The sequence below is a fragment of the Hyla sarda genome, chromosome 2 (assembly GCF_029499605.1).
Source record: "Hyla sarda isolate aHylSar1 chromosome 2, aHylSar1.hap1, whole genome shotgun sequence".
In the NCBI taxonomy this organism is placed as follows: domain Eukaryota; kingdom Metazoa; phylum Chordata; class Amphibia; order Anura; family Hylidae; genus Hyla; species Hyla sarda.
The window spans coordinates 489,585,493-489,873,850 of NC_079190.1; the positions used below are offsets into that span (position 1 = coordinate 489,585,493).

At 46.4% G+C, this 288,358-nt stretch overlaps 3 protein-coding genes across 5 annotated transcripts; 2 read left to right on the forward strand and 1 right to left on the reverse strand.

The window, feature by feature from the left end:
• Window positions 1–36,959: 36,959 nt before the first annotated feature.
• On the forward strand, window positions 36,960–114,028 carry MORC3 (MORC family CW-type zinc finger 3). The gene is given in 19 exon segments (XM_056559609.1): window positions 36,960–37,085; window positions 52,870–52,942; window positions 60,076–60,208; window positions 61,927–62,141; window positions 66,681–66,828; window positions 69,499–69,646; window positions 72,665–72,796; window positions 73,183–73,302; window positions 74,421–74,518; window positions 76,141–76,236; window positions 82,642–82,764; window positions 82,852–82,933; window positions 85,197–85,208; window positions 89,218–89,253; window positions 89,255–89,299; window positions 89,301–89,376; window positions 92,346–93,088; window positions 101,351–101,478; window positions 113,364–114,028. Coding segments are annotated over 19 exon segments (2,682 nt in total). The 5' UTR covers window positions 36,960–36,971; the 3' UTR covers window positions 113,524–114,028.
• A 10,992-nt stretch (window positions 114,029–125,020) lies between these two features.
• CHAF1B (chromatin assembly factor 1 subunit B) lies at window positions 125,021–204,280 on the forward strand. 3 transcript variants are annotated; one of them, XM_056559596.1, is made up of 14 exons: window positions 125,021–125,156; window positions 129,638–129,761; window positions 130,930–131,062; window positions 135,430–135,547; window positions 143,283–143,386; window positions 157,570–157,666; window positions 174,178–174,265; window positions 174,411–174,504; window positions 174,604–174,673; window positions 175,697–175,785; window positions 182,442–182,604; window positions 182,743–183,171; window positions 194,536–194,633; window positions 202,202–204,280. In XM_056559596.1, exons 1-14 carry the CDS (start codon window positions 125,152–125,154, stop codon window positions 202,324–202,326), a joined length of 1,737 nt encoding a protein of 578 aa, XP_056415571.1. In that variant the 5' UTR covers window positions 125,021–125,151; the 3' UTR covers window positions 202,327–204,280. The 3 variants fall into 3 exon arrangements, with proteins under 3 accessions (XP_056415571.1, XP_056415572.1, XP_056415573.1); XM_056559597.1 differs by lacking the exon at window positions 125,021–125,156 and adding an exon at window positions 125,862–125,977; XM_056559598.1 differs by lacking the exon at window positions 125,021–125,156 and adding an exon at window positions 126,002–126,156.
• Window positions 204,281–239,735: 35,455 nt separating this feature from the next.
• On the reverse strand, window positions 239,736–240,754 carry CLDN14 (claudin 14). The gene has a single exon (XM_056560899.1). The coding sequence runs from the start codon at window positions 240,620–240,622 to the stop codon at window positions 239,903–239,905; it is 720 nt and encodes a 239-aa protein (XP_056416874.1). The 5' UTR covers window positions 240,623–240,754; the 3' UTR covers window positions 239,736–239,902.
• Between the last annotated feature and the right edge of the window lie 47,604 nt (window positions 240,755–288,358).

Sequence of the window (288,358 nt, forward strand, 5' to 3'; positions counted from 1 at the left end):
TCTGCACAGAATTCCTAGAAGATGTCACATGACGTGCGGATTCTCTATAGTGTTCACTAAGAAAGGCCTATGGATTATTTCCACCTGTCACTTCAGGTATTACGTTACGATAAATGATGGTCAAAATAAAGTGTGACCTTTATAAATTGCTGGGGCAATGCCTTAAAGGGGTACTCCCACCCTAGACATCTTATCCCCTGGGTCGCTGCGGTCTGCCGCCAGCGTTTTTTTTTTGGACGTAGATCTTTTTTTTTTTCCCCTAAGCATGTGTGCGGACCCTCTTATAAAAGAGCGGTCCGCCACCGTTTGTTAAAGCCCACCCGCCGCTGATCAGTCCCATAGTACTGATCAGCGTTTTTTTTTGTGGTGCCGGCGCTTTTTTTTCGGGTTTTCTAGCGTTTTTTTGCACCCATAGGCGGTCCGTGCCACCAGTAGCAGGCGTGTACTGTGTGGACGGACCGTACCTGTGTGTGCAGCCTGTCCCACCGCTGTCCAGCGTATTTTTTTTGGGTTCAGGCGGGTGCATTTTTTCGGGGTTAAGCGTTTTTTTAAATTTATTTTTCAGGTTTTTTGTGTGGGGGTCTGTGAAAAAGCCACCAGCCACTGTTCTGGGCTGAGTGGCCGGACCCCCCACTGACTTCTGCGCCCCCCTGCCGCCACAAGCGCTAATCAGTGCGCACACCACTGATTAGATAAACATATTTTTTTGGCGCAGGTCTTTTTTGCGCTAGAATTCCCCCTTTTTTTTTAAACCCCTTAAGGACTCAGCCCATTTTGGCCTTAAGGACTCAGACAATTTAACCCCTTAAGGACCCGGGCTTTTTCCGTTTTTTCATTTTCAATTTTTCCTCCTTAACTTTAAAAAATCATAACTCTTAAAAATTTTCACCTAAAATTATATATAATGGCTTAATTTTTGCGTCACTAATTCTACATTGTAATGACATTAGTCATTTTACCCAAAAATTTACGGTGAAACGGGAAAAAAAATCAATGTGCGACAAAATTGATGAATTAACACAATTTTGTATGTTTTGGGGGCTTCTGTTTTTACGCAGTACATTTTTTGTCAAAAATTATACCTTATCTTTATTCTGTAGGTCCATACGGTTAAAATGATCCCCTACTTATATAGGTTTGAATTTGTATCACTTCCGAAAAAAATCATGAAGACATGCAGGAAAATTTATACGTTTAAAATGGTAATTTTTTGACCCCTATAACTTTTTTATTTTTCTGTCTTCAGGGCGCTTTGAGGATTCATTTTTTGCGCCGTCATCTGAAGTTTTTAGCGGTACCATTTTTGTTCTGATCAGACTTTTTGATTACTTTTTATTCACTTTTTTGTGGTATAAAAAGTGATCAAAAATGCGCTATTTTGGACTTTGGAATTTTTTCGCGCGTACGCCATTGAACGAGCGGTTTAAAAAGTGGTATATTTTTATAATTCGGACATTTCTGCACGCGGCGATACCACATATGTTTATTTTTATTATTATTTACATAATGTTTTTTTTTATTTTTGGAAATGCCGGATGATTCAAACTTTTATTAGGGGAAGGGATAATTGAAAGGATTAATGATTTTTTTTACACTTTTCTTATGCCATATTATAGCTCCTATAGGGGGGGCTATAACATTGCATGTACTGATCTTTTACACTGATTGATCCATCTCCATAGGAATGGATCAATCAGTGTTTTCGGCGATTGAATGCTCAAGCCTGGATCTCAGGCTTGAAGCATTCATTCGGCGATCGGACAGCGCAGGAGAAGGTAAGAAGACCTCCTCCTGTGCTACAGCTGTTCGGGATGCCGCGATTATACCGCGGCGATCCCGAACAGCTCCCTGAGCTAGCCGGGCACTTTTACTTTCGTTTTTAGCCGCGTGGCTCAGCTTTGAGCCGCGCGGCTAAAGGGTTAATAGCGCGCGGTACAGCGATCAGTGCCGCGCGCTATTAGAGGCGGGTCCCGGCTTCACTATGACGCCGGGCCCGCCGCGATATGATGCGGGGTCACCGTGTGACCCCGCGTTATATCGCAGGACCGGGACTCATGACGTACGCATACGTCATGGGTCCTTAAGAGGTTAATTTTTACGTTTTCATTTTTTCCTCCTCGCCTTCTAAAAATCATAACTCTTTTATATTTTCATCCACAGACTAGTATGAGGGCTTGTTTTTTGCGCGACCAGTTGTCCTTTGTAATGACATCACTCATTATATCATAAAATGTATGGCGCAACCAAAAAACACTATTTTTGTGGGGAAATTAAAACGAAAAACGCAATTTTGCTAATTTTGGAAGGTTTTGTTTTCACGCCGTACAATTTATGGTAAAAATGACGTGTGTTCTTTATTCTGAGGGTCAATACGATTAAAATGATACCCATTATTATATACTTTTATATTATTGTTGCGCTTAAAAAAAATCACAAACTTTTTAACCAAATTAGTACGTGTTACGCCGAGCGCTCCGGGTTCCCGCTCCTCCCCGGAGCGCTCGCTTCACCTCCTCCGCTGCAGCGCTCCGGTCACGTCCTCTGACCCGGGGCGCTGCGATCCTGCTGCTAGCCGGGATGCGATTCGCGATGCGGGTAGCGCCCGCTCGCGATGCGCACCCCGGCTCCCCTACCTGACTCGCTCCCCGTCTGTTCTGTCCCGGTGCGCGCGGCCCCGCTCCCTAGGGCGCGCGCGCGCCGGGTCTCTGCGATTTAAAGGGCCACTGCGCCGCTGATTGGCGCAGTGGTTCCAATTAGGGTTATCACCTGTGCACTCCCTATATTACCTCACTTCCCTTGCACTCCCTTGCCGGATCTTGTTGCCTTAGTGCCAGTGAAAGCGTTCCTTGTGTGTCCCTTGCCAGTGTTTCCAGACCTTCTGCCGTTGCCCCTGACTACGATCCTTGCTGCCTGCCCCGACCTTCTGCTACGTCCGACCTTGCTTCTGCCTACTCCCTTGTACCGCGCCTATCTTCAGCAGCCAGAGAGGTGAGCCGTTGCTAGTGGATACGACCTGGTCACTACCGCCGCAGCAAGACCATCCCGCTTTGCGGCGGGCTCTGGTGAAAACCAGTAGTGGCTTAGAACCGGTCCACTAGCACGGTCCACGCCAATCCCTCTCTGGCACAGAGGGTCCACTACCTGCCAGCCGGCATCGTGACAGTAGATCCGGCCATGGATCCCGCTGAAGTTCCTCTGCCAGTTGTCGCTGACCTCACCACGGTGGTCGCCCAGCAGTCACAACAGATTGCGCAACAAGGCCAACAGCTGTCTCAACTGACCGTTATGCTACAACAGTTGCTACCACAGCTTCAGCAGTCATCTCCTCCGCCAGCTCCTGCACCTCCTCCGCAGCGAGTGGCCGCTCCTGGGATACGCTTATCCTTGCCGGATAAATTTGATGGGGACTCTAAGTTTTGCCGTGGCTTCCTTTCCCAATGTTCCCTGCATCTGGAGATGATGTCGGACCTGTTTCCCACTGAAAGGTCTAAGGTGGCTTTCGTAGTCAGTCTTCTGTCCGGAAAAGCCCTGTCATGGGCCACACCGCTCTGGGACCGCAATGACCCCGTCACTGCCTCTGTACACTCCTTCTTCTCGGAAATCCGAAGTGTCTTTGAGGAACCTGCCCGAGCCTCTTCTGCTGAGACTGCCCTGTTGAACCTGGTCCAGGGTAATTCTTCCGTTGGCGAGTATGCTGTACAATTCCGTACACTTGCTTCAGAATTGTCCTGGAATAATGAGGCCCTCTGCGCGACCTTCAAAAAAGGCCTATCCAGCAACATTAAAGATGTTCTGGCCGCACGAGAAATTCCTGCTAATCTACATGAACTTATTCACCTAGCCACTCGCATTGACATGCGTTTTTCTGAAAGGCGTCAGGAACTCCGCCAAGATATGGACTCTGTTCGCACGAGGCGTTTCGTCTCCTCGGCTCCTCTCTCCTCTGGTCCCCTGCAATCTGTTCCTGTGCCTCCCGCCGTGGAGGCTATGCAGGTCGACCGGTCTCGCCTGACACCTCAAGAGAGGACACGACGCCGTATGGAGAACCTCTGTCTGTACTGTGCTAGTACCGAACACTTCCTGAGGGATTGTCCTATCCGTCCTCCCCGCCTGGAAAGACGTACGCTGACTCCGCACAAAGGCGAGACAGTCCTTGATGTCTACTCTGCTTCTCCACGTCTTACTGTGCCTGTGCGGATGTCTGCCTCTGCCTTCTCCTTCTCTACAGTGGCCTTCTTGGACTCTGGTTCTGCAGGAAATTTTATTTTGGCCTCTCTCGTCAACAGGTTCAGCATCCCAGTGACCAGTCTCGCCAGACCCCTCTACATCAATTGTGTAAATAATGAAAGATTGGACTGTACCATACGTTTCCGCACGGAGCCCCTTCTTATGAGCATCGGATCTCATCATGAGAGGATTGAACTTTTGGTCCTCCCCAATTGCACCTCGGAGATTCTCCTTGGACTTCCCTGGCTTCAACTTCATTCCCCAACCCTGGATTGGTCCACTGGGGAGATCAAGAGTTGGGGGTCCTCTTGTTCCAAGAACTGTCTAAAACCGGTTCCCAGTAACCCTTGCCGTAACTCTGTGGTTCCTCCAGTAACCGGTCTCCCTAAGGCCTATATGGACTTCGCGGATGTTTTCTGCAAAAAACAAGCTGAGACTCTACCTCCTCACAGGCCTTATGATTGCCCTATCGACCTCCTCCCGGGTACTACTCCACCCCGGGGCAGAATTTATCCTCTCTCTGCCCCAGAGACTCTTGCCATGTCCGAATACGTCCAGGAGAATCTAAAAAAGGGCTTTATCCGTAAATCCTCCTCTCCTGCCGGAGCCGGATTTTTCTTTGTCTCCAAAAAAGATGGCTCCCTACGTCCTTGCATTGACTACCGCGGTCTTAATAAAATCACGGTTAAGAACCGCTACCCCTTACCCCTCATCTCTGAACTCTTTGATCGCCTCCAAGGTGCCCACATCTTCACTAAATTGGACTTAAGAGGCGCCTATAACCTCATCCGCATCAGAGAGGGGGACGAGTGGAAAACGGCATTTAACACCAGAGATGGACACTTTGAGTATCTGGTCATGCCCTTTGGACTGTGCAATGCCCCTGCCGTCTTCCAAGACTTTGTCAATGAAATTTTTCGTGATCTATTATACTCCTGTGTTGTGGTATATCTGGACGATATCCTAATTTTTTCTGCCAATCTAGAAGAACACCGCCAGCATGTCCGTATGGTTCTTCAGAGACTTCGTGACAACCAACTCTATGCCAAAATTGAGAAATGTCTGTTTGAATGCCAATCTCTTCCTTTTCTAGGATATTTGGTCTCTGGCCAGGGACTACAGATGGATCCAGACAAACTCTCTGCCGTCTTAAATTGGCCACGCCCCTCCGGACTCCGTGCTATCCAACGCTTTTTGGGGTTCGCCAATTATTACAGGCAATTTATTCCACATTTTTCTACCATTGTGGCTCCTATCGTGGCCTTAACCAAAAAAAATGCTGATCCCAAGTCCTGGCCTCCTCAAGCAGAAGACTCCTTTAAACAACTCAAGTCTGCCTTTTCTTCGGCTCCCGTGCTCTCCAGACCTGACCCTTCCAAACCCTTCCTATTGGAGGTTGATGCCTCCTCAGTAGGAGCTGGAGCTGTTCTTCTACAAAAAAATCCTTCCGGGCATGCTGTCACTTGTGGTTTTTTCTCTAGGACCTTCTCTCCAGCGGAGAGGAACTACTCCATCGGGGATCGAGAGCTTCTAGCCATTAAATTAGCACTTGAGGAATGGAGGCATCTGCTGGAGGGATCAAGATTTCCTGTTATTATCTACACCGACCACAAGAACCTCTCCTACCTCCAGTCGGCCCAACGGCTGAATCCTCGCCAGGCCCGGTGGTCTCTGTTCTTTGCCCGATTTAATTTTGAGATTCACTTTCGTCCTGCCGATAAGAACATTAGAGCCGATGCTCTCTCTCGTTCCTCGGATGCCTCAGAAGTTGATCTCCCTCCGCAACACATCATTCCACCTGACTGCCTGATCTCCACTTCTCCTGCCTCCATCAGGCAGACTCCTCCAGGAAAGACCTTTGTTTCTCCACGCCAACGCCTCGGAATTCTCAAATGGGGTCACTCCTCCCATCTCGCAGGTCATGCGGGCATCAAGAAATCTGTGCAACTCATCTCCCGCTTCTATTGGTGGCCGACTCTGGAGACGGATGTTGGGGACTTTGTGCGAGCCTGCACTATCTGTGCCCGGGATAAGACTCCTCGCCAGAAGCCCGCTGGTTTTCTTCATCCTCTGCCTGTCCCCGAACAGCCTTGGTCACTGATTGGTATGGATTTTATTACTGATTTACCCCCTTCCCGTGGCAACACTGTTATTTGGGTGGTCGTTGATCGATTCTCCAAAATGGCACATTTCATTCCTCTTCCTGGTCTTCCTTCTGCGCCTCAGTTGGCTAAACAATTTTTTGTACACATTTTTCGTCTTCACGGGTTGCCTACGCAGATTGTCTCGGATAGAGGGGTCCAATTCGTGTCTAAATTCTGGAGAGCTCTCTGTAAACAACTCAAGATTAAATTAAATTTTTCCTCTGCATATCATCCCCAGTCCAATGGACAAGTAGAAAGAATTAACCAGATCCTGGGTGATTATTTGCGACATTTTGTTTCCTCCCGCCAGGATGACTGGGCAGATCTCCTTCCATGGGCCGAATTCTCGTATAACTTCAGGGTCTCTGAATCTTCCTCCAAATCCCCATTTTTCGTGGTGTACGGCCGTCACCCTCTTCCCCCCCTCCCTACCCCCTTGCCCTCTGGTCTGCCCGCTGTGGATGAAATTTCTCGTGACCTTTCCATTATATGGAGAGAGACCCAAAATTCTCTCTTACAGGCTTCTTCACGCATGAAGAGATTCGCGGATAAGAAAAGAAGAGCTCCTCCCGTTTTTTCCCCTGGAGACAAGGTATGGCTCTCCGCTAAATATGTCCGCTTCCGTGTCCCTAGCTACAAGTTGGGACCACGCTATCTTGGTCCTTTCAAAATTTTGTGTCAAATTAATCCTGTCTCTTATAAACTTCTTCTTCCTCCTTCTCTTCGTATCCCTAATGCCTTTCACGTCTCTCTTCTCAAACCACTCATCCTCAACCGTTTTTCTCCCAAATCTGTTCCTCCCACTCCTGTTTCCGGCTCCTCGGACGTCTTCTCGGTCAAGGAGATTTTGGCTGCCAAAAAGGTCAGAGGGAAAAATTTTTTTTTAGTAGACTGGGAGGGTTGTGGTCCTGAAGAGAGATCCTGGGAACCTGAGGACAACATCCTTGACAAAAGTCTGCTCCTCAGGTTCTCAGGCTCCAAGAAGAGGGGGAGACCCAAGGGGGGGGGTACTGTTACGCCGAGCGCTCCGGGTTCCCGCTCCTCCCCGGAGCGCTCGCTTCACCTCCTCCGCTGCAGCGCTCCGGTCACGTCCTCTGACCCGGGGCGCTGCGATCCTGCTGCTAGCCGGGATGCGATTCGCGATGCGGGTAGCGCCCGCTCGCGATGCGCACCCCGGCTCCCCTACCTGACTCGCTCCCCGTCTGTTCTGTCCCGGTGCGCGCGGCCCCGCTCCCTAGGGCGCGCGCGCGCCGGGTCTCTGCGATTTAAAGGGCCACTGCGCCGCTGATTGGCGCAGTGGTTCCAATTAGGGTTATCACCTGTGCACTCCCTATATTACCTCACTTCCCTTGCACTCCCTTGCCGGATCTTGTTGCCTTAGTGCCAGTGAAAGCGTTCCTTGTGTGTCCCTTGCCAGTGTTTCCAGACCTTCTGCCGTTGCCCCTGACTACGATCCTTGCTGCCTGCCCCGACCTTCTGCTACGTCCGACCTTGCTTCTGCCTACTCCCTTGTACCGCGCCTATCTTCAGCAGCCAGAGAGGTGAGCCGTTGCTAGTGGATACGACCTGGTCACTACCGCCGCAGCAAGACCATCCCGCTTTGCGGCGGGCTCTGGTGAAAACCAGTAGTGGCTTAGAACCGGTCCACTAGCACGGTCCACGCCAATCCCTCTCTGGCACAGAGGGTCCACTACCTGCCAGCCGGCATCGTGACAGTACGTTTATAATCCCTTTATTTTGATGACCTCTAACTTTTTTATTTTTCCGTATAAGCGGCGGTATGGGGGCTCATTTTTTGCGCCATGATCTGTACTTTTTTTTGATACCACATTTGCATATAAAAAACTTTTAATATATTTTTTATAATTTTTTTTTTAATAAAATGTATTAAAAAAGTAGGAATTTTGGACTTTTTTAATTTTTTTTCATTCACGCCGTTCACCGTACGGGATCATTAACATTTTATTTTAATAGTTCGGACATTTACGCACGCAGCGATACCAAATATGTCTATAAAAATGTTTTTTACGCTTTTTGGGGGTAAAATAGGAAAAAACTGACGTTTTACTTTTTTATTGGGGGAGGGGATTTTTCACTTTTTTTTACTTTTACTTTTACATTTTTTTACATTTTTTTTTACACTTGAATAGTCCCCATAGGGTACTATTCATAGCAATACCATGATTGCTAATACTGATCTGTTCTATGTATAGGACATAGAACAGATCAGTATTATCGGTCATCTCCTGCTCTGGTCTGCTCGATCACAGACCAGAGCAGGAGACGCCGGGAGCCGCACGGAGGAAGGAGAGGGGACCTCCGTGCGGCGTTATGAATGATCGGATCCCCGCAGCAGCGCTGCGGGCGATCCGATCGTTCATTTAAATCGCGAACTGCCACAGATGCCGGGATCTGTATTGATCCCGGCACCTGAGGGGTTAATGGCGGACGCCTGCGAGATTGCGGGCGTCGGCCATTGCCGGCGGGTCCCTGGCTGCGATCAGCAGCCGGGATCAGCCGCGCATGACACGGGCATCGCTCCGATGCCCGCGGTTATGGTTAGGACGTAAATGTACGTCCTGGTGCGTTAAGTACCACCTCACCAGGACGTACATTTACGTCCTGCGTCCTTAAGGGGTTAAAGTACCCTTTTTATTTTATTTTTATTTTCTGTTAGGGTGGGTTAGTTTAGTTAGGTTAGGGCAGGTTAGGGAGGTAGTATCGCACCACACCACACACAGCACATACACAAATAAAGTTTCCCCCCCCCCCACCCACACACACACACACCCGTATCCCCATTAGAGTAGGGAAATGGCCCGCAGAGTGTTTTTTTCGGCAGAAGAGGCATTAGCCATACTTGCCTCCGACTCTGAAAGCATCTCAGAGGACAATGAAGACCCCAAATTCCTTGTTTCATCGTCCTCCTCATCATCTAGTTCAGATGATGAGCCACCAAGGCGGCGAGCTCGCCGCCGTGCGGTGCCGCAAACATCCTCTGCCCTTGACCCTGTGCCCCATGCTAGTATGAGTCCAGCTGGCGCTCATACTAGTGAAGCCCCCCGTACCGAAGCCCCCCGTACCGATACATCGTACCGGAGAACTTGTCTGGACTCGTGATTCCTGAGTTTGTTGGCGACTCAGGAATCAAAATTAACATCGCCGGGTTCACTGAAATTGAATTTTTTGGTCATTTTTTCAGTGACGACTTTGTTAATCTAATGGTTACACAGATGAATCTGTACGCCCAACAGTTCGTCGCCACTAAACCGGGCTCATTTTTAGCTAGACCCGGCGGCTGGACTCCAGTCGATGCAGCCGAAATGAGGACCTTTTGGGGCCTCGTGCTGCATATGGATCTAGTTAAAAAACCCAGTGTCAGGCAATATTGGAGTGGGGACGTCTTTTACCAGACACCCCTCTAAAGTATGGCCATGACACGTTCCCGGTTCAAGGCCATTCGGAGATGTTTGCATTATGCTGATAATGCGGCATGTCCCCCCCCAAACTGATCCTGCGTATGACCGCCTGTATAAAATCAGGCCGGTCATCAATCACTTCGGGGCCAGATTTTGGGAGGCCTATGTCCCGGGGCGGGAGGTCTCTATTGATGAGTCGCTCATCAGCTTTAAGGGGAGACTCAGCTTCTGGCAATACATCCCTACCAAGTGAGCGCGGTATGGCGTGAAGATGTATAAACTTTGCAAGAGTACCTCCGGGTACACTTGCAAGTTTATAGTGTATGAGGGACGAGATTCCCGTTTTGAACCCCCAGAATGTCCCCCCACTCTGGGTGTTAGCGGGAAAATCGTTTGGGGCCTTTTGCACCCATTGCTAGATAAAGGTTACCACCTTTACGTGGATAACTTTTATACTAGTATCCCTCTCTTCACGCCGCCAGATCCACAGTCACTTGTGGGACAGTCCGGAAGAATCAAAGAGGCCTTGCGCCCCATCCCCTACATGCTCCTATCCCCCGGGGTGAGTCCCGTGCTTTTTCCCATGAGAACCTGTTGTTGGTCCGGTATAAGGCCAAGAGGGATGTCCTTATGCTCACCACAATTCATGGGAATGGCAGCACCTATGTCTCTGTGCGAGGTACCACGGGACCGGTCCTCAAGCCCGATTGTATTCTGGACTATAATCAGTATATGGGGGGGAGTTGATCTTTCTGATCTAGTCCTGAAACCATATAATGCCCTGTGGAAAACACGTGTATGGTATAAAAAGGTTGCGGTCTACATGGTACAGGTTGCCATGTACAACTCTTTTATACTGTACCAGAACGCTGGCAACACAGAGACATACCTGGAGTTCCATGAGGTAGTTCTAAAGGCCCTCATCTTTGGTGACCGCCAAGGAGCGGGTCAGAGCACCTCTGGAACTTTAGTTCCCTGGATCGTCCCGGGCCAACACTTTCCAGGTGTGATCCCCAACACTAGAAGGTCGGGACGAACCCAGAAGAAATGCAGAGTGTGTCACAAGAAGGGGAGACGGATGGACACCACCACTCAATGTGACACTTGCCCCGATCATCCGGGCCTCTGCATAGGCTGCTTCAGGGAGTATCACACTTCCATGGAGTACTAAATTTTCCATCCTTTGCCCTAATTTTCATTCCCCAGAATTCGGCTCCAATGTACCAGTCCAGGGTACATTGACTTCCAAATTTTATACCAAAATACCCTACCCCATCTTTTTTTTTCTTCCCCCTAAAAAATGGGTCATGGGACACACAGTCAACAGAATTGGAGGTTTGCAGTTGCTTCAAATGCGCAACGCTCTCTCTCCCCACCTGAGCGGGTTGCGCATTTGAGGTAACAGAATAGGGACGGCCCCACACATCCCCTTCCCAGAATGATGATTCAGAGTATAGGGTTTGGGGCGGGCATCATTTTTACTTTTGGCTGTACTCTGGGTCATCATTCTGGGAAAATAATTGGCATATCAGTACTAAAATTGCAATTTTCTTCCCCCCCATAGTACACTTCATCCATTCCTGGAAAATAAATGAAGGGAACACCCGTCTGTTCCAAATCTCCACTTCACCCTATACACCTTCCCTAGGGGGTGTACTGTTTGTAGTATTCTCACATGTGGGTGTTCCTTTCTTGTATTTTCCTCTGAATGTATGTAACTGTTAGGTCCGTAACAAACATCCGCCTCAAATGCGAAGAGTTCTCGCTGAGCTCTGTCGTATTTCCAGGCGACAATTCGGAGTCACATGTTAGTTGTTTCCAGAAAAATGAAGCAGAGCATAGGTTGAAAATTGCAATTTTCAAAAGCTACCCTTCATCCATTCCTGGAAAATAAATTTAGGAAACACCCGTGCATTAAAAATGTCCTCTTTACCCCTATACCCATTCCCCAGGGTGGGTACTTTCTGTAATGGTGTCACATTTGGGTGTTTCATTTTTGTATTTTCCTCGGAATGTATGTAACCGTCAGCTACTGATATGCCCTAGGTCACAAATACAAAGTGATCTCTATGACTTCTGAGCCTTGATGTGCGCCCGTCCAGCACGATACCCCATATGTGGATGTATTTTTATAGTCAGGGGGAAAAGCCCTCCAAAATTTGTAACCCAATTCCTCATATTACCCCTTGTGAAAATGTAAAAAATTGGGTAACCCCAGCATTTTAGTGTAAAAAAATCTAATTTTTTTATTTTTTATTTGAAAATGTTTTATTTTCGATGTTAAAACAGAAACAACAGAAGAATTAAGTAACATGTACAAGTGCAGAAACTGCGAACAAGGAAAATGTCATAGTACAACGGTATAAGGCAGACAGTACCTAAGACCACAAGAGTGGAGCATGTGAGGCACAGAGACGGTATGCTCATTCGTGATAGACCGTATCAAACCATTAACCATAAGAACATAAGGCTACATTCACCTCAATAAGTAGAAGGCGTAAACAGCATGAAAAGCCAAATTAGGCGAGTATTCACGATCCCCAAGATAGGAGACCTGCATACACTGAACATGGAAAGAAGGAACAGAGCCATGTAAACAAGAGAAATAATAAAAAAAAAAGTAATAAATAATTAAAAAAAGGGGGGGGGGGAAGAAGAAAAAAGAAAAGCAGCCATAGTGAGAAGGAAGACAAAAGTGTAGAGAAGGGAAAGTAGGAAGAAACATGGACGGACAGGGGGAAACACACTGGAAACAATAAGGGGGGGGGGGAGGACACAGGGACATCCAAGGAAGGGAAGGAAGAGGGGGAAGGTATGCTCTAAGGGGGAGGACAAGCATCTCAAGGGGGGGGCCTGGGGAGCAGGGGTAAACAGTGCTCCGTATCCAGGTGAAGACTGGAACGTCAACCAGTCAAACCACATCTTCGTGTAGCGATCATTCTCCGCAGGGGTAAGGGCCACCAATTCCTCCATTCTTTGAGTGAGCGCAATTTCAGCCAGCCATTCACTAATCGTGGGAGGCTCAATAGACCTCCACCCCGCGGGGAATAACCGTACGTGCTGCTTGAAGCATGTAACTAAGGAGGGATTTTTGAAAGGAACTGGCAGACATTGGAAGATGGGACAGTAAAGCAGCTTCCGGAGAACTAGGGATAGTTAGTTTTGTCACCTCCCAAGTCACCCTAAGAACCGTGGACCAGAAGGATGACAATTTGGGGCATGCCCACCATAGGTGTGACCTGGTGCCCACCGAGTCCCCACATCGCCAGCATGAGTCAGGAACCATAGGGAACCAACCATGAAGTTGGACCGGTGTGCGGTACCAGCGGGAAAGCACTTTATAATTCGTCTCTTGAGCCTTGCACGCTACCACCGATTTATGAGATAGCTGAAAACACTTAGCCCATTGGGGCCGGGGTTAGTGTTAAGCCCAGTTCCTGTTCCCATGCTGCACAATATGTAGGCAAGGCGGAATGATAGCGAGAAAGCAGAATGCGATATAGAAAACCAATAGTGTGTAGGGGTACCGGGGGTGCTAGACATAGCTTCTCGAATGTGGTCAGGTCTCTATGCAATGTCGCATTTCGCTTAACCGAGGTATAAAAATGTTGGAGCTGCGTATAAATAAAAAGGCCACTGCCTTCGGAGGACCTGTGCCGCACAAGAGAAGCCATGGGCAGCAACACAGAAGAGGAGAGTACATGATAAAAACGCAGAGGGAGCACATCAGGGACCTTCAGTAAAAAAAATCTAATTTTTCAATTTAGCCCACTTTTCAAAAAACCTGTGCGGTGTTATTTCCCACTGTACCCCTTGTTATGTTCATTGAGGGGTGTAGTTTCTAAAATGGTGTCACATGTGTTTTTTTTTGGCTGTTATTGCACAATGGGGGCTTTATAAATGCACATGACCCCTGACTTCAATTTCAACAAAATTTCACTCCTTCTATTCTGAGCATTGTAGTGCATCCACAGAGCAATTTACATCCACATATGGGGTATTTTTTTTTCTCAGATGAAGTTGTTCTACAAATTTTGGGGGCCTTTTGCCCTATTACCCAATGTGAAAATGAAACATTTGGGGTAACGCTATCAATATAGTGCAAAAAAATCTAATTTTTCACTTTTACGGCCCACTGTTCAAAAAACCTGTGAGGTGTAAGTACTCACTGTAACACTGTTACGTTCCCTGAGGGGTCTAGTTTTTTTTTTTTTTTTACATATGTAAAAGTCGTGAAACCCCTGTGGGGTATTAAGGTTCACTTTACCCCTTGTTACGTTCCCCGAGGGGTCTAGTTTACAAAATGGTATGCCATGTGTTTTTTTTTTGCTGTTCTGGCACCATAGGGGCTTAATAAATGCGGCATGCCCCCAAAGCAAAATTTGCTTCCATAAAGCCAAATGTGACTCCTTCTCTTCTGAGACCTGTAGTGCGCCAGCAGAGCACTTTTCACCCCCATATGGGGTGTTTTCTGAATCGGAAGAAATTGGGCTTCAAATTTTGGGGGGTATTTTCTGCTATTACCCTTTCTAAAAATGTAAAATTTTTGGGAAAACAAGCATTTTAGGTAAAAAAAATGTTTTTTTTAACTTTTTTACATTTGCAAAAGTCATGAAACACCTGTGGGGTATTAAGGTTCACTTTATCCCTTGTTATGTTCCCCGAGGGGTCTAGTTTCCAAAATGGTATGCCATGTTTTTTTTTTTTTCTGTTTTGACACCCTAGGGGCTTCCTAAAGGTGACATGCCCCCCAAAAACCATTTCAGAAAAATGTTCTCTCCAAAATCCCCTTGTCGCTCCTTCCCTTCTGAGCCCTCTACTGCGCCCGCCGAACACTTTACATAGACATATGAGGTATGTGCTTACTCAAGAGAAATTGGGCTACAAATACAAGTAAACATTTTCTCCTTTTACCACTTGCAAAAATTCAAAAATTGGGTCTACAAGAACATGCGAATGTAAAAAATGGAGATTTTGAATTTTCTCCTTCACTTTGCTGCTATTCCTGTGAAACACCTAAAGGGTTAAAACATGAATGTCATTTTAAATACTTTGGGGGGTGTAGTTTTTATAATGGGGTCATTTGTGGGGTATTTCTAATATGAAGACCCTCCAAATCCTCTTCAAAACTGAACTGGTCCCTGAAAAATATCGAGTTTGAAAATTTTGTGAAAAATTGGAAAATTGCTGCTGAACTTTGAAGCCCTCTGATGTCTTCCAAAAGTAAAAACTCATAAATTTTATGATGCAAACATAAAGTGGTAAAGTGGTTAACATAGTGGTAAAATTTTGTGGTAACTTGCATCCTTTCTTGGTGAAAAATCAAAAAATTTTGCATTTTTCTAACTTTGAAGCTCTCTGCTTGTATTGTATATGTGATCCAAAAAATTTTTTTTTTGAATATCCATTTTCCTTACAAGCAGAGAGCTTCAAAGTTAGAAAAATGCTAAATTTTCATTTTTTTCATCAAATTTTGGGATTTTTCACCAAGAAAGGATGCAAGTTACCACAGAATTTTACAACTATGTTAAAGTAGAATATGTCACGAAAAAACAATCTCTGAATCAGAATGATAAGTAAAAGCATTCCAGAGTTATTAATGTTTAAAGTGACAGTGGTCAGAATTGCAAAAAACGGCCGAGTCCTTAAAGGGGTATTCAGCCCCTGGCATCTTATCCCCTATCCAAAGGATAGGGGATAAGATGTCAAATCGCTGCAGTTCCGCTGCTGGGGACCCCGGGGATTGCCACTGCGGCACTGCGCTATCATTACAGCACGTTCGCTCTGTGAGTAATGACGGGCGATACAGGGGACGGAGCCGCGTGACGTCATGGCTCCACCCCTCGTGACATCATGGCCCATCCCCTTAATGCAAGTCTATGGCAGGGGGCATGACGACCGCCGCGCCCCCTCCCATAGACTTGTATTGAAAGGGGCGGGCCGTGACATCACGAGGGGCGGAGCCGTGACGTAACGATGCTCCGGCCCCTGTATTGCGCATCTTTACTTGCAGAGCGATCTCTCTCTGTGCTGTAATGATAGCGCAATGCCGCAGCAGGGATCCCCGGGGTCCCCAGCAGCGGCACCGCGGCAATCTGACATCTTATCCCCTATCCTTTGGATAGGGGATAAGATGTCTAGGGGCGGAGTACCCCTTTAAGGTGAAAAGGGCCTAAGTCCTTAAGGGGTCAAACAATAATAAATATGGCTAACTGCCATAACAAAATAATAATACAGAAATAAATAAATAAAATAATGCCATCTTGGAAATTCCATCAGTTTTTCCCTAACCTAACTACCACACCTTACACACATAAAACAAACCAATACTCACATTGCACGCTGTATCATAACAACATTTAAATATGAACAAAAGAATTTTGGATTACTGCCATAACCAAAGACAAAAGAATTTTGGCGAACTGCCATAACCAAAAATAATTCCAAGAATACATTCTTTATTTTTTCCCTCTAACCTACCACACCATACATACAACCAGTGGCGTTGCTAGGGTTGGTGTCACCCGGTGCGGTAGAAAATGGTGTCACCCCCATACCTACCCCCTCCCCCCAGTAAGTTTTTAGCCTGTTGTGACAGACACCACTGTTGTAGCGCATTGTGAGAAATTCCAGTATAATAATCAGATATACCAGTTGCCACAGAATGGGAAAGTGTTAAAGAAGTTTTCACCATTTAAATATACAGCTTCCAGAATTACTTAAAGGGGTACTCCACTGGAAAACATTTACTTTTATATCAACTGGTGCCAGAAAGTTAAACAGATTTTTAAATTACTTCTATTTAAAATCTTAATACTTACAGTACTTATAAGCTGGTGTATGCTCCACAGGAAGTTGCGTAGTTCTTTCCAATCTGACCACAGTGCTATTTGCTGACACCTCTGTCCATGTCAGGAACTGTCCAGAGCAGGATAGGTTTGCTATGGGGATTTGCTCCTACTATGGACAGTTCTTGACATGGACAGAGGTGTCAGCACAGAGCACTGTGGTCAGACAGAAAAGAAATTAAAAAAGAAAATAACTTCCTGTGAATCGCTTATACAGCAGCTAATAAGTACTGGAAGGATTAAGATTTTTAAATACAAGTAATTTAAAAAACTGTTTAACTTTGTAGCACCAGTTGATTAAAAAAAATGTTTTCCAGTAGAGTACCCCTTTATGCAGTGGTGAGGTTATGCTGGGAGTTGTAGTTTCACTGACCATAACTGTAGAACTGACAAGTGACTACAGCTCTGATAGGACATAGAGAGGAGAATATACAATGATATCAGTGACTACAGGTGACGTCTTCTCAATAGTGAGGAGAATATACAATGATATCAGTGACTACAGGTGACGTCTTCTCTATAGTGAGGAGAATATACAATGATATCAGTGATTACAGGTGACGTCTTCTCTATAGTGAGGAGAATATACAATGATATCAGTGATTACAGGTGATGTCTTCTCTATAGTGAGGAGAATATACAATGATATCAGTGATTACAGGTGATGTCTTCTCTATAGTGAGGAGAATACACAATAATATCAGTGACTACAGGTGACGTCTTCTCTATAGTGAGGAGAATACACCATGATATCAGTGACTACAGGTGACGTCTTCTCTATAGTGAGGAGAATACACAATGATATCAGTGACTACAGGTGACGTCTTCTCTATAGTGAGGAGAATACACAATGATATCAGTGATTACAGGTGATGTCTTCTCTATAGTCTTCCCTTATCTAATTCAGATGGTACATACCGCCTGGTCCAGCTAAAACTTCTGTCTGTAGAATGTGACGCCCAGACGTCTCCTCACTATGTCAGTGCATTCTCATCCTCTATATGAAAACAAGTATTATTATAAACCTGCCAGACAATGTATCCTCTAAATATAATACTACTATACACTATACTCTTTGATTATAAACCTTCCATACACCATACCCACTGAATATAATAATACCACACACTGTACATTCTGAATATAATACCATCACATACTGTACACTCTGAATATAAATCTGCCACATACTGTACCCCTGAATATAATACTATCACATACTGTACCCCTGAATATAATACTATCACATACTGTACCCTCTGAATATAATACTACCATATACTGTACCCTCTGAATATAAATCTGCCACATACTGTACCCCTGAATATAATACTATCACATACTGTACCCCTGAATATAATACTATCACATACTGTACCCTCTGAATATAATACCAACACATACTGTACACTCTGAATATATTACTACCACCCACTGCGCCCTCTGAATATAATACTTAGAGATGAGCAAACTACAGTAAATTCAACTCGTCACAAACTTCTCGGCTCGGCAGTTGATGGCTTTTCCTGCATAAATGAGTTCAGCTTTCAGGTGCTCCCGTGGGCTGGAAAAGGTGAATACAGTCCTAGGAGAATCTTTCCTATGAATGTATCCACCTTTTCCAGCCCACCAGAGCACCTGAAAGCTGAACTATTTTACGCAGGATAAGTCATCAACTGCTGAGCCGACAAGTTTGTGACGAATCGAATTTACTGTAAGTTCGCTCATCTCTAATAATACTACCACAAACTGCGCCCTCTGAATATAATAATACCACAAACTGCGCCCTCTGAATATAACATTGCCATACAGTGCACCCTCTGAATATAATACCACAACCGCAGTAACACCCCTCAACATCCGTTAGCTGATGCTATTACCACGGGAGGGGGGTATTGGTAGTGTTGCTAGTGGATGATGGGGGTGCTACTACTCGGGGGGTGTTGCTGAAGGATGATGAGGGTGCTACTGGCCATCCCCCCTGGCAGTATCACCCCCATCATCCACCATCAGGATCTGCTGATGGAGGTGCTGCTGGGGGGGGTAGTTGTTGGCGGATGATGAGGGTGCTACTGCCGGGGGGGGGGAGCATTAGGTAGGCAGCAGTTCCCCCACATTAGGTAGGTAGCAGTTTCCCCACATTAGGTAGCATCTTTTCCCCACATTAGGCAGCATAGATTCCCCACAATAGGTAGGTACCAGTTACCCCACATTAGGTAGCAATTTCCCCATATTAGGTAGCACAGATTCCCCACATTAGGTAGCAGTTTCCCCACATTCGGTAGCACAGATTCCCCACATTAGCTAGCATAGACTCCCCACATTAGGTAGCATAGACTCCGCACATTAGGTAGCATAGACTCCGCACATTAGGTAGCATAGACTCCGCACATTAGGTATCATAGACTCCGCAAATTAGGTAGCATATACTCTGCACATTACGTAGCATAGACTCCCCACATAAGGTAGCATAGACTCCCCACATTAGGCCGCAGGTTCCCTTGCAGGTTCCCCACAATGCGTCAAAGTCTCCCCACACACACACACACACACACACACAACAAAAAAAAAAAACACATACAACACAGAGAGACACACACTCACAGACAGACACACAGAGTCACACACACACAGAGTCACACACAGAGTCACACACACACACAGAGTCACACAAACACACAGTCACACACAGAGTCACACAAATACAGAGTCACACACACACTCAGAGAGTCACACAAACACACACAGAGTCACACAAACACACACACACACACACACAGAGTCACACAAACACACACACACACACACACACACACAGAGTCACACAAACACACACAGTCACACACACACACACAGTCACACACACACACACAGAGTCACACGAATACACAGTCACACACACACTCAGTCACACAAACACACACAGTCACACACACACACACAGAGTCACACAAATACACAGAGTCACACACACACTCAGAGTCACACAAACACACACAGTCACACAGTCACGCACACACACACATACAGAGTCACACACACAAACATAGATAGAGACAGACACACACACTCACCCATCCAGCGCAGCGATCCTTCTCACCGGGCGCAATGCGAGTGACGTAACTGACGTCCCCCTGCGCGGCCATGCGGTGTGACGTCAGGCCGGCGCAGACGTGGGAGCGGAGGCCGGGCACAGTACTGGTGAAGGTGAGGGGGGGGGCGTGATGACGGACGGGCGCACTGAAAGGGGGGGGTTGCTAACGGACGGGCGCACCGCACACACAGCACAGGGGGGGTGTGCTGACGGATGGGAGGCCGGTCGGGCACATAGGGGGGTGTCAGTGTAGCTGGGGAGGGGGTGTGGGTGCTGCGGAGTGTCTTGGTGTCACCCCATTAGGTTGGTGTCACCCGGTGCGGGCCGCACCCCCCGCACCCGGGTCGCAACGCCACTGCATACAACAAACCACTACTCACAATGCATGCTATACCAGAACAAGAGTTTTTTTTTTTCTTCCTTTCTTGGACATAACATAAACTAGTAATACACACATACATGGATACATTACCATAAAGAAATAATCCATTTTTTTAAACACTATAATATCAACTAAAAACTGGTCCAACTGCCTTTACCCTACAATGAGGTATAACACTATACAAAAATGCTTATACATAAAACTATTTATACCTAAGAAATACATATAAACAAAAATAGAAAAAGAACAAAAATAAAATTAAAAATCCTACACTATGAACTGTCCTATAACCTATACCACCCCCACTGGACATGGGTCGGAGTTCGTAGATCAAAGTTTTAACTGAAACAGTCATTGTCCATAAACTGACGCAAGCCAGACCCAAAAAAAAAAACACCACCACCTCCCCGTAAAACCCCCACCCAATCTAAAATACACCCCTCACCCACTAAATTATAAACTAACTAAACAATGTACAAACTCACTACAACCATAGAAACAATATAAAAAAAAACTAAAACAAAGTAATACAGTACTATACCACAAACCCCCACGGGGCCCAAATTTGGTTGCCTGCAAGCCCTTTACATTCAAATTACAGAAAACAAAACAAAAAGCTAGAGTGATATGCATAGCCCACCACCAGGAAGAGAGATGGCTATCCTGATAAAACTAAGTTTCAAAAACCTTTCCCTAACAACCTTACCTCTAACCCTATCGATATCCCTTCATAAAACTGAACCTATACTCACCCTAACATCTATATACTGTCCCTAACCTAAATTAAGGTACTTTACCTTAAGGGCCTAGTACCTTGGGCACATCAAAAGAAAACCCTCTCCACAGGAGAGAAGCCCTACTGGTACCAAGACTGCCATACTCCAAAGACCAGATCTTCCCAAGGTCACCAGTGATATTCCTACAGACCTCCACCTCGGAGAGGACTTCCTGTTGGGTTGACACTAAACACTGTGCGTTCCCCGTGTAGTACCTAACCACTAAGCTGACTAAGAATAAAGTGCCCCGATCACGGCCACCCAGGTTCCTGAATACACCCACTCCGGGTAGGTAAGGCCGGCAAGTTGACTCCAGCCGATGAAAGTGTCCACCCTGTTGTAAACCCCTATATTAAAGGGACATTGAAGCAGGAAGTGGTCCATGCTTTCCAGCATGTCCCCGCACTCTTCTTGGGGAAGTCATCAGAGTTCCTGTACTTCAGGTTGTCCCTTACATATAGCTTCCCATAAAAGCAGTGCCAGGCCAAGTCCCAAAACTTCTGGGGGATCCTTCAGAGTCGGGGTAGCGTAAGCCGGAAGATATCCATGGGGTGTACGGAGGTCCTTCACTCGCCCTCCTCTCTCCCATTCCTGGAAGAAAGGCCGAAACCATTCCCTGCAGGAGAGTACCCACGGAGGAGCCCTCTCTGACCAGTGGTTTGAGATGTTAGCTTTCAAGAAGGTGTTTGTTAAGAACACCACAGGGTTTACCATAGATAAACCCCCTAGTCTCCCCGTGCGGTACGTGACCTCCCTCTTGACTAGGTTCATCCTGTTCCCCCATAACATCTGGAAAAACAGGCTGTAGACCCTAGTATAGTAATCCTCTGGCAAGATACGTACGCTGCCCAGATAGATAAACAAGGGGAGCAGGTACGATTTGATCAGGTGTACCCTTTCCCTGAGGGTCATAGACCAACCCTTCCACTGGTCCACCTTCTGAGTGGCATCTTGGAGCTTACCATCCCAATTTTTGCTGGGATAATCATCCTGGCCTAAGACTTTTGCTGATTCTTGGGGCCCTGGAAGCGTGTCCGGGAGATCAAACGTGGGATCTCCCCTTCCCAGCCACAGATTTTCACACTTATCGTTCCCCCTCTGACATCACCACATCGTCCTCCTCCCTCGAGGAGATGAAAATAATGACATCATCAGTGTACGCCACCACTTTCTGGAAGACCTCCAGCTCCGCCAGACTCATCCCGACTCCCGCCAATGGTCCGCGACTCACCCTCCTAAAGAAGGGATTGATCACGAACACATATAAGAGCGGGCTCAAAGGACAACCCTGACGGACTCTGGACCCCACCTCAAAAGAGCGGCCAGACCAACCATTCACCAGCAGGAAACTCTCTGCCCCTGCATACAAGATCTTAAGCCAATTAACATAAGTACTTGGTAAGCCATATCTCAGGAGGACGGACCAGAGGTACTCGTGCTTCACCCGATCAAATGCTTTGGCTGGATCCAGTGACAGCAAGTACCCCTTCCATACACCTGCACTACTCCACTCCACTGCCTCCCAAACACCGAGAACAGCACTTAAGGTGCTTCGGCCTGGAACAGTGCAGTGCTTGGAACCTCGAAAGGAGCCGGGTGCAAACTTTACCAACCGATTAAACAGTATCTTAGCCAGAAGCTTCCTGTCCGTATTGAGAAGAGCTATGGGCCTCCAATTCTCACTACGGCTCGGATCTTTACCCTTTGAGAGAAGAATCAGGGCTGACCTCCTCATTGACTTCGGCAAAGTGCCCGAGGAGAGACACTCATTGAATACCTCAGTCAAGAGGGGAGCTAAAGACCCCTTACAGGTCCTGTACCACTCGGATGTTAAGCCTTCCGGACCTGGCGACTTCTTAGGGGCAAGCCCTTCGATCACCAGTCTCACTTCCTCTTTCCTGATCTCTCCTGCCAAAACGCCAAGAGAGGGGTCTACCCCTGGCTTAGGAATGGTTTCAGCCTGGAAAACTGACATCTTTTCTCGATCCAGATCCTTCCCCCCCAAGAGGTGCAAGTAGAAGGATCTGACAAGCTCCAAGATCCCTGATCTGAACGATTCAGAGATCCTGTACCATCAATCCTGAAATTACTTTACTACTCACTGACATCTTGCAGTTTCTGTAAGGGTCGGGCGAGCGGTACTTCCCTAAATTCCTCTCAAAAACCAAAGATGCCTGCCTATCGTACTGACACCTCATCAGCAAGGACTTCACTCTGGAGATATCCTCTAGGCTACCTTCAGTCGAGACAAGAAGCTCGAGTTTCCTCCTCAGACACTGATACAGGTGATACCTATTAAGGGACCTGAGGCTCGAGAGTTGGCGGAAGAACCCCGCAACCTGCTTCTTGAACATTTACCCACCACTCTGACTTACTACTACATAGGTCCAGTAAAGGTACCTGACTCTGAAGAAAATCCTCAAAGGACTGTTTTATCTCTGCTTCCTCCAGGAGGGACGAATTCAGCTTCCAATAACCTTTACCCATCCGGGGGATCTCTGAAACATTCAAGGAAAATAAAATCATACAGTGATCGGAGAACTCTGTGGAAGAGACAGCTTCCTGCTTCAAATAAAACCTATATAACCTAGACCTGTAGGTGAAACCCGCATGGCATGAGGGGCTCCGGATGTGGGCATCCTCTAGGTGAGCTTTCCTAACTATATTATTGAGGGCCACACTGTCATAAGCCAGCCAATCATTGGAACCTCTCCTATCTTGGAAACACATGACATTATTGAAATCCTCTCCATAAATCACTTGCTGGCTTGTAAAAAGAATGGGCGAGATCTTTACGGCCCCACTTTGTATGTGGGGCATAGATGCTAATGAGCCAGAGCTCTTGTCCCTTCATGAAGACATCTAAAATCAGGCACTTCCCCATTTCTAACTCAATGACCCATCTGCATTCAACTGGAACGGAAAAAAGGACCCCCACCCCACTATACGGCTCAGCCGCAAGAGACTAGTGGGAGGGACTGCACCTCCACTCTCTTCTGGCTTTAAACAGAGAGGCTAGATCTGACAACCTGGTCTCCTGTAAAAAGAAAATGTCATCTTCAACATGGCCGAGAAAATCAAAGGCTGCAAAACTAGCCATATCTGACTTATACTGGCACAGTTAATATATACCAGCTTCAGTGGGGTGAGTGCCGCCATCGTGGGTAATTGAGTTAGATGGCCTTACCCCCTTATTTCTTCTTGCCCCCTCTTCTTCACCGCCTCATCCCCTGAAGAAGAAGGAGAATTCTTACTTTCTTTGGACCTCTTTTTTTATTCAGACTGATCCATCTGGTTCCCGTCTCCCTCTGGCCCTGAGTTAGCCCTGCCATCTGAGGAAGATATCTCAACAGGAAAGGACCCAGTTCCTCCAGGAGGCTCCTCTCCCTCAGGCACCCCATCCTCGCCACCCCCTCTAATGAAGGGGAGGAGATGGTATCAAGGACAAGGTACCTGTTCGATAGGTCCCTTTCAGAACCTGGTCTGTAGCACTTGAAACAGAGGGCTGAGACCTCCTCTTTACTACTTTTTTGCCCTTGTCTTTTTTCGGCCTCTCCCTCCCCTCCTTATCCACATCCTCTTTGCCTTCCTCTCTGTGAAGCCTCATATTCTCCTCATCCAGCACATCATCCCCCAGGGTCTCAGCAATATTTGGGCTTGTGACAGGAGCAGGGCCAGGAGCTACCCCAGCCACCTGGGAACTCTCCAGCTCCCTACTCCTTCTGCGGTTTTCCTCTCACCTTAGTTTGGCGGGCCCCTTCTTGCTCTTTTTTAACCCTGTTGTTCCTTCACCCCCACTCGTACCCTCCCCAGCCGGGGCAACCCTAAAGCTCTCCCCAGCTGGAGTGTCCACTACTCGGGAAAAGGCGCTGGGACAACGTCTGAATGGGTATCCAGATGACACTGGATCTGCCTACAGGATGCGGCCAGATGGCCCACCCCACCACACAAAGCGCAAACCTGCACAGTGCAGGCTGCGCTAAAATGAGTAGAACTACCACACCTGTGGCAGACCTTAGACTGCCCCTGGTAGCAGACTTGGATTCTGTCATGTCTGAAGAAGGCTGCCGATGGAATGTGTGCAACAGTGCTCCCTGAACGCCTAAGTTTGACAGAAGACGTCCAGGCCCTAGACCAGATCCCATGCTCATCTAGATTTTTCTTGGGCATGTCCATCACGTCCCCATACCGACCCAGCCAGGTCATGATGTCGTAGCAAGAGAACGACTCGTTATGGGTCAAAGCGGTCCCTCTCTTGGTCTGGTTCTGCCAAGATAATCGCTTTTACAGTGAAATACCGCCTTCACCCTCTCGTAATTCGACCAGAAAAGTTCAAGACCCTCTGGCCAAACAAAGCTGATGTCGAACTTGGATGAACCATAGGGGTGAATGAGGGCAAAGATGTCACTGTTACGCCGAGCGCTCCGGGTCCCCGCTCCTCCCCGGAGCGCTCGCAACATCCTTGCTACTGCAGCGCCCCGGTCAGATCCACTGACCGGGTGCGCTGCGATACCGCCTCCAGCCGGGATGCGATTGGCGATGCGGGTGGCGCCCGCTCGCGATGCGCACCCCGGCTCCCGTACCTGACTCGCTCTCCGTCGGTCCTGTCCCGGCGCGCGCCGGGTCTCTGCGATTTAAAGGGCCACTGCGCCACTGATTGGCGCAGTGGTTCTAATTAGTGTGTTCACCTGTGCACTCCCTATGTATACCTCACTTCCCCTGCACTCCCTCGCCGGATCTTGTTGCCATTGTGCCAGTGAAAGCGTTTCCTTGTGTGTTCCTAGCCTGTGTTCCAGACCTCCTGCCGTTGCCCCTGACTACGATCCTTGCTGCCTGCCCCGACCTTCTGCTACGTCCGACCTTGCTCTTGTCTACTCCCTTGTACCGCGCCTATCTTCAGCAGTCAGAGAGGTTGAGCCGTTGCTAGTGGATACGACCTGGTTACTACCGCCGCTGCAAGACCATCCCGCTTTCCGGCGGGCTCTGGTGAATACCAGTAGTAACTTAGAACCGGTCCACTAGCACGGTCCACGCCAATCCCTCTCTGGCACAGAGGATCCACCTCCTGCCAGCCGAATCGTGACAGTAGATCCGGCCATGGATCCCGCTGAAGTTCCACTGCCAGTTGTCGCCGACCTCACCACGGTGGTCGCCCAGCAGTCGCAACAGATAGCGCAACAAGGCCACCAGCTGTCTCAACTGACCGTGATGCTACAGCAGCTACTACCACAGCTTCAGCAATCATCTCCTCCGCCAGCTCCTGCACCTCCTCCGCAGCGAGTGGCCGCTTCCGGCCTACGACTATCCTTGCCGGATAAATTTGATGGGGACTCTAAGTTTTGCCGTGGCTTTCTTTCACAATGTTCCCTGCACTTGGAGATGATGTCGGACCAGTTTCCTACTGAAAGGTCTAAGGTGGCTTTTGTAGTCAGCCTTCTGTCTGGGAAAGCTCTGTCATGGGCCACACCGCTCTGGGACCGCAATGACCCCGTCACTGCCTCTGTACACTCCTTCTTCTCGGAAATTCGAAGTGTCTTTGAGGAACCTGCCCGAGCCTCTTCTGCTGAGACTGCCCTGCTGAACCTGGTCCAGGGTAATTCTTCCGTTGGCGAGTACGCCATCCAATTCCGTACTCTTGCTTCCGAATTATCCTGGAATAATGAGGCCCTCTGCGCGACCTTTAAAAAAGGCCTATCCAGCAACATTAAAGATGTCCTGGCCGCACGAGAAATTCCTGCTAACCTGCATGAACTCATTCATCTAGCCACTCGCATTGACATGCGTTTTTCCGAAAGGCGTCAGGAGCTCCGCCAGGATATGGACTTTGTTCGCACGAGGCGTTTTTTCTCCCCGGCTCCTCTCTCCTCTGGTCCTCTGCAATCCGTTCCTGTGCCTCCCGCCGTGGAGGCTATGCAAGTTGACCGGTCTCGCTTGACACCTCAAGAGAGGACACGACGCCGCATGGAGAATCTTTGCCTGTACTGTGCCGGTACCGAACACTTCCTGAAGGATTGTCCTATCCGTCCTCCCCGCCTGGAAAGACGTACGCTGACTCCGCACAAAGATGAGACAGTTCTTGATGTCAACTCTGCTTCTCCACGCCTTACTGTGCCTGTGCGGATATCTGCCTCTACCTTCTCCTTCTCTACTATGGCCTTCTTGGATTCCGGATCTGCAGGAAATTTTATTTTGGCCTCTCTCATCAACAGGTTCAACATCCCGGTGACCAGTCTCGCCAGACCCCTCTACATCAATTGTGTTAACAATGAAAGATTGGACTGTACCGTACGTTACCGCACGGAGCCCCTCCTAATGTGCATCGGACCTCATCACGAAAAAATTGAGTTTTTGGTCCTCTCCAATTGCACTTCCGAAATTCTCCTTGGACTACCGTGGCTTCAACGCCATTCCCCAACCCTTGATTGGTCCACAGGAGAGATCAAGAGCTGGGGTACTTCTTGTTTCAAGGACTGTCTTAAACCGGTTCCCAGTACTCCCTGCCGTGACCCTGTGGTTCCCCCTGTAACCGGTCTCCCTAAGGCTTATATGGACTATGCTGACGTATTTTGCAAAAAACAAGCTGAGACTTTACCTCCTCACAGGCCTTATGACTGTCCTATTGACCTCCTCCCGGGCACTACTCCACCCCGGGGCAGAATTTATCCTCTGTCCGCCCCAGAGACTCTTGCTATGTCTGAATACATCCAGGAAAATTTAAAAAAGGGGTTTATCCGCAAATCCTCCTCTCCTGCCGGAGCTGGATTTTTCTTTGTGTCCAAAAAAGATGGCTCCCTACGTCCTTGCATTGATTACCGCGGACTTAATAAAATCACGGTAAAGAACCGCTACCCCCTACCTCTTATCTCAGAACTCTTTGATCGCCTTCAAGGTGCCCACATCTTTACCAAACTGGACTTAAGAGGTGCTTATAATCTCATCCGCATCAGGGAGGGGGACGAATGGAAAACTGCATTTAACACTAGAGATGGACACTTTGAGTATCTGGTTATGCCCTTTGGCCTGTGCAACGCCCCTGCCGTCTTCCAAGACTTTGTTAATTAAATTTTTCGTGATCTCTTATATTCCTGTGTTGTTGTGTATCTGGACGATATTCAGATTTTTTCTGCCAACTTAGAAGAACACCGCCAGCATGTCCGCATGGTTCTTCAGAGACTTCGAGACAATCAACTTTATGCCAAAATGGAGAAATGTCTGTTTGAATGTCAATCTCTTCCTTTCCTAGGATACTTGGTCTCTGGCCAGGGACTACAAATGGACCCAGATAAACTCTCTGCCGTCTTAGATTGGCCACGCCCCTCCGGACTCCGTGCTATCCAACGTTTTTTGGGGTTCGCCAATTATTACAGACAATTTATTCCACATTTTTCCACTATTGTGGCTCCTATCGTGGCTTTAACCAAGAAGAATGCCAATCCTAAGTCCTGGTCTCCTCAAGAGGAAGACGCATTTAAACGGCTCAAGTCTGCCTTTTCTTCTGCTCCCGTGCTCTCCAGACCTGACCCATCTAAACCCTTCCTATTGGAGGTTGATGCCTCCTCAGTGGGAGCTGGAGCGGTCCTTCTACAAAAAAATTCTTCCGGGCATGCTGTTACTTGTGGTTTTTTTTCTAGGACCTTCTCTCCGGCGGAGAGGAACTACTCCATCGGGGATCGAGAACTACTGGCCATTAAATTGGCACTTGAGGAATGGAGGCATCTGCTGGAGGGATCAAAATTTCCAGTCATCATTTACACCGATCAAAAGAATCTCTCCTATCTCCAGTCTGCCCAACGGCTGAATCCTCGCCAGGCCAGGTGGTCTTTGTTCTTTGCCCGTTTTAACTTTGAAATTCATTTTCGCCCTGCCAACAAGAACATTAGGGCCGATGCTCTCTCTCGTTCCTCGGATGCCTCGGAAGTAGAGGTCTCTCCGCAACACATCATTCCTCCTGACTGTCTGATCTCCACTTCTCCAGCCTCCATCAGGCAAACTCCTCCAGGGAAGACCTTCGTTTCTCCACGCCAACGTCTCGGGATTCTCAAATGGGGTCGCTCCTCCCACCTCGCTAGCCATGCGGGCATCAAAAAGTCCTTGCAACTCATCTCTCGTTTCTATTGGTGGCCGACTCTGGAGACGGATGTTGTTGATTTTGTGCGGGCCTGTACTGTCTGTGCCCGGGATAAGACTCCTCGCCAGAAGCCTGCTGGTCTCCTTCATCCTCTGCCTGTCCCCGAACAGCCTTGGTCTCTGATTGGTATGGACTTTATTACTGACTTACCCCCATCCCGTGGCAACACTGTTGTTTGGGTGGTCGTTGATCGATTTTCCAAGATGGCACATTTTATTCCTCTTCCTGGTCTTCCTTCAGCGCCTCAGTTGGCAAAACAATTTTTTGTACACATTTTTCGTCTTCACGGTTTGCCCACGCAGATCGTCTCGGATAGAGGCGTCCAATTCGTGTCAAAATTCTGGAGGGCTCTCTGTAAACAACTCAAGATTAAATTAAACTTCTCTTCTGCTTATCATCCTCAATCCAATGGGCAAGTAGAAAGAATTAACCAGGTCCTGGGTGACTATTTACGGCATTTTGTTTCCTCCCGCCAGGATGACTGGGCAGATCTTCTACCATGGGCCGAATTCTCGTACAACTTCAGAGTCTCTGAATCTTCTTCTAAATCCCCATTTTTCGTGGTGTACGGCCGTCACCCTCTTCCCCCCCTCCCTACTCCCTTGCCCTCTGGTTTGCCCGCTGTGGATGAAGTGACTCGTGATCTTTCCACCATATGGAAAGAGACCCAAAATTCTCTTTTACAGGCCTCATCTCGCATGAAAAAGTTTGCCGATAAGAAAAGAAGAGCTCCCCCCATTTTTTCTCCCGGAGACAAGGTATGGCTCTCCGCTAAATATGTCCGCTTCCATGTCCCCAGCTACAAACTGGGACCACGCTATCTTGGTCCTTTCAAAATCTTGTGCCAAATTAATCCTGTCTCTTACAAACTTCTTCTTCCTCCTTCTCTTCGTATTCCTAATGCCTTTCATGTCTCTCTTCTTAAACCACTCATCATCAACCGTTTCTCTCCCAAACTTGTTTCTCCCACTCCTGTTTCCGGTTCTTCTGACATCTTCTCCGTGAAGGAGATACTGGCCTCCAAGACGGTCAGAGGGAAAAAAATTTTTTGGGTTGATTGGGAGGGCTGTGGTCCTGAAGAGAGATCCTGGGAACCTGAGGACAACATCCTAGACAAAAGTCTGGTCCTCAGGTTCTCAGGCTCCAAGAAGAGGGGGAGACCCAAGGGGGGGGGGTACTGTTACGCCGAGCGCTCCGGGTCCCCGCTCCTCCCCGGAGCGCTCGCAACATCCTCGCTACTGCAGCGCCCCGGTCAGATCCACTGACCGGGTGCGCTGCGATACCGCCTCCAGCCGGGATGCGATTCGCGATGCGGGTGGCGCCCGCTCGCGATGCGCACCCAGGCTCCCGTACCTGACTCGCTCTCCGTCGGTCCTGTCACGGCGCGCGCGGCCCCGCTCCCTAGGGCGCGCGCGCGCCGGGTCTCTGCGATTTAAAGGGCCACTGCGCCACTGATTGGCGCAGTGGTTCTAATTAGTGTGTTCACCTGTGCACTCCCTATGTATACCTCACTTCCCCTGCACTCCCTCGCCGGATCTTGTTGCCATTGTGCCAGTGAAAGCGTTTCCTTGTGTGTTCCTAGCCTGTGTTCCAGACCTCCTGCCGTTGCCCCTGACTACGATCCTTGCTGCCTGCCCCGACCTTCTGCTACGTCCGACCTTGCTCTTGTCTACTCCCTTGTACCGCGCCTATCTTCAGCAGTCAGAGAGGTTGAGCCGTTGCTAGTGGATACGACCTGGTTACTACCGCCGCTGCAAGACCATCCCGCTTTGCGGCGGGCTCTGGTTAATACCAGTAGTAACTTAGAACCGGTCCACTAGCACGGTCCACGCCAATCCCTCTCTGGCACAGAGGATCCACCTTCTGCCAGCCGAATCGTGACAGTCACTTGCCCTGAACTCAATCTGAAGGAGGAGCTCAACCACTCTCGCCTGAGGTGGGCACACATCTTTGCCCCTCCAAATCAGATGGGCCACATTCCTACAATTACTATCCTGCCCTGCCCATTCTCTTCTCGAAAGGCACCCAGACCATGTCTCTCTATACAGAAAGACAGGTCAACCGAACCCCTCCCTTCTACCTCAATTGACCTATCACCCTTACGCAGTGCCTCCAGGAGGCGCCGCTGCAAGTGACCCCCAGAACTATATGGAGACGGGGACCCCCTGATTTCCCGGCAGCGATGCTGGCATAGTTTATAGCAGTTACCACTGGGGGAGGGGGCAGCTGAACCAGCCCCTACTTCCTCAGTACTCCTAGCTTATCCAGCACCCCTCTCTTGCACACTGTTAACACCCCTCTCTTGCATACTACTAGCACCCCTCTCTTGCACAACATTAGCACCCTGCTAACACTCCTCTCTTGCACACCGCTAACACTCCTCTCTTGCACACCGCTAACACTCTTCTCTTGCACACCACTAACACTCCTCTCTTGCACACCGCTAACACTCCTCTCTTGCACATCGCTAAAACTCCTCTCTTGCACACCGCTAACACTCCTCTCTTGCACACCGCTAACACTCCTCGCTTGCACATCACTAAAACTCCTCTCTTGCACACCGCTAACACTCCTCTCTTGCACACCGCTAACACTCCTCGCTTGCACATCGCTAAAACTCCTCTCTTGCACACCGCTAACACTCCTCTCTTGTACAACTCTAGTGCCCCACTCTTGCACTCTGCTAACCTTCTCATGCATCACACATCAGCAAGTGGCCAAAGACTCCCTAGGACCCCTTACCCCCCCCCCCCCCCATTGCTGGGGCCCAGAGGTACCAAGGGAAGTCCCTAATGGTAAAGCCTTCCTGTGGTTTTCCTCCCCTCCATGCAGGCCTTTTCCTGCAGCCTTGCTTGCAGTCATGCTTGCAGCCTTGCGGCTTCCAGCTGTGGACAGGGGAGTGGGCTCCGCATTGCTGCGGACCCTGGTGGACCTCCTCACCCCCTCCTGGGAGTTGGCTGTTGCAATATCTCTTCCACCCCCTGCCGGCCTAGTACAGGAGGTGGAGGCCTGGGGCTCAATGCAGGGAGGCCCTTCCCCGAAAGCTGCCACAAACCTGGGCAAGGTCTGATGGAAATCCTGCTGTTGTCTAGTTCTCTGGTTCTCCTGGAGCACACAATCTCGCTTCAGCTGGAGGCCCCTGGTTGGAAAACACTCGCCTTTTCCAGAAGTGCTATTAGGCAAATGAGATGTTTCATGAATGAATAATGGGATGAAGGGGGAAGACAATATGAGTGTCCATGTGGTCCATGTGTTCGTCTCACTCCCTCCGGCTAGATAAGGAGATGTGTATTGGACTTTTGATGTCTACACAGGTCAGGAGGTTTAGGTGTTATATTTGACACTATGGGGGGGGGGGGGGGGGGGGAAGAATTCATTATTTGTGACCCCCCCCCCCCCTTCTTTGTCGTGTCATAGTACTAGTATCAAAACCAGTGCAAAGGAAAAGTTACCCAGTTTCCCATAGCAACCAGATCGCTTCTTTCATTTTGCAGAGGCCTTGTTAAAAATGAAAGAAGCGATCTGATTTGTTGCTATGGGCAACTTTTCCTCTGCACAGGTTTTGATAAATCCCCCCCCCCCCCCCATTACCATAATACCATTTCTCTTTTTTTTTACTCAGCAAAATACCATGGGGGAAGATTTATCAAGACCCGTCCATTCACACTACGTGTTTTCCAAACAGAATTCTGCTTTGGAAATCTGCATGGAAAGTATGGCGCAGCAGCCTCCCGTCGTTCTCTGCTGCACCATTAGCACTGCAGAATGTATTCTTGCCTTGAAATTCCGGACCCCAGACTCCACCAAAAGAATAAACATGTCCATTCTTTCATCAGAAAAAGTTTCTGAAATGCATTGCTGTCTATTGAGGAGGCACATTTCCTTGTGGTCCTAGCGCCGGCTCGTTTTGGCGGTTCCCACTCCAGAGGGGATCTTTGCCTGGATTATCTCTGGACAAAGATTATGTAGTGTGAATGGACCCTAAGGGCAGGTCCACACTGAGGACATTCAGCCTGCAGAATTCAGCGCCATCGAAGATGTTAAACGTAGGACCGTGCAAACGTGTACCGTCTCATAGACGGCAATGCAGTCTGGCAGAATTCTACCCAAACAATGAACATGTTCATTCTTTTAGCGGGCATCCATTCCCCCGGCTGAATTCTAATGCAGAAATTCTGTAGTGTGCACAGAGCAGCAGAATCTTGTTGAAAACAATGGAACTCTGCTGCAAGCAATATTCCACCGGTGAAATGCCTGTAGTGTGGCCCTTAGAGCAGTGGTCCCAAACTGTGGCCCTCCAGATGTTGCAAAGCTTCAACTCCCAGCATGCCCGGACAGCCGTTGGCTGTCTGGGCATGCTGGGAGTTGGAGTTTAGCAACATCTGGAGGGCCACAGCTTGAGACCACTGCCTTAGAGGGACTGGCATGAGACAAAAGGCAGAATGTGCTTGGTATACACTGTGAATGTTGGGTATAAGTCTGAGGGTTCGGGTATTGTATTCCAGAGAAATGGTGAAGCACGAGCAAAGTCTAAGAGACGGGAGGATGAGAGGATGGGATTATTAGCAGACAGGAGAGAGTGTGTAAGGCTGCATTCACATTACGTTTAGTCGCTACGGCTGCCGGATCCCAGCCGGACCCGCGCAGCTTCTCATTCACATTAGTGAGCTGACCGGACCTAAAACCCGGTCCGGTTTAGTGACCGGACCTAAAACCGTAGTATACTACGGTTTTAGGTCCGGTCACAAAACCGCATATGGGGCAAAAAATTAGCCAACCGGAGTCACTGTCTGACTCCGGTCGGCTCATTAAAGTGAATGGGTTTTGGCGCCGGGATACGGGAGCGCCCGGTTTTCAAATGAGGTCCTCATTTCTTTGAAAAAGCCAGGGTACACTGGCGAAACGTCAGCAGGAGGGGCTATAATTTTTTTTTAAACGGCATCCAAGTGACACAATAGCAATATTGGCAAGTGTGTGGGGGTTCCCTCTGGTCAGTGGTGGCAGCACTGTCTAGAGGAACTTCAGGTTCCCACAGTGACTGTTAGGATTCGGCAGGCTGGAGGTGGATCCTCTGTGTCAGAGAGGGATTGGCGTGGACCGTACCGGTGGACCGGTTCTAAGTTGCTACTGGTATACACCAGAGCCCGCCGCAAAGCGGGATGGTCTTGCTGCGGCGGTAGTAACCAGGTCGTATCCACCGGTAACGGCTCAACCTCTCTGACTGCTGAGACAGGCGTGGGACAGAAGGACAAGGCAAGAGCAAGGTCGGACGTAGCAGAAGGTCAGGGCAGGCAGCAAGGGTCGTAGTCAGGGGCAACAGCAGAAGATCTGGAACACAGGCTTGGGGCATACACAAAACGCTTTCACTGGCACAAGGCAACAAGATCCGGCAATGCTGGGAAGGGGAAATTAGGTTATAAAGGCGTGGAGCAGGTGGGAGCTAATACACTGATTGGGCCAGGCACCAATTAGTGGTGCACTGGCCCTTTAAATCTTAGAGAGCTGGCACGCGCGCGCCCTAGAGAGCGGAGCCGCACGCGCCAGGACGTGACAGCCGGGGACCGGGACAGGTGAACAGATTTGGGATGCGAACCGCCAGCATCCCCGCCGGCAGTGTCAGTGCAGCGCTCTCGGTCAGCGGGTCTTACCGGGGCGCTGCAGAGAGGAGAACGACGCGAGCGCTCCGGGGAGGAGCAGGGACCTGGAGCGCTCGGCGTAACAGTACCCCCCCCCCTTAGGTCTTCCCCTCTTTTTATCTGCTTGTCCCTTCATATGAGACGAGGCCATAGGGAGTAGTGTTGAGCAGCATAGGCCATATTCGAATTCGCGAATATTCGCGTATATATGGAGGGGCATTATTACTAAATGTGGGGTGATGAGGAGGCATTATTACTAAGTGTGGGGCAATGAGGAAGCATTATTACTAAGTGTGGGGTAATGAGGGGGCATTATTACTAAGTGTGGGGTAATGAGGAAGCATTATTACTAAGTGTGGGGCAATGAGGAAGCATTATTACTAAGTGTAGGCCAATGAGGGGCATTATTACTAAGTGTGGGGCAATTAGGAAGCATTATTACTAAGTGTGGGGCAATGAGGGGCATTAGTACTAAGTGTGGGCCAAAAGGGGGCATTATTACTAAATGTGGGGTGATGAGGGGGCATTATTATTACTAAGTGTGGGGCAATGAGGGGCATTAGTACTAAGTGTGGGGTAATAAGGGAGCATTATTACTAAGTGTGGGGCAATGAGGGGCATTAGTACTAAGTGTGGGGCAATGAGGGAGCATTAGTACTAAGTGTGGGGTAATGAGGAGGCATTATTACTAAGTGTGGGGCAATGAGGGGCATTATTACTAAGTGTGGGGCAATGAGGGGCATTATTACTAAGTGCGGGGCAATGAGGGGCATTATTACTAAGTGTGGGGCAATGAGGGGCATTATTACTAAGTGTGGGGCAATGAGGGGCATTAGTACTAAGTGTGGGCCAAAAGGGGGCATTATTACTAAATGTGGGGTGATGAGGGGGCGTTATCATTACTAAGTGTGGGGCAATGAGGGAGCATTAGTACTAAGTGTGGGGTAATGAGGAGGCATTATTACTAAGTGTGGGGCAATGAGGGGCATTATTACTAAGTGTGGGGCAATGAGGAGGCATTATTACTAAGTGTGGGGCAATGAGGGGCATTATTACTAAGTGTGGGGCAATGAGGGGGCATTATTACTAAGTGTAGGGCAATGAGGGGCATTATTACTAAGTGTGGGGCAATGAGGGGCATTAGTACTGTGTGGGCCAAAATGGGGCATTATTACTAAGTGTGGGGCAATGAGGAGGCATTATTACTAAGTGTGGGGCAATGAGGGGGCATTGGTACTAAGTGTGGGGCAATGAGGGGCATTATTACTAAGTGTGGGGCAATGAGGGGCATTATTACTAAGTGTGGGGCAATGAGGGGCATTGGTACTAAGTGTGGGGCAATGAGGGGCATTATTACTAAGTGTGAGGCAATGAGGGGCATTGGTACTAAGTGTGGGGCAATGAGGGGCATTAGTACTAAGTGTGGGGCAATAAGGGGGCATTATTACTAAATGTGGGGTGATGAGGGGGCATTATTAATAACTGTGAGGCAATGAGGAGGCAATGGGCCAAAAGGGGGCATTATTACTAAGTGTGGGGCAATGAGGGGCATTAGTACTAACTGTTGTTCAATGAGGGGGCAATATTACTAGGTGTGGGGCAATGAGAGGGCATTATTAGTAACGGTGGGGTAATGCTGGAGCATTATTACTAAGTGTAGGGCAATATGGGGGCATTATTGCAATGAGGGGGCATTATACGTAAGTGTGTGGCAATAAGAGGGTAATATTACTAAGTATGTGGAAAGGAGGGGCATTATTAGTAAGTGTGTGGACAATAAATATACCTACAGTACCTATTTACCAACTGTAGGCTTCTACCTACCTAATAGGGGAGGGGGCTCTACCTACTTACCTCCTGGGGGGCTTCTACCTAATAGGGGGGATTTCATTGGAGTGAGGGGCCTTATGTGCAAGTAAAGAGTTACAATAGTCAAGACGAGAATTACTTAGAGCAACAATCATTGTTTTATATGTCTCATTAGGAACAAACGTGTCTTTTTCTTGGATTTTTTTTTATGATGCAAACAAAGAAAATGAGCGGGCGCATATATGGGTCATGTCTGGGGCCTATAAGACGCCCGGGACTCTATATAGGACCTGTGCACACGTGACATCACCTATGGAATTTACAATATGCAAATCCCACACGTGCGCAAACACCCGGTGAACGTGCTCGTCAATGAGTAGTAAATATTTATGTTGATGAGGACAGCGCCACCTAGAGCACGAAGCCCTCACGGCACCCATTCCAGCACGCTGACAGCGGCCACGGTCACGTGGTGTTAATGTTATGCCTCGCGCGGCGCTCTGATTGGATGACGCGGCCGCAGTCTCCGCCCGGAAGTGGGGAGTGCTCAGCTGTTCCGTGCATTTTTTTTTATTGCCCAAAGATGGCGGCACAGACAACGGACGGGATCCGTCTGAGTGCGGTGAGAGAGGGGTTAACGGGGCGGCCGGGGAATGATATCGGGAGGGGGACGGGGTGCAACTAACGAGGCCTCACAGGGAATGCCTGGGCCGGGACGGCGGCTCCGGGTGATGCTGGGGCTGATAGTGCCGAGGTGTGCGCTCCATTATGTGCTGAGGGCAACAAGGGTTCCGTATATACGGTTCCGCCGGGACTAAGGAGGTTTAAGCTTCCTGGGGCGGCTGTGTTATTCTGACTGATTATCTACAGTCTCTGCTTTGGTCCTGGCTGAGGTCCCTGGTATGAATTGTGGCCCCTCTGGTCCGGACTGGGGTCCCTGGTAGGAATTGTGGCCCCTCTGGTACGAACTGGGGTCCCTGGTAGGAATTGTGGCCCCTCTGGTCCGAACTGGGGTCCCCGGTAGGAATTGTGGCCCCTCTGGTCCGAACTGGGGTCCCTGGTAGGAATTGTGGCCCCTCTGGTCCGGACTGGGGTCCCTGGTAGGAATTGTGGCCCTTTTGGTGCTGGCTGTGATCCATGGTAGGAATTGTGGCCCCTCTGGTCCGGACTGGGGTCCCTGGTAGGAATTGTGGCCCCTCTGGTCCGGACTGGGGTCCCTGGTAGGAATTGTGGCCCCTCTGGTCCGGACTGGGGTCCCTGGTAGGAATTGTGGCCCCTCTGGTCCGGACTGGGGTCCCTGGTAGGAATTGTGGCCCTTTTGGTGCTGGCTGTGATCCATGGTAGGAATTGTGGCCCCTCTGGTCCGGACTGGGGTCCCTGGTAGGAATTGTGGCCCCTCTGGTCCGGACTGGGGTCCCTGGTAGGAATTGTGGCCCCTCTGGTCCGGACTGGGGTCCCTGGTAGGAATTGTGGCCCCTCTGGCCCGGACTGGGGTCCCTGGTAGGAATTGTGGCCCCTCTGGTCCGGACTGGGGTCCCTGGTAGGAATTGTGGCCCCTCTGGTCTGGACTGGGGTCCCTGGTAGGAATTGTGGCCCCTCTGGTCCGGACTGGGGTCCCTGGTAGGAATTGTGGCCCCTCTGGTCCGGACTGGGGTCCCTGGTAGGAATTGTGGCCCCTCTGGTCCGGACTGGGGTCCCTGGTAGGAATTGTGGCCCCTCTGGTCCGGACTGGGGTCCCTGGTAGGAATTGTGGCCCCTCTGGTCCGGACTGGGGTCCCTGGTAGGAATTGTGGCCCCTCTGGTCCGGACTGGGGTCCCTGGTAGGAATTGTGGCCCCTCTGGTCCGGACTGGGGTCCCTGGTAGGAATTGTGGCCCCTCTGGTCCGGACTGGGGTCCCTGGTAGGAATTGTGGCCCTTTTGGTGCTGGCTGTGATCCCTAGTATGAATTGTGGCCCTTTTGGTGCTGGCTGTGATCCCTAGTATCAATTGTGGCCCCTCTGGTGCTGACTGGGGTCCCTAGTATCAATTGTGGCCCCTCTGGTGCTGACTGGGGTCCCTGATTCAAATTGTGGCCCCTCTGGTGCTGGCTGGGGCTCCTGGCATGAATTGGAAGAAATCCCACAAATCAGGTGTAAAAAATATCCTCCTTATGGTGCTCACCCGTAGACGTTTTGTTGTTCATGCAAAAATGCATCAGATGAGGAATAGCCGAAACGGACAATTGGAATAATAGATTAAAATAGGTTTATTTGGTAACAGCCCTAGGACTACGCGTTTCAAGGGGTGGACCCCCCTCTTCTTTAGGTTTAGTTCTATTGTTCTATTGTTATCTGGGGTCCATGGTTCTCATTATATTGGTGCTGTCTGAGACCACTGGTTCTGGTAGTGGTTCTATTAGTGATGTCTGAGGTCCCTGGTTTTGATATTATTAGTGCTGTGTCAGGTCCTGGTTCTATTAGTGCTGTCTGGGGTCCCTGGTTCTAATTCTATTAGTGTTGTCTTAGCTTCCTGGTCCTGATTCTGTTAGTGCTGTCTGGGGGTCTAGGGTTCCTGGTTCTGAGTCTACAAGTGCTGTCTGAGGTCCCTGGTTCTGTTTCTATTAGTTCTGCCTGAGGTCCATGGTTCTGATTCTATTCGTTCTGTCTGAGGTCCCTGGTTCTGATTCTATAAGTGCTGTCTGAGGTCCCTGGTTCTGTTTCTATTAGTTCTGTCTGAGGTCCCTGGTTCTGATTCTATTCGTTCTGTCTGAGGTCCCTGGTTCTGATTCTATTCGTTCTGTCTGAGGTCTCTGTTTCTATTCTGTCTGAGGTCCCTGGTTCTGATTCTATTAGTTCTGTCTGAGGTCCCTGGTTCTGTTTCTGTTAGTTCTGTCTGAGGTCCCTGGTTCTGATTCTATTAGTTCTGTCTGAGGTCCCTGGTTCTGATTCTATTAGTTCTGTCTGAGGTCTCTGGTTCTGATTCTATAAGTGCTGTCTGAGGTCCCTGGTTCTGATTCTATTCGTTCTGTCTGAGGTCCCTGGTTCTGATTCTATTAGTTCTGTCTGAGGTCTCTGTTTCTATTAGTTCTGTCTGAGGTCCCTGGTTCTGATTCTATTAGTTCTGTCTGAGGTCTCTGTTTCTATTAATTCTGTCTGAGGTCCCTGGTTCTGATTCTATTAGTTCTGTCTGAGGTCCCTGGTTCTGTTTCTGTTAGTTCTGTCTGAGGTCCCTGGTTCTGTTTCTGTTAGTTCTGTCTGAGGTCCCTGGTTCTGTTTCTGTTAGTTCTGTCTGAGGTCCCTGGTTCTGATTCTATTAGTTCTGTCTGAGGTCCCTGGTTCTGTTTCTATTAATTCTGTCTGAGGTCCCTGGTTCTGATTCTATTAGTTCTGTCTGAGGTCCCTGGTTCTGTTTCTGTTAGTTCTGTCTGAGGTCCCTGGTTCTGTTTCTGTTAGTTCTGTCTGAGGTCCCTGGTTCTGTTTCTGTTAGTTCTGTCTGAGGTCCCTGGTTCTGATTCTATTAGTTCTGTCTGAGGTCCCTGGTTCTGATTCTATTAGTTCTGTCTGAGGTCCCTGGTTCTGATTCTATTAGTTCTGTCTGAGGTCTCTGGTTCTGATTCTATTAGTTCTGTCTGAGGTCCCTGGTTCTGTTTCTGTTAGTTCTGTCTGATGTCCCTGGTTCTGATTCTATTAGTGCTGTCTGAGGTCCCTGGTTCTGTTTCTGTTAGTTCTGTCTGAGGTCCCTGGTTCTGATTCTATTAGTGCTGTCTGAGGTCCCTGGTTCTGTTTCTGTTAGTTCTGTCTGATGTCCCTGGTAGTGATGATGATGGCGGCTCGGTAGATTTAGTAAATTGATAGAGAATTATTTAGTTTCAGTTTCCTTTCCCTGTTACATCTCACATGGCGATGAATCACTGAGGAGCGGCCGGTTTCGTGATTTTCTTTTAGTTTTTACTTGTATGTTTGTTTTGTAGAAGTCTCTTTTTGTGCATTAGTGATATCATGTTTATTTTTTGCATAATATAAGATGACATAAATACAGGATCCCAAGGAGCATTTATATGAGATCCAACAGAGAAATATGATGTTATTTCACATTCCTGTGTGTACAGCCCGGAGCAGTATTATAGGGCATGTGCCTCATACCATCAGTGTACACGGTGCTTTAAAGTAACCATTTATGTATTGCCAGGTTTCCGTGCACTTAAAGGGGTACTCCCCTAGAAATGTTTTTGTTTTTTTTTTAATTTTTTTATCAACTGGTGCCAGAAAGTTAAGCAGATTTGTAAATTACTTCTGTTTAAAAACTCAATCCTTCCAGTACTTATCAGCTGCTGTATACTCCAGAGGAAATTCTTTTCTTTTTAAATTTCCTTTCTGTCTGACTACAGTGCTCTCTGCTGACACCTCTGTCCATTTCAGGAACTGTCCAGAGCAGGAGAGGTTTGCTTTGGGCATTTGCTCCTACTCTGGACAGTTCCTATAATGGACAGCGGTGTCGACACAGAGCACTGTGGTCAGACAGAAAGGAAATTTAAAAAGAAAAGAACTTCCTGTAGAACATACAGCAGCTGATAAGTATTGGAAGGATTAATATTTTTTAAATAGAAGTAATTTACAAATCTGTTTAACTTTCTGGCACCAGTTGATTTAACCCCTTCCCAACCCATGGCATACATGTATGTCATGGGTCGGCTCCCATTCTATAACGTGGGGCCACGGTGTGGCCCCTCATCATAGCGGTTCGGGCCCGGCACCTAGCAACGGCCAGGACCCATGGCTAATAGCGCGCAGCAGCCCTTTAGATGCGGCGTTCAAAGTTGAATGCCGCGTCTAAAGTGAAAGTAAACTAATGCCGGTTAGCTCAGGGAGCTGCTCGGGATCGCCGCGGCAAAATCGCGGCATCCCGAACAGCTTACATGACAGCCGGAGGATCCCTACCTGCCTCCATGCTGTCCGATCGCTGAATGACTGCTCAGTGCCTGAGATCCAGGCATGAGCAGTCAAGCGGCGGAATCATTGATCACTGGTTTCCTATGAGAAACCAGTGATCAATGTAAAAGATCAGTGTGTGCAGTGTTATAGGTCCCTATGGGATAACAATGATCAGTATAAGAGATCAGTGTGTGCAGTGTTATAGGTCCCTATGGGATAACAATGATCAGTATAAGAGATCAGTGTGTGCAGTGTTATAGGTCCCTATGGGATAACAATGATCAGTGTGTGCAGTGTTATAGGTCTCTATGGGAGCTATAACACTGCAAAAAAAAAGTGAATAAAGATAATTTAACCCCTTCCCTAATAAAAGTTTGAATCACCCCCCTTTTCCTATATAAAAAAAACAAACTGTGTAAATAAAAATAAACATGTGGTATCTTCGGGTGCGGAAATGTCCGAATTATAAATATATATCATTAATTAAACTGTACGGTCAATGGCGTATGCGCAAAAAAATTCCAAAGTCCAAAAAAGCGTATTTTTGGTCACTTTTTATATCATGCAAAAATGAATAAAAAGCGATCAAAAAGTCCGATCATTACAAAAATGGTACCGCTAAAAACTTCAGATCATGACGCAAAAAATTAGCCCTCATACCGCCCCATACACGGAAAAATAAAGTTATAGGGGTCAGAAGATGACAATTTTAAACATATTAATTTTCCTGCATGTAGTTATGATTTTTTCCAGAAGTGCGACAAAATCCAACCTATGTAAGTAGGGGATCATTTTAACCGTATGGACCTACAGAGGAAATTCTTTGCTTTTTTAATTTTGTTTCCCCCCACGTCTCCACGACAGCACCCATGAGATTATCTCCTCCTCCTGATTGGAACAGGAAAAATCATTGCATTCTAATCCTAGTAGCTCCATACTGGCCAAAGAGGAGATGGTTCTCTCTATTAAAGGAAGACTGTCACATATTTTCTCCCGCACTATCCACATGTATTGGTGGATAGTGCGGGAGACGCTGATTAAAACGAGCCCTACCTTGGTCTGATCTGCGCCGCCGTTCGCCCGCAATTGTAGTTTTAATCTGTGTCTATCCTGCTGTAACTGGCAAAGGCGGGGCTTCTGCGGGCTAACGGGCACTGACGTCAGTGCCGCTCATTAATATTCATCCCTCCCTCTGGTTAGGAGCCGCGAAGAGAGGGAGAACAGGAGGGATGAATATTCATGAGCGGCGCTGACATCTGTGCCCGTTAGCCCGCAGAAGCCCCGCCTTTGCCAGTTACAGCAGGATAGACACAGAGATTAAAACTACAATTGCGGGCGAACGGCGGCGCGGATCAGACCAAGGTAGGGCTCGTTTTAATCAGCGTCTCCCGCACTATCCACCAATACATGTGGATAGTGCGGGAGAAAATATGTGACAGTTTTCCTTTAAAGACTCTCGCTGTAGAGGATCCAATCTGCCTTCCTCATAAAAAAGGATCTACTGTCCCAGGGACAATCCTTTCATCGTCAGGTCAAAAACCTCAGCTTGACAGCATGGAAATAGAAAAGTCCATTCTACTGAAGGAAGGTTTCTCTGAAAAGGTTGTAAATACCTTTCTATCTAGTCGTAAAGATACTTGGGGAGATTTATCAAAACCTGTGCAGAGTCAAAGGTGCCCATAGCAACCAATCAGATCGCTTCTTTCATTCCTAACAAGGCCTATGGAAAATGAAAGCAGCGATCTGATTGGTTGCTATTGACAACTGGGCAACTTTGCCTCTGCACAGGTTTTGATAAATCTCCCCCACTACCTCTAGAATCTATGCTAAAACCTGGAAGAAATGTGTATCTTGGGGTGGGGATTCTTTTTCTATCAACACTCCGGTGATTCCTAAAATTCTAGACTTCCTTCAGCAGGGATTTGGTTTAGGTCTTTCCCCTCGTACCCTCAAAGTCCAGGTTTCTGCTCTCAGTGCTCTCCCATCATGTAAAATTGGCTGATTACATGTGGATTTGAAGATTTATTAACCCCTTGGGGACGGAGCCCATTATGACCCTAAGGACGGGAGCATTTTTTGCAAATCTGACCACTGTCACTTTAAGCATTAATAACTCTGGAATGCTTTTAGTTATCAATCTGATTCCGAGATTGTTTTTTCGTGACATATTCTACTTTATGTTAGTGGTAAATTTTCGGCGATACTTGCATCCTTTCTTGGTGAAAAATTTGAAAATTTCATGAAAAATTTGAAAATTTCGCATTTTTCGAACTTTGAAGCTCTCTGCTTATAAGGAATATGGATATTCCAAATAAATTATATATTGATTCACATATACAATATGTCTACTTTATGTCTGCATCATAAAATTGATGAGTTTTTACTTTTGGAAGACACCAGAGGGCTTCAAAGTTCAGCAACAATTTTCCAATTTTTCGCCAAATTTTCAAAATCGGAATTTTTCAGGGACCAGTTCAGGTTTGATGTGGATTTGAAGGGTCTTCTGGTTAGAAATACCCGATAAATGACCCCATTATAAAAACTGCACCCCTCAAAGTATTCAAAATGACATTCAGTAAGGGTGTTAACTCTTTAGGTGTTTCACAGGAATAGCAGCAAAGTGAAGGAGAAAATTCAAAATCTTCATTTTTTACACTGGTATGTTCTTGCAGACCCAGTTTTTGAATTTTTACAAGGGGTAAAAGGAAAAAAATCCTCTCAAAATTTGTAACCCAATTTATCTCGAGTAAGAAAATACCTCATATGTATGTCAAGTGTTCGGCGGGCGCAGTAGAGGGCTCAGAAGGGAGGGAGCAACAATGGGATTTAGGAGAGTGAGATTTTCTGAAATGGTTTTTGGGGGGCATGTCGCATTTAGGAAGCCCCTATGGTGCCAGGACAGCAAAAACCCCCACATCGCACACTATTATGGAAACGACACCCCTCAAGGAAAGTAACAAGGGGTACAGTGAGCATTTACACCCCACTGGTGTTTGACAGATCTTTAAATTTTTCATTTTCACGTACCACTGTCCCAAAAATCTGTCAGACCCCTGTGGGGTGTAAATGCTCACTGTACCCCTTATTACATTCCGTGAGGGGTGTAGTTTCCAAAATGGGGTCACATGTGGGTATTTATTTTTTTGCATTTATGTCAGAACCGCTGTAAAATCAGCCACCCCTGTGCAAATCACCAATTTCGGCCTCAAATGTACATGGTGCACTCTCACTCCTGAGCCTTGTTGTGCGCCCGCAGAGCATTTTACGCCCACATATGGGGTATTTCTGTACTCAGGAGAAATTGCGTTACAAATTTTGGGGGTCTTTTTTTCCTTTTACCTCTTGTGAAAATAAAAAGTAAAGGGCAACACCAGCATGTTAGTGTAAAAAAATTTTTTTTTTTTTTACACTAACAGGCTGGTGTAGACCCCAACTTTTCCTTTTCATAAGGGGTAAAAGGAGAAAAAGCCCCCCAAAATTTGTAACGCAATTTCTCCCGAGTACGGAAATACCCCATATGTGGCCCTAAACTGTTTCCTTGAAATACGACAGGGCTCCAAAGTGAGAGAGCACCATGCGCATTTGAGGACTAAATTAGGGATTGCACAGGGGTGGACATAGGGGTATTCTACGCCAGTGATTCCCAAACAGGGTGCCTCCAGCTGTTGCTAAACTCCCAGCATGCCTGGACAATCAGTGGCTGTCCGGAAATGCTGGGAGTTGTAGTTTTGCAACAGCTGGAGGCTCCGTTTTGGAAACACTGCTGTACAATACGTTTTTCATTTTTATTGGGGGGGGGGGACAGTGTAAGGGGGTGTTTATGTAGTGTTTTACTCTTTATTAGGTGTTAGTGTAGTGTAGTGTAGTGTAGTGTAGTGTTTTTAGGGTACATTCACACTGGCGGGTTACGGTGAGTTTCCCGCTAAGAATTTGCGCTGCGGCGAAAAATTTGCCGCAGCTCATACTTGAAGCAGGAAACTTGCTGTAAACCCGCCCGTGTGAATGTACCCTGTACGTTCACATGGGGGGGGGGGGGGGGGGCAAACCTCCAGCTGTTTCAAAACTACAACTCCCAGCATGCACGGTCTGTCAGTACATGCTGGGAGTTGTAGTTTTGCAACAGCTGGAGGCACACTGGTTGGAAAACCTTCAGTTAGATTCTGTTACCTAACTCAGTATTTTCCAACCAGTGTGCCTCCAGCTGTTGCAAAACTACAATTCCCAGCATGTCTGATCACAGAAGGGCATGCTGGGAGATGTAGTTATGCAACAGCTGGAGGTACGCAACTACAACTCCCAGCATGCCCAGACAGCTGTTTTCTGTGTGGGCATGCTGGAATTTGTAGTTTTGCAACATCTGGAGTGCTACAATTTAGAGACCACTGAACAGTGATCTCCAAACTGTGGACCTCCAGATGTTGCAAAACTACAACTCCCAGCATGCCCACACAGCAAACAGCTGTGTGGGCATGCTAGGAGTAGTAGTTTTGCAAGATCTAGAGGGCAGTATAGAGATCACTGTGCAGTGGTCTCTAAACTGCAGACCTCCAGCTGTTGCAAAACTACAAATTCCCGCATGCCCACACAGCAAACAGCTGTCTGGGCATGCTGGGAGTTGTAGTTTTGCAACATCTGGAGGGCTACAGTCTAGAGACCACTATAGTGGTCTCAGACTGTAGCCCTCTAGATGTTGGTAGGCAACTACTCACCGGCTTCCTTCGCATCTGGGAGCCGTCCTCTTCTGCCGCACGCCGCCACAGATCTCCGTCGCCGCCCGCCGATCCCCGTCGCTCCGCTGCCTCTGGAGGGGAAAGTGGACTCCGGCACCGCTCCTCTTCGTTTTCCTTGTTCTGCCCCACCTATTGTGGGTGGGCAGGACGGGGAAAACGAAAGTAAACCCCTCCGCCCCTGATCTGCTATTGGTGGTCGCGTCTAGACCACCAAGAGCAGAGATAGGAGGGGTGGCAACTCTGCCACCTCACTCCTATCGCTTTAGGGGGATCGTGGGTGTCTTAGACACCCGCGATCCCCCTTCTATTCCGGGTCACCATAGACCCGTAATGACCCAGAATCGGCGCAAATCGCAAGTGTGAATTCACTTGCGATTTGCGCAGATCGCCGACATGGGGGGGTCTAATGACCCCCTTGGGCATTTGCACGGGGTGCCTGCTGATAGATATCAGCAGTCACCCCGGCCCGGTCCCCGCCCAGCGCGCGGCGGGGGCCGAAATTCCCACGGGCGTATGGATACGCCCTTCGTCCCCAACAGGTTAAAGCGTCCAGCAGATTCAGACCTAAGACTTAAAATATCTGTCCTCAGTGGAATTTAAATACAGTTCTAGCGGCTCTTCCTTTGGATCCCTTTGAGCCTCTGGATTCTATTTCTGAAAAATTTTTGACTCTCAAAACTATATTTTTAATCGCCATCACTACAGCTAGGAGAGCAGGTGAAATTTCAGGCTCTTTCTTTCCGAAGCCTTATCAGAATTTTTGGATGACAATCATTTTTAAAGGGTACCTCTCATCAAAAAAACTTTTGATATATTATAGATTAATGTATGCAGAATAACTTCACAATTGCATGTTATTCAAAAATATGCTTCTTTCTATTTAATTTTCCACTTTGAAGAAATGACCACTAGGGGTCTCCCTACCAGTCCTGGCAGCAAGCATTTCAGACTCATGCTGGAGTCCTAAACACTACGAGCTGCCAGTCTGCTTTGTTCACAAAGGAGAACACTCAGAGCTGCCAGCCTGCTTTGTTCACAGCCTGTTTGGCTGTGAACAAAGCAGGCTGGCAGCTCGGAGTGTTTAGGACTCCAGCATGAGTCAGAAATGCTTGCTGCCAGGACTGATCGGGAAAAATACAATAGAAAGAAGCACATTTTTCATTAACATGCTATTGGAAAGTTATTCAACATTCATTAATCTAAAATATATCAAAAGTTTATTTGGTGAGAGGTACCCTTTAATCTTGATCCTAACTTCCTCCCTAAAGTTGTCTCTACCTTTCATAGATCACAGGATATTGTGGTTCCATCCTTCTGTTCAGATCCCCAAAATTACTTAGAAAAATCATATATATATATATCTATATATCTATATCTATATCTCTCGTATATACTCGAGTATAAGCCGAGTTTTTCGTGCTGAAAACACCCCCCTCGGCTTGTACTCGAGTGAACTCTCCACCCGCAGTGGTCTTCAACCTGCAGAGGTTTCAAAACTACAACTCCCAGCAAGCCCGGGCAGCCATCGGCTTGCTGGGAGTTGAAGTTTTGAAACCTCCGGAGGTCCGCAGGTGGAAGACCACTGCGGCCTTCGATATCATCCAGCCCCCTCTCACCCCCTTTAGTTCTGTACAGTACTCACCTCCGCTCGGCGCTGGTCCGGTGCTGCAGGGCTGTCCGGTGAGGAGGTGGTCCGGTGGGATAGTGGTTCCAGGCTGCTATCTTCACCGGGGAGGCCTCTTCTCCGCGCTTCAGGCCCGGCCCTAGAATAGTCACGTTGCCTTGACAACGACGCAGAGGTGCGTTAATTGCCAACGTACTTCTGCGTCATTGTCAAGGCAACGCCTCTATTCTGGGCCCGAAGCGCGGAGAAGAGGCGCCCCCAGTGAAGATAGCAGCCCGGAACCACTATCCCACCGGACCACCTCCTCACCGGACAGCCCTGCAGCACCGGACCAGCGCCGAGCGGAGGTGAGTACTGTACAGAACTAAAGGGGGTGAAAGGGGGCTGGATGATGTCGAAGGCCGCAGTGGTCTTCAACCTGCGGACCTCCGGAGGTTTCAAAACTACAACTCCCAGCAAGCCCGGACAGCCGATGGCAGCCGTGATAGGGGTGTATTCGCTGTATAAGACGCACCGACTTTTTCCCCCCAGTTTTGGGGAAGAAAAAGTGTGTCTTATACGGCGAAAAATACGGTATACTCACCGATAATTCCTTTTCTGGAAGTCTCCATGACAGCACCCATACATCCCACCCTTTGGTTTTTTTATTATAGTGTTTTTTTTTTTTGGTGTACCTTTTTCTTTTTCTTCGGTGTTCTTTATAAATACACTGGTGGGGAATTTAACCTCTGTTTTTTCCTGTTCCAATCAGGAGGAGGAGATAATCTCATGGGTGCTGTCGTGGAGACGTGGGGGGGGAAACAAAATAAAAAAAGCAAAGAATTTCCTCCTGTAGCAAACAGCTGCTAATAAGTACTGGAAGGATAAAGATTTTTTTAATAGAAGTCATTTACAAATCTGTTAAATTTTCAGGCACCAATTGATTTTAAAAATAAAATAAAGTCTCATGGGTGCCGTCGTGGAGACTTCCAGAAAAGGAATTATCGGTGAGTATAATTCACCATTTTTGTCTTGTCCACAGTGCTCTCTGCTGACACCTCTGTCCATGTCAGGAACTGTCCAGAGCAGGAGAAAAATCCTCATAGCAAACCTATGCTACTCTGGACAGTTCCTGACATGGACAGAGGTGTCAGCAGAGAGAACTGTGGACAAGACAAAAAACATTTTTCAAAAAGCAAAGAATTTCCTCTGTAGCATACAGCAGCTAATAAGTACTGGAAGGAGAGAGATTTTTTTTTCATAGAAGTAATTTACAAATCGGCTCATTTAAAAAATAAATGAATAAAAAATTACTAAAAATAAAAAAAATTCCACCGTAGTACCCCTTTGACCGTTTAAATGCTGAACATACTCGGTGACCTGGAGGTCCAATTTGTCTGTGGCAGGCTGTAGCAATAGAATGCTTATCTCATAGATTATTGTAACGCTTATCCATTACATTGATCTGAGTATTAGCAAGCGAGCAATTACTTTTAACAGGCACCTGGGGGGCGGCAAAAAAAGTGTTAATTAAAAAAACACTAATAAAAACTCAGTCACCCCATTTTCTAAATTACAAAAAAATAAAAAAAAATTTAAAGTGTAAACAATAGAAAAAACTATCACATTTGGTATCGCCACATGTGGAATTTTCCAAATTTTGTCACCATTTTAGATTATCACATTCCTGGTCATGCGCGGTCAACTGTGTCGAAATAAAAAAAATAAAAAATAAAAGTTTTGCTTGGTCCTAGATTCAAAACAAATTTGTCAAGCGATTGTGCTGTATGTTAATAGGCTTTATCTTACGTCTTAGGGCAGTGTTTCCCAACCAGGGTGCCTCCAGCTGTTGCAAAACTACAAATCCCAGCATGCCCGGACAGCCTTCGGCTGTCCGGGCATGCTGGGAGTTGTAGTTTTGCAACAGCTGGAAGCACCCTGGTTGGGAAACACTGATTTAGTGTAATGCACATAATACCGTATATACTTGAGTATAGGCCGAGTTTTTCAGCACGATTTTTCGTGCTGAAAACACCCCCCTCGGCTTATACTCGAGTGAACTCCCCCACCCGCAGTGGTCTTCAACCTGCGGACCTCCAGAGGTTTCAAAACTACAACTCCCAGCAAGCCCGGGCAGCCATCGGCTGTCCGGACTTGCTGGGAGTTGTAGTTTTGAAACCTCCGGAGGTCCGCAGGTTGAAGACCACTGCGGCCTTCAACATCATCCAGCCCCCTCTCACCCCCTTTAGTTCTGAGTACTCACCTCCGCTCGGCGCTGGTCCGGTCCTGCAGGACTGTCCGGTGAGGAGGTGGTCCGGTGGGATACTGGTTCCGGGCTGCTATCTTCACCGGGGAGGCCTCTTCTAAGCGCTTCGGGCCCGGCCTCAGAATAGTCACGTTGCCGTGACAACGACGCAGAGGTGCGTTCATTGCCAACGTACTTCTGCGTCATTGTCAAGGCAACGCCTCTATTCCGGGCCGGAAGCGCGGAGAAGAAGCGCCCCCGGTGAAGATAGCAGCCCGGACCACCTCCCCACCGGACCACCTCCTCTCCGGACAGCCCTGCAGGACCGGACCAGCGCCGAGCGGAGGTGAGTACTCAGAACTAAAGGGGGTGAGAGGGGGGCTGGATGATGTTGAAGGCCGCAGTGGTCTTCAACCTGCGGACCTCCGGAGGTTTCAAAACTACAACTCCCAGCAAGCCCGGACAGCCGATGGCTGCCCGGGCTTGCTGGGAGTTGTAGTTTTGAAACCTCTGGAGGTCCGCAGGTTGAAGACCACTGAGGGCGAATGATGAGAAGAGGATGATGAAGGGGGGGGTGTGGGGATGATGAAGGGGGGTGGGGATGATGAAGGGGGGGGGGGTGTGGGATGATAAGGGGATGATGAAGGGGGGATGTGTGGGATGATAAGGGGATGATGAAGGGGGGATGTGCGGGATGATAAGGGGATGATGAAGGGGGGATGTGTGGGATGATGACAAGGGGATGATGAAGGGGGGATTTGTGGGATGATAAGGGGATGATGAAGGGGGGATGTGTGGGATGATAAGGGGATGATGAAGGGGGGATGTGTGGGATGATGACAAGGGGATGATGAAGGGGGGATGTGTGGGATGATAAGGGGATGATGAAGGGGGGATGTGTGGGATGATAAGGGGATGATGAAGGGGGGATGTGTGGGATGATGACAAGGGGATGATGAAGGGGGGATGTGTGGGATGATAAGGGGATGATGAAGGGGGGATGTGTGGGATAAGGGGATGATGAAGGGGGGATGTGTGGGATGATAAGGGGATGATGAAGGGGGGATGTGTGGGATGATGACAAGGGGATGATGATGAGGATGTTAATGACGGGTCTGGATGATGACAGGGGGGGATGAGGTATTTCCCACCCTAGGCTTATACTCGAGTCAATAACTTTTCCTGGGATTTTGGGTTGAAATTAGGGGTCTCGGCTTATACTCGGGTCGGCTTATACTCGAGTATATACGGTAAATGATGTATTTTCTGGATCCTTTCTTGTTTGCTAGGATCTTACAAGTGATACTAGTGATCTGCATCTTGTCAGGGGACACTTCTAATGAGAACGCATTGTTCATTTGGGACATCCTCCTTTTTAGTAACAAATATTTTACAATAGAAGGTGCAGTCTTTAAATGGGCACTGTCATGAAAGCAAAAAATTGATATGTTGTAGTACTTAAGTACTACAACATATCTCTAATATAGTTTAATAAAAAAAAAGTGATTTTAAAACCGTTTAAAATCACTTTTAAATTCGGCCACTAGGGGTCGCCCTCCTAGTGGCCGAATGCATTCAGCAGTGACGTCACTAAGAATTCCGACTCACTGAAGCCTGGCAACGTGTCAAAATTCAATCACTGCTGTGCTCGCTCCCGCCTGTCAATCAGACAGGCGGGAGCGAGCGCTTTGAAGGAAGAGGACGCGCGCAGGCTCGGGGACAAGGTAAAGTATTATGTTCATTGTATTATGTATACTGTTCACCTATACAGTATGCCTCTAGTTTCCCCACTACAACTCCCAGCATGCCCTGGGAGTTGTAGTGGGGAAGCCTGGAGGGACACTGAATAGGTGAACTGAGGGGGAGTGGGTTGAGCGGAGTGGCGGGGGGCTGCGGGCTGCGCGGCGGGGAGGGGGTACTCTGGGTGAACTAAGGGGGAGGGGGAATGAGTTGAGCGACGGGGGGGGGGGGGGGGGGGGTTAGAGAGTTGCGGGCTGCGCGGCTGGGTGCGGTATGTGCTCCGGTGTTCACCTATACAGTATGCCTCCAGTTGTTTCCCCACTACAACTCCCAGCATGCCCTGACAGCCAATAGATGTCAGGGCAAACAGGGAGTTGCAGTGGGGAAACAGCTGGAGGCACCCTGTGTAGGTGAACTACGGGCGGAAGTGTCGGCCCCAGCAGGCATCAGTGACGTCATGCCAGCTGGGGAAGTCTGCCTGGTAGTGAGCACACTGACAGGCAGACAAAAAAGAATTTTTAAGGTGTTAAAAAAAAAAAATGTAAAGGCAGGGAGGGGGTTAGGGATAGATGGGTAATAGGCAGGGACAAAAAAAAAAGAGGGGAAAAAAAAGGGATGGTAGGAGCTACCCTTTAAGCCAAAGCAAGAAGTTTATTCAAAATAAATGGTAAATATAAATGAGGGACTTAAAGGGGTACTCCCCCTGGAAAACAACTGGTCCCAGAAAGTTCAACAGATTTGTAAATTACTTCTATTAAAAATCTCAATCCTTTCAGTACTTATTAGCTGCTGTATGCTCCAGAGGAAGTTATTTTCTTTTTTGAATTTCCTTTTCTGTCTGACCACAGTGCTCTCTGCTGACACCTCTGTCCATGTCAGGAACTGTCCAGTTTTAAATAGAAGTAATTAACAAATCTGTTTAACTTTCTGGCACCAGTTGATTAAAAAAAAAAAAAAAAAGTTTACCACTGGAGTACCCCTTTAAGTACCTCCAGCACCTCCCATAGGTCATGCTGACCAACTGCTCCATGCTGCATCCATTATCCGCACTAACAAGTCTAAAATGTAGGATCCAAAAGGAACCACTGAGGTTGTTCTGCTCTAATTGGTTTTTTGGACAATCTGTAGTAACAGTCGTACGTTCTACTAATGTGTCGCTGTTCTTTTTCTGTTCTAGCTGTGCCCCAAGTTTCTGCACACCAATTCCACAAGTCATACGTGGCCGTTCAGTGCGATTGCGGAGCTTATAGGTAAGTCTGTGTGTATGTTGTCATTGTGCTGTTATAGTTCTTTATTGCTCTTTTCACCCTGATGTGGCTGCTTGTCAAGTCAAGGTTTCTTTGATGACCATTATAATAGTCATAGCTGTCATGGCTTCATTATAACCTGCTTTATATCATCTGACTCCCCCGACAGATAAAACCGGGAGAGAGAAGTATCGGGCAGTTCAAATCCACCTTTGTATTGCTCTTTGACCTCTCTATTAGTACACCCTTCCTTTTTTACCATTACTGACCTCAGCATCTAAAGGGTTAAAGGAAATCTGAAGCAAAAGACAACTTATCCCCTATCCACAGGATAAGGGATAAGTGTCTGATCGCGGGGGGTCCGACCGCTGGGACCCCCGCGATCTCCCAAACTGGGCCCCACATTGCTAATCTACGTTAGCGGCTAATGGCGTGTAGCTTCGACCTCCTAAGGTTTTTTCACCCCAATATTTATTTTTATCAGCATACAAAATGACTGTTGTCTCAGATTTTTCCCAGGTTGCAATGCGGCCGAGACCTGACATCACTAGTCAGCTGATGACAGGGAGCCTGTCTGCTTCAATGGGTGGAGGGATCAATCTGCAACTAATGCCACAGCTGTAGGCACCCTGATTGAAAACCACAGGTCTTTTGAATGGATGCAGCTCATTTATTTTTCAATGGGTGGGGTGGCTGATGTGTAGGAGGGAGGAAAATGGAATTATGGGATTTGTAGGGAAAAAAAAACTCACAGGAAATACCAGTTCACAAAAAGCTAGCCACAGTGTTATGGTAATCTCACAACATAGTCATTTAGCCACAAGACAAGCGCAGATCCTTCATAAGAATGTCCATTACTGTCTGCCAGGTATGTACTAAAATCACCTTATGGTGGAGAACCCCTTTAAACAGCCAAGATCTGAGTTATTACTGCTGACAGGTCCAGCACCTGCTCCATATCTCCTTCCCAACATCATACTACATTCTATGCCCAGAAGGGGTTAATGTACCGGTCAGACATTAGCTGGTAAATATACAATACGACCATATCTCCAGGTCAGAATTTATATCCAGCACCTTATATAGCAGCAACATGTTATACATTCAGAGCGAGCCATCAATGGCGTCATTACCCCCCCCCCCCCCCCCCCCCCCCCCCTTGCTGTGTACTTTTCCTTATCTTAGCCTGACACACTTGGGCTAATGGAAAGCTACTGAGCATGTCGGGATTCTCTTGGACTGAAGCAGCAGCGCTCAATGTCAAGCATCAGCTGCAAAAGCAAACAGTGTTTTAGGATGTGTGACGAAAAGTGATTCCAATGTAATACTCCGGTGAAAACCTTTTTTCTTTTAAATCAACTGGTGGCAGAAAGTTAAACATATTTGTAAATTACTTCTATTAAAAAATCTTAATCCTTCCTGTACTTATTAGCTGCTGAATACTACAGAGGAAATTATTTTCTTTTTGGAATGCTCTCTGATGACATCACGAGCACAGTTCTCTCTGCTGACATTATTATAATAATAATAACGCTTTATTTATTGTTGTCCTTAGTGGGATTTGAACCCAAGTCCTCAGCACTGCAAGGCAGCAGTGCTAACCACTGAGCCACCATGCTGCCCTTAGCATACATCTGCTATGCACGGTTGCTAAAATGGACAGAGATGTCAGCAGAGAGCACTGTGCTCGTGATGTAATCTGTGTTCCAAAAAGAAAGGAATTTCCTCTGTAGCATTCAGCAGCTAATAAGTACTGGAAGGATTAAGATTTTTTAATAGAAGTAATTTACAAATATGTTTAACTTTCTGCCACCAGTTGATTTAAAAGAAAAAAGGTTTTCACCGGAGTACCCCTTTAAGGTGGGCAACTTGGTTGGAGGATAGAAAAATTAGGCTCACTCAGCTTGGGAATAAAGATTTAGTCATTGGGTGCATAAATAATCAGCTGCAGCTTTCCCGAAGCTGAAAGTCTGTTGCGGAATTTCCGCAGCAGAATATCCGTGAGGCATTATGTTGCTACGCAATGGAGTCAATAGGTAGCAAAATACAATTTTGATTATATTAAATTATTATTTTTTTTTGTATAATTTTTTTTTTTTTTTAAATGTCCCACTAACTGTATCATCCCAGGCCCCGCACCATGATTGATAGATCATTTCCTATATAAACAGGGAGAGATCAGTCAATCAAGTTTTGCGGGTCGGGAAGTTGATGAGAACCGCCCCAATGACTTTTGATTTGGGCAGTATTAAAGGGGGTTATCCACCATAAGGGGATTTTAGTACTTACCTGACTGAACTGGGTATTTCCTGTTGGATTTTGTTCTCTAAACTACACATCCCACAGTTCCATGCTTGAAAGTTTGTGGTCACTTTCTTTCCTCCCACACATCAGCCACCCCACCCATTCAAACAGTGTTTTCTAATAAGGGGCCTACAGCTGTTGAAAAATTTAAGCTCTCTCTAATCACCTGACTAGTGATGTCACGTCTCGACGCACTGCAACCTGGGAAATCCCGAGACATGAGTAATTTTGTTTGCTGTTAAAAATAAATATTGGGGTGAAAATCGCAGAAGAATTGTGAGAAAACCGTCACACACAGGTACAGACACTATATTATGAACTACACTAACTTTACAGCCCCTGTAGCGCAGTCAAATAAAAAAGATCCTAGAATACCCCTTTAAAGTAAAAACAGGTTTCCTTTAAAAGGGGTACTCCACTGGCCAGTGTTCCGGCTGCGTTTGGAACATTTAGTTCCAAACGCTGTGCACGCTGTGGGGGTCAGCCACGCCCCCTTGTGACATCAGGCCACACCCCTTAATGCAAGTCTATGGGAAGGGGCATGGCGGCAGCCACTCTCATAGACTTGAATTGAGGGGGCGTGGCCGATCCCCCGCAGCGCATGCATACAGCGTTGGGGTCTAAATGTTAAAATTAACTGGTGCCAGAAAGTTAAACAGATTTGTAAAATTACTTCTATTAAAAAAATCCATATCCTTCCAGTACTTATTAGCAGCTGTATGCTACAGAGGAAATTCTTTTCTTTTTTAATTTCTTTTTTGTCTTGTCCACAGTGCTCTCTGCTGACACCTGATGCCCGTATCAGGAACTGTCCAGGGCAGGAGAAAATCCACATAGCAAACCTATGCTGCTCTGGACAGTTCCTGATACAGGCATCAGGTGTCAGCAGAGAGCACTGTGGACAGGACAAAAAAGAAATTCAAAAAGAAAAGAATTTCCTCTGTAGCATACAGCTGCTAAGAAGTACTGGAAGGATATGGATTTTTTAATAGAAGTAATTTACAAATCTGTTTAAACTTTCTGGCACCAGTTGATTAAAAAAATAAAAAAATGTTTCCCACCGGAGGACCCCTTTAACCTGTTAAGGACATAGGACGTTCTCTAACGTCCTCACTACCTGGGCTTTAATGCCCAAGGACGTTAGAGAACGTCCTGTTGTATTTCCGGTCTCTGCCGCGCCCCGGGCAGAGATCGGAACTGGATGCCTGCTGAAATCCTTCAGCAGGCATCCAGGGCAAACGCCGAGGGGGTCCATGTAGGCCCCCCATGTCGGCGATCGCCGCAAATCGCAAGGGAAATCGCCCTTGCGATCTGCGGCGATACCGGGCTGATCGGGTCTCTGGGACCCGACCGCCCGGTAACTTCGCATGATCCCGGCTGTCACAGACAGCCAGGACCATGCTAAAGTATCGGAGCGAGGTGGCAAACCTCCTCCGATCCCCTGCGATACGTCGATTAACTAACCGACCAATCGCAGGAGGGGGGGGCGATTACTTCCTCCCGCCCTGCCCGGCCCCTGGAAGTCCGGAGAGGACGGGAGGAAGACCGGAGGACGCAGCGGGGGACGGGGGAGTGCTGGGGACCGGCCCCGGTACTTACCTCGTCCCTGAAGACCCGGATCCCGGCGAGGAAGATGGTGGCGACGGCGACAGGTGAGTAGATCTTCAGCCGCGGTCGGGCCCTTTACAGCAATGCACGTTGCCGTAAAGCGACATGCATTGCTGTAATGGGACTCTGTATACTACAACTCCCAGCATGCCCAGACAGCCCTTGGCGTCTGGACATGCTGGGAGTTGCAGTTTTGCAACATCTGGAAGTCCACAGTTTGGAGACCACTGTGCCCTTCCAGATGTTGCAAAACTACACATCCTCAGCATGCCCTTACTGTCCAGGCATGCTGGGAGTTGTAGTTCTGTAACATCTGGACCTTCAGATGTTGCAGAACTACAACTCCCAGCATGCCTGGACAGTTTTGGCATACTGGGAGTTGTAGTTTTGCAACATCTGGAAGGGCACAGATTGGGAACCACTGTATTAGTGGTCTGCAAACTAGTCCTCCAGATGTTGCAAAACTACAACTCCCAGCATGCCTGAGAATGCTGGGAGTTGTGGTTTTGCAACAACAGGAGGCACACTGGTTGGGAAACATTGTCTGTTTCCTAACTCAGTGTTTCCCAACAGTGTGCCTCCAGCTGTTTCAAAACTATAACTACCAGCATGCACTGATAAACTGTGCATGCTGGGAGTTGTAGTTTTGTAACAGCTGGAGGTCCCCCCCCCCCCTCCCCCCCTGTGAATGGCTTACAGTGAGTATCAGGCTGCAAGTTTGCGATGCAGCAAATTTTGAGCGGCAGCTCAAACTCGCAGCGGGAACTCGCTGTAACCCCCCGCCCATGTGACTGTACCCTAAAAACACTACACTAACACAAAATAAAATAAAAAGTAAAAAAAAACACTACATATACACATACCCCTACACAGCCCCCCTCCCCTCCCCAATAAAAATGAAAAACGTCCGGTATGCCACTGTTTCCAAAATGGAGCCTCCAGCTGTTGCAAAACAACAACTCCCAGTATTGCCGGACAGCCGTTGACTGTCCAAGCATGCTGGGAGTTTTGCAACAGCTGGAGGCACCCTGTTTGGGAATCACTGGCTTAGAATACCCCTATGTCCACCCCTATGCAAATCCCTAATTCAGGCCTCAAATGCACATGGCGCTCTCACTTTGGAGCCCTGTCGTATTTCAAGGCAACAGTTTAGGGTCACATATGGGGTATCGCCGTACTCGGGAGAAATTGTGTTACAAATTTTGGGGGGCTTTTTCTCCTTTAACCCCTTATGAAAAGGTGAAGTTGGGGTCTACAACAGCATGTTAGTGTAAAAAAATTAATTTTTTACACTAACACGCTGGTGTTGCCCTATACTTTTCATTTTGACAAGAGGTAAAAGGGAAAAAAGCCCCCCAAAATTTGTAATGCAATTTCTCCCGACTACGGAGATACCCCATAAGTGGGCGCAAAGTGCTCTGGGGGCGCACAACAAGGCCCAGAAGGGAGAGTGCACCATGTACATTTGAGGTGATTTGCACAGGGGTGGCTGATTGTTACAGCGGTTTTGACAAACGCAAAAAAAAAAACCCACATGTGACCCCATTTCGGAAACTACACCCCCCAGGGAATGTAATGAGGGGTGCAGTGAGAATTTACACCCCACTGGTGTCTGACAGATCTTTGGAACAGTGGGCTGTGCAAATAAAAAAATTTTGTACAGCCCACTGTTCCAAAGATCTGACAGACACCAGTGGGGGGTAAATGCTCACTGTACCCCTTGTTACGTTCCTCAAGGGGTCTAGTTTCCAAAATGGTATGCCATGTGAGGGTTTTTTGCTGTCCTGGCACCATAGGGGCTTCCTAAATGCGACATGCCCCCCGACCAAAATTTGCTCTCCAAAAGCCAAATATGACTCCTCTTCTGAGCATTGTAGTTCGCCCGTAGTGCACTTCAGGTCCACTTATGGGGTACCTTCATACTCAGAAGAGATGGGGTTACAAATTTTGGGGGGTATTTTCTGCTATTAACCCTTGCAAAAATGTGACATTTGGGGGGAAACACACATTTTAGTGAAAAAATATATATATTTTTTTTACATATGCAAAAGTCGTGAAACCCCTGTGGGGTATTAAGGTTCACTTTACCCCTTGTGACGTTCCCCAAGGGGTCTAGTTTCCAAAATGGTATGCCATGTGGGGATTTTTTGCTGTTCTGGTACCATAGGGGCTTCCTAAATGCAACATGCCCCCCAAAAACCATTTCAGAAAAACGTACTCTCCAAAATCCCCTTGTCGCTCCTTCCCTTCTGAGCCCTCTACTGCGCCCGCCGAACACTTTACATAGACATATGAGGTATGTGCTTACTCGAGAGAAATTGGGTTACAAATATAAGTATACATTTTCTCCTTTTACCCCTTGTAAAAATTCAAAAATTGGGTTTACAAGAACATGCGAGTGTAAAAAATGAAGATGGTGAATTTTCTCTTTCACTTTGCTGCTATTCCTGTGAAACACCTAAAGGGTTAAAACGCGGACTGAATGTCATTTTGAATACTTTGGGGGGTGCAGTTCTTATAATGGGGTCATTTGTGGGGTATTTCTAATATGAAGACCCTTCAAATCCACTTCAAACCTGAACTGGTCCCTGAAAAATAGTGAGTTTGAAAATTTTGTGAAAAATTGGAAAATTACTGCTTAACTTTGAAGCCCTCTGGTGTCTTCCAAAAGTAAAAACACGTCAATTTTATGATGCAAACATAAAGTAGACATATTGTATATGTGAATCAAAAATTTTTTTATTTGGAATATCCATTTTCCTTACAAGCAGAGAGCTTCAAAGTTAGAAAAATGCAAAATTTTCAAATTTTTCATCAAATTTTGGGATTTTTCACCAAGAAAGGATGCAAGTTACCATAAAATTTTACCGCTATGTTAAAGTAGAATATGTCACGAAAAAACAATCTCGGAATCAGAATGATAACTAAAAGCATTCCAGAGTTATTAATGTTTAAAGTGACAGTGGTCAGATGTGCAAAAAACGCTCTGGTCCTGAGGTGTAAAATGGCCTGGTCCTTAAGGGGTTAAGGTGCTATGTTGTCCTTCATTTACCATTTGACTTTCTTTTCTACCTATAACCCTGAAGTTAAAAAGCTTTATTCTGAAGACAGATTCCCAGTAATGGAGGATATAATCTGCACGGTAGCACATCCATGACTAAGCCTCTGGAGGTCACGGTTACAATACTACAATTATAATAATGTGAGTTTTCTGCTTATTTCAGATAACGCCTATGATCCTGATGTCAACGCCAAGCAAATATGGATCGATCAAACCAATATAGGGGACCACCTGGTCTTAACGTTCACAGACAATGGAAATGGGATGAATTTGGACAAACTGCACAAGATGCTGAGGTAACTGCTGGGAGGCGTCTCCCACTATGCAGGACAGAGCTGTGACCTGTATTTGTGTAATTGTCTCTCTTAATGGGGGGTTCTGGCTTTTTAAATCTTATCCCCCATCCAAATGATAGGGGATAAGATGCATGATCGCAGGGGGCCCTCGTGATCTCTATGCAGCCCCCAGTATTGTGTGCCGTGGTGCTGGCTCTGAGACGGGCATGTGACATCATGGCCACTCCCCTTAGGGACATCGCCCCCCCTCCATTCATGTGTATGGGAGGGGGCGTGATGGCCGTCACGCCCCCTCCCATAGACATGAATGGAGGGGGCGTGGTATGTCACTTAGTGGCCGTGGGGGCATGGACACTAGGGGCGTGGCCGTGACATCACGTCCCCATCTCGGAGGCAGTGCCCGGCACAGAATGCCGGAGCCTGCACCGAGATCATGGGGGTCCCCATCAGCTGGACCCCTGCGATCATGCATCTTATCCCCTATCCTTTGGTAAGGGGTTAAGATGTATAAAGTCAGAATACCCCTTTTAAGCAAGGTTCAAACTACAGAATTTTTTATCCGAATTCCTGGCAATGTGCACACTTCAGTAGTTGACGTTCCACTGAATAAATTCCGCCGCCATAAGAGTGAACTTGTTTGTCGTCCCCATAGACGGCTATATTTTCGGAGCAGATTCTGCCTGAAGAACAAAGTCTGCACTGTCCTGGCCACATTCGGAAGCTCTGGACGGAATTTTTCCATTCCGATCTTCGTAACATAATTAATTTTATTGTACAAAGGAATTTCATGGTTTACACATCTCTAAAATTTGAAATCAGGTTTTTGGCTGTTTTTGTTGATTCAGAGGCAATAAAAAAATAAATAAATAAAAAAAAAGGCCTTCTACATTTAACCCCTAGGTGACATGCGACGTGTACTTCGTTGCTGCCTGGTCCTTTAGCGCACAGTGACGTACATGCACGTCTAAGTGTACATTGAGTCTATTAAGCGAACGCAGGATCTTCATAGACAGCGAATGATGACTGCTATCAGTAGCCGCCACTTGCAGGAAATGACAAATATCACCAGTCACTGTGATGTCTGTCATTAACGTCTTAAATTCCAAAGGCTGTCCAGGCATGCTGGAAGTTGTAGTATTGCAACAGCTGGAGGCACCCTGGTTAGGAAACACAGATGTAGAGAGCACATGAGCTTTATAGTGAGTGTTAGACTTCACTCTGGAACAGGATTCACAGCTTACACTTCTCAGAACTGCTCTATAAGGTCCTCCAAGGGAAAACAGCTAGAAATGACATATACAAGTTATATAGTGTCCAGATATACTGCTACTCCTCATGTATACACACACAAGCTTAACCTGAAAAGTTAACTGAAGGTAAGGTATGGTTTAAAAAGTACCTGTCACCAAATAAAATAAATGTTCCCTAACTACTAACACCCCTCCCACACTTAAAAAAGTTTCAGCGTGGGGGATAAGATATCTAGGGGCGGAGTACCCCTTTAACTATTGTCACCTAATCTGGTTGGCATAAAACACATGGGACTGGGGGAGATCAAACAATTGAGAATCTCCTCAGGGGTGAGCCACTTGCGGTCCTCCCGGTTTATAAGAATCCCTACATACGCTCCATTGGATCTCCATAGATGCATCCACGACAGCCATCCATTGCGGGAACTGCGGATGGCGGCTCTGACTTGTTTCATTATTGTCTTTCAGTTTTGGATTCAGTGACAAGGTTGCAGTACAGGGTCACGTTCCTATTGGCCTTTACGGAAATGGTTTTAAATCTGGATCCATGCGCCTGGGTAAAGACGCCATCGTGCTGACCAAAAATGATTCTGGGATGCATGTGGGAATGTTGTCTCAGACCTACCTGGAAGACATTAAGGCAGAACACGTCATTGTGCCCATCATCTCCTTCAACAAGCAGAATATCCTTTTAATGCACAGATTGCAAATGGTGAACGTTCACGCAGCTCTATACAGAACTCCAGCTTTACAATCGGGCTGTTTTCGCTTCTTGATGTAGGAAAAATAGTAAGAATGCTTTCATAAATAATGGTTTACTTTATATATTTTTTTTTCAAATCTTTTTTTTTTTTTTACATTTTTTAAAGAAAAGCTGTCACATGTTTTGTCCCGCACTTTCCACGGGTACCTGTGGATAGTGCGGGAGACGCTGAACATTTTGAGTCCTACCTTGCCCGGACACGCTGCGCCGTTCGCCTGTTATAGCTCTTTTTCGGTGTATTCAAATTAGCTGCTAACTGGCACGGGCGGGGTTACTGCCTTCAACTGGCACTGTGACTTAACCGCCGCCCGGCCCGCAGCACCGCCTGGCTAATGAATATTCATATATTGCCTTACTATCTCCGTCTCATACCCCCAGCATTTGGAACATTTTGTTCCGAACGCCTGGAGCTGGTGGCGGGGATCGTCCCGCATCCCCTCGTGTGTCACACCACACCCGCTCAATGCAAGTCTATGGGAGGGGGCATGGCTGCCGCCACGCCCCCTCCCATAGACTTGCATTGAGCGGGTGTGATGTCACGACCCCCCGCCCCGCACCCAGTGTTCTAAATGCACAGGTGCTGCACAGAGATTGCAGGGGGTCCCAACTGTGGGACCTCCTCGATCAGACATCATATCGCCTATTCTTTGGAGTACCCCTTTAAACGTTATAACCAACAAGGGACTGGGAAGGATGGTGTTATTTTTATAGTGTGACCGTCCTTTGCCTTCAAGGCCGTATCAATTGTTTGTACAATTGCACAGAGTTTCTGATAGAACTCGGCAAGGAGATTGTTCCAAACATCTTGGAGAAAGAAATATAAGATCTTCTGTCTCCTTATGGAAAGAGAGTGAGATGGTAATAAAATCTAAAGGCCTTTAAAACCTTATTTCAGAATTACAACTCATGTTGCGCCTTTTTGTAGTATTGGAACTACAAAGGAACTGAAACTTTTTTTTACTTTTTATTTATATATTTCTTCTTCCATTTTTTTTTAAATTTTTTTTATTAAGATGTAAGAATAGCCTAAGAAGGTGTTTAGTGTAAAGGAAATATACAGCCCCGATCTATCAAGGCTCTAAGGAGTTGAATAGCCATTACACCATAGATATGTGGTATTTATTATGCTCTGAAGACTTCTACAATTAGGGGGGAAACCATGTCTGAGTCTAGGGTCACGGATGCCTGGGTGTAGGTTTCTTTTGGGGACCACTAGTGGATCTGGTTGTATTAAAGGGGTTCTCAGGTGATATATTTTTATCACCATCTCCCATCTTCATCTTTTTTTTTTTTTTTTTTTTTTTTAAATCAACTGGTGCCAGAAAGTTAAACAGATTTGTAAATTACTTCTATTAAACATTTGTCCTTCCAGTACTTATTAGCAGCTGTATGCTACTGAGGAAATTCTTTTCTTTTTTAATTTATTTTTTGTCTTGTCAACAGTGCTCTCTTCTGACACCTAATGCCCGTATCAGGAACTGTCCAGAGCAGGAGAAAATCCTCATAGCAAACCTATGCTGCTCTGGACAGTTCCTGACACTGACAGAGGTGTCAGCAGAGAGCACTGTGGATAAGACAAAAAAGAAATTCAAAAAGAAAATAATAATTTCTTCTGTAGTATTCAGCAGCTGATAAGTACTGGAAGGATTAGGATTTTTTAATAGAAGTAATTTACAAATCTGTTTAACTTTCTGGCACCAGTTGATTTAAAAAAAAAAAAAAAAAAAAAAAAAAAAACGTTTTCCACCGGAGTACCCCTTTAACTCCTTCCCTTGTGTATTACAGTAATGGATAACATACCTCTTTATTGTGTAATCGTTGGCTTTATGATTGTAAAATCTGCTTTTATTCAGAGTCATACACAGTAGTATATTTTATTTATAATTTTGTAATTATAAGAGAAACAAAACAATACAACACTCCAGGGAGCACCGCAAGAGAACCCAAACTGCATAAGTTACAAATCAAGACTCACATAGGAAAATGCAAGCATAATATCAGCATAAAGAACGAGTCCGTGTGTAGAGGGAAAATAAGAGTCAGGACACAGGCCACATATGAAGCGCCTGGAGCAGAACAGCCCAACAAAAGACATAAATACACCCACGAGCACCCTTGACCTTCCACATGGATTGCAATAACAACCATGCCAAGCCTCTCTTGAGTAACGTTACAGCATCTCTTCCCTGTTTGAGTGACATACAGCTCTTCAGGTGCATGCACCATCTGCGACAATTACGGCGCTCGGCAGGGAGTGAGTAAGTCGTCTGCCTCTATTGGTCGGAAACCACACACAGAGGAGCTGTATGTCGCTCACAAAGGGCCGAGACGCTGTAAGGCTGCATTCACATCATGTTTGGGGATGGGGAAAACCGGGTGCTCCCGTACCCCGGCGCTGAAACACATTCACTTTAATGAGCCGACCAGAGTCAAACAGTGACTCCAGTTGGCTCATTTTTGCCCTGTATGTGGTTTTCTAAATGGACCAAAACCGTGTAGTCCGGTCAAAAAACGATACGGGGACAAAATGAGCCGACCCGAGTCACTATATGACTCCTCTCAGCTCATTCAAATCCGGTTCTCGTATTAACATAACGTAGTGTGAATACCCCCTAGGGCTGGGTTCACACCACGTTTTTGCGATACAGTTCACGTATACGTTTTCAATTTCAAAACCATACAGAACGGTATTGAAAACCGTATGCCAAAAGATGCATCCGGTTGTGTCCGTTTTGCATCTTGTACGGTTTGGTCAGTTTTTTTTTATTTATTTATTTTTTTCCTGCACCCAAAACCGTAGCCCACCACGGTCTTAAGTCCGGGTGAAAAAACGTTCTAGAAATGTGTACTTTTTTTTTTTTTTTTTAACATTGGAGTCAATGGGAACCGTACAGAACCTTATGTGCATACGGTTCCATCCGGTTTTCACCATACGGTTTTCGACTTTGCCCAGTTTTTTTTTTCTTGGAATTTCGATCAAACAAGTGAAACTTTGTTCATAATGGAATGAAAAGTAAAAAAAAAAGTGTGTGTGTGTATATATATATTTTTTTTTTTTTCTTAAAACGGATGCAACTGGACATCATTTTTCAAACCGTATACAGGTTAAAATTTGTACACACGTTTTGAAACAGTTGAGGCTGGGTTCACGCCATGTTTTTGCAATACAGTTCACGTATCAGGCTTTTGATTAAAAAAAAAAAACTGATTCCTCAAAACCGGACTAAACTGTATCAAAACGTGTGTACAAGCTGCATCCGTTTTTTTAAGGGAAAAAAAGTATACGTTTTTAACATCATTCCATTATGAATAAAGTTTCACTTGTTTGATTGAAATTCCAAGAAAAAAACTGTGCAAAGTAAAAACCGGATGGTGAAAACCGGATGAAACCGTACGCACATACGGTTCTGTACGGTTCCCATTGACTCCCATGTTTAAAAAAAAAAAAAAAACGTATACGTTGCAATACAGTTTTTAACCCGGACCAAAAACCGTAGTAGGCTACGGTTTTGGGTATGGGGGAAAAAACAGAACCTTACAGGATGCAAAACAGACACAACCGGATGCATCTTTTGGCATACGGATTTCAATGGAGAGTCAATGCATACGGTTTTAATACGGTTCTGTAAGGTTTTCAAATTGAAAACGTATACGGGAACTGTACTGCAAAAACGTGGTGTGAACCCGGCCTAACATTGTTCGAGAGCCACAACCACGTCTCTCCGACTGTCCATGACCCAAAGCCAACGATTACACAATAAAAGCTGTGTGTCTCCATTACTGTACTACAGATAGCACTAAAGACATATACAATGTACTCATTTACTCAAGTAGAAAACAGACATGGTCGCACATCTACATACTTGCACAATGATCTAATTGCTTCTCAGCAGAATTTCAAAAACAAACAGGTTGTTAGTATATACATTTTTGATCAAAAAGTACAAGCCCACTCGCCACGTCAAGGCCACCTATTTAGAGTGGGTCCCTAACGTCCCTAGCATAAAATGGCGTAGCACTGGGCGGTGACCGACACCAGTGCCCACAGGGGGGAACGACCCACTGGCAGAGCGGCCCCAACGCCACTCAAACCAGTCCATGGGTCGCACCTCCCCGCAGACACGGCAGCAACGGACACCGCACAGCACCACACCAGTGTGAACAGGATGTTACAGCTCACTTACCATGCTCTCCCAGTCAAACTGGGAGGCTGCCAGGAAAGAAAAGGCCCATGTGTAGCTAACTACTACTTATATAGGGTTGGGCTGAGGGGGTGGGGAAGAGTGCAGCACATGTTCAAACAAAAAAATAAAAAAAAGGGATAGAAAACACAGCGTGTACTCAAGTAGAAAACAGACATGGTCGCACATCTACAATCATGCACAATGATCCAATTGCTTCTCAGCATGATTTCAAAAACTAACACATACAATGTTGTTAGCTCCTTAACTCCACAAACAGCAGCTGGAGAAGACTCGAGACTCGGATACAAATCTACAGGCCATCCTGAGACATTCTTTTCTGAACACGGAACGGGCCCTGCTGGCAGAACTGGATGCAATCCTTTCAAAGAAGGGAACAAGGATCATGATATGGAATATAAGAAGGTACGTCTATGGCAGTTTTTCCCAAACAGGGTGCTTCGGCTGTTGCAAAACTACAACTCCCAGCATGCCCGGACAGCCTTTGGCTGTCCGGGCACGCTGGGAGTTGTAGTTTTGCAACAGCTGGAGGCACCCTGCTTGGTAAACACTGGTTCATGGTGTTGTCTTTATGTATTTTAGCAGTACCATATGAACTGTACATACAGATATGGAATGCAAAATGTGGGGCATTGTAAACTATATACAGTGGTCCCTCAAGTTACAATATTAATTGGTTCCAGGACGACCATTGTATGTTGAAACCATTGTATGTTGAGACCAGAACTCTATGGAAACCTGGTAATTGGTTCTGAAGCCCCAAAATGTCATCCAAAAATAGGAAAAAGTGAGGATTAAAGAAAAATAGGTAGATAACTAATATAGATAAAGCAAATCCTTCCATATAAAAGTAAGAAAGATCTGCTGGGAGCTGTAATCACTGTCTATGTAGAGGACAGGAGCTTCTTCAGGGTCCTGTACAGTACAAAGTGTCCTAAAAAAAGGAAAATGGATCCACCCTTACCTGGTGTCCAAAGGAGCAGCTAACCCTGGCACAGGTAAAAAGTACAGAACATGTAATACCTCCCTGTACTGTAGGGGGCGCTACCTGACAGCCAGTCAGTGCATACACTTCAGTAATACAGGGGTTTTACCAGTGAACGCCCATTCTGATTGGTCAGATCTTCCAGCCATTGACACATTTTGTAGATCTGGACTGTCTGCAGCATTGTGTTAAATATGATCTCAAGTCACAATGGTCCAGAAAAGACCATTGTATGTTGAAACCATTGTATGTTGAGGCCATTGTAAGTTGAGGGATCTCTGTATCAGCCATAGTTTTTCGTCATAAGATTGTGAACAAGACATCTAGGACTTTGAGGAAATTAGATCTAATAATCAATGACCATAAATCTGATGTGTAGTTGAATGTTTCTCAACAGGAACCATTGAACATTATGGGGGGGGGGGGGGGAGGGAGGGTTAGTTGTACATGTATTAGGGTTCACACGGCAGTCTGTCCATTTTTTAAATTTATTTATTTATTTTTTTTATCCCAGTTTCGGTTCTGTTCTTGCAGGCTGTAAACTGATTAAAAACTGTTTTAAAGGTTATCCCATTTATGTCAATAGGATTTTTTATTTTTTTTACAATCTGTTTACCTCCGTTTGTACCCGTCTGAGCTCATTTCCGTTTTTTTTGAGGGTGGGAAAAAAACTGCACATGCAGTATTTTTTCTTTAGTCAAACGGATACAGTAAATTTAACATTGAAGTCTATGGAAAACGGTTGAGCCTTTAAAGGGGTTCTCCGGTGCTTACACATCTTATCCCCTGGGGACCCCCGGGATCTTGCACGCGGCACCCCGTTTGTAATCAGTCCCCGGAGCGTGTTCGCTTCGGGTCTGATTACAGGCGACCACTGGGCCGGCGGCGTGTGACATCACGCTCCGCCCCTCAGTGCAAGCCTACGGGAGGGGGTGAGACAGCTATCACGCCCCCTCCTGTAGGCTTGCATTGAGGGGCGGAGCGTGATGTCACACGGGGGCGTAGGCGTGACATCACATGCCGCCGGCCCGGTGGTCGCCTGTAATCAGACCCGGAGCGAACACGCTCCGGGGACTGATTACAAACGGGGTGCCGCGTGCAAGATCCCGGGGGTCCCCAGCGACGGGACTCCCGCGATCAGGCATCTTATCCCCTAACCTTTGGATAGGGGATAAGATGTGTAAGTACCGGAAAACCCCTTTAATCTCATCCGTTTGCATCTGTTATTGTCCGATTTAATTTTTGACGGGAGAAGAATGGGATGGGTCAAGATGGGCGTGTGAGCTCAGGCTTAGGCTATGTTCACTTGGCAGAATTTCTGGGCGGAATTCAGCATGAAAATTCCACAGAAATGAATTGCCCATTCGCTTTAATGAGATTCCGGTGTCCCATTCACACAGCAGAAATTCTGCATTCTGCAAAAATAGAAGTCATGCTGCAAGTTGTAGTTTTTTTTGCAACAGCAGGAGGCACACTGGTTGGGGAACATTGGTCTAACACAGTCACGTTAAAGCTTTTCCAAGCTCTACTGTCTATTGATTGTGTTTTAAAGGGGGACTCTGGTGGAAAACTTCTCGAACTGGTGCCAGAAAGTTAAACAGATTTGTAAATTACTTCTATTTAAAAATCTTTATCCTTCCAGTACTTATTAGCAGCTGTATGCTATAGAGGAAATTCTTTTCTTTTTGAATTTCTTTTGTCTTGTCCACAGTGCTCTCTGCTGACACCTCTGTCCGTGTCAGGAACTGTCCAGAGCTATGCTGCTTGGTTTGCAATGGGGATTTTCTCCTGCTCTGGACAGTTCCTGATACGGGCATCAGGTGTCGGCAGAGAGCACTGTGGACAAGACAAAAAAGATATTCAAAAATAAAATTTCCTCTGTAGCATACAGCTGCTGATAAGTACTGGAAGGATTAAGATTTTTTAATAGAAGTAATTTACAAATCTGTTTAACTTTCTGGCACCAGATGATTTAATAAAAAAAAAAATTAAAAAAAATAAAAATTTCCACTGGAGTACCCCTTTAATATTGTGACTTCTGTATTTTAAAAGCTTTTTTTTAATGTTTTTTTGTTGTTTTTTATTATAAGGGATAAAAATGGAATGCCAGAATTTGATTTTATTTCGGACAAGTATGACATAAGAATTCCTGAGGAGTTTGATGGATCTTCCAGAAAGGGATATAAGAAGCAAGAAAGGCCCGATCTTGTTGCTCCAGACAGCGATTATTCTCTAAGGGTATGTATGGTTGTTGTCCATGGTAGCAGGCAAAAAGAATAAGTGAAAAAGGGCCAGGTTGTCTAGGCATGCTGGGAGTTGTAGTTTTGCAAAGGCTGGAGGCTCCCTGCAGGGATGTGGAATACCTATCGCCCGACGTCCGGGACATGCAGTTCCGGGCACCGGGCAGATTAATTTTTCCGGCCCTTAGCCCGGCTTCGGGCAAGCAGGGCCGGACCTGACAAGCGCTGTGGCGCTCAGCCGTCTGTATGGGACGGGCTCCAGACTCGTGCCCGCTCCAAACTCTGCAGCCCCGGCTGTGGAAACTTGCATCCTCCGAAGCAGAGCAGGGGGAGGGGAGATGAGAAGCTGTCTCTCCCCTGCTCTGCCTTCTTTCTGCCATGCAGATGTGCGAGGGGTAGATGAGGGGGGGTGGCTTCTTGCTCCCCGTGCAGACCTGCGTCCTCTGCCTTCGCTCCCCCCAGCTTTACTTTCGGAGGGCTGAGGGGAGGAGCGGTCGCACGTCTGCACGGGGCGCAAGTTTCCCACCGCCGCTAATAGCTAGCATGCAGCGCTCAGCAGTCTGTATGGAGCGGGCTCCCGACTCGTGCCCGCTCCATACTCTGCAGCCCCCGGCTGTTCTCAGTAGCCGGGGGCCGCCACAAATAGCCAGCATGCGGCGATCTCAGCGGCTGGCTATTAACCCTTTAGATCGCCGCTGTCAAAGCTGACAGCGGCGTCTAAAGGGACATGTGAATGCTCCCTGGTGGGCTAGTGGGGTGGATCCACTATGGAGGTAGCCGGAGGGCTTACCTCTGTTCTCTGCTGTCCTGTGGCTCTGTCACTGATAGATCCTGGCTGGACCAGGCTCTATAAATGGATCACAGAGCTCACAGATTAATAGAGTTCAGTAGAACTCTATTGATCTCTATGAGGAATCTAATGATTCCTCCTAGAAGTCTAATAAAGTGTAAAAAAAAAAAAAAAAAAAGTTTTAATAAGATTAAAAAAACACAGATTAACCCTTCTAAGTTAAAAGTTCAAATCACCCCCTTTTCCTATATAAAAACATGCAAAAATAATAAAAATAAACATATTTGGTATCGCTTCGTGCATAATTGTACAACCTATTAAAATATAACATTATGTATCCTGCACGGTATACATACATAAAAGAATACCAAACCACAGATTTGCAATTTTTATACTAGCCCAGAAAAAAAAGTGAAAAAGTGATTAAAAAGTCAGATCAATACCAAAATGGTACCGATACAAAAAAACAGATTATGGTGCAAAAAAATTAGCCCTGATACAGCCTGGTATGTGGAAAAAAAAAATAAGCTACAGGGGTAAAAAAATGGCAATTAAAAAAATTCTAAAAAGTTCAGAATTTTTTAAAAATTTGTAAAACATGACGTAAACTATACAAATCTGGTATCACTGTGATCAGGCGACCTAAAGTATCAAAACAACATGTTACCTCAACCACAAGGTAAATGGTGCAGAAAAGAAAACCACCAAATCTGTTAAATTATCTTTTACTATTTTAATTTCAATTCACCTATTTTTTATTTCGAAGAATGTTATTAAAAAATTAAAAGGTATCATTTATAGTAGGTAGCTATGGCTACTATAGGGCGAGGAGGAAAAAATGAGAGCGTAAAAGCGAAAAATGGCCCAGACAAGTGGATCGTCATGAGGGACAAGTAGATTTTGCTCCATTTTAGTCCCGTGGACAAGTAGTGTTTTTTTTAAATAAAATTTCCACACCCCTGTCCCTGGTTGGGGAAACACTGGCTTAAAGGGGTACTCCCCTGGGAAACACTTTCATTTAAGTCAACTGGTACCAGAAAGTTAAACAGATTTGTAAATTACTTCTGTTAAAAAATCTTAATCTTTCCAGTACTTATCAGCTGCTGTATATTCCAGAAGAGGTTCTTTTCTTTTTGAATTTCCTTTGTCTGACCACAGTGCTCTCTGCTGACGCCTCTGTTCCAAGTCAGGAACTTTCCAGAGCATGAGAGGTTTGCTATGGGGATTTGCTCCTACTCTGGACAGTTCCTAAAATGGACAGAGGTGTCAGCAGAGAGCACTGTGGTCAGACAGAAAGGAAATTCAAAAAGAAAATAACTTTCTCTGTAGTATACAGCAGCTAATAAATCCTGGAAGGATTAAGATTTTTTTTAATATAAATAATTTACAATTCTGTGTAACTTTCTGGCACCAGTTAATTTAAAAAATGTTTTTTTCAGTGGAGTATCTGTGATGTTTATGTAAAGTCAAGAAATAAGGATTTAGCAGTTTTCCTTTTTACTTGTTTTTACTGTCCCTCTGATCGTTGCTGACCCTTTCCCTACATGAAGATGCTGAAAAAAACCTTTGTGTCACACACACCAAGAGATTCATACAGGACACCACTGACGGTCAGATCAAACTTGCCTGCCAACTCCATACTGGTTACAATGGATGTAGAATCTCTCTGTATAGTAATATCCCACACAAAGATGGAATAGATGCCTGCTCCCTGTTCCCATCCTCCCAAACCCACAACCAAAAATACAGCCCTCGGATCATCACCTACACAGATCATCCATCAACAACCATAGAGAAAAGGACTATTGCACCCCAGTTGGACACCATTTCACCCAAACAGGTCACTCCATATATGACCTTAAAATCAAGATTCTGAAAGGAAACATCAACAATACCCAAGACAGAAAAAATTACATAAATATAAAAATTATATAATATATATTTATGTAATTTTTTTATAATATAAAATATACACCCACAGTTATGTATATATTATATATAAATATATGTGCATAAATGTAAAAAATATATATAAATAAGTACATAAATATAAAATTTACATCACTTTTATATTTTATATTATGTATATGCTTTATATGCTTTTTATTTTATTTTATTTTTTTTTTCTTCTGTCATTTGTTTTGACTTATCGGTCACCTATGGGGGTAATTTTATCATATGATTTTTTTTAAATTTTTTTTTTTTTTTTTTTTTTTATTATTGCAGGCTTATTGCAGTATTTTGTATTTGAAGCCTCGGATGCAGATCGTTCTTCGGGGTCAAAAAGTTCAGACACAACTTGTTTCCAAAAACCTGGCACATATAGAAAAAGACGTCTACCGACCCAAGTCTATTTCCGTATCCTTATGTTTCTTTAAGTCTATGAACTGCGTTAAGAAACTGCGCACTATTGTCATAGCATTAAAAGTGTCACTTAGAAGAACTTTTGATGTGTCATATGTTTTTCTAAGTGACAGTGCCCATTTAACCCCCATCTTGCAAAAAGCACATCCCATTGCTCCTAATTGTGGTAATCTTACTGCAGCAGTGTGTTATGGTGCGCCCAGTGGACAGAATGGGAATAGCAGCTTTGACTTCGCCATCAGCGCAGTCAAATCTTCTATACACATAAATCCACTGAATGCCTTCTCTAATATTGTTGCAGATGTTTTTTTCCTCCTGATCGGTGAGGACATTTTCTAGTCATCATCTGGTATGTTAAATTTTCCTTAATGTGATTTTAGCATAGACCTGTGAAAATCATTTTTGGTTACAATTGTCGGAACAAGGAGCACTACGGCATAATGATGTACCACAAGAACAGGCTGATCAAGGCCTATATGAGAGTCGGCTGTCAGCTGAAGGTAATTTATGCTTGTAATAGTTGTAGGTATCGTACTGCTGAAGCTATGGCTGGGCGGTATTACCAAATGTGTGTATCATGGTATTTTTTAAACTTTTGGCGGTTCCACGGTATATAACTGTATTTCCTAGCCCCCCCCCCCCATATTAATTATCAGCCCACATCCCCATCGGGGTAAATACTCGCATATGTCACCCGCATGCGCTGCTCTCCTCGTCCTGTTTGTTGCGGGCGCTGGCACTCTATACTGTGCGGTATCACTATGCCCGGGCTGCAAAAGGTAAACAAAATAAACTTTAAAGCACCTACGTCGGCCTTACGCTGGGGACGGGAATGCGGACCGCCGTCAGCCTATCACCGGCCGCAGCTATGTTCCGCCTCGGCCGGTGATAGGCCGAGCCCACTGTCATGTAAGAAGCCGGCTTCTTACATGACAGTGGGCTCAGCCTATCACCGGCCGAGGCGGAACATCGCTGCGGCCGGTGATAGGCTGACGGTTGTCCGACGTTCCCGTCCCCAGGAAATGAGGGAGGCCGGTACTGGACCAACGGGAGGTGAGTTAAAGTTAATTTTTTTTGTTTTTTGCAGCCCGGGCATAGGGATACCGCACAGTATAGAGCGGTGGTCTCCAACCTGCGGATCTCCAGATGTTGCAAAACTACAACTCCCAGCATGCCCGGACAGCCAACGGCTGTCCGGGCATGCTGGGAGTTGTAGTTTTGCAACATCTGGAGGTCCGCAGGTTGGAGACCACTGGTATAGAGTGTCAGCGCCGGCGCCTGCAACAAACAGGACGAGGAGGGCAGCGCATGCGGGTGACGTGTGAGTAGTACCCTGATGGGGACAGCGCTGGGCTGATAATTAATAGGGGGCAGAACAGCGCTCGCAGGTCACATAGGATTAGTTCCCCGATGTGGGGACAGCGCAATGTGGGGACAGCGCAGTGCTGGGCTGATTCATTCATTCCCGAGGGGGAGGGGTCCAACCGGTATAGCGGTAAGGGTTAAAATTCATATCGTGCAGCACAAAAATGTCAGTATTCGGTATGAACCGGTATACTGCCCAGCCCTAAGTTGAAGGGTTTATAGACTGATCTATGCCTATTATACCTTCTTACAGGCTAACAACATGGGTGTTGGAGTGGTCGGGGTTATTGAATGTAACTATCTAAAGCCTACACACAACAAACAGGACTTTGACTATACAAACGACTATAGGTAAGTAACAGTGATCTGATAAAGTGCTTCCTTTTACTATCTGACACTCTTAGCCATTTGGTTGTAATACTGGCATTTTACTAAGGAAATTAAATTGTGCTGTAATTTAACAAAACTTTGGACCCTTCACAGAGACGTGGGAAAGGTTTTGATCAGTCTGGATCTCTGTTTTCAGACCCCCCCCCCCATTAACTGCTAGAATGAGCAGGGAGAAGCACATAGCTGCGTGCTTCACTCCCTGACTTTGTCCGAATTCTGTCTCCATCAGAAGTATGCGGAGCTTGTCTAATGCAACTGTATGGAGGTCACAGTGAGACGGGGAGTGAAGCTCACAGGTGTGTGTTTCCTCCCTCTCATTCTAATGATCTGTGGGGATCTAAACACCCAGATCTGATCAAAGCTTGTGACATGTCAAAAGGAGTTTTCCAGGGAAATAAACAACCTGTGTATGTTTTCAAATCACATAATAAAGCAAATTAATAATATAATATTAGCCGTAGTGCAAAGATTCATATCAACTGTGCTCTCTCCATTGTGGTCATGACATCACACCATCCCTGCTCCACCCACCCCTCCCGTCTGCTCAGGGCAAGAGCAGTGATGTGAAGAAGGGAGCTTATATTACTGCTCATTAGATTTCAAGGCAGAAGGAAGCCAATCTCAGTCACAGTAGTTTCCCCAGAACATGCTCACTGTTGTCATATCTGAGAGAGGCATCTTGGTGCCTTAAAATCTAATAAAGCGTAGTGTGAGCTCTCCCTCTGCACATTATTGGTCACATCCTCAGCAGACAGGAGGGCAGGGGGAAAGCAGACTGCCTTTACAGCATGGGAAAGTGTCACAGCTAGACAGCACAGCTGATATGGAAGATCTGTGCAGTTTGGCTAATAACATTATATTAGTAAGGCAGCGTTCACACGGCCGTCTAGACCCGCCCTGTCAAATTAAAACTGACTTAAAAAAAAAAAAAAGGACCATAACGGATGCAAATGGATGTTATCCATTTGGATCTGTAATTGTTCAGTTAGTAAACCAAAAAAAAAAAAATTTTTTTTTGTTCTGAGCATGCCCAGAAGTAAAAATGGATCAAAAACGTATTGCAAAAAACTGATACAAACGGGTGACATTAAAGGTTTTTTTGATGGAAGAAAAAATACTGTGTGCTCTTTTTTTTTTTTTCTGCCGTCAAGAAAACGGAAATAAGTACAGACGGGTACAAACTGATGTAAATGGATCGTACCAAAAAAAGTGACTATTTTTTTTTATTTTATTTTTTTCCTTTTTAAAAACTTTTTTTTAATCAGTTTACAGCCTGCATGTGAATGGAACCGGAACAGGGATAAAAAACAGGGACAGACGGCCGTGTGAACGCATCCTTAGTTGCTTTGTTAAACTTTTTGACACCATACACGGATTGCTCTTTTGCCGGACAATCCCTTTTTAAATTGCAGGCACGCTTTTAAATTGGTGCACTTGTAGCATGTGACGTATGGTATGCTGTGTACCCGCCTCATGGCTGACGTGCGCATGTCAGGATTTTGCATAATAGAAGTTGCCAACCATCTTTTTCATTTTCTAAAATCTTCCATAAAGTGTTCTAATCCTGTATTCCTTCTTCCCAGACTTACGCTGACTGCAGTAGGAGAGAAGCTGAACGATTACTGGAATGAGATGAAACTAAAGAAAGATACATTAAGTGTCCTGGTAGAAGATGAGCAGTAAGTGAGACTATTCAGGAAAAACACTGAAGCTACCAGCCCACATGTTATACAAAGCAAATTACTGCTTATTGTATACTGTTCATACCACTGTTTCCCAACCAGGGTGCCTCCAGCTGTTGCAAAACTACAACTCCCAGCATGTGCCCCACTGCCTCAGATGCCGTGATCTGTATTGATCACGGCATCTGAGGGGTTAATGGCAGACATCGGCGTCATAAGGTTGGATTAGCTTCATTCTCAGATCAGTACAGTCATTCATTACAGGGGTTTACCAGCTATTTAAAACTTATCCCCTATCCACAGGACACCTGACTCTCCCTGGTTAACCCTATGGCCTCCACTTCCTGAGACGCTCTTTTTCTCTGTGATGGGCCACTCAGCCAATCACTGGTGGTGGGACCCAGAGCGTTCAGAAGGGGGAATCACGGGCCCTGAAGAGCACAGGGCACCACTGGTGAATTTGCCAAACATCCTGCACTGTGTTGGGCTGTAAGCACAACCCCCACCTGTGGATGTCAGGCCCTGATAACACCCTCATGGAGTCTGTTTCTGACCATTTGAGTGGACACATGCACATTTGTGTCCTGCTGGAGGTCATTTTTCAGGGCTCTGGCAGTGCTGCTCCTTCTTGCACAAAGGTGGAGGTAGCGGTTCTGTTGCTGGGTTGTTGCCCTCCTACGGCCTTCTCCACGTCTCCTGATGTACTGGCCTGTCTCCTGGTAGCGCCTCCATGCTCTGGACCCTACGCTGACAGACACAGCAAACCTTCTTGCCACAGCTCGCATTGATTTGCCATCCTGGATGAGCTGCACTACCTGAGCCACTTGTGTGGGTTGTAGACTCTGTCTCATGCTACCACTAGAGTGAAAGCACCGCCAGCATTCAAAAGTGACCAAAACTTCAGCCAGGAAGCAAAGGAACTGAGAAGTGGTCACCACCTGCAGAACCATTCCTTTATTGAGGGTGTCTTGCTAATTGCCTATAATTTCCACCTGTTGTCTGTTCCATTTGCACAACAGCATGTGAAATTGATTGTCAATCAGTGTTGCTTCCTGAGTGGACAGTGGGATTTCACAGAAGTGTCATTGACTTGGAGTTACATTGTGTTGTTTAAGCTGGATAACCCCTTCAGTTCTATATGCAAAAATAAAGAACACTATTTACTATTTTCTGCATAAAGCGATAACAGTGCCTTTTGAACAACCGCACTGTCACGGCTCTTAAAGGGATCCTCCGCCCCTAGACATCTTATCCTCTTCCCAAAGGATAGGGGATAAGATGTCTGATCGCCAGAGTCCCGGCAACTCACCATTTCATGCAAGAATCAGATTCCTTTAATCCAGGAGGTAAGACGGGTAACACGTAACAGCAAGGGAGGGGTGGCAGGGGGTGTGGGTAGGACTGCGCGGTTTCGTGCCGAGCTGGACCTTCTCCAAGCTACATGCACAGTGAATCCACCGGAGTTCGCTGCTAAAAGGCAGGTGAGGCTGGGGAGGAGGGGGGGGGGGGGGAGGGGGTGGAACACAGGTATGGGGGAGGAACAAACCAACAGCAAGGAAACAAAACATATTTGTACATACATATAGCAAACTTATTACAAAAATATGCTAAAATCATTCTCATCATTGAGGCCAGCCGGCCCAAAGGCACCTAACTTAAGAACCCATCTGGATTCTTTTTGTAATAGTACACAATGCCTATCTCCTTCTTGTCTTGGGATGTTAACTGTTTCGAGCCCAGAAAACTTCAAACACTTCCCATTGCCTCCATGGACTTCTCATATGTGTTCGAGAAGTCTTGGAGCCCCTCGGCCAGTAACCAGGGATCGTAGGTGTTCTCTTATTCTTATAAAAAGGCACCTTTTTGTCTTGCCTATATAATACCGTCCACAGGGGCATATTAGGGTGTATATTACGAACTTCGTGCAACACGTAATGAGATTAGAAACCATATGTTGGATGCCACCTATAAAAACTACTCTACTGTTAATATTTAACGAGCAAAAAGAACAACGGCCACATGGTTTACCTTTCGGGGCTGATAGTGATAGCCATGTGTGTTGTTGTATTTCTTTTGGTGTATGACAATTTTTGAGCCGGTCTCCAACTGTAATGTGTTTTCTTAATGCTATCAGCGGTTTAGATGTAGTGAGATCATGTAAATCTGTATCAGATTCCAAGATATACCAGTGTTTAAACAGGGCCATACGTATGACTATGTTCATATTGAGTTAGAAAAAGAGAATGTAGATCGTGGTGGGGCAGGAGTATGTTTTTTGCGCCTGGGAAGAAGCAAATCGGAACGGGTTAAAGCATCAGCACGTTCATATGCTGTAGTGACTACAACTTTTGGATAACCTCTCGAAACCAGTCGATCTCTGAGGTCAGCAGCTTGTATTTGATAATTTTCTTCTACAGTATCGTTCCTTTTGAGAATAAGAATAATGAATACAGTTTTTGCAGTGAACTCGGTGTGAACATGAGTAATGGAGCAGGGCATTTTTAGACGTAGGTTTTCGGAAGTTAGTGGTGACCAATGTGTTCTCCAATTCAGAAATATGGACATCCAAAAACTCTAGCGTCCCTCCAAAAGCATATGTCACATTTTTTCCTGGAATACCAAAAGAACCACAAGGAACAATAGAAGATACACCCGATCACGCCGTAGACCAGCCTCAGATTTCTGGACGACTGACTCGGAGTCTAGTCAGTCGGACGACATGGGTCCTGGCACAGATCCTTCAAAACCTACCACAGCAGTCGTCCCTTTAGGAAAAGGACCAGGAGACGAGGGCGCAAGAGGACTGGCACCTCGAAGAGGTCCCTACAGGAAAAGAAAGACTGTGACCTGGAGAGACTAACATCAGAGTCCAATGTGATCAACGTCTCCGAAGTGCCATTGTCATGAGACTGTGTGTCTCTTCTGTCTAAAGGACTGAATTTAGGTTTAACGAAATGTTTTGATCCAGTACAGTTTCAAGTAGATCTATTTAAAGGCATAGGCAAATTAAATCTTCACAATTTTTTTTTAAGTGCAATAAGGTTCCAGAGAAATGTAGTATTTTGGAAGGAGAGAGTCCAGCTAAAATAGGACCTCTAGGATTTAGTCCTGTAGATAACCTCAATGACACAGACAGGCAGGTTATATACAATCTTTGTAAACTCACTGAAATGATATCTCATGAAAATGTTGTCACCACTACACAGGACTTCACCTTCAAAGGAGGTAATCCCTCTAGGGTTGTTCCTCCTGTCCTCCCGGGGAGTCCATTGGACCTCTTCGAGAGGGCAGTGTTGCAGGACGCTGTATCCTTGATATACTCCAAAAAGGTGGATAACCTGTCAAGCGGTGAATGACGAGCTTTAGAGTGGTTGGAAAGTAGAAGCGATTTTAAGTCTGTAAAGCGGACAAGGGGGGGAGGGGGCATGGTAGTTATGTCCCAGCAGTTATACCATGAAGAAGCCTGCAGAGAGCTCAAGAACAGTTCTGTCTATTCCCCCCCGTTAACAAGAACCCTACCTGGGACACATTGAATAAGCTCCGGTCTTTCCTTCGCAAAGACTCTGACCAAGGTGTCCTTTCGAGAAAAAACACTGAAAAACTGATTCCAGAGTCCCCTAAATTTCCAAAATGGTATTGCCTCCTCAAGATTCACAAGTCACAGAGCCGACACCCTGGCAGACCTATTGTCTCTGGGATCGGCTCTGTGACTTAATCTTTGTCCAAATACATAGAATGCTTATTACACCCCATCTTACCTTTTACACCTACATACATGAAGGATACAGGGGACTTACTGTTGCATGTGAATAATGTAAATTGGCAGGATACATATTGTTTGGCATCCTTGGACATCGAGAGCCTGTACACCCGCATCCCTCATGATGCGGATGTGCAGACTGTCATAGAGGTCCTAGAGAGCACAGAAAAATCCCCCATGTTCATCGAATTTGTTTCAGAAGCCCTTAGATTTATTTTGAATCATAATGCCTTTACCTATGAGAACGATTGGTATCTGCAGGAGACCGGCACGGCAATGGGCACGCCGGTCTCCTGTACGTGTGCCAATCTTTTTCTCACTATCTTCGAAAAAATTATGGATTTTTTCCGAACATAACCCCTTTGTCAGCCACATTAAACTTTTCCTCCGTTACGTCGATGACGTATTGGTTATCTGGGAGGGGACAGAAGACACATTTGCAAAATTTGTACAGTATTTGAATACAGAATAGGGAAAATATGCTGTTTACATATGCTTTTGGAGGGGACTCTATAGAGTTTTTGGATGTCCATATATCTGCATTAGAGAACACATTGGTCACCACTAACTTCAGAAAACATACATCTAAAAATGCCCTGCTCCATTACTCCAGTTTACACTCAGTTCACTGCAAAAAGGTATTCCTTATTCTCAATTCTTGATCCTGAAAAGGAACAATACTGTAGAAGAAAATTATCAAATACAAGCTGCTAACCTCAGAGATCGACTGGTTTCGAGAGGTTATCCAAAAGTTGTAGTCACCACAGCATATGAACGTGCTGATGCTTTAACCCGTTCTGATTTGCTTCTTCCCAGGCTCAAAAAACATACTCCTGCCCCACCACGATCTACATTCTTTTTCTAATTCCAATATGAACACAGTCATACGTATGGCCCTGTTTAAACACTGGTATATCTTGGAATCTGATACTGATTTACATGATCTCACTACATCTAAACCGCTGATAGCATTAAGAAAACACATTACAGTTGGAGACCGGCTCAAAAATTGTCATACACCAAAAGAAATACAACAACACACATGGCTATCACTATCAGCCCCGAAAGGTAAACTATGTGGCCATTGTTCTTTTTGCTCGTTAAATATTAACAGTAAAGTAGTTTTTATAGGTGGCATCCAACATATGGTTTCTAATCTCGTTACGTGTCGCACGAAGTTGGTAATATACACCCTAATATGCCCCTGTGGACGGTATTATATAGGCAAGACAAAAAGGTGCCTTTTTATAAGAATAAGAGAACACCTACGATCCCTGGTTACTGGCCGAGGGGCTCCGAGTCTTCTCGAACACATACGAGAAGTCCATGGAGGCAATGGGAAGTGTTTGAAGTTTGCTGGGCTCGAAACAGTTAACATCCCAAGACAAGAAGGAGATAGGCATCGTGTACTATTACAAAAAGAATCCAGATGGATTCTTAAGTCAGGTGCCTTTGGGCCGGCTGGCCTCAATGTTAAGAATGATTTTAGCGTATTTATGTAATAAGTTGGCTAAATGTATGTACAAATATGTTTTGTTTCCTTGCTGTTGGTTTGTTCCTCCCCCATACCTGTGTTCCACAACCCCCCCCAGCCTCACCTGCCTTATTAGCAGCGAGCTCCGGTGGATTCACTGTGCATGTACCTTGGAGAAGTGCCAGCTCGCCACGAAACCGTGCAGTCCTACCCGCACCCCCTGCCTCCCCTCTTGCCCTCCCTTGCTGTTACGTGTTAGCAGTCTTACCTCCTGGATTAAAGGAATCCGATTTTTGTATGAAATGGTGAGTTGCCGAGTCTTTTGCTTTTCCATTACAATTGTATGTATCTCTATACTCGTGGCATCACCTGATTCTGCACCTGTGACGGGCGGTAGTGACTACTCCATCCTTCCACCTAGCGCTGGTTCACACACAGTAGTGCCAGACGCTGCGTCTTTTACAACAAACTATATAAGGTGTCACAATGAAAAGTTTGGAAAGTTCTGACTTGGGGAGTATAATTGTTTAAATAGGATCCCTACCTGCCTACCTGATGGTGGTCATATCTATCTGGGGCCTGTCTACCTACTGGGGGAGCTCTACCTAATAGGGGTCATTGCTATCTGGGGCTCTGTCTGGGAGCCCTACCTTTTTACCAACTGGGGGGACATATATATCTGGGGCCCTATTTACTTACTAGGGAAGCACTTTATGCCGTGATGAGGGGACGTACCTATCTGATAAAGGGACGTATCTACCTGAAGGGGGGACTACCTTTTTAATGGGGCGGACTTATCAGGGGCCCTATCCACCTAATGGGGTTACATACTTGTCTGCCTATTCATCACGGCATCTAGGGGGTTAATGCTGCCGGGACAGCGTGATTGCGGCTCCAACAGCTGCGGCGGGACTCCGGCTGTGATTAACAGCCAGGTCGCGTCACCGATCTCCTTCGCTGCCCGCGGCAGTGCCGGAGATCGCTAGGACGTATGCATATGTCCAAATGCGCGAACGTGTCGGTTGCTTGGACGTATGCATACGTCCTATAGTGGGAAGGGGTTAATCCTCATCGGTTGCTTACACAGATGATAGTCTGCATCATGAGTCTTCAAGCTCAAACATCCCAGAAATTCTAAATTATACTTTTTCTTTTACAATATTTTCAGAAAAAGACCTGATCAGACCTGGGCCCAGTGTGATACTTGTCTAAAGTGGAGAAAACTTCCTGACGGTATGGGGAAACTTCCATCAAAGTGGTTCTGTCATATGAACCCAGACCCGCAGTTCAGGTAACACCCGTCCATAGGTAACTGCTTATTTCATGGTACCACCCGTCAAGAATTATTGGTGAATTGTTGTTGCTTTATCCAAAACAGAGACTGCAACGTCCCTGAGGAACCGGAGGATGACGATGAAATTACTCACTCGACCTATGAGAAGACGTACAAAAAGAGGCAAGTGCCATATTATTTAAAGCGATACTCCGCTGCTCAGCGTATGGAACAAACTGCTCCGAACGCTGGAGCAGGGAGCTCGTGACGTCATAGCCCCGCCCCCTCATGACGTCACACCCTGCTACATAAGTAGCTTTATCAAGAGGTGCCCGACACCTCTTGATAAAGCTACTTACGTACGAAACATGTCGAGGGGACAGAGTAGGAATTTTAATAAGAATAGTGTTGAGCCTGGAATAGTACTGAAGGTGACCTGCAGGGACACTCAGACTTACTAATATTAAACTCAAGTATCGATGTTGGAGTGATCTCTAAGAGGACCGTATACACCAAAAGCAATTAAGGCTATCAGCACTATTGGATTTGAAACAGTGTGTAGAACGGTAAAAATAAAGATTATGGGATTTTAACCCCTTAAGGACCAAGGATGTACAGGTACGTCCTTGGTCCTGCTCCCGTGATATAACGCGCGCTATTAACCCTTTAGCCACGCTATTAACCCTTTAGCCACGCGCTCAGAGCTGAGCCGCGCGGCTAAAAGTGAAAGTAAAAGCTGCCGGTTAACTCAGTGGGCTGTTCGGGATAGCCGCAGCGAAATCGCGGCATCCCGAACAACTTACAGGACAGCGGGAGGGCCCCTACCTGCCTCCTCGCTGTTCGATCGCTGAATGACTGCTCAGTGCCTGAGATCCAGGCATGAGCAGTCAAGTGGTAGAATCATCGATCACTGGTTTCCGATGAGAAACCACTGATCAATGTAAAAGATCAGTGTGTGCAGGGTTATAGGTCCCTATGGGAGCTATAACACTGCAAAAAAAAAGTGAATGAATATGATTTAACCCCTCCCCTATTAAAAGTTTGAATCACCCCCCTTTTCCCATAAAAAAAACAAAACACAGTGTAAATAAAAATAAACATATGGTATCACCGCGTGCGGAAATGTCCGAATTATAAAAATATATCGTTAATTAAACTGCTCGGTCAATGGCGTACGCGCAAAAAAATTCCAAAGTCCAAAATAGTGCATTTTTGGTCACTTTTTATATCATTTAAAAATGAATAAAAAGCGATCAATAAGTCCTATCAATGCCAAAAATGGTACCTTTAAAAACTTCAGATCACGGCGCAAAAAATGAGCCCTCATACCGCCCCATACACGGAAAAATAAAAGTTATAGGGGTCAGAAGATGACCATTTTAAATGTATAAATTTTCCTGCATGTAGTTATTTTTTCCAGAAGTACGACAAAATCAAACCTATATAAGTAGGGTATCATTTTAATCGTATGGACCTACAGAATAATAAGGTGTCATTTTTACCAAAAAATGTACTACGTAGAAACGGAAGCCCCCAAAAGTTACAAAACGGCGTTTTTTTTTTTCAATTTTGTCGCACATTGATTTTTTTTTTCTCCGTTTCACCGTAGATTTTTGGGCAAAATGACTGACGTCATTACAAAGTAGAATTGGTGGCGCCAAAAATAAGCAATCATATGGATTTTTAGGTGCAAAATTGAAAGAGTTATGATTTTTTTAAAGGCAAGGAGCAAAAAACGAATATGCAAAAAAACGGAAACCCCTCCCGGTCCTTAAGGGGTTAAACAAGTATATGGGAAAATAGTGTGTTTTTGGAATAACCCTAGGGGAATCTCTAGGAAAAAGGAAAGGCAGGTAAGCACCCTCCCGTCGTCCGGTAAGCTGATCGGGACATCACGATTTTGTGGCGATAGTCCCGATTAGCTCCGCTGAGCTGCTGGGATTCTTTCACTTACGCTTTAGACGCCGCAATCAACTTTGATCGTTGCGTCTCAAGGGTCAATGCTGGGCATCGGCCCCATCAGCTGTGCCCAGCATTAGCCGTGGGTCCTGGCTGCCCGTTGCGACCGGGACCCACCGGGTTTAACCCATTTTCTGCTGGTGAGAACGGTTTAAACCCGGTAAACAGGACCGGGGCGTACAGGTACGCCCTGCGTCCTTAAAGGGTACCTCTCATCAAATAAACTTTTGATATATTTTAGATTAATGAATGTTGAATAACTTTCCAATAGCATGTTAATGAAAAATATGCTTCTTTCTATTGTATTTTTTCCGATCAGTCCTGTCAGCAAGCATTTCTGACTCATGCTGGAGTCCTTAACACTCAGAGCTGCCAGCCTGCTTTGTTCACAGCCAAACAGGCTGTGAACAAAGCAGGCTGGCAGCTCTGAGTGTTCTCCTTTGTGAACAAAGCAGACTGGCAGCTCGTAGTGTTTAGGACTCCAGCATGAGTCTGAAATGCTTGCTGCCAGGACTGGTAGGGAGACCCCTAGTGGTCATTTCTTCAAAGTGGAAAATTAAATAGAAAGAAGCATATTTTTTTAATAACATGCAATTGTAAAGTTATTCTGCATACATTAATCTATAATATATCAAAAGTTTTTTTGATGAGAGGTACCCTTTAAGGACCAGGATGCAGGGCATTCCTGTACGCCCTGCATCCCCATGAGGTTAAAAGAAAGCTGTCATCGGTGTCATGTTTATGCTGCCCAAACAACGGCCAGCATAAAACAGATACAGGCAGTGATACACTCACGCTTTTCAGAGTAACCATTGTTTAAAAAACGCTGCGTCTCGCCCTATACCCGGCAAGGCAGAGTAGCATCACTCAGGCCGGCTGGGTGGGGAGAAGCTGCCGGGACCCTCCCTAATGACTAGTTACCTGGGTCCCGACTGCATTTTTAGACTTACACAAACTTTCACCTGCACTCACTGCAAAAACTGGGACTCTCAGCTGCTAACTGGAACTAGCGGTGGATGGGAAGCTCCTCTCCAGCCTCTGAGCACCTCACGCTGGAAAGAAGCTTCCTGTCTGGTAGTTCCAGTTAGGAGCAGAGTGTCACAATTTTTGCGGCGAGTGCAGGTAGGGCTGGGCGGTATACCGGTTCATACCGAATACCGTTTCCCCCCCCCTCACGATATGAATTTTGCCCATACCGCAATACCGGTTGGGCAACTCCCCCGCCCCCCCACCTCGAATGAGTGCATTATCCGCCGCAGCGCACTGTCCTCACATCTGGGAACTAATGATATTTGACCCGCAAGCGCTATTCTGCTCCCCCCCCCCCCATATGAATTATCAGCTGCGCTGTACCCACATCTGTTCCCACATCATGTCACCCGCGTGCGCTCCTCTGCTCATCCTCATACGATTTGCGGGTCGCTGGCGCTATAAATCTGTACTACACATAACGCTGCAAAAATAAACAAAACAAACTTTAACTTGCCTTCCGACGTGGTCCCTCCTCATGGTCCCTCCGCTGCGGTCCTGGGGATGGGAACGTCAGAGAGGCGTCAGCCTATCACTGGCCGCAGCGATGTCCCACCTCGACCGCTGATAGGCTGAGCCCACTGTCATGTAATGAGCATACATGACAGCGCGCTCAGCCTATCACCGGCCACAGCGATGTCCCGCCCCGGCCGATGATAGGCTGGCGGCTCTGTGACTTTTCCGTCCCAAGGAAACTGCAAGAGGACCACAGCGCAGGACAGTGAAGACGGTAGCAGAGCAACGGGGGAACGTAGACAGGTTAAAGTTTATTTTGTTTGTTTTTGCAGCCCGGGAAACGTTATTTGTAGTAGAGTACAGATTTCTAGCGCTGCTCATAGGAGGATAAGCAGAGGAGCGCACACGGGTGACATGATGTGGGGACAGCGCAGCTGATAATTAATTGTGAGGGGAGGGTGTTGGGAGAGAAGCGGCACTTGTTTGTGAATTGTTGCTACTGTCTTCCTGATATATCCTAACACTGTCACTAGAATCAATCATAGTGGTTGCCCACATAGTCCTGCCTTGTATACCTACTACATGAAGTGAATAGTGCATGCGGTTCTGCCGTGCCACCCTTCTTCTTTATTCAAGAAAGAACTTTTGAGATGGTTACTTATTGGCTTAGCTGCAGAACACTCCTCTCCTATTTGCATCTTCCATCTTGCTTTAAACTCTACAGGGCACTGACAGTCAGCTGCATTTTGTACAATCTTGCAGAAACTGACTGTAAGTGCTCTCCTCCTTCCCGCTACATACACTTTAAAGTTTTCTCCAAGATTGAAGATGCAGATAAGAGAGACGAGGTGTTCCATGGCTCAGCCAATCAGCAACTATCTCTGTTTTTTTTTTTTATGATTCCCGCTGCCTGCGTCTGTTTTATGCGGCCCACGGTATCATCACAGATAAGATTACAGTAAAACAAGATGCCAGAATATGGTTAAAGCTGCCCCCACCTCTGGACAGGTTGCAGAGCATGTCCAGAAAATGCTCTATAAATATAGGGTCTTGGCCGGACTGTTGTCTGTCATGGGTCCTGCTGTAAACCATATCTCTAAATGCAGATGGCTGCCCCATAATAATGTACTAAAAATAAAAAAATGACAATCAGAAACTAGAAACAGATTCGAAAAAATAACATATTTTAGTATCTGACACTAATTATTATTCATGATAATTAATAATAAAAAAATCTTTAAAAAGGTAATTTACTTTCCTATATTGTTTATTTTTCCAGAAAAGTGAATCTATATTTAATATACTTTTTTTTTTCTTCTTCTTCTCACTTTACAGGAAAATTGAAGGACTGGGTGTCACAGGTATTTAAAAATTTTAAACACTTATTCCGTATCATTTTTTATTTTTTTTTCGTTGTTGTTATAGTGTCATTAACCGCTTAAGGATGCAGCCCTTTTTCACCTTAAGGACTTTTTCGCAATTCTGACCACCTTTTGCTTTACGAATTAAGAACCTCAAACGCTTTTACCGAATATTCTGATTCTGAGATTTTTTCGTGACATATTCTACTTTATTTTGGTGGTAAATTTTCGGCGTTGCTTGCATCCTTTTTTGCAGAAAAATCCCCAAATTTCATGAAAATTTTGCATTTTTCTAACTTTGAAGCTCTAACTTTATGTTGGCATCATTAAACATGGACATATTTTTGCTTTTTGAAAAAATTAGAGGGCTTCAAAGTAGAGCAGCAATTTGCAAAAACTTCATGAAAATTGCAAAATCTGAAGGGACAGATGTTACAGAACTACAACTCCCAGCATGCCTGGGCAGTCTAGACAATGCTGAGAGTTGAAGTTTGGCAACATCTGGAGGGCTACCGTTTGGACACCACTGGGACCCCTCCAGATGTCTGGGCATGCTGGGAGTTGAAGTTTGGCACCCACTAGGAAGGGCAGCAGTAAATATCGCTTACTGCCCCCCTTCCTCCTCTGCGATCGCCGACATGGGGGGGGTCTGAGGACCCCCCTTCGGCGATGTGTCGGGATGCCCTGCTGAATGATTTCAGGAGGCATCCCGGTCCAGTCCCCAACCGGGCTAGCAGTGGGGACCCGGAATTCCCACGGGTGTATGCATATGCCCTACGTCCTTAAGGACTCGGGATGCAGGACGTATGCATACGCCCGGCGTCCTGAAGAGGTCTAAAATATACCTTCACATGTTGTCCGGAGATGTCAAAAGTTTATATTACGCTGGGTCTCAGTCCTGAGTGACAGCCGGCTGAAGTGCGTTCCAGAATGTGCTTCACTCCCTGGCTGCGATCAAGTCTGACTCCTTTACTGCATTGGTCAGGACTGGGACCTGGTGCGATCTAAACTGAAAGGATGTCTGGTTTGACAATTATATGCAGAAAGCAAGTGAAATATTGTATACATTTAATGCAGGATTGATATTTTTTATAGATATAAAATCTATCGTGTGTGTGTGTGTCTCTCTCTCTCTTTTCTCTCTCTTTTCTCTCTTTTTCTCTCTCTCTCTTTTCTCTCTCTTCTTTTTCTCTCTCCTCTTTTTCTCTCTCTTTCTCTCTCTCTCTTTTTCTCTCTCTCTCTCTTTTCTCTCTCTTCTTTTCTCTCTCTCTCTCTTTTTCTCTCTCTCTCTTTTTCTCTCTCTCTCTTTTTCTCTCTCTCTCTTTTTCTCTCTCTCTCTTCTTTTTCTCTCTCTCTCTCTCTTTTCTCTCTCTCTCTTTTTCTCTCTCTCTCCTTTCTTCTCTCTCTCTTTTTCTCTCTCTCTCTTTTTCTCTCTCTCTCTCTCACTTCTCTCTCTCTCTTCTCTCTCTCTTTCTCTCTCTTCTCTCTTCTTTCTCTTCTCTCTCTCTCTCTCTCTTCTCTCTCTCGCTCTCTTTCTCTCTCTCTCTCTTTCTCGCTCTCGCTCTCTCTCTTTCTCTCTCATATGGCTTGTATATTGTATATATAATTAGTGTGTGTGTTTAGTCTATTTACTTATGTATATATTATTTTATTGCATTCTGTTTAGGCACAGGCCTTTACGAAGCCAACAATCCTGTTTACTCCCTCCAAGTAAAGAAGTGCAAATGGTTCTTAACAATTTTCAGACCCCACTATAGACAGACTCATGCTGCAAATTCCTCTCCCCTGGGGGTGTCGGAGACCTCTGTGCAGCCCGGTACAACCCACTAACCGGTAAGTGCTTCACCATGGATAGGTATTGGAGGTGTATAACCCCTCACAGACTTTGGAGGCCACAACTGGCTCATAGTCTGGTCTGGATGGTGCCCACACTGTATGCTAACTATCCCATCTAGAGGTGTAAATGCCATTGAACTTAGATACATGCACGTAGATGTACCTAGATTTAGCGTTATCATGACACTGGCTTGCTATGATACTGCTGGCAGCACCCAATGCAGTCTGTTGCTGTATCTTATATCTCAGTTCATTTATGCACACCCCTTACTGCCCCTAAGAGAGGCCACATAGACTGTTGGTCACGAACGGCATAGGAATGGGCTGATGGTGTGAGAGATTTCTATAGAATTTTGTATATATTTACCTACACTATTACTTTGGACCTTTTTATCAGTTGGTGTAATGTATACTTGTTTTCATCCGTGTCCATAACACTAGAACGATAGTATTTTCTTGATTTTAATTACAATAAAAGTTAAAGCACAACTGTCATCATACAGTGATCCCTCAACTTACAATGGCCTCAACAAACAATAGTTTAAAGTACATACGATGGTCTTTTCTGGACCATTGTAACTTGAAACCAGACTCAACATACAATGTTTTGGAATCTGCGAAACGTGTCAATGGCTGGAAGAACCGACGCAATCAGAATGCATATTTCACTGGCAAAACCCCTGTGTATGCACTGACTGGTGTCTTGTAGCGCCCCCTACAGTACAGGGAGGTATTACATGTTCTGTACTCTTTACCTGTGCCAGGGTTGGCTTCTCCTTTGGACAGCAGGTGGCGACGGCTCCATTTTACTTTTTTTTAGGACATTGCGTGTTCTCTACAGGGCCCTGAAGAAGCTTCTGTCCTCTACATAGACCAGTGTTTCCCAAAGAGGTTGCCTCCAGCTGTTGCAACACTACAACTCCCAGCATGCCCGGACAGCCTTTGGCTGTCCGGGCATGCTGGGAGTTGTAGTTTTTCAACAGCTGGAGGCACTCTGGTTGGGAAACACTGAAATAGACAGTGATTACAGCTCCCAGCAGATCTTTATTACTTTTATATGGAAGGATTTGCTTTATCTGTATTAGTTATCTACATATTTATCTTTAATCCTCACTTTTTCCTATTTTTGGATGACGTTTTGGTGGCTTCAGAACAAATTACCAGGTTTCCATAGAGTTCTGGTCTCAACATACAATGGATTCAACATGCAATGGTCATCCTGGAACCAATTAATATTGTAACTTGAGGGACCACTGTATTTTGAACCCCAAGCCACGCCTATCCGACTGTGCCTGACTTTTGGATAAAAAGTTTTTATTAGTAAGAAAAGAAGAACAAACGGCAATAAAGGTAAATGGCTGCAGTCACCTTATAATCATCTGGAACGCCATTATAGTGGTCTGGGGGGGTCAAAATATGATGATAGTTGTGCTATAAGTTTTATGGCACCTCAACCCTTGACATCCCCCCCCTCCCCTTGTGATGTGTTTAATTTCGGCGGAGATCGGGCTCTGGAAATTTCTCTGTAATTATGCACGATGCAGCAGAATCCCATTCAAAACAGTGCGACTGAATTTCCTTGTTTCTGGCAGATTCCTTTCGGAAATTCCCGCCCTTTGAACAAGTCACTCCAGAAATAATTTATTCAGCTTCACACTGAGCCAGTACCATGGTTCGTAATCCCATAGGTTGTGGGTCTTCTCCAAATCTTTCACCGTTTTAATATACCACAGCATACTTTTCTTTTGTGGTACAGAAAAAGTATTGCATGCAGACCTTTTCTATCCCACAAAGAAATCCTACACAAAAGTCCAGGGGACAAAGACGGGTCCAAACTGACATCGTTTTGGGAACTTTTCCATAATGGAAGTCTATGGGTTTACCACAGTATACATTTAGGTACTGTTTAAATGTATCTCCCGGTGTACTGATGTGTAACTACCCTAAGCTTGCAGGGATATACATGTTAAAGGAGTAGTCCAGTGGTGACTCAGTGGTGAACAACTTATCCCCTATCCTAAGGATAGGGGATAACTTGCAGATCGCGGGGGGTCCGACCGCTGGGGCCCCCTGCGATCTCCTGTACGGAGCCACGACAGCCCGCGGGAAGGGGGCGTGTCGACCTCCGCACAAAGCGGCTGCCGACACGCCCCCTCAATACAACTTTATGGCAGAGCCGAAGCTCTGCCTTCGGCAATCTCCGGCTCTGCCATAGAGATGTATTGAGGGGGCGTGTCGGCCGCCGCTTCGTGCGGAGGTCGACACCCGCTATCTGGCCGGAGAGCCTGGCCCCCGTACAGAGAGATCGCAGGGGGCCCCAGCGGTCGGACCCCCCGCGATCTCAAACTTATCCCCTATCCTTAGGATAGGGGATAAGTTTTTCACCACTGGACTACCCCTTTAACAAAGTGTTTCCCTATTGGGGTGACTCCAGCTGTCCGGGCATGCTGGGAGTTGTAGTTTTGCAACAGCTTGAGGCAACCTGGTTGGGAAACACTAGGTTAACCCATAAGCACCCTAGGCCCCAAGGGATATACATATTAACCCATAAGCACCCTAGGCCCCCAGGGATATACATATTAACCCATAAGCACCCTAGGCCCGCATGGATATACATATTAATCCATAAGGATCCTAGGCCCCAGGAATATACATATTAACCCATAAGGATCCTAGGCCCCAGGAATATACATATTAACCCATAAGGATCCTAGGCCCCAGGAATATACATATTAACCCAAAGCATTCTAGGCTCCTAGGGATATATATATTAACCTATAAGCAACCTAGACCACCAGGGATATACAGTGTGTGTATGTGTGTGTGTAATATATATATTATTTATATTATGTATATTATTTATAATAAATATAAATATATACATTTATTAATATAATTTTTATTTAATTTTTTTCACATATTTGCTTATAAAACCTGAATACATTTTGTTATATTTTACCTCTAGGCTAAAACATTTAACTCCTATGGAAACCTCTCCAGTTTCTGCTAAAAGGCCGCGGGTTACTGTAACGGAGACCATAGAGCTTCCAGATGGAGATGACGATGACGACCTTGATGATGGAGATGTGATTATCATTGAGGACGTCAGTACACCCAAACCCAAGAATGACAAAGTACAACCCCAAAACGGTGCTGGTTCCAGTCCTGTCCCTATGGAGAGTTTAAATGGGGAAACTTCAGGCATGCAGGTTATGTCAGCAGCCACCACACAGACGGACGTGCCATCGATAACTATTAAGAAGGAAGAAGACGATTCCTATGATACACCAAGTCAGCCCATCTTCATAAACTGCAATGGTACGACGACACATAACATGCAGGACCAAGTGAATGGCGATATAGAATACTATAAACGGCGCTGTGAAGAACTGAGCAAAAAAATGAAACATTTAGAGGATATCAGATGTGAACAAGAAGTGAAAAAAGAGACTTCTCGCCCGCAAGCACAGAGCGCTCCCGGTTCTGGGGACCTCAATTCTAAATACGATCAGGCCTTGAGGGAGATCAGCCGGCTGAATCTATTGTGTAAGAAGCTACAGGAGATGAAGGCCGAGCCCGGCTCTTCTACAGCCAGTGACGTCAACGACACAAGTGAGATGGACGACATGGTATTACAACTAGATGACGTATTCCGGAAGTTTGATTCTTGTTCGGCAGAAAAAGATCAGTACAAAAAAGAGGTATGAAACATTATTTAAAGCGAACCCGTCAGAACCAACAAAAAAACATATATTTTTTTAAAATATATCACTCAGTACTAGAGATGAGCGAATTTACAGTAAATTCGATTCGTCACGAACTTCTCGGCTCGGCAGTTTATGACTTTTCCTGCATAAATGAGTTCAGCTTTCAGGTGCTCCGGTGGGCTGGAAAAGGTGGATACAGTCCTAGGAAAGAGTCTCCTAGGACTGTATCCACCTTTTCCGGCCCACGGGAGCACCTGAAAGCTGAACTAATTCATGCAGGATAAGTCATCAACTGCCGAGCCGAGAAGTTCGTGACGAATCGAATTTACTGTAAATTCACTCCTCTCTACTCAGTACCTAATCCTGACCATGTACATCTAATTTTTATGTGTCTAGTGCCTTTATTTTACTACACATTTAGTTTAGCTCACTAGTCTGAATTCTTCTCAAAGGGAGGGGGCGTGGCCTCACTGTGCAGGTCTCCGCCCCCTCCCTCAGTATGCTGTCTGCTCACATCTCCCCTAGCATTAGCAAAACTACAACTCCCAGCTTGTCCTCACTGACAGTAGCCGGACACAAGCTGACAGTGGGGGGATTTTTCCTCCAGCTCTGAGCCCTGCGCTCACAGCTGTCAATCAAGGAAGTGTGTCCATGACATAGGTGATGATGCATGGACACAGCAGGACTAGTATGTGTCCAAGCAGGCAGGGGGGGCAGTTGTTTGACTGGATTTTTCTATATGAAAAACTTAAAATTTTCTAATGAAAGCAACTGCAAAACCTATTGGTTATACATGCTTTACTACATATCAAAGGGTTTTTATATCTGACAGTGCCCATTTAACATTTCTCAATGAAGCAGTGACCTATATCTGTATAAAGATGAGCACATAGTACAGTGTTTCACAATTAGGGTGCCTCCAGCTGTTGCAAAACTACAACTCCCAGCATGCCCGGACAGCCGAAGGCTGTCCGGGCATGCTGGGAGTTGTAGTTTTGCAACAGCTGGAGGCACCCAGGTTGGGAAACACTGACTTAGTAGGTGTAGTCTATGTGCTGGGCTGTGGTGAACCTCACCACTCTACCCTACACTCTGGGCACCAGATGGGTATTGCTGTGAAGTGTCCAAATCAGCCATATAGTAGCCAGGTACAGTGCAAAGATAAATAGTCCTGTGCAGAGCCTAGATACTTACAGCATTAGGTGTCCAGATACATCATTACAGACTATAGAATTCCTAGACCCCTCTGAAAAGACATCGGCGGATATTTATCAAAATCTGTGCAAAGGAATAGTTGCCCATAGCAACCAATCAGATGGCTTCTTTCATTTTGCAGAGACCTTGTTAAAAATGAAAGAAGCGATCTGATTGGTTGCTATGGGCAACTCAGCAACTTATCCTCTGGACAGGTTTTGATAAATCTCCCCCATATTGCTTTCCTCAGAGGTATTGAAAAGGTTTAGAACAATGGGATGGGAATGGGGATTTCTTTCCAGCATCTAGGAGGGTATAGGACAGTAAATGGGGGTTCTGTCACAAAGATGGTGTAGAGCCTCGCGTATTTTAAGTGTACCAGTCGTTAACAAAAACTTTTTATATAATGTAGATAGTACGATTACCTGTATATTTGTAATATGCATTGGTTAAAAAAATGTGTATATTTTTGGGTGCAGCTATTGCCTGTGTGTCTCTGTGGAGTCCAAACACAGAAAGTGAGGGCAGGACAAGCAGGGCTCTGTACAGACTCCTGGCTTGTCAATCATCCTAATGTGTGAGCCCATAGCATGTCACAGAGAGTGCACAAAGCCCTGCTTGTCGTCGTCGTCGGTGCACTGAGCCCCCCTGCTTTTCCACCCACACTTCCTGTATTTGGACTCCTCACAATAGCTGCAGAGGCAAAAATATACCTTCATATGTATGTGTTAAGCCTATCAGGCTGTATTTGTGCGAGAGGCTGAACTATTTCAGGCCCGGCACTACTAGGTGAAGCATAAAGGTGTTGGGGGTGGATATAAAATGCCCCCTGCATGTACTGGCGAAGCGCACGTCACATTTTTGCACATGAACCGTGTGTTGGTGGAGGCTGTTGGCTGAAGTGCAGCGTTTTTTGAACCTCCCGCCACCGTCTGGAGCCCTGACAGCCTCTTCCCCTATCAAAGTCACCAGGGACCAGAAGCTGCGATAATCGGGTAAGGTCGGGACTTGCCACTCATCGGCTCTGCTCGCAGCGCTGCAGGATCCGGGAGCTGGGCAGGGGTGCAGGCACAGCACTTGTGGTTTCTGAGGATGCAGTTTTGCCTGGCTTTCAGGTATGATGGGACCTGGGGGCCGAGTGTTGGGCGAGGCTGCGGCAAGGTCTGTCGGGGCGTCTAGTGTCTGCCATGGTGTTATGTAATCCCGCCGGGTTTACGCTCCTGGTCCCGCAGGCAGTTCTATACATTAGCTAGTAGTGGTTATAATGTACACCCGTTAGTAGTTATACTGTACACATGGTGGTAGTGGTCATACTGTACTGGGCGCCTGGTGTATGTTGCGGTCATAGCATTTTTAATTGGTACTTAATAATGTTTCGTAGCATATGTATACAGTTTTACTACATTTGTCCATAGCTTTCAGGTTCATACGCTCATAGTACTTACACCGTTCATACGCTCAGGGCATTCTTACTGTTCACAGCACTTTATACTAGTCATACACTCATGGCGTTTACACTGTTCATATGTTCATAGTATTTATACTGTTCATTACGCTCATGGTACCTATACTGTTAATACGCTCATGGCTTTCATACTGTGCATACTCTCATGGTGGTACTGTTCATATACTCATAACATTAATACTGTTCATACTCCCATACTGTTCACTCGCCCATGGCATTTATTCTGTTCCTACGCTCATAGTATGTTACTGTTTATACGCTTTTGCTTTTATGCTATTCATACGCTCATAGTATTTACACTGTTCATACACTTTGGCTTAATTGCTATTCATACGCTCAGGGCTTTGTACTGTTCATATACTCATGGCATTTATACTGGGCATACGCCCAGGGCATTCATACTGTTCATACGCCCATGGCACGTATATGTTTCATACGCTCATTGCATTTATACTGTTCACACGATCATATACAGTTTCATGCGCTCATGGCATTTATAGTGTTACATTTGCTTGCGGCATTGCTCTGGTTTATGCACTTATGGCATTTATATTGTTCAGGTGATTATGGGATTTACACTGTTTATACACATGGAATTTATGAGGTTCATAACCTCTTAGTAGCTACTGTTCATTTATGGTTTGTCCGTATGCTCATGCCGTATATACTGTTTATACGCTCATGGCTTTCATACTATCATACGCTCATGTTTGTTTTTATTGATTATACGCTCATGACATTCATATTAGCATACGGTCATGGCATTTAGATTGTCCATACGCTCATTGTATTTATACTGTCATACATTTATGGCTTTTACATGGTTCTTACACCTATAGCATTCATACCGCTCATACGCTCAGGATATTTACACTGTTCATAAGCTCTTGTTGTTCACACATTCGTAGCATTTATGCTGCACATGCATCCTTGGCTGTCAGGCTGAGCATGCGCCCATGGCATTTGTTTCCAGGCGCTCATGGCATTTGTGCTGCGCAGGTGGTGTTTGCGTTCATGCGCCCATGACATTTGTGATGCTTCGAAAGCTCATGGCGTTTGTGCTGCAAATGCGCTCGTGTGCTGCAAATGCGCTCGTGGTCTTTGTGCTGTGTACATGTGCATAGTATAAATGTGCACAGTGGTCGGCATCGTGCTTTGCCTACTTATTATTTTACTATACATACTCTCACAGCATTTGATCGGCGTGTACGCTTATAGGGTATACTGTGCATGCGCTTACAGTAATTATTTGTACATATATTCATAGCTTATATGGTTATATTTGCTGGTATCGTTTATACTGTATATTCGCTCATATAACTTATTTTGCGCTCAGTAATACAGCACATATGCCCATTTATACTGGTTAGGCTCGTAGTAGCCACACTGTGCATAAACTGCTTAGCATCTATTCCGGGCATACATTCATAATACTTAGTCTGGGTTCACACTACGTTTTTGCCATACTGTTTTCAATCCGTTTAAAAAACGTACTGCAACCGCATACGTTTTTTTTTAACATGGACGTCAATGGGAAACACACATGTATATGGTTCCATACGGGAAAAACGTATACGTTTTTACTTTGCACATGCGCATTTAAATCCTAAAGTCCCCACCCAAGACCCCTCCCATTAAAAATGGACAAAATTTTCAAAAACGTATGTTTTTTTTTTTTCTATAAAAACTGACGGAACTGTGTGCACTTTTAAAAACAGTATACTGTTTAAAAAACGCATACGGTTTACTTTTTTCCATACTGTTCCATCTGTTTTTTTGCCATACGGTTTTCTTTAGAAAAACGGATTGAAAACAGTATGGCAAAAACGTAGTGTGAACCCAGCCTTACACTGTTACTGTAGTATTGACGTTTTATGTTATTTTACACTATGCAGTCATACACAGCATTTACATGGTACATTGGTTCTTGCCTTTCATATCGGTCATACGTCCATGACCTTTACTGTAAGTAGAAAGGTTCACATACAGAAGTTGAGGTCAGTATATGCATACTCGTGTTAGGTACATATTATGTATATGTCAGTTATCACACTACACTATTATAGCCGGCACCCCACGCAGGCGTTAGAATTTTGACATCACGCATATGTTTACACTGGGTTACCATGTCCGTTAGTCTCAGCAGAAATCCTGTCTATTTGTTACTACAGCCGATGTGCCTCTCTTAGCAATAATAGCATTTGTACCACACATCACAAATGCTATTAAGGCTGGGTCCACACTACGTTTTGTCCCATACGGGAGCGCATACGGCAGGGGGGAGCTAAAAGCTCGCGCTCCCGTACCGTATGCGCTCCTGTATGTCATTCATTTCAATGAGCCGGCCGGAGTGAAACGTTCGGTCCGGTCGGCTCATTTTTGCGCCGTATGCGCTTTTACAACCGGACCTAAAACCGTGGTTGACCACAGTTTTAGGTCCGGTTGTAAAAGCGCATACGGCGCAAAAATGAGCCGACCGGACCGAACGTTTCACTCCGGTCGGCTCATTGAAATGAATGACATACGGGAGCGCATACGGTAACATACGGGAGCGCGAGCTTTTAGGTCCCCCTTGCTGTATGCGCTCCCATATGGGACAAAACGTAGTGTGGACCCAGCCTTAGTCAGTCTTACGCATTTTCTAGCATTTGAATCAGCGAGGCATGCTATGCTACATCTACCTTGCAACCTTTTCCAAGGGTATGCACTACCCTAGTAGTTAACATCATATCCATGTCTACAGGGGTACGATCTGGGTACTTACTGTTATTGACACATTTTCAAAGAAAAAACATTGTGACACATAAGCAGTTGTATACCCGTCATACTTGCCATGTCTGCAGGGGGATGCATTGCATAGTAGTTGTTACGGACAAGTCTTCAGAGCAACAAGATCAGGACACCTAGGCGGTTGTATGCCTTCCACGTTTGCAAGTACGATGGTTACCCAAAGACCTGCCACGTCTGCCGTCTCAATGGTTACGCAAACACCTGCCACTTCTGCAGTCTCGATGATTACACAAAGACCTGTCATGTCTACAGGCACAGTGGGTAGGCAAAGACCTGTCACGTCTACAGTCACGATGGTTACACAAAGACCTGTCACGTCTACAGTCACGATGGTTACACAAAGACCTGTCACGTCTATAGGCACGTTGATTACCCAAAGGCCTGTCACGTCTACAGGCACGTTGGTTATGAAAGGTTCGGTAACCCACAGCGGGACATCACTCCCGAGACCAGTTGGTTGGCAGTTCAGAGTATGGCTGATGGTGCAGTCCGGTTAGTCTTCAGGTAAGTTGCTTACTCGAGCCTAGTTTTGTTTACAGGCGATGTGGAGACCATTTTCAAGGTCTGTCAGGTGGTTTGGTTACTTTTGTGTGATTTTGTTTTTGGCCCCTTATTGGCAGGGACTTGGATAGCTTTGTGGGACCTGACAGGCATCTATCCCTCTACCATAATGTCACAGGTGGATATATTTAGCTAGTATGCCAGCCTGGTCCTGATTTGGTACTGGCTTGTTCTTACAGAATGAGCTTAGTGGCCATAGATTCTCAGTACTGGGTACAGCCTATTTTGATAACTAGTTGGCAGATTCTACTCTGTCTTAAAGGAGAACTCCAGACCATAAAAATTGTCCCCCATAGTGCCGGCAGTAAAAAAAAATAAAGATGCACATACCTTCCTCCGCTCCCCCGGGGCCTCCGGTAACCGGCTTCGGTCTCCGCCGCAATCCACTTCCTGGTTGCCGGTGGTCGGATGAATCAGCCAATCACCAGCCGCAGCACAGTCCGACTCGGCCGGCGTTAGGCTGAGCGGCAGTGTGACGTTTTCAGCCCGGCTGCAGGTGCCGGTGTAGTGAATAATTTTGTGTCCTGAAGCGTTCTCGCACTGCCGCTCAGCCTATAGCCGGCCGAGTTGGACTGCGCTGCGGCTGGTGATTGGCTGATTCATCCGACCACCGGCAACCAGGAAGTGGATTGCGGCGGAGACCGGAGCCGGTTACCAGAGGCCCCGGGGGAGCGGAGGAAGGTATGTACATCTTTATTTTTTTTACTGCCGGCACTATGGGGGACAATTTTTATGGTCAGGAGTTCTCCTTTAAGTTAGGGTGTGAGTTAGTGTTGGGATGGTCAGTGTAGTTAGGGTGCTGTATTGTTTATGACGTTTATGCCTTCTGCTATTTACCCCTCAAGGTTACTTTTTGCCCACTAAAGACGTGCCTTCAGACACGGTTATGGGCACAGATCTGACTGTTTTTAAGGTTAATGTTTTCCATTGTATGTATGTAACGTTTGTAACCACGAGTGTGTAGCCCCAAGCACAAGTGTTGAGCCTATCAGGCTGTATTTGTGTGAGGGGCGGAACTATTTCTGGCGGGGCATAAAGGTGTTGGGAGTGGGGGGCATAGATATAAAACGCCCCCTGCCCGTACTGGCGGGCGTACGTCACGTTTTTGCTAATCCCTCCCTATTTTTATTTATTTTATTACATTCATTTACTGCAGGGTATGCCCACTAAAAGTGTGCCCTCGGACACTATTATGGGCACAGATCTGAGCGCTTTTGTTAAGGTTAATGTTTTCCATTCAGGTATGTATGTAACGTTTGTAACCACGAGCACTAGTGTGTGTGTGTGTGTGTAATATATATATTTATATATATATATATATATATATATATATATATATATATATATATATATATATATATATATATATATATTTATATTTATTTTATATATATATTTTATTTATATAATATTTTATTTATATAATATTTTATTTTTTTATATATATATATATATATATATATATATATATATATATATATATATATATATATATATATATAATATATATTCTCTATCTCTACATTATATAAAAAGTTCTTAAGGACAGTCCTGGTGGTATAGAGCAGGGTTAAAGGGGTTATCCAGGAAAAATGTTTTTATATATCAACTGGCTCCTGAAAGTTAAATAGATTTATAAATTACTTCTATTTAAAAATCTTAATCCTTTCAGTACTTATGAGCTGCTGAAGTTGAGTTGTTCTTTACTAAGTGCTCTCTGATGACACGTGTCTCGGTAACTGTCCAGAGTAGAAGCAAATCCCCATAGCAAACCTCGTCTACTCTGTGCAGTTCCCGAGACGAGCAGAGATGTCAGCAGAGAGCACTGTTGCCAGACAGAAAAGAACAACTCAACTTCAGCAGCTGATAATTATTGGAAGGATTAAGATTTTTTAAATAGAAGTAATTTACAAATCTTTAACTTTCTGGAGCCAGTTGATATAAGGGCACAGTATGATTTAATTTACAATATCCCTGGTGGTCTAGGGCACAGTATGATTTAATTTACAACATCCCTGGTGGTCTAGGGCAGCTACTCCCTAGGCACCTGGTCTGTATACACCTGTTTATTCATCTGAATAGGCACCTTAATACAGATGACCTTTAAAGTTAGTGACCGTCACCTGATATGTTCCAGCTCTGTACTGAAACAAACGTAGCAACACAGTCTTTTAAGTGTCATATTGTAGCTATCAAATTGCCCTGGTACATTGCATTAACCCCTTCTTCTTACATTGATCTTCCAGATTGAGCAGATAAAGCTGGAGAAGCAGAAGCTGGAGGACCAGAATGACCAACTCCGGAGGGAATTACAGAAACTAAAGGAAGCGGCCAATGGGCATGACGCCTCCACCAGTGCGCTTGACCAGGAAAGGTATAGTAGTGACTGTTCTAATTGAAAGCTGTCTGTCTGGCATGGTCCTTCGCTACAGGTTGTGTTTTGCAGCTTTGTCCCAGGAGGTTTTCCTGTGAACATAAAAAGCATTAGTCGCTATTAGAGATGAGCGAACTTACAATAAATTCGATTCGTCGCAAATATCTCGGCTCGGCAGTTGATTACTTATCCTGCATAAATTAGTTCAGCTTTCAGGTGCTCCCGTGGGCCGGAAAAGGTGGATACAGTCCTAGGAGACTCTTTCCTAAGACTGTATCCACCTTTTCCAGCCCACCGGAGCACCGGAAAGCTGAACTAATTTATGCAGGAAAAGTCATCAACTGCCGAGCCGAGAAGTTCGTGACGAATCGAATTTACTGTAAGTTCGCTCATCTCTAGTCGCTATCTTCTTGGACGCAGTCTTTTCCATGTTTTTATTCATCCTGCATGCCCTAGGGCAGTGTTTCCCTAACCAGTGTGCCTCCAGCTGTTACAAAACTACAACTTCCAGCATTCCTGGACAGCCGAAGGCTGTCCAGGCATGCTGGAAGTTGTAGTTTTGCAATAGCTGGAGGCACACTGGTTGGGAAACACTGCACTAGTGTCTGTTGCCCAAACTGCTACACTTCCAGCACTATGCTAAAAACTACTGGGACGGAGTCAGCAATGCACACTCACAGTAGGAGAAACTCCTAATTTTGACAGGAGTCCCTGCTTCTGTGTTAAAGGGGTATTCCAGGAAAACCCTTTTTCTTTTATATCAACTGGCTCCAGAAAGTTAAACAGATTTGTAAATTACTTCTATTAAAAAATCTTAATCCTTCCAATAATTATCAGCTGCTGAAGTTGAGTTGTTCTTTTCTGTCTGGCAACAGTGCTCTCTGCTGACACCTCTGTCTGTCTCGGGAACTGCACAGAGTAGAAGAGGTTTGCTATGGGGATTTGCTTCTACTCTGGACAGTTCCCGAGACAGGTGTCATCAGAGAGCACTTAGACAGAAAAGAACAACTGAACTTTAGCAGCTCATAAGTACTGAAAGGATTAAGATTTTTTAATAGAAGTAATTTACAAATCTGTTTAACTTTCTGGAGCCAGTTGATATATAACCCCTTTAAGTAGTTTCCCATTTGGCTAAAGGAAATATGTACAGGAGCGTAGATTCCTAGGTTTTGACAGGAGTCCCTGCTCTGGTCTGTATGTATTGCTGGCTGTAGCTGAGCCAGCAATACACACAGCACACGGGCAGGGACAACTGTCAAAGCTAGGACCCGCCGTGTAAGTACTTACCATGAACTTATAGTAAACAAAGTACAGGATCAGGGACTCTTAACTTTGACAAGAGTCTCTGCTCCTGTGTGTGTGCATTACTTGCTCAGCCCCAGAAATTATTTTTTCGACATTCACCTTGTGGTCAAACTTACCGTACATGTTATTTTAATACTTTAGGTCAGCCTGATTATACCAATACCAATTTTGTTAAGTATGTTTTACTAAATACTACTTTTTAACTTTTTAATTTTTGAAAAATAATTCCTGATTCCTATAACATATTATTTTTCCGTATACTGGGCTGTATGATGTCTCATTTTTTGGGTTGTAATCTGCTATTTTTATAAGTGCCATTTTGGTATTGATCGGACTTTTTGAGCACTTAATTTTTTCTGGGTTATGATGTTATAAACATAAAATTCTGTGATTTGATATTTTTTTTTACGTTAAAGCCATTGACCATACAGGATATATATTTATATTTAATAGTTCGGACAATGACGCACGTGCTACTACCAAATACGATTATTTTTACATATTTTTAGCCCTTTGGCTACCTCTACAGTGGATCGCCCCTCCCACGATTGCACTGCGGCGGGGGGGGGGGGGGGGGGGGTATCCACTGGACCACCAGGGATTGTTATAAGATCCCCTTAGACACCACTGTCAACTTTGACAGCGGCGATCTAAAGGGTTAATAGCCGCCTGCAGTGAAGGCTGCATGCCGGGCTATTATCGACTGCCCCAGGCTACTGAAATCAGCCGTGGGCCGCCGGGTATGGAGTGGGCTTGAGTCGTGAGCCCGCTCTATACACCCTGAGCGCCGGTGTGAGATGCAGACTTGCGTCCCATGTCTGCATCTGCTCCTCCTGTCAGTCTGCACCTCACACCAGCATTATAAAAATAAAGGGGGAAGTCGGTCCGGCCCTGCTTAGTGATACAGGGCTAAATGCATGAAAAATTCACCTGCCCGGCGCCCAGAACTACATGTTCCTGCCGTCGGGCGATAAGATTTCCACATCCCTGTTAACCCATTCCTGAAAAATCAGGTACATATATGTGGTGATTAGGGATGACTTCCCGCATCATCACGTACATGTAACCTTATGGAAATAAATGGTCAACTTCCGGCGCCATGCTGTAAGGACGCATGGCACTTCGGCTCCGCTCCTGCTAGCTCTACAAAAACCTTATTACCCCCATCCCGCACCCTTCACTGGGCTCTACCTGGTTACATGGCTGTGGGACCTCTTTATGGAGAGGTACCTGCTCAGAATGGGTCACCGCAATCGTTACAAAAGCCAGGGGTTCTGGCCCCAGGCATGCTGTGGAGGCGGACAATATGGTGGACTCTCCGGCCTCCAGCCACACTCACACTCCCTCTCCAGCGCACTCTACACGAGCCTTGTCGGAAGGAGTAGATGACCGGGACTCGTTCCCAATTGACTACGAACGTCTGGCAAATTTTTAACCCTCATAGACTTGCATTGAGGGGGCGGGGTGTGCCGTCATGAGGGGGCTATGAGGTCACAAGCTCCTGGCTCCAGCGTTTGGAACAGTTTGTTCCAAATGCTGACCACGGAGTAACAGTTTAGGGACGGCCACCCAAAAAAACATTCCCATAATGATGCAGAGCATAGGGTTTGTAGGGGGCACACGTTTTATTTTGCCTATGCTTTGGGTCATCATACTGAGGCAATTTTCCTTTTTTCTAAACTACACTTCATCCATTCCTGGAAAATAAATATAAAAAAACTCCGGTCCGTTCCAAATGTCCACTTCACCCCTATAAAGATCCCTCAGGTGGTGTACTGTCTGTAATGGAGTCACGTGGGGGTTTCTTTTTTCATTTTCCTCTGAATATATGTAACCACCAGGTAATGAAAGGTCATAGCCCTCAAACATAGCTCTGAGTCTTGAGCCCTGTTATGTGCCCACACAGTAGGTTACATCCACATATGGGGTATTTTTTTTACTCTAGAGAAATTGAGCTAAACCTTTTTGGGGCTTTTTCTCCTATTGGCCCTTGTGAATTAGCAACATTTTGTGTTAACACAAGCATTTAAATGAAAAAAAAATTTATTTTATTTTTTTATTTTACTGGCCACTGTTCCAAAAACCTGTGTGGTGTAAATACTCACTGTGCCCCTTGTTACGTTCCTTGAGGGGGTGTAGTTTCAAACTTTTTTAATTTTTTTAGATTTTAGGTCTAGAACTCTGCCACTGCAGGGCAAATCACCACCTTTGGCCTAAAAAGTGCTCGATGCTGTTTCACTCCTTAGCCCTGTTGTGCACCCGCACAGCACTTTACATCTACATACGTGGTATTTCCTTACTCTTATGAAATTGGGCTACAAATTTTTGGGGGCTTTTTTTCCTATAATCCCTATTTAAAAATTTAAAAAAATTGGTCTAACACTAGCAATTCAGTGTTAAAAATCAGATTTAAAAATGTAACGGCCCACTATTGAGAAAAAAAAACTGAGTAGTAAATACTCGCTGTACCCCTTGTTACATTCCTTGAGGGGTGTAGTTTCAAAAAGGATGGCAAAGATAGAGGGGATCCGCTGTTCTGCCACCATGGGGGCTATGTAAATGCACATGGCCCCCAACTACAATTCCAGCCAAATTCTCTCTCCAAAAGTCCACTAGTGCTCCTTCTGTTCTGAGACCTGTAGTGCGCCAGCAGACCACTTTTTTGTCATATGAGGTATTTCCTTTATGGGGACAAGTTGTTGTACAAATTTAGTGGAATTTTTCCTTGTAAAAATGAACAGTTTGGGGTAACACCACAATTTTAGTGTTAAAAATCAAATTTTTCATATTTATCCGCCCACTGTTCCAAAAACATGTGAGGTGTAAGTAACGCTTATTACATTCCTTAAGTGGTGTAGTTTCCATAAAGGTGTCACTTGGGGGGGGGGGGGGGGGGGGGGGGGGGCCTTCCGCTGTTCTGGCTACACAGGAGCTTTGTAAACCCACATGGCCTCCAACTTCAATTCCTGCCAAATTCTCTCTCCAAAAGCCCTCTAGCGCTCCTTCTTTTCTGAGACCTGTAGTGCGCCAGCAGACCACTTTTTGTCCACATATGGGGTATTTCCTTAATCAGGAGACATTGGGCTACAAATTTTGGGGAACTTTTTCTCCTTTTACCCCTTGTAAAAATAAAAGAAATGGGGCTACCAAGAACATGTGAGTGTTAAAAATGGAGATTAGGATTTTTTTCCTCCACTTTGCTGCTATTCCTGTGAAACACCTAAAGGGTTAACAACGGTTCTAAATTTCATTTTGAAAACTTTGAGGGGTGAAGTTTATAAAATGGGATAATTTTTGTGGCATTTCTCACAGAAAGGCCCCTCAAATCCACTTAAAACTGAACTGGTCGGGGGGGCGTGGCTAGTGCCGGACATGAGCGGTCGCTCCCGCTCCTACGCCTGTAGCTGGATAAATCCTGCTGATATTTCGGCCCGCTTTCTACTCTGGACCCGACCTTAGTGCCCAAGGATGTCTCCCAAACAGGATCCTTCTCGGAACAAGGGTGGCGCGGCTGCTGAGAAACTCAGTGAGTTTGCACGAGTCCCGGCCCAAGATGGCGCCCGCGCCTCACACATACCCACGAGGCTGCACCCTGCTTCCTCTCCTCGCAGCCCTGAGTCATCGGCGGTCGGAGAGCCTGTACCAGAGCTGACCCTGAGTGAGGTATCTGCACAGCTACTGGCTGCCATAACCTCCTGCCAGACGACTCTCACGGGCAAGATTGAGGAGGTAAAGATTGATGTGGGACTACTCCGGCAGGATATGCAGGCCCTGCGAGAGAGGGTTACTAACACTGAGGGGAACATTTCTGCCATTGAAGATACCCTGGCCCCAGGTCCTACCTCTATTTCTGATCTAACCTCTCAACTTGAACTGTGCAGGCAGAAAAATGATGATTTGGAAAATAGACTGAGGAGGAATAATATTCGTATTATTGGTATGCCACAAAGATCTGAGGGCTCGGTGCCCGGGGCTTTTGTGGAGTGATGGCTTAAGGAAATTTTTCCTGATGCTTCCTACTCAGTTGCTTTTACTGTGGAGAGGGCGCACTGTGTCCCTGCTAAGCCTCCTCCTCCAGGGGCCCCTCCACGGCCCTTGCTTGCCAGAATATTTAATTGCAATGACCGGGACTTTATTCTTCGTTTAGCCAGGAGGGCTCCTGACATAACCTATGACAACGCCAAGATTTCTATTTTCCCCGATTTTTCGGCGGACCTCCAACGACGCAGGGCTACATTTGTGGAGGTCAAACACAAGTTGAGACCTGGGAGTCGTTCACTCTATGGCATACCCTGCATGTCTCAGGGTTGTGGATGGTGATCGTGCAATATTTTTCACGGATCCTGGGGAAGCTGCTGAATGGGCCAGACGCCGCAGAGGATCTCCTAGACGCTGAATCTCCCTTTTGTTGCTCCGTGTTTGAATCTGGACCTGGACACTCTTTCTCCGGGACTGAGGAGTCTTATTTCTCCACCTTGCCGGGGCTATGTCTTCTTCCCCCTGCAGTTTGCTAGTCTTTTTCATTTTCTCCTGTGGCTTCCCCTTTAAATGTTCTTTTTCTCTTCCCTGCACTTCTTCCCCCCCCCTTTTTTTTGTGTTTTTCTGTTCTCTTGCCCCTCCTTTTTCCCTTCCCCTCCCTCCTATACTCTGTTTATTTTTTGTTTTTCCTCCTTTGATTGTATCTTACAGTATTGAGAGCTGCTGCATACTCCAGGACTGACATCCTATGGTTTTCCTTTCCCCTTGTTTGATATGGTGGGGGCCGGAGGGTCAGTGGGCCTTCATTTCATGGACCTTACACAGGCTTCCCCCACATGGCCTAGAGCCACTATGTTGATGCTGATTCTACCGTATACACTGTTGGACTCTGTTTTCTGTTTGTTTTGATTATGTTTGTTCTTTGCTCCTTTGATTGTGTTGGTGCTCTATTGCACTTACTGTTAGTGAGACATACTTTATTCTATGTTTTCAGGTACAAGCGCTCTTCTATTTGCTCCATATTCTTTGGCCTCCTCCTCCTGCGTGCCCATGTTTCTATTCTATATGTATGGCTAACATAAGGTTTCTCACTTGGAATGTCAGGGGATTGGGGACTCCGAAAAAGAGAGCCCTGGTCTTCTCGCATTTACGGGGTCATAACCCCCATATTATATACCTCCAAGAAACCCATATGGTTCCTGATAATTTGAGTATTTTTAATAAGTCATGGGTTCAGTGGGCGGGCCACTCTTGCTATTCCACATACTCAAGGGGTGTTTCTCTGCTGGTACATAGATCATTCAGGTGGGAGGTGGACCAGGTCCGTGTGGACCCGGCGGGAAAATATGTTTTTGTGCACGCATTTATTAACAATACCCCGTTCGTCCTGATTGGTGTGTATATTCCCCCCCCCCCCCCCCCCCTGCTACACTGGAGGTGCTGCATTTGGCGGCTATGTTTGCTGCATACTTCCCCCATGCCCGAGTGTTATGCTTGGGTGATTTTAATATTGCCCCTGACCCTCTTATGGACCGTTTCCATGCAGCGCCTCCATTGTCCAGGCCACATACTCCTACTCCTTTAGCCGCCTCCTTGCTAGAGGTGGGCTGGTTGGATGTTTTTAGATGCAGGTTTCCCCGTCTAATCCAATATTCCTGTTACTCTATTGGTAGTAATGCCCTGTCACGGATAGATTTGGCCTGTTGTAACTCCTTATTTTACACCCTGGCGCAAAATGTGTCTTTTGGACCACGTGCCATTTCTGACCACTCCCCTTTGGTAGTGGATATCGCGATGTCCCAGGAGACTGGTGCTCGGAGGTGGAAGGTGCATCCTTTTTGGTTGCAGCTTTTAGGCCCTCAGGACAGAATACCTGATCAGCTACAGACATTATTTGCTGTGCATCATCCGGTATCTGATGCTTTATTGTTATGGGAGACTCTCAAGGCCTACCTGAGAGGCTGTTTGAAATCCTCTATTTCTTATATTAAAAGGGAGTCGTCTATCAGGGAGGCCAAGCTGGTGCGCTCGTGTATGGAACTGGAGGCCTCCTATATAGCGGACCCTACTGAATTGAATAAGCATGCATGGCTCTCCACTGGCAGGCAATACATGCTTCACCTCAATGAAAAGAACAACCGTAAATTGTTTTTCACTAAACAATTCTATTTTGAACACTGAAACCAATCTAGCAAGTTACTGGCTCATCTGGTTAATCAAAACCGGGCCGCGCCCCCTATTCTTAAAATTGCTTCTGAGTCAGGCCAATTGTTCGTGTCTAACGAGCTTATAGCTCAGCGGTTTGAGCAATATTACGCCTCTCTGTATACATCTCGGGTGACATACTCAGATGCTGACCTCATCTCCTATTTAAACGCTATACAGTTCCCTGCGCTATCCCTGTTGGACGCTCCCATTACAGCGGATGAGATTTCGGAGGCTTTGTCTGACATGCAGAGGGGTAAGGTGCCTGGGCCTGATGGCCTCCCTGTGGAGGTGTTTGTTAAATATGCTGAGCTGCTGGAGGCCCCTTTGAAAGCTATGTACGACTCAGCATATGATGTGGTCACCTCCCTCCCTCTTTGTATGATGCTCACATAGTGGTTTTGCTTAAGCCTGATAAAGATCCCTCCCTGTGTAGTTCATATCGGCCCATTTTCCTGGTCAATGTTGACTATAAAATACTGACGAAAATTCTTGCCAATCGATTGAACTGGGTTGAATTGAACTCGATTGAATGTCCATTGTCCATAAGGACCAATCAGGTTTCCTGCTCAGTAAATCTACCTCTGAAAACATCAGATGTGTGCAGGTAGCTATTCAATTGGGGGTGGCACTGCAGGAAGATTGGGCCTTGGCCTCATTAGATGCGGCCAAGGCGTTCAATTCGGTGGAGTGGGGATATTTGGGAGCAGTTCTGGGCCGCTTCGGTTTTGGCCCAGGAATTAGTCGTTGGGTGTCTATTTTATATTCTTCCCCTACTGCCCGTTTGATGATGAATGGTTTGGCTCCTTTGTTTTGGGTAGGGGCACACGTCAGGGGTGTCCCCTGTAGCCGCTATTGTTCGCGGTGGCAGTGGCGCCCCTGGCTCTCCTCCTTAGACAGGACCCAGCATATCGGGGCATAGAGGTGTTTGTCTCGTCCCCTTGAGACCCTTCCTGTTGCTATAGCTGTCATTAATAGATTTGGAGACTTTTCAGGCCTCAGGATTAATTGGTCCAAATCAGCGTATCTGCCTATACTCCCTCATACTGGGTCGCCTGTTTTTTGTGGCTTACCTGTAGTGTCTTCCTTTAAATACTTAGGTATTGTGATGCACCGGGAACACGGTATGGACCTATCTGTCAATGTTTTGTCTAGCCTCTCTTATTTTAGGGATAAGTTTAGGGTTTGGGGAGCACTCATTTGACGGTCCCTGGTAGGATCAATTTAGTTAAGATGATTGATCTGCCTAAACTCCTTTATTTGTTAAAACACTCCTCCAACCCGGTCCCGGTCTCCTTTTTTAAGTCCCTTACTTCATTACTGATGCCCGTTATTTGGGGTTCGGGTAGGTCTAAATTGAACATAACTACTTTACAGCAACCTAAGGATATGGGAGGAGCTGTACTTCCTGACTTTAAGTGTTATTATCTGGCGGGACAGCTCCGATATATTAGGCATTAGCTTGTATATGATCCACCTTCCTAATTCAGAACACCATCTGGCTCATTATCTGGGTTTTACCTCCTTGAGGGCGTTTTTGGAGGGTTCCCCTCCCCGTGCTCGTAGATTGCTTCCCTTGCATAAACTAGCTTTGCAAGTGTGGCGACAATCGCAGTCAACTGTTTCCTATTCCGACATTAAGGCCGATCTCCCTTTAAGGCATAATCCCCACTTTACGCACTTGACTGATGCCGTAGACCCCCCTTTCTGGACTGCACACGGGGTTACTAGACTGGGTGACATGTATAGAGAGGATACTCTTAAGACCTTTTCTCAGGTACAGCAAGACTTTCAGGTACCTCGCACTGCATTCTATAAGTATCTTCAAATCTGCCACGCACTGAATGCACAGTTTCCATCCCGTTTCTGACTATCCACTTATAGGTGTTCTACGATCGCAAGGCCCGAGGGGTTTGATCTCTATTCTTTACACCCACCTCACTAGGACTAAAATTGCCAAACTTAGTGACACTGCTGAGGAGTATTGGAGGGAGCATATTCCCTCTTTGACTGCGGAGGACTGGACGGAGGTGCTGTCCTCACATCTCTCTGTATCTCCAGCTGCCAATAATAAGCTTATTCAGCTGTATATACTTCATCATTGTTACCTTACTCCGGTAAGATTATGTAGAATGGGGCATGTACCCTCTGGTGACTGCCATAGGTGCCATGCCCCGGATGCAGACTTTTGGCATATGTTGTGGCAGTGTCCCTTCCTTCAATCGTTTTGGCAAGAGTTTATCAGTTTTTTTTATCCTCCCTTATCTCTATTCCGGTACCCTTGGAGCCCCTGGTTTGCCTCGTTGGAGTGTTACCAGAGGAGTCCTGGCAGCATCATGTGAGAATATTCCTTCGTGAGGTGCTGTTCCTTGCTAGGAAAGCCACTGCCTTGCGGTGGATGGCTCCTAGACCCCCCATCTCTTAAACAATGGAAGAACCTGGTTAACAACATTATCCCCTATAAACAGTTGGTCTATAAGCATAGAAACTGCCCTGAAAAGTTTAATAAGGTGTGGGGCCTTTGGTGTGGATCCCCTCTTGCCCGTTATTCTCCCTCGGCATTTACATCTATGATGACCTCTGGTTCCTTTGGCTCCCCCTTTTAAATACTGTACCTTCGCTCTAAGTATCTCATAATAACTTTATGCCATACTACTTACCTGGTCACGCTGGCCGGTTGGTTATTACAGAATTCTTGCCTGATGTTTTTGATTACTCATTTGATTGCTATCCCATGTGCAGTCAAGTATATTGCTATGATACAGTGCTCGAGAAGGAGTATGTTCCGATTATTGTATATAAGTTTGTATTGTTTGGTATGCTTTATCCACTGACGTTTTCTTTTGTCTGCTACACACTCTGATGTTCCATTTGGATGCCATTGTACTATATTGTCGTATGTGGACCAATCCTGCTACTGTGCTGTTTATGTAAATTTTCCAATAAAACGAGTTTAAAAATCGGGAACATTTCTGCTATACTTTGAAGCCCTCTGATGTCTCCAAAAAGTTAAAAACATGTCAATTTTATGATGCCCACATGAAGTAGACATATTGTATATGTGAATCAATATATAATTTATTTGGGATATCCATTTTCCTTACAAGCAGAGAGTTTCAAAATGAGAAAAATGCTAATTTTTCAAAATTTTCATGAAATTTTAGAATTTTTCACCAAGAAATGATGCAAGTACTGTATCGACAAAAATTTACCACTAACATAAAGTAGAATGTCATGAAAAACAATCTCGGAATCAAATTCATTAGTAAAAGCATAAGTTATTAATGCTAAAAAAGTGACAGTGGTCGGATTTGCAAAAAATGGCCGGGTCCTTAAAGGAGTACTCTGGTGCAGAGTATTCCTGCTCCGTCCTGCCCGGGCTGCAATAAAAATATGAAAATAAACCATCTCTCACCTTCCTGGGTTCCCGCGGAGCGCCACTACAGCTGATCAGTCCTCCGGTCCATCCTCTTCATACTTCCGGGTGTAACGAAGCGTCACATGGCCCTCAGCCTATTACCGACCGAGGCAGAACATCGCGGCGGCCGGCGATAGGCTGAGCGCCATGTGACGCTTCGTTACACGGAAGTATGAAGTATGAAGAGAATGGACCAGAGGACCGATCAGCTGTAGTGGCGCTCCGCGGGAACCCAGGAAGGTGAGTGATGGTTTATTTTCATTTTTTTTTGCAGCCCTGGCAGGACAGAGCAGGAACACTCTGCACCAGAGTACTCCTTTAAGGTTAAAATGGGCTTTGTCCCCAAGGGGTTAAATAACAACAAATAATAAAAAAATAAAATAAAAATAATAATTATAAACAAGATTTGTTATGATCATTATATCTTTTATATTAAGGAAAATGTACTATTAAATAACAAATAAATAAAAATAATTAAAAAATTAAATAATGCATAATGAATTTATTACCTTATTTTGTAATAATTTAAAGAATTAATGCTAATAATTAATAAATTAAAAAATTATAAAATGTATTTTTATTAATACTTTTTTTATAATACATGTATTATAATGTTTCTAATTTAATAGCATTTAATTTATTCATTTATCTTATTAAAAAAATAAGGCAATTATTAATTCATTATGAAATGTATATCTCTAGACATAATGAATTAATAATTACCAATTTGTTTTATAATAAATTAATGAATTAATAAATGTAATGCTAATTAGTAAATAAAAAATAACTTGTATTATAATGAATGTTCTAATTTTATTTATTAGCATTTAATGTATTAATTCCTTATTTAATTTATTATTAAAAATTATTATTCACTTATTATGTAAAATATTTGTTTTTATTTACATTTTTTCTTTATTTTTTCCCCTTTTAATTGCATAGACTCCTTTTTACATGTTTTACACTTCTCTCTTTACAGGATCAAATTACGGACTCTGAGAATTCACGTCGCCCAGTTACTCACCACGTTGATGCCAGAGCTGGATTTGGAGCAGGTGGACTACGATGTGGACGTAGTGGATGAGATTTTAGTCCAAGTGCTGGAGCAGGCAGAGAAACAAGCCAATGGCCACGAATAACGAAAGCGCGCAAATCTGAGAACGTTTGATCCAAAACTTTTATTTAAGTCTTGCGATGAATCATGTGGCTTCTGACCGCTGCTCAGAACCGGAATCTCCGGCGCTCCTGGACTCCTTGCGGCAGATGGCTCTCTGGATACTGCATATAATGTTCTGTCCTTTTTTTTGATTTTTGATTTTATTTTTATTTTTTTTCAAGAGAAGATTTATACACAAGGTGGATACCTCAATTTTATACAGATTTTACTAAATATATAATAACCGGCTGTATTTTTCATACGTAAAAAAAATTGCCAAATGAAGCTACAGTGAATGATAATATTTTAGGATACCGTTGTAACATTGGTGTTTTGTAAAGATGGAGACTTAAGTCTACATTTTTTTTTTTTTGTTTTTTTATATGGGAGAGGTTGGTGTCAAGTTTTGATCATGTAGTTGTGTAAGTATAACTCCCAGTATCCCTTTTTAGGCAGAAGCAGTGTGGGGAAATGCATATAGATTTTTTTTAAATAACACTCTTTTTGCTTTTAGATTTGGTGACTGTCCCTTTAAGAGCAGTGTTTCCCATCCAGAGTGCCTCCAGATGTTGCAAAACTACAACTCCCAGCATGGCCGGACAGCCTTTGGCTGTCCGGGCATGCTGGGAGTTGGAGTTTTGCAACAGCTGGAGGCACCCTGGATAGGAAACACTGCTTTTAAAGGGACAGTCACCAAATGATTAAATTATTGAATAACCACTGGACATATTGGCATCTGAGATCTTCCTCAATCATCACATGGGATAATGTTTGCTTGGCCAACAGCTATCTTCCCTTATCCCTCCATACATGTGAACATTCTCCCTGGTTGAGCATTCATATGTTCTGAATGGAGAAAGGAGGGGCAACCCGCTGCCAGACTCCTGTGCGAAAATTTAAATCACCGACCACTGAAAAAAGTTGACCATGCCACACTATATGGAAGTTGTGTTTGTGAATAGGTCTAGGTGATTTGCACAAAGTTAGCAACTTATAGTTTTTTAACCCATTGCGCAAAATTTTGACAATTTACTGCCCCCCAAAAAATAGATAAATAAAAAATCCCCCTAGAGTCTATTGCTAACAAGCAGCCAATAAAATACTGTGAAAGGCTTGACTATGTAATTCAGTGTTTCCCAGTCAGGGTGCCTCCAGTTGTTGCAAAACTACATCTTCCAGCATTCCCGGACAGCATTTGCTGGGAGTTGTAGTTTTGCAACAGCTGGAGTTAGCCTGTTGGAAAAAACCGCAGACAGCAATGCACTTCCGTGCAGATTCAGTCTAGTGAATGGAGTCTCTGGTACAGAATTCTCAGTTCTTGGTTGTATCAATTTCCAGCAGCTGTGTCCTCCACTGTCTTAACTTGGGCAGATGTTGATAGATATAGATAGAGATAGACAGACAGAGATATATAGATATATATCTATATATCTCTCTCTGTCTGTCTCTATCCATCTATCTATATCTATAAACATCTGCCAAAGTTAAGACAGTGGAGGACACAGCTGCTGGAAATTTATTTTTGAAGAATTTGAAGTATATATTATACAGCGCATATTTCTTTTCTGTATGTATATAAAGATACATGGATTAATTCTAATAAGCCGGCTCCTAACTATGCAAATATGTTAATAATAGTAATATGTATTTATTGCTGTAAATGGACTGATGGGATGTGATCACAGTAAATTCCTTTTTGGTATTGGTCTTCCTAGCAAGTTTTAGGTGTAAGGCTTTGTTCACACCACGTTTTTGAAATACAGTTCCCGTATCAGGTTTTTGATGAAAAACAAATTCCTCAAAATCGGACTAAACTCCATCAAAAAGTGTGTACAAATTTTAATCCGTATACGGTCCGGTTGCATCCGTGTAAGAAAAAAAAAAATTGTATACGTTCTTAACTTTTCATTACATTATGAGTAAAGTTTGATTGAAATTCTAAGAAAAAAAATAAACTTATGGTGACAACTGTATGGAACCGTACGCACGTCCGGTTCCCATTGACTCCAATGTTAAAAAAAAAAAAAAAAAAAATTTCAATACGGTTTTTCACCCAGACCAAAAACCGTGGTAGGCTATGGTTTTGGGTACAGGGGGAAAAAACTGACAAAACCGTACAGGATGCAAAACGGACACAACCTGATGCATCTTTTGGCATACGGTTTTCAATACAGTTTTCAATACAGTTCCGTACGGTTTTGACATAGAAAACTTATAAGGGAACTGTATTTCAAATACGTGGTGTGAACCCAGCCGAAGAAGGAAATTGTGATACAGGTTCTTCAAAACTACTACTCCCAGCATGCCCGGACAGCCGTTGGCTGTCCGGGCATGCTGGGAGTTGTAGTTTTGCAACAGCTGGAGGGAAACCGTTTGTAGACCACTGCTCTAGAATATAGTACTGTATATACTGCCATCTCTGGTCATCTTCTTTTACATGGAAGGCTTCATCTGTAGAGTGGAGTGACCGCCATTCATAAAGCAGCCCTAAATAACTAGGTGCACGGTCTATGTAAAGCAGGTCAAGATAGTCTGCGCCTCAGTGTTATTCCTTCCCTTTCAGTATTTGGAAGATGGTCTTTTAAAGGTGTCATATGAGAGAAGAAAACAGGCTCTGCTTACCGGTATTTGTATAGAACAGCACCACCCATATCTATGGCTGTGTACGGTATTGCAGCTCAGAAAAGGGATGGAAAGCAGTCATGTCGGAGTGCAGAAATCTGCCCCTAGGGCAGGTATAGGCAACCTTCGGCACTGCAGATGTTTTGGACTCCATCTCCCATAATGCTTTACAGCCAAAATACTGCCAAAGCATCATGGGAGATGTAGTCCTAAGCATCTGCAGTGCTTGTAGGTTGCCTGTACCTGCCCTATGGCTATGTTAACATGGAATTTACTGCACGTTAACATCGATTGGGATTCCACTGTTCCATTCACACACACCGGAATTTCCGCGACTGAGATTCCACTGTGGAAATTCCGGATTCTACTAAATATTAAGACTTGTCTTTAAATTTTGCGGACTTCCGTTTAGAGCCCCATTAAAGTTTAAAGGGAACTCCGCTGCTAGATATCTTATCACCTACCCAAATTATAGGGGATAAGATATCTGATCACGGGGGTCCCACTGATGGGCCGGGTTCTTGCGCCAGTGGTCGTGATGTCAAGTCCTAACACCCCCCACCCTTGCCAAGCCACGCCTCCTCTATTCATGTCTATGGTAGGGGGTGTGTCTGTATTGGGAAAGCAGGAAAATTCTTCTGGAATACTGCTGTAATTTCGGCAGTCTGCTTTTTGCTTGCTGAATAGCAGAGATTCTGTCATGTGAACATAGCCTATGGCTCCCTACAGCTGAATGTATTTAAAGGGGTACTCCGCTGCTCAGCGTTTGGAACAAACTGTTCCGAACGCTGAAGCCGGCGCCGGGTACTCGTGACGTCATAGCCCTGCCCTAACATGACATCATGCCCCGCCCCCTCAATGCAAGTCTATGGGAGGGGCGTGACAGCCGTCACACCCCTTCCCATAGACTTGCATTGAGGGGGCGGGATGTGATGTCATGAGGGGGGCGGGGCTATGACGTCACAAGCTCCCAGCTCCAGCGTATGGAACAGTTTGTTTCAAACGCTGAGCAGCAGAGTACCCCTTTAATGAGCATTTTAATGAGCATCGGCATTACAGGTTCAAGACCCGGCCTGACCACGTTTTAGGTCGGGTCATCAGACCGGGACGGGAGAATGCTCATTAAAAAGGTACTCTGCCCCAGCGCTCGGAACATTTTGTTCCGAACGTTGGGTGAGGGTCTTGAGGTCATGGCCATGCCCCTTTTTGAAGTCACGTCACGCCCCCTCAATGCAAGTCTATAGCAGGGGGCGTGGCAAATGTTCCGAACGCTGGAGCAGTGGAGTACCCCTTTAAATTTGCTAATCTGTGAGGAGTATAATGCTCCATTCACATGGTTGAATGTCCAAATGGAAAATTTCCATGTGGCCGTTCTGCTAGCAGGACAAGCCGACGCTGGGACTGCTGGGAAATGCGTCGTCTCCATAGACGGCAATGCGTTTTCGAGCTGATTCTGCAGCAGGAATGAACACACTTTATTCTGCTGAATCCCATTAAAAAAAATTCTGATTCCGCTCAAATATTCCACCGTGTGAATCACTATTGGGGGACGTTTATCAAAGAAATGTTGTAGTTTGTTGGTTTTTTTTTTTCCTTTTAAAATTGTTGCAAAAAAGTCGCATGTGCGACTACTCTCATTTTTGTGTGACTTTTTGATTGTGCAGTGCCCTAAGCAAAAGAAAAAAAAACAAATATTGATTACCACAACAAAACGGGATTTTTGACTTGCAGTGGTCAGAGATTTATCAAGTGCGAAAAGTCAAAAAAAAAGTCGCATCCTAGGAAAAAAAACTACAAAATTTACTCAGACATGGAGCAGAAAAAGCCACTACTGAAGTTATGTTAAAAAAAAAATATATATATATATATATATATATATATATATATATATATATATATATATATAAAATAAAAAAAATAAAAAATTGCTTACCTGAAAGAAATTTATCAACAGGCTGAAAGCATTTGATGATAAGTCGCACTTAAGCAAAAAAATTGTAAGAAAAAAAAAACTAAAAAAAGGAATACATAGCAAACTATGATAAATGACCCCCCATTCTGTCTACTATTTCAGTTTTATCCCTATCTAAATAAAATAAAATTGAGATGCAATACCACACGCCGCCTAAGAAGAAAAGTGACGCTGTTTCCTGCAGAAAGCAGCCACTTTTTTATTTTTTTTTGTGCCTCATCTCACAGAACACCTCTACACCTGCCCCATGTTATCTTATTAAAATAAAAATATATTTTCCTAATTTCCTGCAGACTGGAGAAGGACCCGGCTCTCGGTGTGATCCGCTAATAATAATAATAATAATTTTAGTCTTGTACATATGTTTAACATTTTTCTTTTTTTTTAACTTGTATTAAATCCCTGCAGTGTTTTTGTCTCTTCCGTGGACAGATAACATGGATAATACCATTGAACGATCGGCCGTTTCTCTTCGTGCTATTTATAATTCTGAGCTGTTAAATTTTGAATTTTAAAATTTTTATTAAAATACATGTTTGTTTTTAATATTTTTTGTTTGTTATTATTATTATTTTTTTTGCCACCTAAGTGTTCATAGCAGGTATTAATGACCGCCATATTGCTTGTTATGCCCTGTGCCTGTGTTTTTCCAACCAGGGTGCCTCCAGCTGTTGCAAAACTACAACTCCCAGCATGCCCGGACAGCCAAAGGCTGTCCGGGCATGCTGGGAGTTGTAGTTTTGCAACAGCTGGAGGCACCCTGGTTGGGATACTTCGCTATGCCATGGATAAGGAATAACTTTTTTAGATGTCAAAACCACCTTAAGAGTGTCTTTTTTTGAGGTGTGGTTTTAGCCATTTTCCCATAGGTTTTTCTATATGACTTTTTAAAGGGGTACTCCGGTAGAAAACTTATTTTTTCATTTTTTATAAATCAACTGGTGCCAGAAAGTTAAACAGATTTGTAAATTACTTCTATTAAAAATTCTCAATCCTTCCAGTACTTATCAGCTGCTGTATACTAAAGAGGAAATGTTTTTCTTTTTGGATTTCTTTTGTCATGACCACAGTGCTCTCTGCTGACACCTCTGTCCATTTAAGGAACTGTCCAGAGCAGCATAGGTTTTCTATGGGAATTTTCTCCTACTCTGTACAGTTCCTGACATGGACAGAGGTGTCAGCAGAGAGCACTTTGGTCGTGACAGAAAAGAAATCCAAAAAGAAAAGAATTTCCTCTGTAGCATACAACCGCTAATAAGTCCTGGAAGGATTAAGATTTTTTAAAAATCCTCACCAAGAACATGCTGCATCTTAAAAAAAAAAAAAAAAAAAAAAAAAAAAAAATTATATATATATATATATATATATATATATATATATAAATAATTTTTTTATTTTTTTTATTTATTTTTTTGTAATGCATGTTTAAAATGCACTTTATCCTCTTGGGCTGGGTTGACACAGTGCAAAATTCAGCACGTATTTTAAAATATATTTGCCAATTATCCTGGAATATGCGTCCGCAGAATAAAATGTGTCCGCATGTTCCAGGAAAATCCAAAAATGCACGCTGAAAATTTAAAACTGTGTGAACCCAATCGTAGGGTCTGGATTATCTGCTGAATTTCCACAGCATATTTGCTGTGGTAAATCCGCAGCAGATTTTGCTACCGTTGACTTCAATGGGTCAGCAGAAAATCCACAATAGAGGCAGATTTGCAGATTTTCCTTATTACCCATTGAGGTCAATGGTAGCAAAACCTGCTGCGAATTCCCCAGGTAATCCGCCCGTGTGAACGTACTCTTACGTTCACACCGATGAATCTTGTGCAAGTTTCCTGCTGTGGTTTTTAGTCGCAGTGGAAAATCTTCAGAAGATTACATTGACTTCAGTTGGGGTGCTGCAGATTTTCTGCTGTGGAAAACCTGCAGCGTAAAACTCCATGCATCTGCATGGGGATATTAACAAGTAAAGTGATCCTGCATAAACAAATGGCTGCACAACTGAAATCTGGTTACAACTTTATCAGATACAGAAAAAGAAACCTAAAATATATGGACCTGCTCCTTTTACTCCGGTGGAAAACTTTTTCTTTTTTTAAATCAACTGGTGCCAGAAAGTTAAACAGATTTGTAAATGACTGCTATTAAAAAAAACCTTTCCCCTTCCAGTACTTATTAGCAGCTGTATACTTTCTTTTTTAATTTCTTTTTTGTCCACAGTGCTCTTTGCTGACACCTAATGCCCGTATCAGGAACTGTCCAGAGCAGGAGAAAATCCCCATTGCAAACCTATGTAGGACAGTTCCTGCCACTGACAGAGGTGTCTGCAGAGAGCACTGTGGACAAGAAAAAAAGAAATGTAAAAAGAAAAGAATTTCCTCTGTAGTATACAGTAGGGATCGACCGATATCTGTTTGTTAGGGCCGATAACTTATACCGATATTCCGGTATAAGTTATCGGCTATTTATCCCCCTGCGACGCCGCTGCAGATCATTGATTTAAAGCGGGGGCTTTAAATCAATGCACTGCAGTGGCTTTTGCGGTGCCATAGGCCGCCGCCACCCGCTACTCTCCCCCTGCCTGTCTGGAGGTCCTGAGTCCTATCACCGCTCCCCGCATCGCCCCCCGACCCGCCGCACCACGACCGCCCCCCGCCGCATCGCGACCGACCCCCCCACCACACCACACCGCCCCGGCCCTATTGCCTCCCCCCATCCCCAGTTTTATAATTACCTGTTCCCGGGGTCCACTCTACATCTGGCTCCGGTGGCATCCTCCTGAGCTGTCATTGTGCGCACTGACTGTGACGTCACGTCGCGCACGTCACTCGTCATTGCCCACAGCGTAACGCAGGACGCAGCAGGAGCAAGAAGTAGCGTGGGCCCCAGGAACAGGTAATTATAAAACTGGGGGCAATGGGGCCGGGGGCGGTGTGGGGCATTATCGGCAAGGTAATTGCCGATACCGATAATGCCCAAAATCGTGATTATTGGCCGATCATATCGGCCATACCGATAATCGGTCGATCCCTAGTATACAGCTGCTAATAAGTATTGGAAGGGTAAATATTTTTTAATAGAAGTAATTTACAAATCTGTTTAACTTTCTGGCACCAGTTGATTTAAAAAAAATAAAAATAAAGTTTTCTACTAAAGTACCCCTTTCAATGAGAGCCACACGGCCAAACCAAATAAAAAGGTACTGGACGGTACCTGTTCCAGTGAAAATGATGTAAAAAAACAAATAAATAAAAAAAATATGCAAGAATTACACGTTTTTGGTCATATCTCAGAAAAAAAAAAGTCCCATTGACCCCAGATTAGTAGCAATAAAACCTACAGATCCATAGGATAGGGGATAAGCGTCCGAAGGCGGTTGCTCCAGCTACATGGCGCGATAGATGGCGCGCGCTCTATAAACTGTCTATGGAGATACCCTAGTGCAGCACACTCTGGTAGAGTCCTGTAGGACTCCATAAACTTGCGGGAGGTCACAGAATATACACCAGTCCTGCAAACCTCATAAATGCCACACGGAGGTGATGAAATGGCATGGGGGGGGGGGGGGGGGGAGACACACGATTGTCGAGAATAAAGGGGTACTCCGCCCCTAGACTCTCGGGGTTCAGATGTCTGATTGTGGGGCACACCCGCCGCCCGTGATCTCTGGATCAGCGCTGTGGCGTTATGGCCACAGAATGATCTGTGATGTCACACCACGCCCCTCCATTCATGTCTATGGGAGGGGGTGTGATGGCTAGTACAAAGCTGGCTCGCCTCCTCCCATAGACATAAATGGAGGGGGGGGGTGGCGGCTGTGATCGCCAGAGTTCGCTCTGTGCACTGGATAACTGGGGTGATGCGGCAGATAGGGGATAAGATGTCTAGCGGCGGAGTACACCTTCACCCTGGCCTCTACTCTCTGGTATCTCCTGCCGTTGGCTGTCCGGGCATGCTGGGAGTTGTAGTTTTGCAACATCTGGAGGTCCCCAGGTTGGAGACCACTGCCATAGACAGTACATGCAGCGCATGCCGTATACCCTTTTATGCAGCTAGGAAAGCCAGACCCCCCTGCGATCCGGCTATTGGCTCCTATCCACAGGATGTTTTTTTTCATTTTTTTTTCGAGGAATTCCGGTCAGAGATTCCGAGTGCGGCCAGCGACCACAATGTCTGCGAAGCGGAGAACAAGTTTGATGTTCTGGCAGAGTTTTGGCAGGGGATTTTTTCTGCCTGAAAAAACTCTGCAGCTGTGCACTGTGCCCCAGCAATGGGACTCTGCTGCATCGGAATTTCCGAGTGGAATTTCAAAATGGAATTCTGCTCGAAAATTCCGTAGTGTGAACCCGCCGTAGAACTCATTCACACGGGCGGGGCCGCCCACGAAATACCCCTAATGGCACACACTGCTGCGATATGCGAGTCGCAGCGCGCATGCGCGGTGTACTTGCACATATCGCGACTGCTCTCCTTGCTACCTGAGTTAGGCCGAGAGCAGCCGTGATGTGTGTGAATATACTGCGCATTCGCACGGCGACTCGCACATCGCAGTGTGTTTGCTTGTAGCGGTGGATTGCCACTCCAAGCAGGCACATCTGAGGCACACTGTAGGGGTCCATCGTCGGCGGCTCCACAGCATAAAATACACTGCAGATCCAGCCTTGTAAACGAAGCAGAGGATTTTATGCTGAAGATTTCAATGTAAATGACTGAACGCAGCTTCAAATCCTGTGTATCAAATATGTGCAGGGTACTGAACATGTTAATACACCCTAAGGGTAGGGTCACACATGGGGCATCCCAAGTGTATTTCACGTTGCGGATGCGCCGCTGGTAGTCAGGGTGCTGCTGATGGGAAGCTCTGTGTCCACTCGTAGCAGCGGAATAACCGCCAGCAGTCACGAACGGGCACAAAGAGCTACCCGGCCGCAGCAGTGAGCTTGCTCTGCCGTCGCTGTGACTGCCAGTGGCGCATCCGCAGCGTAAAACACACTACTGATGCGCTACATGTGAACAGACGCTATGAGGGAATTTACCAAGACCAGCATATCCATATGTAAAGTGCCATCCCTTTCACCTACTCCATATTTATTAAAGGGGTACTCCAGTGGAAAACAATGTTTTTAAAATCAATTGGTGCCAAAAAGTTAAACAGATTTGTAAATTACTTATTTAAAAATCTTAATCCTTCCAGTACTTATCAGCTGCTGTATGCTCCACAGGAAGTTCTTTTCTTTTTGAATTTCTTTTCTGTCTGACCACAGTGCTCTCTGCTGACACCTCTGTCCATGTCAGGTGTCAGCAGAGAGCACTGTGGTCAGACAGAAAAGAAATCCCTGTGGCGCATACAGCAGCTGATAAGTACTGGGAGGATTAAGATTTTTTAAATAGAAGTAATTTACAAATCTAAAGGTATGGGAAAAACCGCACTCACCCGTGTATCTTCGTGCAGGATACAATTTATTCCAACATAGTGACAAGAGAGTCCATGGAACACAGAAGTGGAACGCTCCTGAGAGTCCTAGCTGACCTGCCACTTCTGTGTTCCATGGACTCTCTTGTCACTATGTTGGAATAAATTGTATCCTGCGTGAAGATATACGGGTGAGTGCGGTTTTTCTCATACCTTTATATTGGAAATAGCGACTTGTGCACCTTCACCTAGCACCCCCGTATACTGCAGCAAACACAGCCTCGTATAAGCTAGTGCGGTCCACACCGATCCACTCAGCTAACCAGCCAGCAGTGCCGGAAATCTTCTTCTCACTTCTTATAAATTTACAAATCTGTTTAACTTTCCACCAGAGTACCCCTTTAATAGGTGCTCCAAGTCTGGCATGTAGATCTATAGATGGATATGAGATAGATAGGAGATGGAGATAGATAGGAGAGATGGATAGATAGATTGATAGGAGAGATAGATATGAGATAGATAGACATGAGATAGATAGATAGATATGAGATAGATAGATATGAGATAGGAGAGATGGATAGATAGATAGATATGAGATAGATATGAGATAGATAGATAGATAGATAGATAGATATGAGAGATAGATATGAGATAGGAGAGATGGATAGATATGATATAGATATAGATATGAGATAGATAGATATGAGATAGATATGAGATAGATAGATAGATAGATAGATAGATAGATAAGAGATAGATAGATAGATATGAGATAGATAGATATAGATATGAGATAGATAGATAGATAGATAAGAGATAGATAGATATGAGATAGATAGATATAGATATGAGATAGATATGAGATAGATAGATATGATATAGATATGAGATAGATAGATATGAGATTGATAGATAGATATGAGATAGATAGATATGAGATAGATAGATAGATAGATATGAGATAGATAGATAGATATGAGATAGATAGATATTAGATAGATAGATATGAGATAGATAGATAGATAGATAGATTGATAGATATGAGATAGATAGATATGAGATAGATAGATATGAGATAGATAGATATGAGATAGATATGAGATAGATAGATATGAGATAGATATGAGATAGATAGATAGATATGAGATAGATAGATAGATATGAGATAGATAGATAGATATGAGATAGATATGAGATAGATAGATAGGGAGATTATGATAGATTTGATATGAGATAGATAGATAGATAGAAGGGAGATATGATGGAGATGGAGATATGGGGGGAGATTTATCAAAACCTGTGCAGAGGAAAACTTGCCCAGTTGCCCATAGCAACCAATCAGATCACTTCTTTCATTTTCACAGGCCTTCATAAAAATGAAAGCAGCGATCTGATTGGTTGCTATGGGCAACTAGGCAAGTTTTCCTCTGCATGGGTTTTGATAAATCTCCCCCATGATAGATAAGATAGATAGATAGATATGATAGATAGGAGATATAGATATCTGCATGCGCATTTACGCAAAACAAAAATAACCACAAATACATCGAATATAGGACGAATATTCGTCCATATATTTGCGAAATATCGTGAATTTGAACATGGCGTAAGTGAACCCCCCTTAAATTTCCTGAATTAATACGTTTTTTTCCCCCCCAGTTTCACCCTATAGTGACATCAAGGACCCCAGACGATCGCACTTTTGAGACAAAATACCAACGTAGATGCGTTACGTGACGGTATAGGGTGTATTGTTCTGATGTACACAGCGAATATAGGGCAGTAACAAGTATATACATAGACAAAAATAAGGGGTAGAAGCAGTGTTTCCCAACCAGGGTGCCTCCAGCTGTTGCAAAACTACAACTCCCAGCATGCCCGGACAGCCGAAGGCTGTCCGGGCATGCTGGGAGTTGGAGTTTTGCAACAGCTGGGGGCACCCTGGTTGGGAAACTACATTATGCTGTGGACAAGGGATAACGTCTTTAGATGGCAAAACACCTTTAAAAGTATGTCAGCCATTTTCCCATAGGTTTTTCCATATGGTTTCTTAAATAGCCTATGCAAAATGACAGTAAATAAAAATCCCCACCAAGAACATGCTACATCTTACATTGACAGTCGAAGGCTGTCCGGCCATGCTGGGAGTTGTAGTTTTGCAACTGGTTGGAAAACACTGGGTTAAAGTTTGCCACAACATCCCCAGTGAGGGGAACACATTAGCCGAGCAAATTCCTTTCCTGTGCTGTTCGTTACAATGTTTCAGTGCAGAGGACTTGTAGTCCTCACAGAGACCAGTGGGGGCGCACTACCTCTTTCTCGCCTACAGGTGGCGCTGTTGTAATCATTTCCCAGTGACGGAGCAGAGAGGCGCGGGCGGGAAAGTTTCTTCAGACAAACCCTGTTGGGACAGGGACGTGTCGTGAGGTAAGTGCCGTTCCCGGGCCCCGGGGCTCCTAGCCCTCCTCATACCCCTGTCATGTATAGCTGGGAGTACCCGGCAGGGCTCGGTGTAGACTCGGGCGGTACAGCTCGTATTATACGGGGGTTGTGTTGTATAACGGGGTACAGATATGAACATGGCCGTGTCTGTCTATATACTGTGTGTATGTATCTATATACTGTGTGTATGTATATCACGGCAGCACAATCACCTTATTTGATTACACGGACTACAACTCCCAGCATCCTCAGGGAAGAAATGTGTGAGAAACTGGGGGGATGGGAGAATTATAAGGAGGAGCATGGACTGAGGTGTATATGGAGCAGAGATGAGATTGTCACGTGATAAAAGTCACAGTGAGACCCCACTGCCGGTCACTGTGCCCCCCACTAATCAGTGAGACCCCTCTGCAGGTCACTGTGCCCCCCACTAATCAGTGTGACCCCCTCTGCCGGTCACTTTGCCCCCCACTAATCAGTGTGACCCCTCCGCCGGTCACTGTGCCCCCCACTAATCAGTGTGACCCCTCTGCCGGTCACTGTGCCCCCCCACTAATCAGTGTGACCCCTCCGCCGGTCACTGTGCCCCCCACTAATCAGTGAGACCCCTCCGCCGGTCACTGTGCCCCCCACTAATCAGTGTGACCCCTCCGCCGGTCACTGTGCCCCCCACTAATCAGTGTGACCCCTCCGCCGGTCACTGTGCCCCCCACTAATCAGTGAGACCCCTCCGCCGGTCACTGTGCCCCCCACTAATCAGTGTGACCCCTCCGCCGGTCACTGTGCCCCCCACTAATCAGTGTGACCCCTCTGCCGGTCACTGTGCCCCCCCACTAATCAGTGTGACCCCTCCGCCGGTCACTGTGCCCCCCACTAATCAGTGAGACCCCTCCGCCGGTCACTGTGCCCCCCACTAATCAGTGAGACCCCTCCGCCGGTCACTGTGCCCCCCACTAATCAGTGAGACCCCTCCGCCGGGCACTGTGCCCCCCACTAATCAGTGAGACCCCTCCGCCAGTCACTGTGCCCCCCACTAATCAGTGTGACCCCCTCTGCCGGTCACTGTGCCCCCCACTAATCAGTGAGACCCCTCCGCCAGTCACTGTGCCCCCCACTAATCAGTGTGACCCCTCCGCCGGTCACTGTGCCCCCCACTGATCAGTGTGACCCCTCCACTGATCAGTGAGACCCCTCTGCAGGTCACTGTGCCCCCCACTAATCAGTGAGACCCCTCTGCCCGTCACTGTGCCCCCTCACTAATCAGTGAGACCCCTCTGCCCGTCACTGTGCCCCCCACTAATCAGTGAAACCCCTCTGCCGGTCACTGTGCCCCCCACTAATCAGTGAGACCCCACTGCCGGCACTGTGCCCCCCCACTAATCAGTGAGACCCCTCTGCAGGTCACTGTCCCCCCCACTAATCAGTGTGACCCCCTCTGCCGCTCACTGTGCCCCCCACTAATCAGTGAGACCCCTCTGCCCGTCACTGTGCCCCTCACTAATCAGTGAGACCCCTCTGCCCGTCACTGTGCCCCTCACTAATCAGTGAGACCCCTCTGCCCGTCACTGTGCCCCCCACTAATCAGTGAGACCCCTCTGCCCGTCACTGTGCCCCCCACTAATCAGTGAAACCCCTCTGCCGGTCACTGTGCCCCCCACTAATCAGTGTGACCCCCTCTGCCGGTCACTGTGCCCCCCACTAATCAGTGAGACCCCTCCGCCAGTCACTGTGCCCCCCACTAATCAGTGTGACCCCTCCGCGGGTCACTGTGCCCCCCACTGATCAGTGTGACCCCTCCACTGATCAGTGAGACCCCTCTGCAGGTCACTGTGCCCCCCACTAATCAGTGAGACCCCTCTGCCCGTCACTGTGCCCCCTCACTAATCAGTGAGACCCCTCTGCCCGTCACTGTGCCCCTCACTAATCAGTGAAACCCCTCTGCCGGTCACTGTGCCCCCCACTAATCAGTGAGACCCCACTGCCGGCACTGTGCCCCCCACTAATCAGTGAGACCCCCTCTGCAGGTCACTGTGCCCCCCACTAATCAGTGAGACCCCCTCTGCCGCTCACTGTGCCCCCCCACTAATCAGTGAGACCCCCTCTGCTGCTCACTGTGCCCCCCACTAATCAGTGAGACCCCCTGTGCCGGTCACTGTGCCCCCCACTAATCAGCGAGACCCCCTCCGCCGGTCACTGTGCCCCCCACTAATCAGTGAGACCGTTTCCCCCTATCACTGTCCCCCAAAAATCATTAAGACCCCTCCGCCTGTCACTGTGCCCCAGACTAATCAGTGGTGCCCAAAACTTTATTAACCCTTTAAGGACGGAGCGTTTTTCTGTTTTCTTCACTTTAGTTTTTTCCTCCTTACCTTTTAAAAATCATAACCCTTTCAATTTTGCACCTGTAAATCCATATGATGACTTATTTTTTGCGCCACCAATTCTACTTTGCAGTGACATTAGTCATTTTACCCAAAAATCTACAGCGAAATGGAAGAAAAAATTTAATTTTGTAAGTTTGGGGTCTTCTGTTTCTATGCAGTACATTTTTCGGTAAATTTTACACCTTATCATTATTCTGTAGGTTCATACGGTTAAAATGATACCCTACTTATATAGGTTTGATTTTGTCGCACTTCTGGAAAAAATCATAACTACATGCAGGAAAAATGTATACGTTTAAAATTGTCATCTTCTGACCCCTATAACTTTTTTATTTTTTCATGTATGGGGTGGTATGAGGGCTCATTTTTTGCACCGTGATCTGAAGTTTTCAGCGGCATTATTTTTGTTTTGATCACTTTTTATTCATTTTTTTTATGGAATAAAAAGTGACCAAAAATATGCTATTTTGCACTTTGGGAATTTTTTTGCGCGTGGGCCATACACCATGCAGTTTAATTAACAATATATTTTTATAGTTAGGACGCGGCGATACCACATGTTTATTTTTATTTACAGGTTTTTTTTATATCGGAAAAGGGGAGCGATTCAAACTTTTATTAGGGAAGGGGTTAAATGATCTTTATTAACTTTTTTTTTTGCAATGTTATCGCTCCCATAGGGGACTATAACATGCAGTACATTGATTCAATACACTGATCCCTGCCATTGCATTCAATGGCAGGGATCAGTGTTATCGGCGGTTGATTGCTCAAGCCTGGATTTCAGGCTTGGAGCAATCAATCACCGTTAGAACGCGAAGGAGACAGGTGAGGGGACCTCCTGCTGCGTCCTAGCTGATCGGGACATCTCGATTTAATCGTGATGGTCCCGATCAGCCCGACTGAGCAGCCAGGATGCTTTTACTTTCACTTTTAGACGCGGCAATCAACTTTGATCGCCGTGTCTAAAGAGTTAATGCCGGACATCAGCCTGATTGGCGATGTCCGGCATTAGCATGGGTCCCGGTTGCTTATAACCGGGATCCACCGGGTATGATGAATTATATATGGAGACATGCATATGGACATCCATATGCGCTATGGGGTTAAATATTCTGTATGTTGTTTTTATAGAGGCAGAATTCTATCAGGGATGTTAGGAGTTGTAGTTTCAAAACATCTGGCAGTGCTCAGTGCTGCCCTCTTGTGGTTCCTCCTTAGTCCACTTTGGTCATCTAATCTGCTTGTTTTCTCTTTCCAGAATGAAAGTTATCACCTGTGAAATCTCCTGGCACAACCGCGAGCCGGTGTATAGTGTCGATTTTCAGCATGGCAACAACAAAATCAACAGGTTGGCCTCCGCCGGTGTGGACACTGCAGTGCGGGTAAGATCATCTAATTCACTATAAACATTGACGTACGTGTTTCCTATAGTATTCTGTGGACTGGTGAATTAGGCTGTACATTCTGTATTATGTGTTTTCACATATGTGAGCTGCCTTTACAAAGAATTATAAAAAATAAATTAAAAAAAAAGGAAACGTCACACTTAAAGTTGAGATATTTTGTACCCGCAATCCCCAACCTGTGGCTCTCTGGCTGCAAAATGACAACTCCCAGCATCCCCTGACAATAATAAGCATCTGTGGACAATCGCCTGATGTTAGGGTCATTTTCTGAATGTATGCTAACTACACTTTAGGGCAGTGTTTCCCAACGAGCATTTGCCTGTCTGGGCATGCTGGGAATTGTAGTTTTGCAACAACTGGAGAACAGTGGTTGGGAAACCCTGCTTTAGGGTAGGGTGACTCGTAGCGCATCCACAGCGTATTTTACGCTGTGGATGTGCTGCTGGCTTTCCCTAGACTAGTGTTTCCCAACCAGGGTGCCTCCAGGTGTAGCAAAACTACAACTCCCAGCATGCCTGGAAACACTGCCCTAGAGTGTGCCACCTGCGTCGTTTGCTCGTAGAAGCAATCCGCCACTACGAGTAGACATACAGGGATCAGCGAATCGCACACGCATGTAAAGGTTATTCACAGGCATCTTGACCACTCTCCCCCTGAGCTAGGCTGAGAGCGGCCATGTTGTCTGAGTATACTGCGCATGAGCGGACAACTTGCGGATCCCTGTGTGTCTACTCGTAGTGGCGGGACGGTTTGTAGCACATCTGCAGCATCAAATACGCTGTGGATGTGCTACGTGTGACCCTACCCTTACACTCACGTACAGCATTCTGTGCATATTTGATGCGCAGGATTTTATGCTGCAGATTTCAAAGTAAATAAATGACTGTAAACAGGTTTAAATCCTGCACATCAAATCTGCGCATTTTACTATACTTGTGAATAGTAAAAACAAGAATGCATTCTAAATATTATCCGAACTTAGTCACTAGCCGACCACATTAAGACCATTGAAGTAAATAAGGCCCCATGGATACGTTGTCTTTCCGTTTTAACAAGAAGATGGCAACATATTCGTGGCTTAGATAGCTTTGTCCTATTGTGAACCTACCATCATAGATCTGAATGTTTTTATTTTTTCCTTCAGATCTGGAAGGTGGAGAAGAATAATGAAGGGAAGGCGGTGGTGGAGTTTTTAGCCAGTCTCACTCGTCACACCAAGGCTGTCAACGTCGTGCGGTTCTCTCCCAATGGGGAGATTTTGGCATCAGGTGGAGATGGTAAGGTGCATTTTATGTTTTGCCACTTTCAAAATCTGGTAGACTTACATTTTTTTTTCTATGTAGCTAAAACAATCACTTGGCTTGGATGTTGTCTGCTGATGACTTTCTGTAGGATACAGTTTGTTGTTTCCGGTTATGAGCCATCCCAGGCTGAATATGTAATGGTTTTTCTATAGGATCAATGATCATGATCTTTATCCTTTCTGCACCATGCTGTACTCTTACAGTGCTCAGGAACTTTGCTTATGTAATAGGAATGGATGCATCGGACAGGGAGCCTGTTCAAACCGCGAAAACTGGTTCAGGCTGCGTAATTCTGGGGCACTTGGTATTACTCGGATAAAAATGCTCTCGGGACCCAGGTAAGTGGCCTTTTGGGCAAGTCACGCTGGCTGCTGTCCTGCCTTGCAAACGCTAAGTGACGTGTCTCTCCCTTGGATATGTCACTCAAGCTGGCTGGGCACGAACCAGCTGCCAGGACCCTCCCCTTTGACTAGTCCTCTGGATCCCAGCTGCATTTTTAACCCCTTAACGCCACCGGCTCTCGTCCTGGAAGCTAGCTCAGAAGCTGAGTGCGCATCGTGTCTGCTGGGTCCCGATTGCTATCAGCAACCAGGGCCCAAGGCTAATACCGGACATCGCCAATTGGGCTGATGTCCAGTATTAACCCTTTAAATGCCGCTATGAAAGTTTTGGCGAAATCACTGACTGTTAGCTCAGCGATGCTGTTCGGGACTGCTGCGGTGAAATCACGGCGTCCCGAACAGCTGAGAGGACAGCGGGAGGCGCCTAACCTCTCTCCACGCTGTCCGATCATCATATGATTGCTCCAAGCCTGAGATCCAGGCTTGAGCAATCAAGCGCAGATTACACTGATCAATGCTATGCTATGGCATAACATTGAACTGTGTATGCAATCAAAGGATTGCAAGTAATAGTCCCCTATGGGGGCTAAAAAAAAAAAGGTAAATAAATGTGATTCAACCCCTTCCTAAATAAAAGTTTGAATCAACCCCCTTTTCCCATAAAAAAAAATGTAAATAAAAATAAACACGTGAGATCGCCATGTGCGTAAATGTCTGAACTATAAAAATATGTTAATTAAACCGCACGGTCAATGGCGTACACGTAAAAATAAATCCAAGATTGCTTATTTTTGGTCACTTTGTAGGCCCTAAAAAAAATGAAGAAAAGCGATCAAAAAGTCTGATTAAAACATTCCTGGTACAGATAAAAACTTCAGATCACGGCGCAAAAAATTAACCCTCATACCTCCCCGTATATGGAAAAATAATATTATAGTGGTCAAAAGAGAACAATTCTAAACATACATATTTTTGTGCATGTAGTTATAATTTTTTTTTTTAAGTAGTAAAATAAAGAAAAACCTATATAAATTGGGTATCATTGTAACCAAATGGACCTACAGAATAAATATATGGTGTCATTTTGACCAAAAAGTGCACTGCGTAGAATCAGAAGCCCCCAAAATTTACAAAAAAGGGATTTTTGTAAAATCCTTTTCTCGGAGGATCCATTGGGGGACACAGACCTTGGGTATATGCTGTTGTTGCTAGGAGACTTAACACTAAGGAAACCAAAAAAGTCGACTCCTCCCAGCAGGATATACCCGCCTACAGAGCCTGAGGTAATCAGTTTAGTCCCCAAGCAGTGGGAGAGGACCGAGAGGCAAAAAACAAAGACCGGTCCAAGGTAACCAGAACAAAGAATTAACTGAACACATCCTCGGACAGGTAACCAAAACCTGAACACCAAAGAAAGGGCGGGAGCTGTGTCCCCCCAATGGATCCTCAGAGAAAAGGATTTTACGATAAGACAAAAATCCCTTTTTCTCTATCAACTCCATTGGGGGACACAGGGGGACCTTGGGACGGACCAAAGCCATCCCTAGGGTGGGCACAGAAAATAATCAAGGGGCAGGCTGGGCCACCGCCACCTGCAACACCTTACGGCCCAGACTAGCATCCGCGGATGCAAAGATATCAACCTGGTAGAATTTAGTAAAAGTGTGCTAGGACGACCAGGTAGCCACCTTACAGACTTGAGAGGCTGAAGCTCTGTTATGGAGAGTGAAGTGAAAAGGGGGGGGGGGGGGAGAATACTCACCTCAATCGGAAGAACTCGCCTAATGAAGTCTTCAGTCATTAAGCCTTCAGCCAGCTTTTTTGTCACCTGCATCATGCCGGGCTTGAAAAGCGAGACGAGCAGGAAAAGGTGGGGACCCGGACCCATAAGGTACAACCCCAGGCGCTGGCCGTTGGCGAGAGAGGGTTGACAGTACAACCACAATGCCTGTGCCCCCTCAATCGCAAATGGGGAAACAGTGAACGCTATGTTCCTGAGACCCCACCTGAAAAAGGAATATAAAAGGGAATAAGAAAAACTAAACGTTCCTATTCTGGAAAAATAAAAAAATGTTAGACCAAGTCTGGGGAGTACCCCAGACTAGTGTCCATTTCCTGCGACACTACTCTAAAACCTCAGGCTCTGTAGGCGGGTATATCCTGCTGGGAGGAGCTGACTTTTTTTGGTTTCCATAGTGTCAAGTCTCCTAGCAACAACAGCATATACCCAAGGTCTGTGTCCCTTAATGGAGCCGATAGAGAAATGGAATTTTTCCCCCAAATTTTGCCCCGAAAATATTTTTTTTTCTGGGTTTACCGCAAATTTTGTGGTGAAATGACTGATATCCTTACAAAGTACAATTGGTAGCACAAAATATAAGCCCTCATGTGAGTTTGTAGGTGCAAAATTGAAAAAGTTATAAGGAAAAAACAAAAGTGCAAAAAACAGAAAAACCTGTGGTTAAACTATGATTACTCTGAAACACCAGAGCTCATCAGAGTAATTCATAGTGTCCCAACATTCCTCCGCCTGCACCAGTTTTAAGCTGCCTGTCATTTGGACAGCATAAAACTGATGACAGGTTCCCTTTTACTATTTAGATGCACAGGTACATAAGGACTGCGGTATGTAGTTTTACAGAAGCAGAGGGCTTTGTCTGTAATCCCTTGATTGCCGCCCTTCTAGCAGAGTCACCTAATAAAGCAGCCACTTAGTAGAGCTGTCTACTGCATCTCCCACTGGCTTGCTTTATAGAGCTGCTGCCTTCTCTCTAACACTATGTTCACACGTCAGAATTTCTGCATGGAATGGAGCATGCAAATTCGACATTAATTTATAGCCAAAACACTTCAATTGGATTCTGCTGTTCCATTCACACAGCAGAATTTCTGCTGCATGAATTGAACGGGTATTTAACCCCTTAAAGGGTCACTCTCATTGAAATTTTTTTTGCTATTGCACTCCTTATGGTAAATGAAAAATATTTCTAATATACTTTGTTTAAAAAAAATGAAGTTTTCTCTGTTTTATTTGTGCTTAAAAAAAGCTCAAGAGCACATTTTCCCCCAACTCATACACAGACTTTGGACCAAAGTCCAAACACAGGAAGTGCCGCCTGGAGTGCTGTCGAAAAAAAAATCATTGTGAGACAAAAAAAAATGCCATTTTGTAAATTTTGGGGGTTTCCGTTTCTATGCAAATTTTCGGTAAAAATGACACCTTATCTTTATTCTGTAGGTTCATATGATTAAAATGATACCCTACTTATATAGGTTGGATTTTGTCGTACTTCTGAAAAAAAAACTACATGCAGGAAAATTTATACGTTTAAAATTGTCATCTTCTGACCCCTATAACTTTTTTTATTTTACTGCATATGGGGTGGTATGAGGGCTCATACTACATATGTTTATTTTTATTTACACTTTTTTTTTTTTTTTTTTTTAATGGGGGGAAAAAGGGGGGGGGATTCAAACTCTCAATAGGGGAGGGATTAAAAGTAGGGATCAACCGATGTAGATTTTTTTTTTTTTTTTTTTTTTTTTAGGGCCGATAGCGATACTCTCTGGAGGTTAGGGCCGATAGCCGATAACTTAAACTGGAATATCGGTATAAGTTATCGGCTATTTATCACCCCGGGGATGGGGGAGGCAGTGGCGGTGGTGGTCTCTGGCCTTGGCGGGGTGGCGGTGCGGGGCGGTGGGGGGGGCCCGCAGTGGCCCCGTGTTATAGAACGTGAGCGGACTCAGGACGTACCGGTATGTCCTTGGTCCTTAACAGGTTAATTTCTGCGGAATTTCCTGCAGAATTTTCTAGAAAGGTATGTCTGCTTTCACACATAAAGGTGGAACCGGTGACTACATTTAATAAAACTTGTTTATGTTTCTTACATTTATAAGTAAATGTAAGAAACCTGTGGTGCAGGTCTCTAAATGTGGAGTCAGTTGCATGTTCTGGATGCTGAAGGTAACAGCTGTGTTCTTTTCTCTGTGATACAGATGCTGTGATATTATTATGGAAACTCAGTGAAAGCAAAGAAGTGGAATCGACTCCTTTCAACGATGAAGAAGACTCTGAGCTAAACAAGGAAAACTGGACCATATTTAAGTCTCTGAGGTATCAGCTTTATGAACTAAACGGGTTCTCTGGGGACAACACCAAACCCTGCTAGTGAGGAGGGATATATTTGTAGTGTAGTGGTTCGTTTTGTTCCCCTGTCCTGACTCTGAGGACAGGGCCTTCATGACTTTGTAAATAACATAAATGTTCCAAATTTAACTTGATTTTGGAATGTGGCACCTAGTCCTAGTGTGTTTTTGTTTTATTTTATTCCTTAAAGGGGTACCACGGTGAAAACATTTTTTCTTTTAAATCAACTGGTGGCAGAAAGTTAAACATATTTGTAAATTACTTCTATTAAAAAATCTTAATCCTTCCAGTACTTATTAGCTGCTGAATGCTACAGAGGAAGTTCCATTCTTTTTGGAACACTGATGACATCACGAGCACAGTGCTCTCTGCTGACATCTCTGTCCATTTTAGCAACCATGCATGGCAGATGTATGCTAAGGACAGCATGGTGGCTCAGTGGTTAGCACTGCTGCCTTGCAGTGCTGGGGACTTGGGTTCAAATCCCACAAAGGACAACAGTAAATAAAGCGTTATTATTATTATAATAACGTCAGCAGAGAGAACTGTGCTCGTGATGTCATCAGAGAGCATTCCAAAAAGAAAAGAATTTCCTCTGTAGTATTCAGTAGCTAATAAGTACAGGAAGGATTAAGATTTTTTAATAGACGTAATTTACAAATATGTTTAATAACTTTCTGCCACCAGTTGATTTAAAAGAAAAAAGGTTCTTGAATTCAGGCATGGGTACACTAGACACTCTCTGATCTCCCCATCTCCATGCAACCAGGGCACAGCCCACAATTTGGACTGGCTGTCTAACCTAGAACGCTACTGTGCAGACCCTGCACCCCTGCCTAGTTACCTATTCACCTTCCGCAGACACCTCTCTGCCACCCGCCTTGCCCCTTAGAGCTGACATGGTGCAGCACAGCAGGCTCCTTCCCACATCGCGGTTCATGTAAAGAGTTCTCCCTTTTCCCAAGGCTGTTTTTCACACCCTGGGGGATCACTCCTCCTCCTGCACTTGGCACCTTGTCCCAGGGGAAAATCTGCCTTTGGTGAGTAGCTCTTTTAGTCTTGGTCCACGGTGGCTCAGGAAGATCATCCTGGCAGGGACCTTGCCTAGAAATTACCCCTGACACCGCTGTCCATATCTTACTCTGGGTCTACGAGGAATGTTTTGTCTTTGTTCCAAAATCACCTTCAGTCAGGGATTTTGCGGTCTGCTTAGGAATTATCCTACTCTCACTCAGATCCCAGAGAGTTAGTGCCAACGGTCAGTGCCTGGGGTTGTACCTCATGGGTCCAGGTCCCCCTATTCCCTGCTCGCCTCGCTCGCACTTGGTAGCTCGGCGTGATGCAGGTAACAGAAAGCTGACTGAAGACCTCACAGAAGACTCCATTAGGTAAGTTCTTCTGACTGAGGTGAGTATATATTTTTCTCCCTTTAGGTGCTGACTTGCAACCTCTGGAGACCCTCATTTTTCGATTTTCGGGGGCAGAGGCCAATTAGACAGTACCTCTGCTCCAGGCACGCCCCTCTATGGCTATTGGCTGGCTTGTTTCTCCCTCTTTTTCACTCAGAGCGGAGTTCTCACAGCAGCTGCCAGAACTGTTCCTCCCTCTAAACAGACAACTGGAGCATTAGTTTCCTATTTTGTCTGTAAGAACTGTAATTCCAAAATGCCTGGTTCTGCTGAACCCACTTGCTCTGCCTGTTCCTCTGCTGCACCAGACCCCATGGTACCCCCGGATGCTCTTTCAGTTCCGGTGGATTCGGCCGCCCCTCCAGCCTGGGTTTCTTCCCTATCCCAGTATATGGCTGACTTGACTCAAGTCTCCCGTTCGGTGGCTGAGGCCTCCCGTGACGTGGTGTCTGCCGTGAAGAAATCTGCCCTGCGCCGGCCCTCTAAAGGAACCCGCTCCCCTTCTCCACTTACCTCACACTCTCACAAGCGTACTATGGGTGCATCTTCTGACTCTTCCATTGAGTCTTCAGGTAGACGTGGGCGCTCCCCTCGTTGGTCCCGCCCCCCGGGTCATCTGATCACAAACATCGCTCCTCCAGAGGATGTTCCCGCAGTTGCCACTCTGCCTTGCCAGAGCGGCGTACCCGATCAGGGTCGCCCGCCTCCAGGGCTGCCTCCACAAGTTCATATTCTCCTGGTGAACTGGCGGATGAGGCTTTCGAATCGGCATCTAACTCAGAGCACCGCTCAAATTCAGTTGAAACGGTGAACTCATTGGTTGCGGCCATAAGAGACACCTTTCACTTAGAGGACTCAGGATCTTCGGACGTGACTCCTGAAGTATCCTTTCATCGTGCTAAACCGGCACCTCAAAGGTTCAGCTTTCACGCTGAATTTGACACTCTTCTGGAATCTGCATGGAAACATCCAGACAAGAGGTTCCCGGGAATGAAGAAGGTTCAGGTGCGTTACCCATTCGACAAGGACCTTGTCTCAAAGGTGGTTTCCCCTCCCTCAGTGGATCCACCAATTTCCCGCCTCTCTAAGGCTACCACACTGCCACTGACAGATGCGGCTGCTTTCAAGGACCCGACGGACAAGAAGGGGGAGTCCTTAGCGAAGTTTGCCTCTGAAGCAGCAGGCTCTTCTCTGCTTCCCACCTTCGCCTCGGCTTGGGTGTCCAAAGCCTTATCGTTGTGGTGCTCAAAAAACTCCGTCAGGGTATCCAGGTGGGATCCCCCCCCCCCCCCCCCAGAGGATCTGTCTGCCTTGGTTCTCCAAGGCTCCAAAGCTGGGGAATTTCTGTGCGCAGCTTCCATGCAGTCAGCCCGTTGTGCTGCCTTTGCTGTGGGTCACCTGGCGGCCCTCCGCCGGTCCATGTGGCTTAAGGCTTGGAATGCGGATGCCGCTTCCAAAAGGTCTCTCACTGAGCTTCCTTTTACTGGTGCCCGACTTTTTGGCAAGCGCCTTGATGAGATTATTTCTGAGGCGACGGGGGGGGTAAGAGTTCCTTGTTGCCTCAAAATAAGGCTCGCTCTACTTCCTTTCGGCCCCAATAAGGGGTCGGGGCAGGCACCTTCGCGGGACAAGAAGGCTCCCTCGTTCCGGGCGCGCCCGTCTTGAAAGTCGGACACCAACCATTCCGACCGTTTTGCGACCAAATCGGGCAACCACAAATCCACTTCCGCATGAAGTGATGCCCCCATCCGCAGATTTTTCTCGGGAGGGACGGCGTCTCTTATTTTTTCGAGACATCTGGACCACACACATTCAGGACTCTTGGGTCAGGGACGTGGTGTCCAACGGATACCGAATCGAGTTTGCCTCCCTCCCGAGGGATCGTTTTTTTCAGTCCCGGGCTCCCCGGTCTCCTTTCAGGAGGCTCTCCGGTCCCTGCTTCTCCAGGGAGTTATTGTCCCCGTTCCTCCAAGGGAACGTTTTCGGGGTTTCTATTCCAATCTTTTTGTGGTCCCCAAGAAGGGCGGTTCGGTGCGGCCAATCCTGGACCTCATCTTCTCATCCGCCACTTCCGAATGGAATTTCTCCGTTCAGTAGTGGCATCCATGGAACAAGGTGAGTTTCTTTCTTCGGTGGACATCAAAGATGCCTACCTCCATGTTCCAATATTTTCCAGCCATCAACGGTACCTCCGTTTTGCGGTTCCAGAGGGGCATTTTCAATTCGTAGCCTTCCCCTTTGGTCTGGCCACTGCTCCTCGGGTCTTTACCAAGATCCTTGCGCCAGTGATAGCCCTGTTGCGGTCGAGAGGAGTTTCAGTAATCCCTTACCTAGACGACCTTCTCATCAAGGCTCCCACCAGAGTCCAGACCCTGGAGAATGTGGATCTCACCCTCCAGACCCTGGATCGCTTCGGGTGGATGGTTAACAGGGACAAGTCTGTCCTTTCTCCCACTCAGTCTCTGATCTTCCTGGGACTTCAATTAAACACGGCCTCTTCCCGAATTTGCCTTCCGCCATACAAACGTCTGACTCTCCTGTCAGGAGTCTGCTCCCTTCGGGCCCAGTTTCCATCCGTGTTTGCATGGAAGTCTTGGGTCGGATGGTAGCGGCCATGGAGGCCGTACCCTTTGCCCAGTTTCATTACCGTCCCCTTCAACTGACTATTCTCTCTCGATGGGACAGAACTCTTCTGTCTCAATCGCAAGATTGCTCTCCCTCCTCGGATCTGTCAGTCTCTGCACTGGTGGCTCCGCTCTCCCCTTCTTCTTCAGGGGCGATCATTTCTTCCCCTCCACTGGCAGGTGGTTACAACGGATGCCAGTCTGTCAGGCTGGGGCGGTGTGTTCAGGGACTGGAGGGTTCAAGGCCTCTGGTCTCCCCGGGAAGCTCTTCTTCCGATAAACTTCTTGGAACTCAGGGCGATTCTTCTTTGCCTTCTTCATTGGGAGTCCCTGCTTCAGTCTCGCCCTGTCCGCGTTCAGTCGAACAACGCCACGGCCCTGGCGTACATAAATCGGCAAGGCGGCACTGGCAGCTCGGCAGCCATGGCCGAGGTGACGAAGATTCTCATCTGGGCGGAAAACAAGGTTCCGGCCATTTCGGTGATTCACATTCCGGGTGTGCTCAACTGGGAAGCGGACCTCCTCAGCCGGTCCTCGGCCAACCCCGGCGAGTGGTCTCTGCATCCGGAGGTCTTCGTGCAGATCTGCGACCTCTGGGGCATTCCAGACGTGGACCTCTTCGCGTCTCGGCACAATCGGAAGATCCTTCCGTTTGTGGCGAAGTCCCGGGACCCCATGGCGCTAGCTGTGGACGCCTGAGTGATTCCTTGGACGGGGTTTGTTCTGCCCTATCTGTTTCCTCCGCTTCCGCTCCTTCCAAGGGTTCTGAGGAAGCTCAAAGTGGAGGACGTACCAGCCATACTAATAGCTCCGTGGTACGCTGATGTGGTCAGGCTCCTGGACGACGCTCCACTACGCCTGCCACTTCGTTTGGACATACTGTCTCAGGGTCCTCTTTGCCACCCCAATTTACAGTCGCTGCATTTGACAGCGTGGCGGTTGAGACCACGGTTTCTCTTCCCAAGTCATTCGCACCATGCTCAGGGCTGGTAAACCCTCCTCGGCAAAAATTTACCACCGTACTTGGCGATCTTATTTTTGTTGCTGCGAAGCTCAGGTTTTGTCTCCTGTTACTTTTTCTGTTCCCAGTCTTCTCTTTCTTGCAGTCGGGATTGGAACTGGGTTTGTCTCTCAGTTCCCGTAAGGGTCAGGTTTCGGCCCTTTCTATTCTTTTCCAGCGTCCTCTGGCTTCTAATTCTCATGTCTGGACCTTTCTTCTAGGAGTGGCGCATGCTGCTCCTCCTTATTGGTCACCTTCTCCCCCTTGGGACTTTAATCTGGTTCTGGGGGTCCTCCAAGGTGAACCTTTTGAACCCCTTAGGGAGGTGTCCCTGCGCCTCCTTTCTTGGAAAGTGGCGTTTCTTGTTGCTATCAACTCCATTTGGAGAGTGTCTGTTTGAATTGGCAGCTCTCTCCTGCCGTTCTTGGTTTCTGGTGCTTCATCAGGACAAGGTTGTCTTCCGGCCAGATCCTTCCTTTTTGCCCTAAGGTTGTTTCGGCCTTTCATCTCAATGAGGACATTGTTCTTCTGTCCTTTTGTCCCGCTCCTCCTCATCCTAAGGGGCGTTTACTCCACAATCTGGATGTGGTTCGGGCTGTTAGGTCTTACCTCTCTATCACTTCTTCGTTTCGTCAGTGTGATTCCTTTTTCGTCCTCACGGAAAGTCGTCACAAGGGACAACCTGCTTCCAAGGCCACCCTTTTTCGGTGGATCCGGTCTGCCATTTCGGAAGCCTATCGCTGTAGGGGGAAGGTTCCTCCCTTCAGGGTTGTGGCTCATTCTACCCGTTCTGTTGGGGCATCCTGGGCTCTCCAGAACAAGGCCTCGGCCTCGCAGATTTGCAAGGCGGCTACTTGATCATCTTTGCACACTTTCTCGAGATTCTACCGGGTTAATACCTTTGCATCGACTGATGCTAGTCTGGGCCGTAAACTGTTGCAGGCGGCAGTTGAACAGCCGTCTGCCTGACTGATTATCTGCCCACCCAAGGGACGGCTTTGGTACGTCCCACGGTCTGTGTCCCCCAATGTAGCCGATAGAGGAAAGGAGATTTTTTAACACTTAGCGTAAAATCTCTTTCTCGAAGGATCCATTGGGGGACACAGCGCCCACCCTTTTGGGTTTTTCTTTGGTTTTCTGTCCGAGGGTGTGTTCAGTTATATTTTTTTTCTTCTGGTTCTCGGACAGTTCGTGTTTTTTCCTTGACCTGTCGGTCCTCTCCTATTGCTCTGGTACTAAAACTGATTCGCTCAGGGGCTGGAGGCGGGTATATCCTGCTAGGAGGAGCCGACTTTTTTTTTTTTTTTTGCCATAGTGTCACACCTCCTAGAGACAGCAGCATACACCCACGGTCTGTGTCCCCCCAATGGATCCTTCGAGAGAGATTTTACGGTAAGTGTTAAAAAATCTCCTTATTTTTTTCTCTTTCCAGCCTGGCTCCACCAAGGGTTCGGCAGCCTGAAGGTGTGTGACTCAGGGTTACAAGATTACATTTTCTTCTTTCCCACTAGGTTGTTTTCTCCAGCTTGTGTTTTTGCTCGCCCACTGGTGTTTTCAGTTTCATGCCTCCTCTCCTTTCAAGGATGTCTGGCTGTGAGTTATGGATGTCAGCTGGTTCGAAGGCTAAGTGTCCTCTCTTTGCATTTGTTTTTGCTATAGTCTCCATCTCTCATGTCCAGATCTTTCTCCAAGGTTATGCTCACGCCATTTCCATCAGAGATTTGGAACTGGAGGCCTTTTTCATGTTTTCTGGTGATGAGCGGCAGGAGCCATGTTCGAATTTGCAATATTTTGCGAATATATGGACGAATATTTATCCTATATTCGCAAATTTTGCATATTCGTTCACTATTTTTTTTCCCATGCTAAATTCATTGTGATGTGTACTGTGGAAAAAAAGAATACAAAAAAAGAATATTCATCCTAATGAATATATTTCGCTATATTCTAAATATTTGCGAAATCGCGATGTGCTGATATTCAGGGTGAAAATTTGCTATTCGAATATTCGCACTCAACACTAATGTTTAGTGGGACAAGTTAGTCCTGCGCCTGGTCCCTGGCTTCCACTTTCCACCTGAATATATTGTACACTCTTCCTTCTGTCCCTCTCGCTCACTTGGGTCTGAGTGTTCACACCTTTTCTCTTTTTTCTTTGGCTCCTCTTACTACTTTTGTGCCATTTGATTAGTTTGGTGCCAGTGGGCAGGTATAGCCTGCTGAGAGGGGCCAACTCCTTCTTTTATTCTTACTGTTGCCATCTAGTGGCAGCGGCCTTTTCCCATGCTACCTGTGTCCCCCAACAAAGACTACAAGAAAGAGTTTTCATGGTAAGTTATAGATTGATCAAGGAGAAATTTGGGTCTGAAAATCTGTGGTACAGTATGGGCTCATAGATTTCTATGGGCACTATATGAATCTGTTTTATATCGATTTACAAAGCCTTAGTGAGGTGTTTTCCAACCAGTGTGCCTTCAGCTGCTGCAAAACTACAACTCCCAGCATGCCCAGATAGCCAAAGGCTGTCTGGGCCTGCTAGGATTTGTAGTTTTGCGGCACTTGGAAGCACACTGGTTTCGAAAGCACTGCCTTAGTGTCTACAGTATATAATGAAAGATACAGCTTTCATTTTTAATTTAATTGATATCTAATCTATATTTGCATTGCAGGGGTCACTTGGAAGATGTGTATGACATTAGCTGGACACAGGACAGCAACTACATGGTTTCGGCATCTGTGGATAATTCGGCAATTATGTGGGATGCTGTTAAAGGTGGGATTATATTATCTTTTATTCGATGTATCGTGCTTACCATGTGTGCTATGCTGATGACTGTGCAGCGCACCAGAGGTTTAGAAGACCTGAAAAAACAAACTATAAATTGTGGCTAATAAATGCTATTTCCATCCTGAAAAACCTCTTGTATTGGTACTATAGACAGGTCATAGGTTAGACCATCAATGTGTGATCTGTCCTACTAGATTAGTTTAAAGGCCTGTAGTAACCAGCACAGTCTTTATTCTTGAGATGGATATACCATCAACAGAAAATCAATTGATCACTTTTTAGGCACCCTTACAGCAGCTTAGTTTAGTTCTTATAGAAGAAGGTAAAATGCATTATGGGAAAGTAGATTTCTCGTTTGGCTCCATTGGGGGACACAGAGACCATGGGTATATGCTGCTGCCATTAGGAGGCTGACACTAGGCAACAAAAAGAAAGTCGACCCCTCCCAGCAGGATATACCCAGCCTGCAGACTCTGAGCTATCAGTTTTAGCTTAGTGTCCGTAGACCTGGTCTTTTATTTTCTTATTTTTTTAGTGTAGGGACATGTATGTAGATTTTTTTTTTAGATGGGGGTTCAGGAGCGTTCCCCCATTTGCGAAGAAGAGGCACAGGCATAGTTATGCACTGTCAACCCCTTCTCACCCCCAGTCAGCGCCTGGGGTTGCACCTTTGGGTCCCCCAACCTACCCTGCTTGTCTTGCTGTCTCATCACGGCATGATGCAGGTGTTTAATAGCTGGCTGAATACTTCAGTAGGTAAGCTTTCCTGGTACAGGGTGAGTATTTTTCTCTATCGGCTCCATTGGGGGACACAGACCATGGGTGTATGCTGCTGTCACTAGGAGACTCGACACTATGGCAACAAGAGAAGTCGGCTCCTCCCAGCAGGGTATACCCGCCCATAGGCACCTGAGGTAATCAATTTTAGCTTAGTGTTTTAAGGAGGTGGACATGGTCTGGAGTTCTTTCCAGACCAGGTCTTATGTTTTATTATTTTCCTAGTTAGGGATTTGTTAGTTTTTTATTCCTTTTTCTTTCATGTTTTCAGGTGGGGACTAAGGAACCGAGGCTCACTGTCTCCCCATTGCGATTGAGGGGGCACAGACATTGCGTATATGTGCTGTTAACCCCCTCTCGCCAACGGTCAGCGCCTGGGTTGTAGTTCATGGGTCCGGGTCCCCCTATTTCGCTGCTCATAATTGCTTATTCATAATTTTCACTTTCCTGAACGATGTGTGTGTGAGGTGTGTGTTTCTTTAAGCAGCTGACAGCCGCAGCGTTTTTACTATGCGGGCGCATGAAGCGCTGGCTTTCGCTTTCGGCAGCAGTCAGCTGCCGGCGGCGTCTCGGTCGCTCGCTTCCCCGCGAGCGCATATGCGAATGACATGTGCGCTCGGGGAGAGGAGCGGGCGTGGGCGCCATTACTGACCACCTTGTCAGAAGCTGAGGGCACTATAGATCCGCCCCCTCTGTTGTCGGGGCTTCTAAGAGGCGCGAATTAGCCTCCAATCAGCGCTGTACGCGCGTTTGTGAGAGGCAGGGGCCAATCAGCAGTGCCCCTGCTCCTGGCCCGCCCCTCTTTTGCTATTGGCCAGCATTTCTCCCTTCTCTATCTATACTAGAATGGAGTTCTCCTCACTCAGACTTGGGCTGCACAGACAGCTGTAGCGTTAGTTCATCATTTTGTCTGAAAAAGCTGTAATTGCAAAATGCCTGGTTCTGCTGAACCCATTTGCTCCCTCTAAACAGTTAATTGGAGTGTTAGCCACGCATTACATCTGTAAAAGCTGTATCTCAAAAATGTCTGGTTCTGCTGAACCACTTATTCTGCCTGCTCCACTGCTCCCCCAGACCCCCCTGCTATTCTACCCCGGTTGTCTACCAGACCCGGTGGGTTCGTCCGCCCCTCCAGCCTGGGTTCTCTCACTCCCCCAGTCTATATCCAACTTGGAAAAATATGAGCGAAAGCCAAGCTCAGGATGTGCAGTAAAACTTAACTTTTAATTAATTAAAGTTAATAAAATACTAGAAGACAAGTGATGTGTAATGATACGGTCAAAATAAATACTGGTCAGTCCTTGGGCTCTGCAGGGCCCAGCCAGCCCAGTCTGACCTTTCACCTAGGGTGCGCATAAGAGTAACACCACAGGGTGAGCAATTTCATATACCACAACGCGTTTCTACCTACTGGTTTATAGCAGGTGTCATCAGGAGGTATCAACAATAATAGCAAGTATAGAGACCGACATACTAGGACTTATAGTGTATGGTCCTATGTAGAACTAATATACTGTTAAGAACCAGACCTCTAATAGGATAAGTGACACAGTTTTTAGTGATCAGGGAGCCTGCAAAAGAAAAAGCACATAACTCTCCCTACTATGTTGCTCAGTTTGAGCTAATTCACAATGTGACATGAGATCATATCCGTGAATCCTGTGGGGGAGAAAGGCTATCCCTAATGGTCACTAATATGTCACACATGGTCTGTAGCAGATCTCAGCAGAGTTCCCGATTTCCACCTGTGGAAAAGAGATATAGAAATACTGATATTGAGATCTATGCCTGTGGAGAAAAGTTCAGTGCTGTACAGAGACAGACTGAGGGACTCACGGTTAGCTGGTCTGTGTGGCGTGTAGACGCTTCCCTGTCTGTAACAGGGTACCGGAGGTGTCCGGGTCCTTTCGCCTACTGCGGCGAAAGCTGGCGTCTGATGTCACTTCCGCCAGCAGTGCTGCTTTATACAGCGCGGCGCGCCCCGCCCCCCGTGACGCAGAAGGGAGGCGTGCGTATCAGTAAGTAAACAGATACACGCCCTGTCATTAATACTTAGCAGATGCTGGTACGGTGGCGGTTTAAGGATATCGGCATTGTTTTATGGCACAATGGTAAGTATCATAGACTAGAGACTCTTCAACAGAGGCCGGACAACCTTATAATAGTGGGACTTATAAAGCTGATGGAGTGATAATTCTCACATCAGTTGCTCAAATCTGATAGGATCGGCAATGGTGTGTATTTCCGGTCCTAGGTATTTAAGTAGGGATTCGTTAGTTGATCAGGGATGTAATCCCGAACAAGCAAGGAGACGGCTCTAAATAGAGATAAAGCAAACATCCAGGAGATCCTTGATATCCACCGGCCCCAAGACAGGTGTTAATAGTACAAAAATGTAAAATATATAAAGATATATAGAAATATGTAGTGCATGCGATGTGGCAATAGCAGGAGGGGGGGGGGGGGGGGGTTCCCTATTAGATAAGAGGGAGGGATATATCATGGCCCTAGGGAACCTGCTCTGTCCCTAATTAACCCTATTATGGGGACCTAAAGCCTAGGCGGGGTGGCCGCCCTAAAAAGGGCGGTCCCGCACAGGATCCTCCTACACTGTCCTATTATACCCTGTCGAGGGGTGGAGGTGATGATAACTCCTCATCGACCAACTAAGGTCGTCCCTGACTGCCTAGATAATCACCCCAAACATTATTGCCAGATCGCATTATAAAAAACATGAGAATTGTAGCTGCTCATTTAGACCCCTAGGTGCAACAGAGTCCAAGAGGTAGATCCATCTGCACTCTTTTTGTAGAAGGAGCCTATCCGTATTGCCCCTTCTATCTGATGGTATCACTCTCTCTATCCCCACAAATTTAATTTCACTCATTGCCCCTCCATGTACTGAGTTAATATGTAGTGCTACCGATGTATCTCGCATATTGCGTATGTCGCCTACATGTTCTAAAACTCTCTTTTTGAGGGGACGGATGGTTTTGCCTACGTAGAGCAAAGGGCATGTACATACTGCTACATAGATTACATATGGAGTGGAGCAATTAATAAATTGTTTAACCTTGTGGGGGGGGGACGACGACGATGGGACTACTGATGTTTTCAAGATGTATTGACAAGCGCGGCAGTGTCCGCACTGAAAACATCCCTGTGGGGTTTGATGTTTCCCCAACCATGTTTGTCCCTGTGGGTTTTGGTTTTGCAGATGGCTGTGGACCAACAAGTCACCCAGAGTTTTTCCTCGTCTGTACGTTATCTCTGGTGTAATTCCCACTATGTCATGGAGGTCAGGATCCATTCTGAGAACTTCCCAGTGACGGTTAATAATTTCCCTTATTGGAATTGCACATTTATCATAAGTGGCAATGATCCTAGCTGGTTGTCGTTCAGTTGAGGCACCTGGTCTTGGGGTGAGTAGCTCGGATCTTGGCCTGGATGCTGCGTCTCTATTTGCTTGATTGAGAATGTACTGGGGATAACCCCTTTCTCTAAATCGTGACATCATATCCTTTGCTTCTGTCCTAAACTCAGTTATTTTAGAACAGTTTCTCCTGAGGCGGAAGAACTGCCCCTTCGGGATCCCCCTCTTGAGGGGGCCCGGGTGGCAGCTCTCCCACCTCAGGAGACTGTTAGTTGATGTCTTTTTCCTGTGGATAGTACTTTGTAGTGTAAAGTCAGTGTCAATAAAGATCTTGATATCCAAAAACGCCAGTTCTTTTGTCTGTGTTTCATAAGTAAAAAACAGTCCTAGATTATTTTTATTAAGGGCTTCAACCAAGTGGCCAAATTTTTCTGCCGTGTCATTCCACAGAACGAAAACATCATCTATAAACCTTAGCCACATCATGGCAGATTCACAGAAGTGCTCCCGCTCGTCCTGGAACAGGGTGGTTGCCTCCCACCAGCCCAGGGTAAGGTTTGCGTAACTGGGGGCACAGGGGCTCCCCATCGCGGTTCCCCTGAGCTGGTGGTAGAAGCGTCCCTGAAAAAGAAAGTAATTCCTAGTTAAAGTGAATTGGAGTAGCTGAATGACCAGCTGGTTATGCTCCTGGTATTGAGAACCTCGTGTACTTAAATAGTATTCTACAGCCCGCAAACCTATCGTATGGTGGATTGATGAGTATAGTGCCTCGACATCAAGACTAGCCAAGATGGTGGTCTCATTTACCACAATGCCTTCAATTCTTTTTAACAGGTCCATAGTGTCCCTGAGATATGACGGGAGGCTGAAGACAAATTGACTCAGTATTTTGTCGAGGTAGATCCCAACGTTCTGCGTCAAACTCCCCACCCCAGACACAATGGGTCGACCCTTAAGTGGAATTAGGCCTTTATGGACTTTGGGGAGCGCGTAGAACGTTGGGATCGTTGGTGTACTAGGGTACAAGAAATCAAACTCTTTTTTATCAATCAATTTTTTATGTAAAGCGGTATTGAGGATTTCTATAAGTTCCCTGCAGTAAGGCAGTGTGGGATCAGAGGAAACAATCTCATAGGTATCTCGATCAAGTAATCTCTTTACCATTCGTATGTACTTGGGTTTGTCCATGAGGACAATGTTGCCCCCTTTATCTGATGCTTTGATGACCAAATGATCGTCCTGTATTGATGTTTTCCTGCAGTTGGTGCAGAGGGATCTGAGGGAAATGCCTACCAATATGGGACACAGGGATAACCTGTCACACTCAGAAAAACGGGCTTTGTTTGAATTACAAAAAAATGATCATTTGGTCATCAAAGCATCAGATAAAGGGGGCAACATTGTCCTCATGGACAAACCCAAGTACATGATCGAGATACCTATGAGATTGTTCCCTCTGATCCCACACTGCCTTACTGCAGGGAACTTATAGAAATCCTCAATACCACTTTACATAAAAAATTGATTGATAAAAAAAAGTGTGATTTCTTGTACCCTAGTACACCAACGATCCCAACGTTCTACGCGCTCCCCAAAGTCCATAAAGGCCTAATTCCACTTAAGGGTCGACCCATTGTGTCTGGGGTGGGGAGTTTGACGCAGAACGTTGGGATCTACCTCGACAAAATACTGCGTCAATTTGTCTTCAGCCTCCCGTCATATCTCAGGGACACTATGGACCTGTTAAAAAGAATTGAAGGCATTGTGGTAAATGAGACCACCATCTTGGCTAGTCTTGATGTCGAGGCACTATACTCATCAATCCACCATACGATAGGTTTGCGGGCTGTAGAATACTATTTAAGTACACGAGGTTCTCAATACCAGGAGCATAACCAGCTGGTCATTCAGCTACTCCAATTCACTTTAACTAGGAATTACTTTCTTTTTCAGGGACGCTTCTACCACCAGCTCAGGGGAACCGCGATGGGGAGCCCCTGTGCCCCCAGTTACGCAAACCTTACCCTGGGCTGGTGGGAGGCAACCACCCTGTTCCAGGACGAGCGGGAGCACTTCTGTGAATCTGCCATGATGTGGCTAAGGTTTATAGATGATGTTTTCGTTCTGTGGAATGACACGGCAGAAAAATTTGGCCACTTGGTTGAAGCCCTTAATAAAAATAATCTAGGACTGTTTTTTACTTATGAAACACAGACAAAAGAACTGGCGTTTTTGGATATCAAGATCTTTATTGACACTGACTTTACACTACAAAGTACTATCCACAGGAAAAAGACATCAACTAACAGTCTCCTGAGGTGGGAGAGCTGCCACCCGGGCCCCCTCAAGAGGGGGATCCCGAAGGGGCAGTTCTTCCGCCTCAGGAGAAACTGTTCTAAAATAACTGAGTTTAGGACAGAAGCAAAGGATATGATGTCACGATTTAGAGAAAGGGGTTATCCCCAGTACATTCTTAATCAAGCATATAGAGACGCAGCATCCAGGCCGAGATCCGAGCTACTCACCCCAAGACCAGGTGCCTCAACTGAACGACAACCAGCTAGGATCATTGCCACTTATGATAAATGTGCAATTCCAATAAGGGAAATTATTAACCGTCACTGGGAAGTTCTCAGAATGGATCCTGACCTCCATGACATAGTGGGAATTACACCAGAGATAACGTACAGACGAGGGAAAAGTCTGGGTGACTTGTTGGTCCACAGCCATCTGCAAAACCAAAACCCACAGGGACAAACATGGTTGGGGAAACATCAAACCCCACAGGGATGTTTTCAGTGCGGACACTGCCGCGCTTGTCAATACATCTTGAAAACATCAGTAGTCCCATCGTCCCCCCCCACAAGGTTAAACAATTTATTAATTGCTCCACTCCATATGTAATCTATGTAGCAGTATGTACATGCCCTTTGCTCTACGTAGGCAAAACCATCCGTCCCCTCAAAAAGAGAGTTTTAGAACATGTAGGCGACATACGCAATATGCGAGATGCATCGGTAGCATTACATATTAACTCAGTACATGGAGGGGCAATGAGTGAAATTAAATTTGTGGGGATAGAGAGAGTGATACCATCAGATAGAAGGAGCAATACGGATAGGCTCCTTCTACAAAAAGAGTGCAGATGGATCTACCTCTTGGACTCTGTTGCACCTAGGGGTCTAAATGAGCAGCTACAATTCTCATGTTTTTTATAATGCGATCTGGCAATAATGTTTGGGGTGATTATCTAGGCAGTCAGGGACGACCTTAGTTGGTCGATGAGGAGTTATCATCACCTCCACCCCTCGACAGGGTATAATAGGACAGTGTAGGAGGATCCTGTGCGGGACCGCCCTTTTTAGGGCGGCCACCCCGCCTAGGCTTTAGGTCCCCATAATAGGGTTAATTAGGGACAGAGCAGGTTCCCTAGGGCCATGATATATCCCTCCCTCTTAACTAATAGGGAACCCCCCCCCCCCCTCCTGCTATTGCCACATCGCATGCACTACATATTTCTATATATCTTCATATATTTTACATTTTTGTACTATTAACACCTGTCTTGGGGCCGGTGGATATTAAGGATCTCCTGGATGTTTGCTTTATCTCTATTTAGAGCTGTCTCCTTGCTTGTTCGGGATTACATCCCTGATCAACTAACGAATCCCTACTTAAATACCTAGGACCGGAAATACACACCATTGCCGATCCTATCAGATTTGAGCAACTGATGTGAGAATTATCACTCCATCAGCTTTATAAGTCCCACTATTATAAGGTTGTCCGGCCTCTGTTGAAGAGTCTCTAGTCTATGATACTTACCATTGTGCCATAAAACAATGCTGATATCCTTAAACCGTCACCGTACCAGCATCTGCTAAGTACTGTTTACTTACTGATACGCACGCCTCCCTTCTGCGTCACGGGGGGCGGGGCGCGCCGCGCTGTATAAAGCAGCACTGCTGGCGGAAGTGACATCAGACGCCAGCTTTCGCCGCAGTAGGCGAAAGGACCCGGACACCTCCGGTACCCTGTTACAGACAGGGAAGCGTCTACACGCCACACAGACCAGCTAACCGTGAGTCCCTCAGTCTGTCTCTGTACAGCACTGAACTTTTCTCCACAGGCATAGATCTCAATATCAGTATTTCTATATCTCTTTTCCACAGGTGGAAATCGGGAACTCTGCTGAGATCTGCTACAGACCATGTGTGACATATTAGTGACCATTAGGGATAGCCTTTCTCCCCCACAGGATTCACGGATATGATCTCATGTCACATTGTGAATTAGCTCAAACTGAGCAACATAGTAGGGAGAGTTATGTGCTTTTTCTTTTGCAGGCTCCCTGATCACTAAAAACTGTGTCACTTATCCTATTAGAGGTCTGGTTCTTAACAGTATATTAGTTCTACATAGGACCATACACTATAAGTCCTAGTATGTCGGTCTCTATACTTGCTATTATTGTTGATACCTCCTGATGACACCTGCTATAAACCAGTAGGTAGAAACGCGTTGTGGTATATGAAATTGCTCACCCTGTGGTGTTACTCTTATGCGCACCCTAGGTGAAAGGTCAGACTGGGCTGGCTGGGCCCTGCAGAGCCCAAGGACTGACCAGTATTTATTTTGACCGTATCATTACACATCACTTGTCTTCTAGTATTTTATTAACTTTAATTAATTAAAAGTTAAGTTTTACTGCACATCCTGAGCTTGGCTTTCGCTCATATTTTTCTGAATTTGATGCTGGATGCTCCTTATAACCTGGGGAATGCGTGGACCCCAATAATAATTTTTAGCGCTATATTCATATATCCAACTTGGCTCAGGTCTCCCGTTATGTGGTGACTGCATTGGAGAAGCCCTCCGGAGGGTCCCACTCGTCCCCTATACTGATGCTTCGCAGCGTCATGGGGGTGTTTTTCATCTGACTCATCCTCCGAGTCTTCTGGCAGGCACGGGCGCTCCCCTCACAGGCATCGCTCCATTACTCCGCCCTGTAGCAAGCGTCGCTCCCCTAGAGGACGCTCCCATGGTCGCCGCTCTGGCTCTCCAGACCTGCGTACCTGGTCAGTCTCCCCCTCTTCCAGGGCCGCCTCACACGTTCCCATTCACCTGGAGAACTTGCGGATGAGGTTTCTGATTCGGTCTCCGACTTAAAGAAACGCACGGATGCCTGATTTGGTGTACTCATTGGTTTCGGCCATAAGAGACACCTTCCATCTAAAGGACCCAGGAACTTCGGACGTTGCTCCAGAAGTCTCCTTTTTTTCGTGCCTGACCGGCACCCAAGACCTTCAGCTCTCATGCTGAATTTTACGCCCTGCTGGTATCCTCCTGAAGGCACCCTGACAAGAAGTTTCTGGAAACATAGAAGGTTCAAGCGCGGTATCCCTTCGCCAAGGACTTCATTGCTCGGTGGACCTCCTCTCCAACTGTGGATCTGCCGTTCTCCCGCCTCTCTAAGGCGCCTACCTGGCCTTTGGCTGATGCGGCTGCCTTCAAGGATCCAGCCGACATGAAGTTGGAGACTTTGGCAAAATTTGAGACAGCTGGATCTTCCTGCTTTTGCTTTGGCCTGGGGGTCAAGGGCCCTTTCAGTATGGTCTCCCATCTCCACCAGGGTAGTCTTCAAGATCCCACTGGAGGATTTATTTAATCTAGCTCCCGATGCTCCGCAGCTGGAAATTTTCTGTGTTCTGCTTCTATGCGCAGCCACTGTGCTGCCTTTGCCACAAGCTACCTGGTAGCCACCGTCCCTCCATGTAGCTTAATGCCTGGAATGTGGACGCCGCCTTCAGGAAGTGTGGCGTCGGGTGGAAAAGAGTTCTTTATTACCTCTGTATAAGGCTCACAGAACTGCTTACCGTCGTAGGTCCTCCTTCTGGTTCTGTGGACCTTTGGTGCCAATAAAGGGTACCAACAAAGGGTCCAGCCGGGCGCCTTCACGGGAAGAGGGCTCCCTCCTTCCGGACCTGTCCCTCCCGGAGGTCGGCTATCTGTTCAGGCCGTTTTGCGGCCCCATCAGGCACCCGTAGGCATTCCTTGATCTAATAGGTCGACCACCCCCATCCCCCCCGCCGACCTTTCCCGGGTGGTTGGTCACCTCTTACTCTTCCGGGATGCCTGGACCACGCACATTCATTGTCCCGGTTCCTTCAGGGGAACGTTTTCAAGGTTTATTCCAACCTCTTTGTGGTCCCCAAGAAAGGCGTTTATGTTCGCCCAATCTTGGTTCTCGAGTATCTCAGCCAGCATCTCCTGCTTCCCATCCCAAATGGAGTCTCTCCATTCGGTGCTGGTGTCCCTGGTTCATGGGGAATTTTCGTTCCTCGGTGGACATCAAGGATGCCTGTCTCCACATCTCATTGTTTCGGTCATCAGCGGTACCTCCGCTTTGCAGTTCCGGACGGTCATTTTCTATTGTGGCTCTCCATTTTGGTCTGATCACTTCTCTGCAGACCTTTAACAAAGTCCTGGCGCCTGTGATAGCCCCTTTTACGGACAGCAGTTGTTTCCGTGATTCCTTACTTGGATGACCTCCTGATCAGAGCTCCAGCCAGGGCCCAGATCCTGGAGAGTCTTAGTCTCAACCTCCAGACCTTGTCTCTCTTCGGTTGGATGGTCAATCGGGACTAGTCCAACCGCTCTCCTGGGGCTCCAGTTCGATGCGACCTCTGCCCGCTTTCATCTCCGCCGACCAATCGGCTGACTCTCTTATCAAGAGTCTGATGACTTCGGCACCCTGCTCCAGTTTCCATTCACTTTTGCATGGGTGTCCTGGGTCGGTTAGTGGAGGCCGTGCCATTTGCCCAGTTTCATCACCAACCTCTTCAATTGGCGATTCTCTTTCGGTGGGACAGGTCTCCATTGTCACTCGACAGTCTTGTCGGTCCCTTTTGTGGTGGCTTGGTTTCCCCCCATGCTTTTTCGGGGGCGCTCCTTCCTGCCCCTCCCTGCCAGTCTGTCGGGCTTGGGGAGGTGTTTTCAAGGACCGGCCAGTCTGGGGCCTTGGTCCCTCGAGAAGCCCTTTTCCCCTTCAACATGTTGGGGCCTAGGGCAATCCTTTCTTTGCTTGCTTCTTGGGAAATTCCTTTCTGGGCATCTCAGCGCTTTTCATTCCGGGCTTTTCTGGGATGTGGTCTTTCTCAGCCAGTCCTCAGCCGTCCAAAGCGAGTGGTCCCTACATCCGGAGGTGTTTGCAGTGATCTGAAACCTCTGGGGCGCTCCAGGCGTGGACCTCTTCACGTCCTGCCACAACCAAGCGTTCCTCTTTCTTGGTCGGGCTTTGAACCTACCTCATCTGTTTCCTCCCCTTCCTCTCTTTTCGGGGTCCTGAGGAAACTCACAGCAGAGGGCGTTCCCACCATTCTCGTGGCCCAGACTGGCCCCGGCGGGCGTGGTACGTTGTCGTGGTCAGGCTTCTGACCTACTTACCTCGGCTCCTTCCCTATCGTCCAGACCTCCTATATCAGGTCTCCTGTGCCACCCCTATTTACCGTCTCTGCTTTTGACGGCGTGGCGGTTGAGACAGCGGTTCTGAGGACCCGCGGTTTCTCTTCCCAAGTGGTTCTCACCATGCTGAGGGCTCACAAGCCTTCCTCTGCAAAGATTTACCACCATACCTGGCTATCTTATTTCTGTTGGTGTGAAACTCAGCTTTTTTTCTCCGGTCGTGGTTCGGCTGTTTCCATTCTTTTTCAACGTTCTTTGGTGTTCAGTTATCATGTCCGAACCTAGTTCAGGGAGTAGCACAAGCTGCCCCTCCCTCCTTATCAGTCCCCTTCTTTCCCTTGCGACTTACACTTGGTCTTAGATACTCTGCAGGATGCCCTTTTTGACCTTCTCAGGGAGATTTCTCTTTGCCTCCTTCCACAACCTGGCTGTGGTGAGGGCTGTTCGGACTTCTGTCACTCTTTCCTTTCGGCAGTGTGACCCCACCCCCCCTTTTTTTTCTGTTTTACCGGAAGGTCGTTGTATAGGACAACCTGCTTCTACGACCACCATTTTTCGGTGGATCCGGTCTGCTATTTTGGGAGCTTACCGATACAAGTGGATGATCTCACCCTCTCGGGGTTTTGGCTCAATCCACACGTTTTTCGGGGTATCCTGGGCGCTCCGCTACGTGGCTTCGGCCTTGCAGTTCTGTAAGGCGTCTGCGTGGTCGTCTTTGTACACTTTCTCTAAGTGCTACTAGATTCATACCTTCGCATCAGTACCTTCGCTACTCCGATCAAACTTCGTCCTCCCCTATCTCTTCCCTCCTCTTCCTCCTTCCCAGGGTCCTGAGGAAACTCAAAGTGGAGGGCGTCCCCGCCATTCTCGTGGCTCCGGACTGGCCCAGGCACGCGGAGTACACCGACGTGGTTTGCCTAGTGGCCAACGTACCACTGCGCCTCCCAGTTTGTCCCAACCTGCACTCTCAGGTCCCTCTTTGCCACCCCAATTTGTTGTCGCTACATTTGACGGCGTGGTGGTTGAAACCGCAGTACTAAGGGCCAGGGGGCTCTCTGCCCAGGTGATCCGCACAATGATGAGGGCGCGCAGGCCTTCCTCTGCAAAGATTTATCACCATAGGTTGCGTTCCTACTTTCAATGGTGTGAGTCTCAATCCTCCTTCCCAGTTGTTTTCTCCCTTCCACACCTTTTTTCCTTTAAAAAGTCTGGGCTGGAACAACGCTTGGCTGTCAGTTCCCTTAAGGGTCAGGTGTCGGCTATCTCCATTCTTTTTCAGTGACCCCTGGTGTCCGACCCTCACATCCGCACTATTCTGCAGGGTGTTGCTCATGCGGCACTGCTGTACAGATCCCCTACTCCTCCGTGGTATGTTTATCTGGTTCTCTTCGAACCTCTCCGGGACTTTTCTCTTCGTGTCCTTTCCTGGAAGGTGGCCTTCTTCATTGCGGTCACTTCCATTAGGAGTGTTTTGGATCTGGCTGCTTTCTCCTGCCGTTACCCCTACCTGGTCTTGCACCAAGACAAAGTTGTTTCCCGTCCGGTCCCATCTTTTTTGCCTTAGGTGGTTTCCGCCTTTCACCTAAATGAGGATATCGTCCTTCCGTCCTTTTGCCCAGCTGCGTACCATCCCAGGGAATGTTTGCTTCATGGTCTTGACATGGTACGGGCCGTTCGGATTTACCTTTCGGTCAATTCATTCTTACGCCAGTGTGACACTTTCTTTCTGTGCTTACGGAGGGTCGTCGTAAGGGATTTCCTGCTTTGAAGGCGACCATTTCGCGGTGGATTCGTTCTGCCTTTTCGGAAGCTTAAAGCTGCAAAGGGAAGACTCCGCCTTTCCGGGTCTCAGCTCATTCCACTCGTTCTGTCGGGGCCTCCTGGGCTCTCCGCAACAGGGCTTCGACCTTGCAAGTCTGTTTGCGGCTACCTGGTCTTCTTTGCACACTTTCACAAAATTTTGCCAGGCGTCCGCTGGCGCTGGTTTGGGTCGCAAGGTGTTGCAGGTGGCTGTGGCCCAGCCTTCCACCTGAGTTGCTTGGGTTCTCTCCCACCCCGGGGACTTCTTTGGTACATCCCACGGTCTCTGTCTCCCCCAATGGAGCCAAACGAGAAAAGTAGATTTTTATGCTTAACATAAAATCTCTTTCTCGGAGGATCCATTGGGGGACACAGCACCCACCCTTTTGGTTCAGTTGCCTGTCCTAGGGTTGGTTTGGTTATTTTTTTGTCTGTGGCTTCCTCGGACAGTTGCTGTTTTTTCTTTCCCTGTTGGTCTCCTCCTCCTGCTTTGGGACTAAACTGATAGCTGAGTCTGTAAGTGGGGTATATCCTGCTAGGTGGGGCCGACTTTCTTTTCTACTTTTTGTGTGTGTAAAAAGTAGACCGATGTGTCTGCATAGAAGTCTCTATATAAACCATATCTATGATGCATAAGTTGTAAAGTTAAACAAACATTCTAAGACTAGATGTGATATCCACTCCAGTAAATGAAATGGCGTTATAGAATATTTTAAGTATGAACAATAAATTTTTTTTTTTTTTTTTTTCCTAGGTCAAAAAATTTCTATATTTAACGAGCATAAGAGTTATGTGCAGGGAGTCACCTGGGATCCTCTTGGACAGTACATTGCAACACTAAGCTGTGACCGGTAAGTCTTATTGTGCAAGTTTAGCCAAGGCACAATCCAACTGTATGCTGCTTTACATTACTAAAAATGTTGTTTCCCAGCTTCAGGTGGTCACTAGTTTTAAGTATCTGGGCATTTACGTTACTCCTTCCCTGCATGATTTTTTTTTTCTTGTAACCTGACCCCTCTACTAGGGCTGGGCGGTATACCAGTTCATACCGAATACTGTATTTTTTCTGCTGCACAATTTGATTTTTAATCCATACCGCAATACCGGTTTCGCCCCTCCCCCTCGGGAATGAATGAATTATCAGCCCTGCGCTGTCCCCATCGGGGAACTACTCACATGTCACCCACGAGCGCTGTTTTGCCCCCCCCAATTAATTATCAGCCCAGCGCGGTTGCCATCCGGGTAAATACTCACATGTCACCCGTAAGCGCTGCCCTCCTCTTCCTCCTGTTTGTTGCGGCCGCTGGCGCTGACACTATACTGTGCGGTATACCTATGCCTGGGCTGCAAAAAATAAACAAAATAAATTTTAACTCCCCTCCCGTTGGTCCGGTTCAGGCCTCGCCTGTTTCTTGGGGACGGGAACGTCGGACAGCCGTCAGCCTATCACCGGCCGCAGTGATGTTCCGCCTCGGCCGGTGATAGGCTGAGCCCACTGTTATGTAAGGAGCCGGCCAGAGCTCCTTACATGACAGTGCGCTTAGCCTATCACCGGCCGAGGCGGAACATCGCAACGGCCGGTGATGGGCTGACGGCTGTCCAACGTTCCCGTCCACAGTGTAAGGCCGACGTAGGAACATGCGTTAGTTTATTTTGTTTACCTTTTGCAGCCTGGGCATAGGGATACCGCACAGTATAGAGTGTCAGCTCTGGCGGCCGCAACAAACAGGACGAGGAGGGCAGCACCAGAAGGTGGCAGTCTGGTGTAAACTTCCGATTTCGGTGGCTGGCCGGACAAACTTGGTCAAAATGGTATTTATTCCGCAATTATTGTACGTTTTATAAAATTCCCCAGAATGGATTGCGATGGCCCAGTTTCAACGCATTCAGGGTCTTTTCAGACGGCTGGTATGGGGAGGGGGGGTTCTGCCAAGATTAGATTGCAAAAGTCTTCAGGGGACTTAGCCCTTCCCAATCCTTGGTTATATTTTTTAGCCTCCCAATTGCACAAAATACGGGGTTGGGCACATGCTAGCACGTTAGGCCCTACGGGAAGATTGTTCATGGCAAGACATGGGGGTCAGGTCCCCCTTCACATTTCGAGATTGGTGCCTTTACTAGCCCTCCGGACTCCTCCCACTACCCATCTTTTATGCAAGCTCTGGGGTCACATGCGTAAACTGTTGGGACTTACTGGCTGCACTAAATTTTACACCGCTGTGGCGTAACCCTGGCTTGCCTGATTTCTACGGGAGCCAGCTGGGGTCCTCTTGTGACTGTATTGAGAATTGTCAAGCTTTCATCATTAAAAATTTACCTTAACTGTCTGTTGTAAATGGAAGAAGGATCTTGGAGTTCTGACTGACAAGGAATGGTCCACTGTACTGATGCTGACTCCATATTTGTCTGAGTCTAATCTACTGCATAGAGTGTATAAAACTACAGTGCTCCAGTGTTCCTACACAAGATAAGGGTCCGGTCTGCTTCTGCATGTCCACAGTGTGATAGGTTGGAGGTACATCTGGTGCATATGATCTGGGACTGCCCCCTTCTAGATACATATTTGAGGGAAGTGCTCAATCTTATATGCACAGTGTTTGGGGTGAACTTATCTCAGCTTCCCAAAGTGTGTTTACTTGGTCTTATAGGTTGTGGGCAGGAGCCTTCTTTGGTGGAGAATGGCGTACTACGTGTTTTATATCAGGCCCGGAAACTGATTGCGCTATACTGGATTCGACCTACTCCACCAGATGGGACGGATTTGATTGCTCGGTGTAGTTCACCTAGAGAAGGGGATATACAGGAAGGTCCATAAATATTGGGACATTAACACAATTCTAACATTTTTGGCTCTATACACCACCACAATGGATTTGAAATAAAACAAACGATGTGCTTAAACTGCAGATTGTCAGCTTTAATTTGAGGGTATTTGCATCCAAATCAGGTGAACGGTGTAGGAATTACAACAGTTTGCATATCTGCCTCCCACTTGTTAAGGGACCAAAAGTAATGGGACAGAATAATAATCATAAATCAGACTTACAATTTTTAATACTTGGTTGTAAATCCTTGTCAGTCAACTACAGACTGAAGTCTGGAACGCATAGACATCAGCAGACATTGCTGGGTTTCATCCTTGGTGATACTCTGCCGACTACTGCAACTCTCTTCAGTTCCTGCTTGTTCTTGGGGCATTTTCCCTTCAGTTTTGTCTTCAAAAAGTGAAATGCTCAATGGGATTCAGGTCAGGTGATTGACTTTGCCATTGCATAACATTCCACTTCTTTCCCCTAGAAAACTCTTTGCTTTTGCAGTATGCTTTGGGTTATTGTCCATCTGCACTGTGAAGTGCCGTCCAATGAGTTCTGAAGCATTTTGCGGAATATGAGCAGATAATATTGCCTGAAACACTTCAGAATTCAACCTGCTGCTTTTGTCAGCAGTCACATCGTCAATAATTACAAGAGAACCAGTTAAATTGGCAGCCATACATGCCCACTATGCCATGACACTACCACCACCATGCTTCACTGATGAGGTGTATGCTTAGGATCATAAACAGTCCCCTTCCTTCTCCATACTCTTCTCTACCCATCAGTCTGGTACAAGTTGATCTTGGTCTCATCTGTCCATAGGATGTAGTTCCAGAACTGTGAAGGCTTTTGTAGATGATGTTTGGCAAACTCTAATCTCGCCTTCCTGTTTTTGAGGCTCACCAATGGTTTCCATCTTTTGGTGAGCCCTCTATATTCTCTCTTGTGAAGTCTTCTCTTGATTGTTGACTTTTTCACACATACACCTACCTCCTGGAGAGTGTTCTTCATCTGGACAACTGTTGTGAAGGGGGTTTTCTTCACCAGGGAAAGAATTCTTTGGTCATCCTCCACAGTTGTTTTCCTTGGTTTCCTTCCGGATCTTTTGGTGTTGCTGAGCTCACCGGTGCATTCCTTCTTTTTAAGAATGTTCCAAACAGTTGTTTTGGCTCTCTCTGATGGGTTTGTTTTGTTTTTCTCTATCGGCTCCATTGGGGGACACAGACCGTGGGTGTATGCTGCTGTCTCTAGGAGGTGTCCTGAGCTAATCAGTTTTAGCTTAGTGTCTGCAGGAGGTGGACATTGTCTGAAATTCTCCAGACCAGGTCTTCTGTTTTATTATTTTCCTAGTTAGGGAATGTGTTAGTTTTTTAATTCCTTTTTCTTTCATGTTTTCAGATGGGGACTCAGGAACTGCGGCTCAGTGTTTCCCCATTGCGAGTGAGGGGGCACAGACATTGTATATATGCGCTGTTCACCCCCCCTCGCCAACGGTCAGCGTCTGGGGTGGTACCTCATGGGTTCAGATCCCCCTATTCCCTGCTCGCCTCGCTCGCACATGGTAGCTAGGCGTGATGCAGGTGACAGAAAGCTGACTGAATACCTCACAGAAGACTCCGTTAGGTAAGTTCTTCTGACTGAGGTGAGTATATATCCCTTTCTCCCTTAGGTGCTGACTTGCAACCTCTGGAGACCCTCAGTTTTTGGCCCACCTTTCAGGGTTTATGGGGCTGGCCTGTGCTAGGGGCTTTATCTTTATTTCTGGGGCGAGCAGTGGCATATTTGGAGGGAATGGCTCATTTTATTCTTATGCAAGCATGTGTGTTTTTACTATGTGGCTGACAGCTGCGTCGCTTACTATGCGGCTGACAGCCGCGGCGCTTATACTGTTCGGGCGCATGAAGCGCCGACTTACTTTCACTTTCGGCAGCAGTCTGTTGCCGGCGAATATGTGTCTCGCCTGCTCACTTCCCCGCAAGCGCATATGCGGCTGACATGTGCGCTCGTGGCAAGGATCGGGCGCCATTACTATCTTCTTCGGCATTCGGCGGCCGGGACGCTATAGCTCCACCCACAGGGCCGCCGGAGCTTACTGGAGGCGTGAATCGCTCTCCAATAAGCGCCGTGCGCACGATTGGGTGACGGGCCAATCAGACAGTGCCCCTGCTCCAGGCACGCCCCTCTCTGGCTATTGGCTGTTTTTTTTCTCCCTCTCTATCTACACAGAGCGGAGTTCTCCTCACAGCAGCTGCTCTGGGGACACAGACTCGGGGAGAGAGTTCTTTTTTCATTATGTCTGTACCCAGAACTGTTCCTCCCTCTAAACAGACAACTGGAGCGTTAGTTTACCATTTTGTCTGTAAGAGCTGTAATTCCAAAATGCCTGGTTCTGTTGAACCCACTTTCTCTGTCTGCTCCACTGCTCCCCCAGACCCCCTGGCACCCCCGGATGTTCGAGCAGTCCCGGTGGATTCGGTCGCCCCTCCAGCCTGGGTTCTTCACTATCCCAGTATATGGATGACTTGACTCAAGCCCTCTGTAGGATCCCGCTCCTCTTCTCCATATGCCTCTCGCTCTCACTAGCGTACTAGGGGTGTTTCTTCTGACTCTTCCATTGAGCCTTCAAGTAGACGTGGGTGCCCACCCCCCGTGTCATCTGGTCACAAACGTCGCTCCTCCAGAGGACGTTCCCGGAGTCGCCGCTCTGCCTCACCAGATAAGGGTTGCCCCCCCTCCAGGGCTGCCTCCACTCGTTCACATTCACTGGTGAACTGGCGGATGAGGCTTCCGAATCGGCATCTGACTCAGAGGACCGCTCGGATACAGTTGAAACGTTGAACTCATTGGTTGCGGCCATAAGAGACACCTTTCACTTAGAGGACCCAGGATCTTCGGACGTGACTCCTGAAGTATCCTTTCATCGTGCTGAACCAGCACCTCAAATGTTCAGCGCTCACGCTGAATTTGACATCCTTCTGGAATCTGCATGGAAACATCCGGACAAGAGGTTCCTGGGAATAAAGAAGGTTCAAGAGGACCTTGTCTCTAAAGTGGTTTTCCCTCCCTCAGTGGATCCACTAATTTCCTGCCTTTCTAAGGCTACTACATTGCCACTAGCAGACGCGGCTGCCTTCAAGGATCCGACGGACAAGAAGGTGGAGTCCTTGGCAAAGTTTGCCTCTGAAGCAGCAGGCTCTTCTCTGCTTCCCACCTTCGCCTCTACATGGGTGTCCAAGGCCCTGTCGATGTGGTACTCAAAACTCCGTCAGGGCATCCTAGTGGGATCTCCCCAGAGGATCTGTCTGCTTTGGTTCTCCAATGCTCTAAAGCTGGGGACTTTCTGTGTACGGATTCCATGCAGTCAGCCTGTTGTACTGCCTTTGCTGTGGGTCACCTAGCAGCCCTCCGCCGTTCCATGTGGCCTAAGGCGTGGGATGCGGAAGCCGCCTCCAAAAGGTCTCTCACCGAGCTTCCTTTACTGGTATCTGTCTTTTTGGCAAACGCCTTGACTACTTCCCAAAGGAAGTCCTCTTCCTTCCGGTCTTTTCGGACTTTTGGCCCCAATAAGGGGTCTGGGCAGGCGCCTTCGCAGGACAAGAAGGCTCCCTTGTTCCGGGCGCGCCCATCTTGGAAGTCGGACACCAACCGTTCCGGCCGTTTTGTGGCCAAATCGGGCAACCGCAAACCCACTTCCGCATGAAGGGAAGCCCCCACCTGCAGATTTTTTCTCGGGTGGGAGGTAGTCTTACTTTTTCAAGACATCTGGACCACACTCATTCAGGACTCATGGGTCAGGGACATTGTGTCCAACAGGTACCGAATCGTTTTTTCCAGTCCCGGGCCCCCCGGTCACCTTCTCTGGCGAAGCAGTTTCGGGAGGCCCTCCAGTCCCTGCTTCTCCAGGGAGTTATTGTCCCCGTTCCTCCAGGAGAACGTTTTGGGGGTTTCTATTCCAGTCTTTTTGTGGTCCCCAAGAAGGGCGGTTCTGCTCCGGCCAATCCTGGACCTCAAGCGTCTCAACCGTCATCTTCTCATCCGCCACTTCTCAATGGAATCTCTCTGTTCAGTAGTGGCATCCATGGAACAAGGGGAGTGTCTTTCTTCGGTGGACAACAAAGATGCCTACCTCCATGTTCCAAGATTCCCGGCCATCAGCGGTACCTCCGCTTTGCAGTTCCGGAGGGGCATTTTCAATTCGTAGCCCTCCCCTTTGGTCTGGCCACTGCTTCTCGGGTCTTTACCAAGATCCTTGCGCCTGTGATAGCACTGTTGTGGTCGTGAGGAGTCTCAGTGATCCCTTACCTGGACAACCTTTTCATCAAGGCTCCCACCAGAGTCCAGACTCTGGAGAATGTGGTTCTCACTCTCCAGACCCTGGATCACTTCGGGTGGATGGTCAACCGGGACAAGTCTGTCCCCTCTCTCACCCAGTCTCTGATCTTCTTGGGACTTCAATTCAACATGGCCTCTGCCCTCTGGATTTGCCTTCCGCCGGACAAACGTCTGACTCTCCTGTCAGGAGTCCGCTCCCTTTATGCCAGGGTCCCAGTTTCCATCTGAATTTACATGTAAGTCTTGGGTCGGATGGTAGCGGCCTTGGAGGCCGTACCCATTGTCCAGTTTCTTTACCGTCCCCTTCAACTGGCGATTCTCTCTCGATGGGACAGATCTCCTCTGTCTCTTGATCGCAAGATTGCTCTCCCTCTTCGGATCCGTCAGTCTCTGCTCCGCTCCCCCCTTCTTCAGGGGCAATCATTTCTCTCTCCCCCCCCCCCCCCCCCCCGGCAGGTAGTTACAACAGATGCCAGTCTGTCGGGCTGGGTGGTGTGTTCAGGGATTGGACAGTTCAAGGCCTCTGGCCTCCCCGGGAAGCCCTTCTTCCGATAAACATCTTGGAACTGAGGGCGATTCTTCTTTGTCTTCTTCATTGGGAGTCCCTGCTTCAGTCCCGCTCTGTCTGCGTCCAGTCGGACAACGCCACGGCCGTAGCTTACATCAATCGGCAGCCATGGCCAAGATGACAAAGATTCTCCTCTGGGCGGAAAACAAGGTTCCGACCATTCCTGCAATTCACATTCCGTGTGTGCTCAACTGGGAAGCGGGCTTCCTCAGCCGGTCCTCAGCTGACCCCGGCAAGACGTCTCTACATCCAGAAGTCTTTGCGCAGATCTGCGACCTCTGGGGCATTCCAGACGTGGACCTTTTCGCGTCTCTGCACAATCGGAAGATTGTTCCATTTGTGTCAAAGTTCAGGGACCCCTAGCCGTGGACGCCCTAGTTATTCCTTGGCCGGGTTTTACCCTGCCCTATCTGTTCCCTCCCATTCCGCTCCTTCCCAGGGTTCTGAGGAAGCTCAAAGCGGAGGACGTTCCCGCCAAACTGGTAGCTCCAGTTTGGCCCCGAAGATGTGGCACGCCGACGTAGTCAGGCTCCGCTGCGCCTTCCACTTCTTCTGGACCTGCTGTCTCAGGGTCCTCTTTGCCACCCCAATTTACAGTTGCTGCATTGACGGCGTGGCAGTTGAGACCGCGGTTTCTCTTTCCAAGTCATTCGCACCATGCTCGGAGCTCGTAAGCCCTCCTCGGCAAAAATTTACCACCGTACCTGGCGGTCTTATTTTAGTTGATGTGAAGCTCAGGTCTTTTTTCGGTTTCCCGTCTTCTCTCTTTCTTGCAGTCGGGATTGGAATTGGGTTTGTCTCGGTCAGGTTTCGGCCCTTTCTATTTTCCAGCATCCTCTGGCTTCTATTTCTCGTGTCCGGACCTTCCTTCAAGGAGTGGCACATACTGCCCCTCCTTATCGGTCCCCTTCTCCCTCGTGGTACTTAAATCTGGTTCTGGGTGTCCTCCAAGGTCCCTCTTTTGAACCTCTTAGGGAAGTGTCCTTGCGCCTACTTTCCTGGAAAGTGGCGTTTCTTATAGCTATCACCTGTATTCAGAGTGTGTCCGAATTGGCAGCTCTTTCCTGCCGTTCTCCGTTTCTGGTGATTCACCAGGACAAGGTCGTTTTCTGTCCAGATCCTTCTTTTTTGCCTAAGGTCATTTTGGCTTTTCATCTCAATGAGGACATCGTCCTTCCGTCCTTTTATTCCGCTCCTTCTCATTCCAAGGAGCATTTACTCCACAATCTGGATCTGCAAGCGGCTACCTGGTTGTCTTTGCATACTTTCTCAAGGTTTTACCGGGTTCATACCTTCGCATCGGCTGATGCTAGTCTGGGCCAGAAGGTACTACAGGCGGTGTTTTTTCAGCCGTCCGTCTAACCGGGTTTTCTTCTTCCCACCCAAGGGACGGCTTTGGTACGTCCCGTGGAGCCGATAGAGAAAAGGAGATTTTTTAATACTTACCGTAAAATCTCTTTCTCGAAGGTTCCATTGGGGGACACAGCTCCCGCCCTTTTGGGTTTCTCTTTGGTTCTCTGTCCGAGGGTGAGTTCAGTTATATTTTTTCTGGTTCTCGGACAGTTTGTGTTTTCTCCTTGACCGGTCCTCTCCTATTGCTCTGAAACAAAAAACTGATTAGCTCAGGGCCTGTAGGCGGGTATATCCTGCTGGGAGGAGCCGACTTTTTTTGTTGCCATTGTGTCATACCTCCTAAAGACAGCAGCATACACCCATGGTCTGTGTCCCCCAATGGAACCTTCGAGAAAGAGATTTTACGATAAGTATTAAAAAATCTCCTTTTTTCTGCCTAATGTTGGCTTGCTTCACTGATAGTGACAGCTCTTTGGATCTCATCTTGAGAGTTGACAGCAGCATATTCCAAATGCAGATGGCGCACTTGAAATGAACGCTGGACCTTTTATCTGCTCATTGTAATTGGGATAATGAGGGAATTACATAAACCTGGCCATGGAACAGCTGAGAAGCCAATTGTCCTATTACTTTTGGTCCCTTAGCAAGTGGGAGACACATATGCAAACTGTTGTAATTCCTACACCTGATTTGGATGTAAATACCCTCAAATTAAAGCTGACAGTCTGGAGTTAAAGCACATTTTGTTTGTTTCAATTCAAATCCATTGTGGTGGTGTATAGAACCACAAATGTTAGAATTGTGTCGATGTCCCAATATTTATGGACCAGACTGTATATTAAACGAAAGGTAGAAAGGAATTTTGTTGGCATTTGAGGTCCCTGGTGTGGAAGTTTGACTCTACTGTAGATGGGACATAGATGTTGGTCTTGGTACTTCCTGATTGTTTGTGAGGTGGGATGCTGTGTACAGAGTGAGGTTTGTCTGTGTAAGTGCTCTCCGCTTGGTCTCTGTAATGGATGACTTCTGAGGTGGTGCCTGGCGTGCTTGTGTTTTTTGTTCTATTGTGGTCTCCCTATGGCATGCCGTGTCTTACTTGGCCAATTTCTTTTTTCGGGCGCTTCATTGGGGGACACAGGACCATGGGTATATGCTGCTTCCAACTAGGAGGCTGACACTAGGCAAAAGAAAGTCTGCTCCTCCAGGCAGGATATACCCACCTCCTGGCTCTGAGCAGCTCAGTTTTAGCTTGGTGTCAACATGAGGCCGACGCAGGTCTCGAGCTCTCCAGACTTGGTCTTATTTCTCTTTTTTCCCCCCTAGTTTCAGTCCATAGTTAGATTTTCTCTCCCTTTTTTTTTTTTTTTCTAGTGTGGGGCGACAGGAGCATGGCGCTACCTGACTCCCTTCCCCTCACCTGCGAACTAGGGCATTGCTGAATGTGCTGTTAACCCCTCCTCGCCATCAACCAGCGCCTGGTGGTGTACCCTGGGTCCGGGTCCCCCATTTGCAAGCTGGGTCTGGCTTAACTCCTTAAGGACTCAGGGCATACTTGTGAGTCTGCTCCCATTCTATAACTGTGGCCCGTGTCATAGCGGTGCCGCACGATATTAACCCTTTAGACGCAGCGTTCAAAATTGAAAGCTGCGTCTAAAGTGAAAGTAAAACATTGCCGGTTAGCTCAAGGGGCTGTTCACGGCATCCTGAACAGCTCTAGGACAGCAGGAGTGTCCCTTACCTTGCCTCCTGGTGTCAGATCGCCGAATGACTGCTCAGTGCCTGAGATCTAGGCATGAGCAGTTAAGCGGCAGAATCATTGATCAATGGTTTCCTATGAGAAACCATTGATCAATGTAAAAGATCAGTGTGTGCAGTGGTATAGCCCCCTATGGCTATAACCTTGCAAAAAAAAAAAAAAAGTGAATAAAGATCATTTAACCCCTTCCCTAATAAAAGTTTGAATCACCCTCCTTTTCTGTAAAAAAAAAAAAAAAAAAAAGTGTAAATATAAACATATGTGATATCGCCGCATGCGGAAATGTACGAATTATAAAAATATATCATTAACCCGCACGGTCAATGCGTATTTTTGGTCAAAAAGGCTGATCAATACATAAATGGTACTGCTAAAAACTTCAGATCACGATGAGCCCTCATACCGCTCCATACGCGGAAAAATAAGAAGTTATAGGGGCCTGAAGATGCCAATTTTAAACGTATAAATTTTCCTGCAGGTAGTTATGATTTTTTTCAGAAGTACGACAAAATCAAACCTATATAAGTAGGTTATCATTTTTACTGGTATGTTATTCTATCCCTCCCCAGGGATTGCTTTAGGACATCCCATGGTCCTGTGTGCCCCAGCTTAAGAGGAGTAGATTTTTGGACTTACCGTCAAATCTTTCTAGGAGCTTCTATTGCGGGACACAGCACCCGCCCATTGGTTTGTTGGTGACCAGCCAATTTCCACCACTGTGGTTCGGGGTCCCTTGTTTTTTCTGGGTGTTTGTTTGTTCATACTGATCTGTCTTGGTCTGTTCTCCTTCTGCTTTGGGACTAAACTGAGTTGCTCAGAGCCAGGTGGCGGGTATATCCTGCCTGGAGGAGCCGACTTTCTTTAGTTTTTTGCCTAGTGTCAGCCTCCTAGTTGCAAGCAGCATATACCCATGGTCCTGTGTCCCCCAATAGAAGCTCTAAGAAAGAGATTTTACAGTAAGTCTAAAAATCAACTTTTTCCGTATGCTTTAACTGTTTCTCTGTTCTTCATCTGCCTGGTAACTTAGGTTTGTGGGATTGAGACTGATTCTATGTCCGGGGGCAGGGTATAGCTTTGGTGGGGGTAGAGGTGGTTGGGCTATGGGTTGTTTGTATGTATGTTGCATTTTTATTTCTGTTTTTAATCTCATAAGGACGCAAGGCGTACCTGTACGCCCTGCTCCCCGTCTATAACGAGTGGTCACGCCGTGACCCCACGTCATAGTGGGTCTGTCTCGGCTGCTAATGAAAGCCGGGACCCTGGGCTTATAGCGTGCGGCACCAATTGTTGTGCCGCGCGCTATTAACCCTTTAGACGCGGTGTTCAAAGTTGATCGCCACATCTAAAGTAACAAAAATACACTCCCGCCAGGGTCCATTACCTGCCTCCTGCACGTCCGATCGGCGATTACTGCATGCAGTAATATTTCCGCCACGATGTCCCGTCACTGTATAACGCCAGTAACGAATTACGGGCATATACGGGTGCAAATGGGCAGTTACAAAACCCCATAGGCTGCAATGCAATTTAGTCACGGCCGTCAGGGGTTTTGTAACTGCCGGGTTTTGCAGCTGCAGCTGACGGAACTTCTGACGGAAGTTTGTAAACTGAGAAATTCATAGTGTGAAAGGAGCCTAAGAGACACCTTTCATTTAGAGGACCCAGGATCTTCGGACGTGCTCCTGAAGTATCCTTTCATCGTTCTAAACCAGCACCTCAAATGTTCAGCTCTGAATTTGACACCCTTCTGGAATCTGCGTGGAAACATCCGACAAGAGGTTCCCGGGAAGGAAGACGGGTCAAGTGCGTTACCTATTCGCCAAGGACCTTGTCTCTAATGTGGTTTGCCCTTCCTCGGTGGATCCACCAATTTCCAGCCTTTCTAAGGCTACTTCATTGCCGCTAGCAGATGCGGCTGCCTTCAAGTTCGGGTGAATGTCAAGGAGTCCTTGGCGAAGTTTGCCTCTGAAGCAGCAGGCTCTTCTCTGCTTCCTACCTTCGCCTCGGCATGGGTGTCCAAAGCCCTGTTGGTGTGGTACTCAAACTCCGTCAGGGTATCCTAGCGGAATCCCCCCCCCCAGAGGATCTGTCTGCTTTGGTTCTCCAATGCTCTAAAGCTGGGGACTTTCTGTGCGCAGCTTCCATACGGTCAGCCCGTTGTGCTGCCTTTGCTGTGGGTCATCTAGCGGTCCTCCGCCGTTCCTTGTGGCTTAAGGCGTGGGATGCGGATGCCGCCTCCAAAAGGTCTCTCACGAGCTTCCTTTTACTGGTACCCGTCTTTTTGGCAAGCGCCTTGACGAGATTATTTCTGAGGCGACGGGGGGGGGGGCGTATTAAGAGTTGCCTCAAAATACGGCCCAAAGGAAGTCCTCTTCTTTCTGGTCCTTTCGGACTTTTGGCCCCAATAAGGGGTCTGGGCAGGCGCCTTCGTGGAAGAAGAAGGCTCCCTCGTTCCGGGTGCGCCCGTCTTGGAGGCCGGACACCAACCGTTCCGGCTGTTTTGCTGCCAAATCGAACAATCCGCAAACCCACTTCCACATGAAGTGAAGCCCCCACCCGCAGATTTTTCTCGGGTAGGAGGTCGTCTCTTACTTTTTCAAGACATCTGGACCACACACATTCAGGACTCTTGGGTCAGGGTCGTGGTGTCCAACGGATACCGAATCCGTTTTTCAGTCCCGGGCCCCCGGTCTCCTTCTCTGGCGAAGCAGTTTCGGGAGGCCCTCCAGTCCCTGCTTCTCCAGGGAGTTATTGTCCCCGTTCCTCCAGTGGAACATTTTCGGGGTTTTCTATTCCAATCTTTTTGTAGTCCCCAAGAAGGGCGGTTCTGTTCGGCCAATCCTGGACCTCAAGCGTCTCAATCGCCCTCTTCTCATCCGCCACTTCCAAATGGAATCTCCGTTCAGTAGTGGCATTCATGGAACAAGGGGAGTTTCTTTCTTCGGTGGACATCAAGGATGCCTATCTCCATGTTCCAATATTTCCTGGCCATCAGCGGTACCTCCGCTTTGCGGTTCCGGAAGGGTATTTTCAATTCGTAGCCCTTCCCTTTGGTCAGGCCACTGCTCTTTGGGTCTTTACCAAGATCCTTGCACCAGTGATAGCACTGTTGCGGTCGAGAGGAGTCTCAGTGATTCCTTACCTGGACGACCTTCTCATCAAGGCTCCCACCAGAGTCCAAACTCTGGAGAATGTGGATCTCACTCTCCAGACCCTAGATCACTTCGGGGGGGATGTCAACCGGGACAAGTCTGTCCTCTCTCCCACCCAGTCTCTGATCTTCTTGGGACTTCAATTCAACATGGCCTCTGCTCGGATTTGCCACCGGACAAACGTCTGACTCTCCTGTCAGGAGTCCGCTCCCTTCGGGCCCAGGTCCCAGTTTCCATCTGCATTTGCATGAAAGTCTTGGGTCGGATGGTAGCGGCCATGGTGGCCGTATCCTTTGCCCAGTTTCATACCGCCCCCTTCAACTGGCGATTCCCTCTTGATGGGATCTCCTCTCTCTCTCGATCGCAAGATTGCTCTCCCTCGTCGAATCCGTCAGTCTCTGCTCTGGTGGCTCCGCTCCCCCTTCTTCAGGGGTGAGCATTTCTTCCCTCCACTTGCAGGTAGTTACAACAGATGCCAGTCTGTCGGGCTGGGGCGGTGTGTTCAGGGATTGGGACGGTTCAAGGCCTCTGGTCTCCCTGGGAAGCCCTTCTTCCGATAAACATTTTGGAACTGAGGGCGATTCTTCTTTGTCTTCTTCATTGGGAGTCCCCGCTTCAATCCCGCCCTGTCCTCGTCCAGTCGGACAATGCCACGACACCAATCGGCAAGGCGGCGCTCGCAACTCAGCACCATGGTCGAGGTGTCAAAGATTCTCCTCTGGGCGGGAAAACATGGTTCCGGCCATTTCGGCGGTTCACATTCAGGGTGTGCTCAACTGGGAAGCGGACTTCCTCAGCCGGTCCTCAGTCGACCCCAGCGAGTGGTCTCTACATCCAGAGGTCTTCGCGCAGATCTGCGACCTCTGGGGCATTCCAGACGTGGACCTTTTCGCGTCTCGGCACAATCGGAAGATTCTTTCATTTGTGTCAGTCCCGGGACCCCCTGGCTCTAGCCGTGGATGCCATAGTGATTCCTTGGGCGGGGTTTCCCCTGCCCTATCTGTTCCCTCCCCTTTCGCTCCTTCCCAGGGTTCTGAGGAAGCCCAAGCGGAGGACGTCCCAGCCATATTGGTAGCTCCAGTTTGGCCCCAAAGGACGTGGTACGCAGACGTGGTCAGGCTCCTGGACGACGCTCCGCTGCACCTCCCACTTCGTCCGGACCTGCTGTCGCAGGTTCCTCTTTGCCACCCCAATTTACAGTTGCTGCATATTACGGCGTGACGGTTGAGACCGCGGTTTTGAGAGACCGCAGGTTCTCTTCCCAAGTTATTCGCACCATGCTCAGGGCTTGTAAACCCTCCTTGGCGAAAATTTACCACCGTACCTGGCGGTCTTATTTTCGTTAGTGTGAAGCTCAGGTCTTGTCTCCTGTTACTTTTTCTGTCCCCCGCCTTCTCTCCTTCTTGCAGTCGGGATTGGAACTGGGGTTGTCTCTCAGTTCCCTTAAGGGTCAGGTTTTGGCCCTTTCTATTCTTTTTCAGCGTCCTCTTGCTTCTAATTCTCATGTCCACACCTTCCTTCAAGGAGTGGCGCATGCTGCCCCTCCTTATCGGTCACCTTCTCCCCCTTGGGACTTGAATCTGGTTCTGGGTATCCTCCAAGGTGAACCTCTTGAACCCCTTAGGGGAGGTGTCCCTGCGCCTCTTTTCTTGGAAAGTGGCGTTTGTTTCTATCACCTCCATTCGGAGGGTGTCTGAGTTGGCAGCTCTCTCCTGCCGTTCTCCGTTTCTGGTGATTCACCAGGACAAGGTTGTCTTCCGACCAGATCCTTCCTTTTTGTCTAAGGTTGTTTCGGCCTTTCATCTCAATGAGGACATTGTTCTTCCGTACCTTTTTCCCGCTCCTCCTCATCCTAAGGGGCATTTACTCCACAATCTGGATGTGATTCGGGCTGTTAGGTCTTACCTCTCTATCTCTTCTTCGTTTCGTCAGTGCGATTCCTTTTTCGTCCTTACGGAAGGTCGTCGTAAGGGACAACCTGCTTCCAAGGCCACCATTTATCGGTGGATCCGGTCTGCCATTTCGGAAGCCTATCGCTGTAGGGGGAAGATTCCTCCCTTCAGGGTTGTGGCTCATTCTACCCGTTTCTGTTGGGGCATCCCGGTCTCTCCAGAACAAAGCCTCGGCCTCGCAGATTTGCAAGGCGGCTACTTGGTCGTCTTTGCACACTTTCTCGAGGTTCTACCCGGTTCATACCTTCGCATCGGCTAATGCTAGTCTGGGCCGTAAGCTGCTGCAGGCGGCAGTGGAACAGCCATCTGCCTGAATGATTATCTGCCCACCCAAGGGACGGATTTGGTACGTCCCATGGTCTGTGTCCCCCAATGGAGCCGATAGAGAAAAGGAGATTTTTTTTAGCACTTACTGTAAAATCTCTTTCTCGAAGGATCCATTGGGGGACACAGCTCCCGCCCTTTTGGGTTTCTCTTTGGTTCTCTGTCCGAGGGTTCTGGTTCTGTTTCTCGGACAGTTCGTGTTTTTTCCTTGACCTGTCGGTCCTCTCCTATTGCTCTGGTACTAAAACTGATTAGCTCAGGGCCTGGAGGCGTGTATATCCTGCTGGGAGGAGCCGACTTCTTTGTTGCCATAGTGTCATACCTCCTAGAGACAGTAGCATACACCCACGGTCTGTGTCCCCCAATGGATCCTTCGAGAAAGAGATTTTACAGTAAGTGTTAAAATAATCTCCTTATCGTTAATTAAACCGCACTGTCAATGGTGTATTTTTGGTCACTTTTTATATTGTGAAAAAATGTATAAAAAAAAAACGATCAAAAAGTCAGATCAAAACAAAAATGGTACTGCTAAAAACTTCATATCATGGCGCAAAATAAATTAGCCCTCATATCGCCCCATACACAGAAAAATTAAAAAGTTATAGGGGTCAAAAGATGACAATTTTATACGTATTTATTTTCGTGCATGTAGTTATGATTTTTTCCAGAAGTACGACAAAATCAAGCCTATATAAGTAGGGTATCATTTTAATCGTATGGACCTACAGAATAAAGAGGAGGTTTCATTTCTACCGAAAAATGTACTGCGTAGAAACTGAAGCCCCCAAAAGTTACAAAATGGCATTATTTCTTCAATTTTGTCGCACGATTACTTTTTTTTTCCGTTTTGCCATAGATTTTTGGGTAAAATGACTGATGTCCTAACAAAGTAGAATTGGTGGCGCAAAAAATAATCCACAAAATGGATTTTGCAGGTGCAAAATTTTTAGAATTATGATTTTTTTAAAGGTACGGAGGAAAAAACGAAAGTGCAAAAATGGAAAAACTTAGTCCTTAAGGGGTTAAAAACTTCAATAAAAATGATCTGATTTACATACATTCCTGTATGTACCGTAATATACAATAACTTGGAATTGTTCTTTCTGCAGTGTTTTGAGAGTGTACAGAACTGAGACCAAGAGAGTCGCCTTCAATGTCAGCAAGATGATGTCTTCTATCCCCAACCCTGATGGAGAGGTACTGCTTCAATCCTTGTCTTATCGCTTGAAAATTCTAATAACTACTTTAATTATAATAATGGACAACAGAAAGTAAATCTTTGAATCTCCGATTTATGATTAAACTTTGTTACAAGCTTTTTTTTTTTATCCCTCTCTTACAGCCTAAGTCTTACAGAATTTATCACGATGACAGTATGAAATCTTTTTTTCGGAGACTTTCATTTACACCTGATGGCTCCCTCCTCCTCACCCCAGGTATGGCACTTGAAGTATTCCTGTTTGTATGTTTCCCACTCTTAATATATGTGATACATTTCCTAAACCTTACGTTAATTTTTGTTTTCTAATATTTAGCCGGATTTGTGGAGATAGGAGAAGTCCTTGTTAACACAACATATGTGTTCTCCAGGAAGAATCTAAAGAGGTAAGTGGTCTATTGTGTTGTGTAGTTACAGCTCTGTCATATACGGAAATGTGGCATATTTAATATTATAACCTTTATCAATGGACCACACATAAAAAAGGACCACAACTGGATTGGAGAGCCACTCCAGTACGCTTGATCGGAGAGCTACTTCAAAGAGCGCCTCTAATTCTAGCATCCATTCGGTCTGTTTGTTCAAATGGTCGCTGTGTGACATTTACAGTAGAGAAGTGTAGTTTTTGGCTGCTGCTTCTGACCATGAAACGGGAGGGTTGTTTCATGTCGGATGATTTCAAGAAAACCTCTTCAGTGTCTCCCTAATTCTGTGGTATTTTTGCAGGTAATATTGTCACATGCAAATAATTCCAAAAGGTATATGCAAATACAGTAAAGATTTGCCAAATTGCAGTTGCTTGTCTAAATCACAGGAGCTTAACAGAGACTTGTACTTGGTATGTTTAAGACAAACCCGAGTGGCTCCTGATCACCATGAAGTCTGTGCTGCAAGCACTGGTGTCACCTATGCAGATAATCTTTTCCTCCAACCTCTTCTTTCTTGGTTATCATGGGTATTCAAGGGCACGTTCACCACACTTTTATCATAAATGAAAGTATCTGCCAACGTCTTTTAGACTGTTTTTACAGTAAAAGCAGGAGTTGTTTGAACAGTAGTCATGTAAGGCAGTGATATAAAACCTTTATGAAGACAAGCAAAAGTAATATATGTTATATTATCTTAAGTTTTTGGACAAGTAAATCTCTGGCCTTAAAGGGGTTAACCATGAAAAGACATCAGAACTAATTTCTTCCAAAAGCTGCACTATACCTGTCCTCAGGTTGGGTGTGTTACTACAACTTGGCTCCATGAAACCAAGGTGCAATACCACATACAACCTGAGGACAGGGGTGGTGCTGTTTCTGGAAGACATCAGCTCTTTTTCTAATCCTGGATAACTCCTTTTAAATTTTATGATTTATTAACCACAATTTTCATATTTTAAGACACAATTGTTTTCTCTCTAGGCCCGTAGCACATCTTCCTAGCCCAGGAAAGGCCACACTTGCGGTTCGATGTTGTCCTGTCTTTTTTGAGTTAAGAACACCGGTCAAAGGTGACATATCCTAACCCTTACCTTTCTGTGTTTTGCTTGACAAGTAGATGTATTTCTGTGTCACTTTACGGTTTACATGGTGCTTCAATGCCATACATTACACTGTTTTTACACAAAGTGTGTCCAAGTCACATAGACTGTGATGATTTAGCACGATTAACAAACTTCCAATGAGGAAACACTAGAACTCCAGTACATCATGTGTCAGCAGAGAGTCTGTAGGCCCCCATACACATTAGAGGCCCCATACACATTAGACAGTCGTTTTTTTCCTACCTCATATCGGCTGGTTTGACCAACCTTTTTTTTCCCCTGGTCTGGGAGCTTTGTATTCCTCCTGTACCGAAGATTAATATGTAACTGTTACTATGAAAATCAATACTGTATTTTTAAAAGTTCTCTATGACCTTATGATGGGCACAATGTATAAAATAAAGTTAAAACAACAAAAAAAAAATTATAATTATAAGCACTAAAAGAGCAAATAGCCTGGTCATGTACGGAGGAATCTGGTTGCATCTTGACCTGGATAAGATACCTATTTTTATTAATGTTACTAATTGAGTGGGGGGCGTGGCTTAGCGTGGCATGTGAGCAGACGCATGGTCCGGAGCTCCGCTGAGCATCCTTAAATTATCCTGGACTTCTGGCCGATTACGGATTCTCACTACTACCTGCTGGTGGGTGAAGGTGCCTGGAACATTGTGGTGTCGGGATGGCCGTTCGGAGACGCAATAAGCAGATGTAGGGAGCGCAGGAGGAAGGTGAGGCTGGGATGCAGGGGGAGCCGACGCCATCTGGTGCTGAGGTGGCGGGAGTTGCGGAGCGGCTGCAGCACTTCGTGCCGGTCACAGATCAGCTGGGGCGGGCTCTGGTGGACTACTGGAGTGAGGAGGAGTATGAAGGGGCTGGCAGGGGCCCCGGATTGTTCAGAAGTGGCGGACCCCTCTACTTTCCAGAGCGGGCCTGAATGCCTTGACATTTCAGGTCGGTCTGGAGTTAACCCCCTACATACTGGAGTGCCATCTACCTATCCTGGGGACTGCTCTACCATTGCTGCCTTTTTCCCTGCGGGGACCAATAATGCTGTCTCCTCTGCTTGGGACTATTACTGCTGTGGCTGCACAGCTCCCTGCCTCTATTAACGCCTCCATTGCCAGTGTGGTGCCTGCTGCATTAAGTATCCCATTATCTCTTTTTGGCTGCCTCCAGGGGCAACACTGATGTTAAAATGCTACTAGGCGGTTTGTGTGAGAACTTTAAAGGGGTATTCCAGGAATTTTTATTTTATTTAACTATGTTACAGGGGCTATAAAGTTAGTGTAGTTCATAATAGTGTCTGTACCTCTGTGTGTGTGTGTGTGTGTGTGTGACGGTTTTCTCACAGTTCTTATGTGATTTTCACCCCAATATTTATTTTTAACAGTATACAAAATTACTTTTGTCTCAGATTTTTCTCAGGTTTTAATGCGGCCGAGACCTGACTCACTAGTCAGCTGATGACAGGGAGCCGGTCTGCTTCAATGGGTGCTCCACCCATCGCTTGGTGGGAGAGAGATCAATCTGCAACTAATGCAACAGCTGTAGACACCCTGATTGAAAACCACAGGTCTTTTGAATGGATGCAGCTCATTTATGTTTCAATGGGTGGGGTGGCTGATGTGTGGGAGGAAGATGGAATTATGGGATTTGTAGGCAAAAAAAGAAAACTTAAACAGGGCATAGCCACAGTGTTATGGTAATCTCACAACATAGCCATTTAGCCACAAGACAAGCGCAGATCCTAAGCATGTCCATTACTGTCTGGCAGCTACATACTAAAATCACCTTATGGTGGATAACCCTTTTAACCTTATCTGCCATGCCATGCAAAAGGTTTCTGGGAGGATTAGTGCGGTTGAGGAAAGAGTGGGGGATCTGGAGGATAGAGTCCCTCCGCTCGAGAGAGATATGCATCGTGTTATTAATAACCAGACTGCACTTGCCGCTAAATTTGATGATATGGAAAACCGGTTGCGGCGGAATAATGTGCGCCTTGTGGGCGTCCCTGAAAAAGTCGACGGTTGCGACCGTGGGGATTATTTTGAGAATTGGCTTCTTACTACATTTGGAAAAGAGGCTTTGACGCCTCTGTTTGCTGTTGAGCGTTCCCACAGGGTGCCTACTCGTCCTCTCCCTCCTGGAGCCATACTCCGAGCTTTTCTCATTCGTATTTTACACTAAGGATAGAAATATTATTCTCCGTAAAGCTAGGGACATGCACTCTCTCTCGATTAATGGCAGCCGTATTTCTACCTTACCTGATTTTTCGGCCGAAGTTCAAAAAAGGCGAGCCAAATACACGGATGTTAAGTGACATCTGCGTGCACTAAATGGGATGTATTCATGAGGCGCAAATACAGCATGCCCGTACCTGAAGTTCCTGTGCGGACTGTGTGTGCTGATTTTGGATCTGCTCGCCTACTTGGGACTTTCTGTGCCTTGATTCATAATAAGGCCCTATGGCACGTGCACATGATTAAGGGGTTGTTCCCCGCAACATAGCGCGGCATGCTGGGGCACAGGTATTTGTCATCTTACCTTTTGGGATGTAAACCACTGTACCCCATTATAGATATTATGTGCCCATCATATGTGACCGTAAAGAATGGCATGCAAGAAATCTGCAAAGAAGACCTGAACGTAGTGGTCGTGAATAATTCCATGTGAGCACGTACTTATCTATACACAAGTGCTCTCTGTATGCAATCCAGGTAGATCTTACTAAGCCTATATATCTTGCTCAGATTTGAGCATGGCATATTTGTGAGGCGTCTCCTGTTTATGTTATCTGCTCACTCTACCTGAGCTGTTTGTTTACCCCCTGTGTTGCAAGTTGCGACTGTTTGTTTTTTGTTGTCTGTTTGGGGTGTTTGTTTTGGTTTGTGTCCTTCCTTCCGCTCAATATGCAGTGCCAGGACTTCCCTGGTTCCCCTATGGCTACTGATTTACATGTGGTGGCGTGGAATGTGAGGGGCCTCAATGATCCCACTAAGCGTCTTGCTGTTTTTCAGGCGCTTAAATCCTATTAACCTGCTGTATTGTGCCTCTCAGAGATGCACTTGACGAGTGATACTAATCATGTGCTGAATAAACCGTGGTTTGGCCACACCTTCCACCCCACTTTTGCACCAGACGCTTGATAGGCTTAGTAACAGAGGGTTTGGCTAGGTTTGTGGAGGAGGTGGGGTGGACAGATCTATGGAGAAGATGTAATCCTACTAGGGTGCAATACTCCTGCTATTCTAGCTCTCATGGTACGCTCTCACGTATTGATCTTGCGCTGGGCAATGAGTTGGTCTTCCCCCTGGTTACGTCGGTGGAGTATCTCCCCCGTAGTCTTTCTGATCATTCCCCGGTTTTTGTGCATCTTACTTTTCAATTCTCATCCTAGGTTGCAGGGTTCTCTGTGGCGACTGAATCCCTTTTGGCTTCAATACCCCTCAGTAGGCCTTACCCTCAAGTCTGATGTGAAAGCCTTTCTTGAGATCAATTTGGGGACTGCCTCGGTGGGTACCGTATGGGATTCTTTGAAGCCGTATGTAAGGGGTATTTTCATCAGGGACATTACAACCTGGAAATGTAAAAATAGGGCAATCCAGGCCTCATTGCAACAACAGGTTCTCCAGGCGGAGCATCAGTCTTGAAGCGACCCTTCTGACCTGGCTAGAAATAATTGTCAGTCCTTAACGACCCTAATTAGACTCACGTTTGTTGCAAATGGCGGATTACAAGCTCTTTCAACAGCAGCGCTATTTTGAGTGGCGAGAGCAGGGGTCTGCTGGCCCATACTATTAGGGCCCAACAGGGGTCCGCCTCTATTTCTTGTCTCTGTGATAGTGCCGGGATTGTTGTCCAGGATGATGCGGACATTTTCAATATCTTTGTTTCCTTTTATGAGGAGATGTATTTCTCTAAATTGACACATCATCTGGTTGCTATTGACCAGTTTTTTTTTCTGGTATCTCGCTCCCTGTGCTGTCGCAGATTCAGAGACCTTCTAGATGAGCATATTACCCTTGAGGAATTAGAATGTGCATTGGGGGACTTGCCTTCTGACAAGTCACTGGGTGTTGATGGGCCTACCAATGAGTATCATAAACAATATCAGGAAGTTCTGTTGCCCCGGCTGTTGGAGATTTTGCAGGCTGCTGAGGAATGGGAGGGTTTGCCTGGGCCTTTGCTGGAGGCCATTATAGTGTTGTTGTTAAAGCCCGGTAAGGACCCACTCTCGGCGGGCTCGCACAGACCAATCTCCCTGCTGTGCTCTGATGTTAAATTAGTAGCGAAGGTCTTGGCCAACTGTCTCCTGAGGGTCATTACTACTCTGGTGCATGGAGATCAGATGGGGTTCATGCTGGGGAAGTAGACGGCGGATAACATCAGGAGGCTCTTTCTGAAACTCCAGTTGCAGCCTGAAGGCACTGTTCCGACTCCACAGTTTTTTGTACTTCCGACTCCTCTCTATTAATATGCAAATGTATTTATAAACACTTACAGTTGAATCCAAGAAGCTGTTCCACCAAGTTCTTCTAAGCTCTTCTAGCAGAGAGAGGTAGTTGGGGAGAAGTTGCTGCCTTCTCCTTTTTGTGTGCTGATCTGCTGCTGAAGATAGGGCAGTGGGAGGATCCAGGAAGGGGCATTTATTATAAAACATTTCCCTAGTAGAATCCCATAGTCTTGTTTAAAGTTTAAGCTAACAATCAGAGTTTACAATTTTTCATAGCCTAAGCTGAATGGCAGCAGTTTTTCCAATGGTTTACAGCTTCAGTCTTGAACTATTGACCCTCCATTCCCTTCACTTATACAAGTGTTTCTAGTCCTGCAAAAACATATTTACTTAATCCCTTATCAGTGTGAGGCTAGGTTACCCATGGGTTCCCTGTAACAGCAGAACACAACACTATGGAAAGTATAAGTATTGCCGCTCCTAATTGTGCGTTGCGTACCATATAGTGAAGCACATGAAAAGCATGCTTCTTTACTTAACGTGTTCGTTTTGCAGTTACGTGAGGCACTGCATGCATTGGTCTTTATTCTTACAGTAGAGAAGTCATTAATTATAACTTTTTGTGAATTGGGATATTTAAACTTGCTTTTTTTTAAATTCCAATCTAAATTTAGTCGGAGTCGGTGCATTGTTTGCCGACTCCGACTCCAGGTACCCAAAATTTCGTCCGACTCCACAGCACTGGTTTGTTGGACGGTGCTTTCACTCAACGCTGCCGTAGCTTTTGACAGTGTCGAGTGGAATTTTCTGTGGAGTGTCATTTGTCACTTGGGATTTGGGCCCAGGTTCTTGACATGGGTGCAATTATTATATACTGCCCCTCGGGCTAGACTTCGGGTTAATGTTTTGCTTTCCCATTCCTTTCCCCTGGGTTGTGGTACACGCCAGGGGTGTCCCCTGTCACGATTTCTATTTGCCATATCAATAGAGCCCCTGGCGGTACTCATTATGGCTTCTGCAGAATTTAAAGGTTTCCGTTATGGGGATCTGGAGGAACGTATTGCCCTTTATGCAGAGGATATGCTCCTTTTCCTGGGACATGTTGCGCACTCCTTACCCCCTTGATGGCCCTTTATAGAAATGTATGGTAGTTACTCCAGTTTATCTATCAATTGGGATAAGTCCACGATCCTTCCCCTTGACCCACTCCCTTCTGTACTGGTTATTGCTTGGGTTGGCCTTCCCGTGGTTACACAGTTTATCTGGGGGTGTATGTTACTGCCTTCCCCACGGACTATGTTACACTTAATCTTACTCAGTTGTTAGACCGTGGTTCTCATACTATGGTGTAAACTTCCTCTCTCCATGATCGGTAGATCTAATCTAGTTAAAATGGTTATGCCTCCGCTTTTGTACATTCTACATAATACACCTGTTTGGATTCCTGTGAAATATTTTCTTAGGATTCAGTCATTGTTTAGGGCGCTTATTTGGAATGGCAAGATGGCTAGGATCCGTGTTGAAACATTGCAATGTCGTAAAGAAGTGGATGGCTTGCCCATTCCAAATTCTTGGCTATACTTTTTAGCGTCGCAGGTTCAGCAGTTGAAGGGGTGGGCGCAGTTTGCTACTATGGGGCGTACAGGTGATCTAGTCTCAAGGCTTATTGGTAAAGTGGCCCCATTGGTAAAGTCAACACTAATATTGTCTGTGTTTGGCTTGTAGATTATCCTTGTCTTGTTTACCTTTCTGCTTTCCTTGATGTGGTGTCTGCTGTCTAATTTACTGTGTTCGGGTTACATATGCCACTTGCTTTTGCCCCCTGTTTTTTGTGCATTTTTTTTTCTTGCATTTTCTCTCGTGAAGTTCATACGGTATTTCTATATATGTTTTTTTGCCTTGACCTTGCTTCTTGCTTGTGAGACAATTCATTGTATTGCACTGTACTATTTCTAACAAAACAGTTCCCATCCCCCCCCCTGTGATGGACAGACACCTGGGTGGGGAGGGGGAGGTTTCTGTGTGGGTGGGATGTGTTCTCTGGGTTTGTTTGTTTGTTTTTCTCCTGTTTTTGTATGCTGTTTGTTTTGTAAAAAAAAAGTCAATAAAAATTTGATTTAAAAAAAAGTTACTAATTGAGTGATTCCTGTCATTTATGTTTTTCCAGATGCTGACGGCGAAGCGCCCCAGAAAACTTACATCACTCTGCCTTATCGTATGGTTTTTGCTGTTGCCTCAGAAGATGCAGTGCTTTTCTACGACACACAGCAACTTCTTCCTTTTGGTTATGTTTCTAATGTGCACTATCACACCCTGAGCGATATATCATGGTACGGTCAACTATTATACATAGTAGAGGTGTATGGAAAACTTTCAAGATATTTTACAACTGAATAAGTCTTCTTTGTGCACAATGGTAATACCCTTATACTAGTCCTTTTATTCAATATATTTTATTTTGCTGTCAGGTCCGGTGATGGGACATTCCTCACAGTCTCCTCCACAGATGGATACTGCTCATTTGTGACTTTTGATGAAGGTGAACTTGGAGTTCCTCTTAAAGAGAAACCTGCTTTAGTGTTAAGTACTCCTTCTGCCTCAGAAAAGAAGGGCAGGAGATCTCAGGGGAGGAGGGTGTCATCCCCAATGGTAAAAGTGGGAGAGCTAACCCCTTCTTCTAGACTGTCAGAGCACTCTAGTCCGTCCACTCCTCTACAAAGCAAACTTCCTGCCATGGGCAATCTATCAACAACACCAGTGGGAATTAAAGTGATCCCTGCGACCCCCACATCTGAAGACAAAAAGAATGCTCAAAGCAAAGCACCGGCCAGGCGAATTACTCTGAACACCTTGGAAGCTTGGAGCAAACCGAGCAAACCCAGTACACCCAGCCCCAGGTCAGTGATATTAAATTATGAAAATCCCTACAAAATAAGTAATTCCCCAGCAGCACCAGCAATGCTTAAAGCTGGACCATTTTTTTCTCTGCCTAATTCCTGGAAAAACACACTAGACGAACGGACCTCATTCAAAGTCAATGAGACCCGTTGGTGTCCACTGTTCATCAGAGATACACAGAATAAAGTAGAATAAAGACCTCTTAATAATTATAAAAAGGAGGGGGGGGGGCAGATTACTGCTCACTTTAGGAGCCTCTTGTGCGAAATATGATGTCTTATGGGTAGCAAGAAATTTTATAGATTTTACCAACAAAGTTGTTGCTATGTGGTGCAGCCCTGTACAAGGGAATTGCTAGAGAGGTAGATCAATAAATTCTGTAACTAAATCACAGACAAGATTGATTGAAACCAAAATGGCACTAAAGTGTTGTTGTGTTTTAACCGGATTCTGTCAGGACCTTCAGGGGACAACCTGGGTAATCATGATTCTCAAACAGACCTGAAAATGATAACCAAAAAAGGGAATGGTGAAAACAGATAAAAGGCCATGATGTAAAGATGCCCAGGCTCCTAATAGGGCCACTTACTGACACCCCACACCTGTTTGTCGTAGGTGTGGCGTGTCAGCAAGTGGCTCTATCTACTATTAATTGGTTGATACACACAGTTCTTTTTTTGTACCTTTCCGTACTTTTCTTATTATTCCCATAGACTTTGCTAGCACAGAAATTTGCAGCGTATATACTGCTTGTGACCCTACCCAAAAAGTTATGGTTTTAATACTGTGTGACAGTGACATTAGTTGGGAAATTAGTTAACTGGGAAATTGAGTTCTGTCCATTATAATGGTCTGTATTTAACCTGTTGGGGACGCAGCGCGTACAGATATGCCCTCGCGTCCTGGTACTTAATACTCCGTATTTCCGATCGCCGACGGCGATTTGCAGCGATTCTAGGCCAATCGGGTCACTGGTGACCCGATCGCCCAGAAAATAAGAGCATCAGACATCACAGACAGCTCCGACCATTCTAAAGGATAGGAGCGAGGTGGCAGGGGTGCCACCTCCTCCTATCCCCTGCCATTGGTCAATCAGGACTGACCGATCGAAGTCCGGGCAGAGCGGGGCAACATTGCAGGCGGCATCGGATCGGCGGCAACGGCATGGGAGCACGGCAAAGGCTTTCTGGGCATGCTGGGAGTTGTAGTTTTGCAACATGTGGAGGGCCACAGTTTGGAGACCACTGTGTAGATGTTGCAAAACTACAACTTCCAGCATGCTCTGAATGTCTGGGCATGCTGGGAGTTGTTGTTTTGCAACATCTGAAGTGGCACAGTTTGGAGACCACTATATGGTGGTCTCCAAACTGTGGCCCTCCAGATGTTGCAAAACTACAATTCCCAGCATGCCCAGACAGTCAGTGCATGCTGGGAATTGTAGTTTTGCAACATCTGGAGGACCACAGTTTGGAGACCACTATATGGTGGTCTCCAAACTGTGGCCCTCCAGATGTTGCAAAACTACAATTCCCAGCATGCCCAGACAGTCAGTGCATGCTGGGAATTGTAGTTTTGCAACATGTGGAGGACCACAGTTTGGAGACCACTACACAGTGGTCTCCAAACTGTGGCCCTCCAGATGTTGCAAAACTAAACTCCCAGCATGCCTGGACAGTCCGCATGCTTGGAGTTGTAGTTTTTCAACATCTGGAGGGCTACACTTTGGAGACCACTACTTAGCAGTCTCCCAACTGTTCTTCCCCAATTGTTGCATAACAACTCCTAGCATTCCTTTCGGCTTTCAGTGCATGCTAGGAGTTGTAGTTTTGCAACAGTTGTACTCACACTGGTTGGGAAACACTGAGCTAGAGTCGGTTTCCTAACTCAGTAATTCCAACTCCTGTGCCTCCAGCTGTTGCAAAACTAAAACTCCCAGAATGCACTGACAGACCGTACATGCTAGGAGTTGTAGTTTTGCAACAGCTGGAGGCCCACGGGTTGGAATCACTGAGCTAGAGTGTTTCCTAACTCAGTGGTTCCACATCAGTGTGCCTACAGCTGTTGCATAACTACAACTCCCAATATGTACAGTCTGTCACTGCATGCTGGGAGTTGTAGTTTTGCAACAGCTGAAGGTTTTGCAGTGGGTTTCCTTCTACAAGTTTGAGCTGCGGCAAATAAAAATGAAAAACGTCTCATACGGCAGTGTTTCCAAAACGGATACTCCAGCTGTTGCAAAACATCAACTCCCAGTATTGCTGGGCAGCCATTGACTGTCCTGGCAGGCTGGGAGTCTTGCAACAGCTGGAGGCACCCTCTTGGGAAAACACTGCTGTAGGGTTTAGGTGGAGACTAGCCCCATCCTTGTATCCGGTTCCGCCCCTATTGCAAATTCCTCATTTAGGCCTCAAATGCGCATGGCGCTCTCTCACTTCGGAGCCCTGTCGTATTTCAAGGCAACAGTTTAATGCCACATATGGGGTATTTCCGTACTCGGGAGAAATTGTGTTACAGTTTTGGGGGGGCTTTTTCTCCTTTTACCTCTTATAAAAAGGTAAAGCTGGGGGCAACACTAGCATGTTAGTGTAAACATTTTTTACACTAGCATGCTGGTGTTGCCCCATTCTTATCATTTTCACAAGAGGTAAAAGGAGAAAAAGACCCCCAAAATTTCTAACGCAATTTCTTCCGCGTACTGAAATACCCCATATGAGGACGTAAAATTCTCTGCGGACGAACTTCATGGCTCAGGAGTGAGAGCGCGCCATGTACATTTAAGGCCTAAATTGGCGATTAGCACAGCTGTTCTGACATAAACACACACAAAAAAACGCCCACATGTGAACCCATTTTGGAAACAACACCCCTCACGGAACGTAACAAGGGGTATAGTGAGCCTTAACACTCCACAGGTCTTTGACAAATTTTTGTTAAAGTTGGACATGAAAATAAAAAAAACTCTTCTCTATCGGCTCCATTGGGGGACACAGACCTTGGGTATATGCTACTGTCTCTAAGAGGCTTGACACTATGGTAACCAAAAAGTCGGCTCCTCCCAGCAGGATATACCTGCCTCCAGGCCACTGAGCTAATCAGTTTTAGCTTAGTGTCTTAAGGAGGTGGACACTGGTCTGGAGTTCTCCAGACCAGGTCACGAATTTTTTATTTTTTAGGTTTAGGGAATGTGTTAGTGCTTTATTCCTTTTTCTTTCTGTTTTTAGGTGGGGACTCAGGAACTGTGGTTCACTGTTTCCCCATTGCGAGAGGTGGTAGGCATCTTGGATGTACTGTTAACCCCCTCTCGCCAACGGTCAGCGCTTGGGGTTGTACCTCATGGGTCCGGGTCCCCCTACCTCCCTGTTCGCCTCGCTATGAGCTTGGCTTGCTGCAGGTGACAACGCTGACTGAAGACTACATTCTGAAGACTTCTTTAGGTAAGTTCTTCAGCACAGGTGAGTATTTTTTTTTCTCCTTAGGTCTTGCAACAGCTGGATACCCCTGTTTTGGATCACTATTCTTCCTGAAGCTGGGGCTGGCCATGTAATAGTTTTATTTTTTCCCTGCAGGTGGACAGTTTTTTTTTATTATATGGGGAAGCAGTGTGTTCACAGTAAAGGGGCAGTGTGTTCACAGTAGAGGGGCACTTTATCTGGGCAGTCTGTGTAGAAATGTACGCGCCGGAGGCTTCTTCACTGCGTACGTGCGCGCCGTTTTACTCTAATTTTCGGCAGCCGCGGCTGCTGACGGCACTTCGTCTGCTCCGTCCCCCGGGCGCATAGGAGTTCACTACAGGCGGTGTGTGCGCTCGTGGTTCGGAGCGGGCACCATTATTAAAGGGAACCTATCATCAGATTTTACCCTATATAACGCTTGGCAAAGCGTTCTATAGAGTAAAATCTTTATTTTCACCATTCCCGGGGGATGCTCCTGCCCCCAGGGATGGTGAAGATATGAAGTTATAAACTAGTCACCGCCGCCGCCGTAAGTAATCACCTGGGCGGGGAGCTCTTCTCACCTACTACTGTTCTTCGGCCGGCAGCGACGCCGCCTCCGCTTGATTGATGGGCCGTGTCATCGTTCCTCTCACTGAACAGACGGAGCACAGTGATGACGCGGCCCGTCAATCAAGCGGAGGGGGCGTCGCTCCCGGCCGAAGAACGGGAGTAGATGAAAAGAGCTCCCCGCCCAGGTGACTACTTGCGGCGGCGGTGACTAGTTTATAACTTCATATCTTCACCATCCCTGGGGGCAGGAGCGTCCCCCGGGAATAGTGAAAATAAAGATTTTACCCTATATAACGCTTTACCAAGCGTTATATAGGGTAAAATCTGATGATTGGTTCCCTTTAAGTTAATCTGTATTTCTTCGACGGCCCGGTGGATGTTAGCTCCGCCCATCAAGCCGCAGAAGTGCTTCAGGAGCGCGAACGGAGCTACCAATCAGCGCTGTGCGCGCGTTTGGGACCATGCAAGGGCCAATCACAGCGCCCTTGCATCTGACCCGGCCCCTTCATTCTATTGGCCGGCGTCTTTCTCCTCACAGCCCCGGTGCGGCGTTCTCCTCACAGCAGCTGCCTAGGGACACAGACTTGGGTGAGACTGTTCATTTTTTGCTATGTCCGTGCCTAGAACTGTTCCTCCCTCAAAATAGATATCTGGAATATTAGTTACTCATTACGCTTGTAAAAACTGCTCTGCAAAATTGCTAGGTTCTGCTGAACCCACTTGTTCTGGCTGCTCCACTGCTCCCCCAGACCCCTCTGCTATTTCTAACCCAGGTGCTCTTTCAGACCCGGTTGTTCGGCCGCCCCTTCATCCTGGGTTTCCTCCCTCTCTGTCTATATCAGACTTGGCACAGGTCTCCCGTTGTGTGGTGACTGCCTTCACCGGCCCTCACTTGGAGGTCGACCCTTCACCGGCCCTCTAGAAGGTCCCGTTCCCCTTCTCCCTATGCTTCACACAAGCGTACCAGGGGTGTCTCCTCTGACTCATCCCTTGAGTCTTCTGGTAGGCACAGGCGTTCCACTTGCAGGTCTAGCCCGGCCGCTTCTTCAGGCCACACGTGTCACTCTTCCAGAGGACGTTCCCGTGGTCACCGCTCTGGCTCCCCTGAGCCACGTACCCGGTCGGAGTCTCCCTCTTCTAGGGCTGCCTCCACTCGTTCACACTCTCCTGGAGAACTGGCGGACGAAGTTTTCGATTCGGCATCTGACTCAGTGGACCGTTCGGACTCAGTGGACATGGTGAACTCATTGGTTATGGCCATAAGAGACACTTTTAACCTAGAGGACCCAGGAACTTCAGACATAACGCCAGAAGTATCCTTTCATCGTGCCCGTCCGGCACCCAAAGTGTTCAGCTCTCACGCTGAATTTGATGCCATTCTAGAATCTGCCTGGAAGCACCCTGAGAAGAAGTTTCAGGGACTGAAGAAAGTTCAAGCGCGATATCCTTTCGCCAAGGACCTCGTCTCTAAGTTGACTTCCTCTCCATCGGTGGATCCTTCGGTTTCCTGCCTCTCTAAAGCTACTACTCTGCCGCTAGCGGATGCAGCTGCCTTCAAGGATCCAGCAGACAAGAAGGTTGAGTCTTTATCAAAGTATGCCTTGAAGCAGCGGGTTCCTCCCTGCTTCCTGCCTTTGCCTCCACCTGGGTGTCAAAGGCCCTTTCGGTTTGGTATTCCCAACTCAACTCCGTCAGGGCATTCTTTCGGGATCTCCCCCGGAAAAACTGTCTGCTCTGGCCCTCCAATGTTCCAAAGCTGGAGACTTTCTGTGTTGTTCTTCCTTGCACTCAGCTCACTGTGCTTCCTTTGCCACCGCTAACCTAGTGGCTCTCCGTCGTTCCATTTGGCTTAAAGCATGGAACGTGGATGCTGCATCCAAGAAGTCTCTCACCGAGATTCCTTTTGCTGGTTCCCGACTTTTCGGCAAGCGCCTAGATGAAATTATCTCTGAGGCGACAGGTGGCAAGAGCTATTTATTACCTCAAAACAAGTCTAGCACTTCTTTCCGCAGAAAGTCTTCCTTTCGGACTTCTGGCCCCTCTAAAGGGTCCAGCCAGGTGCCTTTGCGTGACAAGAAGGTTCCCTTTATTTAAGTCGCATCCCTCTTTGAAGTCGGACTCCAACCATTCCGGGCAACCGCAAACCCACTTCTGCATGAAGGGATGCCCCCACCTGCAGTTTTTTCTTGGGTGGGAGGTCGCCACTTGCTCTTTCGAGACGTTTGGACCACGCGCATTCAGAACTCCTGGGTCAGGGACGTTGTGATACCGGATAGAATTTGCCTCCCTTCCAAGGGATCGTTTTTTTCAGTCCCGTGCTCCCCGATCTCCTTCGCTTGCGAAGGAATTTTGGGAGGCTCTTTAATCCTTTCTTATCCAGGGTGTCAGTGTCCCGGTTCCTTTAAGGGAACGTTTTCGGGGTTTCTTTTCCAATCTTTTCGTGGTTCCCAAGAAAAGCGGTTCTGTGCAGCCAATCCTGGATCTCAAACGTCTCAACCAACTACTTCTGATCTGCCATTTACGAATGGAATCTCTCCGTTCGGTGGTGGCGTCTATGGATCAAGTGGAGTTTCTTTCCTCGGTGGACATCAAGGATGCCTACCTCCACCTTCCAATTTTTCCCAGCCACCAGCGGTACATCCGCTTTGCGGTTTCTGGAAGGTCATTATCAATTTATAGCTCTCCCCTTCGGTCTGGGCACAGCGCCACAAGTCTTTACCAAGATTCTGGCACCCGTGATAGCTCTGTTACGGTCAAGAGGGGTATCAGTGATACCTTACTTGGAAGACCGTCTCATCAAGGCTTCCACCAGAGCCCAGGCTCTGGAGAATGTGAGCCTCACTCTTCAGACCCTATGTCGCTTCAGATGGATAGTCAACCGAGACAAGTCTGTTCTCTCCCCCACCCAGTCTCTGGTCTTCTTGGGGCTTCAATTTGACTCGGACTCTGCTCGGATTTGCCTCCCACTCGGCAAACGTCTGGCTCTCTTGTCGGGAGTCCGCTCCCTCCGGATACCATCCCTGGTCACCATCCGTACTTGCATGGAAGTCCTGGGTCGGATGGTGGCAGCCATGGAAGCCGTACCCTTTGCCCAGTTTCATTACCGTCCTCTTCAACTGGCGATTCTTGCCTCTCGATCGCAAGATTGTTCTCCCTCTTCAGACCCATCGGTCTCTGCACTGGTGGCTCCGCTCCCCCCTTCTTCTTCAGGGATGTTCGTTCCTTGCCCTCCACTGGCAGGTGGTCATGACAAATACCAGTCTGTCGGGCTGGGGAGGTGTTTTCAAGAATCAGACGGTCCAGGGCCTCTGGTCTCCACAAGAAGCCCTTCTTTCCATAAACATCCATGAACTGAGGGCGATTTTATCTTTGGCTAAAGCATTGGGAGTCCCTGCATCAGGGCCACCCTGTCCGTGTCCAGTCGGACAACACCACGGCTGTGACGTACATCAATCGGCAGGGTGGCACGCGCAGCTCAGCAGCCATGTCTGAGATGACAAAGATCCTCCTCTGGGCGGAACACTAAGTTCTGGCTATTTCAGCGATTCACATTCCGGGAGTGCTCAACTGGGAAGCGGATTTCCTCAGTCGGTCCTCAGCCAACCCCGGAGAGTGGTCTCTTCTTCCGGAGGTGTTCGCACGGATCTGCGACCTCTGGGGGACCCCGGACGTGGATTACTTTGTGTCTCGACACAACCGGAAAATTCCGACGTTTGTGTCGAAGTCCAGGGACCCCCGGCTCTAACCGTGGACGCCCTAGTCATTTCGTGGTCTGGCTTTGTCCTGCCCTATCTGTTCCCTCCCCCTCCTTCCCAGGGTTCTGAGGAAGCTCAAGGCTCCTGGACGACGTTACGTTCCGTCTTCCACTTCGTCCAGACCTACTGTCACAGGGTCCCCTTTGCCACCCCAATTTACAGTCGCTGCATTTAACGGCGTGGCGGTTGAGACCGCGGTTCTAAGGGCCCGCGGTTTCTCTTCCCAGGTAATTCGCACCATGCTCAAGGCTCGCAAGCCCTCCTCTGCGAAAATTTATCACCGTACCTGGTGGTCTTACTTTCGTTGGTGCGAAACTCAGACCTTTTCTCCAGTTACTTTTTCCGTTACCAGTCTCCTCTCCTTTTTGCAGTCGGGGTTGGAACAAGGGCTGGCTCTCAGCTCCCTTAAGGGTCAGGTTTCGTCCCTTTCTATTCTCTTTCAGCGTCCTCTTGCTTCCAATTCGCATGTCCGGACCTTCCTTCAGGGCGTGGCACACGCTGTCCCTCCTTACTGGTCCCCTTCTCCCCCTTGGGATTTGAATTTAGTTCTAGGCGCTCTCCAAGATGCACCTTTTGAACCTCTCAGGGAGGTTCCCCTTCAGATCCTATCCCGCAAAGTGGCTTTTCTTATAGCCATTACTTCCATTAGGAGAGTATCTGAACTGGCAGCTCTCTCCTGCCATTCTCCTTTCCTGATAATTCATCAGGACAAGGTTGTTTTCCGGCCAGATCCGTCCTTCTTGGATGTGGTACGGGCTGTTCGGACTTATCTTTCGGTCAACTCTTCCTTTTGTCAGTGCGATTCTTTTTTCATCCTTGCGGAAGGTCGTCGAAAGGGACAGCCTGCTTCCAAGGCCACCATTTCTCGGTGGATCAGATATGCTATTTCGGAAGCTTACCGCTGCAAGGGGATGAGCCCACCCTTCAGGGTTTTGCCTCATTCCACCCGTTCTGTGGGGGCATCCTGGGCTCTTCGAAACAAGGCCTCGCAGATCTGTAAAGCGGCCACCTGGTCGTCTTTGCACACTTTCGAGATTCTACAAGGTTTATACCTTCGCATCGGCTGATGCTAGTCTGGGCTGTAAAGTGTTGCAGGTGGCGGTGGTACAGCCGACTGCCTGACCTTTTTTCTCTGCCCACCCAAGGGACGGCTTTGGTACATCCCAAGGTCTGTGTCCCCCAATGGAGCCGATAGAGAAAAGTAGATTTTTTTATACTTACCATAAAATAAAATCCCTTTCTCGAAGGATTCATTGGGGGACACAGCTCCTGCCCTTTTCTGGGGTTCCTATTCGGTTATCTGTCCGAGGGAGTGTTCAATTAATTTTTCTTCTGGTTCTCGGGCAGTTGTTTTTTTCCTTTTGACCTGTCAGTCTCCTATTGCTCTGGGACTAAAACTGATTAGCTCAGTGGCCTGGAGGTGGGTATATCCTGCTGGGAGGAGCTGACTTTCTGGTTACCATAGTGTCAAGCATCCTAGAGACAGCAGCATATACCCAAGGTCTGTGTCCCCCAATGGATCCTTCGAGAAAGAGATTTTACGGTAAGTATAAAAAAAAAATTTTTTTCCTGAAATGCTGGTGTTACCCCAAATTTTTCATTTTCACAAGGGGAAATTTGAAAAAAGCCTCCCAAAATTTGTAACCCCATTTCTTCGGCATAAGAACATACCCCATATGTGGATGTAAAGTGCTCTGCTGGCGAACTACAATGCTCAGAAGAGAAGGAGTGCCATTGGGCTTTTGAAGAGGGAATTAGGCTGGAATTGAAGGCCATGTGCGTTTACAAAGCCCCCCATGGTGCCAGAACAGTGGGCACCCCCCAAATGTGACCCCATTTTGAAAACTACACCCCTCACGTAATGTAATAAGGGGTACAGTGAGCATTTACGGCCCCACAGGTGTCTGACAGTCGTCCGTAAAAATGAAAAATAAAATTTTTCATTTGCACAGCCCACTGTTACAAAGATCTGTCAAATGCCAGTTGGGTGTAAATGCTCACTGCTCCCCTTAATAAATTCTCTGAGGGGGTCTAGTTTCCAAAATGGGGTCACGTGTGTGTGGGGGGGGGGGGGGGGTCCACTGTTCTGGCACCACAGGGGTCTTTGTTAGAGATGAGCGAACTTCCAGTAATTTGATTCGTCACGAACTTCTCGGATCGGCAGTTGCTTACTTTAGCCTGCATAAATGAGTTCAGCTTTCAGGTGCTCCGGCGGGCTGGAAAAGGTGGATACAGTCCTAGGAAAGAGTCCTAGGACTGTATCCACCTTTTCCAGCCCACCGGAGCACCTGAAAGCTGAACTCATTTATGCAGGCTAAAGTCAGCAACTGCCGAGCCGAGAAGTTTGTGACCAATCGAATTACTGTAAGTTCGCTCATCTCTAAGCTTCGTAAACGCACATGGCCCGCCGACTTCCATTGTAGTGTGCCTGCAGAGCACTTTACATCCACATATGAGGTATTTCCTTACTCGAGAGAAATGGGGTTACAAATTTTGGGGGGCATTTTTACCTATTACTCCTTGTGAAAATGAAAAGTTAGGGGTAACACCAGCATTTAAGTGTTAGAAATTACATTTTTCATTTTCACGTCCCAATTTAATGAAAGTTCGTCAATCACATGTGGGGTGTTAAGGCTCACTGTACCCCTTGTTACGTTCCTTGATGGGTGTAGTTTCCAAAATTGTATGCTATGTGTTTTTTATTTTTTTTACTGTTCTGGCATCATGGGGGCTTCCTAAATGGGACATGCCCCCCAAAAACAGTTTCAACCATGTTGCTCCTTCCCTTCTGAGCCCTCTAGTGCATCCACTGAGCACTTTACATCCACATATGAAGTATTTCCTTACCCGAGAGAAATTAATTACAAGTTTTGGGGCTACAATAACAAATGGTGTTTTTGATTTTTTTTTCCCCTCCATTTGCTGCTATTCCTGTGAAACACCTAAAGGGTTAATAAACCTTTTGAATGTCATTTTGAATACTTTGAGGGGAGCAGTTTTCATAATGGGGTCCATTATAGGGGATTTCCAACATAAAGACCCTCAAATTCAGTTCTAAACTGGTCCCTGAAAAATTCTGATTTTGAAATTTTCGGGAAAAATTGGAAAATAGCTGCTATACTTTGAAGCCCTCTGATGTCTTCAAAAAGTAAAAACATGTTAACTTTATGATGCAAACTTGAAGACATATTGTAAATGTGAATCAATGTGTAATTTATTTGACATGTCCCTTTTCCTTACAGAGAGCTTCAAAGTTAGAAAAATGCAAAATTTTCGCATTTTTCCTGAAATTTTTGAATTTTTCACCAAGAAATGATGCAAGTATCGATGTAAATTTACCACTAACCTAAAGTAGAATATGTCATGAAAAAACAGTCTCGGAATCAAATTTAAAAGTAAAAGCGTCCCAGAGTTATTAATACATAAAGTGATAGAGGTCCGATGAACAAAAAATGCTCCCGTCCTTAGGGTTATAATAGGCTCCGTCCCCAAGGGGTTAAAGGTAGCAGTAGATTGGGAGATAGGAAGATTTTGTTTGTTTGTGATGTTTTTATTTTTTTTATTTATATATTTAATGATTTTTAGCATTTTTATTCCTTTTTAGGAGAATCAATCTGATTCCTGTAAAGAAAAATTCACCAAGCACACAGCAGATCACAACAGCATCCCCCCAACCTAGCAAAGTGGAAGCCTGTAGCACTGGTAAGTAAGTCGATAAAGACGCCACACCGCAAACTAGTCAGAAACTTTTGTTCCAGAAACTTTGTGTGAGAGTTGTGGATGGTCTAGCACTGTGGATCAGATTTACTAGAACTGTCCAATTTTTAGACCGTGTAAACTTAGCCAAGGCAGTCTAAAAATGTGCCAGAATTATCATTGTGGCTCATGCCATTTGCTAAATTAGTTGCATTCTTAGACTATCTAATCTAAGGGAATTGAATTCAATATTTTCTCTAATTAAATTTATCTTGTGTTCACTCAATGTTTTCGTGTTTTTTTTTGCATGTAACATCAATTATGCACACAGACCTTGTGAATTTACATATTTCTCGTTCGGCTCCATTGGAGGGACACAGAAACCGTGGGTATATCTTGCTGACATTTGGCATTAACAAAAAAAAGTCGGCCCCTCCTGGCAGGATATGCCTCTCCCACTGACTCTGTTTCCAGGGAGGTGGCTAGTGCCTTAAAGCAGTCCTCCTTGCGCCCCCTCTCCCGGGAGGCTCGTTCAGCGTCTTCTGGCCGCCCCTCCCAGCGCTCTCACAAGCGCCATAGGGTCATTTACTCTGACTCCTCACCCGATAGGACGTCTCCAAGCCACTTTCGCTCCCTTTCCCCATCTACCAGGCGGCGTCCTCGCGGTCGCTCTCCTGGAGGCCGACCCCTGACTGCCATTCCAGGTCTACTACGTCTGGCTCTAGAGCTTCCACTACCCGTTCCCAGTCTCCCGGGGAACTGGTGGACGCAGACTCGGACCCACATTCGGAGTCTGAGGAGCTGTCATCCATGTCAGACATGGTGGACAGTCTGGTGTCAGTAGTGTTGAGCACGAATATTCGTAATGCTAATTTTTATCGCAAATGTCGGCACTTTGCAATTTCGTTACTATTTAGAATATATATTCTTAATGACAAATATTCATTTTATTTTTTTTCACATGCAAATTTTTGTGAATTTTCCATGCAAATTTTCACATGGAAAAAAAAGTGAACGAATATGCAAATTTCACGAACAAAGGATGAATAATCGTCAATGTATTCGCGAAATATTGTGAATTCGAATATGGCCCCTGCTGCTCATCACTAGCTGTCAGTGACACCTTTCACCTACAGGACCCTGGAACTGCGGATCCAGCTCCAGTAGTTTCCTTCCGCTGGACTCCCAAGGTCTTCAGCACTCATACGGAGTTTGATGACCTGCTGGAAACTGCCTTGAAGCACCCTGAAAAACGCTTCCAAGGGTCTAAGCGGCTGCGGGCTATGTTTAAATTTGTCCAGGACCTGGTCTCCAAATGGACCGCCCTTCCTACAGTGGACCCTCCAGTCTCTCGTCTTTCCAAGTCCACCACTCTTCCTCTGGCTGATGTGGCTTTCTTCAAGGACCCTGTGGACAAGCGAATTGAAAATGTAGCAAAATTTGCATTTGAAGCATTAAGCTTGTCCTTGCTTCTGGCGTACGTTCACCCCAACTTGGGTATCCAAGGCCTTGTCAACTTCGCCAAGGCTTTTTATACAGGGCTCCTCCAGATGATCTGGCTGTCCTAGCCCTCTAGATCTCCAACGCTGGTGATTATCTATGCTCGGCGTCTCTGGAGTCCACACGCTGTGCGGCCTCCTTTGCTTCTGGCAACTTGGTGGCTATCTGCCACTCTATGTGGTTGGAGGCCTGGAATGCCGATGCAGCCTCCAAGAAATCGCTTACTGAGATGCCCTTCACCGGCGGCCGCCTTTTTTGGCAAACGCTTGGATGAAATAATCTCCGAGGCTACAGGTAGTAAGAGCTCTTCTCTCTCAGAATAAGGTGCGTCACACTGATTTTTGCCGCAAGTCCTCTTCCTTTCTGCCCTTTCCCTCAGGCTGCCAAGACAAAGCTCCTACCTTCAAAACGTGCCCCTCCTGGAAGCAGGATGGCCGTGTAGGACGCTTCCAGGTGCCAGGTACTCTCAAACCTACCTCCGCCTGAAGGGGCGCCCCTACCCGAGTAGTCGCCTTTCCCTTTTTCAGGAAGTTTGGTTGGCTCAGGTCCAGGATTCCTGGGTTCGCTCCCATCCTCCCCGTTCTCTGGCCCTGGCCACGGCTTTTCAGTCTGCGCTCCACTCCCTCCTTGCGCAGGGGGGGTCATTGTGCCAGTTCTGCCCCAGGAACGTTTTTTGGGCTTCTATTCAAATCTGTTCGTCGTTCCCAAGAAAGAGGAAACGGTCTGTCCGATTCTCGATCTGAAGCTCCTCAATTGGCACCTCCGAATGTAATCTCTCCGTTCTGTTTCGTCCATGGACCAGGGCGAATTCCTGTCTTCGGTGAACATCCGGGAGGCCTACCTCCATATCCCCATTTTTCAAGCACACCAACAATTTCTGCAGTTTGCCATTCCTGCAGGTCATTTTCAATTTGTGGCCCTGCCCTTCGGACAAACCAGCTGGCCACGGCCCCCCAGGGTCTAAACCAAAGTCCTGGCAGTAGTGATCGCTATCCTCCACTTTCAGGGGTGTGTCGGTGCTCCCTTATCTGGACGAATTGTTAATCAAAGCTCTGTCCTTTGAACAAAATCAGGAGAGTCTCCACATCATTCTTCAGACCCTGACCAGTTTCGGTTGGTTGATTAACTGGGAGAAATCCAACCTTTCTCTCTCCCAGTCTCTAGTCTTCCAGGGACTTTGCTTCGACATAGAAAAGGCTCGGGTTCTGCTTCCACCGGACAAGCTGTGTGCTCTGCTGTCCTGGATCCGCCTATTGCGCTGCCCCGAACTGGTGGCCATTTGTTTGTATGTGTTGGGCAGAATGGTGGCAGCCATGGAAGCCATTCCTTTTGTTCAGTTCTCGTGCCACCCTCTTCAGTGGGCCATCCTGTCCCTGTGGGACAAGTCTCCTCGGTCCCTCCGCCGCCGGATCAGTCTGCCCCCCACGGCATACCAATTGCTCCTTTGGTAACTCCGCTCTCCACTCCTTCGAAAGGGACGCTTGTTTCTCCCGCTGCGTTGGCAGATCTTAAAGGGGTACTCCGGTGAAAACCTTTTTTCTTTTAAATCAACCGGTGGTAGAAAGTTAAACATATTTGTAAATTATGTAGAAAAAAATCTCAGCTCACCTGGGATTTGCACGGCTACTTCCAGACAGCAGAAGAACAATGCGAAAAAGGCCAGCAAGTAGAAGCATAAAACTTGACTTTTATTCAGGAATCTTCCATATTAAAAACCTTCAGGTGGCATATTATTATTATTATTGCTTGGGACCTCTCTCTTTTTCTACTTGTGCAATATTTTTGTAGTTTTTACATGTCCATGTTTGTCTGCCACCTGAAGGTTTTTAATATGGAAGATTCCTGAATAAAAGTCAAGTTTTATGCTTCTACTTGCTGGCCTTTCTTGCATTGTTCTTCTTATATTTGTAAATTACTTCTATTAAAAAATCTTAATCCTTCATGTACTTATTAGCTGCTGAATACTAGAGTGGAAATTCTTTTCTTTTTGGAATTGTTGTTCTTAGTGGGATTTGGACCCAAGTCCCCAGCACTGCAAGGCAGCAGTGCTAACCACTGAGCCACAATGCTGCCCTTAGCATACATCTGCTATGCATGGTTGCTAAAATGGACAGAGATGTCAGCAGAGAGCACTGTGCTCGTGATGTCATCAGTGTTCCAAAAAGAAAGGAATTTCCTCTGTAGCATTCAGCAGCTAATAAGTACTTGAAGGATTTAGATTTTTTTAATAGAAGTAATTTACAAATATGTTTAACTTTCTGCCACCAGTTGATTTAAAATAAAAAAGGTTTTCACCGGAGTACCCCTTTGACGACAGATGAGTCTCCTTGGCTGGGGGGCCTGGGGGGAGGGAATGGGAGTTTTTCAGGACCGGATGGTTCAGGGACGGGGAGTGGTCTCTCCATCCGGAGTCTGGGGGACCCCGGACATCTTTGCGTCCCGCCTAAACAGTCAGGTTCCCGCCTTTGTTGCAAAAATCACCTGATCCTCTGGCTGTTGATGCTTTGGTCGTTCCTTGGTCACAGTTCGCCTTCCCTTACCTCTTCCCTCCGCTTCCCCTCCTGCCCAGGATAGTGAGGAAGCTCAAGGCATCTCTGCAATTCAGGTGGCTCCGGATTGGCCTGGCGCTCGTGATTCGCCGACGTAGTTCATCTCGTGGCAGACGTTCCCATGCAGCTCTCGGACCAACCTATTTCAATGTCCTCTCTGCCACCCAAATTCACTGCCGCTGCTTGCTGAGGACTCGCGGTTCCTCTCTCCAGGTCATTCGCCCCATGCTTCGGGCGCGTAAACCGTCCTCTGCCAGGATTTATCACAGGACCTGGCGTGCCTACTTTTGGTGGTGCAAGGCCCGATCCCTGTCTCCCGTTTTTTCCCTTTCCAAACCTGCTTTCCTTTCTGCAGTCGGGGCAGGAAACACGTTTGGCACTTAGTTCCCTCAAGGGGCAGGGTGTGGCTCTCAAGGCTCCTCCTTACAAGTCTCCCACTCTGCCCTGGGACCTGAATTTAGTTCTCAGCGCTTTGCAAGGCAGCCAGTTTAAACCCCTTCAGGAGATCTCTCTCCGCTTCCTTTCTTGGAAGGTGTCTTTTCTAATTGCTGTGTCCTCCATCAGGCGTTCTCTCCATAACTTGGACGTGGTCAGAGCTCTGCGTGTCTATCTCTTGGCCACCTCTTCTTTTCGACTCTCCGATTCGCTGTTTGTCATTCCGGAAGGTCGGCGCAAGGAGCTTCCGGCTTTTAAGGCGACCTTATCCCGGTGGATCCGGTTTGCCATATCGGAGGCCTATCGTTCTAAGGGGAAGGCTCCTCATTTTCGGGTTACTCCACCCGCTCTGTTAGGGCCTCCTGGGCGGTCTTCAACAGGGCTTCGGCCCTGCAGGTGTGTAAGGCAGCCACTTGGTCGTCCGTGCACACGTTCACCAAGTTCTACCAGGTGCACACTTCCGTGTCTGCTGACGCTGGTTTTGGGCGTAAAGTGTTGCAGGCGGTGGTGGCGTTGCCATCCACCTGACTCTCTCTAGCTGGGTTCTGATTTCCCACCCCTGGGACAGCTTTGGTATGTCCCACGGTTCCTGTGCCCCCCAATGGAGCTGAACGAGAAAAGTAGATTTTATATACCATTGGGGGACACAGCAGCCACCCGTTGGTTATTAGTTTGTTGACCTGAGTCGATTTCCTGTCTGTGGGTTTGTTCGGTTGATTCTTTTTTTTTTTGTTTGGGTCGTCTTCGGACTCTCTCTAGTGATTTTTGTTTCCTCCTACTGCTTTGGAACTAAACTCATTAGCTTAGAGTCAGTGGGCAGGGTATATCCTGCCAGGAGGGGCCGAGTTCTTTTTTTTTAAAGGAGTAGTCCGGCACGCACTTTTCCCATTTTATCCTGTCCGGGCTGCAAAATAAATGAAAACAAACTTTCTCTTACCTGCCAACGAGCCCTCAGAGCTCCGGTACAGGTGTTCGGTCCCCGGGCTGTATTCTTCTTCCTGTTAGCCCGGCACGTCACACGGAGCTTCAGCCTATCACCAGCCGCAGCGATGTCCCGCCTCGGCTGGTGATGGGCTGAAGCTCCGTGTGACGTTTTGGGCTAACAGGAAGTAAGAAGAATACAGCCCGGGGACCGAACACCTGTACCGGAGTGTACCGGAGCTCCGAGGGCTCGTTGGCAGGTAAGAGAAAGTGTGTTATCTTTTATTTTGCAGCCCGGACGGGATAAAATGAGAAAAATGCGCGCAGGACTACTCCTTTTAATGCCTAGTGTCAGCCTCCTAGTAGCTTCTTCTCAGGTGATAACCACTCCCCCTCCCTCACTCTCCTCTTTTTTCTCAGGTGTGAGCATCTGTAACCCTTTCTGGTTTTATGCTATAGGCACACACTGTGCTTACAACTTTTGCAAAACTACAGCTCCCAGCATGCCCACACATCCTTTCAGTTGTAGTTTTGCAACAGCTGGAGGCATATGATTGGTAAAACTCAGATTTACAGTCGTGTTGCTGCAGGCTGTGTTCCTCCTACTGTTGCAAAACTACAACTCCCAGCATGCCCATACATCATTTGGCTGATCATTTGGCAGTGCAGGCTTGCTGGGAGTTGTAGTTTTGCAATAGCTGGAGGCATATGATTGTAGTCCCCATGTATTAGATAGATACACACACACACACACACACACACACACAGACTTAATTTATTCATGCACATTACCTAGACAACACAGATTTACACACATACATATGTATCCATATACACATGCAGGGACACTTACTTTTTAAACAAACAATCCTCCATTCAGTCCCCATCTTCAGTCACCAGCTTCTTTCATCATCTGCTCACAGGCAGCAGTGTACTCCCACCCCTCCCCCTTCTCCTTACAGGCAGCAGTGTACTCCCATCCCTCCCCCCTTCTCACAGGCAGCAGTGTACTCCCGCCCTCCCCCCCCCCCCTTCTCCTCACATGAGGAGACTGTGAAGTAAACACACAGGGGGAGATTTATCAAAACCTGTGCAGAGGAAAAGTTACCCAGTTGCCCATAGCAACCAATCAGATTTCTTATTTCATTTATAACAAGGCCTCTGCAAAATGAAAGAAGTGATCTGATTGGTTGCTATGGGCAACAGGGCAACTTTTCCTCTGCACAGGTATTGATAAATCTCCCCCACAGTGAGGGAGCCGATCACAGCAGCTTTAGATCTGCAGACCTGTCAATCATGTAGTGTGTCCATGATGTAGGTGATGATGAGTGGACACAGCCAGGCTGGTATGTATCCCAGGAGGCAGGGAGGCAGTTTTTTGACTGGCTTTATTAATATGAAATACTGAATTTTTTTTTTAATGAAAGCCATTTAAAAACCGATTGGTTATACATGCTTTACAACATATTAAAAGTTTTATCTGACAGTGCCCATTTAAGCCATGCTTTCTTATGTCACTCATTGGGAAATAATGTCTATAACTCATAATAAACGTGACAAAGTCATAGAACAGGGGGACAGAGTTCTGGAACACTTACACTAGGAAATTTGCCCCATGTTTAAAAAAAACAAACAAAAAAATTGTCCCCCTTGTGTCTAGCATTGCACTTATCCTCATTCAGGTGCATGTGGCTCGAATGCAGTACCAGACATGACTCGTGGACAGGAGTAGCGCTGCTCATTAATGTCCTTCAAGCCATTACAACACATTAACTTAGGCCGCCACTTATTCATGGTTCTGATTTATCAATCTGCCTAAAACCAAAGCTGTCCTAAAACCAAAGCTATCAACCAATCACAGCCCAGCTTTCATATTTTAAACAGCTCTATCTAGTTAAAGAAAAGCTGAACTGTGATTGGTTGATATGGGCACTGTTTTTATTTTAAGCAGATTGCTAAATCTGGGACAGTGTATAGGGGCCCAGTGTCTTCTGTGTGAAGTTGATGGTTTCTTAAATTTCTTCAATAAAATATCGGTCCTTTTCACAATATTGCTACACAACCGATATATTGCAATTAATGTTTATTATTTCCTTATCAGTTTAAGCCCCCTTTTGCTTTGTAGAAAATTTTTGCTTCCTCTAAATATAAAATACTTTTGCAATTTAGAAACCTCACCGGTTCAAGACCCCAAGTGTAAACCACCAGAGTCAAAGCGTCTAAAAACAGAGAATCCCCCAATCATCATTCTGGATGATGAAAGTCCAAGCACCAGCACCGCCACAGCAAAGTAAGGAATTGTGACTCTTAAGAATACATGCCCCTTTAATTGTTCAGTCTAGGATGGATACCTCCGACAAGCTGCATCACAGGCTCACACACGGTGCGGACTCAGCCTTTACCCAGTGGATTATCTCCAGTCTTCATGCATTATGAAACTGCCTCCTGAAGACTACTAAATTACAAGTCTCAAACGTGTCTAAGATTGTGTTTTCTTTCAAGTTGCTGCACTTCTTCTCACCTCTCTGGCCCTGCCATTGGTCATGGTCTGCTCTTCATGGTACGTTCTTCTGCAGTGCAATAACTCCGAGGATAGCAATGAAGACAATGAAGTGCAGTCTTCTTCCACTTTCTATTTCCATCTGGTTAATGCACCTATTCACTTCTTCAGTATCAGACTTTCCATACTTCGCATTTCAGGTGACTTGATGCAGATATGATGTCTGTTGCATGGAATTAAATTGGAAGAAGAAGAAAAGTCCCTGTGCTCTGAAATATCATCATAGAGCATGAAACTAAAGGGAATGTATATTCCTAAGTGTAAAGTGACAGAATGGTAAATTAGGTTATGAGCGCCACTATAATTTAAATTGTGAGTACGTGGTGCGGAGGTGAGAAAAGGGCAAACTTGGTGTGATCAGTCTTGTCTGTGTAGATACCTTCAAGAAAGGGGTATTCCAGGCATACACATGGGATTAAAGCATTGCTATCAGTTCGCAGCCACAGTAGGATACATTTAAACTTCTTGGGCCAACGCAGATTCCTGGAACACCCATGCAAGTCTATAGGAGTTCTGGAAAGTCCATCTGATGATGTCTCAGGCTACGAGATTGCCACGAAATTTAAATGTATCCTGACACTGGAGAGAAGCTATAGCAATGCTTTATGGTGTATTTACACACAGGATCCGCTGCACATTTTATGTAAAATCCGCAATTGCTGATCACTACAGATTTTACAAGGCAATTCTTATTTATTTTTGATTACATTGTAAAATCTGCAACTGCGGATCGGCAACTTTAAATTCACTGCGGATATGGTGAGTGTGAGTACACCCTTAAAGTAAACTAGAGGTGCCATCAAAATTAATTAAAAAAAAAAGGGAGTCCTACTCACCTGCCCTGATTATTGCAGCTGCTGTTCTGACGGACCCCAGTCTCTTGCCTGCAATATCTCTCTTATTACTGTACCACATGTGCACTGATGGAGAATTTATATTTTGCTGGAGAATTGAGTATTTAATATTTTGTTGGCGGTGTTAGAAAAAAAAAAAAAGCTTTTAAAGGCTTCATGAATAGTTTTCCCAGGGGCAGGGATGTTAGTGTATCTTGCACTTTGTAACTTGCAATGCAGTCACTGGGCCTTAATGCAATGAAAGTGTCCAGTACCAGAAATAACCAAACATAGTCTGGTTTTCTATTGCAATTCAGAAAAAGAAACTATTGCCATAATTGGTTGTTCAGCAGCGTCATTTTTGTTTCAAGGTTTTTGCCCCACTGAGGCCCAGTCCATGAGTTCGCTTTTGGGTTTTTGGCTTATCCAAAAATCTGTTCCGTACGTTGAAAAGGGGGTTGTTTTGTACACGGCATGGTTATGGATTTCTGCAGGCCCCATTCAGATGAATAAGGACACTTGGGTAAATTTTTGCAAGAAATTTGCTTCCTGTAAATTGATCCGCTCTGTTTTGGACCTGCTCCCAGTTCTGTCTGAGTCAGAAACTTGTACTGAAGCTGCTAAGTGTAAACACAAGGTTCTCTAGCAGTTACCTTTTGACTTTTGTAAATTTGTTTACTTTCCTTTCTTCTTGATAGTTTTGACTTAGTATTTTGGTATGTATATGTTATATTTGTATGTTCATAGTCATATTCATCTGTTGTATAAATGTTTCCATTTATCAGAGTTAATGTATTTTCATGAATTTGGGCATATTGTACTACATGGGGAAAAAAACGTGCAATTAAACTTGTTGCGTTGATCACTGTGTGGACTTGAATTCTTACTTTATCACGGGGAGATATGAAAATGCTGCAGGATTTCTGCCTGAAGGAATCTGTAGTAATGTCTGCACGGATATTACGTGCCGTCCCCATCCGGCAATTCTAGGCGAAATTCTGCCGAAAGAATGAACTTCAGTGGAATTTGAAATTTCTCCGGCGGAAATGTGTAATGTGCACAGAACAGCAGAATCCCATTGAAAACCAATTCTGTAGTGTGCATGGACCCAAAGTGTTAGCACCATTAAATAATGGTGGAATATTGGTGACGTCTGCACAAAGTCCAGTTTAGAGGATTATGCACACTTTGCTGTCCCTTAGATTTAGTTTGAGGAGACCTGATAATAATTGGTTCTGCATTAAAGGGGTATTCCGAGTTTATACATCATATCCCCTATCCAAAGGATAGGGGAGAAGATATAAGATCGCAGGGTCCCGCATTCTGTGCCAGGCGTTGCTTCCAAGACGGGGACGTGACGTCACGGTCTTGCCTCCTCGTGACATGTCACGCCCCCTCCATGCATGTCTATAGACATGCATGGAGGGGGCATGATGTCCCGTCTCTGAAGCAGCGCCTGGCACAGAATGGCGGCAGGACCCCTGCGATAACAAATCTTATCCCCTATGCTTTGGATGGGGATTAGATGTATAAACCTGGAATACCCCTTTACCAGTGCATGTGGTGTACAGGTGAAACAAGGGGTTAATAACTTACTAGGGGCAGTGCTGGAAACCACAAATCATTGAGGAATAAGACTTCGGGCCAACGCAATTTCGGAGGTTGAGCACGCACTACTGCGCATGTACCGGAAATTACGGGAGTATGGAGGAGCCAAGGGAAACCAGAAAGCCCATGGCTGCGCATGCATATAGTGCAGAGTAGCGCCACTGGCTGTATGGGCTAGAGCTATACTACTACGTAGCCGTAGGGCTGCATGATGCTGTAGTGGCGTACTGTTGGCTGCCTGGAATGAGTAAAAAGGCATCCAGGAGCCAATAATCCCAAAGGGTATAAAGTGCAAATGACAGATGGTTGTCAACACATGGAAAAGAGAATATATATGATGTAGATGCAGAACTAGTGGCTGTGACACACAAACCATGCACTCTAGGGCCGGGCCCTGTGTCCCCAACAGGGGAGGGGGGGGTGGCGGGGAAGACAGTTGTCACCCATCGTGTATATAACACAAATGGGGGACAGGCAGGGGGGCATCGTATGTCTCCACCAACGGCGATCCCAAGGCTCGTACAGTCATGCCACAGACACTAAAAAATGATAGCAGTGCATGGCCCAAAATGACAGGCAACGGCAATGAATAGCATAACAATACGGTCTGCTCCTTCCGTAGGAGAGTGCAGGTAAGGAGAGGAGTGCAGGTAAGAAGTGTTCCAAGTGAACAGAGTTTGCATCACACTCTTTCCTACTGTGCCATGCTTACTGGATCCCCTCTCCCGAACGCTGCGGCTGGCTGCCCAACCCCTATTTTAATGTTGTAGGGCCAGCAGATAAGCCTTGTCTGTTATTGAGAAGTTAAAGGGGTATTCCGCTGCTCAGCGTTTGAAACAAGCTTATGTCATTGCCCAGCCCCCTCGGGACATTACACCCCGTCCCCTCAATTCTGTCACGCCCCCTCCCATAGACTTGCATTGAGGGGGCGGGGCTATGACGTAACGAGCTTCCATCGTTCGGAACAGTTTGTTGCAAACGCTGAGCAGTGGAGTGCCCCTTTAGTGGACACTTCACAAGAGAGCACCACAACCACTGTAGTTGTCTGGGTTAGGGTGCGTTCACACTGCGAAATCTCCGCTTGCTGAATTCCGCGAGCGGAGATTCCGTCTGGCAGCCGCCGCCGAGGTTGCTTCGGCTCTAGGGCCAAGGGGCACTGAGCTGTCACCATTGAAGGCTATGCAGTGCTCACGGAATCCGCGCAAGGAAGTAACATGTTATTTCTTTACGAGGAACAATTCCGCTGCTGAAATTCTGCAGTGTGAATGGGTCTCGCGGAGACCCATTCACACTAATGTTAAGTTCCCACCGCGGAGTTCCGCTCGTGGAATTCCGTAGTGTGAACACACCCTTAGAGGCCCTCCAGTATACAGAGAATCAGCAGCACTCTGTTCATTCAGATTAGTGCTGCTATCTGAGCGAATAAATTCACCTTTTTCTGTTTATACTCCATTGGAGGAGTGCTGCGCTTTTCTACTAGTCTAATATATATATTGTATAGACTAGTAGAAAGCGCAGCACTCCTCCAATGGTGTATAAACAAAAAGTGAATTTATTCGCTCACATAGCAGCGCTAATTCATTACTAATGTATATGTATGTATGTATGTATATATATATATATATATATATATATATATATATATATATATATATATATATATATAAAAGTAATCTACATCTTGGTTTCCTGCAGTTATCCTGTGTGACCTCTGTACAGGTCACGGTGTAAATAAAGTGTTTTTCCTCCCTGACAAATACTAGTATAATGGTGGGAATGAGCTTTAGGCAGAATAATTTGAGGTCATTAATGTGATAATCTACGTGCTGCCTCGCCCGAGGGGCTGAGGGAATGTTCCTTCACCCTGACCTGATTTCAAGCAAAAAGAACCTCCATAAGGAAAAAATATATTGTTCACTTTGGTTCCAATATTTGTGTAGGAACTGCGTATATCTCATAACAGATCACAGAACAGTAGTGGTGCCGCTTCTGATGGAAATTGACTTCATTCATTTTAGGGATCGACCGATATCGTTTTTTTAGGGCAGATACCGATAATCTGTGGCCTTTCAGGCCGATAGCCGATAACTTATACCGATATTCCGGTATAAATTATCAGCAATTTCAAATCTCCCCCAGCACCCCCCCCCCGTCCCGAAAAAGCGGCTGCAGATCATTGATTTAAAGCGGGCGCCCTCTTCTCTCCCTCTGGCTGTCCGGGGGGGGTCCTCCCTAGTCCAACCACCGCCGCTGCCCCATTGCCTCCCCCATCCGTGGTGGGGGGCGTTGCGGGGTGCGGCGTTATCGGATTATCGGCAAGGTAATTGCCGATAACGTCCAAAATTGTGAATATAGCCCAAACCGATAATCGGTTGATCCCTAATTCATTTATATATTTATTTATTTTACAGAACAGCAGTAAGCCCTGCGGATCAGGAGAATGGTAATCACTAGATGTCACTTTATTTCTTTTTATAGTTTTCAGTAAAAATTTAGAATTCTATTGTATCTCTCATCTATATAGAAATAATTTACTTAGAGCCACGTTCTCTACTATACTATATACAGGAGAGCCGATGGATCCGCTATACTACACCACAGGAGAGCAGGTATGTGCCTGTGTTGTGTGGATACGGCCCCAAGATGTTGTAGTAAACCTTAACCCCTTAAGGACCAAGGACGTATGAGTACGTCCTTGGTCCCGCTCCCGTGATATAACGCGGGGTCCCACGGTGACCCTGCATCATATCACGGCGGGTCATTCAGACTTTGGGTTTGTGTATTGCATTTTATTGGGGGTCTGGCTGTTTGTTTACATCCCCTTTGAAGTCAAAGGCTTTTTTGAAGTCATGCACTCTGGTCCCATCATATAATCAAACAGATAAGGGTCCAGGAAGAGAGAAGACCCCCTGGTGGGATCAGAGGGGAGGGGGGAATGGAGTCTCCCTTCCAAAAAGGCAGATATAATATTTAACAATGCTTGACTCAGTGGGGGACATGTATCATTTCCAGTGTATAATAGAAGTTTTTTACCCCTCTGCCTGTTGTCTAAATTTGGTGCAGCTGTGTTAAATTTATCATTCTTGTGCAGCTACTTTCTTGAATTGCGTTTAAATTTAGAATTCTCCTCAGAGCATACATTTACCCCGCAGCTCTATTTAGTAGGAGCTTTGTCTGCAGCGTATCTGCTCCTAAACAGTAAGTGTCCTCGTTATTAGTTTTAGAATTTTTTTTCTTCATTATGTAGAGTTTTAATCTCACAATAATACCACATCTCCCAATTATAACACATCAATTATACCAATGTCCTTATTCTTCATTTAACATCTGTGACACCCCTGTGCAAATCACCTCAAATGTACATGGTGCACTCTACCTTATGGGCCTTGTGCGCCTGCAGAGCACTTTGCGCCCACATATGTGGTATCTCTGTACTCTGGCTAAATTGTGTCCCAAAAAGTTTTTTTTTTTTTCCCATTTACCTCTTGTGAAAATGTAAAGTATGCGGCAACACCTGCATGTCAGTGTAAATAATTTTATTTTTATACACTAACATACTGGTGTAGGCAATTTCTCCCGAGTATGGCGATACCCCATATGTGACCCTAAAATGTTGCCTTGAAATACGACAGGGCTCCAAAGTGAGAGCGCCATGCGCATTTGAGGCCTAAATTAGGGTTTTGCATAGGGGTGAACATAGGGGTATTCTATGCCAGTGTTTCCCAAACAGGGTGCCTCCAGCTGTTGCAAAACTCCCAACATGCCTGGACAGTCAATGGCTGTTCGGCAATACTGGGAGTTGTTGTTTTGCAACAGCTGGAGGCTCCATTTTGGAAACAGTGCCGTACCAGACGTTATTGGGGAGGGGGGCTGTGTCGCGGTATGTGTGTGTATATATATATATATATATATATATATATATATATATATATATATATATATATATATATATGTCCCAAAAAAATGCAGCACTACTATACCACAGTAGACGGGTGCCAGCTCCTCAGGCTCGATCACAGCCAATTGATAACTTCAAAAAATGGTGCGGCACTCCAAATATCCAAAAAAATAACTTATTTATTCCACATGTCAAACAGTGCGACGTTTCAGCCCCTCAATGGAGCTTTTTTCAAGCATAGTGATACCACACACAGGCTGGGGTTATATACCCAGCTCAGTAATAAACAGTAATTACATAATTAATCAATACAGTGATAAAAATACATAAAATGACAGTGCAATTTACAAAAAATAAAGTGCTTAAGAGTACCATAGGTACATATATAATGTGTACAGTGTCACAGTGAAAGTTTTAAAAGCAATGTGGCTTGAATATACAAAACTCCATCATAATAATAAATAATACACCACTGATGCATATAAACATTAATTAAATATACATATACAGAAAACGCCTACCCGCTCTGTTGCCATGCCGTTCGCCACGTTTGGCTTGTATACAAACAGTATGCGCCTGCGTCAGAAAATCTCCTAATCTGTTCACATCCTGTTTCCGGGATGCCTGGCCAGTCACGTGGGGCGCCATGCGATCACATGACCACAGGAGCTAACACGTGACCATCAACCGAAAGTCTCCGTGGCAACGGCGGCGCTGACAGCACCGCCGTCTCCATGGAGACCACCCGTCGAGAACGCTTCTAACATGGATGCCCAGTACCCGTGTCCAGCCCACTGGCAAACAAACGCAGCAGCCGTGGGCAAGGAAAACTAAATTAAATAAGTGGAAAAATATCCAATGTGCAATGAATGAATACATGTAGTGTGTCTGTATGGCTGAATATAACTAACAATGTGTGAGAAAGTGAATGAAAAATGCTAAAATAATATGAAATAAATAAAAATGAAAAGAATTAATTCAAATAAAATAATTAAAAAAAAAAAAACATTTTTTATAAAAAAATAATAATAATGAAAATAATATATAAAATGAAAATAATAACAAAAACACAAAATAAACAAAATAGTATATATATATTTTTGAAGTTATATATATATATATATATATATATATATATATATATATATATATATATATATAATATAGTGTTTTTTACTTATTTTATTTAAGTGTAGTGTTTTTAGGGTACAGTCACACGGGCGGGGGTTGACAGCGAGTTTGCTGCATCTCAATCTTGCAGCACTCCCTGTAAACCTCCGCCCATGTGAGTGTACCCTGTCCATTCACATTGGAGGGAGGGGGGGGGGGGGGGAGAAACATCCAGCTGTTGCAAAACTACAACTCTGAGCATGCCCTTTGGCTGTCCGTGCATGCTGGGTGTTGTAGTTTTGCAACAGCTGGAGGCACACTGGTTGCGAAACACGGAAACAGACTCACTGTTTCACAACCAGTGTGCCTTCAGCTGTTGCAAAAACTTCAAATCTCAGCATGCAGTGACAGCAGAAGGACATGCTGGAACTTGTAGTTATGCAACAGCTGGAGACATACTGCTACAACTCCCAGCATGCCCTTTGGCAGTCCGTGCATGCTGAGGGTTGTAGTTATGCAACAGCTGAAGGCACACTGGTTGCAAAACACTTGAAAGTTTTTTACTTAACTTAGTGTTTCCAAACCAGTGTGCCTCCAGCTGTTGCACAACTTCAATTCCCAGCATGCATGGTCTGTCAGTACATGCTGGGCGTTATAGTTTGGAGGCACAGCTGGAGGCACACGGGTTGGGAAAAAGAGTTAGGAAACCAACAATGTTTCCCAACTAGTGTGCCTCCAGCTGTTGCAAAACTATAATTCCCAGCATGGCCAGACATGCTGGAAGTTGTATTTCGGCAATATCTGAAGGGTCAGATGTTGACGAACTACAACTCCCAGCATGCTTGGGCAGTCTGGGCATGCTGGGAGTTGTAGTTTTTCAACAGCTGGAGGTCCACAGTTTGTAGACCACTGTATAATGGTCTCCAATCTGTGGTCTTCCAGATGTTACAGAACTGCAACTCCCAGCATGCCTCGACAGAGTGGGCATGCTGAGATTTGTAATTTTGGAACATCTGGAAGAGCACAGATTGGAGACCATTATACAGTGGTCTCCAAACTGTGGCCCTCCAGATGTTGCAAAACTACAACTCCCAGCATGCCCAGATGATCACATGGTAAGATGGCTGGCTATCGGTGATAGCCAACATCTTACCGGGCGCTGGGGAAAAGTATAACGGAAAGCAGTAAATTGTAAAAATAAAAGAATGATCTACAGTGTTAAGTGGATTACAAAGCTATTTTAATGTGACGGGGCTTGTTCAATGATAAGTTATCAAACATTTCCTAAGTAAATGTATTAAATTGTTGGATCATAAAATAACAATATACAAGTGATCTAATGAATAACTGAACTGTAAACACATATTCTATATGCAAATTATTTTAAAAGTGCTTTGGAATAACCAAGGAGTGAAAAGCAATATAAAGCAAACCACATGAGGAATTGAGATAGGAAAGTTAAAACATTCTGGTGGTTCCTTAGTAGAACTTTCCTTCAGAAATAGAAAGGATTGCTACGTGCAGTTAAAGTTGGCTTATATTTACGGGGAAAAAGACGCACTTGCATCAAAATTTTTGGTGCAAAGGAAAAGAACGCAGGTAATAAATCCATGTGTACTATAGATGTCACTCCAAGGTACCCTGATTCAGCCACATCTGGACGACATGCTCTACCAAAACGTGCGGAAAAAAATGGGGAAAAAAAGCGCGTGCGCAAAATAATACACACAAAACAGGGGTAAAATCTTTGATACATGTCCCCCAGTGTGTTCAAGGCTGTGCCACAAGCTGACAAGACCATCCTAAGAACAGAACTCACATGGACTGCTATATCATGATGCTGTAAGAACTTCATCTTTTGTTTTCTGAACTTGCCTTGCAAAACTCTTTTATATATTTTTGTACCTGTATGCCATTTGTTCCTGTATTTTTATATATTTAGCACTGTGATACCTTTTATCAGATTAAATGTTTAATCAGCTCTGGTCTTTGATCTCTAAATATATGAGCTCACCTTTCTGAAGGCAGCTCTGGTGGAAACACGTTTCTCTAAGGGTTAATTTGGTGACTTGCTGGGACTAGTAGTGGATACCCAGAGGTCTGGTGGCCTTAACCCTTGCACCATCACACTCTCTCTAATGTCTTGGCTGGACCGATAGGGTGTGATCGTGACAGCGGCGATTCCGGGACACTAACAAACAAGCTGGCGATTCCTATGTGGAGTGGGCATGCAGTCAACACCGCACTGCAGCCCACTGGATGGCAGGGTGCCAAGCGGTAACTGGGGAAGAGGTGTTACAAGCGTTATTGTTGGAGCACTTCTTTGATCGTTTACCTGCAGGAGTCCGAGAGTGGGTTAGGGACCACAAACCCGCTACCTTACCCGAAGCTGCTCGTCTGGCTGATGAGTACACAGATGCACAGAAGCTGGACCAGGCAACAACCAAGGTCCCTACCCGAGTGGAGTACAAACCGGCAGCACCTCAAACTTCTACTGTGTATCACCCCCCAGCGCAACGCATCCCCACGATGCCACCAGCGAGCAATTATGTTCAACCAGCCCGATTCAACGCCCGGGATTACTCCCAGCCTATCCAGTGCTATGGGTGCAAACAATTGGGGCACAAGAGACCAGAGTGCCCGTTGAGCAATTCCAACCAAGCCTAGTCATGGAGAAGACCAGCCAGCGGAAATCAGCAGCCACCCCAATCCTCCGCTAACTGTCTTGAGCAGGAGGAAGTTTAGGGTATACTACATGAGGCGGACCCAGTACAAGCAGCCCAGCAGGATAACGTCAACAGCACAGGCAGACCGTTAAACTGAATGGCAAAATGGTCACTGGTCTGAGAGACACCGGAGCCACTATGACCCTGCTTCAAAAGAACCTGGTTTCGGAACACCAACATACTGGAAATACGGTAGCAGTGAGGGTAGCAGGAGACGCCGTGTTCCGCCAACCTGTTACCCGGGTCCATTTGGATTGGGGAGCGGGCTCTGGACATGTGAATGTGGGGGTCATGAAAGACTTACCTGCTGATGCTTTGCTCGAGAATGACTTGGCCCCTTTGATTTCCGCTTATGCTCCAATGGGACCTGCGGATGTTAACCCAGTGACTACCTGTGCTCAGACCCGTGCTGCTGGAACCAGCTCACCTGCTGTTGAGACCCAGGTAAGACCCGATTCCCCAACTGGTAACCTAGAACCGACCTTTGTTAGCTGGGATTCCCCGGGGGAGTTTGGGAGGGAAACCCTAGCAGATCCGACGCTCCAGAATTACAGAGACAGGCGGATACTGGAGAAGGAGTAGATGGGGAGCGGTATGAGTGGGTGGGGGACAGGTTATATAGGATCCCTAAGCCTTCCCCAAAGAGTGTTGCCCCTCCGCCGAATCGACAGCTGGTAGTACCCGCAAAATACCGGCAGGAGATTCTGCGGATAGGGCATGATGTTCCACTAGCTGGACATCTAGGATCCCACCGCACAGCCTATAGGATCCTGCAGAACTTCTTTTGGCCAAATTTCAATCAGGCTGTGCGGATATATTGTAGTACGTGTGACACTTGTCAACGGGTAGGAAAGCGGAGGGACCACCCAAGAGCTGGGCTTATGTCTATGCCTATCATTGGGGAGCCCTTTGCCTGTATAGCCATTGACATTGTAGGTCCACTGGCCAGGGCTAGTCCATTCGGTAAGAAATATATTCTCACCGTGGTGGACTACGCCACCCGCTACCCAGAGGCAGTAGCGCTGTCTAATATAGAGGCAGAAACAGTTGCTGATGCCCTGGTTAGGATTTTTACCAGGGTTGGGTTCCCTAAGGAGATTCTCTCTGACCAGGGAACCCAATTTACTGGTGTGCTCACCCGACAACTGTGGAAGGTGTGCGGCATTAAACCACTGCTTAGCTCACCTTATCATCCACAGACTAACGGTCTCTGCGAGCGATTTAATGGCACCCTCAAACAGATGTTGAGGACCTTTTCTGACACTTGCAGAGACTGGGAGCGATTCCTGCCTCATCTGTTGTTTTCCTACAGAGAGGTGCCCCAGGAATCTACTGGGTTCTCCCCCTTTGAGTTGCTATATGGGAGAAGGGTCTGCGGACCCCTAGATCTCATTAGAGGCCACTGGGAGGGGGAGACAGGGCAAGAAGGGACCCCCATAGTGCCTTATGTCCCGGAACTCCGGGACCGTATGGAGAAACTGTCTGTGATGGTAAGAGAAAATCTCCAGGGGAGACAGAAGAGGTGGTACGATCAGGGTGCCCGACAGCGAGTCTTTCAGGTTTGGCAGAAAGTGCTAGTGCTCAAACCTGTGAAGGCGAACAAGATGCAAGCATCTTGGCAGGGCCCGTATAAGGTGTTAGCTCAGGTATGTGATACTACCTACTTTATAGCCAGCTGTTCAGATGAGAGGATCCAGCTATCCTTTCATGTGAACATGCTGAAGGAGTATCAGGAGAGACCGGAGGATATCGCTGCAGTATGTGCCCCTGCTGCAGACAATACAGAGAGTTTACCCTTACCTGATTTGTTAGAGAGGGACTCCCAGACTGACCTTACCAGCCTTGTACAGCTAGGTGACCGATTGAGCCCCACAGAGAAGGGACAGGAAAGACCGCTTCTGTGGGAGAAGCAGGCGACGTTCTCCCAAGAGCCCGGGTACACTACCCTAGCTGTACATAAGGTAGAGACCCCTGGACAGAACCCTCTGCGACAACCCCCTTACCGTATCCCTGAAGCAGTCCGAGAAGGAATGCGGAAGGAGATACAGGAGATGACCCAGCTTGGGGTCATTGAACCCTCCGATAGCCCGTGGGCTTCGCCTGTAGTCCTGGTGCCTAAGAAGGATGGGACCACCCGGTTCTGTGTGGGCTACAGGTGACTCAATGAGTGGACCACCACTGACACCTGCCCCGGGTAGATGAATTATTAGACCGCATTGCCAGGGGGCGCTATCTGACCACCATAGCCTTTGTAAAGGCTACTGGCAGATTCCCCTGGCCGAGGATGCTACCCCCAAGTTGGCCTTCGTCACCCCATTTGGCTTGTACCAATTCAAGGTCATGCCATTTGGGATGAAGAATGCCCCGGCTACATTCCAGCGCATGGTGGATAGACTTCTCAATGGATTCCACAAATTTGCTTGTGCATACCTGGATGACATTGCGATCTACAGTGAGTCCTGGGAGGAACACCTGGTTCATGAAGGGGTAGTCCTGGACAAAATTCGGGCCGCTGGCCTGACATTGAAGCCAGAAAAGTGCCATTTAGGCATGGCTGAAGTTCAATACCTGGGTCACAGAGTGGGGTGTGGCAGCCAGAGGCCCGAGCCAGCCAAGATAGAGGCAGTAGCTAACTGGCCCACACGTATCACTAAGACCCAGGTGCTAGCCTTCCTAGGGACAGCAGGGTACTATAGACGCTTTGTCACCGACTACAGCACTATTGCTAAACCCCTGACAGACCTGACCAAGTAAAATCTCCCTAAGCAGGTCCTGTGGTTTCAAGCCCTTAAACAAGCTCTTGTGAATGCCCCTGTCCTGGCTGCCCCAGTCCCTAACAAACGGTTTCTCGTCCACACAGATGCTTCCATGTTTGCACTGGGGTCTGTGCTGAGCCAGGTCGGGGAAGATGGAGAACACCCTGTCGCATATCTCAGTAGAAAGCTGTTACCCCGAGAAGTGAGTTATGCGGCAGTGGAGAAGGAAGGCTTGGCCCTGGTCTGGGCATTGAAAAAGTTAAGCCCTTATTTGTATGGACAGGAATTTTCCCTTGTGACGGACCACAATCCCCTGGTCTGGCTTAACCGGGTTTCAGGAGACAATGGAAGACTGCTGCGGTGGAGTTTGGCCTTACAACCATATAACTTCACAATCAGCTACCGACCCGGTAAGCAGAACGGGAATGCAGATGGATTGTCTCGGCAAACCGACGTTCTTACCACCTCCTAGTCCGGTCATCCCCAAGTTGACCCGCCAAAAGGGTCAAGCCGGGTCTGCCGGAGTGTCCCACAAGGGGGGAGCTGTGTGACGGATCCATCTGCTGGTTACCCTCTTGACCCCAATTAGAACGTTGTGGTTAACCGCAGACACCTCTCCACTCCATTCTTACGGTGGGGTGTCGTTCGCCGACCACGAGGCGGTGGCTATTTTTGGGACCCGAGGAAAAATCAGCAGTGTTCGGTACAAATCCTATGGAACTAAAAACAGACCCTTTATCTACCAAACACCGCTGGAAGCTGCCGCCTGCCTTCTATTTCGTCGATATTCTACTTCTATTTCTATGTTTCAATGTGTTTTCTTGTTGTGTTCTGGGATGGCGATTGTCTCTGGCCTGGGAGATAATTGGATTTCTTCGTCCTGGGAGATAAGTGGATTTCTTCCCAGTTGTCTGGGGGATAGAGAGGAGGGAGATATGGGTAAAGTGGGAAGGGCTTATGTTGAAGCCACTGCGATTGGCTACTGTCCACCATGTTTTACAGTCTTCCATCAGGTCCCCTAGGGGAGTGTCCACCTGGTGGAGACCTGCATAAATACCGGGCAGGTAGCCCCATTAAATGAATACCTGTTTGACCCTCAAGACGGAGCTGGTCTCGTTGGTGGGGGGGGATTACTGTTGGGACAGCGCTTTCGTTATTTCTAGCTATGGAAGGAGTTCGACTGATTTGCTGATCGGGAGCGGCCGCATTCGTATCCTCCGGTCGGGAGTTGGACGGTCGGCTGGAACCAACCTGCATTCCTGGAGAAGGGGATCATTCCAAGCGGCGGCTTCCTCTACCTGTCAGGGAGTGTCGTAACAGGGTTAAACACTTATCTTTCTCATTAAGGGTGCAGATCCTCAGGTGCACTCCGATCACCTACCTTTCTTAGTCCTTTTCCTTTTGCCCCCCCCCCCCATCTCTTAGAGGACACAGGTACCACAATGTCTTTCTCCTCTGCCGGCTCTTGGACACTTGGGGGACACATTTCGTCGTCATCTTCTCCCAGGACACTGAACCTTCCCGGTGAGATCTCTACAGCTGATGACTCCCGGGACTTTACATGTTTGTGAAACTCAAACTCAAAAGAAGCATTTTTCCTCTTCACCATCTGAAATACCTCCTCCAAATCACACTCCATGGCTCCTCCCCATCACACTCCATGGCTCCTCCCCATCACACTCCATGGCTCCTCCACATCACACTCCATGGCTTTGCTGGAGTTATTTGGGTCCTGATGCCCATATGAGGCCTCTGCAGGTATCTCAGATGTCTTCTCTCATGATTCACTGACAGGTGACACTTCTTCCTGCAGATTCACCTTCTGAAGGTCCCTTGTCTTTTGCTGCACAGTTGAAATTGATTCTAGGGCAGTGGCACCTTGTACCTCAGAGCCGCACTCCCCTTGTACATCCGATATCCTAGGATTCATGTTCTTCAGGTTCATCCATTGGACTGGCGTTATTCTGGTTGTGCTGGGCATAGGGGCATTCCTGGAAGTTATGTCCATGCTCTGAACACAGATTACATACAACTTGTCCTTTACATGAGTCTTTTGTGTGCCCCAAATCTCCTCCACTTGGTTGCCCCGGGTAATAGCAGATACCCCTGTCTGATCCTAAATAGAAGACATGAGGCAGATGTCTTGTGACGCCACGTTCCTGGTAAAGTTGGACTTGTACTCTGTAACCTCCATTCCAGATCCCTTCTTCATCTTAGATCTTATCCAATGAGCTGAGGACCAGACATTGTCTGTTCAGCCAGTGCTGTAAGTCGGCCAATGCCACCACCTCTGACTGAAACAGAATGGTGACCACCACGGTCATGGGCTTGGACAGCTCAATGACCTGCCGATATCATTGTGTCTGGTGGAATTATAGATTTCCCAGAACAAGTCCAGGTTCTGAGGGAGCTTGAAGCTGATGTCATAGATCCTGGTGGTCGGCACATGAATTAGGGTGAAGACCTCACTGGCATCAAACTTCATAAGGTCTCTCCCTCTGAACTGCCTTGTGAGGGCGCCCTCCTCTGGGCCGGTGTACTTAATTCACACTGCATTCCTTCTTTGGGGTGTGGAGTTTGTGGACCGGGTAACATTAGAGAACAGTGTGGTTGGTCTCAGTGTCCCTCTGGGCTGTGGGATTACCGGCCCCTGGCTACAGTATATTGGAGCTGACCTTATACTGTACTGAGTGTGAGTAATTTCTGATCTCCATATTATGTCCAGAATCATCCTGAGCTTAGGGGTTATATGTCATCCGCCTGCTGACCTCTATGTTGTCTCTGGGTTCTATGGACGCCTGTGAGTCCAGGATGGATCTGTTAGGAATGGTCTCGTGTTGGTGTTACAGGTATCTCAGGTGTACCGCACTCAGCGTGGGAATTAGACACAATCCCAGCGCATTCATCAGCCTTAAAGGGGTACTCCGCCCCTAGAATCTTATCCTCTATCCAAAGGATATTGGATAAGTTTTCTGATCGCGGGAGTCCCGCCGCTGGGGACCCCCGCAATATAGCAAGCAGCACCCACATGTAACTGCTTCCGGAAGCGCTGGAGGCTCTCAGGATAACTCCTCCCGACCACGGGAACGGAAGATCGTGGTGTCACGACTCTGCCCCCCTTATGACGTCATGCCCCGCCCCCTCAATGCAAGTCTATGGGAGGGGGCGTGCCGGCCGTCACGGCCCCTCCCGTAGACTTGCATGGGTGGGGCGTGATGTCACGAACTTCCGTTCCCGTGGTCGGGACCCAGACCCTCCAGCGCTTCCGGAGCAGAAACAGGTGGGTGTCGCATGCTATATTGCGGGGGTCCCCAGTGATCAGACATCTTATCCCCTATCCTTTGGATAGGGGATAAGATGTCTAGGGGTGGAGTACCCCTTTAAGATCTGACCTCTACCTGAAAGATATACTGCCAGCAAATCTGGGTTTGACCTTTAAAGGGATACTCCGCTGCTCAGCATTTGAAACAAACTGTTCCGAACGCTGGAGCCTATGGCGGCAGATTGTGACGTCATAGCCACGCCCCCTCAATGCAAGTCTATGGGAGGGTGTGTGGCGGCTGTCACGCCCCCTCGCATAGACTTGCAATTAAGGGGCTGGGGTTTTAACGTCATGAAACATTTAGTTCCAAACGATGAGCGGCGGAGTACCCCTTTAAAGGTCAAACCCGGATATGCTGGCAGTATATCTTTAAGGTAGGGGTCAGATCTTAAAATTGCCCAGGATTCGTTCAATGTTCTGTTGACCAGCAGAATAGGCAGTGATGAAGTTGGTATTTAAATTTTGACATTTTTGTTTTTACTGTATAATTATGTAAAAAAAAAAAGAGAAAAAAGACGTAAATATACAAAAACAAATGTCAAAATGTAATACCAACTTCATCACCACCTATTCTGCTGGTCAACAGAACAGTAATAATGTAAAAAGACAAATGTAATAGAGCAGCAGGAAACGCTAGCAGAATGCTTGGATGTATAGGGAGAGGTATAAGCAGTAGAAAGAGAGAAGTGCTCATGGATGTATAGGGAGAGGTATAAGCAGTAGAGAGGGAAGTGTTCATGGGTGTATAGGGAGAGGGATAAGCAGTAGAGGGAGGTGCTCATGCCGCTGTCCAGAGCACTGGTGAGACCTCACTTGGAGTATTGTGCGCAGTACTGGAGGCCGTATCTCCAGAAGGATATAGATAGGAATCAACACGGTAAAAGAGGAGAGGAGATTTAAAAAAAGGAAAACTACCACAAGAGGACATAGTTTTAAATTAGAGGGGCAAAGGTTTCTGCAGTAATATCAGGAAGTATTACTTTACTGAGAGAGTAGTGGATGCATGGAATAGCCTTCCTGCAGAAGTGGTAGCTGCAGTGAAGGAGTTTAAGCATGCATGGGATAAGCATAAGGCTATCCTTCATATAAGATAGAGATGGGTATAAGGCTATCCTTCATATAAGTTAGGGATAGGCATAAGGCTATCCTTCATATAAGATAGGCATAGGTATAAGGCTATCCCTCATATAAGATAGGGATAGGCATAAGGCTATCCTTCCTATAAGAGAGGGATAGGCATAAGGCTATCCTTCCTATAAGATAGGGATAGGTATAAGGCTATCCTTCATATAAGGTAGGGATAGGTATAAGGCTATCCTTCATATAAGATAGGGATAGGTATAAGGCTATCCTTCATATAAGATAGGGCCAGGGACTATTGATAGGATTCAAATCCTATGGTGTTTTTTTTTTGGTGTTTTTTTTTAAAGTATTTATTAAAGTTTTGCAAATTTCAATAACAAACATCGCCAACATGGCAAGATAGGAATAATCACAGACAATAGCACTCCCGAGAAGTCCCAGAGACCAGCAACATCACCATGACAGGGAGGGAGAGTACAGCAAGATGGGTACTCAAGTAACAGAGGAGCAATGCTGAGACCCAACAAAAGGAGGCCCAGATAGACAGACAACCAAACATACAGCAAACACACTTACCGGCACAACACCAGAGTTATAATGACATTCCACAATGACCTACTGAGGCAGTCTATCCGGCGGGTCAGCCGAGACATCTAGCAGCAACCATGGGGTCCATACCTTATCAAATTTCTTAGGTGACTGGCGACTGATAGCGAGAGCCTGATACAGCGGGACATATTTATTCTCCAAAGATATCCACTGGGACAGCGGAGGAGTGGACGTATCCTTCCACATCATGACTACCACTTTGCGGGCACAAAAAAGCAGAAAACTAAACAGCAGGTGTCTATGGGAACTAGAGATCAAATCATTAACAACCCCCAACAAGCACACCACAGGGTCAAGGATAAAAGGGAATTCCAATTGGGCATCCAGAAACCCCATCACCTCCCTCCAAAAGACAGCAATGACATGGCATTCCCACACCGCATGCAAGAAAGAGCTAATATCCGAGGAGCATCTAAAGCACAGGTCAGATGGGGAGAGTCCCATACGTTTAAGCCTAGCAGGGGTATATTACAACCGTAGATCATATCTGGATTGGATCAGCATATCCCTACTACTAACAACCGTTGTGTAATAAGAGCCCTCAACCTCCCTCCACTGCCCCTCAGTCAGACCCGGAATATCAGCTACCCACTTATGAAAGGGAGAAGGACATATGACTGAGTAAGAGGTTTGGAGAGATCCGTAGTGCCCAGGAGGAGCTCCACTTCCGAAAAAACAGGTAAACGACAGGGAGCCAAATTGTGCCCGAACTGCATGCCTGAGCTGAAAATACCTAAACAAGGCATTTCCAGGGATGCCGTAACGTTCTCTCATGAAGGATAGGAAATCCTGATCCTCCCAAAACAGATGAATCACAAATTTGACGCCATGCGATCCCCAAAAGCCGGCCTCCTGTAACCCATATAGGTAAGGTAGATGTACATTCCCCCACAAGGGTGCCCTGGGAGATACCAAGGGCTGCGGAAATCTACCCGACACTACGGACCAAACCTTAGCTTTAGTCAACAGAGGAATAGGATAGGAGGAGCGAGAGTGATACCTGTAAAGCATATTAGTCAGAGCTTCTGACCCCATGAGCGCACCAGCCAGGGCGGTTGCCGAATTCGACAGATCAAGGTCGATCCACCACGCTGCATAGACCAACTGGGAGGCAAGAAAATAGTTTTAGGCATCAGGGGCAGCCGCTGCTTAGGAGCCTGAAGAAGGGCCCGACCGAGTCTGGGAGGCCTTCCCTGCCAATAGAAGGATCCCAGAGCTCAGCTTAATGCACCAAAATATTTCTTAGGGGTAATAGCCGGGGCAAAGTGAAAAAGATACAGAAATTTAGGAAGGTAAATCATTGTGAAAATATTAATCCTAGCAGCTAGGGAAAGAGGGAGTGTGGACCATGCCCTCAGTCTCTCCACGGTGGAGTGCAGTAGTGGCTCCAAGTTCAGAGGAATATAGTCTAATAGGGACGGAGTAACCTCCACACCCAAATACAGGAAACGAGGAATCACCTGCACGCCAGCCGTAAGGGAAGGAGGGAGAAGGACCCCAGAGGAAAGCACCATAAGGGAGGATTTAGCCCAATTAACCCGCAGGCCCGAAATTACACCAAATCTGTCAAGCAGGTCCATAAGGAACAGTAGCGAACCCTCCGCATCTGGCATATATACCAGAGTATTATCAGCATAGAGGGAAACCTTCTCGACTATAGACCCCCTAGGAATACCGCAGATACCCGAATCCCTACGAATGGCTGCAGCTAAGGGCTCTATCACCTGGAAAATAAGGGAGAGAGCGAGCACACCTGCCTAGTCCCGCGCCCCAGAGAAAAGGGAGCAGATACCTCAAGATTAGTATGGATACGGCCCTGGGACTATCATACAGGAGTCAAACCCAAGCACAAAAACGGGGACTGTACCCAAAAGCACCCAACACTACCCAAAGATATGGCCACAAGACTGAGTCAAAGGCCTTAAAAATATCCAAACTAACAACCACACCCGCAGGAAACCCCTCCCCTGCCGCCGCTATGTTTAGCTGCAAATGCTTCACATTCACGTCAGTGGCCCGGCATAAACCCCGTTTGCCCACATAAATCGCCCTCCATTCCATCTAAGCCAGGAGTCTTCCAATGAGGAAGATCCCATATAGCCTGGGCCACTTCCACCGTAAGAGGGGCATCCAAGCCTCTACCTGAGCTCTACTAAGCATTGGAAGGGATAGATCCTGTAGAAAAGAGAGGATCTCCCCCTGACAGGGCACAGAGGGAGCATCATACAGGTCAGAGTAGAAGTCCCTGAAGACAGCATTAATTATCTGAGGGTCTACCACCCCATCACTACCAGGGAATAGAGGCCTGAGGGCGAGCATCCCTAGCCAGATAAGCCAGCAATTTATAATTTTTATCCCCAAATTCAAACTGGGCCGCCTCCCTAGCCGCCAAGCGCAACTGAACCCTGTCTTTTTGAACAACCTATAGAGATCTTTGAGCCTTAGCCCATGCCCTTTTGTTTTCAGGAGACAGATCCCTAACATACACAGCCTCCAAGTCACCCCCCTCCTGCAACAATTTAGTCTCCAAGGCCGACCGCAACTTCCACTGACCTGCAACTCCCGCTATGAAAGCCCCCCTAATCGTAGCTTTAGAAGCATCCCACTGCACCAACGTGATCCCAATAGTCAGCATGGGCTGCCCCTAGCGCCTCCCCAACCGCCTCAGCCAGTAACCACCCGGATGCATGCGCCAAATGCGGGAGGGGGGACTAGGGCCAAGGTGCAATACAACTGATAAGGCAGAGTGGTCTGAGATCCCCCTAGTGATGTAGGAGATGTCTCTTACCGCCGGTAGAAGATCCTTGGATGCCAGCGCCAGATTAATGTGAGAAAACGACTTATGGGCAGCCGAGTAATAGGAAAAGGACGTCTCCGTAGGGTACTTCCACCTCCACAGGTCTGTCAAGCCAAACGCCAAGCGTTAAACAAAGCATTGCCATGGTCAGCAGCTGTGGTGGGTTCGAGGACTGGATCAGGAACTACATTGAAGTCACCTATGAAGAGGAGAGGGTCAGAAGGAAAAGAAAGCAATTTGTTAATGATTAGTTCTAGCAACTCAACCTGAAAGGGAGGGGGGACATACACAGAGACTAGGACAACGGAAAAAGACCCCAAAGAACAATACAGAATAACAAACCTCCCAAAATGATCACAAACCGCCTGAGAAACAGCCAATGGCAGGGCCTTGGTAATCAAAACTGAGACCCCCCTAGCGTATGTGGAATACACAGCATGGTAACCCCTTGCTATCCAGGCCCTTTTAACCTCTTCAGGACGCCAGGCGTATGCATACGCCCTGCATCCTGAGTCCTTAAGGACGTGGGGCGTATGCATACGCCTGTGGGAATTCCGGTCCCCGCCGCTAGTCGGTTGGGGATCGGACCGGGATGCCTGCTGAAATCATTCAGCAGGCATCCCGGTCAGTGACAGCCCCGATCATCCTGAGGGATAGGAGCGAGGTCGCAGTGCTGCGATCTCATCCTATCCCCTGCCATTGGTCAGAACTGATTTTGACCAATGGCAGCGTAGGACAGTGGGTTGCCATGGCAACACCCCCACCCCCAGGTTCTGCGCACCCCTGGATGTCGTGGGGAGTAGATGGAGGCCGGTACCTGGAGGAGAAGATGTGTGAGGACCCCCGATCGTCGCTGGAGACATGCACAGGTAGGGAAACGACGGTGGGGTGGGGGGGGGGGATTTGAAATTAAAGTGAAAGTAAAGTGATCTCTACTGTGGCAACCACTAGGAAGGCCAAACTGCAACTCCCAGCATGCCCAGACAGCCAAAGGCTGTCTGGGCATGCTGGGAGTTGTAGTTTTGCAGCATCTGGAGGGTCACAGTTTGGAGACCACTGTTATAGTGGTGCCCAAACGGTAACCCTCCAGATGTTGCCAAACTACAACTCTCAGCATGCCTAGACTGCCCAGGCATGCTGGGAGTTGTAGTTCTGTAACATCTGTCCCTTCATATTTTGCAATTTTCATGAAATTTTTAAAAATTGCTGCTCTACTTTGAAGCCCTCTAATTTTTTCAAAAAGCAAAAATATGTCCATTTTATGATGCCAACATAAAGTGGACATATTGTGTTTGTGAATAAAAATAAAATTTATTTGGAATATCCGTTTTCCTTACAAGCAGAGAGCTTCAAAGTTAGAAAAATGCTAAATTTTCATGAAATTTGGGGATTTTCCACCAAAAAAGGATGCAAGTAACGCCGAAAATTTACCATCAAAATAAAGTAGAATATGTCACGAAAAAACAGTCTCAGAATCAGAATATTCGGTAAAAGCTTTTTCGAGTTATTAATTAGTAAAGCGACGGTGGTCAGAATTGCGAATAAGGGCTCAGTCCTTAAGGTGAAAAAGGGCTGCATCCTTAAGGGGTTAAGGGCCAGGACTTTTTGACCCGTAACATGAGTTTCTTGTAGACATATAACATGGGGAGACTGACGCTTCACAAATTCCAGACATAAGGCTCTCTTAAACTTAGAATTGAGTCCCCTGACATTCCAACTTACCACCTTCAACGTCCCCATCCTAGCAAGTGAAGGTATAGAAGAGCAGGAGAGACCAACAGAGGACTAGGCCAGGGGGGAGGCCGAGACATCGGGACCACACACACACACACCACAAAACGACAGGCACACCACAAACAAGACCAGACAAACAAACCAACAAGGAAACAAACACCACAACAAAAGAAACGACAAGGCATAACAGATACATCCCCAACAGAACCCTGTCTAGCACTAAACTGGTGCAGATCTAGACCCTGGAACACTAAACTCACGGAGGTAGCAAGAACTAGCGACCTAACCAATCCACACACCCTCCACCCAACCCCTACTAACTAGAACGGACCCACTCCCTGGGAACCCCTGCAAAGACAAATAGTGTAAGTCCAGAGCAGAAGTCCATAGGGTAATAAATAGCTGAAGAGCAAGGATGGAACATCTTCTTACACCACCACCAGATGGCAGCAGCAGCACTTGGGCACCTCCACAGAAGAGCATGGGAGGAAGGGAGGAGAAGGTTCAGCTCCCCAGCAAAAGTCCCAGAGCGCTCAGTGGGTTAATAGAGGCACAAGTCCCTCACTGCAGCACCTCTCAGCTACCCCAGTGTTCCCGGGCGCGGGAGTCCCCCGGGGCAACCAGAAGCCCCACCCACGAAGCGTCCAGCAATGGCGGCTCCTCTCTCTCCACAGCCCCAGGGGGAACCACACAGCACCTCCTATGGCCTCCTCTCAAGCGACTCACAACACTCCCCGCCGGCACCCTCCTAAGCCACAGCTCCGCTCCGTCACCTCCGTGGTCTCAGCGCTGAGCTCCGGCCGTCCTCTTCCCTCCTGTGGCATCACGCAGCCCCGGGCTCTCACTCCGCACCCCGGCACCTCCGGTGCTGCTTGTGGGCTCAGCAGAAGATCCGGATCTCTACAGGGGCCCCCAGGTAAGTCGGGATCGGGTCAGGATAATGAGGGACATTTATCAATGTTTGCTTATGTATTCTTTTTTTTAGTAAATTTTTTCCTTACTTTTTTTTTGCTTATGTGCGACTTATTTATCAACTGGTTTCAGCCTGTTGATAATTCTCTTTCGCGTAAGCAATTTTTCCTTCTTTACTTTGGTAGTAGCTTTTTCTGCTTCCCCTTCCCCATGTTTTGTATATCTAGTTCCAGTCAAGCAATAAACTGGTACTGGTCGGATATTCCTCCATTGATTAATAGGGGTTAGATTTTGGAAGTGTATCAGTATATTGCAGGATCACTTTTTGTAGTGTACATTTTTATAGATGTCCACTAGATGGCGATAGTTCATAACAATTCTATTCCTTTGCAACACAGATGTACCAACAAAAATCTTAAAATCACTAAACTTCTGCATACGAATCTTTAATAATACAATAATTGTTTATAACATATCTATCTATTTGTTCCACCCTATCCAGTCATGTGACTTTTCCATGCAATTCACCATTCTCCCATGTATCTGTACCAGCTTCAATGCTCACTATGGACAAAAGTATTAAAGGGGTACTCCCCTGGAAAGCATTTTTTTTTCTCAACTGGTGCAAGAAAGTTAAAAAGATTTGAAAATGACTTCTAGTTAAAAATCTTAATCCTTCCAGTACTTATTAGCTGCTGTATGATCCACAGGAAGTGCTTTTCTTTTTAAATTTCCTTTCTGTCTGACCACAGTGCTCTCTGCTGACACCTCTGTCCATGTCAGGAACTGTCTGGAGCAGGATAGGTTTGCTCCTACTCTGGACAGTTCCTCAAATGGTCAGAGGTGTCAGCAGAGAGCACTGTGGTCAGACAGAAAGGAAAATTCAAAAAGAAAAGAGCATATAGCAGCTGATAACTACTGGAAGGATAAGATTTTGAAATAGAAGTCATTTACAAATCTGTTTAACTTTCTGGCACAAGTTTATTTAAAAAAAAAAAATTCCCAGGGGAGTACCCCTTTACCTCCTTGGGGACGGAGAGCGTACCTGTACGCCCTCAGCCCGCTCCCTGTCTACAATGCGGGGCCACGGCATACCGTTATAGCTGGTCGGGCCCGGCACCTAGCAACAGCCGGGACCCGTGGCTAATAGCGCGCGGCACTGATCGCGGTGCCGCGTGCTATTAACCCTTTAGATGCGGCGTTCAAAGTTGAACGCCACGTCTAAAGTGAAAGTAAACCATTGCCAGTTAGCTAAGGTGGCTGTTCAGGATCGCCGCAATGAAATGGCGACATCCCAAACAGCTTACAGGACAGCAGAAGGGTCCCTACCTGCCTCCTCGCTGTCCAATCGCCGATCCTGGCATGAGCAGTCAAGCGGCAGACTCGTTGATCAATGGTTTCCTATGAAAAACCATTGATCAATGTAAAAGATCAGTGTGTGCAGTGTAAAAATAAGTTAATAAAGATCATTTAACCCCTTCCCTAATAAAAGTTTGAATCACCCTCCTTTTCCCATAAAAAAAAACAATAAAATTTAAATTATTCAGGTGTAATAATGTAAAAAAAATAAATAAAAAACATTATCACCAAAACATTAAATACTTTATTCACAAAAGTGTTTACCTGTACAAAATGTTTTCCGGTTATAAACCAAGTTACTTTCACACAAAACACAATGGTAAATAGTCCCTTGTTACAAATCACTCCATTTTTGGAATTTCACTCGGCCTCTTGGCTGTCGGTTATTGTGTGAGGCAAACTCACACTTTTTCTCGAGTGATTTTGGAAGTACTCCGAGTATTTTTTGGTTTTTCTCGGTAAAACACCCATTTTTGCATAAAACACGCCCATTTCAGAGTGAAAAAAAAAACACTCCGAGTGGTTTCTAAAATGTCGGTTGTGCGCCTAAAATTTGGTTGCATAATTAGTCAGACAGATGTTGCGACTAAAATTTGAGCGCAATAACCGAGAAAAAGAGTCGGTTGGACTTTAGTAAATGAGGGCCAATGTCTTTACCCATAATCTTTGAATGCCGCTTCTAAAGGGTTAATAGTGCGCAGCATCGCGATCAGTGCCACGTGCTATTAGCCACAGGTCCCGGCCATTGTTAGAGGCCAGGCCCGACCCGCTATGATGCGGGGCCACGGCGTGGCCCCGCGTTATAGAAAGGGAGTGGGCTGAGGGCATATAGGTACTCCCTCCATCCCCAAGGAGTTAAAGGGGTACTCCGCCCCTAGACATCTTGTCCCCTATCTAAAGGATAAGGGATAAGATGTCTGATCTTTGCTCCGTGGCTGATGACGGGCAATACCGGGGCCGGGGTATCGGGAGGTCACGGCTCCGCACCCCTCATGATGTCACGCCCCTCCCCCTCAATGCAAGTCTATGGGATACAACGGGGTTCTGCTGCCCTGTGCACATGGCGGAATTTCCATAATAGATGTTTCTGGCACCGAAATTCCATTTTCCGTGTCTGCACAAAGAATGAACACGTTCATTCTTTGTGCGGAGACTTCACTGAATGCATAGCTGTTTATGAGACAGCGCATTCCTGTGCGGTCCTAGCGCCGACATATTATGCCGGTTCCCCGCAGTGTCTGGAGTGTCCGTACGGAGAGTCGCCTATGCGGGAAACCGCCGGCATTCGCTTCTGAGCGCACACAGATGTTCTGAGATCTGATCCACCGGTGTCTTCCATGTAGGAGTGTCAGGTCCAATACCTTGCTGTGGGTGCAGGATGCTTTGAGTCTAGTAGCATTTTATATTATTGAAGTCTGTTTCATTCATACTTCCTAGCACTGTCGCTGGACTGTATGTGTGGGCACCTCTAGCATGTGAAGCGGTAGTCCGTGTGTATTTGAGTACTCGATTGGGAGAGTTGGTAGTGCCATCCTGAATACCTCTGTGTCCACGTAGGTGTCAGCATAGACACTATGACAAGGCTGTGGTTGTTTATCCTTATACACAGCAAGCTGCTATGTCCTGTGTGCTCTGACTTCTTTTTTCTATCATAGCTAGCAGGAACTTTTTCAGCTATTTGTTCTATAGCAGCTCTTCTATGGGATTGGACCAGACAGATTTGCTTTTACCCTCAAAGGCATCATTGTGCCTTGGGCACCTATGACACCCCCCTCACCCTCTGGTTACCAGTTGCCCCTTCTTGGACACTTCTGGTAGGTACTAATCACTACGTACCCTGAACAACCTATAAGAGCGGTTGTTCTGGAGATGCTCCGACCCAGTTGTGTAGAGATATCTCAATTTGGCCCTTGTCACTCACTCACCGTCACTCAGATTATCGATCCAACATAAACTTCAACAACTGACTACTATGCCACCACTGACAGACACCATTGCCACCAAATGTCAATGTTATTCACTTCACCGTAATATTATGGCAGATCGGTGTGTAAATATATCTATAAATTGTAAAACAGTGACAGGAATGGTTCTCGACAATTGCTATATTTTTCTGGATTTTCATGGGATGGGAGGCAGGTTGGTAGTGGGTCTTTTCATTCCTATTCCTGGGCCACTCCAGGTTTTCCGAAAGGGCGAGGGTATCTGAAGCTGTGCACCACCATTGAGAGTTTGAATCCAGAGGTGTGAAACCTCCAAAAAGGGGACATTATAACCTGTGTGAGTAAAACATTTATTTACTATTGTGTTTGGTGGCTGGTAGCAAGCCACCTGTATGGACAGTTTTATCTGTATAGTTAGAGATGGACAAGCAGGATTCATTTTGTGTTTGTGTCTGAGTGTGAAGGCTGTATTGGTCTTGTTTTAAAAAAAAAACATTATTCCTGTCTGGCATCAGGATTGACTCCAGCCCAGATCGTGGGGCACTGACAGTCTCTTGAGAAACCCAAATGCCATGATGGGAAACGCGTCAGGACGGGCACAATGTATACTTGTATATAGCACAGACACTATATTACATGTGGTGTTTAGTTTTTTGCTGTATTTATTTTTTGGTAACTTTGTATATGGCAGTCTAATTAAACCCTGGGATCCTATGGTTCTAAGCGATTGGTAGTTCTTGCCATTAGGACATATGATTGCCTTTGGACCCAATGTTTTTTTTTTATTAAGTTGTGGTCGGGTTTGGACTGTACCAATTTTGGTGTATCCTTATAGAATTTTGCCTGCAAAGTGAGCAGTTGCATAGAAAGAGTTGTCATTTTATTTATGATGCATTTTCTCTATAAGCAGCAGCTCCCCAACTGAAAAGTGAGTATACAGTGATCCCCCGACATACGATGGCCCCGACATACGATCATTTCAACATGCAATGGCCTCTCAGAAGCCACTGTATGTTGAAGGCAGCATCAACATACAATGCTTCTGTGTGTCGCGGCCATCGCAAAAACGGCTATCCGGCAGCGCTGACTGCTTCAGCTGCCGCTGTATAGCCGTTTAATGTGCCCCATGTGCCCTGCTGAAGGATACTTACATGTCCCTGCCGCCCTGGTCCGTCATTTCGCCGGTCCACTGCTGCGGCTGCCCTGCACCATCGCTCTCTGTCGCTGTCATCATGGCGGCGGCAGCAGTGGAGAGGCAAAATGACGGACCAGAGCTGCGAACTGACCAATAGGAGCAGCAGGGTATAATCTGTGGTACGAATCCCTCAACATATGATGGTTTCAACAAACGATGGTCCGTCTGGAACCAATTACCATCGCATGTTGAGGGACCACTGTACACCTGATCCATCTTTGTGAATGGTTACTGACGGACCACACTTCATGGCCAATATTGTATTGTTGTTGTGCCTAGCATTGTTGCCCTTAATGGTGTTTAGTAAAATTGTTTGGGGAATACATTTTTGTATATTTTTAATGCATACCAATAAGGTTTGATTTTGGGAAAGGGTCCAACTAAGGATGTGAGATAACTACTCGTGACATTTGTTACAATAGTTTTCTTCTGTTGCTGTGAGTAGCTGGCTCTACAGAACTCTTCCACAAAATTTGCCACCTAAGGTTTGGCAGAAAACTTAGGCCCTCTTCTTTGCAAGCTTGGGGACCCTAGGCATGCACTTGTGGTGTCCCAGCACCAATGGCTGTCCTGTGGCTTCAGACTGCTTCGGGCAGATCTGCAGCACCGGTGATGGACCCACTGAAAGACTTCTTGTTCTATTAAAGGAGATGTCTGGTATGGACTATTCCTATTCCATCCTGCCCGGGCTGCAAAAAAATAGAAAACAAACTTTCACTTACCTTCCTACATTCCCCCGGAGCTCCACAACAGCTGATCGGTCAGCCGGGCTGTCTACTTCCTACTTCCCTTAGCCCTGCTTGGCGGGTGATAGGCTGAAGTGCCGTGTGACGTCCCGGGCTAAGGGAAGTAGGAAGTAGACAGCCCGGCCAACCGATCAGCTGTTGTGGAGCTCCGGGGGAACATAGGAAGGTAAGTGAAAGTTTGTTTTCTCTTTTTTTGCAGCCTGAGCAGGATGGAACAGGAATAGTCTGTAGCGGACATCTCCTTTAATTATGCTTTGCATTCTATTGAGAAATGTATATATTTTTATTTTATATTTTATATTTATTTTATATTTATTTTATTGTTGTAATTCAGTTGTATGTTAAATATGTTACAGTACCCTTAAGAGAGGAGCTGTGTAAACCCCATTGGACCCTGCCTGCCTCGTCCGGTCTGTCCACGGTTGGAATCTGAAGTCATCTGTCGATCGGTTAGTGCAGGATTCTTTTCGGTGCTCTGCACTTACTTTGTTTAATTGGCAAACATAAATTTACTAACCTATTCATTTCGGAACATGTGTTTCACATTGTTTTTTTCACTTCTGTGTTTTAAATTACTTTATAAATACCAATTACTGGAACAAGGATTTGGCTCGTAAGTCTATGTTAGAAGAGTCCTCCTTTGTGGATCTTTTCAGTTGAAAATGGAAAGTGCGATTTTCACACCTTTCAGTACGAGCATTGTTTTTTTTCGTTTTTTTTTTCTGGCTGCCCTCCGTCTGTCCTGTCCCCTCCCCGCCCAGAGCTCTCCATCCTTTGAAGCCCCCAGGACTAGGACACATAAAGATTGTGACATGGCAGCGAGGACAGAGTGTGAGACCAGTAGAGATTTACTACGGAGGTGTGATGTATATATGAGGAAGAGCCAGGTCTTAGTACATAACTCTCCGGCACAACTTCCCGGCTCGGGATCTCCGGAGGGCTCTCATGCTTGTTTGAGTTGGCTGGTGGGCCAAGGCTCAACAGATGGTAGAGGCAGGTTTATAAGGGTATTAACTTTACTCTCGGCCTAATGTAGTGCTGAGTTTCATGAGAATAGCACCATATTCACTTCTCCGCGCATGATATTTTCTTTGAGAGCGGAGAAGTAGCCAGACACAGGAGACAGTTAATACCAAAGTCGGGGTCTCGAATGTAAAAGTTTAAGAGGAAACGTTAAATGGGAGCGTGGGGCTGGAAATGGCGATCATATAATAATTAGTCAGCTGGAAAAGTTTATCATTTCACATAAAGTTCCATTTGATTTTTGTCGCCACTTAATACTCTGCAGGTCCTGTGGGCATATCGGCTGTCGCTGCTGACAATTAGCCATGTATGGGGCTCTCTCCCTGGGCTGGTCATTGTTTCGTCTTTATTGCCGCTGGGTTACGGTGACACAATTTTATGTATTGTCAGCTCTCAGGCAGGACATAAATCAGAATTTAACATTCACACTTGCCTGTAACATGTGGAGCGCGGAGCATTGGTGAGGCTGGACGGCCCCTGTGTGAGAGTCAGTGGAGGTAAAATGTACAGTCAACGTGATAGAAAGTGAAAATAGATCCTGCGATGTCTATGAGGGGCGTACATCGACAATTCCATTAGAAAGAAATCATAAACTACCGTATCTTTCGCCGTATAAGACGCACTTTTTCTTCCCCAAAACTGGGGGGAAAAAGTCGGTGCGTCTTATACGGCGAATACACCCCTATCGCGGCGGTCCCTGCGGCCATCAACGGCCGGGACCCGCGGCTAATACAGGACATCACCGATCGTGGTGATGCCCTGTATTAACCCTTCAGACGCAGCGATCAAAGCTGACCGCCGCGTCTGAAGGGAAATTGACACTAACCCAGCTGTTCAGTCGGGCTGTTCTGGACCGCCGCGATTTCACTGCGGCGGTCCCGAACAGCCCGACTGAACAGCCGGGTTAGTGCTTACAGGACACCGGGAGGGACCTTACCTGCCTCCTCGGTGTCTTCTCCGCTCAGGGATCCCCTGTATGGCCGGCGCTCTCCTTCCTCGTCATCACGTCGTCGCGTACGTGCGTCGGCGTGCGTAACAACGTGATGGCGGCGACGGAGAGCGAGGATACCCGGCCGGCAGCAGAGATGTTCCGGAGCGACGGGGACACGGCGACAGCGATGGAGCGACATCCAGGGCAGCGGTGACGGGTCCGGAGCGGCGGGGACACACGTGAGTATTACCTCCTATCCAGTGGTCTTCAACCTGCGGACCTCCAGATGTTGCAAAACTACAACTCCCAGCATGCCCGGACAGCCAACGGCTGTCCGGGCATGCTGGGAGTTGTAGTTTTGCAACATCTGGAGGTCCGCAGGTTGAAGACCACTATTGGGTTCAAAATCTTTATTTTTTTAGATTTTGCACCTATAAATTGGGTGCGTCTTATACGCTGGTGCGTCCTATAGGGCGAAAAATACGGTAATTCAGGAAACAATGAGGAGACTAAAAAATATCTAAAATATTCTAAAAGTTCATCTGTTGTGCTGGCATTATAATCATTGTTATAGGTCGCACATCACCCTGCGATAAACATATAGATTTTTTCATTGGAATCCAATTCCACATGCGAAGATCCGCTACAGAAACTTTGACAGCAATGGGAGGCTGCTGCAACCGGATTCCCCATGGAATTCCCTAATGGAAATGCCAAACTCAACTTTTGTAGTGTGAACGTACCTTAAAGAAGAAATCCAGTGATAGATAGGGGATAAGTGTCTGATCGCTAGAGCTCCGACCACTGGAACCCCTCACGATCTCCCGCACGGGGCTCTGGCTCTGCTTCCGGAAATGACGTTTCGCACCCAGCACTGACTCTAGTCGAAACGCGACCCCTTATCACTCTGTGCTGCCAATATCGATCCTGGCAACGACCAAAGTTCTGTTTAGACCCTGTCATATTATCAGGGCTGTATAGTCTTAGGCTCCAATGAAAGCCTTTTTAGGGGATAAAAACATAAAAAAATGCTGCCACAGGAGGTAATCGGGAAGCTGAAAACAGCGGATGTGGGCAAACATGATGCAGGCGAACTATGGTGTTTATGTAACTAAATGCTACGTAACCCATGTAGCTAGAAGGGCGTTATGAAAGGTGCGTAACCCAACTGCTTCAGCTGTTTTTGGCTTCCCAACCACCTTCAGCAGTTGCAACAGGCTCAAGGGGGCCAGGAAGGTATTTAGGGGAAATAGGAATTTCCCTTTAAAGGGGTACTCCACTGGAAAACATTTTTTTTTTTTAATCAACTGGTGCCAGAAAGTTAAACAGATTTGTAAATTACTTCTATTTAAAAATCTTAATCCTTCCAGTACTTATTAGCTGTTATATGCTCCACAGGAATTCTTTTCTTTTTGCATTTCCTTTCTGTCTGACCACAGTGCTCTCTACTGACACCTCTGTCCATGTCAGGAACTGTTCAGAGCAGGAGCAAATACCCCATAGCAAACCTCTCCAGCTCTGGACAGTTCCTGACATGGACAGAGGTGTCAGCAGAGAGCACTGTGGTCAGACAGAAAGGAAATGCAAAAAAGGAAAGAACTTCCTGTGGAGCATATAACAGCTGATAAGTACTGGAAGGATTAAGATTTTTAAATAGAAGTAATTTACAAATCTGTTTAACTTTCTGGTGCGAGTTGATTTAAAAAAATTTTTTTACAGTGGAGTACCCCTTTAAGGCTACTATACATCTTTTAATGCCTGCCAGCTGAACGTTGATTTGTTAGATGGTTTTCTCTCTGGACCTCCCCATACACAAGAACGTTAATGGTGGCAAATCAACAACAAATCTGCACCCAAATCTGCATGATTGGCTGCATATTTGTCTCTGGATTTTGTTGCAGAAATGTTGTGGATTTTCTACTGTGGACAGTCCACAGCATTTTACAACCTGGGTGAAAGTACCCTACGGCTGGGTTCACATTGTGGAATTTCTGCCCGAGACCGAGCCGGCGGCACTAGGACCGCACGGACTGCATTGCCGTCCCCATAGACGGCAATGGATTTCTGGGTGGATCTTTTGAGACATCTGCTCAGAAATGCATTGACATCTATGGGTAAGGCAATGCAGTCCGCGTGATCCTAGTGCCGCCGGGTTGGTCTCTGGCAGAAATTCTGCCCAGAGATTCCGCAGTGTGAACCTAGCCTTATGGTCTATTCACTCGGCAGAATTTCCGCTTGCAGAATTCCGCCTCAAATTAAAGCCCATAGACTTCTATGGGATTCCGCACTCCCATTCACACTTCTGAATTTCCGCTTGCGGAAATTCAGAAGTGTGAATGGGAGTGCGGAATCCCATAGAAGTCTATGGGCTTTAGTTTGAGGTGGAATTCTGCAAGCAGGAAATTCTGCCGTGTGATTGGACCCTATGGCCCCTGGGTGGAGATTCCGATGCTGAAGCCTTCTACAGTCTTTAACCAAATTCTGCTGCATTGTGCACAGTGCAGAATTTTTGAAGCTCAAAGTCCAATTCCCGACTTTGCCTAAAGAATTAACAGGTTTATTCTTTTGGCAGAATCTGCTCAGAAATGCATTGCCGTCAATTGCACATCTCCACGCGGTCCTAACACCAATTCTTTGTGGAGGCTTCTGCTGCACATGGATTGTCCATCTTAAAGGAGTAGTCCAGTGGTGACCCAGTGGTGAACAACTTATCCCCTATCCTAAGGATAGGGGATAAGTTTGAGATCGCGGGGGGTCCGACCGCCAGGGCCCTCCACGATCTCCTGTACGGAGCCCCGACAGCCCGCGGGAAGGGGGCGTGTCGACCTCCGCACGAAGCGGCGGCCGACACGCCCCCTCAATACAACTCTATGGCGGAGCCGAAGCGCTGCCTTCGGCAATCTCCGGCTCTGCCATAGAGATGTATTGAGGGGGCGTGTCGGCTGCCGCTTCGTGCGGAGGTCAACACCGGCTATCTGGCCGGAGAGCCTGGCCCCCGTACAGAGAGATCGCAGGGGGCCCCAGCGGTCGGACCCCCCGCGATCTCAAACTTATCCCCTATCCTTAGGATAGGGGATAAGTTTTTCACCACTGGACTACTCCTTTAAATTTCTTAAAGTATTTTCTGTCTCTCTGTATATATATTTTTTCTATCTTTCTATATATGTTGCAGAACTCCAACTCCCAGCATGCCCTGACAGCTAAAAGCTGTACACTAAAGTGTTACCTACTGTTTTTCCGTAATCTTATAAATACCATTCACTGCGTCTCCTCGGGTTCCCTCCTGGATTAGATATGTATTAACTCATTAGAAATCATTAATGGTTGCGCCTGTATAAGTAAATTGCCCTATTACCCAGATCTAATGGAGCGTGCAGGTGAGAACAAGGAAAGGATTCCTGTGGTCCTGTATACAGAGCCTTTCTATGGGAACAGCTCATATAATAGCAGCAGTATAACCATACATCACCATCAAATATTTAAAGGGGTACTCCGGTGGAAAACATATATATTATAATTTATTTATTTTTAAATCAACTGGTGCCAGAAAGTTAAACAGATTTGTAAATTACTTCTATTAAAAAATCTTTACCCTTCCAGTACTTTTTAGCAGCTGTATGCTACAGAGGAAATTCTTTTCTTTTTGAATTTATTTTTTGTCTTGTCCAAAGTGCTCTCTGCTGACACCTCTGTCCGTGTCAGGAACTGTCCAGAGCAGGAGAAAAATCCCCATAGCAAACCTATGCTGCTCTGGACAGTTCCTGACACGGACAGAGGTGTCAGCAGAGAGCACTGTGGACAAGACAAAAAAGAAATTCAAAAAGAAAAGAATTTCCTTTGGAGCATACAGCTGCTTAAAAGTACTGGGAGGGTAAAGATTTTTTAATAGAATCATTTACAAATCTGTTTTACTTTCTGGCACCAGTTGACTTAAAAAAAATGGTTTCCACCGGAGTACCCCTTTAAGAAGGATATCATATGCACTTACTGTCATTAAAGGTATTATCTAGGAATTAAAAAAAACAGCACCACTCCTGCCCTCTTGTTGTGTGTGGTATTGCAGCTCAGTTCCATTCAAGTGAATGCAGCCAAGTTGTAATACCACAACTAGAGATGAGCGAACTTACAGTAAATTCGATTTGTCACAAACTTCTCGGCTCGGCAGTTGATGACTTATCCTGCATAAATTAGTTCAGCTTTCCGGTGCTCCTGTGTGCTGGAAAAGGTGGATACATTCCTAGGAGACTCTTTCCTAGGACTGTATCCACCTTTTCCAGCCCACCGGAGCACCGGAAAGCTGAACTAATTTACGCAGGAAAAGTCATCAACTGCCGAGCTGAGAAGTTCGTGACGAATCGAATTTACTGTAAGTTCGCTCATCTCTAACCACAACCAATGCTGTTTTCCTATTCCTGAATATTCAGTAAACCCCAATGGTGGCCCAAAATCACAGAGGTAGCCAAAGTCATCTGGTCTGATGTACCTACTTCCTACTACCTATTAAGTACCAAAGGTCCACTTGAGATTGGCCATTTACTTGTCAATTAAATTTTTTTCATTATTACCTATGATTACTATGTATAATCTTACAATAGAATATATTGTATTGTATTGAATAGACCATGTTAGGCCAAGTGAAGGACTTTGGGAAAAACATTGGGATATGACTTGTTGAAATGTTTTCTTTAAGAGGTGGTGGACAATCAAGGCCCACATGGTGAAGGCCCTTGGGGCCATTGCTTAATTTGCCCTATCGATAATCTGTCCCTGAAAGGACACTACAGTTTATGAAAGTAATACATAATTCATCACACATATACAGTGACCCCCCCCCCCCGACCTACGATGGCCCCGACATACGATCATTTCAACATACGATGCAGCATCAACATACGATGCTTTTGTATGTCGGGGCCATCGCATTAACCGCTATTCGGCAACGCAGACTGCTTCAGCTGCCACCGGATAGCCGTTTACGGTGCCCCGTGTGGTCCGCTGATGATCACTTACCTGTCCTCGGGGCTCCGGCGCGTCCTCTTCGGGATCCCCTGCATAGTCGGCGCTCTCCATCGTCGTCATCACGTAGCAGCGCACGCCGTCCCGTCATCCAATAGAAGGGGCGTGCGTAACGACGTGATGGCGGCGACGGAGAGCGAGGATGCCAGGGAAGCAGAGGCCTTGCCGGAGCGCCGGGGACATAACGGGGACGCGGTAACAGCGATGGAAGGCGACATCCAGGGCAGCGGTGACGGTCCGGAGCGGCGGGGATATGTGAGTATAACCTCCAATACCAGTGATCTTCAACCTACGGACCTCCAGATGTTGCAAAACTACAACTCCCAGCATGCCCGGACAGCCGTTGGCTGTCCGGGCATGCTGGGTGTTGTAGTTTTGCAACATCTGGAGGTCCGCAGGTTGTAGACCACTGTCCTATACTTTACATTGCACGGATCCCTCAACATACGACGGTTTCAACAAACGATGGTCCATTTGGAACGGATTACCATCGTATGTTGAGGGACCACTGTATATAGTGCAGTAACCACCAAATTCTGCCCAATGTAACCAGAACTAAAGTAGATTGGCACAAAAAGCTTAGAAACTTTACAAGTTATTGAGAATGTAAATGAAATGCTTCTGGGTAGGGGCTTCTCTTTGTCAGTTATCACTTAGATGTTAAATGGGCACTGTCACCAACTTTATTTTTTGATATGTTGTAGTACTTATGTACTACAACATATCTCTAATATACTTTTATTATTATTTTTTTTCATTAAAAAGGTTTAATTTACATTTAAAAACCGGCCACTGAAAAAGGACTGATTTTGGAGTGGCAATCAGTCCTTTTTCAGTTAGGCTGCACTCGCTCCCTGCCTGTCAATCAGACAGGCGGGAGCGAGCGTATTGGCTCCCGGCCACTGGCTACTGGCTGGGAGGCCACTCCTCCCGCACATCCCCGCCACCGCTGTCCCTGCACGCCCGCTGCCGGACTCTGCAGAAACTGCAAGTGTAATGAGGGAACGGGGTATGCGGGGAGGGGGGGGAGTAGGAGGGAACGGGCTAGTGCCGTAGGCGGGGGGGGGGGGGGGGGAATGGGCTAGCAAAAAAAAAAAAAAAGGATGGTGGGAGCTACCCTTTAAGTAAGTTAGGGCACTGTTACCGCTCTGTTCCATTGACACGTTCCAACCTCCGGCTGTTAACTGGAGCATTTAGTCTGTTATCTTGGGTTCATATGAGGTAGGTTATGCTTAACCATTAATTTATGCATTACCCAACTGAGGTATTTTTGCCCCCTTTCTTTAGGATACCCTTCACAGCCACCCAGGCACACCCCAGGCCTAATTATTCATGCAAATGGTACTCTACTCACGGTAAATGTAACCCGACCACAAATTTAGCTTGCATCAAACTGAATGGGGTCTTCAGTATGGTGTCACATAATGTTATTTACAAACAACACAATCACAATATGATGAAAACATTTAATCCTGTGTTATTTTATTTCTGTGGAGGTCTGAATAATCGGAAAATATTCCCAACTCCCTCCCCCCCTCGGACTTACCACATATGGAGAGCAACAGGATTTATCCATGTGCCCTCAGCTTAATAAATTATTATAAAATGTGACCCAATGTTACATATTTACAAGTCTGTCCAGTTATAGATATACAGTAAACATGAATATAAATACAAAGTTTGAAATGGATGAAGCAATTCTTCTCCGGTCAAACAAAGTCCCCGATCTGGTAACCGTGGCGAGATGTAGATGACCAAGATGACCAAGTACGTAAATGGCTACTTCTATGGACTGGTGTTGGCTTGCTCATTGGAACCCTTCTTGTGGTGTGTGATGGATGGATGTAGGGTACTTGATCGATGTTCTTCTGACACGCCGTAAAGAAGAGAATGATTCCGCCAATTACCGACAGGCCTCCTGAGATGAAGCCGACATAGAGAGCTTGGCCGATCTCAAATTTCATCCCGTAAGGGAGTGCAGGGTTATAAAAGTCTCGGACAACATCATTGGTCGACCATGCTACAGGAATGAGACATGTAAGTCCAGCGAGCAGAAAGGCCACTCCACCAAGGATGACAATCATCTTTTTAGCTGAAGACCCTTTGGCACATTGGGTGCATTTCATGCCAAACACAGAAACAACACATGCCAGGACTGAAAGGACACAAGATGTCACCATCATACCTCGTGCAATCTGAAGATCACGGGGAAGTGCCAACTGAGATTGATGGACTTGGCATTGGTAAATTCCAGTGGTGTGCCACACACATTCCATCCACAGGCCCTTCATGTATGCCACTGCTGTGATGATGTTGGTGCCAACGTGAGCAGTTCTCCACCAGTGAGGGAGCACCGTGGCAATAATGGTCCCAATAAAACCAAAAAGGGCTATGAAGAAGCCCAGTAACTGCAGTGCCATGCTTGCCATCGTCTTGAATCTGCCTTATTCTCTCCCAAATCCAACCAGACTTCTCTCCCAAATCCAACCAAATGTGTTTGAGGTCTCTCTCAGTTCTGCTTGTACTAATACCTTAAGATGGAGTGAGATAAGTTAAACATTATCTGAATCATTACTTTATTTGACCAGTAAGGGAAGGTCTACAAAAATCTAGCCCGAACATTAGCATATTAACTGTGTATGCGTCTAGTAAGGGTGAATTATGGGTTTTCCTCTCTAGAAAATTATATTCCAAATGTAGACAACAGGTAAAAAGTGATTGTGTTCAGATTTGTAGTGTAGAAGCTTAAAAATATTTGCAAATAAATGTTGTCCAAGACTTCTAAGGAATAAGAAAAAACATCATGTCATCGTGCCTTGTAGTTCTTTTACTATAACAGCAATGATGGTGTACAGTGTGGGAAAGAGGTGCTGATCTAACGCATTTCTCATCTATCAAGATACTTAAAGGGGTACTCCGGTGGAAAACATTTTTTTTTTTAAATCAACTGGGGTCAGAAAGTTTAACAGATTTGTAAATTACTTCTATTAAAAAATCTTTACCCTGCCAGTACTTATTAGCAGCTGTATGCTACCGAGGAAATTCTTTTCTTTTTTAATGTATTTTTTGTCTTGTCCACAGTGCTCTCTGCTGACACCTGATGCCCGTATCAGGAACTGTCCAGATCAGGAGAAAATCCCCATAGCAAACCTATGCTGCTCTGGACAGTTCCTGACTCAGACAGACGTGTCAGCAGAGAGCACTGTGGAATAGACAAAAAAGAAATTCAAAAAGAAAAGAATTTCCTCTGTAGCATACAGCTGCTAATAAGTAGTAAAAGGATTGAGATTTTTAAATAGAAGTAATTTACAAATCTGTTTAACTTTCTGGCACCAGTTCATTTAAAAAAAAAAAAAAGTTTTCCACCGGAGTACCCCTTTAACCCCTTAACGACGCAGGACGTATATTTACGTCCTGCGCTGGCTCCCGCGATATGCCGCGGGGTCACACGATGTCCCCGCGTCATATCGGGTCGGTCCCGGCGGCTATCAACGGCTGGGACCCGCGGCTAATACAGGACATCACCGATCGCGGTGATGCCCTGTATTAACACTTCAGACGCGGCGATCAAAGCTGACCGCCGCGTCTGAAGTGAAAGTATCCTGGCTGCTCAGTCGGGCTGTTCGGGACCGCCGCGGTGAAATCGCGACATTCCGAACAGCTTACAGGACACCGGGAGGGACCTTACCTGCCTACTCGGTGTCCGTTCGACGAATGACTGCTCCGTGCCTGAGATCCAGGCAGGAGCAGTCAAGGCAGGCAGATCCAGGCAGGAGCAGGCAGGAGATCAGTGTGTGCAGTGTTATAGGTCCCTATGGGACCTATAACACTGCAAAAAAAAAGTTTTAAAAAAAGTGTTAATAAAGGTCATTTAACCCCTTCCCTAATAAAAGTTTGAATCACTCCCTTTTCCCATAAAAAAAATAAACATATGTGGTATCGCCGTGTGCGTAAATGTCCGAACTATAAAAATATATAATTAATTAAACCGCACGGTCAATGGCGTACGTGCAAAAAATTCCAAAGTCCAAAAAAGCGTATTTTTGGTCACTTTTTATACCATTAAAAAATAAATAAGAAGTGATCAAAAAGTCCAATCAAAACAAAAGTTGTACCGATAAAAACTTCAGATCACGGCGCAAAAAATGAGGCCTCATACCGCCCTGTACGTGGAAAAATAAAAAAGTTATATGGGTCAGAAGAGGACATTTTTAAACGTATACATTTTCCTGCATGTAGTTATAATTTTTTCCAGAAGTGCGACAAAATCAAACCTATATAAGTAGGGGATCATTTTAACCGTATGGACCTACAGAATAATGATAAGGTGTCATTTTTACCGAAATATGCACTGCGTAGAAACGGAAGCCCCCAAAAGTTACAAAATGGCGTTTTTTCTTTGATTTTTGTCGCACAATGATTTTTTTTTTCCGTTTCGCCGTGAAATGTTGGGTAAAATGACTAATGTCACTGCAAAGTAGAATTGGTGGCGCAAAGAATAATAAGCCATAATATGGATTTTTAGGTGGAAAATTGAAAGTGTTATGATTTTTAAAATGTAAGGAGGAAAAAATGAAAGTGCAAAAACTGAAAAACCCTGAGTCCTTAAGGGGTTAAATCATAGCTTTAGGCAATGGGCATTTAGGCTAGGATCACATGTGCCTTGTTTTCTCCATTCATCTGTTCTGTCATTAGAAGAATAAAAAAATGTGAGCTGGCACATCCACTACATGCCGGACACCAATGACGTTCCACTGACCATTTTGACTTTAATGGGATCTGATGGGTCATGGTGTCCATGGTTTGATTGGACAAAAAAATCTGTACAGAGGCATCTAGATAGGCGTCCTATTACATCATGTTTACAGTTTTATACTTATATTGAGAAAAAACAAACAGTACCTTTCAATAGGATACGAAAACATGATATAAAAAGGGCCTTATAGCAATTTTATTTTAAATATTAAAGGAGTACTCCAGCGCGCACTATTTTCATGTTATCCCGTCCAGGCTGCAAAATAAAAGAAAACACACTTTCTCTTACCTGCCAACGAGCCCCCGGAGCTCCGGTACAGGTGTTCGGTCCCCGGGCTGTATTCTTCTTACTTCCTGTTAGCCCGGCACGTCACACGGAGCTTCAGCCTATCACTGGCCGAGGCGGGACATTGCTGCGGCCGGTAACAGGCTGAAGCTCCATGTGACGTGCCGGGCTAACAGGAAGTAAGAAGAATACAGCCCGGGGACCGAACACCTGTACCGGAGTGTACCGGAGCTCCGAGGGCTCGTTGGCAGGTAAGAGAAAGTGTGTTTTCTTTTATTTTGCAGCCCGGACGGGATAAAAGGAAAAAAGTGCGCGCCGGAGTACTCCTTTAACCCTGGTTGTAGTTTTTTTTTTTTATTTGGCACTTACACTATACAGTGACCCCCCCCCCGACCTACGATGGCTCCGACATACGATCATTTCAACATACGATGGCCTCTCAGAGGCAGCATCAACATACGATGCTTTTGTATGTCGGGGCCATCGCATAGACGGCTATCCGGCAGCGCAGACTACTTCAGCTGCCACCGGATAGCCGTTTACGGTGCCCCGTGTGGTCCTCTGATGATCACTTACCTGTCCTCTTCGGGATCCCCTGCATTGTCAGCGCTCTCCATCGTCGTCATCACGTCGCTGAGCACGCCGTCCCGTCATCCAATAGGAGCAGCGTGCGTAACGACGTGATGGCGGCGACAGAGAGCGAGGATGCCGGGGAAGCAGAGGCCTTGCCCTTGCCGATGGAAGGCGATATCCAGGGAAGCGGTGACGAGCGGTGACGGTCTGGAGCGGTGGGGACACGTAAGTATAACCTCCAATACCAGTGGTCTTCAACCTGCCAACCTCCAGATGTTGCAAAACTACAACTCCCAGCATGCCCGGACAGCCGTTGCCTGTCCGGGCATGCTGAGTGTTGTAGTTTTGCAACATCTGGAGGTCCGCAGGTTGTAGATCACTGTCCTATACTTTACATTGCACGGATCCCTCAACATGCAATGGTTTCAACAAACGATGGTCCATTTGGAACGGATTACCATCGTATGTTGAGGGACCACTGTACTAATATTGACAACTATGAAAATATTGTTATATTTGGAGCTAATAAAGTTAGAGCAGAGACCACACTTCAAGGTCAATCATTCAACTAAATTGACACTTTGAGAAGTCATTAACATTATTGGTCGGAGGAAATACCGTTCTATGTTAATGGAACCTGGAATGTTTACTTTCCTAATGACCGCTGCTATTTTTAGAAGCCATTAATGCGCTATTTTTAGAAGCCATTAATGCACTATTTTTAGTTCTCCGCTTTAAGGCAAAAAAAAAAGTAACTTTCTAAATTTGGAAAATTTGTGCTAAATGTAACTTGACTTTTGTGGATGCGGAAATATCTAACTTAATAATGTGTGACCCATTACATTATGTGGTGTGACGTTTTGGAAGTAACGTTTTTCCATGATCGGTTCTGTATTACATGTGTAGGTGTCACGTTTGGCCGGCTGAATGCTGATACTTAGACAAAAAAACTAAAAAATTAAATCTGGTTGTAGATTGGGACAGTTTCCCCATTCATGACTACATGCATTTTTATTTACGGTAGGTATTTATTTATTTTTTTAGCACGTGCTTATACATTTAAAAGCTATTGAAGGGGTATTTAAAAAACTAACTGCTGACTGCTAAAGCTATAAAATAACAAAACTAAACAGTACTCACCTTACTCGCTTCAGCAATGATACGCCATTCTTCGCAATGCTTCAGCTTACTTACCCTTATGAAGTGCTGTCCCATCACTCCTGATGACATTCTAAACACCCGGCAGACAAGAGTCTTAGGTTTGGAGCATCATCAGGAGAGGCAGGGCAGCGCATCATCAGAAAAGGCTAGAGAGTGCATCATCAGGAGAGGCAGGACAGCGCATCATCAGAAGAGGCTGGAGAGCGCATCATCAGAAAAGGCTGGAGAGCGCATCATCAGGAGAGGCAGGGCAGCGCATCATTAGAAAAGGCTAGAGAGCGCATCATCAGGAGAGGCAGGACAGCGCATCATCAGAAGAGGCTGGAGAGTGCATCATCAGAAAAGGCTGGAGAGCGCATCATCAGGAGAGGCAGGACAGCGCATCATCAGGAGAGTTAGGACAACGTATCATCAGGGTTAGGGCCCATATACACTATGGAAATTCTTCTCAGAGTTATTCTGACAGCAGGACAGCGCATCATAAGGAGAGTTAGGACAGCATATCTTTAGAAGAGGCAGGATAGCACATTATCAGGAGAGGGAGGACAGCGCATCATTAGGAGAGGCAGGATAACACATTATCAGGAGAGGGAGGACAGCGCATCATTAGGAGAGGCAGGATAGCACATTATCAGGAGAGGGAGGACAGCGCATCATTAGGAGAGGCAGGATAACACATTATCAGGAGAGGGAGGACAGCGCATCATTAGGAGAGGCAGGATAGCACATTATCAGGAGAGGGAGGACAGCGCATCATTAGGAGAGGTTGAACAGCACATCACCAGAAGAGGCAGAATAGCACATCATCAGGAGAAGGAGGACAGCACATCTTCGGGAGAGGCAGGACAGCGCATCAGTAGGAGAAGCAGGATAGCACATTATCAGGAAAGGCAGGACAGCTCATCTTCAGGAGTGGCAGGACAGCGCATCTTCAAGTAGGACAGAGCATCATCAGGAGAGGCAGGAAAGCGCATCTTCAGGAGAGGCAGGACAGTGCATCTTCAGGAGAGGCAGGACAGCGCATCATTAGGAGAGGCAGGATAACACATTATCAGGAGAGGGAGGACAGCGCATCATTAGGAGAGGCAGGATAGCACATTATCAGGAGAGGGAGGACAGCGCATCATTAGGAGAGGTTGAACAGCACATCACCAGAAGAGGCAGAATAGCACATCATCAGGAGAAGGAGGACAGCACATCTTCGGGAGAGGCAGGACAGCGCATCAGTAGGAGAAGCAGGATAGCACATTATCAGGAAAGGCAGGACAGCTCATCTTCAGGAGTGGCAGGACAGCGCATCTTCAAGTAGGACAGAGCATCATCAGGAGAGGCAGGAAAGCGCATCTTCAGGAGAGGCAGGACAGTGCATCTTCAGGAGAGGCAGGACAGCGCATCTTCAGGAGAGGCAGGACAGTGCATCATCAGGAGAGGCAGGACAGCGCATCTTCAGGATAGGCAGGACAGTGCATCATCAGGAGAGGCAGGACAGCGCATCTTCAGGAGAGGCAGGACAGTGCATCTTCAGGCAGGACAGCGTATCTTCAGGAGAGTCAGGACAGTGCATCATCAGGAGAGAGAGGACAGCGCATCATCAGGAGAGGCATTTATTTTTGCAGCTAAAATTTTAAAAAATTGTTGCGCTCCCTGTAATATATGTCATTTATATATTATCTTTTTCCATTTACATTTTTCATTCACTTTTTTTATTTTTTTTATTTACACAACGGACTGCGGACAGAATTAGCAAGCAACCGCATGTAACATCGTACGATCCTCTCCCTGGTCATCCACTGGGAATACCGGACCGGACAGAACTCACATCCCAGGGACGCCATCATCAGACCTGTTGCCTCTATCCTGGTTATAACTACTCTACTACTACTACACTAAGGATCTACATTGTACCTGGTTAACTTCCTACAAGATCCGTATGATAATCAACTGAACTGTCCATATGTCTGCTATTCATCCTCTTCTATAACCTAATTGAGGACTATCCAATGTACTCACGTCATCAAACATCATGTATCTATACATGTGAAGGCACACTGACTGTCGTGCAGGGTCCCTAGTAACCCTTCTCCAAGTCCTCACTAATCCATGACGAGCTACCTGCAGCAATACAGAGTAGCGAAACGCGTTGGATGTGTATGGTTTCACTCATATATGCATAATGAGATCTTAAGTTATGCTTTGCGGACAACTGCTTATGTCTGGTGTACAAATACTGTCCTATACCCCTGGGCAACACCCACGGGTACAATTTATTACTTTATCTACCACATGTTATTGTCTCCTATATACCGTATTTTTCGCCATATAAGACGCTCCGGCATATAAGACGCACCCAATTTTAAAGGATGAAAATGTAGAAAAAAAAAATTCTGAACCAAATACAATGTAAAGTATAGGACAGTGATCTTCAACCTGCGGACCTCCAGATGTTGCAAAACTACAACTCCCGGCATGCCCAGACAGCCGTTGGCTGTCCGGGCATGCCAGGAGTTGTAGTTTTGCAACATCTGGAGGTCCGCAGGTTGAAGACCACTGGTATAGGAGGTAGTACTCATGTGTACCCGCCGCTCCAGACCCGTCACCACTCGTCACTGCTGCCCTGGATGTCGCCCTCCATCGCTGTCGCCGCGTCCCCGGGGTGTCCCCGTGGCTCCGGAACGTCTCTGCTGCCCGCTATCCTCGCTCTCCATCGCCGCCATCATGTCGCTACGCAAGCCGCTCCTATTGGACAGCGTGCGCGACGACGTGATGACGACGAAGGAGAGCTCCGGCCATGCAGGGGATCCCGGCACGGAGCAGACACCAAGGAGGCAGGTAAGGTCCCTCCCGGTGTCCTGTAAGCTGTTCGGGACGCCACAATTTCACCGCGGCGGTCCCGAACAGCCCGATTGAGCAGCCGGGTTAGTGTCACTTTCATTTCAGATGTGGCGGTCAGCTTTGGTCGCCGCATCTGATGGGTTAATACAGGGCATCACCGCGATCAGTGATGTCCTGTATTAGCCGCGGGTCCCGGCCGTTGATGGCCCAGGGACTGACCTGATAGGACAGGGTTTTAATGTGTATTTGCCATATAAGACGCACCAACTCCCCCCCCCCCCCCCCCCAGTTTTGGGGAAGAAAAAGTGAGTCTTATACGGCGAAAAATACGGTAATCAATCTGTGCGTCGGTATTAACACTTCATTATTTAAGGGGTTATTTCCTGCTGCAGCCAATTACACCTGTATACCATATCTATTGTCTGTATTCAAAATCATTAGGCCTAATTCATCAATTTTTTTTTTTTAAATATTACCTTTTTGCCCATATCAACTAATTATTTTGCGGCTTTCCACATCCCAGAACAGGGATTGGTTGCTATAAGCAACAAGGTCTCTTTTTACTAGACAGTATTGATAATATATATATTGTCAGGGGAATAACTCAATTATGAATTATTAATTATGGTCAACAACAATATTAAAACTATTATGACCATTACGATTTGCCAAAAATAAACAAAGAATGCAATTCACCATATCTGGGCTCGACTATATATGTGTAACAAATATAACTTTCTGTATAACTTCAAGTCACGATAATATGGGAGCAGATCCCGGCAGTGAGAATGGATGAAATAATGAAATAATTTGTTCTACGCGGACGTATAGATTAACACAAGAATTTAATCTCGCCAAGAAAAAGTGCTCTTAAAAAATGATCCTACAATGTCAACCAACTGAACAGTAGTAAAAAATGAGTATGAGAAAGTTCAGCAGATCTGGAAAGAGTCATTAAAGTTTATTATAATAGGTGGCGGGGGTCTGTTTACCCTGCGCGGCTCCTGGACGTTATCTCGGAGGACGTGTAATGGCACCTGGCTGAGAAAGCAGATCCCCCCACTCTCCCTGGCACTAACCGGTGACTCGTATGTTATTTTATAGGGTAATTGCCATATATTTTATGGACAGGACCTTTTCCATGAAAAGGATCTATATTCCGTTCTCTATATATACATTACATGTAGTGGGGTGGGGTGTCAGCCTGGTTTCCTGGTATGAAGTGACTCGTGGCGCTGAGATAGTTAAATGTATACGAGCACTGAATAGAAAGGTAATATTATGAATAGCAAATTTTAGTATTAACTCTATAGGGTCCAGTCATCAAAAAACGCAATGTTCTTAACCATAGGGTTAACTTGAAGATGCGGGGCCCCGCAAAATCTGTAACAGGGCCCCCAACTATAATGCTTAGAAAATACCTTTCTAAACTAACTCTCTAAGGCTATATTTCCTAACTACTCCCAACACCCCTCCCACCCTTAAAAAACTTCAGAGCTTTAAAAAGCTGTATATATTACCTTTATTCTTGCTCACATTGTGCAATCTCCCAGCAGAAGAAAGTGGGCGTTTTCCAGCAGGCATGACATCATTGAAGCCTGCTGGGGGAACACTTCTGCCCTCACATCTTTGCAGTGCTGGGAGGACCTGAGGCACTTTGCATCTTTCAGTGAGGCTCTTGGCAGCTTTTAGTGAGGCTCTATGCAGCTGTCAATCAAGCTCCATGCAGAGAAGCACTTCCTGGGTTTGGTCTCCTGCCAGGCCAGGAGGAGACCAAACTCACTGTATTAATTGTGGCAGGGAACAGAACAGAGCCGCCACCTAGTGGCCATGTTTTCTATTACATTTTAGACATATTTATGTTAATAATTTTAAAAGCAAGTGAATGGGAAAGTGTCTGCTAATTAAGTACAAGTAATACTATATTAAAAGTTTTATTTGGTAGTTTTGCAACAGCTGGAGGCACCCTGGTTGGGAAACACAGACCCATAGTTACTCCCCATACATTTATATAGGACACTCCATTAATATCAAAATAAATTGAGGCCCTAGACTAGACCTATGAATAAATATCTTTCCTCTAATAGAAAAAAGATGCCAGGCCCAGACCCCGAAATTTATCTGGTGTTGATCAAATTCCTGCAAAAATCAGGAAAAAACCCTAAGAGGGGCATTGATCGCTCTCTATAAAGTTGCCAGGACAAGTTCCTAGATATTCTAGGTCCTTTAACAAAAATACTGGACTTGTCTGAAGAGTCTATCAACACTGGCAACCCAATAGATGTCAACATTTTGAGGGGCTGGGCCCAAAGAGCCATGTGTATTTTCGGCAATACACATGCCGCAAATGTGTACAGAACAGCGATGTCCCGTACTCATGAAGCTGGACCCTCAGCTTGCCAATTTGGCTTCTTCTGATTTGTCCTCCTCTTCTGATATCCACCTTTTCAGTGATAATTAATTAATAAGGAGATAAATATGTAGGCCTTTTCTCTACACTAGATAAGGCTCAAGCATCACTTAAGAGAGTCTTCACAAGCAGTGTTTTTGGGAAAGCTGGGAAAGGACGGTGCCGCTTTCCCAGCAGAGGTCCCCAATATAGACCTCAACCGAGAGGCTCCTTCCAACCCGAAAGGCCTTCCTTTTCCTTTCCACCCTCACAAGTCCCTCCCTTCTTTCCATACCGGGGTCGTCCCTGGAGGTTAAGAGGACAACATCCTTCAATCCGCTCCAGACCTCCTCCAGGTAAGTCACTCACTTCTGTCTTTTTCCCACATTCCAGTGGGTGAAAGACAAAATTGGAGTCTGATATCTTCCAACCACTGGATTCTAAATACTGTATTAGTTTACCATATAGAATTTGTCTCAATACCGATACAAACTCATCTCCCTCATCCCATTTGTTTTTCAAAAGCCGATCAAATATTAATAGAGAAAGAAATTGCAGACCTGCACTCCAAAAACGCTATCATTCCAATCCCCTGAAACACCAACATTTCAAGATGGAGGGTATCCATCTTCTGAGAGATCTACTCCTTCAGGGAGACTGGTTAATATAAATCGATTTCGAAGATGCGTACCTCACAGTTCCAATTCACCCTTCTTTTCAACCTTTTCTCCAATTCATTTGGAACGATCAGAAATGTCAATTTACTTGCCTCCCCTTCGGCCTCTCGTCTGCTCCTTGGTGCTTCACAAAGTTACTGAAGCCAGTATTAGCTGCCCTCCGCTCTCTTGGCATACGTCTTATCATCTTTTTTTTTTCTTTTATATACATTTTTATTAAACAATTTTTAATAAACAGTAAATATAAAACTACATTATACAGTGGAACAAGATGCATAAGAGCATAGGTAGAGAACACAGCATCACAGAGAATGTAAAGAGCGCATAAAGCTTCTTCACCCGTGACAGGTACCCTTATCCCTATAATAACTCTCCCCTCCCCTCCCCCAAACGGAAAGTAGAAAAGAACACAGCGTTGCAACGTCCATGAAAGTGCACTAAGGCATCCTAGAATAAAGTGACATCGGTAACCACGCTGACATCTTCAAGTAAAAAATAAGATAGATATCGCCGATGAGGAGACAGATTTATCATTCACCTCCCCTGACCCCATACCATGTGAACAGGAGTGCGACTCCTCACTGCAAGAGCCTCACTCAATACCTGCCGGTGCTTCCTTGACTCCCAGAGGATCCGAACCGAGAGCCACAGTGCTCAAAAGAAATGGTCAGCCTGTATTTAGTTTACATATCTGGTAGTCTTAGCGCCCCTAGAGAACCTCTCAGAGATTCCACATCGTACCAAATGGCGTATCTAAATGGTCGCACAATCTCAACGATCCCCTGAGAGTCAAAGTGATTAACAATAAAGGATTTCCATTTTTGGAAAAACACACTTTGTGCCAGTTTCTGAATGCCTCTTGGCATCCAAGCGATCTACTTCTAGAAACTATTTCAACTGGGTAATCAGCATAGGCAAATCCGGAGTGGTAGTATCTAACCATTTACCAAATGGACAATGCATGGAAACTAAAAGGATCATGTGGACAAACCTAGGAAACCTCTCCTCCCCTTCTCCTCCTCTCTCCGGTAGGTGCCATTGGTAAAATAGGAGCGATTGCGGTGTAAAAGGGACCCGCACCTTCCAATGATCCCATATGTACGATTGTATGAGACGCCAGTATATTGCTGAGTGTGAGCACTCCCAGATCCCATGATACATATTTGTAAGTGGGGTATTCCATTTAGGGCAATGAGTGATCCTATCCGGGAAGTTATGCGCAGGGCCGACACAGCTCACAGTGTAACAGGCCGGTGTGAGGTGGAATTTTGCGCCTCTGTGAAAACTTACTTCCGCTCCTCCCCCAGCCCTCCAAAGATTTCCGAAGCTAGAGCTGGGGGAGGGCAGAGCAAGGGGAGAGAGGAGGTACACGCCCCCTCCCTCATCTCCCCGAGCTCGAGAGGACGCAGGTCTGCACAGGGAGAGAGTACACGCCCCCTCCCTCATATTCCTGAGCTCGGAAGGACGCAGGTCTTTACGGGGAGAAAAAAGCCAGAGCAGGGGAAGAGAGGAGGAGCAGGGGGAGAGAGGAGGAGCACGGGTCCCGCATCTCCCCTCGGAGGACGCAGGTCTGCACGGGGAGAAAGAAGCCAGAGCAGTGCTCCTCATCTCCCCTGTCTGGGCTCTGTCTGTATTTACTGAACAGGATGACAAAGTGCACGGGCTGGGGATTCATACACTGCAGGGACTTGGGAATAAATCTTTGACTGGGGATGATTTCTATGTGAGGAAGGGGGGGGGGCACATGCTGGGAGTTGTAGTCCCTGTTATGTGTGTGTGTGTATGCTAGTGTTTCCCAACCAGGGAATGCTGGGAGTTGCAGTCCCTGTTAGGTGTGTGTATATGCTAGTGTTTCCCAACCAGGGAATGCTGGGAGTTGTAGTCCCTGTTATGTGTGTATGCTGGGAGTTGTAGTCCCTGTTATGTGTGTATGCTAGTGGTTCCCAACCAGGGAATGCTGGGAGTTGTAGTCCCTGTTATGTGTGTGTGTGTGTGTGTGTGTGTGTGTATGCTAGTGGTTCCCAACCAGGGAATCCTGGGAGTTGTAGTCCCTGTTATGTGTGTGTATGCCAGTGGTTCCCAATCAGGGAATGCTGGGAGTTGTAGTCCCTGTTATGTGTGTGTGTGTGTGTATGTGTGTGTATATGCTAGTGGTTCCCAACCAGGGAATGCTGGGAGTTGTAGTCCCTGTTATGTGTGTGTGTGTGTGTGTATGCTAGTTTTTCCCCAACCAGGGAATTCTGGGAGTTGTAGTCCCTGTTATGTGTGTGTATGCTAGTTTTTCCCAACCAGGGAATGCTGGGAGTTGTAGTCCCTGTTATGTGTGTGTGTGTGTGTGTGTGTGTATGCTAGTTTTTCCCAACCAGGGAATTCTGGGAGTTGTAGTTAAATTATCTGTAATTAAAAAAAATATTTGTCACAAAGATTTTTTTCCTCTTTGTGTATGTTTACGGGGTAATGGAGGGGGGGAGCGCCACAAGGTTAGTTTGCACAGGGCGCCTGAACACCTAAGGCCGGCCCTGGTTATGCGAGGGCAAGATGTTGAAGCCATATAGGGCAGCATGGGCTACCTTAAAATATGTCTCCCTCCACCTCTCATTGATAACATTTTTGCGTGCAGCTGCCCACCCGCTTAATACTACGTCAGTAATGTCTGTCTCCCCTGTCCATCTTTCCCATGTCCGGAATACATGTTTAGGATCAAGTTTTAGGAAACAATTATGGGAGGTTGCGTACAAATCAGAAATTTACCTTCTCTGGGGTTCATTTCCTATAATGTCATCTAAAATGTGATTCGGGCTTCTTTCAAAAGATTCCGCAATCTAGATGAACAGAAGGCATGTACCTTATTGGCATAGAGAGTGTGGGACAGGGGGAGGTCGAACATGTGGAGCATTTCTCCCAGGGTGAGCCATCTACAGTCATCACTATGAATCAGTTGCCCCACCGTCTGAACCCCTCTAGAAAGCCACAGTTGCAACCATGGAGAAGATTTACCCTGCGTGAATTCTGGATGGTCAAGCAAGGCCATTCTTTTGGATACCAGAAACGCAAGGCCAAAAACTTTTTGCCCTTCCTTCCAGGTCACTATAGTGTCTCTCAGTAGCAATAAGCCCTTGATCCCCGCCAGAAGTTTAGCATATGAAGTGTAAAGCAGTGCCGGTAGAGAACAAGGGTCGGCCAACGCTGTTTCCACCGCTAGATTGGAGAAGTAATCAGAGAAGTGCAACCAATCAAGAGCATTGAGAAACAAACAAGTCAAATTATAGCCCCTGATGTTTGTGAAATTAACTCCCCCCTCAAATTTGCTAAGCATGAGCTTCTGTAGAGCTATATGCAGGCACTTGCTCTGCCATAGGAAGCGTTGAAAGGCTGCGGTGAGGCATCTCATGTCGTCATGGGGAAGTAGGAGAGGGAGCGTTTGCAATAGGTACAAAAAGCTGGGGAAACTGATCATTTTAACGAGATGGCATCTACCCATTAAAGATAAAGGTAAGGGCTCCCAGCGCTTAAACTCCGCCATAATACGCTGAAAGAGTGGTGTATAGTTGAGGGAATAGAGCTTGTCAGGAGTCTTCACCATGCGAATGCCTTGATACGTTATTGAAGAACAGGCCACTGTAACCCCCAGTACATTCGCATCAAGAAGCCACCTGGGAGGAGTCGCACTCAAAGGCAGTAGCATGCTCTTGGCAGCATTGACCCTGTAGCCTGTGAAGCTTCTGGCATAGGATAAAAAGTTCAAAATTCTAGGGACAGCCTCCTTGGGGTTGGTTAGGTAAAGTAACACGTCATCGGCAAACATGAATAATTTGACCTCCTGAGTACCCACAGCTATACCCCTATAGAGATCAGAAGAGAGCAAATAGTGGGCCAGAGGTTCAGTCGCCAGATCAAACAATCAAGGCAATAAGGCATAGCCCTGACGGGTTCCTTTAGCTAACTGGAGGGGGGTGGACAAGATGCCTGGGGTATGTACCCTAGCCGTGAGACCATCATATAGGCCGTCTATAAAGGAGCTAAATTGATGTATAATACCAAACTTTGTCAGGACCAGCCTCAGCCAGTCCCATCAAACATTGTCAAAAGCTTTTTCAGCATCCAAAGTGAACAATGCGGGTTGGGTTGCTGTCTGAGACTGGCCCCGAACACTATCTAGGACTGCCAGTACCCTCCTAATGTTCGTGACCGCCGAGCGAGTGTTCACAAATCCCACTTGATGGTCACCAGCAAGGGAAGGTAAAAATCTAGCCAGACAATCTGCCAGGATCTTAGATAGTAACTTCACATCCTGGTTGATCAGAGATATGGGGCGATAGGAGCCAGGTTCTAAAGGGTTCTTGTCATGATCGGGGAGTACCTTAATATATGCCACTTTCACAGCCAGAGAGAGTACGCTTGTGCCTAAAATTTCGTTAAAAGACGCCGTTAAGGGAGGAACTACCTGATCAAGCAGGGGTTTGTAGAACTGCCCAGGATATCCGTCTGGCCCTGGCGCTTTCCCATTTGCCAAAGCGCGAATACTAGCAGCTACTTCTTCCGTTGTAACATCCACGTTGAGCTCCTGCTGCTGCTCTTCAGATAAAGATTGTAGAGTGAGCCCCTCCAGAAACGGTGACCCTTCCTCAGTAGGAGCGGGGGAGAGGAATAGAGAGCAGCATAGTAGGTGTTACTCCGAGCGCTCCGGGTCCCCGCTCCTCCCCGGAGCGCTCGCAGCGTTCTCTCATTCGCAGCGCCCCGGTCAGACCTGCTGACCGGGTGCGCTGCGATATTACTCCCAGCCGGGATGCGATTCGCGATGCGGGACGCGCCCGCTCGCGATGCGCATCTCGGCTCCCGTACCTGACCCGTTCCCCGTCTGTGTTGTCCCGGCGCGCGGCCCCGCTCCTTAGGGCGCGCGCGCGCCGGGTCTCTGCCATTTAAAGGGCCGCTGCGCCACTGATTGGCGCAGCAGGCCTAATCAGTATTCTCACCTGTGCACTCCCTACTTATACCTCACTTCCCCTGCACTCCCTCGCCGGATCTTGTTGCCATTGTGCCAGTGAAAGCGTTCCCTTGTGTGTTCCTAGCCTGTGTTCCAGATCTCCTGCCGTTGCCCCTGACTACGATCCTTGCTGCCTGCCCTGACCTTCTGCTATGTCCGACCTTGCTTTTGTCTACTCCCTTGTACCGCGCCTATCTTCAGCAGTCAGAGAGGTTGAGCCGTTGCTGGTGGATACGACCTGGTTGCTACCGCCGCTGCAAGACCATCCCGCTTTGCGGCGGGCTCTGGTGAATACCAGTAGCAACTTAGAACCGGTCCACCAGCACGGTCCACGCCAATCCCTCTCTGGCACAGAGGATCCACCTCCAGCCAGCCGAATCGTGACAGTAGATCCGGCCATGGATCCTGCTGATGTCCCACTGCCAGTTGTCGCCGACCTCACCACGGTGGTCGCCCAGCAGTCGCAACAGATAGCGCAACAAGGTCACCAGCTGTCTCAACTGACCGTGATGCTACAGCAGCTATTACCACAGCTCCAGCAACAATCTCCTCCGCCAGCTCCTGCACCTCCTCCGCAGCGAATGGCCGCTTCCGGCTTACGATTATCCTTGCCGGATAAATTTGATGGGGACTCTAAGTTTTGCCGTGGCTTTCTTTCGCCAAGGTTCCCTGCACTTGGAGATGATGTCGGACCAGTTTCCAACTGAAAGGTCTAAGGTGGCTTTCGTAGTCAGCCTTCTGTCTGGGAAAGCTCTGTCATGGGCCACACCGCTCTGGGACCGCAATGACCCCGTCACTGCCTCTGTACACTCCTTCTTCACGGAGATCCGAAGTGTCTTTGAGGAACCTGCCCGAGCCTCTTCTGCTGAGACTGCCCTGCTGAACCTGGTCCAGGGTAATTCTTCTGTTGGCGAGTACGCCATCCAATTCCGTACTCTTGCCTCCGAATTATCCTGGAATAATGAGGCCCTCTGCGCGACCTTTAAAAAAGGCCTATCCAGCAACATTAAAGATGTGCTGGCCGCACGAGAAATTCCTGCTAACCTGCATGAACTTATTCATCTTGCCACCCGCATTGACATGCGTTTTTCCGAAAGGCGTCAGGAGCTCCGCCAGGATATGGACTTTGTTCGCACGAGGCGGTTTCTCTCCCCGGCTCCTCTCTCGCACTCTGAAATTCTTCTTGGATTACCATGGCTTCAACGCCATTCCCCAACCCTTGATTGGTCCACAGGAGAAATCAAGAACTGGGGTACTTCTTGTCACACGGACTGTCTTAAATCGGTGCCCAGTACTCCTTGCCGTGACCCTGTGGTTCCCCCTGTATCCGGTCTTCCTAAGGCTTATATGGACTATTCTGACGTTTTTTGCAAAAAGCAAGCTGAGACTTTGCCTCCTCACAGGCCTTATGACTGTCCTATTGACCTCCTCCCGGGTACTACCCCACCCCGGGGCAGAATCTATCCTCTGTCTGCTCCAGAGACTCTTGCCATGTCGGAGTACATCCAGGATAATTAAAAAAAGGGGTTTATCCGCAAGTCCTCCTCTCCTGCCGGAGCTGGATTTTTTTTTGTGTCCAAAAAAGATGGCTCCCTACGCCCTTGTATTGATTACCGCGGACTTAATAAAATCACGGTAAAAAAACGCTACCCCTTACCTCTTATCTCGGAACTCTTTGATCGCTTACAAGGTGCCCACATCTTTACCAAACTGGACCTAAGAGGTGCTTATAATCTCATCCGCATCAGGGAGGGGGACGAATGGAAGACCGCATTTAACACCAGAGATGGACACTTTGAGTATCTGGTCATGCCCTTTGGCCTATGCAACGCCCCTGCCGTCTTCCAAGACTTTGTTAATGAAATTTTTCGTGATCTCCTATATTCCTGTGTTGTGGTTTATCTGGACGATATTCTGATTTTTTCTGCCAACTTAGAAGAACACCGCCAGCATGTCCGCATGGTTCTTCAGAGACTTCGTGACAATCAACTTTATGCCAAAATGGAGAAATGTCTCTTTGAATGTCAATCTCTTCCTTTCCTAGGATACTTGGTCTCTGGCCAGGGACTACAAATGGACCCAGATAAACTCTCTGCCGTCTTAGATTGGCCACGCCCCTCCGGACTCCGTGCTATCCAACGTTTTTTGGGGTTCGCCAATTATTACAGACAGTTTATTCCACACTTTTCCACTATTGTGGCTCCTATCGTGGCTTTAACCAAGAAAAATGCCAATCCCAAGTCCTGGTCTCCCCAAGCGGAAGACGCATTTAAACATCTCAAGTCTGCCTTTTCTTCCGCTCCCGTGCTCTCCAGACCTGACCCATCTAAACCCTTCCTATTGGAGGTAGATGCCTCCTCAGTGGGAGCTGGAGCTGTCCTTCTACAAAAAAATTCTTCCGGGCATGCTGTGACTTGTGTTTTTTTTTCTAGGACCTTCTCCCCGGCGGAGAGAAACTATTCCATCGGGGATCGAGAACTACTGGCCATTAAATTGGCGCTTGAGGAATGGAGGCACCTGCTGGAGGAATCAAAATTTCCAGTTATCATATACACTGATCACAAGAATCTCTCCTACCTCCAGTCTGCCCAACGACTGAACCCTCGCCAGGCTAGGTGGTCGTTGTTCTTTGCCCGTTTTAACTTTGAAATCCATTTTCGCCCTGCTGACAAGAACATTAGGGCCGATGCCCTCTCTCGTTCTTCTGATGCCTCTGAAGTAGAGGTCTCTCCGCAACACATCATTCCTCCGGACTGTCTGATCTCCACTTCTCCAGCTTCCATCAGGCAAACTCCTCCAGGGAAGACCTTCATTTCTCCACGCCAGCGTCTCGGGATTCTCAAATGGGGACACTCCTCCCACCTCGCAGGCCATGTGGGCATCAAAAAATCCTTGCAACTCATCTCTCGATTTTATTGGTGGCCGACTCTGGAGACTGATGTTATTGATTTCGTGCGGGCCTGTACTGTCTGTGCCCGGGATAAGACTCCTCGCCAGAAGCCTGCTGGTCTCCTTCATCCTCTGCCTGTTCCTGAACAGCCTTGGTCACAGATTGGTATGGACTTTATTACGGACTTGCCCTCATCCCGTGGCAACACAGTTGTTTGGGTGGTCGTTGATCGATTTTCCAAGAGGGCGCATTTTATTCCTCTTCCTGGTCTTCCTTCAGCGCCTCAGTTGGCAAAGCAATTTTTTATACACATTTTTCGCCTTCACGGTTTGCCCACGCATATCGTCTCAGATAGAGGCGTCCAATTCGTGTCTAAATTCTGGAGGGCCCTCTGTAAACAGCTCAAGATCAAATTAAACTTCTCTTCTTCTTATCATCCCCAATCCAATGGGCAAGTAGAAAGAGTTAATCAGGTCCTGGGTGACTATTTACGGCATTTTGTTTCCTCCCGCCATGATGACTGGGCAGATCTTCTACCATGGGCCGAATTCTCATACAACTTCAGAGTCTCCGAATCTTCTGCTAAATCCCCATTTTTCGTGGTGTACGGCCGTCACCCTCTTCCTCCCCTCCCTACTCCCTTGCCCTCTGGTTTGCCCGCTGTGGATGAAGTGACTCGTGATCTTTCCACCATATGGAAAGAGACCCAAAATTCTCTTTTACAGGCTTCATCCCGGATGAAAAGATTTGCTGATAAAAAAAGAAGAACTCCCCCCATTTTTGCTCCCGGAGACAAGGTATGGCTCTCCGCTAAATATGTCCGCTTTCGTGTCCCCAGTTACAAACTGGGACCACGCTATCTTGGTCCTTTCAAAGTCATGTGCCAGATCAACCCTGTCTCTTACAAACTCCTTCTTCCTCCTTCTCTCCGTATTCCCAATGCCTTCCATGTCTCTCTCCTTAAACCACTCATCCTTAACCGCTTCTCTCCCAAAGTTGTTTCTCCCACTCCAGTTTCCGGATCTTCTGACGTCTTTTCTGTGAAGGAGATTCTAGCATCCAAAACGGTCAGAGGTAAAAGATTCTTCTTGGTCGACTGGGAGAATTGCGGCCCTGAGGAGAGATCCTGGGAACCTGAGGACAACATCCTGGACAAAAGTCTTATCCTCAGGTTCTCAGGCTCCAAAAAGAGGGGGAGACCCAAGGGGGGGGGGTACTGTTACGCCGAGCGCTCCGGGTCCTCGCTCCTCCCCGGAGCGCTCGCAGCGTTCTCTCATTCGCAGCGCCCCGGTCAGACCTGCTGACCGGGTGCGCTGCGATATTACTCCCAGCCGGGATGCGATTCGCGATGCGGGACGCGCTTGCTCGCGATGCGCATCTCGGCTCCCGTACCTGACCCGTTCCCCGTCTGTGTTGTCCCGGCGCGCGCGGCCCCGCTCCTTAGGGCACGCGCGCGCCGGGTCTCTGCCATTTAAAGGGCCGCTGCGCCACTGATTGGTGCAGCAGGCCTAATCAGTATTCTCACCTGTGCACTCCCTACTTATACCTCACTTCCCCTGCACTCCCTCGCCGGATCTTGTTGCCATTGTGCCAGTGAAAGCGTTCCCTTGTGTGTTCCTAGCCTGTGTTCCAGATCTCCTGCCGTTGCCCCTGACTACGATCCTTGCTGCCTGCCCTGACCTTCTGCTACGTCCGACCTTGCTCTTGTCTACTCCCTTGTACCGCGCCTATCTTCAGCAGTCAGAGAGGTTGAGCCGTTGCTGGTGGATACGACCTGGTTGCTACCGCCGCTGCAAGACCATCCCGCTTTGCGGCGGGCTCTGGTGAATACCAGTAGCAACTTAGAACTGGTTCACCAGCACGGTCCACGCCAATCCCTCTCTGGCACAGAGGATCCACCTCCAGCCAGCCGAATCGTGACAGTAGGAGCCCAAGACGCCATTAACTGAGTGCGGCTCATGCGTTACCTGTCCAGATGAGTCCCGCAACACCAATATATGCGCAGGCACGCGCAACCCGTGCCAGTAAATGTCCCGCCTTATTGACCTGTCGAAACATATCCACCTCAAAGTGAGACCTACAGATTCTCTCTTTCCTATCTAACCAGATTTCATATGAGGATTTTGCTGCCTGCCACTTGATTTTATGGTCAGTGGTAGGGGACTCTAAAAAGCGTGAGTAAGCTTCCGCTAAGGCTGCGCTGGCCGTTGCATGACCCTCTAGAGTTTTTCTTTTGACTGAGATACTATAAGACATAATTTTACCCCTAACTACCACTTTAGCAGTTTCCCATTACAGAGAGGGATTGTCAATGTGAGATGTGTTGTCTGCTTGCCACAACCCCCTGAGATTCATCTTTGGTTAAGTAAGACGGAAACAGCCACAAGATGTCAGAACTCTTTGGGCATGATGGATGGAGCTCCAAGACCCCTGCAGAATGATCTGATATGACCAGGTCCCGTATTTCCACCTCTCCCAGCCGAGAGCACACAAGGGGACTGACTAGGAAGTGGTCAATGCAAGACCATAAACCATGTATGTGTGAGAAGTGCGTGTACTCATGACCATCCGGGTGTAAGTGCCGCCAAGAGTCTATTAATCCTGTCTGCGTCAGGAAAGGTGGGAGGACTTTGTCACTCTGACGGGGGATGGTAGGTATGTGAGCTAAGCGCCTACGGTCTATTAGCGGGTCATTCATTGTATTCAAGTCTCCTCCCAGGATGGTGTGCGGTCCACTAGAGCCATTGTCTGTATCTGCTAAAGATGCAAAGTAGGAAGAGTTATCAACATTAGGAGCATAAACATTATAAACGTGATACCATTATGTACTAGTTGTAAATAAGAAAAATGCCTTTCAACATTTCTTTCATGTGAGAGAATGTGGTGCGAGAACGACTTGTGTAGCAACGTTACTACTCTAGATTTGCCATCCGCCGCTGGGCTGCCAAGCACCTTGCACCTTGCCCACCCACAACTTCTGCATTCTCTGAAAATCCTGCTCCGTTAGATGTGTTTCCTGAAGAAGGACTATGTCTGGATGCAGGCGTTTCAAAAATTGCAGAATTTTCATGCACTTTTGTGTTGAGTGCAAACCTTTAACATTCCATATCAACAACTTACACATGGTATGCTACTAACCCCTGGGGGGCAAGGAAGAGTAACGGGGGACTAAACCCTTTACTGAGAAAACAATAGACATGTAGGTGAGGAGAGCATGACTTACAGGAGGACTAAAGGTGGATGAATGCAAGGAGGAGACATCGGGTGAAACCAGAGATAGGGAGGCAAAAATACAGAAACAAACAAAGACAACCCGGGAGAGGGCAAGAACAAAAACAGAAAACTCCCTGGGCAGACCCACCCCCAAATAGAATAAGGGCAGCCATAAATTGGGTAAGGACACTATTTTCGGACATGTGGGCGGCTAGAACTCCCACCCCAAACCCCCGACATAAACCTGCCAACTGGGCTTAAGCGACAGGGGAAGAATACATACTGAAAGAACAGCCTGCAGGGGAATCCTATAGCAACTATAACTAGATGGGTACCTATAGGAAGGGAAACAATGGGAAACTAATGACCGAAGGAGATTATCGAACCACCACCCTGTAACAGCAAGAGGAGTACATAATTGGGCTACGATGCGCTGCTCTGCCTCCTCCAGAGCGCATGGTGTTTTCCAGAGTTATCTGTATAGTAGTAGTAATTAACTTGACCAGGGTTGCCACTAAGGTCTGAAGATCCATGGGGGAAGCAAAGGAGGCCCGAGGCCTTAACCAAGGTAGGGATCTGAGGGGGTGCAGATGATGTCTGGGCGCCCTCCTCAGGGGTAAACAATGGTTGGCTGGGGTGCCACAGCTGGGGGACCCACACGTTGGGACCCTTTGTTGAGATAGCGGTCCATCAGTGGTTGGTACCGGGTCAGTAAAGGGAGCACCATCTGCCACTTTAAAAGAGAGTAGAAAGAGTCCCTGGACACCCTCAGCAGCTCCTGAGTAATACTGTAGCCTGCACAATGCTGACCTGGTGCAATGATGGAGGCAGCTGCAGGGGTGTCACGTGGCTGTGCTGCACAGAGAAGCTGCCTGTTCTTCTATGTAGTGTGGCAGGAGCGTATACCGGCCGAGGCGGGACACCGCTGTGGCCTGTGATAGGCTGAAGCGCCATGTGACCTCCCTGGCTAAAGGAAGTAGGAAGAAGACAGCCCGGTCAACAGATCAGCTGTTACGGAGCTCCGGGGGAACGTAGGAAGGTAAGTGAAAGTTTGATTTCTCTTTTTTTGCAGCCCGGGCAGGATGGAATAAGAATAGTCCACACCGGACATCTCCTTTAAGCTCATCCTCTGTTATTATACACTTTTCTTTCGCTGATCCCAGCAATTGTTTATACTCACATAAATAATTACTCGTTGGGTCAGATGTTACCCTCTCATACTTCGTAGAGTCTGTGTAATGTCTGTCTTGATTTCTGTTCAGACGCGGCCATTGGATTTTGGTTGTGTCTGAACAGGATTGATTTTCCTGGCTAGGAAATAGTTAATGCTTTTATTCTTTCACCCAATGTCTGTGCAGGTGTGTCTAGAAATGGCCAGCTCCGTCTAGCTTCTGAGCTGGTGATTGACATTCTTTCCTACTTGACATGCTGCTATGGAGCTTTTGGTGAAACATTCTTTTTTGTGCTTTAAATCTACTATTTTTACTTTAGCATGCACTTTGTATGTTCTGGTTTTAGCAATGGTTATGTAGCATGCTTATAGTAGATTTTAATCTGTGTTTGTTTAGTCGGTTTTAGGATTTGTATATCATTTCTGTTATGTATCTGTTCACACTATGTCTGAGTCTTGCTTGTTACCTGTGCTCTGTATGTTATATTCCTGTTTGGTATTCTGGAGTCTAATTAAACTCATCCAGTTCTAGTCTAGTGTTTTATGTATTATATTTCTGTTTCCTACTGGGTCAACATCTTGTCCACACGCTGGAGTGTGTCCGCTGACCAGTAGCTGGCTTTATTATTAATGGCTACTCCTTTTGTTGAGTGGGGTGTCCAGTTTGTTTGTTCTGTGTGAACAGTGTGAACAGTGTCCTATATTTTATTCTTTTTGGTTTATCTGTTCTTTGTTCTGTGTACTTGTACCTGTTTGTGTCCTATGTTCCTGTATCAGTTTGCCTGTTTATATTCTGCCCTGTTAGTATTTGTATCCTGTCTTGTATATGTTGTTGTCTAATAGTTTTCCGTTTCTGTTCTGGGCTGTGGCCTATGTATTTGTGATTTTACTCCACTGCACTTTAGCGCAGGAAGGGACCGGTGCCCAGTTGTCGATCCATCATTTAGGATGGATGGGCAAGTAGGCAGCGAGAGTGGTTTTAGGGTCAGTTTGGGGCTCACTCTCCCTGTCTCCCCAAGTCGGTCCTGACAGTCTGACAACAATGCCATCACCATATCAACATATGCCTCTTTGTCCATAATGACCACATTTCCACCCTTATCACTAGGCTTGATCACAGTAGTGTTATTATCTTTAAGTGAGGTCAATGCTGCTTGTTCATCTCTATCCAGGTTAGAATGGACCACACCCCTACGGGATGGATGTTCCTTAGTTTTTATGTCACAATATCCACAAATATTTCAATATTGGGATATTGAGAAAAGGGAGGAACCATTTTGGTACCATTTTGGGCTCAAATCTAACTTCAGACCTCTCACTTTCTATATAAGGTGTCAACCGCTCTTTCATCTCTTTGTATTAGAGCTCTAGAATCATTCTACCTCACCGTGTGCCACTTGTGCAGAGCAAACTGTCATGCAAAAGGTTAATATCTTTAACACACATAAACTGATCGAAATTAGGTACTGGTGTGAAAGAAAGCCCTTTACTAAGTAGTGAGATTTCAGATTAATTTAATTTATACAGTACCGGGAGAGATGAAAATTTTTACGTGAGTCCTTATGAGAGCTAGAGTCGACACTTACAGCCATCTGTGTTAGAACGTCGTTGGGGATGGAAACCGTGATTGGGGAACTCCTAAAAAAGATTGTGTAATCATAGGGAGTGTTTGTGACACATTTGCGCCTGTATAGGAAGAGGTAGGCACTGACATTTGCACGGAGACCCCTTGTATGGGGAAGTTCTTAACATTTGTAGAAGATTATGTCGTCATGCCCGGCACTGATGAAGTGCAAGATGAAAAGGGTAAAATCAGGGCCTGCCCGCTGTTGGGGGCTGTTGCCCTTGTGCACCACTGTAGTTAATTTGTGAACATGTTGTAGATGAACCTATAAACTGATTTGCTCCTTGAGGGGTTTGCCGTTTTGCCTGAGGTGTTTTAGACCTACAGTATACACATATATATATATATATATATATATATATATATATATATATATATATATGTATTATTATTAATATTATTTTTTATTGGGTGTGGCTTTAAATTTTATTTTTATTTTTTATAGATGAAGTGCATTCTTAAGCCAGGGCTTAGTGAAAGCCTCCAAATCATGAATCAGTATCTCTCTTTTGTTAACCTGGTACCCAGGTGTTTGATGGCTTTCACCTATATTTTCTAAAATATTGCTCTGTAAATGAATTTTTTACTGTCAGGATTTGGAGATGGCTCACTGTCAAATCTGGGCAATTAATTAGTAAAGTTCAAACCCGTACTTTTAACTTTTGGTACGCAGCCCAGCTCTCGTGCAGGTATACCCGACCTCATCACCATGCTGCTATGTTTTGCAAGTAAACATAGCTGGCAGATCTTCTAGGCGGCGGGGTGGTCGTATTTCTTTTCTTTACTTACCTCTCTCATCGCTTTCCTACTTGCTTCTGGATTTTTCCTTTCATTATTTTCTCATTTGCCTCTGTGCGACATTTTGAACAAAAAGTCACACAAAAGTAATAATTATGTCGCACAGGGGTCAAAAACTTGATAATCACCTATTAAAAAATAAAATACCTCACATGAGCTCGGGAAGAAGCAAGATTGATCCGATGAGCTCTGGAGTCCGGAGAAGTCTGTTGTTACAGCACCTAAAGTTTGTGAAGTTGCCTTTTACAGTGGGGCAACTTTTCAGTACGTTTACAGCTGGTCAAGACGTGAGTCTCTTTTTAAAATGTCAGAATTGGGAAGGAAGAGACTTCAAAAGAAAAACACCCTGACCCACCAAGTGCTGCAGAACAGATCCTGCTCCAAATGACTTCTGACTGTTAAAACACAGATTTGGAGTCTACCACAATGTCCCTTTTACCTTCAAGCCACCTTGATTCTGACCCCAGTGGATATGTGTATAAGCGTTGTTTGAGAAATAAAGATATAAAAAAGAATTACACAGACCAAGGAATTATAATAAAAAAATATAAAACATAATAAAATAATTAAAAAACGTTCATTAAACCGCCCGGTCAATGGCGTATAAGTAAAACAATACCAAGTCCGAAAATTTGTATTTTTGGTCACTTTGTATACTCTAAAAAAAATTATAAAAAACGATCAAAAAGACCCATCAAAGCAAATGGTACTGATGAAAACTTCAGATCATGGCGCAAAAAATGAGCCCTCATACTGACACGTATATGGAAAAATAAAAAAGTTATAGGGGTCAGAAGAGGACATTTTAAACCTACTAATTTCCGTGCATAAATTTATAATCTTTTAACAGAAGTAAAACAAAATGAAACCTATATAAATTGGGTATCATTTGAATTGTATGGACCTACCGAATAAAGATAAGGTGTCATTTTACGGAAAAGTGCGCTGCGTAGAAACCAAAGTTACAAAATGGCATTTTTTTTATTTTAGCCCAACAAATATTTTTTTTCTGGTTTTGACGCAGATTCTGTGGTAAAATTACTGATGTCATTACAAAGTAAAATTGGTGGCACAAAAAACAAGCCCTCATATGAGCCTGTAGGTGGAAAATTAAAAGCCTTATGATTTTTAGAAGGTGAGGAGGAAAAAACGAAAGTGCAAAAATGAAAAAAACTGTGGTCCTTAAGGGGTTAACAGATTATGAAAAACTACAACTCACATCATGCCCAGACAGCAAAGTTTCAGGATCAGATCAGGAAGGCCCATTTAAAAAAAAATAAAAACATGTGCAGGAAGGTAAAAAAAATGTGACCCTGGGGGGGCGTGCCTGGCCATGGTGGTGTAGAGACGCACGTTTACAGAGCTCCTGCCTGCCGCCTGCATTATTCTACATTCAGCGCTTCTATAATGGTGCGATCGACCAGGAACAAGAAGGGGAACCCTCCTGCCATCCCCCTGTCCCCTCTGCTGGACTTAGAAACCTACTTTACCCGGTCCCAGCCTCCCAAACCGGGTACCTCACTGCCCGCTCCTGCAGCCGGCGCCATCTTGGAGCCGCCGCCATGCGTGCTCACCGCTCCAGCTCAGCACCGCACAGCTCTAGCACTAGGGTTCTGCAGCGCTGCCCAGACCGCACCATCACCACTCCCTACCTGCTACCCACCGGTGGTGCCAGTCGGATCTCCTGCTGCCTCTCTGGGACTCGGTGCTGCTCCGTCCCCTGGCTCCGGCTCCGGTGATCTGCGGCCTCCTGCGCCTCTGACTGTCTGTGCACATCGCTCCCCAGCTGCTGCTCCGGCCTGGCCTTGCAAGCCTCCTCAGGGTCCGGTGAGTGTCGGCTCTGTCTCGGGGTGGGACCTGTCCTATCCGGTGCCCCTGACTATGGAAGTAGTCTCCCTGTCTGTCTGGGGATACTCCGCTGGTGCCTCCTGCTAGTCCCCCCTTGGGGGCCTCTCCCCCACCCCGTTCTAAATAAGGACGCTATGCTGCTGAAGGGGGCTTCTAGCCTTGCCCCATGTGGCTCTCCACCTCCAGCCTCCCCGAGATGCTACCTGCCTTGGCTCCCCCTGTCTCCCCTCTGGGTGGCGTTCTGCCTGCTGAGCCCCCCTCTACCCGGTGGTCCACTGGCTCTGTGTGGGAAGGAAATATGGTTCCTGCTGCCAAGTCACCTCCTGGGCTTGGGCCTACTGCCCCTTCTCCTACCTCCACCTCCCCCTGTGTGGAACCTCTGATTGACTCTCCTCCATGTTTTCTATTTCCAACTGTGCCTGAAGCTCCTGCATGTAGCTTGGATGGCACCCCTATGCTGTTTCGCTCCCAGTCTCAGCCTCCTGACCCCTTGCCTTCCTCCATGAATCCTCATCAGGACCAATTGAGATACGCTTGGGCCGCATCCTCCACCTCCGCGCCCTCTGCACCTGTCACTCTGGCTGACCTGCAGGCCTTGACCCGCTCTCTACATACAAAAGATGATCTCTTTGCTCTTACTAGACAGGTAGTTGATGAGTATAAACAGGAATTTGCACAGCTCAAGAGTGACTTGTCCTCGGTCCCTGTCCGGGTGGATGCTATAGAAGTGCTTTAGGACTCCACTTTGGCCTCTCTTCAAGCCCTACCGTCTGTTGTCAGTGGCCACACGGATCAGCTTTTTCTATTTCAACAACACCTTGATGACATCGAAAACCGCAGCAGACGGGATAATATACGAATCCGTGGTCTGCCAGAGGCGGTATCCCCTGGGGAGCTGTGGGATGCCCTTACCATTATCTTTAATGATCTCCTGGACCGTCCTCCTGATACGCATATAGAAATGGACAGAGCCCACCGGGCGCTACGCCCTCCTAGTGCTGATGATCGGAATCCTAGGGATGTTATTTGCCGCATCCATTTCTACACTCTCAAAGAAGATATCTTGTACTGTGCTAGACAGAGGCGGCGGATCACCTACAAGTATGTCCCTATACAACTGTACCCTGATCTCTCCCGCCATACATTGGCTCAACGTGCTGCTCTTAAACCGCTTCTGCAAGTCCTTCGGGACCACGGGCTCTCATATCGGTGGGGATTCCCCTTTTCTCTCACGGTTCGTCAGCAATGCCGATCTTCACTCTCCGATCCCCTGACGATCTACCAGGCTTCCTTCAGGACTTAGATCTCCCAGATGTTGTCCTCCCAGACTGGCCTAAGCTACAGCCTTCTTCGTTCAAGAGACCGCTTTGCCCTGGTACTGCTTCACCTGCAAAGACTGTCCGCTCTGGTCCTTCTCCAAGTGATTCCCGCACTAGGGGTCCTCCTGCTGTATCTCATGCACCCCCTGAGAAGCCGCTTCCTGTTGTTCCAGCTGCTTCCAAGGCAGGGTCGTCTGCTACCTGATGTGTCATCCCTATGATATTGACTCCTCCCCCCCCCCTTTTTTTTTTGCATTATTTTTTCATATGTTGCCTTATCTACTTGTACCTTTTAGCCTATGTTCTCTTCCTGGCTTTGGGGACTCAGTGTTCTCAATTATGGGGAAGGGGGTAAGGTGACTACCCTGTAGCTAGCTGAATGTTGACGTTTATACTTACTGTTTCTATTGACAAGTCCCTCTCTGTCCTTGGTTAGGGCTTTAGTTCTGCCCTCTCCCTGGTTTCCCCCTATTGCACATTCCCCTTTCTCTCACTCAGTAAGGCACCTCTCTCTGACCCTTTGCATGCGCTATTTTACCTTCCTCATTCTCTCCTTGTATTCTAGTTAGCGCAGGAGTTCTGGTGTTTATGCCGCCCGACCTACTCTTTCCCCCAATAGGTGTAGGATCCCTGCAGTGGTTTTTTTTCTGACTCCCTGGAGTGTTTTCCTTTCTTTACCTCTGTGGATAGTCGTTAGCTGTTGCGGCGGTAGTTCTCTCTTTTCTACTACCACTTGTTAGTGTTTTCCTCTCCCTCTCCTCTGTTTTGTTGTGGTCTTCTGTGTCTTTGTGTGCAGTGGCGCACCCGGTGCGGTAGAAAATGGTGTCACCCCATACCTCCCCCCCCAAGTAAGTTTTTAGCCTGTTGTGACAGACACCACTGGTGTAGTGAATTGTGAGAAATCCCAGTATAATAATCAGATATACCAGTTGCCACAGAATGGGAAAGTGTTAAAGAAGTTTTCACCATTTAAATATACAGCTCCCAGAATTACTTAAAGGGGTACTCCACTGGAAAACATTTACTTTTATATTAACTGGTGCCAGAAAGTTAAACAGATTTTTTAATTACGTCAATTTAAAATCTTAATCCTCACGGTACTTATGAGCTGTTGTATTCTCCACAGGAAGTTGTGTAGTTCTTTCCAGTCTGTCCACAGTGCTCTGTCTGTCCATGTTAGGAACTGTCCAGAGCAGGATAGGTTTGCAATGGGGATTTGCTCCTACTATGGAGAGTTCTTGACATGGACAGAGGTGTCAGCACAGAGCACTGTGGTCAGACAGAAAATAAATTAAAAAAGAAAAGAACTTCCTGTGAATCACTTATACAGCAGCTAATAAGTACTGGAAGGATAAAGATTTTTAAGTAGAAGTAATTTATAAATCTGTTTAACTTTGTAGCACCAGTTGATTAAAAAAAAATGTTTTCCAGTAGAGTACCCCTTTATGCAGTGGTGAGGTTATGCTGGGAGTTGTAGTTTCACTCACCATAACTGTAGAACTGACAAGTGTAGGGTTTATTTTTGGGGAAATACTACTATACACTGTACTCTTTGATTATAAACCTTCCATACACCGTGCCAACTGAATATAATACTACCACACACTGTACATTCTGAATATAATACCAACACATACTGTACACTCTGAATATAAATCTGCCACATACTGTACCCTCTGAATATAAATCTGGTGGTGTTGCTAGTGGATGATGGGTGTGCTAGTACTGGGGGGTGTTGCTGGAGGATGATGAGGGTGCTACTAGCCATCCCCCCTGGCAGTATCACCCCCATCATCCATCGGCAGGATCAACCTCCAGGCAGGAGCACCCCCATCATCCACCATCAGGATCTGCTGATGGAGGTGCTGCTGCTGGGGGGGTTTGCTGGTGGATGATGAGGGTGCTACTGCCAGGGAGGAGCATTAGGTAGGCAGCAGTTCCCCCACTTAAGGTAGGTAGCAGTTCCCCCACATTAGGTAGGTAGCAGTTTCCCCACATTAGGTAGCACAGTCAGAGACACACACACTCACAGACAGAGAGACACACACACAGACAGAGTCACCCACAGTCACCCACAGTCACACACACACAGTCACACGCAGTCACACACACACAGAGTCACACACAGTCACACACACAGAGAGTCACACACAGAAAGAGTCCCACACAGACAGAGATAGCGACAGACAGACAGACAGACACACACACACACACAGACACACTCACAGACAGAGACACACAGACAGAGTCACACACACAGTCACACACAGAGTCACACACAGACAGAAAGTCACACAGAGTCACACACACACAGATAGTCACACACACACAGTCACACACACACACACAGTCACACACACAGTCACACACACAGAGAGTCACACAGACACACACTCACTCACCCATCCAACGCAGCGCTCCTTCTCTCTGGGCGCTCTGCGAGTGACGTCACGTCCTCCTTTGCGGCCCTGCGGAGGGACGTCAGGCCGGCGCAACAGAAGACGTGGGGGTGCAGGCCGGTTCACTGTTCAGGTGACGGGGGGGTGGTGGTGCTACTAGTACGGAGACAGTGCAAGTGAGACAGCGCAAGTGAGGACGGGGGGGGGGGTGCTATTACAGAGACAGCGCAAGTGATGACGGGGGGGAGACAGCTAGTACAGAGACAGCGTAAGTGAGGACGGGGGGGGGGGGTTGCTAGTACAGAGACAGCGCAAGTGAGGACCGGGGGCGTACCTGGTGTCACCCCATCAGAATGGTGTCACCCGGTGCGGGCCGCACCCCCCGCACCCCGGTCGCAACGCCACTGTTTGTGTGTCCTTTTGGTATTCCCCTTCCCTACCTTGTGTTTCTGCGTCCACGTCTCAGTTCTCTAAACACCCCCTTTATATCCCTTTCTCTTTTCGCTGCCTTCCTTGCTACTGGGTTCCCTCTATCTTTCTCCCACCTCCTTCTACTAACATCTCCCTCTTTTCTCCTCTCTCTTTGCTTGTCTCATGGCGGACTTCAAAATTGCCTCTTTCAACGCGAAGGGCCTGAACACCCCGGAAAAGAGAGCCCAGGTATTGCATCGCTTTCACAAACAAAGGACTCATGTGGTGTGTTTTCAAGAAACTCACTTCAAGGTAGGACAAGAACCCTCTCTTAAACACCCTCACTACACGACACGGTTCTGTGCCAACAACCCTCTTTCCAGGTCCTGTGGGGTGGAGATTGCAATCCATAAGTCCCTCCCTCACCAGGTCCTGAATTGTACGGTTGCTCCGGATGCCCGCTATCTCATACTCTCTTTGTCAGTAAGGGGTCATGTCCTCACGATCCTCAATGTGTACTCCCCTAATCATAGCCAGGTCTCCTTCCTGTTGGACTTTATAGATGTTGCCCTTCCCTTACTTAAAGGCACGATTCTCCTGTGTGGTGACCTGAATCTCACTTTAGATCCCACATTGGACAATTCCACTGGACGTTCCTCTACGGCTTACTCGGCCATTAAACGGGTCAAGAAGGCGTTCAATTTATTGCAACTCTGTGACACATGGCGCATGCTTCATCCGGCTGACAGGGACTATAGTTTCTACTCTATCCCCCATGGCTCTAATAGTCGTATTGATTATGTTTTACTCCAACATAGTGCCCTCCCGTGGCTTGTTTCTTCCTCCATAGGCAGTATTCTATGGTCGGACCATGCTCCTGTGATCAGCACTTTACGCCTGCCTTTCCTTTCTAAAGGGGAATGGACCTGACGATTAAATGAATCCCTTTTGCTCGACACTGTGTATACTGCCGAGTTGGAACAAACAATTTCCCATTTTATTTTAGATCATTCCCAGGACTCTACTTCCCCTATGTTGAAATGGGAGGCTCTTAAGTGTGTGTTACGTGGGGTCTTCATTAAACATTAATCATCCCTTAAGAGGGAACATGCTGTTACATTGCGACAGGCCTTACACCGTATGCCCGAGTTGGAACTGGCCCACAAACGTGCACTCTCCGCTCCTGTTCTTGGCGAGCTTCTCTTGGCACGAGGCTAGGCGCTTGCTTGATGCCTTCTCGAAGCAAGCCCTTCAAATGTGTCGCAGCAAATTCTACCAGTTTGTCGACAAAAGTGGACGAATGTTGGCCAGAGCCCTTCGGGAACGCGTAGCTAGATCTCACACCCCCTGTATTAAGACCCCGTCAGGTCCTGTTGTACATGAGACACCGGCCATAGCGGAGGTGTTCCATGCCTACTACTCTTCCTTTTATAGCCTCCCCTCTCGTACAGATATTAGCTCTCTGTCGGACTCTTTCCCCCTCTCAACTCTCCCTCAGATTCTGACGGAAACGCTGGAGACCTTAGAAGCCCCGTTTTCATCTTCCCAACTCCAGGAAGTCATTATGTCCTGTCCAGGAGGAAAGAGTCCGGGCCCCGACGGCTTTACCGCTGCATTTTACAAATCCTATGGCGAGCATTTAGCTCCACTGATGCTTGAAGCCTTTAACGCTGTATCCCCAGATGCCCCCTTCTCTCTCCAATCTACCCTGGCGCATGTCGCGGTCCTCCCTAAACCGGGCAAAGACCCGCAGATCAGTGTTAGCTACAGGCCTATTTCTCTACTGAATGTAGAGCTGAAGATTTTTTCCAAATTAATTGCTCTTCGCCTAGGCCCTCTCCTGCCGGACCTGATTCGCCCTGATCAAATGGGCTTTGTCCCGGGGAGGGAGGCCCGCGACAACACTCTAAAAATCCTAGATATTATCCACCATGCTAAGTCCCGGGGATCCCACTTATGATTCTATCATTGGATGCTGAAAAGGCCTTCGACCGTATATCTTGGTCCTCTTTAACGCAAACCCTATCTACGATCGGTCTTGGCCCTATTCTTACTTCCAAAATTCTTTCCCTTTATCAGACCCCTTCGGCACAGCTTAAAATTAATGGTACCTTGTCTAGGCCCTTTACCATACACAACTGTACTAGCCAGGGGTGCCCCCTGTCCCCGCTGTTATATGTCTTGATCATGGAACACCTCTTAGCGGCCATTCGCCAGAACCCTGACATCTCGGGCATCTCCATAGGAAATACTGAGTATAAGTGCTCAGCGTTTGCTGATGACCTTTTAATATATATAACTAATCCCCATGTTTCTCTCCCCTCCTTGATGGCAGAGCTGTCTGGGTTTGGTGCATGGTCCAACTTTAAGATTAATGTGGCTAAATCTGAGGCGCTTAATGTATCCCTTCCCCTGGCCTCGGTTAACCTTGTTAAACTTAATTTTCCTTTTGCATGGCCTGCCACGGGTCTCTCCTATCGGGGTACAAAGATTCCCGCCGATCTATCTCGCCTGTTTCACTGTAATTTTACAGTCTTGGCGCAGGAAAAATTTCTTGTGGATCGGGAGAATCAATATCCTTAAAATGACTCTATTACCTAAAATGCTCTATTTAGTACAAACTATCCCCATCTGTATTCCCTCCTCATTCTGGCGTGATATGCAGAGTAAATTTGGCTCCTTTGTGTGGGCCTCGGGTCGCTCCCGGATACGGTGGGAGACACTGTACTGTCCGAAAGAGAGTGGAGGTGTGGGCTTGCCTAATTGCCGCATGTACTATATGGCGGCGATGCAGGCCCGTTTGTTGGACATGCTGCATAATATTGATTCTAAACTCTGGGTGCGTATAGCACATGATGTCTCACCCATGGCAGTTGCTGGCCTTCCTTGGACTTGGCCCCCACCTCCGTCTTCTTTGCCCTTGCTTTCATTTACCATTCGTCAGACGCTTTCTGCCCTTAAGAGTTCGCCATCCAATGGATCTCTTGTGGATCCCTTGGGCCCGATGTTGCCCATCACCAATCACCCAGATTTTCCCCTAGGGGCATCCTCCCGTTCCTTTCTGGAGGGGATGGGGGGAACTCCGCTGCGTTGTATACATGTGCTCTCTCCATCTGGTGTACTACCTCTATCTGACCTCTGCCCTGATGTGTCTTCTAGGCCCTGTAGTCCATTTGAGTATATACAGTTGAAACATTTCTACGCCTCTGTCTCTCGCTCTGCCTGCCTACACTGGGACCTCACTCCTTTTGAACACCTATGCCTCACTCCTCCTGTACCTCCTCACACCATTAGCTTCCTCTGTCAGCTATTACTAACCAGATACTCCTCTTCCTTACCTTCCTTTTGCTCAGCCTGGGAGAATGAACTCAATAGGCAATTTAATCCGGCTCAGTGGCGGAAATGTTTCCTTCTCACACACTAATCTGTTATTGCTAACAAGGTCAAGAGACTAATTATAAGATCTTATCTCGTTGGTACCGCACCCAAGAGATGCTGCATGGCTGGCATCCCTCAGTTTCTGAACTTTGTTGGCGTTGTAACAACGCGATCGGCACCTTATCCCACATTTGGTGGGGTTGTTCGTCCATGCGCCCTTTCTGGACTGCGGTACGCACCACTGCCCGTAGGGTTACCGGTGTTTCTATACCAGATTCCCCAGAAGCAACTTTGTTGTTTATGTTCGATGTCTCCTCCTCCTCTTATAAGAAGTCTCTTTTGCGCTACCTTCTGCAGGCAGCCAAATCGGTCATTCCTTGCAAATGGAGATCGTCGGATCCTCCCACGGTTAGTGAGTGGATGGCAGAAATTAACCATCTACAGCATATGGAGGAAATGATTGCTTTGTCTCCTGCAGAGAGCGAGCGCTATAGTAAAACCTGGTTCGATTGGCTGTCTTTTCAATCTACACCGGAATATCGCACATTGTTGGCATCTGGGAACCCAGTAGTCTGCTAAGTGTTCTCCGTCTTTTCTCCCCGTCATGTCTTTGCCCTTTGTTGTCTAGTGGTGTTGATCTCTGTAGTCCCTGTGTTCCTTGCCTGATTTCCCTCTCTTGGGTTCTCTCTTTTCGTATCTACTGTCTAACTTTTAAATATAGTAATTGGTCTCACCCTTCCCTTTTTCTGTCTTTTTCCGTTGACAGTTACTTTGCCCCCTTTTTTTTACCGATGCTGTATTTGCATTACTGTTTTTTCTACTCTATTATACCCGATTGGTACTTGGTTCAGCGTACTACTTCCACTTGCCTGGATGTTGAATGTAATTACAATACTTATGCTTGTTTTGATCCATTGTCCTTGTTGACACCTGCGGTTTTCTCTGTTATTGTTTGTCTCTTTATTTAAAACAATAAAACGTTGAATTGGAAAAAAAATAAAATGTGACCCTACAAGACTGTGGTCCTCCAGACCCATCACTGGTGCTAATACAAGCAAATGTCTGGCAGTGAGAAACTTTATTTACAGCTTGTGTAAGCTGTTTTCCTGAGCCAGGTCTGACCTTGCTTATATTTATGAGTTTTTTAAGCGTGAAGCGATTTTTGTGCGAAAGTCGCACTTGATAAATTCAGGAACACTGCATGTTCCAAAATGAAAATAGCATACCAATGCAAGATTTGTAGATTTTTTTCTCGCTTCTCTGTTAAAAAGTCTCCCATAAATGCAAAATGTCTCACGTGCGACACTTTGTGAGACAATTATGAGCAAAAAAAAAAGCATAAATCCTTTGATAAATGTCCCCCAATGTTCGCCTCCTGTCTTTCATAAAATCTATATTTTCCATCACCAAGGGTAGGAAAATGTTCAATTATTAAAGGAGTACTCCGGTGGAAAGCATTTTATTTTTAAATCAACTGATGCCAGTTAAACAGATTTGTAAATTACTTCTATTAAAAAATATTTATCCTTCCAGTACTTTTTAGCAGCTGTATTGTAACGCCGAGCGCTCCGCGTCCCGCTGCATCCCCGGAGCGCTCACGGCGTCTCCCTGCTTCCAGCGCTCCGGTCAGCGCCGCTGACCGCGGGCGCTGCTCCACTCCCACCGGTGGGGACGTGATCCATGGGACGGAAGGAGCCCGCTCACGGACCGCGTCCCAGGTCTCTTACCCACCACGTCCTCCTTCACTGACCTCCCGGTGCGTGTGGCCCCACTCTCTAGGGCGCGCGCGCGCGCGCCGGCTCTATAAAACTTAAAGGGCCAGTGCACCACTAATTGGTGCCTGGCCCAATCAGTTCAAAACATATAAATACCCACTTCCCCTTCCTGTCCTTGCCGGATCTTGTTGCCCTAGTGCCCTGAGAAAGCGTTTTGTGTATCCTTAGCCTGTGTATCCAGACCCTTGCCTTTGCCCCTGACTACGAACCTTTGCCGCCTGCCTTGACCACTTCCTACGTCCGACCTTGCCTCCGTCTTGTCCTTGTGTACTACGCCTATCTCAGCTGTTAGTGAGGTTGAGTCGTTATCGAGGGGATACGACCTGGGAGTTACCGCCGCAGCAAGTCCATCCTGCTTCGCGGCGGGCTCTGGTGAAAACCAGTAACTTCTTAGAACCAGTCCCCTGGTACGGCCCACGTCATCACCTCACTAGCACAGAAGATCCACTACCTGCATACCAGTAAGGTTCCTGTCATGTATGCTACAGAGGAAATTCTTTTCTTTTTGCATTTCTTTTTTGTCTTGTCCACAGTGCTCTCTGCTGACACCTGATGCCCGTATCAGAAACTGTCTAGAGCAGGAGAAAATTCTCATAGCAAACCTAGGTTACCTCTGGACAGTTCCTGACATGGACAGAGGTGTTAGCAGAGAGCACTGTGGACAAGACAAAAAAGAAATTCAAAAAGCAAAGAATTTCCTCTGTAGCATACAGCTGCTAATAAGTACTGGAAGGTACTGGAAGGATAAAAGGATAATGTGGCTGCTGGACTTTAGGCTTGAGGCCTAGCTTGCTTTGAGATTTGTGCTGAGATGTGCTTCTTTAGTGTCCAGGAGATAAGAGAGAGAATTTAGTGGCATCAGCCCCTTATATATTAAGGGGTGGGACAAAGCTCATTGATCAGTAGACCTGTAAATACTGACCCAGTGAACTCTGGGTATCACATGACCTAAAGATCCTTAACCCCTTAGGGACCGGGGTTTTTTCCGTTTTGGCACTTTCGTTTTTTGCTCCTTGCCTTTAAAAAATCATAACTGTTTCAATTTTGCACCTAAAAATCCATATGATGGCTTATTTTTTGCGCCACCAATTCTACTTTGTAATTATGTCAGTCATTTTGCCCAAAAATCTACGGTGAAATGGAAAAAAAAATCATTGTTAGACAAAATTGAAAAAAAAAAAAAAGGTGTCTTGTAACTTTTGGGGGCTTCCGTTTCTACGTAGTACATTTTTCGGTAAAAATGACACCTTATCTTTATTCTGTAGGTTTATACGATTAAAATGATACCCTACTTATATAGGTTTGATTTTGTCGTACTTCTGGAAAAAATCATAACTTCAAGTTGAGTTGATCTTTTCTATCTGACAACAGTGCTCTCTGCTAACACCTCTGTCTGTCTCAGGAACTGTCCAGAGTAGCAGCAAATCCCCATAGCAAACCTCTCCTGCTCTGGACAGTTCCTGAGACCGATAGAGGTGTCAGCAGAGAGCACTGTTGTCAGACAGAAAAGAACAACTCAACTTCAGCGGCTGATAAGTACTGGTAGGATTCAGATTTTTTAATAGATGCAATTTACAAATCTTTTTAACTTTCTGGAGCCTGTTGATATGAAAAAAGTTTTTTCATGGAACACCCCTTTAATAGCCGACATGCAGCGATCACAGTGTGAAACAATTCTCTTGGACCACTGTTTCCACTGTCCTGTCCCTGATTAACTAAAGTACTACAGACAGCTCTCAGTATCATAAGAGACAAGCGGCTTGGCATTGTCATGGTAAAAAATCACTCACGTAATGTCCTGGTCGTGGCTAATATTGGGATAGGGGCCCCTTTCCAGGTGTATCTGCATCTTTAAAGGAGTAGTCCAGTGGTGATTCAGTGGTGAGCAACTTATCCCCTATCCTAAGGATAGGGGATAAGTTGCAGATCGCGGGGGGTCCGACCCCTGGGGCCCCCCGCGATCTCCTGTACGGAGCCCCGACAGCCCGCTGGAAGGGGGCGTGTCGACCTCCGCACGAGGCGGCGGCCGACACGCCCCCTCAATACAACTCTATGGCAGAGCCGAAGCGCTGCCTTCGGCAATCTCCGGCTCTGCCATAGAGATGTATTGAGGGGGCGTGTCGGCCGCCGCCTCGTGCAGGGGTCGACACCCGCTATCTCGGCGGAGAGCCGGGGCCCCGTACAGAGAGATCGCAGGGGGCCCCAGCGGTCGGACCCCCCGCGATCTCAAACTTATCCCCTATCCTTAGGATAGGGGATAAGTTTTTTTAGGATTAAGATTTTTTAATAGAAGTAATTTACAAATCTGTAAAATTTTCTGGAGCCAGTTGATATAGAAAAAAAAAGTTTTTTTTCCTGGAATACCCCTTTAACGACGCAGGACATATACTTACGTCCTCCGCCGGCTCTCACGATATGCCGCGGGGTCACGCGGTGTCCCCGCGTCATATCGGGTCGGTCCCGGCAGCTATCAACGGCTGGGACCCTCGGCTAATACAGTCTGAAGTGAAAGTGAAAGTATCCCGGCTGCTCAGTCGGGCTGTTCTGGACTGCCGCGGTGAAATCGCAGCGTCCCGAACAGCTGATCGGACACCGGGAGGGCCCTTACCTGCCTCCTCGGTGTCCGATCGACGAATGACTGCTCCGTGCCTGAGATCCAGGCAGGAGCAGTCAAGCGCCGATAACACTGATCACAGGCGTGTTAATACACCCCAGTGATCAGCATAGGAGATCAGTGTGTGCAGTGTTATAGGTCCCTATGGGACCTATAACACTGCAAAAAAAAAAGTTTAAAAAAGTGTTAATAAAGGTCATTTAACCCCTTCCCTAATAAAAGTTTGAATCACCCCATTCACCCCATAAAAAAAAATAAAACTGTGTAAAAAAAAAAAAAAAAAAACATATGTGGTATCGCCGCGTGCGTAAATGTCCGAACTATAAAAATATATCATTAATTAAACCGCACGGTCAATGGCGTACGCGCAAAAAAATTCCAAAGTCCAAAAAAGCGTCACTTTTTATACCATTAAAAATGAATAACAAGTGATCAAAAAGTCTGATCAAAACTAAAATCATACCGATAAAAACTTCAGATCACGGCGCAAAAAATGAGTCCCCACACCGCCCTGTACGTGTAAAAATAAAAAAGTTATAGGGGTCAGAAGATGACATTTTTAAACGTATAAATTTTCCTGCATGTAGTTATGATTTTTTCCAGAAGTACGACAAAATCAAACCTATATAAGTAGGGTATCATTTTAACCGTATGGACCTACAGAATAATGATAAGGTGTCATTTTTACCGAAATATGCACTGCGTAGAAACGGAAGCCCCCAAAAGTTACAAAATGGCGGTTTTTCGTCGATTTTGTAGCACAATGATTTTTTTTTCCGTTTCGCTGTGAATTTGTGGGTAAAATGACTAATGTCACTGCAAAGTAGAATTGGTGGCGCAAAAAATAAGCCATAATATGGATTTTTAGGTGGAAAATTGAAAGGGTTATGATTTTTAAAAGGTAAGGAGGAAAAAACAAAAGTGCAAAAACTGAAAAACCCTGAGTCCTTAAGGGGTTAAGGCATACTTATCCATTTGAAACATGGTTATTTTCATATAGTGCTTCAGTTTAACCCCTTAACGACACAGTCCGTAAATGTACGTCCTGGTGCAGTTGTACTTAACGCACCAGGACGTACATTTACGTCCTGTACATGACGTGAGCACCGGACCGGTGCTCGCATCATGCACTTGCATCAAATTATTGCAATAAATAGTCCCCTATGGGGACATGAAAAGTGTAAAAAAAAAGTTACAAAAATGTAAAAAAAAAAAGGAAAACATTTTGAATTCCCTCACCCAATAAAAACGTAAATTGTCCCCTTTTCCCATCTTACCCCCAAAAAGCGTAGAAATAAATAAATTAATAAACATATTTGGTATCGCCGCATGCGTAAATGTCCGAACTATCAAAACATAATGGGGGAGATTCTTAAAAACTGCTGTAATTTCTGTTCCAGCTATATTATTCACCCCATTATTTTTTCACCTCACATTTTCAAAGGTCTCTTGTGCTGCTTTGAAAATGTAAAAATATGTGAAAATTCATTTTCGCACCAAATTTTTTGGTTGCAGGTATATTGGATTTTTATTGCGCCAAAATTGCAGAGTTTGGCGCCAAAAGTGGAAATTTTTGCGCCAAATTTTACATCCCAGAAAATTCTGGCAGAAACATCTCACTAAATATTCCATGGTTACTAGTGCCCAGACAAGCAATAACTGTATAAATAAAACATTTTTTAGCTTAAATGTGAGTGCAGGTGCAGTGACCAAGAAAAAAAAAAATATATATTTTTTTTTTATAACATTTTTCAATAATAATTTTTTTTAATTTTTTAATAATTAATTAAATAAAATGTTTTCCAAAACAAACAAACAATAAAACTACAACCATTTCTGTGATTTCTACACTATCAAAAAGTTGGTGAGATATCTTTGATGTAAACTGGACTCTCACTCCTTTGAAAATATCATGTAAAGCAGACAATATACGTGGACACGCCCACTTTTAAAAAAACAGACGTGAATAGTGTAAACCGCAGCAAAATTTTGGCGCAAAATTTAATTTTTCTTGGAACAAAATTTTTTGAGAATCTCTCGCAACGTTACTGATCCCGTATGGTGAATGGCGTAAATGTAAAAAAAAAGAAAAAACATTTCTGCTTTTTTTGTTACATTTTATTAAAAAAAAAATTATAAAATGCGATTTTAAAGTTTCATATATACAAATGTAGTATCGATAAAAATACAGAAATGAGCCCTCATACAGCCGCGTATGCAGAAAAAGTTATAGGTCGTCAAAATAGAGGGATTTTAACCCCTTAACGACAATGGACGTAAATGTACGTCATGGTACCGTGGTACGTAACGCACCATAACGTACATTTACACACCGCCTAGACCGTGAGCACCGGACCGGTGCTCGCATCATGTGCAGCAGGTCCCGGCTGCTATCAGCAGCCAAGGACTCGCCGGTAATGGCGGACATTCGGGATCGCGTGGATGTCTGCCATTAACCCCTCAGATGCCGTGATCAATACAGATCACGGTATCTGCGGCAGTGTGGTACTTTGAATGGACTTTGAACTTTTAACATATATTGTTAATTATCCCATATGGTGAACGGCGTAAACGTAAATGAAGAAAAAAGTCCGGTCAGCACAGGCGGAGCTGAACTGCTACCGGAAAAGTGTGTGAAGAAGGCCTGCGCTGTGCCACGCCCCGCCACTGGGCGTGGCTGCCAAGTTGCTGTGTCACAGCCGAAAGGGAACTTGGAGATACAGGAGTCGTCTCTGGAGGGACCGGAAGTCGGGGTTGCATCGATGACGTCCTTCCTGCTGGCCCCATTTTGGGGAAGCCTACTATAAAAGACACCACGCAGAGCAACCTCTTCAGTCTGCACAAAGAGCTGGAGAGTACAGACATGGCGGAGAGCAGCGTTCCACGTGGTGAAGATGGCAAAATGGCGCCGGAACAACGAAAAGTCGTGGCAGTCGCAGCCCGACTTTTTCAAGAACTTGCTGACCGTCTGCAGCGGTTGTCATTAGACGAAGAGGGGGCCTGCAAACTTACCCCACTGCCTGATGATGACGACGATTGGCCAGAGACACCTCCAGTGGAGAGCGCAGGGACACCTGGAGGTGCATCGCCGGTGAGATTGTCCCCTCACCAGAGTACTTGGGGCTCGTGGGCCGAGATCCCATCGGAGGAGTCTACAGTGAGTACCCCGCCAGAGGCGGCCTATTCTTCCTCCTCCAGCTTTGAAGCTAAAGTTCCTCTATCTGATTTGCCAAGTGCACGGCCTTGCTCACCAAAATTGCTGCAGTGCGTGTTTGGAGATGAGCCGGAGCTGATCGAATATATGCACAAGGTACTTCAACCATTACCTGGGAAGCCACTCCCACCAATCCCAACTGCAGAAAAAGAAAGGGCCCGTCAAGAAGCCGAGCTAGCCGAATTGATGGAAAAGCTAAAGGTCCGACACAAAGAACTCTACGCCCCCAAGCACGTGCATTTGCCCCATGAAGAGAAAGTACGGTGGCAAGAAAACACCAAAGAAATGGAGGTATTGTACATTCGTAAATGGGATCACCCCCGAGAAGGGGAGGAGCCATTGGAGAGAAGAAGAGCAACTGTGGCCAAGTTCGACAAGGTCAGAGGTTATGGGACACTCCTTGACTGCCACACTGGGCAGATCATCCTCGTAAACTGGCGAGCAGTGCAAAGGCCATATCCTCATAAGAAGTTCTACACCTTGGTGGTGGGTGAGATTGTAGAGTACACCCCCGTCCAGAGCCTTCGTGGAGAATGGGCTGCAGCGGTCACCAGACCAACAGCCCCAACACAGCTTCCCTTCAAATATTTTCCGTCAACTGATTGGGAGTCCGATCCCTTCAACTTGAGGCCGAAAAGGTCTGCTCCTAAAGCCTCCACCAGCGTATCCAAGGAGGAGGAGCCTCAACAGCCAAGATCATCTTCTGTGTACAGAAAAGAGTCAAGTTCTTCATCTTCTACATACCGCTGAGAGTCAAGTTCTGCACAGGGTGAAGAAAGTAGGCCAAAGTTGCGGCCACCCAAGTCAGTACCTAGACCCTCTCGGAGCAGTGAGAGTTTGTCTGGCCCTGGGGTACCAACATATGTACCTGGGCCCTCTCGGAGCCATGAGAATTCGCCTGTTCCTGAGGCACCAACGGAAGGGTCATGGGTCCATCCTAGTTTGGAGATGGTACTCAAGCCCTATTGCCCCACTTTGATCCCAGCTAGAAAGCCTGTGTCCTCTTCTAATGCTGCCGTCCACCACTCCATCCTCACCAATGTGGTGTGGCAAAGCTATGTCAATTCTACACCTGCCCCTGATGTTGGAAGATATAGGGGAACCAGGAGAGGCACACCAAGAGTAAAGAAGAATATCATCTGAAGAGACTTTAAAGTAATGTCAGATTGTTTCTTGTGTTAACCACTTTTATTTTGCAGCAACCAAGTTTAAGAATTGTGCCTAGCAGGACTGTGCTAAGATTGTTTCAGTTTAAAGTTCAGCAACGTAACCACTAAGCTTGTGCCTGACTATTAAGTCAAGAGACTCCTAGCCAGTAGGAGATTCATTAAGGACTGTACCCGGCTGAGTTGTGGTTAAGGCCGTGTTTACCTTTCCCTTTAATTGGACTCCTAGTGTAGGTTGACTGCTGATCCTTACACGCCACTTTGTATATTTCCCTTTAATTGGACTCCTAGTATAGGTGGACTGCTGATCCTTACACGTCTGTTTTATGTATACACCAGCAGCTTCATAAGAACTCTTATGCTAAATGTTGCACTTATCAGGTGAATGCGCCTGAACCCTGTTGGAGTGTTGATGATTGTGTAAATTGTATAATGGATATGTATATGGTTTTTGTACACAGGAAAGTATCCTTGTGTCTGTGTACATAAAAAATAGGTAAGGGTTGTACATAGAAAGATAGTCTAATGTCTATGTACATAAAAAATGAGTCAGAGCTGTACACGAAAAATGTCAGTGTGTTGCACGTGTACACTCAACACTAAAAACGTAAATGATTCTTGTACATACAAATGTATAAAAAGTTTTAAAGGTGTTTAGTAGTTGCTAAATAGGTGACACCCCGGCTCCTCCGAGGGTAGTATTATTGCTGTCGCCCATCGCTAGCACCTGTCTCAACAAAAAGAATAGGGAAGATTACCCTTAAATTAGTACTTGCACACATAGTACTCTAGATTAATCACTTAAATGTACTACTTCGATCTATTTCAGTACATACACAAAAATAAAATATATCTCTCTTAAGAAAACACTTTAGGGATTGTAGCCTAATGTAATTCAATTCCTGCCACTGTTAGGTACACTTCTTCTTCTCTTTCTTTGCGTGTGTGAGATGCTATACCTTGCCAGTAGGTGCGAGCTAACGAATGAAACACGTAATTCTTAAAGTAACCTAGGTAGGTTATGTGAAGTGCTCTAGGGGTAAGTAGCGTGTAGCCGATAGACCCTAGCAGCCAATCTTACTGTGACCTAGCTTCCGGCTAGCCAGTATACCTTATGTGTACTAACAGGAAACTCATTGTTGGCGAATAAAATGTGTAAGATAATAAAATTGTTTAGTCAGCTTGAAACTAAAGGTATAAAGAGCTGTGCTAATGTTTAGTTAGTCTCATAAGGATGTGTAGAGAGCTAATAAAATGTCTTAGGAACTGGAAACTAAATGTTAGATAGCTGCCTAATTGTCTAGTAAGCTTTAAAATGTATAGTAAGCTTAATAAAAATGTTTTAGAAGCTAGAAATTAAAGATCTAGATAGTTTCATAATTATTTAGATAGCTTCATAATTGCTTAGATAACTTCATAAGTGTCTTAGATGCCTTCTTAAATGTCTAGTAGGATTACTAGTCTACAAAATGTTTAAATGCCTAGAAAATGTCTGGTAGGTTTAAAAGTACCTAATGTGTATAAAAGTTTGTCAGGATATAGATTCTGTCTAGTTAGAGATCCTGCTTAAGTCTGTCCTAGTTCCTCTGCCTTAGGGGACAGGCGTCGGGGTTGGCTTATTTTAAGTAAGGGGGTTTGTGGTGTCCTGGCACCGGATTGCATCCGTTGTCTTGTGGTGAGGTCCCCAAAGTCAGAGTCCCTAGGTGTAGGTGGGGTCCTCATCCTTAGCTAGCCCCTTGTCACCCCTTTTTTAATTAAAATTATTTCAATTTAATGTGTATATATTTGTATAGTAAGTGTACAGTGGTCCCTCAACATACGATGGTAATTCGTTCCAAACGAGCCATCGTTTGTCGAATCCATTGTATGTTGAGGGAATTGTGCAATGTAAAGTATAGGAAGCTGTACTCACCTGTCCCCGCCGCTCGCGATGGTGTCCCCCCGCTCCCGATGGTGACCCCGGGCCTCCGTTGGGCTCTCCTGGTCTTCTCCGGTCCTCCGCTGTCTTCTCCGGTCCTCTGCTGTCTTCCGCAAGGCCTTACTGAGCCTGCGTAGCGACATCATTACGCCACTGCGTACGCCATTCCTATTGGATGACGTGCGCAGCAGCGTATTGACGTCATCGGAGAGGGCCAAGAAGACACCGGAAGACCAGCGCTGGACCCGGAGGGCACCCCGGAGCATCGTGGAGGGGTAATACTTACCGCACCACACGGGGAACTTTAAGCTGCTATCCGCCAGCAGCTTAAGCATTTTGTGATGCCGGATAGAACTTAATGCGATGGCCCCGACATAAAAAAGCATCGTATGTCGATGCTGACATCGACATGCGATGGCCTCTGAGAGGCCATCGTATGTCGATTTGATCATATGTCAGGGCCATCGTAGGTCGGGGGGTCACTGTACTTACCTAGTTAGTGTCGCAGGACCTGCGGGTCACGTGATGCGTTCCAAAGACTCTATGGTTTCTGTGTATAGGACCTTTGGAGGAAGTCAGGTGTTCACCCATCATACTATGTAATGGTGAGTGACAACTGTCCATGGACCAATCCATATAAGGGCACGGCGGCCATGTCTCGCTCTCTTGTTCCTGGGCTGTTGACAGGGAAGGACAGAGAACAGTGTAAATAAAAATAAAAATATACATATGTGGTATCGCCGCGTGCGGAAATTTCCGAATTATAAAAATATATTGTTAATTAAACCGCACGTTCAATGGCGTACACGCAAAAAAATTCCAAAGTAAATTAATAAGTCCTATCCATGCAAAACTTCAGATCACGGTGCAAAAAATGAGCCCTCATACTGCCCCATACGCGGAAAAATAAAAAAGTTATAGGGGTCAGAAGATGACAATTTTAAACGTATAAATTTTCCTGCATGTAGTTTTGATTTTTTCCAGAAGTACGACAAAATCAAACCTATATAAGTAGGGTATCATTTTAACCGTATGAAATAAACCGTAAGTTTAACCGTAACCGTAAATTTAACCGTAAGAATAAAGGGAAGGTGTAATTTTTACCGAAAAATTTACTTTGTAGAAACGGAAGCCCCAAAAGTTACAAAATGGCGTTTTTTTTTTCAATTTTGTCTCACATTGATCTATTTTTCCGTTTGACCGTAGATTTTTGGGTAAAATGACTGACGTCATTACAAAGTAGAATTGGTGGCGCAAAAAAAAAGCCATAATATGGATTTTTAGGTGAAAAATTTAAAGAGTTATGATTTTTTAACCCCTTAAGGACTCAGCCCATTTTGGCCTTAAGGACTCAGACAATTTAATTTTTACGTTTTCATTTTTTCCTCCTCGCCTTCTAAAAACCATAACTCTTTTATATTTTCATCCACAGACTAGTATGAGGGCTTGTTTTTTGCGCGACCAGTTGTCCTTTGTAATGACATCACTCATTATATCATAAAATGTATGGCGCAACCAAAAAACACTATTTTTGTGGGGAAATTGAAACAAAAAACGCAATTTTGCTAATTGTGGAAGGTTTTGTTTTCACGCCGTACAATTTATGGTAAAAATGATAGGTGTTCTTTATTCTGAGGGTCAATACGATTAAAATGATACCCATTATTACATACTTTTATATTCTTGTTGCGCTTAAAAAAAATCACAAACTTTTTAACCAAATTAGTACGTTTATAATCCCTTTATTTTGATGACCTCTAACTTTTTTATTTTTCCGTATAAGTGGCGGTATGGGGGCTCATTTTTTGCGCCATGATCTGTACTTTTTTTTGATACCACATTTGCATATAAAAAACTTTTAATATATTTTTTATAATTTTTTTTTAAATAAAATGTATTAAAAAAGTAGGAATTTTGGACTTTTTTTTTATTTTTTTTCGTTCACACCGTTCACCTTACGGGATCATTAACATTTTATTTTAATAGTTCGGACATTTACGCACGCGGCGATACCAAATATGTCTATAAAAAATGTTTTTTACGCTTTTTGGGGGTAAAATAGGAAAAAACGGACGTTTTACTTTTTTATTGGGGGAGGGGATTTTTCACTTTTTTTTTACTTTTACTTTTACATTTTTTTACATTTTTTTTTACACTTGAATAGTCCCCATAGGGGACTATTCATAGCAATACCATGATTGCTAATACTGATCTGTTCTATGTATAGGACATAGAACAGATCAGTATTATCGGTCATCTCCTGCTCTGGTCTGCTCGATCACAGACCAGAGCAGGAGACGCCGGGAGCCGCACGGAGGAAGGTGATGGGACCTCCGTGCGGCGTTATGAATGATCGGATCCCCGCAGCAGCGCTGCGGGCGATCCGATCGTTCATTTAAATCGCGAACTGCCGCAGATGCCGGGATCTGTATTGATCCCGGCACCTGAGGGGTTAATGGCGGACGCCCGCGAGATCGCGGGCGTCGGCCATTGCCGGCGGGTCCCTGGCTGCGATCAGCAGCCGGGATCAGCCGCGCATGACACGGGCATCGCTCCGATGCCCGCGGTTATGCTTAGGACGTAAATGTACGTCCTGGTGCGTTAAGTACCACCTCACCAGGACGTACATTTACGTCCTGCGTCCTTAAGGGGTTAAAGGTAAGGAGGAAAAAACGAAAATGCAAAAACGGAAAACCTCCGGGTCCTTAAGGGGTGAAAGGGGTTAAACCTATTTCTTTTTGTGGCAAAACCCCTTTAAGGTCAGGGTCAC

Excerpts from the sequence above, each read along its gene's own strand:
- CHAF1B (XM_056559596.1), top strand. Across the intron at positions 157,667-174,177 it reads GCAACACTAAGCTGTGACCG|TGTTTTGAGAGTGTACAGAA; the intron begins GTAAGTCTTATT and ends TTCTTTCTGCAG. Across the intron at positions 182,605-182,742 it reads ACCCTGAGCGATATATCATG|GTCCGGTGATGGGACATTCC; the intron begins GTACGGTCAACT and ends TTTTGCTGTCAG.
- CLDN14 (XM_056560899.1), bottom strand. The coding sequence starts at position 240,622 with ATGGCAAGCATGGCACTGCAGTTACTGGGCTTCTTCATAGCCCTTTTT.